Below are 288,358 nucleotides of genomic sequence, written 5' to 3' on the forward strand. Positions count from 1 at the left end.
AAAATCCATCTCATTCCATCTTCTCCCACTGCCAGTGGGCTGCCAAGCCTTTGCTTCATATTTATACATCCAGTGAAATATCTGTCTCATTGTTCTATCTGTGTTATGAAACCGGGCTCCATGTCGGATTCAATTGACTTGTTTTTATCAGAAAAAAAGTGTTGTTAAAAATGTTGTTTCCAGCATACTGCTTGCTTTAGCTTGCTGGGTTTCCATGACGACTAGCAGCTAACTGCTACTTAACAGGAATCCGGGACACAAACATGGGGTTCCAGTCGTAAAGGCTGTGTCGTGGAATCCGTGTTGTGGAATACTTTTAATGTAATCTCAACTGCAATCCAGGTCATTTGGATCTCCTATTACACTGAATAAAAAATATTAACGCACCATGTTAAGTGTTGGTCCCATGTTTCATGAGCAGAAATAAAAGATGCCAGAAATGTTCATTATGTACAAAAGGTTTATTTCTCTAAAATGTCCCTGTTAGTGAGCATTTCTCTTTTGCCAAGATAATCCACCCACCCGAATGGTGTGGCATATTAAACAGGGTCGGCAGGTAGAGGCAGGTAGCCTAGTGGTTAGAGCGTTGGGCCAGTAACCAAAAGGTTGTTAGATTAAATCCCTGAGCTGACAAGGTGAAAATCTCTTGTTCTGCCCCTGAACAAGGCAATTTTGCAGTACTGTTCCTAAGCTGTCATTGTAAATAAGAATTTGTTCTTAACTGACTTGACTAGTTAAATAAAGGTTAAATAAAACTGTGTGATCATTACACAGGTGCACCTTGTGCTGGGGAAAATAAAAGGCCACTCTGAAATGGGCAGCTTTGTCACTAAAACACAATGCAGCAGTTGTCTTAAATGTAATTGGCATGCTGACTCCAGGAATGTTCATGTTCATTTCTCAACATAAAGCTGTTGTTTTTGAGAATTTTGCAGTATGTCCATCCGGCCTCACAAACACAGACCACGTGTAACCGCTCCAGCCCAGGACTTCCACATCCAGCTTTTTCACCAGCGGGATGTACTGAGTAATATTTCTGTCTGTAAAAAAAATTCTGATTGGCTAAACCTGGCTCCCCAGTGGGTAGGCCTGGCTCCCCAGTGGGTGGGCCTATACCTTCCCAGGCCCACCTATAGCTGCGCCCCTGCCCAGTCATGTAAAATCCATAGATTAGGGCCTAGTTTATTTATTTAAACTGACTATTTCCTTATATGAACAGTAACTCAGTAAAATCTTAGAAATAGTTGGTTTATATTTTTGTTCAGTATTGATGAAGCACAGTGATAACACATTAATCTGTTTTATAAATAAACAAAATATCTCACATTGCCCATGCTTCCCATGCTTGTTCAATGAACCATAAACAATTAATGAACATGCACCTGTGGAACGGTCGTTAAGACACTAACAGCTTACAGACTGTAGGCAATTAAACTTAGGACACTAAAGAGGCCTTTCTACTGACTCTGAAAAACACCAAAAGAAAGATGCCCATTTTCATCTGCGTGGATGTGCCTTAGGCATGCTGCAAGGAGGCATGAGGACTGCAGATGTGGCCAGGGCAATAAATTGCTATGTCCGTACTGTGAGATGCCTAAGACAGCACTACAAGGACAGCTGATCGTCCTCGCAGTGGAAGACCATGTTTAACAACACCTGCACAGGATTGGCACATCCAAACATCAAACCTGCAGGACAGGTACAGGATGGCAACAACAACTGCCAACTGCCCTGCAAGACAGGAATGTTAGTGTTCTGCCATGGCCAGCGAAGAGCCCGGATCTCAATCCCATTGAGCACGTTGGATCAGAGGGTGATGGCTAGGGCCATTCGCCCCAGAAATCTGCAGTCCATGAGGAGGAGAGGCACTGCAGTACTTAATGCAGCTGGTGGCCACACCAGATACTGACTGTTACCCTTTGTTTTTTACCCCCCCCCCCCCCCCCCCCGTCCATCCGGCCTCACAAACACAGACCACGTGTAACCACTCCAGCCCAGGACTTCCACATGTGGCCAGGTCTGTGTCTTGTCTCCCAGCGTCTGTCCTCACACTTCTTCAGTATGACGGTGTCTGTCAAGTCAATGAGAAAAGCATGTTGATAGTCTGTCACAACAAATGTTTATAGATATGTCATAGTATGTCATAGTATGTCCTGCAACCATTGACTCACAAAGGGGGTCCCCGCTTCGTATTTAAAAAAGAATTGAACAGTCAATCTCACTAATGCTGTCAATAATGGTCACTAACGCTGCTTGAACACTAGCTATGTATTATGTTGGTAGATAGCTACACTGTATCTTCTAAAGGAAAGGAGGTGTTTAAACAGACTACTGTAATTTCATAGAGTGGCAGTAATGTGTTATTTTAGAACATTTCTAAAGATACAACAGTGACAAGGTATAAGCGGCCGGGTATTAACTTGGATTGTCTACTAGTCTCAAGATCACTTTAGCCCATCATTCTAGGAAGTAGGAGATCTCAGAACTGGTGACTTGAGATGTGGTCTATGATGTTGAGATGTGGTCTGTGATGCTCTGACTATTGACTGACTTCACCTCAGCATTGGCTCTTCATGAAGGGAAGTGCTACAGTCTGTGTGATAAAATGCATTTTAGTGGGCCGATAGAAAAGTCAGAAAACCCTGCACATTGTCACTTAGTTTGTTGTGCTTTAAACAAACAGTAATAGACGAGAGAGAGAGAGAGAGAGAGAGAGAAATAAAGAGGGGGGTTGGGTGGGCAACTAGGGTGGGCATTCTATGTTCATTCTCTATGTTTTGTATTTCTTTGTTGTTTGGCCGGGTGTGGTTCTCAATCAGAGGCAGCTGTCTATCGTTGTCTCTGATTGAGAACCATACTTAGGTAGCTTTTTCCCACATGGGTTTTGTGGGTAGTTGTTTTTGTGTCTGCATCAGACAGAACTTTTTCGGTTTCGGTCATTCCCTTTGTTTTATTAGTCAGTGTTCAATTCAAAATAAAAAGATGAACACGTACCACACTGCACCTTGGTCCTCACCTTCTTCCACCAACAGCCGTTACAGGAGTGGTAGAGTCATATCAAATCAAATTGATTTATATAGCCCTATGTACATCAGCTGATATCTCAAAGTACTGTACAGAAACCCAGCCTAAAACCCCAAACAGCAAGCAATGCAGGTGTAGAAGCACGGTGGCTAGGAAAACCTCCCTAGAAAGGCCAAAACCTAGAGAGGAACCAGGCTATGTGGGGTGGCCAGTCCTCTTATGGCTGTGCCGGGTGGAGATTATAACAGAACATGGCCAAGATGTTCAAATGTTCATAAATGACCAGCATGGTCAAATAATAATAATCACAGGCAGAACAGTTGAAACTGGAGCAGCACCACGGCCAGGTGGACTGGGGACAGCAAGGAGTCATCATGCCAGGTAGTCCTGAGGCATGGTCCTAGGGCTCAGGTCAGAGAAAGAAAGAGCGAAAGAGAGAATTAGAGAGAGCATACTTAAATTCACACAGGACGGGCCTCCCTGGTTGCGCAGTGGTTAAGGGTGTTGTACTGCAGCGCCAGCTGTGCCACCAGAGACTCTGGGTTCGCGCCCAGGTTCTGTCGTAACCGGCCGTGACCGGGAGGTCCGTGGGGCGATGAGACAAGATAGAAGCTACTAAACAATTGGATACCACGAAATTGGGGAGAAAATGGGGTAAAAATTCAACAACAAAAATCATTAAAAAAATTCACACAGGACACTAGATAGGACAGGAGAAGTACTCCAGATATAACAAATTGATCCTAGCCCCCCGACACATAAACTACTGCAGCATAAATACTGGAGGCTGAGACAGGAGGGGTCAGGAGACACTGTGGCCCTGTCCGATGATACCCCTGGACGGGGCCAAACAGGAAGCATATAACCCCACCCACTTTGCCAAAGCACAGCCCCCACACCACTAGAAGGATATCTTCAACCACCAACTTACCATCCTGAGACAAGGCAGAGTATAGCCCACAAAGATCACCGCCACGGCACAACCCAAGGGGGGCGCCAACCCAGACAGGAAGATCACATCAGTGACTCAACCCACTCAAGTGATGCACCCCTCACAGGGATGGCATGAAAGAGCACCAGCAAGCCAGTGACTCAGCCCCTGTAATAGGGTTAGAGGCAGAGAACCCCAGTGGAAAGAGGGGAACCGGCCAGGCAGAGACAGCAAGGGCGGTTCGTTGATCCAGAGCCTTTCCGTTCACCTTCACACTCCTGGGCCAGACTACACTCAATCATATGACCCACTGAAGAGATGAGTCTTCAGTAAAGACTTAAAGGTTGAGACCGAGTTTGCGTCTCTCACATGGGTAGGCAGACCATTCCATAAAAATGGAGCTCTATAGGAGAAAGCCCTTTCTCCAGCAGTTTGCTTAGAAATTCTAGGGACAATTAGGAGGCCTGCGTCTTGTGACCGTAGCGTACGTGTAGATATGTACGGCAGGACCAAATCAGAGAGATAGGTAGGAGCAAGCCCATGTAACGCTTTGTAGGTTAGCAGTAAAACCTTGAAATCAGCCCTTGCCTTGACAGGAAGCCAGAATAGGGAGGCTAGCACTGGAGTAATATGATCAAATTTTGGGGTTCTAGTCAGGATTCTAGCAGCCATATTTAGCACTACCTGAAGTTTATTTAGTGCTTTATCCGGGTAGCCGGAAAGTAGAGCATTGCAGTAGTCTAACCTAGAAGTAACAAAAGCATGGATACATTTTTCTGCATAATTTTTGGACAGAAAGTTTCTGATTTTTGCAATGTTACGTAGATGGAAAAAAGCTGTCCTTGAAACAGTCTTGATATGTTCGTCAAAAGAGAGATCAGGGTCCAGAGTAACGCCGAGGTCCTTCACAGTTTTATTTGAGACGATTGTACAACCATTAAGATTAATTGTCAGATTCAACAGAAGATCTCTTTGATCTTGGGACCTAGAACAAGCATCTCTGTTTTGTCCGAGTTTAAAAGTAGAACGTTTGCAGCCATCCACTTCCTTATGTCTGAAACACAGGCTTCTAGCGAGGTCAATTTTGGGGCTTCACCGTGTTTCATTGAAATGTACAGCTGTGTGTCATCCGCATAGCAGTGAAAGTTAACATTATGTTTTCGAATGACATCCCCAAGAGGTAAAATATATAGTGAAAACAATAGTGGTCCTAAAACGGAACCTTGAGGAACACAGAAATTTACAGTTGATTTGTCAGAGGACAAACCATTCACAGAGACAAACTGATATCTTTCCGACAGATAAGATCTAAACCAGGCCAGAACTTGTCCGTGTAGAACAATTTGGGTATCCAACCACTCCAAAAGAATGTGGTGATCGATGGTATCAAAAGCAGCACTAAGGTCTAGGAGCACAATGACAGATGCAGAGCCTCGGTCTGATGCCGTTGAAAGATCATTTACCACCTTCACAAGTGCAGTCTCAGTGCTATGATGGGGTCTAAAACCAGACTGAAGCATTTCGTATACATTGTTTGTCTTCAGGAAGGCAGTGAGTTGCTGCACAACAGCCTTTTCTAACATTTTTGAGAAGAATGGCAGATTCGATATAGGCCGATAGTTTTTTATATTTTCTGGGTCAAGGTTTGGCTTTTTCAAGAGTGGCTTTATTACAGCCACTTTTAGTGAGTTTGGTACACATCCGGTGGATAGAGAGCCGTTTATTATGTTCAACATAGGAGGGCCAAGCACAGGAAGCAGCTCTTTCAGTAGTTTAGTTGGAATAGGGTCCACTATGCAGCTTGAAGGTTTAGAGGCCATGATTATTTTAGTCATTGTGTCAAGAGATATAGTACTAAACCACTTGAGTGTCTCTCTTGATACTAGGTCTTGGCAGAGTTGTGCAGACTCAGGACAACTGAGCTTTGAAGGAATGCGCAGATTTAAAGAGGAGTCCGTAATTTGCTTTCTAATAATCATGATATTTTCCTCAAAGAAGTTCATGAATTTATTACTGCTGAAGTGAAAGCCATCCTCACTTGGGGAATGCTGCTTTTTAGTTAGCTTTGCGACAGTATCAAAAAGGAATTTCGGATTGTTCTTATTTTCCTCAATTAAGTTGGAAAAATAGGATGATCGAGCAGCAGTAAGGGCTCCACGGTACTGCACGGTACTGTCTTTCCAAGCTAGTCGAAAGACTTCCAGTTTGGTGTGGCGCCATTTCCGTTCCAATTTTCTGGAAGCTTGCTTCAGAGCTCGGGTATTTTCTGTATACCAGGGAGCTAGTTTCTTATGAGAAATGTTTTTAGTTTTTAGGGGTGCAACTGCATCTAGGGTATTGCGCAAGGTTAAATTGAGTTCCTCAGTTAGGTGGTTAACTGATTTTTGTTCTCTGACGTCCTTGGGTGAACAGAGGGAGTCTGGAAGGACATCAAGGAATCTTTGTGTTGTCTGTGAATTTATAGCACGACTTTTGATGTTCCTTGGTTGGGGTCTGAACAGATTATTTGTTGCAATTGCAAACGTAATAAAATGGTGGTCCGATAGTCCAGGATTATGAGGAAAAACATTAAGATCCACAACATTTATTCCACTGGACAAAACTAGGTCCAGAGTATGACTGTGACGGTGAGTAGGTCCAGAGACATGTTGGACAAAACCCACTGAGTCGATGATGGCTCCGAAAGCCTTTTGGAGTGGGTCTGTGGACCTTTCCATGTGAATATTAAAGTCACCAAAAATGTGAATATTATCTGCTATGACTACAAGGTCCAATAGGAATTCAGGGAACCCAATGAGGAACGCTGTATATGTGTCACGACTTCCGCCGAGGTTTGCTCTCCTGCCCGTTCGGGCGGTGCTCGGCGTTCGTCGTCACCGTCCTACTAGCCACTACCGATCCCTTTTCGTGTATCTGTTGGTTTTGTCTGATTGGTTTCACCTGTGTGTTGTTTAGTTAATTAGTGTCTGTATATAATGTAGGTTGTCCCACCCTTGTTTTGTGCGGGATTGTTTATTTTGGTCATTCATTTTCGTCTGTCGTGGTTATCGTGTTTTCTTATTCTCCGGTTTGTCTGTTATCCTATGTTGGATAATTTCACCCTGTGTTTGTTTGGGTTGACCGTGTTTGTTTGTTCACCGGAGAATAAACTTTATTATCGCATTCTGCTCTCTGCGCCTGATTCCACCCACCTTGATTAGACGTGACAATATGGCCCAGGAGAGAGAGACAGAGTGATAGAATGATGGAGAGAGAGGGAGGAGAGAAAGATAGAGAGAAATGAGGATAGTTAAACAGAATAAAATGATAAGCTTCCTCAAACAAATATACAGCCTCATCTTAATTAAATGTACAATGATGCATTATTGACCCTGTTCTAGAGGAATCTCTCTCTTAGTTAAATGTACAATGCATGGTTACTGACATTGTTCTAGAGGACTCCTTCTCTTAATTAAATGTACAATGCATGGTTACTGACATTGTTCTTGAGGACAGGTTTTCTTCTGTAGAAACAGTAGGATCCCAGACAGACTGCCAGCAGAATGAAGACTTCAGCAGGTTGGAAATTAACAAACACACTGAACCCTGGTCCTGGGGGACAGACGAGAGACAGAATAAAACTTAAATTAAGTGCTCAGCTAATTAATCAAATTTGTCAAAAATCAGATATATTTAGTTCTCCATGTTGTCTATATAAAAAAAAATATCAAAGGGATGCAAATGAACTCATTTCGTGGAATGACCCTAGAGGTCATAATGACAATGATGATTATGATGCCATCAATCATCATCATCATCATTATTAATAAGATCATGTATTATTTTGCATGATGTGTCTGCTAAAGCAAAACAAATAATGGCACAGATATAAGAATGAAAATGTGACCGTACAGTAGCTTACCTGGACACCTGTTGATGTTGTTTCTGCCGGTACAGGTGAGATCTCCTGACAGGCCTTTCTTCAGAGTGATGGTGTTTGTCTCTTCACCAGGAGAGGTCTCAGTGTCTCTCAGTATCTGTCCATCCAGAGTTCAGCTGTACTGTTACACTACCGTCCCCCGCAGAGGAGCAGGACACACTCATCTCTCCTTCGGAAGAACACTGGAGCTGTGGGGAATAAGGCAACTTCAGCAAACAGACAAAACAAATATCTACATTATGTATCATATTACTGTATATTTCTTTGGAAGCTAATAGTCATATGTATTTTTGTTGTTGTTGAGATAGCCCTTTACCTTCAATGAACAGGTGTAGTCTTCTGTTGACCAATGAACTTCCATTAGAATGAAATGTTTCTAAGAGATATTCATCAGAATCCGTCCTTTCGGTGTTAGTCATCCTAAATCTGCTGTTGTTCATGAAGAACTCTGATCTAGCTTTAATGGAGTCATGCATTCTCACTAAATGATTTAAAATGTTGACTATGTCTGTAGCTTTATAATTGGGGTCTTTTTATAATAAGAATGTACAGTGCCTTGCGAAAGTATTCGGCCCCCTTGAACTTTGCGACCTTTTGCCACATTTCAGGCTTCAAACAAAGATATAAAACTGTATTTTTTTGTGAAGAATCAACAACAAGTGGGACACAATCATGAAGTGGAACGACATTTATTGGATATTTCAAACTTTTTTAACAAATCAAAAACTGAAAAATTGGGCGGGCAAGATTATTAAGCCCCTTTACTTTCAGTGCAGCAAACTCTCTCCAGAAGTTCAGTGAGGATCTCTGAATGATCCAATGTTGACCTAAATGACTAATGATGATAAATACAATCCACCTGTGTGTAATAAAGTCTCCGTATAAATGCACCTGCACTGTGATAGTCTCAGAGGTCCGCTAAAAGCGCAGAGAGCATCATGAAGAACAAGGAACACACCAGGCAGGTCCGAGATACTGTTGTGAAGAAGTTTAAAGCCGGATTTGGATACAAAAAGATTTCCCAAGCTTTAAACATCCCAAGGAGCACTGTGCAAGCGATAATATTGAAATGGAAGGAGTATCAGACCACTGCAAATCTACCAAGACCTGGCCGTCCCTCTAAACTTTCAGCTCATACAAGGAGAAGACTGATCAGAGATGCAGCCAAGAGGCCCATGATCACTCTGGATGAACTGCAGAGATCTACAGCTGAGGTGGGAGACTCTGTCCATAGGACAACAATCAGTCGTATATTGCACAAATCTGGCCTTTATGGAAGAGTGGCAAGAAGAAAGCCATTTCTTAAAGATATCCATAAAAGTTTTGTTTAAAGTTTGCCACAAGCCAGCTGGGAGACACACCAAACATGTGGAAGAAGGTGCTCTGGTCAGATGAAACCAAAATTGAACTTTTTGGCAACAATGCAAAACGTTATGTTTGGTGTAAAAGCAACACAGCTCATCACCCTGAACACACCATCCCCACTGTCAAACATGGTGGTGGCAGCATCATAGTTTGGGCCTGCTTTTCTTCAGCAGGGACAGGGAAGATGGTTAAAATTGATGGGAAGATGGATGGAGCCAAATACAGGACCATTCTGGAAGAAAACCTGATGGAGTCTGCAAAAGACCTGAGACTGGGACGGAGATTTGTCTTCCAACAAGACAATGATCCAAAACATAAAGCAAAATCTACAATGGAATGGTTCAAAAATAAACATATCCAGGTGTTAGAATGGCCAAGTCAAAGTCCAGACCTGAATCCAATCGAGAATCTGTGGAAAGAACTGAAAACTGCTGTTCACAAATGCTCTCCATCCAACCTCACTGAGCTCGAGCTATATTGCAAGGAGGAATGGGAAAAAAATTCGGTCTCTCGATGTGCAAAACTGATAGAGACATACCCCAAGCGACTTACAGCTGTAATCGCAGCAAAAGGTGGCGCTACAAAGTATTAACTTAAGGGGGCTGAATAATTTTGCACGCCCAATTTTTCAGTTTTTGATTTGTTAAAAAAGTTTGAAATATCCAATAAATGTCGTTCCACTTCATGATTGTGTTCCACTTGTTGTTGATTCTTCACAAAAAAATACAGTTTTATATCTTTATGTTTGAAGCCTGAAATGTGGCAAAAGGTCGCAAAGTTCAAGGGGGCCGAATACTTTCGCAAGGCACTGTATATCCCCTGGTTTCAGTCAGCTGGAGATAGACAGTACCTCCCAGAGCTCCATAACACTGACATCCACTCTCTCTAGCATCACCGGAGGAGGTTAACATGCCTGAATTGCATTCTTTGGAATATAGTGCACGATGTGGAAGGTCTGCTAAAGCATCGTGGAGTTGCATTATTTTCCGGAGAACGCACAGAGCCCTGAATTGATTATTCATTTCATACCATGGCTATAAATTAACATATTTGCCTCTAGAATGTATTCCTTTGCCAATAGAAATGTGCCAACAGCCACTGAAGTATCTAGCAAGTATAGCTAGCTAAATAGCTACAGTACAGTAGTTGTCTTGGTAATAAAAAATAAAAAAAATTGCTAGCTCAGCTAACCAAACCATCACTCTTGCTTACTATTATGAAAGTCGAATTCAACAATACCATTAAATGTTTTCAATTGTATGTTTGCTTTCAAATGCAGCTAAAAAATAAAACATTTAAGAATGAGCTTCAAAGTCATTGAATTACACCAAGCAATTATACCGTGCGATATAGGGAAATAATGCACGCTCTAGAATGCAATTCAAGCCAATCAAAAACGAGTATTAAACAATGCAATGGTACAATTGTTTATAATCTAATTATCTGATTTTGAGGCTTGAACATGACAATAACATACATTTATAACTATTACAATCCTCTAAATGTATGAAGAGAGAAATAAAGCAAAAATGAGAAATGGACATTGAATTTTTAAGGATCCGCCCCTTTATTTAAAAATGTCACCTAAATGACATACCCAAATCTAACTGCTTGTGGCTCAGGACCAGGCGCAAGGACATGCATATTATTGATACCATTTGAAAGGAAACATTTTGAAGTTTGTGGAAATGTTAAATTAATGTAGGAGAATATAACACATTAGATCTGGTGAAAGATCTGGTAAAATCTCAATTTTTTGTACCATCATCTTCGAAATGCAAGAGAAAGGCCATCATGTATTATTCCAGCCCAGGCGCAAATTAGGTTTTGGCCACTAGATGGCAGCAGTGTATGTGCAAATGTTAGACTGATCCAATGAACCATTGAATTTCTATTCAGAATTTTGTATCAGGGCTGTTCACATGTGCCAGTACAGGTTGTTCTATTTGAGTAAAATTAACATTTAACATTATTTAGCTTCTCTGAAAAGAGAAAGCTGCAAAACAAGAGTGATTTTTAGGCTATAATAACTGTCATGAGAAAAAGTCTTGTTTCAATATCCTCAGAAAAAGTATTAATGTAATTTAATACCAGTGCTGATTCACAGCTGCCAACTAAACAGAAAAACAATGAATAAAAAATAAGCTACTACCATAAAAATATTTATTAGAAGTTAATTAATGCACACACAGAAAAAACTAAGGAAATTGTTTGGGCTGTTTTGAAAAAGGAATGAGTATTTTGTCTCCATTCTAGTTACTTATCAATGACTACTCTCTGGAAGCCTACTAATGAGTCCCAAACCTCTATCTCCCCTCTGTTAGCAAGTATCACAGGTTTGGTTGCCGCATTCCTCATTCTGAAGGCTGAAGTCCTTCGTTCTGCATCTGAAATGTGAGATGAGGTAAATCAGTGGTGTAATGACACAGTAAGTCAGATCCTAAGTAGTGGTGACACACATATGTGCTGTACTGTAGCCTCATTGATAGTAACTATGGTAACATTATAGGTGGGGTGCTTGCTGTGTTCTAACCTGTGGTGCTGGACTTCTCCTTCTCCTCTGAATACAGCAGGCTACCAGCATCACTGCTAGGAGGAGACCAACAGCTGAACCTGACCCCAAGATGAGCACCATGGATAAACCTGGTCCTACATAGAGGAGCGCTAACATTGTGGAGAGGTGATGAGCACATTACTGAATAGTAATAAACACAACACAACATACACTGACTGTACAAAACATTAAGAACACCTTCCCAATATTGAGTTGCAACCCCCCTTCTGCCCTCAGAACAGCCTCAATTTGTCGGGGCATGGACTCTATACGGTGTCGAAAGTGTTCCACAGGGATGCTGGCCCATGTTGACTCCAATGCTTTCCACAGTTGTGAAAAGTTGGCTGGATGTCCTTTGAGTGGTGGACCATTCTTGATAAACACTAAACTGTTGAGCCTGAAAAACCTAGCAGGATTGCAGTTCTTGACACAAATTGGTGCGCCTGGCACCTAATACCATACCCCGTTCAAAGGCACTTAAATGTTTTGTCTTGTCCGTTCACCCTCTGAATGGCACACATACACAATCCATGTCTCAATTGTCTCAAGACAGTCCTTCTTTAACCTGTCTCCTCCCCTTCATCTACACTGATTGAAGTGGATTTAACAAGTGACATCAATAAGGGACCGTAGCTTCACCTGGATTCACCTGGTCAGTCTTTGTCATGGAAATAGGTGTTCCTAGTGTTTGTACTCTCAGTGTAGATGTATATCCAGGCACGTGTACAAATAGGGCTGTGCCATCTTATAAAAAAAAGTGCCCTAGCAGCATAGTGGCATTTTGTCAAATGTAATCGTCATTGAAAAAAATACTTTCAGTCTCTTTCAAATGTTTTACTTTTAAATGTAACAAAGTGCACATCAAACTGGCTCATTTCATAAACTTGAATCTTGGAAAAGGTCCCCTCCCCTGCACTTCAGCCCCTCACCCACACTCCAGCCCCACATTTTCACTTGTCTGACTTCTGCATGCAGTGGACTCTGACTACGGACACTGAGAGGAGAGTGTGCATACTGGAAGGCTATGTTTGAGTTGGACCAGTAATGTGTATCTCTCTCTGTTAGGGGCAGCGAAGGTGGCCATTGGACTGCTTGTTTGTATGAGGCAGATTTCAGCAGCAGCAGCAGAAAAAACTCAAATCAACTAAAAATGAGACACCATAGCCAATTAGCTGGTGTCATGACGTGGCCCTTTCTGGGTATAGATCGTGGCATCCCCCTCGCTCTCTCTCTCTCTCCTACACCCAAGTTCTGTTATCTCAGGTCGTAAATTCCTGGTGTAGACTCTCTCCCCATGGCCATGCAGAAAGAGAGACACAGAGAGAATAAAGGATATCACATGGCGAACTCCTACATCCCCAAAATGAGAATTTGATACAAAATGTCCACTTGTGAGAAGTTGGGAATGGTCTGTGGCTACTTAAGGGACGGGTATGACGAGTGTGTTTCATTTGGTGACCTCAGAGAGGACAGGAAACACACATAACTATATCTCTGAAAGTCTACATTTCTCAATAATGGGGTTTGCATCTAAGTCTGGTATTAAATGAATGAGTAAAGATGAAGTAATTTGTGAAATGATGTAATGTGATGTTAAACCTTTAGTGTGAAAGAATTGTATTCCCTTTAAAGTTTAACTAAGTCACCAGACATGATCTGGTGTCATGGAACAGCCCTTTTCTAACCCCCCACCCCTGAGGATATCCTCTTCAGATCACAAAAACCTCAGTTTAAGCTAAGGTTGCAATTGTTGTTGAATTCCTAACCATACCACGTGGAGCATTGGGTACACGACGGGAAATGGTTCAACTCTGAGACTATCGATCTCGATATGCAACCAATATGCAGCGTGGTACATGTTCGTCATGTTTTTTTTATTTATTTATTTTTTATTTTACCCCGTTTTCTCCCCAATTTCGTGGTATCCAATTGTTTTAGTAGCTACTATCTTGTCTCATCGCTACAACTCCCGTACGGGCTCGGGAGAGACAAAGGTTGAAAGTCATGCATCCTCCGATACACAACCCAACCAAGCCGCACTGCTTCTTAACACAGACCCGGAAACCAGCCGCACCAATGTGTCAGAGGAAACACTGTGCACCTGGCATTATTGGTTAGCGCGCACTGCGCCCAGCCCGCCACAGGAGTCGCTGGTGCGCGATGAGACAAGGACATCCCTACCGGCCTACCCCTCCCTAACCCGGGCGACGCTAGGCCAATTGTGCGTCGCCCCACGGACCTCCCGGTCGCGGCCGGTTACGACAGAGCCTGGGCGTGAACCCAGAGTCTCTGAAGGCACAGCTGCGCCCGGGAGGCCCCTTGTGTTCGTCATGTTTTAATGAACAAAATCACTGAACACGAAAATACAAAATAACAAATAGAAAGACAGAAACGAAAACTGAAACAGTTCCGTGTGGAACACACAGACACAGAAAACAATCACCCACGAAACACTGGTGGGAAAAGGCTACCTAAGTATGATTCTCAATCAGAGACAACTAACGACACCTGCCTCTGATTGAGAACCATACCAGGCCAAATGCAAAATACAACATGGAAAAACAAACAGACTGCCCACCCCAACTCACGCCCTGGCCATACTAAAACAAAGACAAAACAAAGGAACTAAGGTCAGAACGTGACAAGAAGATTAATTGATCAGATATTAAATTATCTGAAGTGTTATATTAGGAAAATTATAATTTTGTAATCTGAAGATTTTCCTTGATCCCCCGACATCCTAGTTAATTACATATACATGATTAGTTTAATCACGTAATAATAATTACAGAGAATTGATTTGATAAAATAACAGTCTTCACTTTAATGATTCCAAAGACACGACACTAGCTAGCAGAATTACATCATCATTCACTATGATCAGCTGATAGCCACTCTTTTCCTACTGTCAATAATTTAGTCCTCTCTAGACCAGTTACTAGGAGTTAATGTAACTTACTTGCTTACAATCTGTGATGAGGCCATAATGAATTGGCCTATACATATTGACATTTGGAAACAGAGACAGTTGGTACAGTTTCCATTTCTATTTTTGAAACAGGCCTGTTTATAGCTGATGAGGACCCCCTGACTGAATTCAGGCCACCGTTACCAGGCAACAACACCCACAGAGCACAACAACAGCACTCATCTACAGAAGGTGGTAACACAGAAGCAAATATAGCATACTGACCACTTCCTTTTTGAGAATACAAGTATAGCATCCTAAACTGAAGGTCTACATTTTTCTTAAACTCCTACTGGCTGTTTGCATTCAATGATTCCATGGCTTTTAAGCCCCTTATACATACGGAGTCTATAGAAGTCTAAGCCCCCTTTTTCCCACATTTTGTTAGTGGGACTTTAAATTATTTAATTTTAATTTGTTTTACATTGATCTACACAAAATGCTCCATAATGTCAAAGTGGAAAGAACATTTTACATAATTGTTTTTCATATTAATAAAAATGTAACAACTCCAATAGTCATGGAATAAGTATTCATCCCTTTTGTTTAGACGAGCCTAAGTTAGTTCAGAAGTAAAATGTGGCTTAACAAATCACATAAATTATATGGACTGAAACAATATGCTTTGACATGATTTTTGAATGACTACCGCCTTTTGAATGTCACAATGAGGCCATTGGTGATTTTAAAACAGCTACAGAGTTGAAAAGCTGTTATGGGTGAAAACTGAGGATAGATCAACAATATTGTAGTGACTCCACAATAATTACCTAAATGACAGAGTGAAAAGAACAATACAAATATTCAGAATGAAAATGTTCCAACAAGACACTAACGTAATACTGAAAAAAAACATGGCAAATGAATACCATTTTTAGCCTAAATGCAAAGCCTTTTTGTTTGGTGCAAATCCAACACAACACATCACTGAGTAACTGCCTACTTATTTTCGGCAAAGACTGGGGTGTTCTTCAGGATGAAAAGAAGTGAGATGGAGCAAAGCAGAGGTAAAATCCTTGAGGAAAACCTGCTTCAGGCTGCTTTACACCACACACTCGGGGAGGAATTCACATTTCAGCAGGACAATAACATACAACATAAATCTACACTGGAGTTGCTTACCAAGGAGACAGTGAATGTTCCTGAGTGGCCAAGTTAAAGTGTGACGTAAATCTGTTTGAAAATCTAAGGCAAGACTTGAAAATTGCTTTCCAGCCATGATCCAAGACACCTTTTGAAAAGAATAATGGGAAAAATATTGCAGAATACAGGTGTGCAAAACTCTTAGAGACTTACTCAAGAAGAATCACAGCTGTAATCACTGCATGTTTCTAACATGTATTGACTCAGGGAGTGAATACTTATCTAATCAAGGTACTGTATATTGGTGTTTATTTTTTGTTAAAGGAATCATCCACCCCAAAACACTAATTGTGGGATTAACCGTGTTAAATAGTGTTAATAAATATATTCAGTTGAAGTGGGAAGTTTACATACACCTTAGCCAAATACATAAAAAATGATAAAAAATTCCCTGTCTTAGGTCAGTTAGGATCACCACATTATTTTAAGAATGTGTAATGTCAGACAAATAGCAGAGATAATGATTTATTTCAGCTTTAATTTCTTTCATCACATTCCCAGTGGGTCAGAAGTTTACATACACTCAATTAGTATTTGGTAACGTTGCCTTTAAATTGCTTAACTTGGGTCAAACGTTTCAGGTAGCCTTCCACAAGCTTCCCACAATAAGTTGGGTGAATTTTGGCCCATTCCTCCTGATAGAGCTGGTGTAACTGAGTCAGATTTGTAGGCATCCTTGCTCACACATGTTTTTTCAGTTCTGCCCACAAATTTTCTATAGGATTGAGGTCAGGGCTTTGTGATGGCCACTCCAATACCTTGACTTTGTTTTCCTTAAGCCATTTTGCCACAACTTTAGAAGTATGCTTGGGGTCATCGTCCATTTGGAAGACCCATTTGCGACCAAGCTTTAACTTCCTGACTGATGTTTTGAGATGTTGTTTCAATATATCCACATAATTTCACTTCCTCATGATGACATACATTTTGTGAAGTGCACCAATCCCTCCTGCAGCAAAGCACCCCCACAACATGATGCTGCCACCCCCGTGCTTCACGGTTGGGATGGTGTTCTTAGGCTTGCAAGCATCCCCCTTCTTCCTCCAAACATAACAGTGTTCATTATTGCCAAACAGTTCTATTTTTGTTCCATCAGACCAGAGGACATTTCTCCAAAAAGTACGATCTTTGTCCCCATATGCAGTTACAATCCGTAGTCTGGCTTTTTTATGGCGGTTTTGGAGCAGTGGCTTCTTCCATGCTGAGCGGCCTTTCAGGTTATGTCGACATAGGCCTCGTTTTACTGTGGATATCGATACTTTTGTACCTGTTTCCTCCAACATCTTCACAAGGTCCTTTGATTTTGTTCTGGAATTGATTTGCACTTTTCGCACCAAAGTTCGTTCATCTCTAGGAGACAGAAAGCGTCTCCTTCCTGAGCGGTATGGCGGCTGCGTGGTCCCATGGTGTTTATACTTGCTTACTATTGTTTGTACAGATGAAAGTGGTACCTTCAGGCATTTGGAAATTGCTCCCAAGGATGAACCAGACTTGTGGAGGTCTCAATTGATTTTTCTGAGGTCTTGGCTGATTTCTTTTTATTTTCCCATGATGTCAAGCAAAGAGGCACTGATTTTGAAGGTAGGCCTTGAAATATATCCACAGGTGCACCTCCAATAGGCTCAAATGATGTCAATTAAATCATCAGAAGCTTCTAAAGCAATGACATAATTTCTGGAATTTTCCAAGTTGTTTAAAGGCACAGTCAACTTAGTGTATGTAACCTTCTGAAATAATCTTTATGTTAACAATTGTTGGAAAAATTACTTGTGTCATGCACAAAGTAGATGTCCTAACCGACTTGCCAAAACTATGGTTTGTTAACAAGAAATTAGTGGAGTGGTTGAAAAACGAGTTTTAATGACTCCAACCTAAGTGTATGTAAACTTCAGACTTCAACTGTATGTTGTGTAGGTGAACCAATTCTTAATTTTGTTCTTATGTCAATGTTGGTAGAAACATGTAAAAAATAATTTTGGCAAATCTGTTGCAACTCAAATCTACAACAAAGCCCACAATGCAATGCACTCTATTTCTTGGCTGGCTGGCTAGCTAGCTAAAAAACATAGTTACACACAATAATAAAGTCAATATCAGCATGTGAAGTAGCTAGCTGCTTTGCTTTGTTAAAATCCCCAACTACAATAAATGCAGCCACAGGAGTTGTGGTTACCAGGTTGTAAAAAGTCCAGTGTAGTTCCTAGAGGGCCATCGTGGTATCGGCTTGAGGGGGAATATAAATGGCTGTGACCTTAACCGAAGAATATCCTCATGGGAGGTAATACGTTCGGCATTTGATTGTGAGCTATTCTAGGTTGGGTGAACAAAAGAACTTGAGTTTCTGCATGTTATCACAATCACACCACAAGTAGATAATCATGAAACATACACCACTGCCTTTCTTCTAGCATGGGGAGTTCTTTATTCCTGTCTGCGTGATGAACTGAGAACCCAGCTGGCTCTATGGATGGGGACAGCCATGAGCCGAGAGAGCCATGATTCCGTGAATATATTATGTTACAGTCCCTGATGTCTCTCTGGAAAGAGATCCTCACCCTGAGCTCGTCCAGAGACAGAACATTAGCAAGTGATATACTCAGAAGTGGTGGATGGTGTGCACGCCTCCTGAATCGGATTATAAGTCCACTCTGAATACCTCTTCTCCACCGGCGGCGTCTTGGAGAAGCCTCGGGGCTAAGTTCAATTGCCCTGGGGAGAACAAACAAAGGATCCAATTCGGGAAAGTCGTATTCCTGGTTGTAATGCTGTTGAGTTACCGCCGCTCTGATATCCAAAAGTTATTTCCGGCAGTATGTAATAACACAAAAACAAATTCTGGGCAAATAATGAAAGAAATAACACAACAAAAAAACGAAATACTGCAAAGTTGCTTAGAGGCAGAGCTGCCATGTCTGTCTGCACCATCTTACTCTATATCAGAATGTGAAGTAGCTTGCTACTGTAGCTGTAAAATCGGCTAAACAAACTGCACTATCAATTTAGGACTCTATCTCACTGAATTCAACTTGCTGCTCATCTCTGCCCAGAGTGAGAGCAGAGCATGTTTCTGTCCCACTTTTGAGGAGATGGGAAACTCCATTAGACTCGTATTAACGCTCATTGTGTATGGACCGTGCTGTGCATTCTGGGTGATTCTGAGAGCTCTCCTTCAAGGAGTGAATGGGAGTCATTTGAGATAATTAACTTGTTCTCTGTAATATCGTATAGTTTTGGACATTACATACTTTCGAGGAAAATAGGCAGTTTTCTCAACTCATAGCCTAACTTTGAGAAGGGATTGAGTGACGATTAGTTTAGCAACCGCATGACGCAGCTTGACAATGTGAATGTGATGGGTTGACAGTCAGTTGGGTGGGGCGTTTCTCCATTCATTGCACAATGGGATTCCTATCACCTCCTTTCTGTAATATCTCTGTTTTCCAGACACACAGGATGCACTGCGACATGATACTTGAAGGAGATACCGAGTTGAATCATTTGGGACACTGTTTAGATTGGGCACATCTAAACAAAATATATACTTTGTCATGACTTTGCGATCTGGTTTTCTGGTAATTGTTTTAAAAGCGTTACGAAATGTGATAGTTTGTTATCCCCAATCTCCAGTGACGAGAATGATGTAGCTATGACGTGTTTCTAAACAATTACCTGACTTTCACAGACGGACCACCTAGAAGTTAAATCATGGGGACATTTGTTATTTTACCCACTGATAAAACAGAGGCTTTCACCAAATTGACAGGAGTTTCATGCGTTTTATTTCTGGGGGTGGATTCATTAAAGAAAATGTTAGAATTTTTTGTCCACTTTGACATTAGAGTATTATGTTTAGATCATTGGTAAACAAAACAAAAATACTATGCAATCCATTTTAATTCCACTTTGTAAACAATAACATGTGCAGAAATCCAAGGGGTTTTAGACATTCTATAGGCACTTCTAAGCCAACATGAATGTGGATTTTTCAGTGTTGCCACATGTGCTGTGTCTCAGCATGTTGTATTCACCTATGTTACTCAATTTGTTGCAATTTCCACCCGTTTAAGGAAATTGTTACTAGGTCTAAGAAGTAGTACTTGTGACCTCTGCATAATGGAGATATTGATGGTTTATCTTGATCTGCTGCACCTTATTACATTTGTTTTGTATTTGGTCATTTTAGTAGATAGGGGAGGATAAAATATAGATGAAAATATCTTGTGTTATATGATGTTACTTGCCTTCAATGTCCAGTTGTACTTGTCTGGTTCCCAAAAGTAACCCATTGGAATTGTAGATCTCCGCAAGGTATTGCCCAGAATCAGTCCTCTCCACATTGGTTAACCTTAAGGTCCCATTGTTGATAAAGAACTTTGATCTTTTTTCACTCGTTCCCCTAAAGGTCACCTTGTTTCTTTTCAGTGAGAATATCAGTGTGGGACCATCGATGAGGTTCTTTTTAAACAACAATTCACATCCACTCGCGTTGGTCATCAGCTGGAGATTCAGAGTTCCATTCAGAACCACGGAACACTGGGATGAGTTATGAGTAGCATTACAGGTGGTCACCATGTCTGTGGCTGAGGAGAGAGAGAGAGAGACAGAAAGACAGACAGAGACAGAGAGAACTAATGATAATCACAATCTTGTCATTGGGATCTCAATGAAAGACATAATGCCCCCAAAATTGATGTCTCTCTTTAAATAATTTGTGGCGATAGTGGCACTCATCTAATGAATGATGCTGTATGTGCATTTGACTCAATAACCATTCACATCTTTACAAAACAATGTAGACAATAGAAACCATGTAGCTGATGCAGAATAAGAGGATGAGAAGCATCTTACCATGAGACACTCCTGTTAACATCACCAACACTAGTCCAAACACAGCCTCCATGTCTCTTCACACAACAATCCAGAGTCCAGTTCTATTAAAAAATAAAATAGTTACAGTAACTGATCCTTAAAGCCAGAAATGTATTGCCTTTTGATTAACCTAGTTGTCAAACAAGTAGTGAGGTGGTTGATTCAGGAAACCAAGTGATGGTGTTGCCTCTGTCAGGAGGGGAGGTTCTTAACATGGATCACATCTCACTTCTACATCCCATGGTGTCTGGCTTCTGCCTCTGCATTGCTTGCTGTTTGGGGTTTTAGGCTGGGTTTCTGTATAGCACTTTGTGGCATCTGCTGATGTAAAAAGTGCTTTCTAAATAAATGTGATTGATTGATTGGCATGCAATGTCATACTGCTCTGAAAAATAGAGGCACTTACACAACTGAAAGGGGAAAACATATTTTGCACACAGTCTATAGAAACAACTTGTTATAGATGTTATATGTTTTTATAGTACTATTGTGCATCCTTTATTTTGCCTTGTTTATTTGAGCTCAGCATTGTAGGTGGCCTGTGTCAGTTACAAACCATTATGATCAGAATCAGAATCACCAAGTATATTTACACATGCTCAGAGTTGTACTTGGTGATATGGTGCTGCTAGTGATAGACAACATACCCAGTTTTACTTAGTGATAAGGTGGTGCTAGGAATAGACAACATACTGAGAGTTTTACTTGGTGATATGGTGCTGCTAGTGATAGACAACATACCCAGTTTTACTTAGTGATAAGGTGGTGCTAGGAATAGACAACATACTGAGAGTTTTACTTGGTGATATGGTGCTGCTAGTGATAGACAACATAATCAGTTGTACTTGGTGATATGTTGCTGCTAGTGATAGACAACGTAATCAGTTGTACTTGGTGATATGGTGCTGCTAGTGATAGACAACATACTCAGTTTTACTTGGTGATATGGTGCTGCTAGTGATAGACAACATACTGAGAGTTTTACTTGGTGATATGGTGCTGCTAGTGATAGACAACATACTGAGAGTTTTACTTGGTGATTTAGTGCTGCTAGTGATAGACAACATACTGAGAGTTTTACTTGGTGATATAGTGCTGCTAGTAGGAGACACCATACTGAGAGTTGTACTTGGTGATATGGTGCTGCTAGTGAGAGACAACACACTGAAGGTTTTACTTGGTGATATGGTGCTGCTAGTGATAGACACCATAATGAGAGTTTTATTTGGTGATATAGTGCTGCTAGTAGGAGACACCATACTGAGAGTTTTACTTGGTGATATGGTGCTGCTAGGGATAGAAACCATTTTGAGACACAATACAGACAGAGGAGTTTACAAAAAATTTGCATACATTCATATCAGTAGGGAAGTAAGGGTGCTGAGGGTGCTGAGGCTGCTGCACCCCCACCCCCAAAGTATTTCCCACGGCTATGCATACATGATATACAATTAGGTGATATCCACATGTACAGTGGATAATACAGTTGATATAGAGTGGATAATACAGTTGATATAGAGTGGATTATACAGTTGATATGAAGTGGATTACACAACTGATATACAGTGGATGTACAAATGTAGTATAGTAGAGATTTTTTGTGTACCATTCAGAAATGTGATATGTTTATTTCTTTGACAGGTCGGACTGAAGGAGAAAATGTTTTTACCACAGAGAGTTTGTGTGGCCAACAATAACATTGATTTCAAGTAGGCCAACTGACCGGTAAGATTAGCTACTAAGCAAAACCAAGCCTTTTTAACTAGTTTACACATGTTCTGTATCACCATACAGACCATGCTGTTGATAGGTTAGAGTGGCTTCACTGTTGATCTACTGGAATGACTTGAAAGGGAAGTGAGAGAAGAGGTTACCTTATGGTGGCATAAAAACTTAGTTTCTCCTAACTGAGGGCAATGTCCCTCAGTAATCACATTGATGTGTCTGGTCCACAAAGTTCAGTATGATGAGATGAAGGCCCATTGGTCTGACCTCTTGGATCTACCACAGAAAGGTCATTTGAGGAAGACAGTGGACGTGTGATGTTCTTCACATTCATTCATATTTAATTTGGTCATTCTCAAGAGATTCTCCAACACTAAAAGAAAAGTATCCAATATCAGATATAATTCATGTTTTAATAGGTTATCTTTATATATCAACAACTATCCTACAGTATAATGGACAATGGATAAATCATCCATAGGTCTATAGGGTACTGAGTCCTCATTTTAACAGCAGAAAAATACATATAGCAAGACCTACTGTCACAGGTGCTGTGTGAGGTATGTGTAGTTGGACTGAACTCAGACTCTTAGCTCTGCATAAGACATATGTTTTGTCCAATTGCAAAATGATTTCATAGGAAGTCAAAAGTCACTTTTTTTGGCCAAATGCCATAAGAAATGACCAAATGCAATATGAAAGATTTGAAAGTGCCAAATCAGGATTCATGTCCATTTGCCATGTACCATCAAGAATTTGACATGCTCAAAAATACTGCAGAAATGCTCAATTGACTTGCCTGATGAACTCGGGATGGCCGGGCAGTGATAGTGGTTCCTCTCCATCACTCGTTGTGTTGATTTCATCATGTCCATTTGGTGATGTTTTTCACTGTTGAATCATATTGCAAATGCGCTGTGCATTTGCAATATGTTTCAATGGGCATTTACCATCACGAATTTGTCATGCTCAAAAATACTGCAGGAATGCGAAATTGACTGGCCAGGCAGTGTTTCTGGTTCCTCTCCATCGCTCATTGGTGTTGATTTCAGAATGTCATTTTGGTGATGGTACTTCACTGTTTAAACATATTGCAAATGGACAAAAGTCCACCGTCCATCAGTCAATTAGATGTCATTCTGACACCAAACTGATACAAACTGACACCACACCCACTTTTTCCAACACGTTTAGAAGCCAACTATCACATATTTCAGAGCAGGCCCAAAATTCACAGAGCCTTCTGTTCAAACCATAATAAAAATGTAAAACATGTAGTTACGTTCTAGCTGTGGGTCCAGTTCTGACATTATGTGTAGGCCTAGCTGAGGCGACCCCGAATCCCAAGTATCGGCTCAATAGGTCATTCGGTGCCCGAGCAAGACCTTAATTGGTGCTGAAAATCCACTTTTTTCCATGCCTTGCTACGGAGTCCTTGAATGAGCTATCGGATAGAAACGTTGGAGTCCGTCTCTATGGGCCGAGCCAGTTTCAATGCATCTAGTCCTGCGACTCTGGGACTTTTCTAAACATCGTCATTTTCGTAATGGTCAAAATGAATTGAAGTCATTGCAAATGTATGAGGCTGTTTCTCGGTCCGAGAACCTTCTAGAGCCACATAACTCACCACACACTACCAACCTGAGCTCTAGAACAGGCTTCTAAAGTTTCAGAACTCTAGGTGTGACGGTTCTTTAATTGTTCAAACAAAGGTAACTATTGCAGGCACTGTCTGTCTCTACGCACCACACTATGTCCCTCTGTCCAAGCTGTGTGTGTGTGTGTGAGTTTTTCTTTGAAATTTTACGTGAGAAATGACTGATTTACAGTTCATGAGGGTTGCCTAATAACACATATGAAGTTTTGGAAAATCTGACTTTTTTAACCCCTCGAAACAGCCCCTATGACACCAATTTAAGGCACTTCCGGTTTACACAGGAAGCTGAAAGTTAACCAATATCCTCCTTGGGGTAGGCACTTATAGCATTTTGAGTTTTAAGTCTTTACGTTAAGAACTGACTTATTTACGGAGGGTTTAGTGAGTGTGTGTTATTTCAGAAAAATGCAGAAAATTGCAGAAATCTCGCAGAGCTCCAAAGCACACTTTAAAAAGATTCATATGAACACGCTGCAACTGGATCTGTAACTTAAAAAAACATCACCAATTTGACATTGTACGATTTCTCTTAAATGACGATAGATAAATGGCTGGTTCTTTTTTTATTGACACCGTAGGTTCATTTACTTTGACGTGAAGCGGAAAAATTATTGCTCTATTTTAATTTTTGACCTTTAATCCTAGAAAAATGGCCATAATTCAAAAACCGTTGAGGCCTAGACGCCATCTTGTTCAGGGTCAACTTCCCATTATGCCAAACTAATGCTCACCAAGTTTCGTCTTCAAAATCTTTTCCGTTTAGGAGATAAGGCCACGTCGTGATTGGGGATGTTTTGTACATTTGCAATATGATTCCATTCGCCCTCTTGTGGGATTTACCGGGAGAACGGAAAAATGACCAAAATGTGAACATTTTATAAAACAGATACCGAATGTCCGAGAGAGAGAGTTTGATGACTTCCTGGAAGATCCGGCCCTGCTGCACGGCTCGACGCCGTCCACAAATTTTTGAAAAGTTGTCGGACGTCTAGTAAGGGACCGTACATTTACAATGTGGACTTTCTCACTAACCATATGGTGAATGTCAAAATGTTCCCTTAAGGTGTGTAATCATTTTCTCAAACAAACACCCGGTGAAAGTGTAGAGAGCCACATCAAATTACAGAAATACTCATCATAAACATTGATGAAAGATACAAGTGTTTAGCATACGATTAAAGATCAACTACTCCTTAATGAAACCTCTGTGTCAGATTTCAAAAAGGCTTTATGTCAAAAGCACACCATGCGATTCTGTTAGGTCAATGCCTAGCCACAGAAAACCATACAGCCATTTTCCAACCAAGGAGAGGTGTCACAAAAGTCAGAAATGGCGTTAAAATGAATCACTTACCTTTGATGATCTTCATCTGGTGGCACTCCCAGGTCTCCATGGTAGACAATAAATGTTTGTTTTGTTTTGTTCGATAATGTCCCACTTTATGTCCAAAAACCTAAATGCGCACAATGTGCACTCACAACATCCAGACGAAAAGTTTTAAAAAGTACATTTCAAACGATGTTTAAAATCAATCCTCAGGTTGTTTGTGTCATAAATAATCAATAATATTTCAACCGTACAAAAGCTTCGTCAATAGAGAAGGTAAAAAAAAAATGCTCGCTCCCGATCACGCGCTGGGCTCATGGCTGGAAATTTCATCTGTCCTCTTATAGAAAGTGCTGTATCTCTCTAATTTTTCTGAATAAAAGCCTGAAACAATGCCTAAAGACTGGCCACATGTAGAAGAAGCCATAGAGAACTGGGTCCTAAGTCTTTGTATGGTGGATCGGCTTTCAATGGAAAAACAGCCTTTCAAAATAATAGTACTTCCTGGATGGATTTTCCTTAAGTTTTCACCTGCCATATCAGTTCTGTTTTACTCACAAACATTATTTTAACAGTTTTGGAACCTTTAGAGTGTTGTCTATCCACATACAGTGGGGCAAAAAAAAGTATTCAGTCAGCCACCAATTGTGCAAGTTATCCCACTTAAAAAGGATGAGAGGTCTGTAATTTTCATCATAGGTACACTTCAACTATGACAGACAAAATGAGAAAAAAAATCCAGAAAATCACATTGTAGGATTTTTTATGAATTTATTTGCAAATTATGGTGGAAAATAAGTATTCGGTCACCTACAAACAAGCAAGATTTCTGGCTCTCACAGACCTGTAACTTCTTCTTTAAGAGGCTCCTCTGTCCTCCACTCGTTACCTGTATTAATGGCACCTGTTTGAACTTGTTATCAGTATAAAAGACACCTGTCCACAACCTCAAACAGTCACACTCCAAACTCCACTATGGCCAAGACCAAAGAGCTGTCAAAGGACACCAGAAACAGAATTGTAGACCTGCACCAGGCTGGGAAGACTGAATCTGCAATAGGTAAGCAGCTTGGTTTGAAGAAATCAACTGTGGGAGTAATTATTAGGAAATGGAAGACATACAAGACTACTGATAATCTCCCTCGATCTGGGGCTCCACGCAAGATCTCACCCCGTGGGGTCAAAATGATCACAAGAATGGTGAGCAAAAGTCCCAGAACCACACAGGGGGACCTAGTGAATGACCTGCAGAGAGCTGGGACCAAAGTAACAAAGCCTACCATCAGTAACACACTACGCCGCCAGGGACTCAAATCCTGCAGTGCCAGACGTGTCCCCCTGCTTAAGCCAGTACATGTCCAGGCCCGTCTGAAGTTTGCTAGAGAGCATTTGGATGATCCAGAAGAAGATTGGGAGAATGTCATATGGTCATATGAAACCAAAATAGAACTTTTTGGTAAAATCTCAACTCGTCGTGTTTGGAGGACAAAGAATGCTGAGTTGCATCCAAAGAACCATACCTACTGTGAAGCATGGGGGTGGAAACATCATGCTTTGGGGCTGTTTTTCTGCAAAGGGACCAGGACGACTGATCCGTGTAAAGGAAAGAATGAATGGGGCCATGTATCGTGAGATTTTGAGGGAAAACCTCCTTCCATCAGCAAGGGCATTGAAGATGAAACGTGGCTGGGTCTTTCAGCATGACAATGATCCCAAACACACCGCCCGGGCAAGGAAGGAGTGGCTTCGTAAGAAGCATTTCAAGGTCCTAGAGTGGCCTAGCCAGTCTCCAGATCTCAGCCCCATAGAAAATCTTTGGAGGGAGTTGAAAGTCCGTATTGCCCAGCAACAGCCCCAAAACATCACTGCTCTAGAGGAGGTCTGCATGGAGGAATGGGCCAAAATACCAGCAACAGTGTGTGAAAACCTTGTGAACACTTACAGAAAACGTTTGACCTCTGTCATTGACAAAAAAGGGTATATAACAAAGTATTGAGATAAACTTTTGTTATTGACCAAATACTTATTTTCCACCATAATTTGCAAATAAATTCATAAAAAATCCTACAATGTGTTTTTCTGGATTTTTTCTTCTCATTTTATCTGTCGTAGTTGAAGTGTACCTATGATGAAAATTACAGGCCTCTCTCATCTTTTTCAGTGGGAGAACTTGCACAATTGGTGGTTGACTAAATACTTTTTTGCCCCACTGTATACTAATTGTATGCATATCCTAGCTTCTTGGCCTGAGTAGCAGGCAGTTTATTTTGGGCACGCTTTTCATCCAAAATTCTGTTCCGAACGCACCAGACGACCAGTTCTTATAGCCTTTAGCCGTACCCCTATCCTACTCCTCCTCTGTTCCTCTGGTGATGTAGAGGTTAATCCAGGCCCTGCAGTGCCTAGCTCCACTCCCATTCCCCAGGTGCTCTCATTTTTTGACTTCTGTAACCATGAAAGCCTTAGTTTCATGCTTGTTAACATTAGAAGCCTTGTTTTATTCACTGCTTTAGCACACTCTGCCAACCCAGATGTCCTAGCCGTGTCTGAATCCTGGCTTAGGAGGCCACCAAAAACCCTGAAATTTCCATCCATATAACATTTTCCGACAAGATAGAACTGCCAAAGGGGACGGAGCAGAGATAGTATGACAGAACTCTTCAGGCTATCCAGAAACAAGTCTCTCACCATTGACGCTTGCTATAGACCACCTTCTGCCCCCAGTTGTGCCCTGGACACCATATTTGAATTGATTGCCCCCCATCTATCGTCAGAGCTTGTACTGTTAGGTGACCTAAACTGGGACGTGCTTATCACCCCGGCCATCCTACGATCTAAGCTAGATGCCCTAAATCTCACACAAATTATCAATGAACCTACCAGGTACAACCACAAATCCGTAAACACAGGCACCCTCATAGATATCATCCTAACCAACCTGCCCTCCAAACACACCTCTGCGGTCTTCAACCAGGATCTCAGCGATCACTGCCTCATTGCCTGCATCCGTAATGGGTCTGTGGTCAAGCGACCACCCCTCATCACTGTCAAACGCTCCCTAAAACACTTCAGCGAGCAAGCCTTTATAATCGACCTGGCCCGGGTATCCTGGAAGGATATTGACCTCATTCCGTCAGTAGAGGATGCCTGGTTATTCTTAAAAAGTGCTTTCCTCACCATCTTAAATGAGCATGCCCCGTTCAAAAAATGTTGAACTAGGAACAGATATAGCCATTGGTTAACTCCAGACCTGACTGCCCTTTACCAGCACAAAAACATCCTGTGGCGTATTGCATTAGCATCAAACAGTCTCTGTGATATGCAACTTTTCAGGGAAGTTAGGAATCAATATACACAGTTAGGAAAGCAAAGGCTAGCTTTTTCAAGCAGAAATTCACATCCTTTAGCTCTAACTCCAAAAAGTTTTGGGACACTGTAAAGTCCATGGAGAACAAGAGCACCTCCTCCCAGCTGCCCAATGCACTGAGGCTAGGTAACACGGTCACCACTGATAAATCCATGATAATCGAAAGTTTCAATAAGCATTTCCCAACGGCTGGCCATGCCTTCCTCCTGGTTACTCCAACCCCGGCCAATAGCTCCCGTCCCCCCTCCCGCAGATACTCGCCCAAGCCTCCCCAGCTTCTCCTTCACCCAATTCCAGACAGCAGATGTTCTGAAAGAGCTGCAAAACCTGGACCCGTACAAATCAGCTGGGCTAGACAATCTGGACCCTGTCTTTATAAAACTATCCACTGCCATTGTTGCAACCCCTATTACCAGCCTGTTCAACCTCTCTTTCGTATCGTCCGAGATCCCTAAAGATTGGAAAGCTGCCGCGGTCATCCCCCTCTTCAAAGGGGGTGACACCCTAGACCCAAACTGTTACAGACCTATATCCATCCTGCCCTGCCTATCTAAAGTCTTCAAAAGCCAAGTTAATAAACAGATCACCGACCATTTCGAATCCCACCGAACCTTCTCTGCTGTGCAATCCGGTATCTGAGCCGGTCACGGGTGCACCTCAGCCACGCTCAAGGTACTAATCAAATGTCAAATCAAATGTATTTATATCAGCTGATATCTCAAAGTGCTTTACAGAAACCCAGCCTAAAACCCCAAACAGCAAGCAATGCAGGTGTAGAAGCACGGTGGCTAGGAAAAACTCCCTAGAAAGGCCAAAACCTAGGAAGAAACCTAGAGAGGAACCAGGCTATGAGGGGTGGCCAGTCCTCTTATGGCTGTGCCGGGTGGAGATTATAACAGAACATGGCCAAGATATTCAAACGTTCATAAATGACCAGCATGGTCAAATAATAATAATCACAGGCAGAACAGTTGAAACTGGAGCAGCAGCACGGCCAGGTGGACTGGGGACAGCAAGGAGTCATGCCAGGTAGTCCTGAGGCATGGTCCTAGGGCTCAGGTCCTCAGAGAGAGAGAAAGAAAGAGAGAAAGAGAGAATTAGAGAGAGCATACTTAAATTCACACAGGACACCGGATAAGACAGGAAGGGCATTAAAGGCATAACGAATCCAGTTGTTTGTGTCATCCATTTCGGGAAAGTACCTTCATAATTGCGCACACAGCTCACTCTAGGAGACAGAACCCGTCTCCTTCCTGAGTGGTATGACGGCTGTGTGGTCCCATGGGGTTTATACTTGCGTACAATTGTTTGTACAGATGAACGTGGTACCTTCAGGTATTTGGAAATTGCTCCCAAGGATGAACCAGACTTGTGGAGGTCTACATTTTTTCTGAGGTCTTGGCTGATTTATTCCCATGATGTCAAGCAAAGAGGCACGGAGTTTGAAGGTAGGCCTTGAAATACATCCAGAGGTACACCTCCAATTGACTCAAATTATGTCAATTAGTCTATCAGAAGCTTCTAAAGCCATGACATAATTTTCTGGAATTTTCCAAGCTGTTTAAAGGCACAGTCAACTTACTGTATGTAATCTTCTGACCCACTGGAATTGTGATACTGTGAATTATAAGTTAAATAATCGATCAGTAAACAATTGTTGGAAAAATTACTTGTGTCATGCACAAAGTAGATGTCCTAACCGACTTGCCAAAACTATAGTTTGTTAACAAGAAATTTGTCTATGTAAACTTTTGACTTCAACTGTAGCTATGACGTGCTACACAATTTCATGACTTTCACAGACGGACCACTTAGGAGTTAAATAATGGGGACATTTGTTATTTTACCCACTGATAGAACAGAGGCTTTCACCAAATTGACAGGAGTTTCATGCTTTTTATTTCTGGGGGTGGATTTCTTAAAGAAATGTTTTTCATTCTTTCACTTTGACATTACGTTTTTGTTTAGATCATTGACAAAACATTTCAATCAAATCCATTTTAATCTCACTTCCAAGGGGGTGTAACCTTCTCTAGGCACTTGTAAGCCTAAATTAATGTGTATTTTTCAGTGTTGCCACATGTGCTGTGTCTCAACATATTGTATTCACCTATATTCCACCAATTGTTTCCATTCGACAGTTATTCCAGCCGTTTAAGGAAATGGTTACTAGGTCTAAGGAAGAAGTACGTATGATCTCTACACAATGTTGATGGTTTATCTGGCAGTATTATGGCATTACAGGTGGTTACCATGTCTGTGGCTGAGGAGAGAGAGAGCGAGCTCCATACATAGCTACATCTCATGTGCTACAGTAGAAACGACAACATGATATACAGAAACTATAGGAACGAAAAACATGTCCAAAAGTAGTATTAGTAAGGAAAAAACAATGAAGGCAATGTGGGCACCAGCCAGAAAATGTGCAAAGGGGGGAAAAGTTCATGCAAGTTCTGAAGTTCTGTTCTGACTGGAGATGCACCATTGTCTGCATTCTTGATCTGGAGAAACACTAGGGAAGTGCTTAGGCTCTCATCGAAGAGAAGTTTGTCCGGCTCAGTAGTGACATTTGGGATTCAAGCGTGAAAAGGTTAAAAAACCTCTTAGGGATCCCTTCACCCCCATTGCCGCCACTGTAAACTTGGTCCAAACATTTCAAACAACTTTCCTAATTCAACTTTAGGTATTTTAAAACGTAAATAATCTATCAAATTTAAGACGCCATAGTGCCCTCCAAGCTCATCACTAAACTAAGGACCCTTGCACTGAACACCTCCCTCTGCAACTGGATCCTGGACTTCCTGACGGGCCTTCCCAGGTGGTGAGGATAGGCAACAACACATACTCCACGCTGACCCTCAACACAAGGGCCGTGCGTGGGAGCCCACAACTCCAACACCATCATTAAGTTTGTGGTACGGTGGCCTGATCACCGACAACGATGAGACGACCTATAGGTAAGAGATGTGGTAGTGTGGTGCCCGTGCAACGCATGGGGATGTGTGGAACATACTCCTCAGCATTAAGTTTCCTGCTTGCGTAGGCTCATTAGCTAGCTTTTGTGGTGGCACGATCGGCTAATACGCTTGAGGGAGGACAGTCAAGTGTGTTGGTGAGGAAAAGGTCCTGAGGTCATGCCAGGTATGGGCCGATTTGTGAGGAAGTGGTACTCACTACTTTACTTTCTATTATTTATATATTTTGTTTCTCTCTGCATTGTTGGGAAGGGTCCGTAAGCATTTCACCGTTAGTCTACACCTGTTGTTTACGAAGCATGTGACAAATACAATTTGATTTTATTTGTGAGGGAGACTTTCATTTTAAGAAAGGGTTACAGGTTCATGCTGTTTATTTTTCATGAGTAAAAGTATTCGAATGCAATTTGTTTCTGTATACTTTAAAAATATATTAATGCCATTGCTAAATCCTATTTTTATTTTATTTTTGAAAGCCAATATCTGTTACGGTTTTCTTGCGGTGAAGGAGAGGAGGACCAAAATGCAGCGTGGTTATTTAGATTCATGTTTAATGAATAAGAACAATACAAAAACTTAACACGGAAACCTAAACAGCCTAATCTGGTGCAAACTAACACAGAGACAGGAACAATCACCCACGAAACACTCAAACAATATGGCTGCCTAAATATGGTTCCCAATCAGAGACAACGATAAACACCTGCCTCTGATTGAGAACCACTTCAGGCAACCATAGACTTTCTAGAAAACCCCACTATACCACAATCCCAATACCTACAAAAAAAACAAGACTAAACACACCACATAATAAACCCATGTCACACCCTGGCCTGACCAAAATAATAAAGAAAACACAAAATACTAAGACCAGGGCGTGACATATAAATATGTATTAGAAGTAAATGAATTAATACAATGAAAGAGCAAAGGGCTTTGTGCTTTCTTGAAAAGGTTATCTCGTGGAAACTCTTATGCAGGAGCACTCAAAGTCAATCTTAAATCATGATTCAATCAGACCACCATAGTCCCTGTGTCACAAAAGCTAGCTAATATTGTCAGCATGCTGGAGAGGTTCCAACAAACTTAATGCACCATAGTGAATGTCTGTTAGGAGCTATGCTGGGATAGTCCCAGCAGTTGTCTTATATACGGCTATATCTCTCTAAGCTGAGACCTTGAAACCGAGATATATATATATATATATTCGTTCTCAAAACAAGGTCTGGGCATACTGCCAAATTGCAGATACTGATAAGTGAGGATTCATTCAATCAGTCACTTGCATGAACACAGAAATTGGGGTCTAGAAAAGCACAAACATAGAACAAAGAAATTGGTAAATAGAAAAGCACAAGTATAGCAGGTACTTACATTTTCTCTCCATTCCAGTTTATTATCTATAATCACTCTCTGCCAGGCACTAATCACATCAGACCACAGAACTGGTGATGTGAGATGTGGTCTATGACATTGTGATGTTATTCTGACGACAACTCAGCATTGCCTCTTCATGAAGGGAAGTGTGATAACATTTTTCAGTGAGAAATGAGGTCCAGCATGTTTCAAAAGTAGTAGATTTGTCACCCCCTGACCTTAGAGAGCCGTTTTATTTCTCTATTTGGATAGGTCAGGGTGTGATGTGGGGTGGGCATTCTACGTTTCTTTGTTTCTATGTTCTGGCCGGGTATGGTTCTCAATCAGGGACAGCTGTCTATCGTTGTCTCTGATTGGGAATCATACTTATGTAGCCCTTTTTCCATCCTTTGATTGTGGGTAGTTATGACACTAATGCCCTGTTAAGCTTCACGGTCGGTTTGTATTGTTTTTGTTGGCGACATTATTCAAATAAAGAAGAAAATGTCCGCTCACCACGCTGTGCTTTGGTTGACTTCCCATGACGACCGTGACAAGATTTCCAATGTTTTAAAAGTTGTTTTGCTTTTATTTCTATGCATTAAAATCACACCAATACATCAAACATGATCAAGTTACAATAACAATGAAAGCATATCTTCCCGTTCCCCAATTAAAAAGCCTTTCAACTCTCAAACATTTCTGTTACTGTATAGCACAAGCATCAAAAAAATAAACCCTTTAATGTAATCAATGCACTGTAATATACACTCCTATAACATTTTAAATGATACTTAACACTAGAAAAGCCTAGAGGGACCCCCTTCAAGCCAATGATGAGTCTTTCAGATGTCAACATTCTAACAGTCTAATAAATACATGTGATGTATGCTATTGGTAAAATAATTATTTGTTTGTGCTTAAGAAGGTAACATTAGAATATGAAAAAATATATATTTTCAAAAACAACTTTTTCATTCGTTTATGTAACAGTATGAACAAAAGAAACAGCACTAAAACACTTGAATTCAAGAGTTAAAATCGATTAAATAAACACCATCACATAGATCATTCACTATTCATTTTGTTAAGGGCAGGTCTGAAGGAACATAATGAAAATAAGAAAATAAATGTCAAAAGAATAGGATGGTATTTCTTTGGTTTTAATACATTACTGTGCTTTGAGTTTCAAGATTAAAAGAGTGATAAAGCAGTATTATATCACCATTAGTCATTATTTCATAAGGTAATCTCAAAGCCTGGTTGATCCCAATAGCAACTCTTAGGACATCAACACCCTCCTCTGAGTCCCACCGTGATCCACCTGAGGGACTTCATATTCCTCTGCTTACTGACCATCAGACGGACGGACGGACGGACGGACGGACGGACGGACGGACGGACGGACGGACGGACGGACGGACAGACAGACAGACAGACAGACAGACAGACAGACAGACAGACAGACAGACAGACAGACAGACAGACAGACAGACAGACAGACAGACAGACAGACAGACAGACAGACAGACAGACAGACAGACAGACAGACAGACAGACAGACAGACAGACAGAGAATTAAGCAGAATAAAATGAGAAACTTTTTTTTTAAAGATAGACCTTAATTGAAAGGTACAATGCATATTTACTGACATTGCTCTTGAGGACAAGTCTTCTTCTTGTAGAAACAGTATGATCCCAGACAGATTGCCAGCAGAATGAAGACTTCAGCAATTTGGAAATAAACAAACACATTGAACCCAGGTCCTGTGGAAAAGAGAGACAGAATAACACATAAATTAAGAAGGCAACAGTAAACATGTCATCCCCCACAAATTATTCTGTCTCTTAGCTAATCCACACCCTGTACTCCATGTAATGCACCAAAGAAAAAACGCCACCTGCTGGAGGAGACAGATTTTGGGTCCAGTTATCCCTCTCGCTTCACCTCCTCCTCTCTAGGTGTGAATCACAAATTTAACTTCAATACTATAGCTCCCACCTTGGGCAAATTGGTATATATTTGTAAATGCTGGATCTCTATGGCAAGACGCACCTGTCTGAGATATCGCGTGTGACCAACATGCTGATCACACCGCCCACATGTTGAGGGCAAGAGCATTGAAAAATAAACATACAGTACATGTTATCAACTCCTTTTATCTGCTCGTGTGCGTCAACGGCATCTGGCTATTGAACTTGGTTCTAACCTGGTTCTATTTTAGACACTTGACGCGCTGCAAAGTCCCCAGTAGTGGTGCGTGGGTAAAACCACTGGGGAAGCCAAGCTGGAAAAAAGCCCTATTACAACCTTTGTGTTGTGATAATTGGTGTTTGCTCTATAACCTGTTATTCCATATGCCTTGCTACCATGATATATAAGAAGACACAGTGGCAGAATAAATTCAACAACACATTTGTTTCATCACAAACCGGACAGCAACAGCTGTCTGTTGAAGTCCACAAAGCATACAGCATGGTCAAGCAAGCTAATGTTTCAGTTTAGCTCAAACGCTGATTGGCTATTATTTTATACTTTTTTTTACTAAGGGGGGCCAAATACTCGCTGGCTTCCCTTGCATTCAATACTATGGGCGGCAACAATGTCACACTCTTTTTTACCAGACAGCATCAGATAGATGGCCGACACATACAGAGACAGAGGGGCATTGTTAAGCTTGCGTGGATGCTTACTCTGGTGAGATACTTTCAGCCTCTTGTGAATTGAAGGAAAATTATGAAACACAGAGAGACGAAATAGTAATTATTTATGTTTTTTCTTGGTCATTTTTTTGGGGGAAGACCGACTTCTCTTGACATCCTTGAATACACGCCACTACAAGTCCCACCTCTACCATCTACTCATTGTTTTTTATGATCATATAGCCATGTGGGCGATTGAAAGATGAACCAGGTCCACACTCCAGCAGGGGTTGGAAAGTAAATTATTTTCCAATTGTTTCATTCAGAACAGTACCATTATTATTTTTAGTTCCTTTCAGCTGTTCTGACCCGGTTCGAACCTAAAAACAGTAACGGTTTATATTTTTCCTTTCTGATCCTTTATAAACCTCTGAAATAATATTTTTTCAACATTTTGCTCAACATTAAATGACTTCACCAATGGATAGAGCAGCTTGCTATGAAGCGGGCAAGCCATATACATTCATTGGACAGACAAGTGTAGTGTAGAGTGCGAGATGCGACTGACATTTTGTGGATGATGAGAGCCCTGGGAATGAAGCGTTGGGCATCTTGTTGTTATGACATGCATTATCTGAATTAGGACCTCAGAATAGTATACCTTTGGAGGAGCGGCTTCTATGAAGGAACTTTGATTGTCTTTTAACTTCAGAGTTGGCTTAACTAACATTGGACTAAAGCTAGGCCTTGATCATAACTCTCAGTTCCATTAAAGTACACATAATGCCACCTAGAGTTTGAGATCTAGACCAGAGCTTGCTAAGTTAGCTAGCTAACAAGCTTGTGTGTGCAGGGTGGCACCAGAATTCAAATACAAATACATCTTACCTTTTTGTAGTTAATAAATCCAATATGAAACGTGATAACTATAGTATCCTAAAAAAAAAAGTGAATCAATTCTTCTCTAATTAAAAATCTCTCTCCCTAATTTCTGAACGAAGCTTGTAACATCAGTAGCTAGAGTAGACTATGCTTCGGAGGGAGGGGAGGGGCAGGTAGCCTATACACAAGCACACACTGGCCAAGATTTTCAACTGGCAGGCAGGCAGGCAGACACTGGAATAAGTTTCTGAGTGACAAAGTGAGGGTTTGCTGTGTTTTTTGTGGGACTGGAAAAACAATGTTCTCATGCTTTTAAAATAACAATTCTGTTCTGGAACCGTATAGATCACTTGCGTTCTCGGTTCTGGTTCTGTTCCTTTTAAAATATTGTTATTTTGTGGTTTTCGGTTCTGTTCCCTGAACCGGTTCCAACTCCTGCACTCCAATTCATCTGGTGGCGGTAATGCACCTTAAAGTTGGTTGCCAACCGCCATATACAATCCGGAGAAGAAGAAGAATGAATGACGAGAGATTAATCAAAGAAAACGAACAAAAAAATAACTACTGTAGGTTTCCCCCTTTATCTGTGGATTATTTGTCAGAGTAGAGAACACACAACTTCATGTGTCTCAAAATGGGTCAACATTCTACAAAGACCCAGCTAAAAAAGAACCATATGGATTTCAGGTAAAATAACAACTCAATGTTCATCTGCCAATGTTTCATATTTGTTTCGACCTCTCCCAAAATTAATTTACACTGAACAAGAATGTAAATGCAACAATTTCAAAGATGTTACTGAGTTACAGTTCATATGAGGAAATCAGTCAACTGAAACAAATTCATTTGGACCGAAACTATAGATTTCACATGACTGGGAATACAGATATGCATCTGTAGGGGCATGGATCAGAAAACCAGTCAGTATTGGGTGTGACCACCACATGCAGCACGACACATCTCCTTCACATAGAGTTGATCAGGCTGTTGATTGTGGCCTGTGAAAGGTTGTCCCACTCCTCTTCAATGGCTGTGCTAAGTTGCTGGATATTGGCAGGAACTGGAACACGCTGTCGTACACATCAATCGAGAGCATCCCAAACATGCTTAATGGGTGACATGTCTGGTAAGTATGCAGGCCATGGATGAACTGGGACATTTTAGGCTTCCAAGAATTGTGTACAGATCCTTGCAACATGGGGCCGTGCATTATCATGCTGAAACGTCAGGTGATAGCGGCGGTTGAATGGCATGACAATGAACCTCGGGATCTTGTCACGGTTTCTATATGCATTCCAATTGTCATCAATAAAATACAATTGTGCTCATTGTCCATAGCTTATGCCTGCCCTTACCATAACCCCGCCGCAATCATCGAGCACTCTGTTCACAACATTGCCATCAACAAACTATTCGCCCATACGACGCCAAACACATGGTCTGTGGTTGTGTTGCCGGTTGGACGTACTGCCAAATTCTCTAAAATGACATTGGAGGCAGCTTAGGGTAGGGAAATTAACATTCAATTATGTGGCAACAGCTCTGGTCAGAATGCCAATTGCACACCCTCAAAACTTAGGGCATCTGTGGCATTGTATTGTGTGACAAAGCTGCACATTTTAGAGTGGCCTTTTATTGTACCCAGCCCAGCACAAGGTGCACCTGTGTAATTATCATGCCGTTTAATCAGCTTCTTGATATGCCACACCTGTCACATGGATGGATAACCTTGGCAAATGAGAAATGCTTACTAACAGGGATGTTAACACATTTGTTCACAACATTTGAGAGAAATAAGCTTTTTGTGAAAATGGAACATTTCTGGGATATTTTAGTTCAGCTCATGAAACATGGGACCAACACATTACATGTTGCAATCATATTTTTGTTCAGTATAGTTGGTTGAGTTCACAATTGGTTTTGGTATTTTAACCTGCGTGTCTGGTGAGCATAGACAAAATCAATATGGGCTCCATTGGAGTCAGTTTGGTCATCATGTAATGGACGGACTGAGACCGGTCAACTGTCCCCTCCCCAATTTCATCTGTGAGGGACAAATAATCAGCAGATGAATCAAATCTGTTAAAATGATTATATCAGACTTACCGGTAGCACCATCGGTTAGTTGACAGTGGCACTGGTCATTGTCGGTGGCATTCACCCACCCTGATATCTTTGTCCCGGTGGATAAGGTACAGTTAATATATATGAGCCCTGTAGGTAGGTAAAATAAACAGTCACAAACCTGTGTTGAAAAGTGGTGAATCCCATGCTGCTTCTCCTAGGTCTATTGATGATAATGATGATGATGATGTTGATGATGATAATAATCATGTGTAATGTTTTGATAATGTATCTGCTAAACTAAACCAAACCAGAATCTGATTTTGGACCTTTACATATTCTATCTTAATATTTAAGGGAGATGTACTTGACAGGATATGGTTATGACCATGCAGTGGCAACTTTTACATGAAAATATTGGTGGGGCACACTCAATTAACAAAACTCATATGCATCGAAACCAGTACACATTGGCTACACATTGAATATACTAATAACCAATCCCAGAAATGAGTTTAGAGCCACACACAAACGTTATAACATTTGGGCTATGATCAGTTTATGGCTACTTCCCATATCTTTAGCTCTTATTGCACAGAAGACCACGGTAGTTGAGCATACTTTTATAGAGTAAACTAGCTAGCAATCTGCCTGCAATATTGTGACACTGATTGTGTCTGTGTGCCTGTTAATACAAGGTCCCGGTTAACAATATGCAACTTTTTTTTAACTCTAAAGTTATTCTCTCGCTTCATCTATAAGTATATATATATATATATGTGTGTATATATATATATACACTTGTATATATATATATTTTTGTTCACCTTTATTTAACCAGGTAGGCTAGTTGAGAAAAGTTCTCATTTGCAACTGCGACCTGGACAAGATAAAGCATAGATGTGTGAACAGACAACAACACAGAGTTACACATGGAGTAAACAATAAACAAGTCAATAACATAGTAGAGATTTTTTTAAATCTATATATATTGTGGTAGGCAATAAATAGGCCATAGGAGTGAATAATTACAATTTAGCAGATTAACACTGGAGTGATAAATGATCTGATGAACATGTGCAGGGAGAGATACATGTGTGCAAAAAAGCTGAAAATTAAATAAAATAAAAACAGTATGGGGATGAGGTAGGTAAATTGGGTGGGCTATATACCGATAGACTATGTACAGCTGCAGCGATCGGTTAGCTGCTCAGACAGCAGATGTTTAAAGTTGGTGAGGGAAATAAAAGTCTCCAACTTCAGCGATTTTTGCAGTTCGTTCCAGTCACAGGCAGCAGAGAACTGGAAGGAAAGTCGGCCAAATGAGGTTTTGGCTTTAGGGATGATCAGTGAGATACACCTGCTGGAGCGCGTGCTATGGGTGGGTGTTGCCATTGTGACCAGAGAACTGAGATAATGCGGAGCTTTACAAAGCATTGACTTGTAGATGACCTGGAGCCAGTGTCTGACGACGAATATATAGTGATGGCCCGCCGACAGGTCGCAGTGGTGGGTGGTATAAGGTGCTTTAGTAACAAAACAGATGGCACTGTGATAAACTGCATCCAGTTTGCTGAGTAGAGTATTGGAAGCTATTTTGTAGATGACATCGCCGAAGTCGAGGATCGGTAGGTTAGTCCGTTTTACTAGGTTAAGTTTGGCGGCGTGAGTGAAGGAGGCTTTGTTGCGAAATAGAAAGCCGACTCTAGATTTGATTTTGGATTGGAAATGTTTGATATGAGTCTGGCAGGAGAGTTTGCAGTCTAGCCTAGGTACTTATAGATGTCCACGTATTCTAGGTTGGAACCATCCAGGGTGGTGATGCTAGTCGGGCGTGCAGATGCAGGCAGCGAACGGTTGAAAAGCATGTATTTGGTTTTACTAGCGTTTAAGAGCAGTTGGAGGCCACGGAAGGAGTGTTGTATGGCATTGAAGCTTGTTTGGAGGTTAGATAGCACAGTGTCCAAGGAAGGGCCAGAAGTATACAGAATGGTGTCGTCTGCGTAGAGGTGGATCAGGGAATTGCCCGCAGCAAGAGCAACATCATTGATATATACAGAGAAAAGAGTCGGCCCGAGAATTGAACCCTGTGGTACCCCCATAGAGATTGCCAGAGGACCGGACAACATGCTCTCCGATTTGACACACTGAACTCTGTCTGCAAAGTAGTTGGTGAACCAGGCAAGGCAGTTATTAAAAAACCGAGGCTGCTGAGTCTGCCGATAAGAATATGGTGATTGACAGAATCCAAAGCCTTGGCCAGGTCGATGAAGACGGCTGCACATTACTGTCTTTTATCGATGGCGGTTATGATATCGCTTAGTACCTTGAGCGTGGCTGAGATGCACCCGTGACCGGCTCGTAAACCGGATTGCACAGCAGAGAAGGTATGGTGGGATTCGAGATGGTCAGTGATCTGTTTGTTGACTAGGCAGGCCAGGATGGATATAGATCTGGAACAGTTTGGGTCCAGGGTGTCTCCCCCTTTGAAGAGGCGGATGAGCGGCAGCTCACCAATCCTTGGGGATCTCAGATGATATGAAGGAGAGGTTGAACAGGCAGGTAATAGGGGTTGCGATGGCGGCGGACAGTTTCCGAAATAGAGGGTCCAGATTGTCAAGCCCAGCTGATTTGTATGGGTCCAGGTTTTGCAGCTCTTTCAGAACATCTGCTATCTGGATTTGGGTAAAGGAGAAGCTGGGGAGGCTTGGGCGAGTAACTGCGGGAGGGGGGACGGGAGCTGTTGGCCGGGGTTGGAGTAGCCTGGAGGAAGGCATGGCCAGCCGTTGAGAAATACTTGTTGAAGTTTTTGATTATCATGGATTTATCGGTGGTGACCATGTTACCTAGCCTCAGTGCATGAGGCAGTGATCGCTGAGATCCTGATTGAAGACAGCAGAAGTATATTTGGAGGGCAAGTTGGTCTGGATAATGTCTATTAGGGTGCCCATGTTTACAGATTTAGGGTTGTACCTGGTGGGTTCCTTGATGATTTGTGTGAGATTGAGGGCATCTAGCTTAGATTGTAGGACTGCCGGGGTGTTAAGCATATCCCAGTTTAGGTCGCCTAACAGAACAAACTCTGATGCTAGATGGGGGGCGATCAATTCACAGATGGTGTCCAGGGCACAGCTGGGAGCTGAGGGGGGTCGGTAGCAGGCGGCAACAGTGAGAGACTTATTTCTGGAGAGATTCATTTTTTAAATTAGAAGTTCGAACTGTTTGGGCATAGATCTGGAAAGTATGACAGAACTTTGCAGGCTATCTCTGCAGTAGATTGCAACTCTTCCCCCTTTGGCAGTTCTATCTTGACAGAAAATGTTATAGTTGGGTATGGAATTCTCGGTGGCCTTCCTAAGCCAGGATTCAGACACGGCAAGGACATCAGGGTTGGCAGAGTGTGCTAAAGCAGTGAGTAAAACAAACTTAGGGAGGAGGCTTCTGATGTTGACATGCATGAAACCAAGGCTTTTTCGATCACAGAAGTCAACAAATGAGGGTGCCTGGGGACATGCAGGGCCTGGGTTTACCTCCACATCACCCGAGGAACAGAGGAGGAGTAGGATGAGGGTGCGGCTAAAGGCTATTAAAACTGGTCGCCTAGAGCGTTGGGGACAAGGAATAAAAGGAGCAGATTTATGGGCGTGGTAGAATATATTCAGGGCATAATGTGCAGACAGGGGTATGGTGGTGTGCGGGTACAGCGGAGGTAAGCCTAGGCACTGGGTGATGATAAGAGAGGTTGTATCTCTGGACATGCTGGTTATAATGGGTGAGGTTACCGCATGTGTGGGAGGTGGGACAAAGGGGGTATCAGAGGTATGAGGAGTGGAACTAGGGGCTCCATTGTAAACTAAAACAATAACTAACCTGAACAACAGTATACAAGGCATATTGATATTTGAGAGAGACATACAGCGAGGCATAAAGTAATCGCAGGTGTTGATTGGGAGACTAGCTAAAGCAACAGGTGAGACAAAAGCTAGTCAGCTAACACAACAACAGAGGGTAAAATTGCGATGACTAGGCAGAGAGGGTCGGATTCACTACACACAGAGCCTGAGTTCGCGGCTGGGGCCGACAGATAAAACATAAATAAACAGAATGGAGTACCGTGATTAATGGACAGTCCAGCAGGCATCAGCTATGCAGCCAAGTGATCATAGTGTCCAGGGGGCAGCAGTAGATGGAACAGGGAAACCGCCACTACGCTAGCACGCGGACTCACAGCGTTTAAAGTTAGTAGCCCGGGGCTGGTAGGGGGGTCTGCTCAGACAGAGGCCGGTTGAAGGCGGATGGAGTATTCGTTGGCAGACCAGACGTGGTGGTGCGGCAGGGCGCCGTGTCGACAGAGAATCCAAGCCAGATGGCGAAAGAGGTATTGTAGTATTTTGTTTGCTAGCCGGGAGATGTGCCTGGCTCACGGCTAACTAGTGCTTGCTTCGTGGCAGTGGCGTTAGCCACTATAGCCAATCGGTAGCAGCGGTGATCCGGTGCCAAGGTCCAGAGTTTACAGCAAAGATCCGGTGGAGTATTGGGCTCTAGCCATGTATGAGTGGGGTTCGGGTGAACAGCTGAGTAGGCCGGGAGGTGGGCCTCAGGGATAGCTTCGGTACTGGGTGCCACGGAGGGTGCAAGCTAGCTGTGAAGATTAGAAGTAGTGGCCCAGGGATTACGGCAGGAATCCGGCATTGTTGTGGAGAGACAGTCTGATACTGGTAGATTGGCGAGTAGTATCCAAGCTAAGAACAGGGCTGGTATCTGTGCAGATGGTAAAAGCCGCTAGCAGTGGCTAACAATGACTAAATAGCTTGTAGCTAATTAGCTGGTTAGCTTCTGGAGGTTCTTGAATGTGTTCTAAAGTTAAAAATAATAGCGATTCCGTATCACATTGGGTGAGGCAGGTTACCGGAACTTATAATCGAATTAAAAATCGAAAAGAGATTGAGAAAAAAACAATTGAAATATAAACAAAAAATACGAAAAATACAAAAGTACACGAGAGGACGAACAAAACACGTCTTCAATGCTACGTCATCTTGGAATTGTTTATATACACATTGATCATCCTTGATGTGTTTTTACAACTTGATTGGAGTCCACCTGTGGTAAATTCAATTGATTGGAAATTATTTGGAAAGGCACACACCTATATAAGGTTCCACAGTTCAAATCAAATTGTATTGGTCATATACATGTGTTGAGCAGATGTTATTGCGGGTTTAGCGAAATGCATGTGTTTCTAGCTCCAACGGTGCAGTAATATCTAACAAGTAATATCTATCAATTTCACAACAATACACACACATCTAAAATAAAGGAATGGAATTAAGAATTTATACAAATTTGGACAAGAAATATCAGAGCAGCATGGACTAAGATACAGTAGAATGGAATAGAATACAGTATAAATATATGAGATTAAAATATCTAGACATTATTAAAGTGACTAGTGTTCCATTATTAAAGTGGCCAGGGACTTCAAGTCTATGTATATATGGCAGCAGCCTCTAATGGGCTAGTGATGACTATTTAACAGTCTGATGGCCTTGAGATAGAAACTGTTTTTCAGTCCATCAGTCGCATCTTTGATGCACCTGTACTGACTTCGCCTTCTGGATGATAGCAGGGTGACAGGCAGTGGCTCGGGTGGTTGTTGTCCTTCATGATCTTTTTGGCCTTTCTGTGACATCGGGTGCTGTGGGTGTCGTGGAGGGCAGGTAGTTTGCCCCCGGTGATGAGTTGGAATACACTGATACAGTTGCTGAGTTTATCAGGAAGTGTATAGGAGATGTTGTACCTATACACTTCCTGATAAACTCAGTCACTGTATCATTGTATTAGTCAATGTTATTCTCAAAGGCTACCCGGAACATATCCCAGTCCGCTTGATCAAAACCATCTTGAAACGAGGATTCTGATTGGTAACACCAGCTTTGAATAGTTCTTAGCATGGGAACTTCTTGTTTGAGTTTCTGCCAATAGGAAGGGAGAAGCAAAATGTAGTCGTGATCAGATTTGACGAAGGGAGGACGGGGGAAGCTAAGAACAGATTTGACGAAGGGAGGACGGGGGAAGGCCATGTAGGCATCCTGGGAGTTGGAGTAGCAGTGTCGAGTGTTTTAGCAGCGCGATCAGTTGGAATTTGATTGTGAGGTATTCTAGGTCTGGTGAACAAAAGGACTTGAGTTCCTGTGTGTTATCACAAACACACCATGAGTAGTTAATCATGAAACACACACCCCTGCCCTTCTTCTTCCTGGAGAGATATGTATTCCTGTCTGAGCGATGAACTGAGAAACCAACTGGCTGTACGGACAGTATATCCCGAGAAAGACATGTTTCTGTGAAACAGAGTATGTTACAATCCCTGATGTCTCTCTGGAAGGAAATCCTCGCCACAACTTTATTATCCAGCGACTGAATATTAGCGAGTAATATACTCAGAAGCGATGGGTGGTGTGTGCACCTCCTGAGTTGGACTAGAAGTCCACTCCGAAAATCTCTTCTCCGCCGGCAGTGTTTTGGATCAACCTCTGGAATCAGTTCAATTACCCTGTGTGGTACGAACAAAGGATCAAATTCGGGAAAGGTGAATTCCTGGTCGTAATGCTGGTAATGCTGGTGAGTTACTGCCACTCTCATCTCCAAAAGTTTTTCCCGGCTGTATTTAATAACACAAAAGCAATTCTGGCCTAATAATATAAGAAATAACACATAAAAATACTAAATACTGCAAAGTTGCCTCTGGGCTAATAGCACGGCTGCCCTATCTATTGGTGCCATTTTCAGTGGTGTTCAGTGGTTGTCAGTGCATGTCAGAGCAAATACCAAGCCAGGAGGTCGAAGGAATTGTCCGTAGAACTCTGAGACAGGATTGTGTCGAGGCACAGAGTTCCAGAAAATGTCTGCAGCATTGAAGGGTCCCCAAGAACACAGTGTACTCCATCATTCTTATTAACTGGAAGAAGTTTGTAACCACCAAGACTCTTCCTAGAGCTGGCTGCCCGGCCAAACTGAGCAATTAGGGGAGAAGGACCTTGCTCAGGGAGGTGACCTAGAAGCTGATGGTCACTCTGCAGAGCTCCGGAGTTCATCTGTGGAGATGGTAGAATCTTCCAGAAGGACTACCTTCTCTGCAGCACTCCACCAATCAGGCCTTTATGGTAGAGTGGCCAGACGGAGGCCACTCCTTAGTTTGCCAAAAGGCACCTAAATGACTCTCAGACCATGAGAAACAACATTCTCTGCTGATGAAACCAAGATTGAACTCTTTGGCCTGAATGCCAAGCATCACATCTGGAGGAAACCTGGCACCAATGCTATGGTGAAGCATAGCGGAGGCAGCATCATGCTTTATGTGTGTTTTTCAGCAGCAGGGACTGGGAGACTCATCAGGATCGAGGGAAAAATGAACAGAGCTAAGTACAGAGAGATCCTTGATGAAAACCTGCTCCAGAGTGCTCAAGACCTCAGACTGGAGCGAAGGTTCACCTTCCAACAGGACAATGAACCTAGGTACAGAGCCAAGACAAAGAAGAGAGACTGCAGATTCTTTCAAACAACAATTTATTATGAGATTTGCAAAATGGAGAATCAACTATCCACTGAACAGTGTATAGTTGAAAGCTCAACGAACAGAGCCGGTTCATTGCTTTTATAGAGAAAATACATACAACCCCTTTTCGGGACAAGTCTCTGAATGTCCTTGATTGGCCCGGCCAGAGGCCAGACTTGAACCCAATCGAACCCAATCTCTGGAGAGATTTGAAAATAGCTGTGCAGTGACGCTCCCCATCCAACCTGACAGAGATTGAGAGGATCTGCAGAGAAGAATACAGGTGTGCCAAGCTTGTAGCGTCATACCCAAGAACACTTGAAGCTGTAATCGCTGAGTACTGAGTACTGAGTAAAGGGTCTGAACACTAATGTAAATGTGATATTTCAGTGTTTTATTTTTAATACATTTAATTTTCTTAAAACCTGTTTTTGCTTAGTCATTATGCGGCATTGTGTGTAGATTGATGAGGAAAAATAATTATTAAATCCATTTTATAATAAGGCTGTAACATAACAAAATGTGGAAAAAGTCTGGGGTCTGAATACCTTCCAAATGCAATGTGTGTGTGTGTGTGTGTGTGTGTGTGTGTGTGTGTGTGTGTGTGTGTGTGTGTGTGTGTGTGTGTGTGTGTGTGTGTGTGTGTGTGTGTGTGTGTGTGTGTGTGTGTGTGTGTGTGTGTGTTGGGATGTATAGGCATTATGGCCAGAATATTTAGTATATCTGTAGAATACGTAAGATAGAATAGTACATATACAGGAGTAGTTTAATGGATGGCCATGTGGTCCTCCCACTATTTGGGAAACCATACAGTCTATTAGGCTACTGATTAAATAAATGATGATGAACTTCACATAGTGGTAAAAGTGCACGGTGACATGATTAAATGCTTAGCTGCCATTTGACAAATAAAAACATACTAGCTCTTATCCAGATACCCGCACCGTATCTGCCAGCTGTTGGCTAGAGTGCACGTGCCAAGACCAGAATAGGCACATTTGCTATTTAACGCAACAGTTTTTGTGACAAAACTATTGGTGAGTTTAAAATGCAATGGAAATACATTGAACTTTAGATTTGTATTCGCTACATGAAACCTTAAGCAAAAAGTAAATTGTGTGTGCACTACGTCATCAAGCACTGATTTTTATCCGCAACAAGTCAGTTTTGTGGAAACACCACTGGTGGGAAAATGTCACACATCTTAGAATATTCACGTGAAAATCTGTCAACACTTGGATTGAAATCTAGCTAACGACACTTATTCAGAAAAGTATTTGTTATAAAATTGGACTGTAGACAAGCTTTTGCATTATTTCAGAGGCTCAATTAAAAACAATGTCTATCAAAACACTATAAAGCAGGGGGTTGATGAATAAAAAATACTCAGTATATACTCCACCTAACTCTTAGTGTAACAACTGGAAAACAAATGTGTCAGCATTTCAGGTCCATCACTGCAGAAAGTACACTTGACATCAATGTATGTAAACCTTGGCACCATTGTGTTGGAGAGGTATATATTGTGCAGAATCTTTAGGTGCACCTATTTTATCCTATAGAAATGCAACACATAAAGGGACAAAGCCAAGCCTTTCATCATTGAATGTCTGATAGTTGTTTGATTACAAAAGGATTTCCCTGTTTCCTTGTTCTTTTGCTATAAAAAGTATTATTTTATGTGTTTATTTGTACACTTGGGACTTTGATATCCATACCATTAATACATAGACTGGGTTATATTCTAAGTATACCTTGAAAATTTGACTTTTCATTAGCTGGGAGATACCTGAGGGAATAGCATTAACCACAGAACAATATTCTTTGTGTGTAACTAGGGCAGGCTTTGACTCTGAACACTAGAACCCCATAGGCCAACGTCCACTAACATTTGATTTTGTAAATTTTAAAAATCAGCCCCCCCAAAAAGCTATAAAAAAAAGCTAAGCTCATTTGTCATCATTTTTAAATCACAAACAGAAAAGTATTTAGAGCCTTTTCCCCACACCTGTTCCTACCTACAGCCAAGACAATATGCTGTAGGACAGGTGCTAATGCGTCTCTCTCCTCACTGAATTAACGACGAATGGGCGATAATTGTGCACCTTACTTCACAATTGTAATTAAATTAGGCCTAACTGAATGATAAGGAGGGTAAAGAGGTTGATTTAATTTCAAACAACAATAGTGTAATGATGAGTTTGTGCTGTATCTATTTATCAGTGTTGGCGATCATGTTAAAAATTGGACCGCATACCTTTTTACTTTGTAAAAATAACCTGTTTTGGGACTGTTTTATTTACTGTAGCTCTATTACTAATCAAACGTATTTTAAGGGAACCAAAAAATGCTCTGTCCACGTTGATGAGCGGGAAACAAATGATGCCTGCACATTGAAGCTACACCTAAACTATACCAAAACTAATTTCACATATAATATGAGTTATAGATTCAATTGACAATAATCTGATGAGTGACAATATTAGTATTAATATCAGTTGTCAAATTGTACATGAAGAGATTGGCACATCTTGTAATTGACAGATGCAGGGATATGCAGGGAAAATATTTCGATTGCTATATTGCATCTGAAAGAGTATATTGAGCAGTTTCTATGACACTAACCAATATTTCTTTGTGCAATTAATCATTGACAATTGTTTATCCACGGGTGATTTTGTTTAGGAATACAGCAAATCATTTCACCAGTTATTATTATTATCCTCTTTTTCGTTTCTTTGTCAAAGTAACCTGTAACTGGACTTTATTACTATAACTATTACTAATCGAATCTACAAATAAAGTTGGTCAAATGGACTACAATTATGTTTTAATGTAAAGGAAACTAAAACAGGCTATATGCGGATGTATTTTCTAGGACTTTATAGAATTGTTCAAAACATATCCTTGACTCTGGCTAAACAAATAACTATTGTTGTTGTTGTTTTTTTATTGATATATTCCCATGAATGTTTATTCATGCAACCTCTTGGAACTACCCATCCCAGGATCCGGGAGAATTGTCATCAACTCCACTAATTAGTATAGCGCAACGGTCAAAAAATATTACTAGAAAATATTCATATTCATGAAATCACAAGTGAAATATAGTGAAATACAGCTTAGCCTTTTGTTAATCACCCTGTCATCTCAGATTTTGAAATGATGCTTTACAGCCAAAGCAAGACAAGCGTTTATGTAAGTTTATCGATAGCCTAGCATAACATTATGTCCAGCTAGCAGCAGGAAGCTTGGTCACAAAAATCAGAAAAGCAATCAAATTAACCGTTTACCTTTGATAATCTTCGGATGTTTTCACTGACGAGACTACCAGTTAGACAGCAAATGTTCCTTTTGTTCCATAAAGATTATTTTTATACCCAAAATACCTTTGTTTGTTGGTCACGTTATGTTGAGAAATCCACCGGAAATAGCGGTCACGACAACGGCGAAAAAAAATCCAAATTATATCCATAATATCGACAGAAACATGGCAAACGTTTTTTATAATCAAACCTCAAGGTGATTTTCAAATATCTATTCGATAATATATCAACCTGGACAATTGGCTTTTCAGTAGGAGCGAGAGGAAAAATGACTACCTCTGTCTGTTAAGCAAGAATCACTCTGAGAGCCCTCAGCTGGCTCATTCTTCAACATAAAGGTGTGAAACTACGTCAAAATGCTGTAGACACCTTAGGGAATACGTAGAAAAAGGAATCTGGTTGATATCCCTTTCAATGGCCAATAGGAGTGCATAGGAACACAACGGTTTCAAAATAAGAGGCACTTCCTGATTGGATTTTCCTCAGGGTTTCGCCTGCAATATCAGTTCTGTTATATTCACAGACAATATTTTGACAGTTTTGGAAACTTTAGAGTGTTTTCTATCCTAAGCTGTCAATTATATGCACATTCTAGCATCTGGTCCTGAGAAATAGGCAGTTTACTTTGGGAACGTTATTTTTCCAAAAATAGTGCCCCCTAGTTTCAAGAGGTTTCCTTTACAATATATTTATCAAGTATTTATTTATCAAGCATTGTTGATATGCATCTGAAGCATATGCTAAAGTAGATTCCCCCAACGTTCTCTAGGGGGTGCTGATAGGCTGAAAGGCCAGGCGGTTCCAGTGTGAATTACTTCATAACTTAACATTTGGCCACCACTATCAAACATGTCACCTACAAAGATTATGTTTTTCTCTGTCCAATTTTGCATAAAAATAATTTTGTTTTTAATAGTGATATTACCATTATTTCACAGAATAGCTTTAAGAGGTGAAAAGTCATGCACAAAACATAATGTCCATGCCATAAGGGCTTGCTGATAGAAAGATATATACAGTATGTTGTAATTACAAGACAACAACAATTGTAAACTCACAATTTTCTTAAAAATGTTATGAGGAATAAAAAAGTATAAAGTCTCTGGAGATGTTATGCCTTTTTTTCAACCACTTAATCTTAAAGGCATTATTCATATCCACAAAATCCAATAACTGAAAACCTCCTTCTACCCTAGTCACAGAGAACACTTTCTTTTTAAGGTGGTGATGTTTGTTTTTCCATACAACATTGGTAAATTAGTTATTCGTCTCCTTACATGTGGATTCATGTACAAAAAGAAATAGAACTGGATAAACAAACCCAGATATACCCTCAGCCTTCATAAATAGAACCCTTACAAAAATGTATGTTTTGCTGGCTAGCTCTCCCAGCTGTTGCTGCAATGAAGTAGGGTCCCCATGAGTAACAGCACCCTGAGCCAATCATGCTCTCTGTCTGCCCCTCCACCACTGAAAGCACAGAGTGAGGCTGAAACAGCTGCATTTTGGAGCTGCCTGACTCAATACAAATTTACCAAAAACAATACAATGGGAAAGCAACCACTTATGCTTTATATGAACACATTTTTTAAATAAAATTCAATTGTTTGCTAACAGATATTGCTGTGACATGAAATAATATAATCGCTTGCAAATCACCTGCACTTGCTGCATATCTGCTGTGACCATGGTGATTTCAATATTGTTTGTTTAAATCGATCAAAAGTAGAGGACTTTCAGGACCATGCACTGTCTTGTTGCACTGCAGTTAATCAGGAGATGAAGGCGTTGTCATGGTATAGCTGACCCCATCCTTTCAGATTCATTTAGGATTTTAGACAAATATGACAAAGTTGACCAAAAGTCTAGACACATCTTTTTTTAGGAATCACAGTTTTGAGAGAAATATTATTTTAAGTCAGAAAGGGCTATTGCAGGAAACTACATGAGCTCCTTTAACAGTTATTTTTAGAATTTTAAACACTTTTGGGGGAGTTTGAAATTGTGGACCTTTGCTCTAGACAAGGGCATTTCCTGGCACAGAGCCCACATGGAAATGAATAATATTGCAAATATTTTACCTTTTAAAATTCCCTAAATGTATTTCTTTGGCTCAAATAATGAAAATGATTAAAAAAGAAAAGTTTCCCTGCCAGACAAGGATTGCCCCAACTTTCAAGTATCCCTATACAGTCATGTAGCTATATTTTCTAAAGAGGTTTAGCTATTTACCTTCAATGAACAGGTGTAGTCTTCTGGTGGCCAATGAACTTCCATTAGAATGAAATGTTTCTAAGAGGTATTCATCAGAATCCGTCCTTTCTGTGTTATCCATCCTAAATGTCTTGTTGTTCATGAAGAACTCTGATCTAGCTTTAATGGAGTCAGCGATGATCATTTTGTTTCTTCTCATTCGGAGTATCTCTGTAGTTACACCAGTGGGATCTTTTTTAAATGTGAGTTCAGATACTGTGGTATCAGTCAGCTGGAGATAGACAGTTCCTCCCAGAGCTCCATAACACTGACATCCATCCTCTCTAGCATCACAGGAGGAGGTCAACATGCCTGAGGACAAAGTTGAACATTGTGTCACAATTCTGACACAACTGGTATAAGTGGATGAAGTGAAAATATGTTACTGTCATAACTATGACTGAACTGGAGTGGTTTCTTGTCATTTAATTGTCTGACACTGAGTTGCCAATAACTTCAAAGATGACTTATACAATGAGTGGGATACAGCAGAAAACAGTATCGAAAGGAACAATCAGATGGAGCCGTCTCAGGTTTGGCAGGAATATACATATCTTTTATCAATATATTTTCCAGACACCAATTATGCTGTTGCAATGATAAGGACACACAAGCAATCAACAGTTATACTCAGATATGGTTGGAATGGAAAACCTCTCCATAACTCTCTACTTCCCTCCTGTCGCCATATAGCCATAGTCTTCACAGTCTGAAAATAGTAGGCTCTTGCATAATGAGCTACGACACAAATAAAGACATAACTTACCATGAGACACTCCTGCTATCATCACCAACAATCCAAAAACAGCCTCCATGTATCTCTCTTCACTCCCTAATTCAATTAACGGACTTCAAATGAGCCCCAAAAATATGTTTCCTTTACTTTTGTCCACAAGTCTGGCTATGCAAGTCAAACTGAGAAAAATCTGCAACTGAAACCTCTCTTGATGTGTTGTCTTCCTCGTTCTAGAATTAACAGTTCTTATCCAGCAGTTCTTACATTAGCTAGCCCCCCTTTCTCTGACAAAAGGGTGGGGAAACACAAGGTTGTTATTTAGCTTCCTTACTTTGATAAAACAATGACACATTTGTCTCTAGACAAGAAGTCTTCACATTTATTTATCAAATCCAGAGAAAATATTATCATATTCAGAAACGCAATAGGGGAGACTGGGGTACAAAGTAACACGGGGAACAAAGTAACACGAGGAACAAAGTAACACGAGGAACAAAGTAACAACACAGTAACTCAGATTAGAAATGACTTGAAAATGACTTGAAAATGAAAACTGTTACTCAATCTGTTAATGCTTGGTTAGTGTATCTACATAACTAGGACATTTTGCTTGAATCCATAAATAATGATTTTTTTATAAACAATAAATATTGTAAATAAATAAATGTTTGCCTCCTCTCTTTCTTGATTATTGACCTCAAGATCATTCCCCATGTATCTAATCACATATCAGTTTTACAGTGGAACATTCCCCATGTATCTAATCATATATCAGTTTTACAGTGGAACATTCCCCATGTATCTAATCATATATCAGTTTTACAGTGGATCATTCCCCATGTATCTAATCATATATCAGTTTTACAGTGGAACATTCCCCATGTAAATAATCATATATCAGTTTTACAGTGGAACATTCCCCATGTATCTAATCATATATCAGTTTTACAGTGGAACATTCCCCATGTATATAATCATATATCAGTTTTACAGTGGAACATTCCCCATGTAAATAATCATATATCAGTTTTACAGTGGAACATTCCCCATGTATCTAATCATATATCAGTTTTACAGTGGAACATTCCCCTTGTATATAATCATATATCAGTTTTACAGTGGAAAATTCCCCATTTATCTAATCTTCTAATCTTCCTTCGGAAAGTATTCAGACCCTGTGACACCTTTGGCCGTGATTACAGCCGATAGTCTTCTTGGGTATGATGCTACAAGCTTGGCACACCTGTATTTGGGCAGTTTCTCCCCAATCTTCGCTGCAGATCCTCCCAAACACGGTGTAGGTTGGATGAGGAGCATTGCTGCACAGCTATATTCAGGTCTCTCCAGGCGTGTTTGATCAGGTTCAAGTCCGGGCTCTAGCTGAGCCACTCAAGGACATTCAGAGACTTGACCCAAAGCCACTCCTGCGCTGTATTGGCTGTTTGCGCAGGGTTGTTGTCCTGTTGGAAGGTGAACCTTCGCCCCAGTCCTGATCCAGAACTCTTTTAAAACATGTTTCTGAAGTACACTATATCTTTTAGTTGTGTGTGACGAAGTGAATATCACACCATGTAGTATGGGGCAGCACACACATTTAAAGTTCAAAGCAACAATGACATAGTTTTTAGGTTGAAAAACATCTTCATATAAAAACATATTACATTCATATTTATTAGCAAGTTAAAATGCAGTCATTCATCTGTTATCCTGATGAAAGGTTTTGTTCATTCTGATGCCTCAACGAGCATCTACCTGTTTTATATTGTAAGGATTGTGCTAGATGTATTGACTCTATGGTTGCTGCAGAGTCCATACATCTTATTGCCAGGGTTACAAATTCAAGCACTGTGAATGATGTGATTCAAATCCTCTCTCCAGAACATATTTGCATAAGTGAGCCCACTTGCGACAACACTTTGGTAGAACAAACATGCAGAGTAGCAGTACTGCATTGTATTTTATGCAATAAAGGAATAAGGAAAATCTAAACAAGTTTGGGTTTCTTGAAAAGGGCATTTTCTCTCCATTGCAGTTTCTTGTCAATAACCACTCTCTGCTTGGCCTACTAAAGAGCGCACAACCTCTCTCATCTCAGTTATAAGTTACCACAAGTTTGATCATTCTGAAGGCTGAGATCAATTTAGTTCTGGTCTGAAATTATGTGATGGGTGAAATCAGTTATTTGACACAATCAGATCCTAGTCTCTCGAGCCAGACAGCTTACTTCTGCAATCAGGGACGGACTACCACATTTTCGGCCACGGGGGAAATCAACTAACTTCCTGCATTTCAACATGTTGCAATGGGGGCAGTGATTTTTTGTTGTTGTTTTATAGCTCACCTCACGCTTTTGTTCACACTTTGCCATGAGGATGACAGAAAATGTTGCAGTTTTAAAGCAATTTTTTTGCAACTCTACACTTTGCTATCAATTGCTATCTGGGGGTCCCTCGACCTCCAGGGGGCCCCAACCAACGTGCCCTGCGTACCGCGTTCGGTAATCCAGCCCTAATTACGATGCTCCAAGGTCGGGATATCCAAGACTAGTCAGATCCTAGGTGAACACACATCTGTACTGTAGCCTCATTGATAGTAACTATGGTAACATTATGGTTGTGTAACGATTTTATTCTGTGGAAGGAGAGGAGGACCAAAATGCAGCGTGGTTAGAGTTCAACATGATAAATCAGGACCATACACGAGAACACTACAAAATACAAAACAACAAATGTGAAAACCGAAACAGTCCTATCTGGTGCAATGACACAAAGACAGAAGACAACCACCCACAAAGTACGCCGACCTAGGATTGGCAACCCTACTAAATGGCCCCACTGGACTGAGGGGCAGCTCGGGACTGAGGGGTAGATCGGGACTGAGGGGCAGCTCCGGATTGAGGGGCCGCTCCAGACTGAGGGGCAGCTCCTGGCTGGTTGACAGCTCTGGCAGCTTCTGGCTGACTGGCGGCTCTGGTGGCTCCTGGCTGACTGGCGGATCCTGGCTGACTGGCGGCTCTGGCGGATCCTGGCTGACTGGCGGCTCTGGCGGATCCTGGATGACTGGCGGCTGGGGGGACTCTAGCGGCCCTGGAGAGACGGGAGACTCTAGCGGCCCTGGAGAGACGGGAGACTCTAGCAGCTCTGGAGAGACGGGAGACTCTAGCGGCCCTGGAGAGACGGGAGACTCTAGCACTCCACAGCATAACACGGTGCCTGCCCGGTCCCTCTCTCCGGTAAGCACAGGAGGTTGGCGCAGGTCTCCTACCTGGCTTCGCCATACTCCCTGTGTGTGCATTTTTGGGGCAGACTCTCGGGCTTCCTACCGTGCTGCCGTGCTCGTTTCTCCAACTCCATTCTCCTGTAACCCTCCTCGCACTGCTCCAGCGCACTGCTCCCGTCTTGCTGTGTTACATTTATTTTTAACGTTACAGATTTCGTTCACTAGGCTATAATATGAGTCGGCGCTCAGAAATTAGCATTTTGGCTCCTCTATCTTGGAGTCCACAGAAACCCAAATTTAACACATAAATATTCCCTTACCTTTGCTGTTCTTCCATCAGAAGACCTGGAAGGGTTTATACTTACCAAAAACAGCTTTAGTTTTGAAGTCTGTGTCTTTCGGTTATCAAACACGACATATTTCGGTTGAAATGCAGCCAAAAAGTCAAGTGGATGCGCACCAAAACGTCGAAATTACATATTATATGTCGACTAAACTTGTCAAACTATGTTCAGAACACAGCGTTAGCATGTTATATAGCTTCACAGCAATTCTGAGGACGAACAGAAACACACGCATCGTTTAATCAATCTTGGAAGAAAGACATCACCGGAGCAGAGCGGCATGAGAGTAACCTGTTTTTTCGCGTGACCGAAAGGTTTCGGCCCGCCAAAACTCTTGTGAGCGTGAGATTCTCACAATGAGAAGCCCCATTGAAAGCAGACATCTCGCTGAAGACATATAAACTGTTCCCAGGACTGTAGGTGCTTGGGAAGGGTGGGGGCGATGACGTCAAAGTTGGGCCAACTTTTATGATGACAAGAGAGAGTTTGGGAGAATTAGTGCCCTGAGAGTTCTGCTTTACATACAGACATAATTTAAACGGTATAGAAGCTTTAGAGTGTTTTCTATTCAATAATAATTTTTATATGCATATATTAGCAATTTTTGACAGATTTTTTTTCTGTTTACTATGGGCACGCAATTCCTCCAAAGGGGGCAGTAATCAGCCCTATCTTTAACAGGTTTTTAAAGAGTATGGATGACAGGAAGTTAGTTGGTGCAGTGTTGCTGGATTTCTGTGCTGCTTTTGATGTCATTGATCATGAACTGTTACGAAGAAAACTCAAATGTTATGGTTTTAAGTCTGCAGCTCTATCCTGGATGGAAAGCTATCTATCCAGGAGAAGGAAAAAAGTGTTTTTTTTAATGGTAGCTTTTTAAATAGTAATGTGTAGCACAGCATCAGAATGTAATGAGCTAATAGATGTTCTGAGCAGTGAACTAAGAATGGTGTCTAAGTGGGTTGATATGAACGAATTGGTGTTGAACATTTCTAAATCTAAATGTGTTGTATTTAGTTCAAGAGATATGCTTGCTGATGATCCCCAATTGAATTTGTTGATGAATATAATACATGTAGAGCAAGTGAGAAAAAAAAAACTCCTAGGCGTCATGTTGGACGCAGCTTTGTCACGGTCAGAACACAGATAATATTATTATTAATATGGGCAAGGGAATTGTTCTGATTATGTAACATCTAGCACACTGAATAAATTGATTCAATCCCTGGTCCTATCGCACTTAGAGTACTGTCCAGTCATATGGTCAATCCCTGGTCCTATCACACTTAGAGTACTGTCTGGTTATATGGTCAATCCCTGGTCCTATCACACTTAGAGTACTGTCCCGTTATATGGTCAATCCCTGGTCCTAACACACTTAGAGTACTGTCCAGTTATATGGTCACTCCCTGGTCCTAACACACTTAGAGTACTGTCCAGTTATATGGTCATCTGTAGCAAAGAAAGATATTTAAAAAATCTCCAAATGGCTCAAAACAGGGCTGCCAGATTATCTCGTCATTGCTCTTACCGTATGAATATTATCCAAATGCATCAAAATCTCTCATGGCTTCATGTTAAAAACAAATTACTATCTAGTCTTCTGATTTTCCTTAGGAATGTCATATTTTTCAAAAAAACACAGTATTTTTCTGTCCAATTAGTACATATTAGCAACACGCATAACCACCAAACCAGACAGGCAAATTCAGGGGAGCTAAAACAACTCAAGCCAAGGACATATCACCTTAAATCGATAGTTTTATATAGAGCCATAGCTGAATGGAACCTTTTACCAAACCATATTTCTCAGACAAAAAGTAATTCCACCTTCAAGAAAAATAATAAAATAATAATGTGATAGACCATATGACTGGACAGCAAATAGAAAGTATTAACTGAATATGTTTCCTGTCAGGTATTTTAATCATCTGTATTGTCTATTTGTTGAATGTTTGTGAAGTCTTGATTGTGATTGTTTGTAATGTCTTGTTAATTGGTGTTGGATCCCAGAACGATTAGCTAGCGTTATGGCATTAGCTAATGGGGATCTTAATAAAATTTACTGGGAGGAGACTGCCAGCTGAACCTGACCCCAAGATGAGCACCATCGGTAGACCTGGTCCTAGGTAGAGGAGAGTTAACATGGTGGAGAGGTGATGAGCATATTAATGGAAATACACACTACCTATATTTGTAGCTGATGCAGGATCTTGACTAAATTCAGGTGACTGTTACCAGGCAACAACACCCATAGAGTTCCCACAGGCAACAACACATCATTTCAACTTGGACAATTGGGTAATATTTGTGAGACATTGAGAGATGAGATCCTATATTCACTCACTCAAAAAGACAGACACAAATCTGTTGAATACCCAATGTGTTGAATACCCAATGTGTTGAATACCCAGTGTGTTGAATACCCAGTGTGTTGACTACCCAGTGTGTTGAATACCCAGTGTGTTGAATACCCAGTGTGTTGAATACCCAGTGTGTTGACTACCCAGTGTGTTGACTACCCAGTGTGTTGACTACCCAGTGTGTTGAATACCCAGTGTGTTGAATACCCAGTGTGTTGAATACCCAATGTGTTGAATACCCAATGTGTTATCACTATGCTTTCAACCATCTAAAAGAACAACCAAATTCCAATGGAAAAATCATTTTTGATTTGTTTAGTAAAAATGTTTTTTCACTGACCTTTAACCATTTAAAATGCACAGAAAAGTTGAAAGGTGAATACAATGACAGATATTTTGTTTATTTATACAATATGTTACGTTCCCCAACTAGAAAACCAAATAATGTAGCTCAAACAGAAAGGGGAACTAACAAAAAGTCACTGACAACAACTAAAACAAAACCGGTGGGGTTCTGAACGACACTCATGGGGGTGTCCACTGAAAGTTGACGAGCAACAACAACTGGAACCTACAAGACACCCACCATGAGCGCCCACTAAATTTGCCCAAGAAGAGGCAAACAAGAGAAAAACCCACACCAGACAGGAAGCAAACCAAAAAGTGGTGAGAAACAAAAACAGGGAAGATCAAATAAAGGACTGTTTGTCTAGACCTCAAACTAAGGCACACTAACTAAATAGATTAACCCTCCACATCTATCAATACAACTGGAGCCACTCTTAAATAGCACCTGGGCCAGCACAGGTGAAACACCTTCCCACTAACAAGATGGCAACCAGCACAGGTGTATCACATACTGACTAACGAATAACGGCAATCTGCGCCCTACGTGCTAACAAGCTATATGTGCCAGAATCCAACCTCTAAACATAAATTGACAAACTAAAACCTGTAACAAAGAACTTTATGTATTTTCACAGTGCATCATCTTATAGTACAACCAAAAGACGTGGATTGCAGTTGTGATTACATTAAAGTGTGCACGCGATGTATAGTGCAAGTGAACAATATTGTTTGAGATTCTTTAATATAGCAATTGCGAAGATCTCCACAGACCTGTGACCTTTGCATGCTATCTTGAACATGAACACTTTCTATGATTACATAAGAGGACATTATAGTGACAGTAACCTCAAAATGTGGCCATGGATGTGTTACTCTTTAGGCCACAGGTGTCAAACTCATTCCGTGGAGGTCTGAGTGTCTGCGGGTTTTCTCTCCTCCATTGTACTTGATTGATGAATTAATTTCACTAATTAGTAAGGAACTCGCCACACCTGGTTGTCTATGGCTTAATTGAAAGGAAAACCCAAAAACCTGCGGACACGAGGCTCTCCATGGAATGAGTTTGACACCCCCGCTGTAGACCATTTACTATCTTACATTAGTAATATTGAATTGTGATTGGTTGACAACACAACCAAATATCAACATTTAAAGGTGCTTGGATAGTTTCATCTGAGCCACTGGCTTAATCTTCTTCCTTAATATACATTTTTGGTTGAGATGGAGATGTGATCCTAACATATAAGTTGTTTACTTGTCGAAAGTTTTAAAAATTAAGTTAAGTTCAAATGAAAAGTAAAGAATAGGACTAAATCAAATAAGACTTTTGCTATGAGAGATGGGTTTATTTACAGAGCAAATCAGTTGAGCAATTCCTGTTGACATATCAGTGCAACATAATGTAAAGTGTGACCTAGGTTATTCTGAATGTAATGAAGTCCACATTCTCAACCATTTGACACAGAAATCCCTCTTATGGTATAGACCTTCCACAGACTCATTATTAGTTTCACATTCTGTCACTGCTTTCTACAGTCTAGTAAACTATGGAAGGTTTGTTTCAATCTGGTAATGTTTTTTCACATGCGCCGAATACAACAGGTGTAGACTTTACTGTGAAATGCTTACTTACAAGCCCTAAACCAAGAATGCAGTTTGAACAAAATGTTAACAAAATATTCACTAAATAAAGTAAAGTTAAACAATTAATTTAAAACATGAACACAATAAAATGACAATAATGAGGCTATATACTTGGGGTACCGAGTGAATGTGCAGGAGTACAGGTTAGTCGAGGTAATTTGTACATATAGGTAAGGGTAAAGTGGCTATGCATCGATAGTAAACAGCGAGTAGCAGCAGTGTAAAAACAAAGGGGGGGGGGGGGGGGGGGGGGGGTATCAATGCAAATCATTTTCGGTTCAGATGGAGATGTGAGGATAATGTCGAAGGCATTATCCTCCACGTTTCTATGGTGGGATTTTGTTGATGGGCTACTTTCAAGGTAAGTCATCCTCATAATATGAAGTAAAATGTCCAGGTTTCAAACAATTAAGGAAAAGGAAAAATATAGCAATGGTAATGATAGGCCTAACCGTCTTCTGGTAGATGGAAAGGCTTTCCCAAAAACCTGTATTAAATGTTAACTCTCTATTAAAAGTTGACTACAGTAGCTCCAAAGTAGCTTATGCCTACCTGTCAGAATGATATCATGATTATTTGCATCGAACCAGTAGCCATTTCCTTTGCAAACTCCATCTCAAGTGCTACAGAAACACTGCAAACTAAACAACATTGCTAGGTGCCTGCACACTTTTGGGGTAAGTGTGCAGACGTCAAAAGTTATCTCCTGATGTGGTTTAAGAATTGTTATGGGCTTAGAACATAATTTGTTTTTTGTTTTTATGTTAAAAAGTGTGAAGTTGAGTGTGAAAATCTGAACATTTGGAGAAATCTAAAAGTGTACGTCATATAATTTTTCAGAGGTTCTTTTTAAACAGCAGTTCCCGTCCACTAGCGTTGGTCATTAGCTAGACATCCAGAGTTCCATCCAGAACCACGGAACACTGGGATAAGTTCTGAGTAGCATTACAGGTGGTCACCATGTCTGTGGCTGAGGAGAGAGAGAGAATGATAATCACTATCTTGTCAGTGGGACCTCAATGAAAGACATGGTGCCAAAAATAACACTGATGTAATGCATGATGCTGTATGTGCATTTGACTCAATAACCATTCACATCTTTACAAAACAATGTAGACAATAGAAACCATGTAGTTGATGCACCAACACTAGTCCAATTACAGCCTCCATGTCACTTCACACAACAACCTTCTGAGTCCAATTATCTTTAAAAAAAAACTTGTTTAGGGAGTCTCTTAAAAAATGTTAATTGATCATAAAGGCAGAAACATATTGGTTAACCTAGTTGTCAGACAAGTAGGGAGGTGGTTGATTCAGGAAACCAAGTGATAGTGTTGCCTCTGTGAGCAGGGGAGGTGCTTAACACAAGGGTCACATCTCACTTCTACATCCCATGGAGTCTGGCTTCTACCTCTGCATTGCTTGCTGTTTGGGGTTTTAGGCTGGGTTTCTGTATAGCACTTTGTGACATCTGCTGTTGTAAAAAGGGCTTTATAAATACATTTGATTGATTGATTGGCATGCAATGTACTGCTCTGAATTAAATGTGTATGTGTTTGTTTGGGCTTAGCATAGTAGGTGGCCTGTGTCAGTGACAAAACCACTGACTGAAAGAGGAAGTGTTTGATAACAGAGAGTTTGAGTGGCCAACAATAACGTTTTGTTCAAGTAGGCCAACTGATTGGTTAGATTAGCTACTCGGCAAAGCCAGGCCTTTTTACCAGTTTATACATGTTGTTTACCACCATACACACCAGTGGAGGCTGCTGAGGGGAGGACAGCTCATAATAATGTCTGGAATGGTATCAACCACATGGAAACCACTTGTTTAATGTGTTTGAGTCCATCCCATTGACTCCATTTCAGCCATTATTATGAGCCGTCCTCCCCTCAGCAGCCTCTACTGATACAGACCATGCTGTTGATCCTCTATATAGATTGGAGTGGGTTCACTTCTGATCTACTGGAACTGACTTGAAAGGGAAGTGAGAGAAGAGGTTTTAAACTTATGGTGGCTTGGGGAACGCGCGCAAGATGGCAGTCAGCGCAGATCATTTGTTTTGGTAGCTGTAGGAATTATTGGATTTCCTTACCCGATTATGACCATTGGATGATTTCTACGGGTATGTTTTTGGGTACTCCTCTTCAGAATGATGTAACTGTGGGGGGAAATACTGCAATCGGTGATGAAAATGTGGTGAGCACAGTCCCCAGCTCATGGCCATTACCTTATAACCCTGGCACTCTAGTCAAGCCCCAGGGGAATAAGATGAGAGGCCAAGAGGGTATATCACTTCTTGAGATGCAAAACAATATTGTAATGCTCTTGACAGCAAAGATAGATGAAAGGGCAAATGGCTTGGAGGACATGGTTAGGGGGAAAACAATGAAAATTTAGGCCATTAAACAATCTGTTGACTTTTATCTTTGGAGAAGTGAAAACCCTCAAAAGTGACATGAAGAAAGTGGAAGTTATCTGCCAGGAAAATGAAAAGATGGTGGCTGACCTCAGCAGACAAAGTGACAAGAGAGAAACTGTGGCTGATGGTGACTGCAGCTCGAAAGGCAGGGAAAACTGAATTTTTTATAGGTGCAAGAGTGATCATCGATGGGAAAGAAATGCAGCCAAATCAGAACATTTGAGTGAGAGCCAGAGTCTAACTCAGACAGAACTGTCAGGCCAAAAAACTGATTTCCAGGTGAAAAGCAGCCTTTTATTATAAAAAATGTACACAAACACTTGAATGAGAAAAGGCTAACTTGAGAACTGGTAAACTAAATACTAACTATAGGTGAATAACTGCTTATTGTAAAGTCTACACAATTTTTGTCACGTTGGTCGTATGAATGAGACCAGTGCGCAGCGTGGGTAGAGTTCCACATATTTTAATAAACTGAAACTCACTAAACAAAACAATAAAGAACAAACGAAATGTGAAGCTATACATAATAGTGCTGATAGACTACACAGTCAAGATCCCACACCAGAAAGTGGAGAAAAAGGGCTACCTAAATATGATCCCCAATCAGAGACAACGATAAACAGCTGTCTCTGATTGGGAACCATATCAGGCCAACATAGAAATACACAAAAAAACAGAGAAAAAAACAGAGATATCTAAGGTCAGGGCGTGACAATTTTCCTGTATTGCAAATGGTTTAATGCAGACTTTTACTTTTTACAAGAGACTGATGCTTGTTCTCCGATCTATCATTTTGGAAAAATCTATGGGGTAACGATATCTGGTTATCATATGGCAACAACCCCTCTGCAGGTGTAGCAGTTTTAATCGGTGCATTTAAAGGGTCATCAGTAGTAAGACTGACGTTGGTTAATTTTAATAGTACATTTCAACCGTGAAATGTTTTTATGAGGCAATATTTATGCAATCAACAGGATATTATTTCAAGAATTTGAAGAAGAGATGAATAGAGTTATAAGTGTATATCAGGCAATCAAAATTATTTTAGCTGGAGATTTAATTCTGTATCTAATGTGATGATTGATAGATATCCCCCTCCTAACAGATCCAGCATTGTTAATCCTGAGTTTAATAATCTATGTCTTGGTCTTGGATTAGTCGATTTTTGGAGATCTAAATGTCCTGATAAAAAGGAATTCACTTGGAGTAACAAGGACATGTCCAGACAGTCAACAATTGACTTCTGGTTGATTTCTAATTCATTAGATAATTCTGTAGTCAAGGTATCAATTGAACCAGCAATTCTTACTGATCATGAAGTTATATTCTTATCTTTAAATATTAATGGATCTGAAGTTAAACCGAATCAGAGTTATTGGAAACAAGAGAAATGGAGGAAAGCCCAACTATTTAAGTCTTATGGGAAATATTGGGAATTAATGAAGTATGAAATAAGACAAACAGCCAGGAAGAGGGGTAAAGAAATTCCTGAACTTAAAAGATTGAGGGAAGATAAACTTGTTAAGGAAATACTTTCTCTAATCTCTATGGAGGACCTTGATGAAGAAGGAAAGGCTCAGTTATTCTCTTTACAACTAGAAATGGACCGAATGTATGAAGAGAGAGCAAAGGGGGCATTTGTAAGATCAAGGAGATGGTTGAAGGAACGTGAAAAAATACAAAATACTTTTACAATTTAGAAAGAAAAAATTCTGAATGTACATCTATTCATAAGCTTAATATAGATGGCAAAAAAAATGAAAACCCAAAAGATATTTCAAAATAGGTTTCAGAATTCTATGGTAACCTTTATACCAGTAATGCCTGTCCGACTAGTGACATATCTGCCTTTCTAGACTCTGTCAAAAACTATGCAAATGTCATAGAAACAGATAGGATCCCTAAATCAACCTAAACCTCCTTAAAAACATGAAATATAAATGAAATAATATCCTCCTGAAAATATTTATAGAATTCACCGATAATGCCATCATTCCATGGATATTTGTTCTCTTTAAACTTGCTGATACATTTTTTCATTTCATTGATCTAAATAATTTCATCACAAGACATTTGGAAGTCTTCATCTATCACATGTTCATAATTGGCTGACTACACCTCCATTTCTTTGAAAGATCATAATGAAGTCAGGAAAGCTTTTGAGTGTATTAATGCCTTCTCACATGTATCAGGTTTATCTCTGAATATTAGGAAATGTGAATTATTTGCATTGAAAAGATGTAGGTAAAACTCAGTATGTAATATCCCTGTAAAAGATGTGATCACATATCTTGGTATTAAAGTTAGCAAAGATCAGAAAGAAAGGACCAACTTAAATACCTCTCCTATTGTAGAGAAAATTGGAAAGAGATTTAACTCCTGGTTATTAAGAGATCTTTATCTGGCCGTGTACTTTTATCACAATCTGAAGGTCCAGATGAGTTTATACCTCCCTTGCCTTGGATGTTCCTCTGTCAGTATCTAAAATGGTTGATACTAAATTATTTAACTTCATATGGAGGAATAAACCTCATTATTTAAAAAAGCGATAATATGTAGCACCCAAGGTGAGGGAGGGTTGATTGCTCTTGATTTTTAAACCTCTAATATAATCTTTAAGATTAAATGGATACTAAACTATTTCAGAAATATGGATTGCATTTGGAATATCATCCATAATTTAATATTCCAACAGATTGGTGGTCAAGAATCCTTACTCAAATGCAACTTTGATAAGGGTAAAATCCCTATTAAGCTTGCTAACTTTCAGAAACAAGTACTTCTAACTTGGAACCTCATGTATAAACACAATTTTTCCCCACAAAGGTATACAATCTGGAATAATAAAGACATAAAATACAAAAACAAGTCTTTATTTTTCCAGAACTGGTTTGACAACAACATTATTTGGGTTAAACAATTATTGAATAATGATGGACAACTATATGATTATCCAGAATTTATGAGAACACACAATGTTACATTCACTCCTGAGGAGTACAAATTGTTGTTAGAGCTGTCCCTAAAGGTGCTGTTAGAGCTGTCCCTAAAGGTGCTGTTAGAGCTGTCCCTAAAGGTGCTGTTAGAGCTGTCCCTAAAGGTGCTGTTAGAGCTGTCCCTAAAGGTGCTCTTAGAGCTGTCCCTAAAGGTGCTGTTAGAGTTGTCCCTAAAGTTGCTATTCTTTTATGAGAATATAACAATACTCCAAGTGCAACTGTTGAGGATGTTGTAGCCTCAATACAATTAGAAGGAATTGACATTTTAAACTATACATGTAATAACATGTATATATGGAAACTATGTCAATATGTTACTATTCCCTCTGCTAAAATGTACTGGAATGCAGCCCTATCATACAAACTCATTCATAGAATCTACCTTGTAAAAACCTGCATTATACACAGATTTAAAATAGCTATTGATAACAAATGTGTATTTTGTGGTTGTGACCCAGAAACTCTTGACCATTTATTTTGGGACTGTTCTTATGTCAGAAGATTTTGGAGTGATTTAGAAGATTACATTTTTAAAGAAATTACTATTCATCTTAATTTGAAAGACTGATATTATGTCTTATTTTGATCCAAATGATATGGACCCTGATTTAACTTTCATTGTTAATTTGTTTATCTTTCATGGAAGATTCTTTATCCATTAAATGAAGTGTGCAGAGAACAAACCCCTCTTCACATTGTTTAAGATAGAATTGAAATATTATTTTGAAATGATCAGTAAATGTAAAAACAAAAAAGCAATACGCACCATAAAAGTATTTAACAAATGTAAAATGAATCTTGATATGTAATACCTCTGTCTGTTAGGTTTATGTACTCTTGTTTGTATATTTCAGTTTTTTTTTGTATTTGTTGTGTTTATAATAAAAATAGAATATATATATACAAAATAAACTTATGGTGGCATAAAAAGTTTTTAAAATTGAACCTTTATTTAACTATGCAAGTCAGTTAAGAACAAAATCTTATTTACAATGACAAACAGTGGTTTAACTGCCTTGTTCAGGGGCAGAACGACAGATTTTTACTTTGTCAGCTCGGGGATTCGATCTTGCAATTTGGCCCAACACTCTGACCACTAGGCTACCTGCCACCCCAAAAGAAGATACAGTGCCTTGCGAAAGTATTCGGCCCCCTTGAACTTTGCGACCTTTTGCCACATTTCAGGCTTCAAACATAAAGATATAAAACTGTATTTTTTTGTGAAGAATCAACAACAAGTGGGACACAATCATGAAGTGGAACGACATTTATTGGATATTTCAAACTTTTTTAACAAATCAAAAACTGAAAAATTGGGCGTGGAAAATTATTAAGCAACCTTAAGTTAATACTTTGTAGCGCCACCTTTTGCTGCGATTACATCTGTAAGTCGCTTGGGGTATGTCTCTATCAGTTTTGCACATCGAGAGACTGAATTTTTTCCCATTCCTCCTTGCAAAACAGCTCGAGCTCAGTGAGGTTGGATGGAGAGCATTTGTGAACAGCAGTTTTCAGTTCTTTCCACATATTCTCGATTGGATTCAGGTCTGGACTTTGACTTGGCCATTCTAACACCTGGATATGTTTATTTTTGAACCATTCCATTGTAGATTTTGCTTTATGTTTTGGATCATTGTCTTGTTGGAAGACAAATCTCCGTCCCAGTCTCAGGTCTTTTGCAGACTCCATCAGGTTTTCTTCCAGAATGGTCCTGTATTTGGCTCCATCCATCTTCCCATCAATTTTAACCATCTTCCCTGTCCCTGCTGAAGAAAAGCAGGCCCAAACCATGATGCTGCCACCACCATGTTTGACAGTGGGGATGGTGTGTTCAGGGTGATGAGCCGTGTTGCTTTTACGCCAAACAAAACGTTTAGCATTGTTGCCAAAAAGTTCAATTTTGGTTTCATCTGACCAGAGCTCCTTCTTCCACATGTTTGGTGTGTCTCCCAGGTGGCTTGTGGCAAACTTTAAACAACACTTTTTATGGATATCTTTAAGAAATGGCTTTCTTTTTGCCACTCTTCCATAAAGGCCAGATTTGTGCAATATACGACTGATTGTTGTCCTATGGACAGAGTCTCCCACCTCAGCTGTAGATCTCTGCAGTTCATCCAGAGTGATCATGGGCCTCTTGGCTGCATCTCTGATCAGTCTTCTCCTTGTATGAGCTGAAAGTTTAGAGGGACGGCCAGGTCTTGGTAGATTTGCAGTGGTCTGATACTCCTTCCATTTCAATATTATCGCTTGCACAGTGCTCCTTGGGATGTTTAAAGCTTGGGAAATCTTTTTGTATCCAAATCCGGCTTTAAACTTCTTCACAACAGTATCTCGGACCTGCCTGGTGTGTTCCTTGTTCTTCATGATGCTCTCTGCGCTTTTAACGGACCTCTGAGACTATCACAGTGCAGGTGCATTTATACGGAGACTTGATTACACACAGGTGGATTGTATTTATCATCATTAGTCATTTAGGTCAACATTGGATCATTCAGAGATCCTCACTGAACTTCTGGAGAGAGTTTGCTGCACTGAAAGTAAAGGGGCTGAATAATTTTGCACACCCAATTTTTCAGTTTTTGATTTGTTAAAAAAGTTTGAAATATCCAATAAATGTCGTTCCACTTCATGATTGTGTCCCACTTGTTGTTGATTCTTCACAAAAAAATACAGTTTTATATCTTTATGTTTGAAGCCTGAAATGTGGCAAAAGGTTGCAAAGTTCAAGGGGGCCGAATACTTTCGCAAGGCACTGTATATAATTGTCTGGTCCACAAAGTTCAGTGTGATGTGATGAAGGCCCATTGGTCTGACCTCTTGGATCTACCTCCGAAAGGTCATTTGAGGAAGACAGTGGAAGTGGGATGTTTTTCACATTCATTCATATTTAATTTGGTCTTTCTCAAGAGATTCTCTAACACTAAAAGAAAAGTTTGGAATATCAGACATAATTCATGTTTGAATGGGGTATCTTTATATATCAACAACTATCCTACAGTATAATGGACAATGGATATATCATCGATATGTCTATAGGGTACTGAGTCCTCATATCATCAGAAATATATATACAGCAAGACCTACTGTCACAGGTGCTGTGTGAGGTATGTGTAGTTGGACTCAACTCAAACTCTTATCTCTGTCATGACGTGACATGAGTTGACTGTTATTTTATCAAATCAATAATCTACATTAATATTATTACATGAATCAATTAATCATTTATTAATTAACTCATTAGTAATCTTGGGGCACCATGGGAAAAGTTATTTAATGAGCTACTATCTCTCAACTAAACTCTAAAGATATATCTCTTCCATCAGTCACAGTGAATTATTCATTCTTATTTATCTCATATTAGTCTCATTCTGAATATCGTAATATTCTATAAATTAGCATGAACCCTAGTCCACATAATGACTCAGTTTATACAAATTGGCTTAAAACCTGTTTCGGATCATCATTCCCAATTGGGAACTTCCCCTCCCACGTCCAGCTGGAATGTGGCGCAAGGAACGCAGAAAATATTCTTTAAAATATTTAACCTCCACACATTAACAAGTCCAATAGCTCAAATGAAAGATAAACAACTTGTTTATCTACCCAGCAAGTCAGATTTCTAAAATGTTTTACGGCGAAAACATAGCACATATTTATGTCAAACCACCACCGAAGACACAGCTAATTTCCATAGCCAAGTTGAACAAAATATGCAATCACCAAACGCAGGATTAAAAGAAAAATAATTTCACTAACCTTTTGAAATCTTCATTAGATGACAGTAATATAACATGTTACACAGTACATTTATGTTTTTTTCAATAATATGCTATATATATCCATAAATCTCTGTTTACAATGACGCATTGTTCAAAAAATGCTACTCAAATGTCCGGAGAAATGACGATAGCTCCGGCAGATACCGTCAGCTAACAAGGAATACACATCATAAACTTTGACTAAATATGCATGTTCTACATATATATAGAAAGATACACTTCTTCTAAATGCAATCGCTGTGTTACATTTATTTTTAACGTTACAGATTTCGTTCACTAGGCTATAATATGAGTCGGCGCTCAGAAATTAGCATTATGGCTCCTCTATCTTGGAGTCCACAGAAACCCAAATTTACCACATAAATATTCCCTTACCTTTGCTGTTCTTCCATCAGAAGACCTGGAAGGGTTTATACTTACCAAAAACAGCTTTAGTTTTGAAGTCTGTGTCTTTCGGTTATCAAACACGACATATTTTGGTTGAAATGCAGCCAAAAAGTCAAGTGGATGCGCACCAAAACGTCGAAATTACATATTATATGTCGACTAAACTTGTCAAACTATGTTCAGAACCAAGCTTTAGCATGTTATATAGGTTCACAGCAATCCTGAGGACGAACAGAAACACACGCATCGTTTAATCAATCTTGGAAGAAAGACATCACCGGAGCAGAGCGCGCATGAGAGTAACCAGTTTTTTCGTGTGACAGAAAGGTTTCGGCCCACCAAAACTCTCGTGAGCGTGCGAGTCTCACAATGAGAAGCCCCATTGAAAGCAGACATCGCGCTGAAGACATAGAAACTGTTCCCAGGTCTGTAGGTGCTTGGGAAGGGTGGGGGCGATGACGTCAAAGTTGGGCCAACTTTTATGATGACAAGAGAGAGTTTGGGAGAATGAGTGCCCTGAGAGTTCTGCTTTACATACAGACATAATTTAAACGGTTTTAGAAGCTTTAGAGTGTTTTCTATTCAATAATAATTTTTATATGCATATATTAGCAATTTTTGACAGATTCTTTTTCTGTTTACTATGGGCACGCAATTCCTCCAAAGGGGGCAGTAATCAGCCCTATCTTTAACAGGTTTTAATATTTGATTTACTAACTAATTAAATAATCACACAGAATTGCATAAACACACACACAGGATAGATTATACGTTGATTATTAACATAATGCAATAAAAAGTCCCTAGTGGACTAACCCGATATGACGGCTGGTTACACAATGAAAGGGGGTGGGGAACGAAAGAGCGGGAGAAGGAGAGACAAAGGAATTCAACTATTGTACATACAGTTGAATAATGCACTCATCATTCTTATGGATATTTAGTACCCCAACAACCGCTCATTCGGATTTAGAAATGCAATGTACATATTTTCGCTTGTATGTCTTTGTCATCTCTCTCTGTTGAAATCACCTGGTTCGTCTGTGGAGTCAGTCGACAGAAACTCTGGTTGTGTAAGTCTCTGGTTGTCCACCAGAATGTCCTTTGTAGTTGTAAGCTGCTTTGTTCTGGAAGTGTTCATTAGAATGGGTCCATCAGACGTTCCAATGGTGTTGAGGGGGAAATGTTATTCCTCCTGTTCATTAGAATAGATACCTCAAAGGTATATCACCCGGTGTTGATAGGGAAATGTTCTTATTTTCTCATCTTCAGTCAAGTTTCCTAGACTGTTTTACATATACAGCTGCAGACTGAATGTGTAGTCTAGTCATCACTTCCACTCGTCGAGTGTTTGAGGGTCTAGTAGTCATTTTCTGGTCCAGTAGTTTTAAACAATTTTACACACCAGTAGCAAGCCAGTAGCTATCCGGAAATGGACTCATCTCAATGGTTGATTATTCAGGGTACAGCTAGAACCACTCAACACAACGGCAGCAACCCGGCATGTTTTGGTCTAAAGAGTTAATTCCTTCATAATCTCCAATCCAAAATTAAATCTAGAATTGGTTTCCTATTTGGCAACAAAGCATCCTTCACTCATGCTCCCAAACATACCCTCGTAAAACTGACCATCCTACCGATCCTTGACTTCGGCGATGTCATTTACAAAATAGCCTCCAATACCCTACTCAATAAATTGGATGCAGTCTATCACAGTGCCATCCGTTTTGTCACCAAAGCCCCATTTACTACCCACCACTGCGACCTGTACGCTCTCATTGGCTGGCCCTCTCTTCATACTCGTCGCCAAACCCACTGGCTCCAGGTCATCTACAAGACCCTGCTAAGTCCCCCCGTATCATAGCTTGCTGGTCACTATAGCAGCACCCACCTGTAGCATGCGCTCCAGCAGGTATATCTCTCTGGTCACCCCCAAAACCAATTCTTCCTTTGGCAGCCTCTCCTTCCAGTTCTTTGCTGCCAATGACTGGAACAAACTACAAAAATCTCTGAAACTGGAAACACTTATCTCCCTCACTAGCTTTAAGCACCAGCTGTCAGAGCAGCTCACATATTATTGCACCTGTACATAGCCCTTCTATAATTTAGCCCAAACAACTACCTCTTCCCCGACTGTATTTATTTATCTATTTTGCCCCTTTACACCCCAATATTTTTATTTCTACTTTGCACATTCTTCCACTGCAAATCTACCATTCCAGTGTTTTACTTGCTATATTGTATTTGCTTCACCACCATGGCCTTTTTTTAACTTTACCTCCCTTATCTCACCTCATTTGCTCACATCGTATACAGACTTATTTTTCTACTCTATTATTGACTGTATGTTTGTTTTACTCCATTGTTTTACTCTGTGTTGTTGTATGTGTCGAACTGCTTTGCTTTATCTTGGCCAGGGCGCAATTGTAAATGAGAACTTGTTCTCAACTTGCCTACCTGGTTAAATAAAGATGAAATAAAAAATAAAATAAATAAAATGAGCACTGGAAAAAAGGGCGTTCCATCCTTTTGGCGTAATGTCTGTGCTCACATGGGTGTTGTTACTGACTGGGTAAAACTCTATATGAAAAACAATTATCTCATCTAGAAGGATAAAATCACATTTCATCTTCTCACAAATAGTTTAATATATAATCATCTAAGTTTTACAACATTTAGATGTAAATCTTGCATACAGTTTACATACACCTTAGCCAAATACATTTAAACTCAGTTTATCACAATTCCTGACATTTAATCCTGTAAGAATGACCTGTTTTAGGTCAGTTAGGATCACCACTTTATTTTAAGAATGTGAAATGTCAGAATAATAGTTGAGAGATAATAGTTGAGTTTATTTCAGCTTTTATTTCTTTCATCACATTCCCAGTGGGTCAGAAGTTTACATACACTCAATTAGTGTTTGGTAGCATTGCCTTTAAATTGTTTAAGTTGGGTCAAACGTTTCAGGCAGCCTTCCACAAGCTTCCCACAATAAATTGGGTGAATTTTGTCCCATTCCTCCTGACAGAGCTGGTGTGACTTAGTCAGGTTTGTAGGCCTCCTTGCTCACACACGCTTTTTCAGTTCTGCCCACAAATGCTCTATGGGATTGAGGTCAGGGTTTGTGATGGCCACTCCAGTACCTTGACTGTGTTGTCCTTAAGCCATTTTGCCACAACTTTGAAAGTATCCTTGGGGGTCACTGTCCATTTGGAAGACCCATTTGCGACCAAGCTTTAACTTCCTGACTGATATCTTGAGATGTTGCTTCAATATAGCCACGCAATTTTCCTGCTTCATGATGCCATCTATTTTGTGAAGTGCACCAGTCTCTCCTGCAGCAAAGCAACCCCACAACATGATGCTGCCATCCCGTTCTTCACGGTTGGGATGGTGTTCTTCGGCTTGCAAACCTCCCCCTTTTTCCTCCTAACATAACAATGGTCATTATGGCCAAACAGTTCTATGTTTGTTTCATCAGACCAGAGGACATTTCTCCAAAAAGTACGATCTTTGTCCCCATATGCAGTTGCAATCTGTAGTCTGGCGTTTTTATGGCAGTTTCGGAGCAGTGGCTTCTTCCTTGCTGAGCGGCCTTTTAGGTTATGTCGATATAGGACTCGTTTTACTGTGGATATAGATAATTATGTACCAGTTTCCTCCAGCATCTTCACAAGGTCCTTTGCTGTTGTTCTGGGATGAATTCACAGGTACACCTCCAATTGACTCAAATTATGTAAATTAGCCTATCAGATGCTTCTAAAGCCATGACATAATTTTCTGGAATTTTCCAAGCTGTTTACAGCTCCCCCCCTACTTTGTACAATTTCTGCCTGAAGACATACCCAAATCTAACAGCCTGTAGCTCAGGCACAGAACCAAGGATATGCATATTCTTGGTGCCATTTGAAAGAAAACACTCTGAAGTTTGTGTACATGTGAATTGAATGTAGGAGAATATAACACAATAGATCTGGTTTAGATAAAACAATGAAAGACACCATACGTTTTTTTTTGTATCACCAATGAACAAAATAAAACAAACATTCAGATAGGATGATGGGGTTAATTTCATTGAAAAATATAAGAGGGCAACAGTACTTGTGCAAAGTTTCAGAAAGGGCATTAGCATGATAAGTGTTGTGTAACAATGAGCATTGGAATTGCAAACAGACGAAGATCGCCAAAGGTAAACAATTTATTTTAATGCAGTTTGTGATTGTTACGCCTTTTCATGAATGTTTAATATGACTGTTTATGTAGCGATCACCGTATGTTGTGGAATTTCAGCCTGCTAGCGGGTTCCGTGCGCAGAGAGGTTAAAGGCACAGTCAACTTACTGTATGTAACCCTGGAATTGTGGTACAGTGAATTATAAGTGAAATAATCTGTCTATAAGCCATTGTTGGAAAAATTACTTGTGTCATGCACAAAGTAGATGTCCTAACCGACTTGCCGAAAGTATAGGTCGTTAACAAGACATTTGTGGAGTGGTTTAAAAACAAGTTTTAATGACTCCAACCTAAGTGTATGTACACTTCCGACTTCAACTGTACATTGTGAAAGCTATTAAAGTTACAATGTTTCCATTATAACATCTTTAATGATATCACAAAACAATAAATGATCTGACCTGATTGTTCTTTATTAAGTCCCTCCCAACCATTTCTCAAATTCTTTGTGTTAGAAATATTGTTTCATTATCCACTTTTGGATGTTGGAGTTTTGTCGGGAAGAATCACTTTGAAACAAAAGTTTTTTTCCCCCCTCAATACTACATGGTAAGGGATAGAAAGTTCCTGCAATGTATTTACGACCGTCATAAAACTGGCCAACTCCCCCAGAAGAGGGGGGTCTTGAAATATTTGGTTAGCCGGCACCTTTGAGCTCCATCCAGGAGGGCAAGTCAGGACAGCTCTGCCCAGAGTACAAAATGTGATTCCATTGTCAACTTAATTCTGAACACAAATCAGATAGCTACTGTTTACACAAAAAGACATACAGAAACGTACAGGTTGTGGGGTGTAAACAGTGTAATTGATTTAACAGTCTGGTTCCACATTGTCGCTATAGGGAGCTTTAAGACGGAAGCAGTTCCTGTATTCGGTTGGCCATGATCCTAGTGTTAAGTCTCCCGAAGAAGGATTTGGTTTCAGACAGTTTGTACTTCTTCTTCCTGTCCCTTGCTCTTTTTATGGCAGATTCTGTCCCCATGCTCCTCCTCCTCATCCCCAGCCCAGGGTCCCCATGCACCCCCATTCAGGTCTGGATCGTCCGAGGAGTACTGCACAGGGATCGACGTCCAGTTGAAGTTCACCAACCGTGCCAGCAGCTCTTTTACCACGTTTGGTTGCTGCTCTGCTATGTCATAGTGTTTGTAGGGGTCTTCGCTGATGTTAAAGAGCCGCACTGTCATCTGAGGTTCTAGCAGGTGTTCAATGTTCCACCAGCTGCTGGGGAAACCAGGGAGCTTCTGGGTTGGGGTCCAGACTCCGTATCCGGGGTCGTAGTCCAAGCTGCCAGTCAGAGAGCCAATGTAGGAGTCGAACCCACTGTGGGTGGGCAGGCACTCCTTCTTGTAGAAGCCCTGGTGCCACTTGCCCACTATATGGGTGGAGTTGCCAGCCTCCTGTAGTCTCTGGGGCAGGTTGACCTGGTCAAAGGGAAAGCATTATATCAACTATAAATTATCTAAAATCTGAGTTGAAAACAGACAGATATATGGATCAACTAACATGTAATAGTGATCCTTCTTCACTCCGTCCACTGCCAGTTTATTAAGCATTGTGTTGTCTGGATGTCAGAGCCATGGTAAACTATATTGTTGTATCTCTGATCATCCGTTATGATGAAGATGATGTGGAACTGTACTAGAATGTATAGCTACCGCTTGGATGTATAGCTTCTGTTTTACAGGACCCTGAACAAATCTGCAAATTTGTGTGTTTTTTCATTCTGATATTAACATTGTTTGTACAATGATTCCATTTCCAGTGATCGAAAAGAGCTCCTGGACATCAGAACAGCGATCTCTAACCTCGATTTGGATGAAGATTTTTACTCAATGAGTCGGCCTAGCAGGACATACTGCTAACGAAACGGTGCAAGAGAGGCCAACGTGCGAGCACACAGCAATAACCAATAACCAATAATAACCACAGCAATCAACACACAATAACCAATAATGACAAAGCAAAAACAGGTTTTTAGAAATGTTTGCAAATGTGCTAAAAAAAGAAATTAAAAGCTTATTTACATACGTATTCAGACCCTTTGCTATGAGACTCGAAATTGAGCTCAGGTGCATCCCATTTCCATTAATCATCCTTGAGATGTTTCTACATCTTGATTGGAGTTCAACTGTGGTAAATTCACTTGATTGGACGTGATTTGGAAAGGCACACACCTGTCTATATAAGGTCCCACAGTTGACAGTGCATGTCAGAGCAAAAACCAAGCAATGAAGTCAAAGGAATTATCCGTAGAGCTCCGAGACTATAACAACACAAGACGAGACCCAGATGCAGACACTGAATACAGATATTTATTATAGTCCAAGGGGTAGGCAAAAAATAGATTGGAGACAGGCAAGAGTTCACAACCAGGTCAGAATCCAAAACAGTACAGGGTGGCAGGCAGGCTCGAGGTCAGGTGCAGGCAGAATGGTCAGTCATGCAGGCTCAGAGTCAGGACAGGCAAGGGGCAGAACCAGGAGGACGAGAAAAACAGACACTGGGAAAAATAGGAGCAAGGAGAAAAAAGTTGGCATACAAGACGAACTGCCACAGACAGACAGAAAACACAGGTATAAATATACAGGGGAAGATGGGCGACACCTGGAGGGGGGTGGAGACAAGCACAAGGACAGGTAAAACTGATCAAGGTGTGACAGAGACAGGTTTGTATCAAGGCACAGATCTGGGAAAGGGTACCCAAAACATTCTGCAGCATTGAAGGTCCTCAAGAGCACATTGGCCTCCATCACTCTTCAATTTACAAAGTTTGGAACCACTAAGACTCTTCCTAGAGCTGGCAGCCCGACAAACTGAGAAATTGGGGATGAAGGGCATTGGTCAGGGAGGTGACCAAGAACCCAATGGTAACTCTGACAGAGCTCTAGAGTGCCTCTGTGGAGAAGGGAGAACATTCCAGAAGGAAAACCATCTCTGCAGCACTCTACCAATCAGGCCTTTATGGTAGAGTGGCCAGACGGAACCCACTCCTCAGTAAAAAGCACATGACAGCACACTTGGAGTTTGCCAAAAGGCACCTAAAGACTCTCAGACCATGAGAAACAAGATCTGGTCTGATTAAACCAAGATTGAACTCTTTGGCCTGCCAAGCATCACATCTGGAGAAAACCTGGCACCATCCCTACTGTGAAGCATGGTGGTGGCAGCACCATGCTGTGGGTATGTTTTTCAGTGGCAGGGACTGGGAGACTAGTCAGGATCAAGGCAAAGATGAAGATAGAAAAGTACAGAGAGATCCTTGATGAAAACCTGCTCTAGAGCACTCAGGACCTCAGACCGGGGTGAAGGTTCACCTTCTACCAGTACAACGACCCTAAGCACACAGACAAGACAAAGCGGGATAAGTCTCTGAACGTCCTTGAGTGGCCTAGCCAGAGGTCAACTTGAACCCGATCGAACATCTCTGGAGAGAACTGAAAATAGCTGTGCAGCAACGCTCCCCATCCAATCTGGCAGAGCTTGAGAGGATCTGCAGAAACGAATGGGAGAGACTCCCCAAATACAGGTGTGCCAATCTTGTAGCGTCATACCCAAGAAGACTCAAGGCTTTAATCGCTGTCAAAGGTGCTTCAACAAAGTACTGAGTAAAGTACAGTTTTTGCTTTGTCATTATATGTTGTTTTTTTGTGTAGATTTATGAGGGGATAAAAAACAATTGAATCTATTTTAAAATAATGCTGTAACCTACCAAAATTTGGAAAAATACAAAGGGTCTGAATACTTTCCAAAGGCACCGTAGATGATATACATCTAACTGTTTATGCATCGGCATGATAGAATGGTAGCGTTGGGTAAGTTCAAGGGGGGAGGTGTGTGTCTCCTTGTTAACAACAGCTGGTGAGCGATCACTGATGTTCAAGAAGTCCCGAGGTTCTGCTTGTCTGAATTATAATATGATTAGCTGTAGACCATACTATTTACCAAGAGAGTTTTCATTTATATTGTTTGTAGATGATTGCACTGAAATCACCAAAGATTGGAAAGCTGCCGCGGTCAACCCCCTCTTCAAAGGGGGAGACACTCTAGACCCAAACTGCTACAGGCCTATATCTATCCTACCCTGCCTTTCTAAGGTCCTCGAAAGCCAAGTTAACAAACGGATCACCGACTATTTTGAATCCTACCGTACCTTCTCCACTCTGCAATCTGGTTTCCAAGCTGGTCATGGGTGCACTTCAGCCACGCTCAAGGTCGTAAACGATATCATAACCGGCATCGATAAGAGACAATACTGTGCAGCTGTATTCATCGACCTGGCCAAGGCTTTCGACTCTGTCAATCACCACATTCTTATCAGTAGACTCAACAGCCTTGGTTTCTCAAATGACTGCCTCGCCTGGTTCACCAACTACTTCTCAGATATTGTTCAGTGTGTCAAATCGGAGGGCCTGTTGTCCGGACCTCTGGCAGCCTCTATAGGGGTGCCACAGGGTTCAATTCTCGGGCCGTCTCTCTTCTCTGTATACATCAATGATGTCGCTCTTGCTGCTGGTGATTCTCTGATCCACTTCTATGCAGACGATACCATTCTTTATACATCTGGCCCTTCTTTGGACACTGTGTTAACTAACCTACAGACGAGCTTCAAAGCCAGACAACTCTCCCCCTGTGGCCTCCAACTGCTCTTAAATGCAAGTAAAACTAAATGCGCGCTCTTCAACCGATCACTGCCCACACCTGAACGCCTGTCCAGCATCACTACTTTGGACGGTTCTGACTTAGAATATGTGGACAACTACAAATACCTAGGTGTCTGGTTAGATTGTAAACTCTCCTTCCAGACTCACATTTACTTCTTCTGGCTGGGGGCAGTATTGAGTAGCTTGGATGAATAAGGTGCACAGAGGTGCCCAGAGTAAACTGCCTGCTACTCAGCCCCAGTTGCTAATATATGCATACTATATGCAAACACTACAGATATTGGTCATGTTGCAGTTCCCAAGGCTTCCACTAGATGTCAACAGTCTTTAGAAACTTGTTTGATGCTTCTACTGTGAAGTGGGGCCGAAAGAGAGGGGAATGAGTTAGGTGTCTGGTGTCTGGTGTCTGGCAGAGAGCCATGAGCTGGCCACGCTCGTTCACGTGAGAGCGACCTGCGTTCCATTGCAATTCCACAGACAAAGGAATTCCGGTTGGAACATTATTGAATATTTATGATAAAACATCCTAAAGATTGATTCTATATTTCGTTTAACATGTTTCTACGGACTGTAACGGATCTTTTTGACATTTCGTCTGCAACTTGTGAACTCGCTTCGGGAGTTTGGTTTGTTTACCAAACACACTAACAAAAGAAGCTATTTGGACATAAATGATGAACATTATCGAATAAAATAAACATTTATTGTGGAATTGGGATTCCTGGGAGTGCATTCTGATGAAGATCATCAAAGGTAAGTGAATATTTATAATGTTATTTCTGACTTCTGTTGACTGCACAATATGGAAGTGGATGGCTGCAAACGTTCTACTTTTAAACTCGGACAAAACAGAGATGCTTGTTCTAGGTCCCAAGAAACAAAGAGATCTTCTGTTGAATCTGACAATTAATCTTAATGGTTGTACAGTCCGTCTCAAATAAAACTGTGAAGGACCTCGGCATTACTCTGGACCCTGATCTCTCTTTTGAAGAACATATCAAGACCATTGCAAGGACAGCTTTTTTCCATCTACGTAACATTTCAAAAATCAGAAACTTTCTGTCCAAAAATTATGCAGAAAAATTAATCCATGCTTTTGTCACTTCTAGATTAGACTACTGCAATGCTCTACTTTCCGGCTACCCGGATAAAGCACTAAATAAACTTCAGTTGGTGCTAAATACGGCTGCTAGAATCCTGACTAGAACCAAAAATAATTATCAGATTATTCCAGTGCAAGCCTCTCTACACTGGCTTCCTGTCAAAGCAAGGGCTGATTTCAAGGTTTTACTGCTAACCTACAAAGCATTACATGGGCTTGCTCCTACCTATCTCTCTGATTTGGTGCTGCCGTACATACCTACACGTACGCTACGGTCACAAGACGCAGGCCTCCTAATTGTCCCTAGAATTTCTAAGCAAACAGCTCGAGGCATAGAGCTCCATTTTTATGGAACGGTCTGCCTACCCATGTCAGAGACGCAAACTCGGTCTCAACCTTTAAGTCTTTACTGAAGACTCATCTCTTCAGTGGGTCATATGATTGAGTGTAGTCTGGCCCAGGAGTGGGAAGGTGAACGGAAAGGCTCTGGAGCAACGAACCGCCCTTGCTGTCTCTGCCTGGCCGGTTCCCCTCTTTCCACTAGGATTCTCTGCCTCTAACCCTATTACAGGGGCTGAGTCACTGGCTTACTGGGGCTCTCTCATGCCGTCCCTGGAAGGGGTCACCTGAGTGGGTTGATTCACTTATGTGGTCATCCTGTCTGGGTTGGCGCCCCCCCTTGGGTTGTGCCATGGCGGAGATCTTTGTGGGCTATACTCGGCCCTGTCTCAGGATGGTAAGTTGGTGGTTGAAGATATCCCTCTAGTGGTGTGGGGGCTGTGCTTTGGCAAAGTGGGTGGGGTTATATCCTTCCTGTTTGGCCCTGTCCGGGGGTGTCCTCGGATGGGTCCACAGTGTCTCCTGACCCCTCCTGTCTCAGCCTCCAGTATTTATGCTGCAGTAGTTTATGTGTCGGGGGGCTAGGGTCAGTTTGTTATATCTGGAGTACTTCTCCTGTCCTATTCGGTGTCCTGTGTGAATCTAAGTGTGCGTTCTCTAATTCTCTCCTTCTCTCTGTCTTTCTCTCTCTCGGAGGACCTGAGCCCTAGGACCATGCCCCAGGATTACCTGACATGATGACTCCTTGCTGTCCCCAGTCCACCTGGCTGTGCTGCTGCTCCAGTTTCAACTGTTCTGCCTTATTATTATACGACCATGCTGGTCATTTATGAACATTTGAACATCTTGGCCATGTTCTGTTATAATCTCCACCCGGCACAGCCAGAAGAGGACTGGCCACCCCACATAGCCTGGTTCCTCTCTAGGTTTCTTCCTAGGTTTTGGCCTTTCTAGGGAGTTTTTCCTGGCCACCGTGCTTCTACACCTGCATTGCTTGCTGTTTGGGGTTTTAGGCTGTGTTTCTGTACAGCACTTTGAGATATCAGCTGATGTACGAAGGGCTATATAAATTAATTTGATTTGATTTTGATTTATGGCATATATCTTTTTGGCTTGTTCGGGCTCTGAGCGCCATACTCAGAATATTGCATGGTTTGCTTTTTCCGTAAAGCTTTTTTGAAATCTGACACAGCGATTGCATTAAGGAGAAGTGGTTCTAAAATTCCATGTATAACACTTGTATCTTTGATCAACGTTTATCATGAGTATTTCTGTAAATTGATGTGGCTCTATGCAAAATCACCGGATGTTTTTGGAACTGCCGAACATAACGCGCCAATGTATACTGAGATTTTTTGATAGAAATATGAACTTTATCGAACAAAACATACATGTATTGTGTAACATGAAGTCCTATGAGTGTCATCTGATGAAGATCATCAAAGGTTAGTGATTCATTCTATCTCTATTTCTGATTTTTGTGACTCCTCTCTTTGGCTGGAAAAATGGCTGTGTTTTTTTGTGACTTGACGGTGACCTAACATAATCGTTTGTAGTGCTTTTGCCTGTTTGAAATCGGACACTGTGGTGGAATAAACAAGAAGTGTATCTTTAAAATGGTGTGAAATACTTGTATGTCTGAGGAATTGTAATTATGGGATTTCTGTTGTTTTTGAATTTGGCGCCCTGCACTTTCACTGGCTGGAACGAACTGCAAAAATCACTAAAGCTGGAGACTCATATTCAGCATTAATCAGTATTATTTAGAAGGAAATGCGGTACCTCTATAGCTATCTAGCATTAGCATAGAGGTAGTAAGCAAGCTCTTTAACTTACCTGGTGAAACCCTGATAATGCTCTGTCTCTGCTGGTGCTGCTGGCTTTGTGATACGTTATAACCACGTTGTTGGTAGGGACAGCACTACATTTGAAAAGCAATGTTTTTCTGAAGCTATCCTTCCATTGTTGGTAGCCATGGAAGTTCTCAAGGATGAAATGTTCCCCGCAGAATGACAAATAGATGAAGGGTGAGCATGGATTTTATTCCCTCACCATGTGACGCTGACCGCGGAGTGTTGTGCGATTGCTTCCAAAGTTAGACCTGATTTGGAGAAAGCCTCAAACACAACTTTGAGAACAATATTACAGTATTATAAAAATATATCCAAGTGTTTGTATTTTGGGGATGTTTTCTCGGGGTGCTCTATGGTACAATTATATGCGTTTCTGTAATTGAGAAATTGCTGCTACTTGCCCTCTCAGGAGTGCGTGCTTAGTCCACTCCTGTACTCTTTGTTCACCCACGACCGCGTGGCTGCGCACAACTCCAATACCATCATTAAGTTTGTTGACAACACAGTGTAGTGGCAACAACCTTTCCCTCAACGTCAGCAAGACAAAAGAGCTTTATGGAGGGCTACAGTAAACGGCGGGCTGAGAACGGCCCCATTCATATCGACGGGGCTGTAGTGGAGCAGGTCGAGAGCTTCAAGTTTCTCTGTGTCCACATCACTAAGGATCTATCATGGTCCAAACACACCAACACAGTCGTGAAGAGGGCATGACAACGTCTCTTCCCTCTCAAGAGGTTGAAAAGATTTGGCATGGGCTCTCAGATCTTCAAAAAGTTCTACAGCTGCACCATTGAGTGCATCTTGACAGGTTGCATCACCGCTTGGTATGGCAACTGCTTGGCATCTGACCGGAAGGCGCTACAGATTGTAGTGTGTAGGCCCAGTACATCACTGGGGCCGAGATCCCTGCAATCCAGGACCTCTATACCAGGCAGTGTCAGAGGAAGTGCCTAAAAATGGTCAAAGACTCCAGCCACCCAAGTCATATACTGTTCTCTCTGCTACCGCACGGCAAGTGGTACCGATGAACCAAGTCTGTAACCAACAGGATCCTGATCAGCTTCTGCTACCTCCAAGTCATAAGACTGCTAAATAGCTAGTTAAATAGTTAACCAAATAACTACCCGGACTATCTACATTGACCCTTTTGGCACTAACTTTTTTGACTCATCATATGCACTGCTGCTACTGTTTATTGTCTGTCACTTTATTCCTAGTTATATGTATACCTCGTACCCCTGCACATTGACTCAGTACTGGTACCCCATGTATATAGCCATGTTATTACCTCGTACCCCTGCACATTGACTCAGTACTGGTACCCCGTGTATATAGCCATGTTATTACCTCGTACCCCTGCACATTGACTCAGTACTGGTACTCCGTGTATATAGCCATGTTATTACCTCGTACCCCTGCACATTGACTCAGTACTGGTACCCCGTGTATATAGCCATGTTATAACCTCATACCCCTGCACATTGACTCAGTACTGGTACCCAGTATATATAGCCATGTTATTACCTTGTACCCCTGCACATTGACTCAGTACTGGTACCCCGTGTATATAGCCATGTTATTACCTCGTACCCCTGCACATTGACTCAGTACTGGTACTACGTGTATACAGCCATGTTATTACCTCATACCCCTGCACATTGACTCGGTACTGGTACCCCGTGTATATGTAACCGGTATGAAATGGCTAGCTAGTTAGCAGGCTGCATGCCAGTAGTGTTTCAATCGGTGATGTCACTTGCTCTGAGGCCTTGAAGTAGTTGTTTCCCTTGCTCTGCAAGGATCGTGGCTTTTGTGGAGCGATGGGGAACGATGCTTCGAGGGTGGCTTTTGCGAATGTGTGCAGAGGGTCCCTGGTTCGAGCCCAGGTAGGGGCGAGGAGAGGGACGGAAGCCATACTGTTGCATTGATGCCTTTGACCCGGATTACTGGTTGCTGCGGAAAAGGAGGAGGTCAAAAGGGGGGTGAGTGTAACCGGTGTGAAACGGCTAGCTAGTTAGCGGTGGTGCGCGCTAATAGCATTTCAATCGGTGATGTCACTTGCTCTGAGACCTTGAAGTAGCTGTTTCCCTTGCTGTGCAAGGGCCACAGCATTTGTGGAGCGATGGGTAATGGTGCTTCGAGGGTGACTGTTGTCGATGAGTGCAGAGGGTTCCTGGTTCGAGAACAGGTAGGGGCGAGGAGAGGGATAGAAGCACTACTGTTACATATATAGCCATGTTATTACCTCGTACCCCTTGACATTGACTCGGTACTGGTAGTCCGTGTATATAGCCATGTTATTACCTCGTAACCCTACACATTGACTCGGTACTGGTACCCTGTGTATATAGCCATGTTATTACCTCGTACCCCTGCACATTGACTCAGTACTGGTACCCTGTGTATATAGCCATGTTATTACCTCGTACCCCTACACATTGACTCGGTACTGGTACCCTGTGTATATAGCCATGTTATTACATCGTACCCCTGCAAATTGACTCGGTACTGGTACCCTGTGTATATAGCCATGTTATTACCTAGTACCCCTGCACATTGACTCGGTACTTGTACCTCATGTATATAGCCATGTTATTACCTCGTACCCCTGCACATTGACTCGGTACGTGTACCTCGTGTACATAGCCATGTTATTACCTCATACCCCTGCACATTGACTCTGTACTTGTACCTCATGTATATAGCCATGTTTTTACCTCGTACCCCTGCACATTGACACGGTACATGTACCTTGTGTATATAGCCATGTTATTACCTCGTACCCCTGCACATTGACTCTCTACTTGTACCTTGTGTATATAGCCATGTTATTACCTCGTACCCCTGCACATTTACTCAGTACTTGTACCTCGTGTATATAGCCATGTTATTACCTCGTACCCCTGCACATTGACTCTGTACTTGTGCCTTGTGTAAATAGCCATGTTATTACCTTGTACCCCTGCACATTGCCTCGGTACTTGTACCTTGTGTATATACTGTAGCCATGTTTTTACCTCGTACCCCTGCACATTGACTCGGTACTTGTACCTTGTGTAAATAGCCATGTTATTACCTTGTACCCCTGCACATTGCCTCGGTACTTGTACCTCGTGTATATACTGTAGACATGTTTTTACCTCGTACCCCTGCACATTGACTCGGTACTTGTACCTTGTGTGTATAGCCATGTTTTTATCTCGTACCACTGCACATTGACTCGGTACTGGTACCTCGTGTATATACTGGAGCCATGTTTTTACCTCGTACCCCTGCACATTGACTCGGTACTTGTACCTTGTGTAAATAGCCATGTTATTACCTTGTACCCCTGCACATTGCCTCGGTACTTGTACCTCGTGTATATACTGTAGCCATGTTTTTACCTCGTACCCCTGCACATTGACTCGGTACTTGTACCTTGTGTATATAGCCATGTTATTACCTCGTACCCCTGCACATTGACTCTCTACTTGTACCTCGTGTATATAGCCATGTTATTACCTCGTACCCCTGCACATTTACTCAGTACTTGTACCTCGTGTATATAGCCATGTTATTACCTCGTACCCCTGCACATTGACTCTGTACTTGTGCCTTGTGTAAATAGCCATGTTATTACCTTGTACCCCTGCACATTGCCTCGGTACTTGTACCTTGTGTATATACTGTAGCCATGTTTTTACCTCGTACCCCTGCACATTGACTCGGTACTTGTACCTTGTGTGTATAGCCATGTTTTTATCTCGTACCCCTGCACATTGACTCTGTACTGGTACTCTGTGTATATAGCCATGTTATTACATCGTACCCCTGCACATTGCCTCGGTACTTGTACCTCGTGTATATAGCCATGTTTTTACCTCGTACCGCTACACATTGACTCGGTACTTGTACCTCGTGTAAATAGCCATGTTATTACCTTGTACCCCTGCACATTGCCTCGGTACTTGTACCTCGTGTATATACTGTAGCCATGTTTTTACCTCGTACCCCTGCACATTGACTCGGTACTTGTACCTTGTGTAAATAGCCATGTTATTACCTTGTACCCCTACACATTGCCTCAGTACTTGTACCTCGTGTATGTAGCCATGTTTTTATCTCTTACCCCTGTACATTGACTCGGTACTGGTACTCTGTGTATATAGCCATGTTATTACATCGTACCCCTGCACATTGCCTCGGTACTTGTACCTCGTGTATATAGCCATGTTATTACCTCGTACCCCTACACATTGACTCGGTACTTGTACCTTGTGTATAGCCATGTTATTACCTTGTACCCCTGCACATTGCCTCAGTACTTGTACCTTGTGTATATAGCCATGTTATTACCTCGTACCCCTACACATTGACTCGGTACTTGTACCTTGTGTAAATAGCCATGTTATTACCTTGTACCCCTGCACATTGCCTCGGTACTTGTACCTCGTGTATATACTGTAGCCATGTTTTTACCTCGTACCCCTGCACATTGACTCGGTACTGGTACTCTGTGTATATGGCCATGTTATTACATCGTACCCCTGCACATTGCCTCGGTACTTGTACCTTGTGTATATAGCCATGTTATTACCTCGTACCCCTACACATTGACTCGGTACTTGTACCTTGTGTAAATAGCCATGTTATTACCTTGTACCCCTGCACATTGACTCGGTACTTGTACCTCGTGTATATACTGTAGCCATGTTTTTACCTCGTACCCCTGCACATTGACTCGGTACTGGTACTCTGTGTATATAGCCATGTTTTTACCTCGTACCCCTGCACATTGACTCTGTACTGGTACTCTGTGTATATAGCCATGTTATTACATCGTACCCCTGCACATTGCCTCGGTACTTGTACCTCGTGTATATAGCCATGTTTTTACCTCGTACCGCTACACATTGACTCGGTACTTGTACCTCGTGTAAATAGCCATGTTATTACCTTGTACCCCTGCACATTGCCTCGGTACTTGTACCTCGTGTATATACTGTAGCCATGTTTTTACCTCGTACCCCTGCACATTGACTCGGTACTTGTACCTTGTGTAAATAGCCATGTTATTACCTTGTACCCCTACACATTGCCTCAGTACTTGTACCTCGTGTATATAGCCATGTTTTTATCTCTTACCCCTGTACATTGACTCGGTACTGGTACTCTGTGTATATAGCCATGTTATTACATCGTACCCCTGCACATTGCCTCGGTACTTGTACCTCGTGTATATAGCCATGTTATTACCTCGTACCCCTACACATTGACTCGGTACTTGTACCTTGTGTATAGCCATGTTATTACCTTGTACCCCTGCACATTGCCTCAGTACTTGTACCTTGTGTATATAGCCATGTTATTACCTCGTACCCCTACACATTGACTCGGTACTTGTACCTTGTGTAAATAGCCATGTTATTACCTTGTACCCCTGCACATTGCCTCGGTACTTGTACCTCGTGTATATACTGTAGCCATGTTTTTACCTCGTACCCCTGCACATTGACTCGGTACTGGTACTCTGTGTATATAGCCATGTTATTACATCGTACCCCTGCACATTGCCTCGGTACTTGTACCTTGTGTATATAGCCATGTTATTACCTCGTACCCCTACACATTGACTCGGTACTTGTACCTTGTGTAAATAGCCATGTTATTACCTTGTACCCCTGCACATTGACTCGGTACTTGTACCTCGTGTATATACTTTAGCCATGTTTTTACCTCGTACCCCTGCACATTGACTCGGTACTGGTACTCTGTGTATATAGCCATGTTTTTACCTCGTACCCCTGCACATTGACTCGGTACTGGTACTCTGTGTATATAGTCACGTTATTACATCGTACCCCTGCACATTGCCTCGGTACTTGTACCTCGTGTATATAGCCATGTTATTACATCGTACCCCTGCACATTGCCTCGGTACTTGTACCTCGTGTATATAGCCATGTTATTACCTTGTACCCCTGCACATTGCCTCGGTACTTGTACCTTGTGTATATACTGTAGCCATGTTTTTACCTCGTACCCCTGCACATTGACTCGGTACTTGTACCTTGTGTAAATAGCCATGTTATTACCTTGTACCCCTGCACATTGCCTCGGTACTTGTACCTCGTGTATATACTGTAGCCATGTTTTTACCTCGTACCCCTGCACATTGACTCGGTACTTGTACCTTGTGTGTATAGCCATGTTTTTATCTCGTACCCCTGCACATTGACTCTGTACTGGTATTCTGTGTATATAGCCATGTTATTACATCGTACCCCTGCACATTGCCTCGGTACTTGTACCTCGTGTATATAGCCATGTTTTTACCTCGTACCGCTACACATTGACTCGGTACTTGTACCTCGTGTAAATAGCCATGTTATTACCTTGTACCCCTGCACATTGCCTCGGTACTTGTACCTCGTGTATATACTGTAGCCATGTTTTTACCTCGTACCCCTGCACATTGACTCGGTACTTGTACCTTGTGTAAATAGCCATGTTATTACCTTGTACCCCTACACATTGCCTCAGTACTTGTACCTCGTGTATATAGCCATGTTTTTATCTCTTACCCCTGTACATTGACTCGGTACTGGTACTCTGTGTATATAGCCATGTTATTACATCGTACCCCTGCACATTGCCTCGGTACTTGTACCTCGTGTATATAGCCATGTTATTACCTCGTACCCCTACACATTGACTCGGTACTTGTACCTTGTGTATAGCCATGTTATTACATTGTACCCCTGCACATTGCCTCAGTACTTGTACCTTGTGTATATAGCCATGTTATTACCTCGTACCCCTACACATTGACTCGGTACTTGTACCTTGTGTAAATAGCCATGTTATTACCTTGTACCCCTGCACATTGCCTCGGTACTTGTACCTCGTGTATATACTGTAGCCATGTTTTTACCTCGTACCCCTGCACATTGACTCGGTACTTGTACCTTGTGTATATAGCCATGTTTTTATCTCGTACCCCTGCACATTGACTCGGTACTGGTACTCTGTGTATATAGCCATGTTATTACATCGTACCCCTGCACATTGCCTCGGTACTTGTACCTTGTGTATATAGCCATGTTATTACCTCGTACCCCTACACATTGACTCGGTACTTGTACCTTGTGTAAATAGCCATGTTATTACCTTGTACCGCTGCACATTGACTCGGTACTTGTACCTCGTGTATATACTGTAGCCATGTTTTTACCTCGTACCCCTGCACATTGACTCGGTACTGGTACTCTGTGTATATAGCCATGTTTTTACCTCGTACCCCTGCACATTGACTCGGTACTGGTACTCTGTGTATATAGTCACGTTATTACATCGTACCCCTGCACATTGCCTCGGTACTTGTACCTCGTGTATATAGCCATGTTATTACCTTGTACCCCTGCACATTGCCTCGGTACTTGTACCTTGTGTATATACTGTAGCCATGTTTTTACCTCGTACCCCTGCACATATACTCGGTACTTGTACCTTGTGTAAATAGCCATGTTATTACCTTGTACCCCTGCACATTGCCTCGGTACTTGTACCTCGTGTATATACTGTAGCCATGTTTTTACCTCGTACCCCTGCACATTGACTCGGTACTTGTACCTTATGTGTATAGCCATGTTTTTATCTCGTACCACTGCACATTGACTCGGTACTGGTACCTCGTGTATATACTGGAGCCATGTTTTTACCTCGTACCCCTGCACATTGCCTCGGTACTTGTACCTCGTGTATATACTGTAGCCATGTTTTTACCTCGTACCCCTGCACATTGACTCGGTACTTGTACCTTGTGTGTATAGCCATGTTTTTATCTCGTACCCCTGCACATTGACTCTGTACTGGTACTCTGTGTATATAGCCATGTTATTACATCGTACCCCTGCACATTGCCTCGGTACTTGTACCTCGTGTATATAGCCATGTTTTTACCTCGTACCCCTACACATTGACTCGGTACTTGTACCTCGTGTAAATAGCCATGTTATTACCTTGTACCCCTGCACATTGCCTCGGTACTTGTACCTCGTGTATATACTGTAGCCATGTTTTTACCTCGTACCCCTGCACATTGACTCGGTACTTGTACCTTGTGTAAATAGCCATGTTATTACCTTGTACCCCTACACATTGCCTCAGTACTTGTACCTCGTGTATATAGCCATGTTTTTATCTCTTACCCCTGTACATTGACTCGGTACTGGTACTCTGTGTATATAGCCATGTTATTACATCGTACCCCTGCACATTGCCTCGGTACTTGTACCTCGTGTATATAGCCATGTTATTACCTCGTACCCCTACACATTGACTCGGTACTTGTACCTTGTGTATAGCCATGTTATTACCTTGTACCCCTGCACATTGCCTCGGTACTTGTACCTTGTGTATATAGCCATGTTATTACCTCGTACCCCTACACATTGACTCGGTACTTGTACCTTGTGTAAATAGCCATGTTATTACCTTGTACCCCTGCACATTGCCTCGGTACTTGTACCTCGTGTATATACTGTAGCCATGTTTTTACCTCGTACCCCTGCACATTGACTCGGTACTGGTACTCTGTGTATATAGTCACGTTATTACATCGTACCCCTGCACATTGCCTCGGTACTTGTACCTCATGTATATAGCCATGTTATTACCTCGTACCCCTACACATTGACTCGGTACTTGTACCTCGTGTATATACTGTAGCCATGTTTCCGTTACTCATTGTATCTATTATTGTGTTTTTTATTACTTTTTTTACTTTTCTATTATTTGTCTATTTTCTTTCTTTCTGAACTGTCGGGAAGGGCCTGTAAGTAAGCATTTCACTGTTAGTGTGCACTTGTTGTTTACGAAGCATGTGATGAATACAATTTGAGGGAGAACTTCATTTTAACAAAGTGTTACAGGTTCATGCTGTTTGTTTTACTTGAGAAAAAGTATTCAACTGCAATTTGTTTTCATATCCAGAGTAAATGTATTAATGCCATTGCTAATTCCTGTCTGTCAAAAAAAATAGAAATGAAAGACAATACCATAGAAATATGTATTAGAAATCAATGAATGAATAGAATAAAAGACCAAAGGGCTTAAGAAATGAGAAATTAGGTCCAGAATGTTTCAAACGTAGTAGATAATGAGAAATTAGGTCCAGAATGTTTCAAAAGTAGTAGATAATGAGAAATGAGGTCCAGAATGTTTCAAAAGTAGTAGATAATGAGAAATGAGGTCCAGAACGTTTCAAAAGTAGTAGATAATGAGAAATTAGGTCCAGAATGTTTCAAAAGTAGTATATAATGAGAAATGAGTTCCAGAATGTTTCAAAAGTAGTAGATAATGAGAAATGAGGTCCAGAATGTTTCAAAAGGTTACTTGCTTTTATTATTTTCTATGCATTCAAAATCACAAATACCTTTGGAAGTTACAGTAAGAAGGGAAGTGTCTATGCTACAGTTTCCCTGATTAAAGCCATCCCAAACTCATTTCTGTATCTCACAAGCAACATAAAATAAAACACTTCAATATACTGTACTATATACTCCTTTCAAATGTTTAACAATAACACTAGAATAGCCTTGTCTCGAGGGACTACCCTTCAAGTTAATGTTCCTCCCTCCCGCACACTCAGTTTTTTTAGCTTACTTTATTATTTCATGTCTATTGCTTCTGATATTGTTATGTAGACCAGACTGCTGTCTCTTTCCAATTATATGTGACATTTGATTGTCCATTTTTTATATTCTTCTACATATTCCTTGCTAATATGCACTGACTCCCTTTTCGCCAGTATCTAATCAACTATCTGCTTGCACCTGTTGTGCCTGTTACACACATAAGCTGTCTTCATAATTTGTTTGTACAGCACTGATGAAGGCATGAGGTCAAAACGTATAATCCGTTTTTGTTTTCTAGCACCTTTTTGTATTCTTTTGAGCATTGATTAAATTAAGTGCATTATTTTTGCTTATTCCTTTTTGGTTATTCCTTTTCATGGTTTTGAGTGCAAGTACCTTTTGAACTCTACATACAGTGCCAGTCAAATGTTTGGACACACCCACTCATTCAAGGGTTTTTCTTAATCTTTACTGTTTTCTACATTGTAGAATAATAGTGAAGACATCAAAACTATGAAATAACTCATCTGGAATAATGTAGTAACAAAAAAATTGTTAAACTAATCAAAATATATAGATTCTTCATAGTAGCTAGACTTTGCCTTGATGACAGCGTTGCACACTCTTGGCATCCTCTCAACCAGCTTCACCTGGAATGCTTTTCCAACAGTCTTGAAGGAATTCCAACATATGCTTAGAACGTGTTGGTTGCTTTTCCTTCACTCTGCGATCCAACTCATCCCAAAACATCTCAAATGGGTTAAGGTCGAGTGATGCAGCACCCCATCACTCTCCTTCTTGGTCAAATAGCCCTTACACAATCTGAAGGTGTGTTGGGTCATTGTCCTGTTGAAAATCAAATGATCCCACTAAGCACAAACCAGATGGGATGGCATATTGCTGCAGAATGCTGTGGAAGCCATGCTGGTTAAGTGTGCCTTGAATTCAACATAAATCACAGACTGTGTCATCAGCAAAGCACCATCACACCTTCTCCTCCAACCTTCACGGTGGGAACAACACGTGCGGAGATCATCCGTTCACCTACTTTGCGTCTCACAAAGACACGGCGGTTGGAACCAAAAATCTAACATTTTGACTCATCAGACCAAAGGGCAGATTTCCACTGGTCTAGTGTTTCTTGTTCAAAGCAAGTCTCTTCTTCTTATTGGTGTACTTTTATAATGGTGTCTTTGCAGCAATTCGACCATGAAGGCCTGATTCACGCATTCTCCTCTGAACAGTTGATGTTGAGATGTTTCTGTTACTTGAACTCTGTGAAACATTTATTTGGGATGCATTTTCTGAGACTGGTAACTCTAATGAACGTGTCCTCTGCAGCAGAGGTAACTCTGGGTCTTCCTTTCTTCCTGTGGTGGTCCTCATGAGAACTTGTTTCATCATAGAGCTTGATGGTTTTTGCAACTTCACTTTCAAAGTTCTTGAAATTTACCGCATTGACTGACCTTTATGTCTAAAAGTAATGATGGACTGTCGTTTCTCTTTGCTTATTTGAGCTGTTCTTGCCATAATATGCACTTGGTCTTTTACCAAATAGGGCTTTCTTCTGTATATCACCCTTACCTTGTCACATCACAACTGATTAGCTCAAACGCATTAAGAAGGGTAAAGAATCCACAAATTAACTTTTAACAAGGGACTCCTGTTAATTGAAAAGCATTCCAGGTGACTAACTCATCGCCCATCATTCTAGGAAGTAGGAGACAGATCTGGTGACTTAGTTTGTTGTGCTTTAAACAAAAAGTAGTAGATAATGAAAATGACACACAATGACTGTTTTTCAAATAACCAACAGATGATTTAATGTTGATGGATGTGGTTAAGACTCTATGTACCAACTACAGTAGACTATGAAAATAAAAATGACTCCTGTTGAATGACTACACACAAAATGCATTTCTCATTATTTTGATTATTAAGCAGTCACATATGTGTCGTTTAGCCAGAGCAATATGTAGAGCTTGTGAAAGTTATCATTTGTAATAATTATTTGGCAAGTTATTAAAATGAGGTCCAGAATGTTTTAAAAGTAGTAGATAATGAGAAATGACGTCCAGAATGTTTAAAAAATGGTAGATTCTGAAAAATTATGTCCAGGATTTTTTAAAAGTAATAGTTCATAGAAAATGAGGTCCAGAATGTTTTAAAAGTTGCTTGCTTGTATTTCTATGAATTCAAAATCACACAAATACACTATATTAAAGCATAATAAAGTTAAGAAGGAAAGCGTTTTGTTACCTTTCACCATTTAACACGTCTTCCCAATATCATACATTTAGGTTACTGTATGTCACAAGCAACATAAAACAAAACACTGCAATGCAATACACTGTACTATAAGCTCAGTATAAATTCTAAATGATAATAAAAGCCTAATTAAACCTTTTATTAAAGAGCGAAAACAAATATTTTCAATGATTGGCAATATTAAATCATCATCATGTAATCTCACAGCCTAGTTGGTCTCCATAGCACCTCTCAGGACATTAACACCCTCATCTGAGTCCCACCATGATCCACCTGAGACTGCATACATTCTGCTTACTCAACATCAGAGAGAGAGAGAAAATTAAGCAGAATAAAATGAGAAACGTATTAAACAAAATACCTTCAATAAAGGTACAATGGTGCATTACTGACCTTCTTTATGATGATAGGTTTCCTTCTTGTAGAAACAGTATGATCCCAGACAGACTGTCAGAAGAATGAAGACTTCAGCGAGTTGGAAATAAACAAACACACTGACTCCTGGTTCCAGGGAACAGAAGGGAGACAGAATGACACTTAAATTAAGTATTCAGCTAATTTTGACAAGCTATGTGTTAGAAAAATGGTCAAAAATCAGATTTATTGACGTTTCCATGTGGTCTATATTAAAGAAAATATCAAAGGGATGTAAAAGAGACTAATTTCGTAGAACGACCCTAAAGGTCATGATGACAATGACGATGAAGTCAATCATCATCATTAATATCAATATAATCATGTATTATTTTGCATGATGTGTCTGCTAAACTAAACAAAGTGACACAGAGAGTACAGGGTTGACAATGTGAGAGTAGAGTAGCTTACCTGGACAAGGTGAGATTCTCTTGCTGATAGAATCACTGCGGATGTAGTTTCTGACGGTACAGGTGAGATTTCCTGACAGGCCTTTCTTCAGAGTGATGGTGTTTGTCTCGTTATCAGAAGAGGCCTTAGTGTCTCTCAGTGTCTTTCCATTCAGAGTCCAGCTGTACTGGGAACCATCCCCCTCAGAGGAGCAGGACACCTTCATCTCTCCATGGGACAGACACTCAGAGGACAGCTGAGGACTGGACACTGGAGCTGTGGGGGAAGAAGGATATGTAACTGTAGTAAGAGGGAAAAACACATTACAACACAACACCAGCCATTCTTCTTGAAAGCCACAGAAACTACTGTAGTCAACAGGAGCAGCAGATTCATGACACACAATGACTGTATTTCAAATACAAATTTCATGTTGATGGATGTGGTTATGACTCTATGTACCAACTACAGTAGACTATGAAAATAAAAATGACTCCATGGTTACACATAAAATGCATTTCTCATTATTTGTATTATTAGGTAGTCACATATTTGTAGTTTAGCCAGAGCAATAGCTTGTCAAAGTTATCATTTGTAATAATTATTTGGCAAGTTAGTTATTTACCTTTGATGAACAGTTGTAGTCCTCTGCTCCCTTGTGCTACCCCTGCTGAATTAAATGTTTCCTGCAGGTATTCACCAGAATCTGTACTTCGTGTGTTATTTAACCTCAATGTCCCATTGTTTATAAAGAAGTGTACTCTGTCTATAATGGGGGTGTCTCTTATTACCAATTTGTCCTTCTTCATTTTCAGTATCTCTGTTTTAGCACCAGTTGAGCCTTTCCAAAATGAGAGTGCATCATATCTCGTGGCATCAGTCACCAGCTGGAGATAGACAGTTCCTCCCAGAGCTCAATAACACTGAGATCCATTCTGTCTAGCATCACAGGAAGTTTCCAAGCCTGAAGATCAAGAAGAAAAACAGACACTGTAGTGGCTATCACTGTACTAACCCATGTCAAGTCATGTATCATTTTACAGATGAGGATACAAGCGACTAACAGTACAACCAAACCAACAGCATCAACGTGATAGGGATCATTAAGTCAGTGATCATTATCATGGGACAACTGTCTTCTACCGTGTTCTGAATATTGTCTATCACCATCCGTCATTTCTGCTACATGTATAGAAGACTCCTGATATTATATTCTGCATAAAAGAAGAGGGAAAGCAACACATATAAAGATGTTTCTTACCATGAGACACTCCTGCTGAGATCACCAACAGTTCTAAAACAGCCTCCATGTCTCTTTACAATGCAGGGTCTCAGTTTATCAAATTAACTTTGGTACTTCAACAAAGTCCTCTATTTTCTATTCAGAGCTGCATTTCCATAATCTGGCAATGTTTTACGGCTTAAACAAAAACCAATGCAAGGATAGTATGAGAGATAGCTGTTCCTGCCACTCAGAATATTTCACCCATTGTGTGACAAGCAAAAGAAGAGGTGTAATTTTTACCCTATTCATCGGTTCTGACATAGGAAAGAGGAAGAGCCTCATCGAAGTCTCACTTCTTCATTATATTAACAGCCAGTGGTGACCCGTAATTCAGAGCAGGTGGGACACCTGTTTTGAGTTCACCTGTTTATCTAGCTTTTTTTGCTGTTGCCTGTTTTGCATGTTATTTTAGTATGTGGGTTTCTGGATTTTTTTTTGATTCCGTCTCTCACAGTTGAAGTGTACCTATGATAAAAAATTACAGACCTCTACATGCTTTGTAAGTAGGAAAACCTGCAAACTCGGCAGTGTATCAAATACTTGTTCTCCCCACTGTATATAACAGGAAATCCGGGGCAAAAAAAGGCAAAAAGGCATCGTTAGTGAGGCAGGCAAACACTATCATACACGGGAGAAGTAAATCACTGGGAAAACCAGCACTCTGAAAGACGTGTGTCACAAAACAAACAATACCTCATAGTGATGGGGTGCAAGAACTGAACAACATAGTGTGTGTAAATGACATACAGGTGTGTGAACAGGTGATCAAAATTCAGGTGATTGGGATTTGGAGAGTGAGCTGCGTTCAGGGATCTACGTGTTTGAGAGTGTGAGTTGGAAGCAAACGTTACAAAAACATATTAAATCAATAACAGACGGACACACTACGGCAAGTGTATACAGTTTAGTTGTTCATTTACATTTTATGCAAATATGTACAGAAATATGGGAACGTTAGATACTAATAGTTACAGTAACAAAAGAAGCAACAGAGCTTTAATGTTATGTCTAAATATCAACCCTTCACAAGAATCTCTCTCATTGGTCAAGCTGTATTCCAGCATACACAGTCTCCTCCCGCCCCTCAGGTCTGTCTCTCTCTGTGGTTGGTCTGGAACCCTTCAATACTACAACCTGTCCATACTCCACATCCTCTGGAACCTCCCTGTGTTTCTCCATCTTCTTTAGAAAATTGATGTCAGCATATTCCAGTTCTGGACTCTCATCAGCATCTGTGGGGACTGGGGAGATGTGACATGAGTGTTTGGGGGGGAAAAGGGTAGGATACTGCACAGATTGTTTGTTGACATTTAACATTTGGGGGTATGTTTTTTTGTTGTTGAATTTGACCCTGTTTTCTCCCCAATTTTGTGGTATCCAATTGTTTTTAGTAGCTACTATCTTGTCTCATCGCTACAACTCCCGTACGGGCTCGAGAGAGACGAAGGTTGAAAGTCATGCGTCCTCCAATACACAACCCAACCAAGCCAAGCCGCACTGCTTCTTAACACAGCGTGCATCCAACCCGGAAGCCAGCCACACCAATGTGTCGGAGGAAACACCGTGCACCTGGCAACCTTGGTTAGCGCGCACTGCGCCCGGATGACGCTAGGCCAATTGTGCGTCGCCTCACGGACCTCCCGGTCGCGGCCGGTTACGACAGAGCCTGGGCGCGAACCCAGAGTCTCTGGTACAGCGCCCTTAACCATTGCGCCACCCGGGAGGCCTCATTTGGGGGTATGTTAAACATCTCCAATCCAAAATTAAATCTAGAATTGGCTCCCTATTTCGCAACAAAGCATCCTTCACTCATGCTGCCAAACATACCCTCGTAAAACTGACCATCCTACCGATCCTCGACTTCGGCAATGTCATTTACAACATAGACTGCATCCAATTTGTTGAGTAGAGTGTTGGAGGCTATCACAGTGCCATCCGTTTTGTCACCAAAGCCCCATATACTACCCACCACTGCGACCTGTACACTCTCGTTGGCTGGCCCTCGCTTCATACTCGTCGCCAAACCCACTTGCTCCAGGTCATCTACAAGTCTCTGCTAGGTAAAGCCCCACCTTATCTCAGCTCACTGGTCACCATAGCAGCACCCACCCGTAGCATGCGCTCCAGCAGGTATATCTCACTGGTCACCCCCAGAGCCAATTCTTCCTTTGGCCGTCTCTCCTTCCAGTTCTGTGCTGCCAATGACTGGAACGAACTGCAAAAATCACTAAAGCTGGAGACTCTTACCTCCCTCACTAGCTTTAAGCACCAGCTGTCAGAGCAGCTCACAGATCATTGCACCTGTACATAGCCCATCCAACTACCTCATCCCCATGCTGTATTTATTTATCTTGCTCCTTTGAACCTCAGTATCTCTACTTGCACATTCATCTTCTGCACATTCTACCATTCCAGTGTTTAATTGCTATATTGTAATTACTTGGCCACCATGGCCTATTTATTGCCTTACCTCATTTGCACATGCTGTATATAGATCTTTCTACTGTATTATTGATTGTATGTTTGTTTATTCCATATGTAACTCTGTGTTGTTGTATGTGTCGAACTGCTTTGCTTTATCTTGGCCAGGTCGCAGTTGCAAATGAGAACTTGTTCTCAACTAGCCTACCTGGTTAAATAAAGGTGAAATAAAATTTTAAAAATACTGTATTTTATACCATCTATTGCACCTTGCCTATGCCGCTCGGCCATTGCTCATCCATATATTTATATGTACATATTCTCATTCAGTCCTTTTAGATTTGTGTGTATTAGGTAGTTGTTGGGGAATTGTTCGATTACTTGTTCGATATTACTGCACTGTCCGAACCAGAAGCACAAGCATTTCGCTACACTCGCATTAACATCTGCTAAGCATGTGTATGTGACCAATAAGATTTGACAGTGTTAGAATAAATAATAAAACAAGGCATTGATTTATACCGCTTTAAATGGCATTTTATATATGTTAAGTATTTCTATCAAGTCAAAACTGGAATTTGTATACATTTTATAGAATAAATCATCTAGTTTGATGATTCTGTGACAAATGGTGAATTAGCTATTGATTTATACAGCTTTAAATTGCATTTGAAAGATTTGATGCATTTCCATCAAATCAAAATAGATATTTTATTCAAAACAAAGGTTGTAAAAATATGCTAGACATTTATAGAATACACCATATCTATTTTTATGTTTCTGTGACAATCAATTAATTAGTTATTGATTTTTACAGTTTTAAACGGCTTTTGGCGAATGTCTGTTGAATGTCTGAATGTGTGAATATAAAACCAACTTTACCTAGCTTGTCACAACACCCATACCGCTAGCCAGCTACTATAGCTGGCTAATGTTGGCTAGTCAGCTAGCTTGCTAAATAGCGATTTTCGTTTTTACATTTTTTATTTATCCGTTATTTTACCAGGTAAATTGACTGTGAACACGTTCTCATTTGCAGCAACGACCTGGGGAATAGTTACAGGGGAGAGGAGGGGGATGAATGAGCCAATTGTAAACTGGGGATTATTAGGCAGTCAATAATACAGTATAAACAAGTCTATATACAATGTGAGCAAATGAGGTGAGAAGGGAGGTAAAGGCAAAAAAGGCCATGGTTGCAAAGTAAATACAATATAGCAAGTAAAACACTGGAATGGTAGATTTGCAATGGAAGGATGTGCAAAGTAGAAATAAAAATAATGGGGTGCGAAGGAGCAAAATAAATTAAATACAGTTGGGAAAGAGGTAGTTGTTTGGGCTAAATTATAGGTGGGCTATGTACAGGTGCAGTAATCTGTGAGCTGCTCTGACAGTTGGTGCTTAAAGCTAGTGAGGGAGATAAGTGTTTCCAGTTTCAGAGATTTTTGTAGTTCGTTCCAGTCATTGGCAGCAGAGAACTGGAAGGAGAGGCGGCCAAAGAAAGAATTGGTTTTGGGGGTGACTAGAGAGATATACCTGCTGGAGCGTGTGCTACAGGTGGGAGATGCTATGGTGACCAGCGACCACCGTGATGGTTTGAGGGTCAGATTGGGAATTTAGCCAGGACACCGGGGTTAACACCCATACTCTTACGATAAATTAACTTTATGACAGAAAAATGTGCATAACCATTGGTCTTTACATTAACTAGCATAATCCTCTCAACTGTACATTTGTTTTGCATGATTCGTTTTGACGTTAAAATGACTTACATTTGCTTCCATCGTAGTATTCTTGTCAGCCATTTTTGCTGAAGAAAGTCACCAGCGTTGGGTCCCATCGCGTCAAATTCATCATGGGAAACACTCGATATGACTTTGCATAATGTTGGAAAAGATGTACAATACCCAGTCAGTGCACCCGCAGTGGTAGCACTACAATTCCCATCATGCACACGGTCTTGGGCGGATAGACACTCATGGGCCAAAGTTGAAAGTTTACCATGCCCGATGTGAAGAACGAAAGCATGCACACCGATGTGGCCAAGTTTATTAAATTAGTTAAAATGTAACGTTATCTTGTTGTGTTTGTGTTAACGTTTGAATATGTCTTTAAGGAAGGTGCAGGCTTCAAATCAAAAATTGAACCATTTGATCTACCAGTATTTAAAAGAGAATGGCTTCCAGAAAGCTGCAGAAGAACTCAAGAAGCATGTGAAGAAGGTCGATATATCTATTATGTTTCTTGTGTTAACGTCTGAATATGTCTTTAAGGAAGGAGCATGCTTCAAATAAAAAATTGAACCATTTGATCTACCAGTATTTAAAAGAACGGCTTCCAGAAAGCTGCAGAACTCAAGAAGCATGTGAAGAAGGTCGATATATCTATTATGTTTCCTGCTTAATGCCATTGTAACATTAGCGCTATCTCCTTAGGAAACGTGTTACGATGTAATAAAATAGTTTTAACAGTGTAGCTAGGAGGAACAGCCGAAGCGACGCTTGAACAAGAGTCTATGCAACAAGAATCAATTGCAGGGTTCCCCAATAGGCAGCCCGCGCCTGCTTATTTGAACCCGGTTCCCAAGTACACCAGTAGAGAGTCGTATGTGATCGTATCCCAATGTAAACAAGGTTTGAAATGATTCTGTTTTTGTCCAATACTATATATTTCTGGGATTCTTGCGGTCAATTTGCAGTGTATAAATTATTTATAACTAGGTTCCGGTCTCCGGACCATCCGCTCAAGGAATGAATCTTATTGGGGACCCCTACTATATGCTCTCTACCAATGACAGTGCCATGAAGGTCCAGACCTCTTGGTAGAGGCTGTAGACTATACATGGAGATTACACTAACAGATTGAACTCTGCTGTGTATAGTTTCTTGTTTTCATTATGTAGCTAGCTAGATATCCCTGTCTTTGATTTTGTCAGTCTTTATTTTTTGTAAAGGGTGGAGAACCAGAAGCCTTGTCAACATCACTACTGGAGATCTACAATAAATGGTTCGGAGAGTGAGTAGCCTACACTTTTTCTTAAAATACCAGCCATTATTTTGTCTGATAAATTGATTGCATTGGGTTTGATTTTAACATTCAACTGTGTTCTTAAGTACTTCCAAGACCACAGAAAAGGGAACAGAACCGGATTCTTCCAAGTTAAAAAAGAACTGTCAAGCAGACCCTGAAAGCAGCACAGAGAGCTCAAGTTCAGCAGAGGAAGAAACAAAACCTGTGAAAGGTACAGCCTTTATCTCCAATCATCTAACAGCTCCTGTTAAAGGTACAGCCTTTATCTCCAATCATCTAACAGCTCCTGTTAAAGGTACAGCCTTTATCTCCAATCATCTAACAGCTCCTGTTAAAGGTACAGCCTTTATCTCCAATCATCTAACAGCTCCTGTTAAAGGTACAGCCTTTATCTCCAATCATCTAACAGCTCCTGTTAAAGGTACAGCCTTTATCTCCAATCATCTAACAGCTCCTGTTAAAGGTACAGCCTTTATCTCCAATCATCTAACAGCTCCTGTTAAAGGTACAGCCTTTATCTCCAATCATCTAACAGCTCCTGTTAAAGGTACAGCCTTTATCTCCAATCATCTAACAGCTCCTGTTAAAGGTACAGCCTTTATCTCCAATCATCTAACTAACTGTAGTGTCAGACATACAGTATAGGAGACTAAATCCAAAGTAAACAACAACCACTCATTTTGGAATGAGATGTTTGACAAGCAGGTGTCCACATACTCTTGGTCATATAGTGTACAATGCCTTCAGAAAGTATTCAGACCCCTTTACTTTTTCCACATTTTGTTATGTTACAGCCTGACATTTCACATTCTTAAAATAAACTGGTGAGCCTAACTGAACTAAGACAGGGAATTTATACGAGGATTAAATGTCAGGAATTGTGAAAAACTGAGCTTTTAAATGTATTTGGCTACGGTGTATGTAAACTTCCAATTTCAACTGTATATATGGCCTTGACTAGAATACAATATATACATATGAAGTGTGTAAAACAGTATGTTAACATGATTAAAGTGGCCAGTGTTCCATGTCTATGTACATTGGGTGACAATCTTAAGGTGCAGGAATGAGTAACCAGGTGGTAGCCGGCTAGTGACAGTGACTGGACGTAGGCCTGCTAGTGGCGACTATTTACGAGTCTGATTAAGTTGTTTTTCAGTCTCTCTGTCCCAGCGTTGATGCACCTGTACAGCCCTCTCCTGGATGGTAGCGGGGTGAACAGGCCATATCTAGGGGGCTGGAGTCCTTGATTATCTTCTTGGCCTTCCTGTGACACTGGGTGCTGTAGTTGTCCTGGAGGGCAGGCAGTGTGCTCCCAGTGATGTGTTGGGCTGACTGAACCACTGTCTGGAGAGCCTTGCGGTTGCGGACGGTGCAGTTGCCGTACAGGTCGGTGATACAGCCCGACAGGATGCTCTCAATGGTGCATCTGTAAAAAGTTGTGATGGTCTTAGGGGCCAAGCCAAATTTCTTCAGCCTCCTGAGGTTGAGGAACAGATATATCAACCCAGTCTGTCAGACAGCACCATGAGCAGAGACATCACATCAACCCAGTCTGTCACAGACAGCACCAGGAGCAGAGACATCACATCAACCCAGTCTGTCACAGACAACACCAGGAGCAGAGACATCACATCAACCCAGTCTGTCACAGACAACACCAGGAGCAGAGATATCACATCAACCCAGTCTGTCACAGACAACACCAGGAGCAGAGACATCACATCAACCCAGTCTGTCACAGACAGCACCAGGAGCAGAGACATCACATCAACCCAGTCTGTCACAGACAGCACCAGGAGCAGAGACATCACATCAACCCAGTCTGTCACAGACAACACCAGGAGCAGAGACATCACATCAACCCAGTCTGTCACAGACAACACCAGGAGCAGAGACATCACATCAACCCAGTCTGTCACAGACAGCACCAGGAGCAGAGACATCACATCAACCCAGTCTGTCACAGACAGCACCAGGAGCAGAGACATCATATCACCCCAGTCTGTCACAGACAGCACCAGGAGCAGAGACATCACATCAACCCAGTCTGTCACAGACAGCACCAGGAGCAGAGACATCACATCAACCCAGTCTGTCACAGACAGCACCAGGAGCAGAGACATCACATCAACCCAGTCTGTCACAGACAGCACCAGGAGCAGAGACATCACATCAACCCAGTCTGTCACAGACAGCACCAGGAGCAGAGACATCACATCAACCCAGTCTGTCACAGACAGCACCAGGAGCAGAGACATCACATCAACCCAGTCTGTCACAGACAACACCAGGAGCAGAGACATCACATCAACCCAGTCTGTCACAGACAACACCAGGAGCAGAGACATCACATCAACCCAGTCTGTCACAGACAACACCAGGAGCAGAGACATCACATCAACCCAGTCTGTCACAGACAACACCAGGAGCAGAGACATCACATCAAAATATGTCTTTTCAATGTCTTTTCGACATCTTTTCAACATCTTGTGCTCATTGGGAAAGCAAGGTCTGAGACAGAGAGATACAGCTATGCAGCAAGACTTGTATTTTGGACTGTGAGTCAAAGGAACAGATAAGGATGTGAATTTGGTATTCTGAAGAGACATATTCATGACTCAAGGCTTGTGAAGTCTATCCTGATAAATACCGGATGTCTGTGGTATTTTTAAGACGGTGAAGGAAAGGATTTGATGCAGAATAAATTTGACGTATGAAGGTTTCTAATATCTACACAGATTGAGATCCATATCTGAGGACTGTGGAGGAAAGGAATGGACATTCATGAGCAATTGATTTTGTGAAGAGATATGTGAAGAGATATGTTTATATCTCAAGGCTCACAAAGTCTATTTTGATAAAGATACACTACATAACCAAAACTATGTGGACATATGCTCGTCGAACATCTCATTTCAGAATCATGGGGATTAATATGGAGTTGGTCCCCCTTTGCTGCCATAACAGTCTACACTCTTCTGGGAAGACTTTCCACTAGATGTTGGAACATTGCTGCGGGGATTTGCTTCCGTTCAACCACGAGCATTAGTGAGGTCGGGCACTGATGTTGGGCAATTAGGCCTGGCTCGCAGTCGGTGTTCCAATTAATCCCAAAGATGTGTGATGGAGTTGAGGTCAGGGCTCTGTGCAGGCTAGTCAAGTTATTGTGCTGACATTGCTTCCAGAGACAGTTTGAAACTCGGGAGTGAGTGTTGCAACCGAGGAAAGACGTTTTTTACGCACTTCAGCACTCGTCGGTCCCATTCTGTGAGTTTGTGTGGCCTTCCACTTCGCGGCTGAGCCATTGTTGCTCCTAGACGTTTCCAATTCACAATAACAGCACTTAAAGTTGACAAGGACAGCTCTAGCAGGGCAGAAATTTGATGAACTGACTTGTTGGAAAGGTGGCATCCCTTAGGCCATTCTACTGCCAATGTTTGTCTATGGAGATTGCATGGCTGTGTGCTTGATTTTATACACCTGTCAGCAACACTCATTTGAAGGGGTGTCCACATACTTTTGTATACACTACACCACGTATTCCCAAACTGCAGTATGCACAATGCCATCGGGGGTGCGCCAAATACAAATGTAATTCACATTTAAAAACAAAACATTTATATTTTCCAACGGGGCTATACATTTGGGTGAGTTTCTTTTTCTCTCCTGGGTAGCCTCGTTTCACTGCCAAAAATGAAATGAAACCATCTTGTATTCAGTGAAATAACAACACAATGTCAAATACAGGTAGCCTAGTCAAATAATTAACACCCAATCCTATTAACTGCTACTCTCTCGCAGGAAACCTTCACTCTTGCGCAGACATTTATAAATTAAACATGGCAATTTGAAAAATAAACCATGGGAGTTTATTTTAGCAAGAATTAATACGACTTTCGTGTAGTAAGATGTATAAAAGCAACAGATACCATTAATAAGAAGGGGCCAGAAGCGTCTTATATGGTGAGCTACCGAGTGGCTAGGACAGGCAAGCCCCATACTATTGTGGAGGACTTAATTCTTCCTGCTGCCACAAATATGGCTGGGACAAAGATGGGGGAAAAGACCCCAAAAACTATACTGACAATGCCTTCATCAAACAACACTGTTTCACGACACATCAGTGACCTGGCACGAGATGTTTTGAAACAACTACTGCTTCTTATACAAGCCAGTGAATCATATGCGTTACAGCTGGATGAGTCAACAGATGTGGCTGGCCTGGCACAGCTCCTGGTATATGCCCGTTACATTTATGGGGGGTCAATTAAGGAAGACATCCTCTTCTGCAAACCACTGGAAACCAGGACAACATGAGAGGATATTTGTATTGTACTGGACAGCTTTGTGACATCAAATGGACTTTGGTGGTCAAGATGTGTTGGTATCTGTACTGATGTCGCAAAAGCCATGACAGAGTGCAAGCAGTTGCTTCCGACGCCACTTGGGTACACTGCAGCATCTACCGAGAGGCTCTTGCTGCCATGGGAATGCCTGACAGCTTGAAAGACATTTTGGACACTACAGTGAAAATGGTTAACTTTGTTAAAGCAAGGCCCCTGAACTCTCGTGTATTTTCTGCATTATGCAATGATATAGGCAGCGACCATGTACTGCTTTTACAACATACAGAAGTGCGCTGGTTATCAAGGGGCAAAGTATTGACACTTTTTTATTGAAAGACGAGCTTGAAGTTCTCTTTACTGACCATTATTGCATGATGATGAGTTTCTCACACGACTGGCCTGTCTGGGGGATGTTTTTTCCCGCCTGAATGATCTGAATTGCAGGGACTCTCCGCAACTATATTCAATGTGCGGGACCAAATTAAGGCTATTATTAAGAAGTTGGAACTCTTCACTGTCATAATTAACAAGGACTGCATACAGATCTTTCCATCATTGTATGATTTTTTTTTGTGCAAATTAATTCAAGCTTAAGGACAATGTCAAATGTGATATAGTGAAGCACCTGAGTGAGCTGGGTGCGCAATTACACAGGTACTTTCCCGAAACGGACGACACAAACAACTGGATTTGTTATCCCTTTCATGCCCTGCCTCCAGTCTACTTACCGATATCTGAAAAAGAGAGCCTCGTCGAAATTGCAAAAAGCAGTTCTGTGAAAATGTAATTTAATCAGAAGCCACTGCCAGATTTCTGGATAGGGCTGCGCTCAGAGTATCCTGCCTTGGCAAATCGCGCTGTTAAGTCACTGATGCCCTTTGCAACCACGTACTTATGTGAAAGTGGATTCTCGGCCTTCACAAGCATGAAAACTAAATACAGGCACACTGTGTGGGGGAAATGATTTAAGTGAGACTCTCTCCAATACAACCCAACATTGCAGAGTTATGTGCATCCTTTCAAGCACACCCTTCTCATTAACCTGTGGTGAGTTATTCACCATTTTTGATGATCAAATAAGGTTTTATATGTAAGATGGCTAAATAAAGAGTTAATTATTGATTATTATTATATTATTATTTGTGCCCTGGTCCTATAACAGCTCTTTGTCACTTCCAACGAGCCGGGTTGTGACAAAAACTCATTCTTATGTTTAATAAATGTATTGTATAGTTTGTGTATGGCAGGCTTACAATGATGACAAAAAAACAACATTTAAGAGTACACTGACCCTGGTGCTAGAGGGGGTACGCAGCTGGAGGTTAAATGTTTGAAGGGGTACGGGACTATAAAATGTTTGGGAACCACTGTACTAGCTGATAGAAGATAGGTAAATTACTAATCCAACAGTTTGAAAATAGCAGAGCACTGGCTTTAACGGGTCGGAATTGCCAAGAACGTGCGTTTGACACTGGTGCCGCCTTAATGCCAGCTGGAATTAGAGCCCTGAAGATCATGTATGTCATGTTCTTTAACTCTGAGGATATCTGTCTTTCCAGGCTCCCAGACCCCAAAGCATCAGAGCCCAGCTACTGCCAGACCAGCTAAGGGCAGGGCTGCAGTGCAGAGCACCTCTGGGGGAAAGGCCACAGTGGGGGAGAGCTCTGGGTCTGACAGCTCAGAGGTCTCTGAAGACTCAGAGAGTAAGGAGACACCACCACAGGTGAGGAATCACACTGGTCAGTTCAGAAGTTAACACTGATAGGTCATGATGTCAAAGTGAGATATTCTTCCTGTTAATGATGGTGTCCTCTGTTCCTCTCCCCCACTGTTTAAAGAAAATCCCTGTGACACCCAATGCCAATCATGTTCCAGCTGCAAAGGTCAAGGCCAGGTCAGCGGTCACACCATTGACCCTGAACAAGAAACCAGCAGAGAGCTCAGACAGTGACAGCAGCTCAGGGAGTGAAGATGAGAGCCAGAGTCTGCTTCCACAGGTGAAATAGGAGGGGGTGGAGATACAGATGTTTCAAGTCTTAATGTCACATGCACAAGTACAGGGAAATGCCTTTTGTTTGGACACACCTACTCATTCAAGGGTTTTTCTTTATTTTTACTATTTTCTACATTATAGAATAATCGTGAAGACATCAAAACTATGAAATAACACATATGGAATCATGTATTAACTAAAAAAACAAATCAACATTTATTTTAGATTCTTCGAAGTAGCCACCCTTTGCCTTGATGACAGCTTTGCACACTCTGCTTGCTTTGGGACTATATGTGTGTGTTTGGACCATCTTTAGTGATTTGAACACTGAGGAACTTGAAGCTGTCTACCTGCTCCACTGCCACCCCATCAATGTGGATGGTGAGTGAGGGCAGTATGGAGAGCAATTGAAACTGCGTCATCTATGGACCTATTGGGGATATTGCAGTGGGTCTAAGGTGGCTGGGATGGTGGAGTAGATATATGCCATAACCAGCCCCTCAAAGCACTTCATGATTACAGAATTGAATGCTACAGGGTGGTAGTCATTGTGGCATGAAGCCTTAGAGTTCTTAGGAACAGGGATGATTGCGGTCATCTTAAAACATGTGGGGATTACAAGAGTTCTTGTCGGTTGTAAGAAATAATAGCGGATACATAACATGAAAGTAGACAAAAAATAGACTGCAAAATAATCACATGAATGGATGGAAGATTGTTGCATTGATACATTGATTGACAGTAGGGTTGAGTGCTCTGTCTTTGTAGCAGACATCCACCCCGACAAGCAGACCTGTTTGAGCATGACAAGGCCTTGTGCACAAAGCGAGATCCATACAGATGGTTTGTTGAGATCGATGTGGAAGAACTTGACTGGCCTGAACAGAACCCTGACCTTAAAAGCCACTCCTGCGTTTTCTTGGATGTGTGTTTAGGGTCGTTGTCCTGTTGAAAGGTGAACCTTTGACCCCAGTCTGAGGTCCTGAGCGCTCTGGAGCAGGTTTTCATCAAGGATCTCTCTGTACTTTGCGCCATTCATCTTTGCCTCGATGCAGACTAGTCTCCCAGTCCCTGCCGCTGAAAAACATCTCCACAGCATGATGCTTCCACAACCATGCTCCACCGTAAGGATAGTCACAGGTTTCCTCCAGACATGATGTTTGGCATTCAGGCCAAATAGTTAAATCTTAGTTTCATTAGACCATAGAATCTTGTTTCTGAAGATCTGAGAGTCTTTAGGTGCCTTTTGGCAAACTCCAAGTTGGCTTTCATGTGCCTTTTAATGAGGAGTGGCTTCTGTCTGGCCACTCTACCATAAAGGCCTGATTAGTGGAGTGCTGTGGAGATGGTTGTCCTTCTGTAAGTTTCTCCCATCTCCAGAGGAACTCTGGAGCTCTGTTAGAGTGACCATTGGGTTCTTGGTCACCTCGCTGACCAGGGCCCTTCAACCCACGATTGCTCGGTTTGGCCGGTTTGGCCAGCTCTAGGAAGAGACTTGGTGGTTCCAAACTTCTCTCATTTAAGAATGATGGAGGCCACTGTGTTCTTGGTGACCTTCAATGCTACAGACATTGTTTAGTACCCTTCCCCAGATCTCTGCCTTGACACAATCCTGTCTTGGAGCTCTACGGACAATTCTTTCAACTTCATGGCTTGGTTTTTGCTCTGACATGCACTGTCAACTGAGTGACCTTATATAGACAGGTGTGTGCCATTCCAAATCATGTCCAATCAATTTAATTTACCACATGTAGACTCCAATAAAGTTGTAGAAACATCTCAAGGATGATCAATGGAAACAGGATGCACCTGAGCTCAATTTCGAGTCCCATAGCAAATGGTCTCAATACTTGTAAATAAGGTATTTCTGTTTGTTTGTAATACATTTGCAAAAATTCAGAAAAAAATGTTTTCGCTTTGTATTGTGTGTAGATTGCTGATATTTTTTTTTATTTAATCAATTTTACAGAAGGCTGTAACGTAACAAAATGTGGAAAAAGTCAAGGGGTCTGAATACTTTCTGAGGACACTGTATATCCCTGTGTAGTGCGAAATAATCTTCATCATTCGTTTTCTTAACACATTTCTTCACTGTTTTATCTGACTTTATGCTGATTCAGACAACAGCTGCCACAACTAAAGCTACACCAGTGAAGCAACCAAAACCAAGTTCAACAGCCAAGACAAAAGCCACTCCTGCTACCCCAGCTAAACCAGTGGTTGCTGCTACGCCAAGCAAGGCACCATCTAGTAAGGATTCCAGTAATTCCAAACAAACTGTGTGTTCTGTTCTGTTCTATGTGTGTTCTGCCTTGATGGTGGTGTAAGTTAATGTAGGTTTGTCTCTTTCCCTTGTATGTAGCTTCCCCAGCCACACCACAAGGAAAGAAGGTGACCACAAAAGACAAGAAAGCAACAGCAACAAAGAAAGCACAGGTACAGATAACTCTCTAAGTTGACTTGTCTCATCTGTACGTGCTCATGGTGAACCACATACTGTGAGCTAGATAACTCCCCCTAACTGACTTATTCTTACCCAACCCTGGTTTCAGGCCTCAGCTTCATCAGCCAAGAGGAAGAGATGTGAAGAGAAACCAGGGGACATGCCCGCTAATGACAAGAGGAAGAAGCCCTCCCCTCCAAAGCCGGAGACTGTCATGGTCGCCATGCCTCAGACCCCTCCTGTTCCTCCTCCTACTGGGGGAGACGAGTCTGACTCAGACTCTGACACCGAACTGGATGTGGAGAAGTGGAAGAAACTGGCACGGGAACTGTCAGGTGAGAGAGAGGGGAGGAAGGGAGGGTGAGGGGGGAGGAGCAGAAGGGAGAGAGGGGAGGGAGAGATAGAAGAAGAGAGCAGGAGGGAGATGAGAGCATTGTGAGTCAGAGAGTGGGTGAAGGATTTAAAATAATAACAGCCATAAGACAGACAGCATCACCCTTTAATAATTTATTATGTCAATATAAACAGAACTGTATTATGTATTTTACATAAAGTACAGTAGGTGTTGACAGTTCATCTGCATGATGTATTTTACATAAAGTATAGGAGGTGTTCATAGTCGGTCTATGTTAGCCATGTTGTTTATTTACTGTCGACCTACCTCTCTGTCCACAGACGCTGATATTGCCAAAATAGACACCATCACTGCACTGAATGCTCCACCTGCTTCCACCTCACCTGCCTCAGCAGCAAAGAAAACAAGAGCACCGAGGAAGCCCAGGTCTAAATCTACACTGGAAACACCCCCAAATCCCAGGGCCAAATCTGCAACGAAAACACCAAAACCCAAGGCTGACACTGCAGTGAAAAAGGCTGGTCATGCTAAAAAGTTCAAAGCTACAACTGAAAAAAAAGCCATGGCTGAGAAGAATGGGAAGACCAAGACACCACCAGACAGTAAAGACAAGTCTAGTCAAGTGAAGAAGGCAGCACCTCCCTCCCCATCCCCTGAATGCCAAGCAGAGGAGATCAACAGTAATACAGCTGACCTAATAGCTGTAGCAGACAAACAGCCACCCTCCATGCTCTCTACCACAACACTTCATGGAAAACAGACAGCCAAGAAAGGAAAGAGGAAAAATGGGAACATTAATAAGGCTAAAGCAGATAATAATCTACCAGAACCCAAGAAGAAGAAAAAGGAGATTGTAGAGGAGAAGACGGAACCAGAGAAGAAGAAAAAGGAGAAGACGACTAAGGAGAATGGGGCAGAAAAAGAGAAGGAAAGAAAGAAGAAACAGGAGAAGATGAGCAGGGACAATGAGACTGAGAAGAAACGGGAGAAGATGAGCAGGGACAATGAGACTGAGAAGAAACGGAAGAAGATGAGCAGGGACAATGAGACTGAGAAGAAACAGGAGAAGATGAGCAGGGACAATGAGACTGAGAAGAAACAGGAGAAGATGAGCAGGGACAATGAGACTGAGAAGAAACGGAAGAAGATGAGCAGGGACAATGAGACTGAGAAGAAACAGGAGAAGATGAGCAGGGACAATGAGACTGAGAAGAAACAGGAGAAAATGAGCAGGGACAATGAGACTGAGAAGAAACGGAAGAAGATGAGCAGGGACAATGAGACTGAGAAGAAACAGGAGAAGATGAGCAGTGACAATGAGACTGAGAAGAAACGGGGAAAAGACAAGAACAAGACTAAAGGGAATGGCGTTAAAAGTGACCCACTACTTCCATCCACCACAGGAACGCCTGATCCTCCAACAGAGAAGAAGAAAAGTGAGTGACTCTTTCTCTAAAGTCCTTGTCTCAGACAACAAAATCACTTTATACTGAAGAGTGTCTGTTTAATGTGTGTTAAACTCTCTACAGAGAAGAACAAGCTGAAACTCTCAGTGGAGATTGCAGTGCCTGAGACTCCGGTCACCCCTGTACAGGCATCCACAAAGACCCCTCCTAGAAAGGTAAGGGAGCTATCATCCTCATCTTTCCCAAGGTGTAGAAGTAGTAGCAAGACAGACACACATGCTCTTTCTTGACGTTGAATTCCAGCATGTTTATACTGCTCACTGCATGCCTTAGTCCTCAGACCTATAACTGTTGCAATATACAGAGCCTTAAATGTTTTTGTTTTTGTTCTCCTCAGAAAAATAAATCATCTAAGAGTAAGTCAGGCCTTTAGAGATGAAGGTCAAATACAATGGGGCTGTGTCAAGTGTGGACCTGGACCCAGGATTCTACCTAAATGGTAGTTGAGCAATAATGGTAAAGACTGTCTGTCCACACAATGGTCTCCCTAGACCAAATCAACTGGGCCCAGCTTTTTCAAAAGTTATCTGGATTTCGCCTATCGGGGAGGTTGAAATGCATAGAAATAGAATTAATAGAACAGAAGTCCCCATTCAAGTCAATGATTTGTCTGTCCTATTCATACTATTTCTATGCATTTAATTGTATGCGATAGGCGAAATCCAGATAGATAACATTAGAAAAACCGGGCCCTGGGGATTTGTTAGATTTTTTTTACAACATTGTATACTGTATTAAATGAACACTTTTCCTGTTGGTACATTTTATTGAAGTTAAAACATTGATTTTTATTAGTTTATCCCCTCCAAAATAATTGTACAGTTTGCTGTTTTGCATACTATGTGATGTGCTGCAGCTATCTATGTTACTGTACATTTTAATTATGATGTTTCCTTGCATGTTTGTGTGATAGTGACAAACAGTCAATGTCAAGTTTACTATAGCATTAGCCCATTCATAGCCGCTAACTACCTTTAGGGCCTATTGATGATAGTAACTTCTGACCGGGGGAGTTTTGTTAAGAGCCCCGACACTCTTTCTGAATGTGAACATGCATTGCTTGCGGTACGAATTTTGAAACATAAGGAACATACACTACCGTTTAAAAGTTTGGGGTCACTTAGAAATGTCCTTGTTTTTGAAAGAGAAGCACATTTTTTGTCCATTAAAATAATTTCAAATTGATCAGAAATACAGTGTAGACATTGTTAATGTTGTAAATGACTATTTTAGCTGGAAACGGCAGATTTTTTATGGAATATCTACATAGACGTACAGAGGCCCATTATCAGCAACCATCACTCCTGTGTTCCAATGGCACGTTGTGTTAGCTAATTCAAGTTTATCACTTTAAAAGAGTAATTGATCATTAGAAAACCCTTTTGCAATTATGTTAACACAGCTGAAATCTGTTGTTCTGATTAAAGAAGCAATCAAAACTTTCAAAAACAAGGACATTTCTAAGTGACCCCAAACTTTTGAACAGTAGTGTATATATTCATATCAGTGAGAAAAATATATACTTTATAGGGTTAAGGTTCCCACACAGCCATTTCTCCATGTTACTGCGCTTGTTTATGGAAAACAGACGGAAAACAAAAGCGACTACCTGTGCTATCTGCGTCTCCGAACACCTGTGTGTAAACGGAAGGCAGACGCCACAAACGTGTTGTCACTGAACAATACTGTCGGCTGTGTTAATACTGGTTAAAACAGTGTACAGTTAGTGTGTATTTTCCATTTGTGAAATGATTTTGATATGAAATGAAAGTAGAGGGATTTATGTTTCTATAACCGTACCCCAATTGAGAATCGATTTCTGTTTAGATGCTGTTTTGGCTGGCAGAGCCAATTTTCCCTTTAAACAGAACATGTAAGGTCCTTGAACTATAAGGAGTAACGCTAGCCTCCTTTGACCCATTATTGCTCAGCATCTGCTGCTGTATGCCTTACGTGGTGAATACATATAGCCGATCCGAAATGGAGGTACAGATCAAATTAACCTCAAAATACCAATGAAACCCAGAGCCGTTATTTTACCCTAACACCCTAGTGATGAATGCATAACCTAAATGGTAAGCGAATCATGAGGTTGAAAAATATTTGAAAGATATTAGGACTAAGAACATTTTTCAAAAAGTTTCATGGTCAGAAAGCATGTTACTTTTCTACTGTATTTTTAATGAAATTAAAAGTCATATTTTTCTACAGTTTTGTGTTTTTAAGTGCATTTTGTTGCAGTAGGTTGGAGGCACTGGTGCCAATAGCTTTATCTTGAAGCACTCCTGAAGCACTTTACAGCTGGCCCACTTTATCACCATCATCTCGCACCTTGTCTTAAAACATGACTTTTGACTATTCTACCGACGAAGAAGATAACGTCAACAACTCTTGGTAAAATTTGACGCTAACAAACTCGTGTCTTATCAACTTAGCTATCAAACTTATTCAAACGGATAGATTGGTAGATATATGAAATGTTTAGGTTGAACGCAGTCCGCCACAAGGCTGGTCGTCAGGGCAGCGGTTCAGAGTTCAATTCAAGAGGCGAGCACATGAAAAAGGTGAGTTCAGCTAAAGTCAGAACCATGGAGGAATAATTCAACCTAATCATCTGCTATACAATTGGCTACTTTTGCTTTCAGATGCCATTCAAATGTCATTCATGTGCAATCATGTAATGGGAAAAGTCAAATTGTCAATCCATTTTGAAATGTCCAAAGAAACGTTAGAACCTAATCTAAACTAATGTCTATATTATCGAAAAATAAGTTTGAAGGTTTATACCCTGAATATGAAAGATTGGCGCCGGAGGTGATGGCCGCCGTTTTAATTGTGCTATTTTGTGTGTTTTTTTGCGCTATTTTTTTACTTTTTGTTTTGTACATAATGTTTCCGCCATCGTTTCCTATGACAGAAAATAGCTTCTGGATATCAGAACAGCAATAACCTTGAACTGGAGTCGGACGCAAAGGATATACTGATCTTCCTAGACCAAACCCAAATCCCCATAATTCGTATGAAGAGGAGATGCCGTTACAGAGGTCGAAAAGCCGGTTGCCTGGCGAGACTGCGTCAGCAAGTGGATAATCCACCTTCACCCTCTGTTCTACTAGCGAACATGCAATCACTGGAGAATAAACTGGATGAGCTCCGTTCGAGACTATCCTATCAACAGGACATTAAAAACTATAGTATCCTATGTTTCACAGAGTCGTGGCTGAACCAGGACATGGATAATATATAGTTACCTGGGTTTTCCGTACATTACCAAGAGAGTTTTCATCTATATATTTCGTGGCTGTCTATTAACCACCACAAACCGATGCTGGCACTAAGACCATATTTTCAACCTCTCCCTGTCCCAGTCTATAATACCTGCATGTTTCAAGCAGACCACCATAGTCCCTGTGCCAAAGAACGCCAAGGTAACCTGCCTAAATGACTACCGCCCGTTGCACTCACATCTGTAGCCATGAAATGCCTTGAAAGACTGGTCATTGCTCACATCAACACCATCATCCCATAAACACTTGACCCACTCCAATTCACATACCACCCCAATAGATCCACAGATGACGCAATCTCTATTGCACTCCACTCTGCCCTTTCCCACCTGGACAAAAGGAACATTCTACATGTTCATTGTTCATTGGCTATAGCTCAGCATTCAACACCATAGTGCCCTCCAAGCTCATCACTTAGCTATGGACCCTGGGACTAAACACCTCCCTGTGCAATTGGATCCTGGACTTCCTGACTGGCCGCCCCCAGGTGGTAAGGGTAGGTAACAACACATCCTCCACGTTGACCCCTCAATACCGTGGCCTGTTTTTAGTCCCCTCCTGTACTCCCTGTTCACCCATGACTGCGTGGCCAAGCACGACTCCAACAATATGATTAAGTGTGCCGACGACACAACGGTGGTAGGCCCAAATTACAGACAATAATGAGAAAGCCTATAGGGAGGAGGTCAGAGTCCTGGCAGTGTTGTACCAAGACAACAACTTCTCACGGCAGGTAGCCTAGTGATTAGAGCGTTGGACTAGTAACCGGAAGGTTGCAAGATCGAATCCCCAAGTTGACAAGGTAAAAATCTGTCGGTCTGCCTCTGAACAAGGCAGTTATCCGTTAACCCACTGTTCCTAGGCCATCATTGAAAATAAGACTTGCCTAGATAGTTGTGACACCAAGATAGTTGTGAAGAGGATACGACAATTCCCCTTCATGAAGCTGAAAAGATTTGGCATGGGCCCACAGATCCTCAAAAAGTTCTACAGCTGCACCATTGAGAGCATCCTGACCGGTTGCATCACCGCTTGGTATGGCAACTGCTCAGGATTTCGACAGCAAGGCGCCACAGAGGGCAGTGCGCACAGCCCAGTACATCAATGCGGCTGAGCTTCCTGCCATCCAGGACCTCTATACTAAGCACTGTCAGAGGAAGGCCCTAAACATTTTCAAAAATTCCAGTCACCCAAGTCATAGACTGTTCTCTCTGCTACCACACACATTCCTTCACACTCTTCACATACGCTGCTGCTACTCTCTGTTTATTATCTATCATAATCACTTTACCCACATATTACCCCAAACTAACCCGTAACCCTGCACATTGACTCGGTATCCCTTCTACACTGAAAAATATAAATGCAACATTTAAAGTGTTGGTCCCATGTTTCATGAGCTGAAATAAAAGATCCCAGAAAAGCTTATTTCTCTAATATTTTGTGCACAAATTTGTTTACATCCCTGTTATTGAGAATTTCTCCTTTGCCAAGACAATCAATCCACCTGACAGGTGTGTCATATTAAAAAGCTAATTAAACAGCATGATCATTACACAGGTGCACTTTGTGCTGGGGACAATAAAAGGCCACTCTTAAATATGCAGTTTTGTCACAGAACACAATGCCACAGATGTCTGAAGTTTTGAGGGAGCGTGCAATTAGCATGCTGACTTGCAGGAATGTCCATCAGAGCTGTTGCCAGTAAATAGAATGTTAATTTCTCTACCATAAGCCGCCTCCAATGTAGTTTTCGGTATTTGGCAGTACGTCCAACCGGCCTCACAACTGCAGACCACGTGTATGGTGTAGTGTGGGTGAGCGGTTTGCTGATGTCACGTTTTGAACAGATTGCCCCATGGTGGTGGTGGGGTTATGGTATGGGCAGGCAGGCAGGCAGGCAGGCATAAGCTGGTGGTAGGGTATGGGCAGGCAGGCATAAGCTACGGACAACGAATACAATTGCATTTTATTGATGGCAATTTGAATGCACAGAGATACCGTGACGAGATCCTGAGGCCAATTGTCGTGCCATTCATCCCACATTAACCTCATGTTTAAGCATGATAATGCACGGCCCAATGTTGCAAGGATCTGTACACAATTCCTGGAAGCTGAAAATGTCCCAGTTCTTCCATGGCCTGCATACTCACCAGACATGACAGCCATTGAGCATGTTTGGGAGGCTCTGGATTCACGTTTACGACAATGTGTTCCACTTCCCACCAATATCCAGCAACTTCACACAGCTATTGAAGAGGAGTGGGACAACTTTCCACAGGCCACAATCAACAGGCTGATCAACTCTATGTGAAAGAGATGTGTCACATCACCTTTTTTTAAGGCATCTGTGACCAACAGACGCATATCTATATCAGTCATGTGAAATCCATAGATTAGGGCTTAATGAATGTATTTCAATTGACTGATTTTCTTATATGAACTGTAACTCAGTAAAATCTTTGAAATTGTTGCATGTTGTGTATATTTTTGTTCTGTGTATATGCTTCTCTGCTAAAATCTGGGTAAAAGATTAAAAAGAATGTGAGTCTAATTCAGTACATTTAGTTATTGCCTGCTGTTCTAAAGTCTACCAACCTTACCAGCAGGATTGCCTGCTAAAATAGTTAGAACAAGCTAGCTACTCTAAATTGATTGATATGAGGTAGATAGCACTAACAGTGGACACACTCGCCAGCGATCAGGTATTGTGCTCTAATATAACAACCACGTGTCTGAGACGAATATTCTAGTCAGTAACCCAGCAGAGAAGTACAGCAACTAGCAGCTGAAGGACACTGAATATGACAGATATTTTATCCTCTCAATCCTGGGACCGTTGTTCTGCCTTCTCTTCCCTAGGTGGCGGAGCTGTTCAAGAGGCTGGAAAAGGAGGTCCACCTGAGAGCTCTGAGGAAAGCCCTCCGCAGCCCCTCAGCCCACCTCACCCTCATCATGTATGAGGGTCTTTCTCTGTCTGTATGTTTCTCTCTATATCTGTGTGTACGTGTGTCTATGTAAGTGTGTGTGTATATCAGTAGGTGTTATCCCTTGTCTCTGTCCTATCTGTATCAGGCAGCAGAGCCGTATTGCGGTCCTGGTGACCAACCTCAGTGGCCCCAACCTTCAGCGGCTTGTGGAGGCTGCCTGCTGTCTCTACGAGCTGTCCCACTCCCTCCACACCCTACCTGATCATCTTCCTGTCTGGACAGAGGCCCAAATTCAGTCAGTCCCACAGTTCTGTCAATGGAGTGGACCTACCTGCCATTGTCTCTCCCAGCTCGTCTCAGCGAACCACGCAGCAGGGAGAATCATCCCGTAAGTTAACATTATGGCCTTAGTTTGGCGATGATAATATACTATATTATAGAAACGTCATTAGACACCTTTCAGAGATGCCATTGAGAGATCCATTCATAGTCAGTATTATGCTCTCCTGTCAGACAGACAGACAGACAGACAGACAGACAGACAGACAGACAGACAGACAGACAGACAGACAGACAGACAGACAGACAGACAGACAGACAGACAGACAGACAGACAGACAGACAGACAGACAGACAGACAGACAGACAGACAGACAGACAGACAGACAGACAGACAGACAGACAGGCAGACAGACAGACAGACAGACAGACAGACAGACAGCCTTGGCCAAGCCAAGGCCAAACTGGTGTCTGCATCCCAAATTTCACCCTATTCCCCATATAGTACACTTATTTTGACCTGAGCTCTATGGCACCTGCTCAAAAGTAGTGTAATATGTAGAGAAAAGGGTTCCATTTGGGGACACACACTTTAACACTTTAACCTGGGTGTTTTAAATGTACCTTTATTTAACTAGGCAAGTCAGTTAAGAACAAATTCTTATTTTCAATGACGGCCTAGGAACAGTGGGTTAACTGCCTTGTTCAGGGGCAGAACAACATATTTTTACCTTGTCAGCTCGGGGATTCGATCAGTTACAAGACCAACGCTCTAACCACTAGGCTACCTAACGTCCCTGGGTGACGTTACAACCTGCCGGTGTAACATGTCACCCAGGAGGACCAGCTACTATGTATTGTTGCCATGGATATAGTACCATTATACAGGATGTGGTGGCACTGTGTGATTCACAGTCTGTTTGTTGCCCTCTTGTCAATAGCAACGTGTACAAAATGGCGCCGACAGAGAGGGCCGCCTCGCTTCTAGTCTTTAGGAACTTTGCTGTATTTTGTTTTTTTATGTATTATTTCTTAGATAGTTAGCCCAGAAAATCTTACGTTATTACTTTTTCAAATATTGCAAGTATTTCACGTATGTGACCAATAAAATGTTATTTGACTTGGTGGCCCAATGGACTCTTCTACAGTGCACTTCCCTCCTGCTGACACTTGGTGGTGGTGTTGCTAAAGGGAGTATAGAGGAGAGAATGGAGCTGGTGAGTTGTCAATGAATCTAAATGCTTTCAAAATTATTATTTCAATCCAAACAATAAAAGCACATGTGTTGTGACTGTGTGGCTGATAGACATAGACCAACTGCACCAGAATGTAAGGAATCCATTTGATGAAATTAATTTATATGTAGATAACTTAGGCTACTGTCATAATCAACATATCTGCTCCTCCTCTCTCTCTCTTTCTCTCCCCCTCTCTCTCTCCAGTTGATCTGGACCCTGCTGCCCTGGGTGGGGTGCTGTTATCTGGGCCCCTAGGGGTCCTGCAGACCCAACTAAAAGATAGCCGTCTCCTAGATGCTCTGTGTGCGTTTGCTCAGGTCTTCCTCCAGACCCAGAGGGTCTGGGTCCTCAACAACCACACAGGTTAAACAAGGCTGTGTGTGTTTGTGTGTGTCTGTGTCAGTGGAGGCTGGTGACTCGAAACATTTAGGAGCATGGGTATAGGCGCGTAACAGTAACATACAGTAATGAGAGAAAATTGATAGGGGTACTCATAGTGCTTGGAGAGGAAACATTCAATGTTCCAGTGGCGTTGACAATGGTAGTGGAGTGGAGATCACTTCTTAATCAGGGAACAGAGGGCATCCCGATTGGCGCAGTGGTCTAAGGCATTGCATCGCAGTGCTAGCTGTGCCACTAGCAATTCTGGGTTCGAGTCCAGGCTCTGTCCCAGCCGGCCGCGGACGGGAGACCTCTGGGCCGGTGCACAATTGGCCCTGCATCGTCCGGGTTAGTGGAGGGTTTGCTTGGCATCGTGCACTAGTGACTCCTGTGGCAGGCCGGGCACAGTGCACGCTGACATGGTCGCCAGGTGTATGGTGTTTCCTCTGACACATTGGTGCGGCTTCCGGGTTAAGTGGGCGTTGTGTCAAGAAGCAGTGCGGCTTGGTTGGGATGTGTTTGGAAGGACGTACGGCTCTCGACCTTTGCCTCTCCCGAGCCCGTACAGCGATGAGACAAGACTGTAACTACCAATTGGATACCACAAAATTGGTGAGAAAAAAGGGTAAGAAATATGTTTAAAAAATCAGGAAACAGGAGGGGACTGTAAAAACAAAAAGCAGATACATTCCATTACAGCTGCGCCATTGTAGATTTGAACAAGAGTTTTTCCTTTTCTGTTAACCTAACCAGGAAGTCTCTGGACCCTATAAGGTATGACAGTGATTAATCAGTTTTAAAAGGGTTTATAAAGGCTATGATGGGACCAGTTTATCCTAATCAGGTCACATGGTTATAAAAAACTGGGTGGGGAAAACCCTGTCAAACTGCAGAAACTTATTAGGTTGCTTAATCGAATACCCAAGCTGACCAGGTAAAAATCGTTCATTCTATCCCTGAGCAAGGCAGTTAACCCACTGTTCCCTGGGTGCCGAAGACGTCAATGTCAATTAAGGCAGCCCCCTCCACCTCTCTAATTCAGAGGGCTTGGGTTAAATGCAGAAGACACATTTCAGTTGAATACATTCAGTTTGACAACTGATATAATTCATATGAACAGGTTACTGCAGTTTGACAGTTGCAACCATAGACTATTATGTTGATTGATTAATTCCAGTTAATTCCAGATAATAATTTTGGATTGAAAACGTATAGGCATACCTGAGTACAGTGGAAAGCCTGCTTGAGCATTCTGCGTCAACCTCGCTCTTTAATCTAACTTTTTATGGATGATGCGATGGAAGCTATTGAATTGATTTCGACATCTCAGAAAAAGACAGTAGACTGTAGAAAGTTCCATATGTTCAGCAAGTAAATCATCGCAATGTGCAGTTATCGCTGCAAGCTCCTTTTAGTTGCACTTGTTAGAGGAACATTCCCTCTTGTTGTGTCCTCTAAAAGCCTATTCTTGCAGGCCCAAAAACACACTGGTATTGATAAGCCGCTTGAGAACATCCCTGTTTCTTCTTACTTTCTCATATGTTGCGCAGCTTGAATACATAGACCTTCTTCATGATCAATGTAGCTTTTTCCCAGAAGCTTGAATCTGATGTGGACATTTATATGCTCCCTGCTTTTGTTTTGACGTTTAGCTGAACGATTGATGTTCTTCAGGTCACTGTACCCCTCTTTCACCCAAGGCTGACTTTCCAAAAAGCAGGCAAGGCCTGCAATACAGGCGGCTTGATGAAAGGCTCCCTGTTAACCAGCTATACTTTTGATATCAATTCGTATTGAACGCCCTCACCTTTTCATATTTCTTCATGAAACTGATCTCAGGCAGAGGTCAAACCTCGGTTTTAATTCACACCTTTTCCGTGTACCCCAGAGAATGAAAGGGGTTCTTCAACAAAAAGTCAACATTTTCCAGCACACTGGAGCTGGTAGCTAGCAAAAAGAAAGTTCTAAAACCAAGAAAACAATGTATAATCTACGTCCACCATCTCCTGTGATTTGAAGAAACTAATTTGAATTGAATAATATCCAAAAATTGCTCAACTATCACTTTTCAATCTCTATCCAATAATGTCACCAACTCACCAAGCTTCTCCACACATAGACCCGCCCCGCCCTATAATGCTCTTTGGCACAACCCCAATACAACACACTAGGTTCATTCTCTGATCCTAATCCTATGATTGGATGGACAACATATCAGTTCATACTGCAAAAGCTTTGATTGGTTGGAGGTCGTCCTCCGGAAGTGGTCATAATTACCATGTAGGTCTATGGAAGGGGGTGAGGCCTACGAGCCTACTAGGTTTTGTATTGAAGTCAATGTACCCAGAGGAGGACAGAAGCTAGCTAGCTAAACCATGTGCTACCCCAGCGAGTGCTTTTGAAGTTACTATAGACCTTCATTGCAAAACAGTGTTTTCTAATCTGTTTCTGGTGACATGTGAATATATTTAGTGTAGTTTTATCTAAACAGGAAAACATTTTTAGTTTCTATTTTTATTTCTATGAAATGTCACTGAGAAGGATGGTCGGTCCTCTCCTTCCTCCTCTAAGGAGCCTCCACTGGTGTATGTGTTGTGTGTGAGAGAGTGAATTGATTTATACATCCGTGTGTGTTATCAAGCCGTATAGATTACTGCTTGTCATATAAAGTGATAGTATTTTTAGCAGCAGTGATACATCACTCCCTTCACACTGGAGCTCTGCCATGTAGAATGCTTGTGTGATATCCATCATATTACAAATGTCAACTCCTTTAAACAAGATTTGAGCATCTAATTTGACAGGACACATACATAATTTGACCAAGTCAGGAAAAGTTACAGCATTACAGATTTTTTCCTGGTCAAATTACATTCTCTTATTGACACATTATGTGGTGTATTTAACCTCTATGTGTCCAGCACTATGCTTCACCATCCACTGAGCCATACACTATGGACGTTCACACTTTGACTCAGTTTGGTCAGGGAAAGGATTTTATAATGAGATTGAATTATAATCTTTCTCTCCAACCCACCAGGTGCTAAGGGTTATGGGTAACATTTCCCATCAGGGAAGAGATTACTGCCCCCCCCATTAAAACATTAAAACATTAAAACATTCTTCTTCTTCTTCTTCTGTTGGGGGAGGAGTTTGTGAGGCAGAGTGGGCTCCCCCTGCTGGAAGCCACCCAGTATAACAGCCAGGATAATTTACACCTCAGAGCAACACACCTGCTGGTACATCCCCTGCCCCCACGGTGGGGACTCTTGCCCTAACACAGGCTGTGTTCGTGTGTATGTCCAGACTTTTAAGAGTGCTTTGTTCTGTTGTTAAAGCTGGAAACCTCTTCATCCCCATGAGGAACCTGCAGAACAGGAGTGCCACAAAAAAAAGACTTCCAAATGTTTTAACAAGGTTTAGTCAGAAGACCTACCTACCATGTACATTTAAAATGTTTTTATGAAATTATGTGATGTATAAATGTTTTTATTTTATTTATTTTATTATTTATTTTTTTTACCCCTTTTTCTCCCCAATTTCGTGGTATCCAATTGTTGTAGTAGCTACTATCTTGTCTCATCGCTACAACTCCCGTACGGCTCGGGAGAGACGAAGGTTGAAAGTCATGCGTCCTCCGATACACAACCCAACCAGCCGCACTGCTTCTTAACACAGCGCGCATCCAACCCGGAAGCCAGCCGCACCAATGTGTGGGAGAATACACCTTGCACCTGGCAACCTTGGTTAGCGCGCACTGCGCCCGGCCCGCCACAGGAGTCGCTGGTGCGCGATGAGACAAGGACATCCCTACCGACCAAGCCCTCCCTAACCCGGACGACGCGTCACCCCATGGACCTCCCGGTCGCGGCCGGTTACGACAATGTATAAATGTTTTTATGAAATTATGTGATGTTCAAATGTTTTTTCAATAATATGATGTGCTGGATATCTGTACAGTAAAACAATCAGATGTTATTTTTATACTGTTTTTATAAAATGCTAAATTCTACTAACAGAATGTGATTTGTCTTAAGAACCTCTTGATTTCAATAGATAGCAGATGTGTTTTGACCGGTAGCCTAGCAGTTAACAACTGTCGATGTGCGCTTGAGCAAGGCACCTAACCCTAATTGCTCCTGTAAGTCGCTCTGGATAAGAGGGTCTCCTAAATGACTGAAATGTAAATTAATTGTTTGGTTTTTGGAGAAACAGGAAAAAGTATCTGCACACTTAGTCAGACGCAAATGTATTTTAATAGAGGCTAAGCTTTCGATCAGTCAACCTTCATCAGAGCATATTAAAAGGTGTGTGTGCGCGAGATTGACCCTGTAACCTCTTCCCCAGGCTAATTGTGCATAGCCAGGAAGTGTCTGGTGAACGAGGTGAGTGACTCAACAACAGTAAACATACACACCATGTTTCCATCAGTCATCAGGTTTTATAAAGGTTGATTACCTCTGATAACAATACCTTTGTCTGGGTTGTGTGTTTCAGAAAATCTAAGAGGCCAGCCCTTGACCATCCCAGTGGTCAGATAGCCAGAGAGGCTGGCTGGTACAATGTGTGTGTGGAGTAGTGAGACCGACTGATAGTGTCGGACTGTTAAAACGTGCTCCATACCTGTCCTATACCTGCATGGCACCTGATAAGGTATGGGAACGTCTCTTAGTCGACACTCGCCTGTCAGCTGGTGCAGAGGTACAGCCTGGCTCCTTAGATCCCCTGCCAATCAACGCCCGTCCTAGAGACCTGCAATCTACTCCGTCTGTTTACATTGGCAAAGTTCAGACATAAAGGCCAACGATAACAGGGTTGAAAAGGGTAGACTATAATATCTGTGATTGACCTATTTTCTTTCAGAGAGTCAAGTTGTTCTGAATTTCAATTACAGAAAAAGTTTGAATGTTGGAAAACGGTCAACCAAGTGAAAAATGGATGCCCATTTGCAGACTACCCCAAGAAGTATGTGTTATCAAAATAGAACAACAGGTTGACATTCCTGTGATCTCCAAGGTCAATGGAAGTACTGGGCTCTCGAAATGTGTTGGTTTTTAAAAAGTCAATATCGGTCAGCGTACTAGTAATATTGCCACTTAAATGTATTAGGCTCACATGGGCCTTTTACATGATATTCCTTTTTACAAGATATTACATAGAAAACAGACATGTTTTATAGCATGTCATCTGTTAGGTTTTTACTTGTACTCTTCTTCTCTGCTATCTGCACTTCTCTTCTTTCTGACCCCTCCCTCCTCTGACCGCGTCCTCTCTGACCCCTCCTTCCTCTAAACCCCCCCTCTTTACCCCTCTGACCCCTTCCTCTCTGACCCCTCCTTCCACTGAACCCCCCCTCTTTACTCCTCCTCTGACCCCTTCTTCTCTGACCCCTCCTTCTTCTGAACCCCCCCTCTTTACCCCTCCTCTGACCCCTTCCTCTCTGACCCCTCCTTCTTCTGAACCCCCCCTCTTTACCCCTCCTCTGACCCTTTCCAGCTTACTCCCTCCCTCTCTCTTTCCTTACCCCTCTCAACTTCTTCCTCTTTCTGTCATTTCCAGGTTTCCACTGGGTCACTGCAGACACTATGGTGAGATGAATGAGAGAGACAGTTTGGTTGACTGAACATTGATGTGAGTTTATATCTGCAGGTGTTGAATGTTTCTATTTTAATCAAGTGTTCCTTAGCTTTTCTGAAAAGCTTTTCTTGTAAATGTGTGAATGAGACAATGTTTTTCAGTGTTGTATGATGCTATTTGAATCGTTGTCAGATGAGAAGTCTTCAAACGTTTTGCTTGTTCTTGATCTGCATTTATAACATTTCATAAATTGACTGAATAGTGTTTTGCAGTGTTTGGCGTGCAAATGCTATTGAGTGCAACATGTTTGTGTTGAAATAAAATGCCGTACATTGTATTGACAGAATAATTTGAATATGTTTTTTGTGTGGGTGTGACAATGTCTGTCACAGAATCAGTGATAGAGCGAGGAATGGAAGAGGGAGAAAGGCTGAGGGTGGCAGAGACCAAAGGAAGAGGTGTAAAGAAGAGATATTGCTGTGTAGCGGAATAAGGAGAGATTGGAGGGAAAGCAGCTGCAATATTACTCTCGGAACCGTTACAGTTCTTTGTGTTGTCTGTGTGAGAAACAGTGTCTATTAAGGGTCTCTGCGTATCGTGTTAAATGTAGAGTGTCAAGTGTGATTTACAGAGGTTATAGTGCAATGAATGCTAAGCGAGAGGTGGGGCTGTATTTCCTGCAGTGCCAATAAGTATTTATAGCTTCATTTCATATTTTTTACAGTATGTGAAACTGAAAACCTTGGCATTCTTTCGTATGACATGATATTACTGTGATGAAGCAGCAAACTACTGTAGCTGGTGGGGGTGGGAATTAAACAGTAGAGTAAACCCCTTCAGGTGTGTACCGGTAGGTCAGTAGGAAAGAAGTTAGAAATACAAAAGTAGATAAACAGGGTGATAAGTTAGAAATAGAAAGGTAAATAAGCAGGGTATTAAGTTAGAAATAGAAAGTAGATAAACAGGGTGATAAGTTAGAAATAGAAAGGTAAATAAGCAGGGTATTAAGTTAGAAATAGAAAGTAGATAAACAGGGTGATAAGTTAGAAATAGAAAGGTAAATAAGCAGGGTATTAAGTTAGAAATAGAAAGTAGATAAACAGGGTGATAAGTTAGAAATAGAAAGGTAAATAAGCAGGGTATTAAGTTAGAAATAGAAAGTAGATAAACAGGGTGATAAGTTAGAAATAGAAAGGTAAATAAGCAGGGTATTAAGTTAGAAATAGAAAGTAGATAAACAGGGTGATTAGTTAGAAATAGAAAGGTAAATAAGCAGGGTATTAAGTTAGAAATAGAAAGTAGATAAACAGGGTGATAAGTTAGAAATAGAAAGTAGATAAACAGGGTGATAAGTTAGAAACAGAAAGGTAAATAAGTAGGGTGATAATGGGCAAAAGGAGGGAGAGAGGGGTGAAAGCTGGATCATAGGGGTATACTACAAAGCAGGTAGAGGAGTTAGTGAGGTAACTTTGGTAAACTGAGTTCAACTCGAGATAACCGGTCATACGAAAGTGGCTGACCTTTTATCCAGGTACATTCCTGTGTCAAATAATTCTTCAGAACTAACCTGCTACGGGGGAGGCTAACTCACGGCTAACTCCATTTACCCTGAATGAAATGATTTAGCTGCGAGTTGAGGACGAATTACATCAGATGACCTCCCTCTTGCAAAGATTGCGTCACCATCCCCTTCATTTGAGGCAGACGACTGCTTAAATATTTTATTAATTTGGTAATGACAGACTGCATTTTAAACTTAATGGACAGTAACACTATTGTACATGCGTCTGAAAATGTATTGGTCCGCGGCCGCCCTGGCATTTTTCTGAAAAATATATATTTCACTGTGACCTGCTGCTGCTTACTATCAAGCAGTGAGGCAGCCTGTTGCGGAGTGAGTGAGCGGTGGGGACGAGAGGGCAAGAGGGGGTGTGTGTTGAGATTGAGCGCTGCAGCTGAGTGAGAGGAGCCAAAGCAGCAGGCGGGCAAGTCGTGTCAAACTTTTACATGTTGTAGGTTGGATTGTCATTATTGAGACAACCTACTGTTTTTCCAACTATTTTTCCATAAAACATATTAACGCGCTAGAACTGATGTTCGTCAAGAAATAACAGCGTCAAAGCACAGGAAAACTACTTTAGGCGCTCCAGCAAATATTAGATACATTCGCTCAGAGGTGGTTTAAACTGCATTATAAACTGGGTGGTTTGAGCCCTGAATGCTGATTGGCGATTCCCACGGGTATGACTAAACATGTATATTTACTGCTCTGCTTAGGTTGATAACCAGTTTATAATAGCAATAAGGCACCTTGAGGGTTTGTGGTATATGGCCAATATATCACGGCTAAGGGCTGTATACAGGCACTCCGCTTTGCGTAGTGTGTAACAACAGCCCTTAGCCGTGGTATATTGGCCATATACCACACCCCCTCGTGCCTTATTGCTTAATTATAAACTGGGTGGTTCAAGCTCTGAATGCTGATTGGCTGAAAGCTGTGTTATATCAGACCATACAAACAAATATTGGCCATATACCACTCCCCCTCAAACCTTATTGCTTAATTCTAATGTTGACTTTGCTTATGGAAAACCATGGAAGGTATGGAACACCCTGGCGTGCTTCTGAAAAGTCCACAATGAAACTGACATTAAATGTGGAGAATGATACATTTGCATCTGTTAGTCATCAAGTAGCCTATTATTTTATACGCTACTGCAGGCTACTGTAGCCTACCATTTGATACAATACATATGTTGAAATGAGGATATCACTGGAGCCATTGCAAATCAATGTGTGCCACTTGTGTAGCCTACCCGGAGATGGCAAACGGATTTAAGAAATAGCTTATAACTTCAGTTTATTGTTGTTGTAGCCTTGCATTATTATGCTATTATTATTGACCATGTTTAGTTAATGAAATTGGAAATGATCAACTGTGAACATGGTCACAGTTCTATCGCAATTGCTGATCAGCTGTAGTCAGAATGCATTAGATTAGGTAACATTCAGTCAGATTAGGCTACAGGTTAAAAAAAACACTGGCTGTTGACAAGCATGGGCCTATTCAGTTCATATTATTAATGTTTGATTCGGTGATTAAAATTACAACCCTCAATATCCTATTCCAGCAGGCTATTAAACAACAGAAAACCATGACAAAATGTAATTACAATCATAAACCCGGATTTTAGTCAGTAAGCCTAGCCTATTGAAATGATAAGCCAATTCATTTATAACGGTTTGCAGTCTTAACATCTGGCATGTAATAACGGAACAATTGACAGAAAATAAATGGTCTAACATTAGTTCGATTTTTTTCCAAATGTTTCTTGAACAGAGATTGAGATCCTCTGTCCAGATTCCATCCCTCAAACTCTCCTGTCAGATTGGTCTATAGTTAAGCACATGCGCATAAGGGATTTACAATCATAGCAGTTAAATCGACATCCATTGACGGATAATTATCTGGCGTGTTTATTAAGAGCAAACTAATTTTCTTTTCTCTTTCGACATATTCAAATTCCTTTATTAGTCATGTTGGCTCGCAATAATTATTATTTTGTTGGAGAACTGAATTTAGCTTCTTATGTCTTTACAAATTACGTCGACATTCCTTAATTCGCTCGATAACATTATGGGAAAAGGGTTTATTGGCTAAATGTGCCAACTCCTCTCTTGCCGTATAAGAGCACAAGGCCAGACCCAGATGCAAACACAGGAGGCAAATGGTTTGAGTCTTTGATATTTATTATATTCCAAAAGGGTAGGCAAAAGAACGGTCGTGGACAGGAAAAAGGTCAAAACCAGTTCAGAGTCCAGGAGGTACAGTGTGGCAGGCAGGCTCGAGGTCAGGACAGACAGAATGGTCAGGCAGGCTCGAGATCAGGGCAGGCAGAATGGTCAGGCAGGCTTGAGGTCAAGGCAGGCAGAATGGTCAGGCAGGCTCGTGGTCAGGGCAGGCAGAATGGTCAGGCAGGCTCGAGGTCAAGGCAGGCAGAATGGTCAGGCAGGCTCGTGGTCAGGGCAGGCAGAATGGTCAGGCAGGCTCGAGGTCAAGGCAGGCAGAATGGTCAGGCAGGCTCGAGGTCAGGGCAGGCAGAATGGTCAGGCAGGCTCGTGGTCAGGGCAGGCAGAATGGTCAGGCAGGCTCGAAGTCAGGGCAGGCAGAATGGTCAGGCAGGCTCGAAGTCAGGGCAGGCAGAATGGTCAGGCAGGCTCGAGGTCAGGGCAGGCAGAATGGTCAGGCAGGCTCGAGGTCAGGGCAGGCAGAATGGTCAGGCAGGCTCGAGGTCAGGGCAGGCAGAATGGTCAGGCAGGTGGGTACAGAATCCATTACAGGCAAGGGTCAAAACCGGGAGGAGTAGCAAAAGAGAATAGAAAAAGCAGGAGCACGGGAAACACACACTGGTTGACTTGAACAGACAAGACAAACTGCACAGAGGGACAGGAAACACAGGGATAAATACACCGGGGAAAATAAGTGACACCTGGAGGAGGTGGAGACAATCACAAGGACAGATGAAACTGATCGGGGCGTGACATGCTGGGAAAAATACACCATGTTGTGCTAGTTTTCAGGACTTGTGGGCCGGTTTTGAATGGTCATTTCCAGAAATGTTAGATAGACAGAACTTCTAAAAGCCAATTTCACACAATAGCCTGCTGGATTTGAAGGATTATGTGTTTTTTATTTCGATTTCAGCACAAATTAAAATGTCACTGACTCGGCCATGGATTGATGATTCACCATTGTCTTTAATGACGAGTTAGGTGTTCGACTAGCCAGTTAAATAAAGGTTAAATATTTGTATTTATTTATTATTTTAAAAACATGCAGGCGCAGTTAAAAGCCTGCTAGAGTTGGCTGTAGGCGGTAGAGCAATATCGACCTTCGTAGTACGGATGAAGCCTGAGCTGGAATGTGAAGCTAACTGAAGCTGGTTAGCTTTAGAAAACCCTGAGTAGATGTACAGTTGAAGTCGGAAGTTTACATACACTTAGGTTGGAGTCACTAAAACTAATTTTTCAACCACTCCACAAATGTCTTGTTAACAAACTATAGTTTTGGCAAGTTGGTTAGGACGTCTACTATGTGCATGACACAAGTAATTTTTCCAACAATTGTTTACAGACAGATTATTTCACTTATAATTCATTGTATCACAATTCCAGAGGGTCAGAAGTGTACATACACTATGTTGACTGTGCCTTTAAACAGCTTGGAAAATTCCAGAAAATTATGTAATGGCTTTAGAAGCTTCTGATAGACTGATTGACATCATTTGAGTCAATTGGAGGTGTACCTGTTGATGTATTTCCAGGCCTACATTCAAACTCAGTGTCTCTTTGCTTGACATCATGGGAAAATCAAAAGAAATCAGCCAAGACCTCGGAAAAAAAATGTGGACCTCCACAAGTCTGGTTCATCCTTGGAAGGTACCACGTTCATCTGTACAAACAATAGTACGCAAGTATAAACACGATGGGACCACACAGCCGTCATAGCGCTCAGGAAGGAGACAAGTTCTGTTTCCTAGAGATGAAGGTACTTTGGTGCGAAAAGTGCAAATCAATCCCAGAATAACAGCAAAGGACATTGTGAAGATGCTGGAGGAAATAGGTACAAAAGTATCTAAATCCACAGTAGAACGAGTCCTATATAGACATAACCTGAAAAGCCGCTCAGCAAGGAAGAAGCCTCTGCTCCAAAACCGCCATAAAAAAAGCCAGACTACGGTTTGCAACGGCACATGGGGACAAAGACCGTACTTTTTGGAGAAATGTCCTCTGGTCTGATGAAACAAAAACGGAATTGTTTGGCCATAATGACCATCGTTCTGTTTGGAGGGAAAAGGGGGAGGCTTGCAAGCCGAAGAACACCATCCTAACCGTGAAGCACGGGGGTGGCAGCATCATGTTGTGGGGGTGCTTTGCTGCAGGGGGGACTGGTGCACTTCACAAAATAGATGGCTACATGAGGAAGGAAAATGATATGGATATATTGAAGCAACATCTCAAGACATCAGTCAGGAAGTTAAAGCTTGGTCGCAAACGGGTGTTCCAAATGGACAATGACCTCAAGCATACTTCCAAAGTTGTGGCAATATGGCTTAAGGACAACAAAGTCAAGGTATTGGCTTGACCTCAATCCTATAGAGAATTTGTGGGCGGAACTGAAAAAGTGGGTGCGAGCAAGGAGGCCTACAAACCTGACTCAGTTACACCAGCTCTGTCAGGAGGGATGGGCCAAAATTCACCCAACTTATTGTGGGAAGCTTGTGGAAGGCTACCCGAAACATTTGACCCAAGTTAAACAATTTAAAGGCAATGCTACCAAATACTAATTAAGTGTGTGTAAACTTCTGACCCACTGGGAATGTGATGAAAGAAATAAAAGCTGAAATAAATCATTCTCTCTCCTATTATTCTGACATTTCACATTCTTAAAATAAAGTGGTGATCCTAACTGACCTAAGACAGGGCATTTTTACTAGGATTAAATGTCAGGAATTGTGAAAAACTGAGTTTAAATGTATTTGGCTAAGGTGTATGTAAACTTCTGACTTCAACTGTAGATTGATGGACAAAGAGAGAGGTTTGAAGGAGAACAAGCTGACCGTGTGTTTTGTTCTTTCGCATGATTGCATACCGAACAATGCTCTTTCTGTGTATGTGATTCATTTGCATAAATAATTCATGCATGTTTCTGATTTTAGCGCCCACATAACAATGATCTAGCCAGCTAACTGATAAATATTCTGAAATAACATTTTGTGTTCTAAAAAAGTATAAACTTCAAACAGTATAGCTGTAAATAACTGATGAGATTATAATATAAAACCTATTAAAAATACAAATAAATCTTAGCATTTAATTAAAAACGTTTTTTTTCTGGGGCCCAAACCAATCCATACTTTATTGGAATATATTCCATTGTTTAGAAAGCCATAGGACCAAATCCGTGTGTGTGTGTATGCTAATGAAAGAATGTATTCACTACATGGGTGTGATGCGGTATTATATGTACACACACAGATATCAGCTGTCAGCTATCAGCGGCATGTTTTTAACAGTATCAGTGTGACTCTGACGTTCACATTCCCCTCTCAGACAGTGTTTGGTAACACTTGAGGGAAAAATCGTGTTCACAATGTACATCATGGAATGGTTTATTGACTATTAATTATTTATAGTTGGAAAGGGAAACTGGTTGGAAATCAATTGGGGGGGGGAAAGTGTTCATGCTTTACATGAAGGGAAAACAGTTCATGAAGGGTTTGTAAAGGGGTTTTAAGTAGTTTATAGTAGTGGTGGGGGAAAAAAATGTATGCAGTTAACTATCACAATATACATTTTGGATGATTCTACACTGAACAAAAATATAAATGCAGCATGTAAAGTGTTGGTGCCATGTTTCATGAGCTGAAATAAAAGATCCTAGAAATGTTCCTTACGCACAAAAAGCTTATTTCTCTCAAATGTTGTGCACAAATTTGATTACATCCCTGTTAGTAAGCATTTCTCATTTGCCAAGATAATCCATCCACCTGACAGGTGTGGCATATCAAGAAGCTGATTAAACAGCATGATCATTACACAGGTGCACCTTGTGCCGGGGACAATAAAAGGCCACTCTAAAATGTGCAGTTTTGTCACACAACATAATGCCACAGATGTCTGGAGTTTTGAGGGAGTGTGCAGTTGACTTGCTGACTGCAGGAATGTCCACCAGAGCTGTTTCCAGATCATTTAATGTTCATTTATCTATCAACATCGTTTTAGAGAATTTGGCAGTACGTCCAACCATCGTCACAACCTCAGACCACTTGTAACCACACAAGCCCAGTACCTCCACATCCGGCTTCTTCAACTGCGGGATCATCTGAGACCATCCCCCGGACAGCTGATGAAACTGTGGGTTTGCACAACTGAAGAATTTCATCACAAACTGTCAGAAACCATCTCAGGGAAGCTTATCTGCGTGCTCGTCGTCCTCACCAGGGTCTTAACCTGACTGCAGTTTGTCGTTATAATCGACTTCATTGTGGATTATGCTTACTTTCGATGGCCACTGGAACGCTGGAGAAGTGTGCTCTTCACGGATGAATCACAGTTTCAACTGCACTGGGCAGACAGCGTGTGTGGAGTCATTAGGGAGACCAGTTTTCTGATGGCAACGTTGTGAACAGAGTGCCCTATGGTGGCGTTGGCGCTACGGACAACGAATACAGTTGTATTTTATTGAGGCCCATTGTCGAGCCATTCATCCACCGCCATCACCTCATATTTCAGCATGATAATGCACTGCCCCATTTCGCAAAGCATCTGTACACAATTCCTGGAAACTGAAAACGGCTCAGTTCTTCCATGGCCTGCATACTCACCAGACATATCACCCATTGAGCATGTTTTAGGTGCTCTGGATCGATGTGAAGAGGAGTGGGACAACATTCCACAGGCCACAATCAACAGCCTGATCAAGTCTATGCGAAGGACATGTGTCATGCTGCTTGAGGCAAAGGGTGGTCACACCAGATGGTTCTGTTTTTTTTTATCCATGCCCGTACCTTTTTTTTTAAGGTATCTGCATATCTGTATTCCCAGTCATGTGACATCCATAGATTAGGGCCTAATTTATTTATTTCAATTGACTGATTTTCTTATATGAACTGTAAGTAAAATCTTTGAAATTGTTGCATGTTGCGTTTATATTTTTGTTCAGTGTATATTGGCCATATACCACAAACCCCTGAGATGCTTTGTTGCTATTATAAACTGTTTACCAAAGTAATTAGGGCAGTAAAAATACATGCTTTGTCATACCTGTGGTATACTGTCTGATATACCACAGCTGTCAACCAATCAGCATTCAGGGCTCGAACCACCCAGTTTATAATTGGAGATAGTTAATAAATGTATAGATTATAACACAATCCCTTTGATGACAGGTCTCCTCTCAATTTTAGATTATTTTCTCATTAATCCTATTATTTTACTCTCTCGCTCACACAAACACACACACACACACACACACACACGCACACACACACACACACACACACACGTTGTCCATCTCACACCTGTCCCCCACAGCTCTCTCTCAGCTCTCTCCCCAGCACTGTTGTCCCCAGCCTTCCCTCCTCTCCAAGGGGCTGTGCTACTGGAGGACCGAGGGCACAGTCCTCCAGACAGGAGGTGGCGCTGTTCCAGACCCTGCAGGAGGCTCTGAGGGAGATCGACCTGCCTGAAACACAGGACCTGCCACAGGGTGAGACCTGAGCTACGATCACCTGGCTGAAACGGTCATGATGTGTCAGAAGTGTACCAGGCTAGAAAGACACCTCCATGTTTATTACAATCTCTATGATATTGGGGTCATGCTCTATCACCTTTCATTTCTACCTGTGAGTCTCTGAACCGTTGAATCAGAACTAAGCCTACAGGCCAGGTGAACCTATCACTGGATATTAACCTGCACAGAGTCACCCAGACCATGTGAGTTTAGCACTATATGTCACTGGGTTAGCAGGTGAACAGGTGTGTCAAAGTGTGTCTGCAGACCGGAAATGGCCAGAGGTTTGTGTGCATGTAGGAAATGAGCTTAGATGACCTACCATATTGCTGACCCCTGTATAGTTGTTTTTGGATCCAACTACTTTCTATTTCATGAAAGGCTGAAGTACCGATGTATGGGGATTTTGACCATAATGGCAGTTCTACTGTGTTCTCTTCCAGGTATGAGTCACTCTGAGATGTGCATCTGTGTTTTGGGATCCCCACTCCCCTACCTCTCTCTGCTGTTAGAGGCAGGCCAACGGAGCCCAGGTATGGTAGCAGAACACACCCAGACAGGAAACACAGCAGATATGTACAAGCAGCTCATGAAAATCCTGGAAAATACATAGATTTTTACAATTGTGTTTTCCATGCCTGGAAAAGTTTTGGAAATGTTCAAATCTCAAAAGGTTTGGAAAAGTAATGGAAAATAATTTAATCATTTACTTTAATGTAATTTAGGAACAGTTCTTTTTTAATAGTTGATCAATCACATAATAATCACCAATCAGCCTGGAACGGAATATGACACTTTAGCACAAGACTATTCAATTGGCGGCCCAGCTGCTAGATCCGGCCCGTGGTATTAATTTAGATTGGCCCTTTGATCAATTCTGAACATTAATATTTTTAAAAACGCAAAAATACGACATTCAGTACCAAAATGACATGCACTATGGTGGTTGTATCCTGTGTAGTGTAGTTATTTAGCGTTTTTAGCGGTTTCTAGCATCTGTGTGGCATGTTGATTATTTTTATTCATATAAACTTGACTCCAGCACTTGAACAGTTTAATTAAGCGACAAAATATTATGCTCACAATTAACTTTTTTAAAGGTATTTTTTTACATCTGGCCCGATAAGAATATAGCTTAGTAGCCTTGCTTTAGTGCATACTTGTAAGTCGGGAAGCAAGTTCAAGGAGTGAGTGTTTTAATAAATAAACATAACACAACATAATACAAAATAAGAAACACAAACAATGCACATACATAACACAGGAACAGAAACAATAACGCCTGGGGAAGGAACCAAAGGGAGTGACATACAGTGCCTTGCGAAAGTATTCGGCCCCCTTGAACTTTGCGACCTTTTGCCACATTTCAGGCTTCAAACAAAAAGATATAAAACTGTATTTTTTTTGTGAAGAATCAACAACAAGTGGGACACAATCATGAAGTGGACCGACATTTATTGGATATTTCAAACTTTTTTAACAAATCAAAAACTGACAAATTGGGCGTGCAAAATTATTCAGCCCCTTTACTTTCAGTGCAGCAAACTCTCTCCAGAAGTTCAGTGAGGATCTCTGAATGATCCAATGTTGACCTAAATGACTAATGATGATAAATACAATCCACCTGTGTGTAATCAAGTCTCCGTATAAATGCACCTGCACTGTGATAGTCTCAGAGGTCCGTTAAAAGCGCAGAGAGCATCATGAAGAACAAGGAACACACCAGGCAGGTCCGAGATACTGTTGTGAAGAAGTTTAAAGCCGGATTTGGATACAAAAAGATTTCCCAAGCTTTAAACATCCCAAGGAGCACTGTGCAAGCGATAATATTGAAATGGAAGGAGTATCAGACCACTGCAAATCTACCAAGACCTGGCCGTCCCTCTAAACTTTCAGCTCATACAAGGAGAAGACTGATCAGAGACTGATCAGAGATGCAGCCAAGCCAATCACTCTGGATGAACTGCAGAGATCTACAGCTGAGGTGGGAGACTCTGTCCATAGGACAACAATCAGTCGTATATTGCACAAATCTGGCATAATGGTCTGAGGCTGTTTTCATGGTTCAGACTCCTTAGTTCCAAGTGAAGTGAAATCTTAACGCTACAGCATACAATGACATTCTAGACGATTCTGTGCTTCCAACTTCATGGCAACGGCTTGGGGAAGGCCCTTTCCTGTTTCAGAATGACAATGCCCCTGGGCACAAGTGAGAACATACAGAAATGATTTGTGTGATCGTGTGGAAGAACTTGATTGGCCTGCACAGAGCCCTGACCTTAACCTTATCAAACAACATTGAGATGAATGGGAACACTGACTGCAAGCCAGACCTAATCGCCCAACATCAGTGCCCGACCTCACTAATGCTCTTGTGGCTGAATGGAAGCAAGTCCCTGCAGCAATGTTCCTTCCCAGAAGAGTGTAGACTGTTATGGCAGCAAAGGGGGGACCAACTCCATTTTAATTCCCATGATTTTGGAATGAGATGTTCGACAAGCAGGTGTCCATATACTTTTGGTCAGGTAGTGTATATATTGGAACGAAAATCCTTTAATGGGATTCATTAGTGTCATTATCAAGTAACATAATCGCCTTCTAGAGAAAAACTCTGAGTCTAACAGTAATAGATCTAATTTTAGCCTGATGGCCAACAGGTTGAGGGGAAAGCTACTAGTGCAGTTTGACATCTCATTAGAATGCCACTCCCCTCCTTGACTCTTTTTATACATAAATAGCAGACATGGGCAGAAAATAGTTGCATTTTGTACTTTACAATATGTTTATTTGTAGTTGAATATAGTTATGGAGTTTCAACTAAAAGGCAATTATTTTCTGTGATATTCAAATACAGGTCTCAGAAAAACAAATAATAGTTGAAGCTATTTGAATATATGCAAGTTATTTGAGAACAATATATAAATATATTTGATGGCTGCCAAATATTTGACTAGGAACCAAAAACTACAATAGCAAGGTTCCACAACTGGCACCAGTGATATTATTTGGCCCCCCAAAGTTTTTTGAGCATAAAAATCAAATACACTTTTGTTGGACATACCTTTTTTTTAAACTCCAGCAAATCAGCTCCAACTGATTTTAAGGGGGACATGGTATCACCTCAACATTAGAGTAGACAACTTTTGCAGCTTCAAAATGACCAACAAATATATTTTCATAATGAGTGACATAAGGTTATACAGTAACACTTAACATCAAGTTTTTATACATGTGTAGTAAGTTAGTGATTATTACAATAGCAACATTGCTGTTACATAGGACTTTGGAAATTGCTTTATTGTTGCATAATAATGGGATTATTACATAAGTGGAATACGGAGCAGTCACTATTCCTCTTGTGTACAGTAGTTGCTAAAACGTTCAGCTCATTGCTATGGAATTCAAATGCAATTACCAAAGTATTATGTAGCATGTTAAAATGTTGCTTCAAAACTAATTACAGTTTTATAACACAGGCACAGTAACAGTTTGATTTGAAGTGTTACTGAGAATGCTAGCAGTAACAAAATATGGCTATTACGTGTCGAAAGGAAACAATATATCCAAAAACGGCTGTTAGGTAGGTAGGTTGGAAATCATGTTAGTTTGTATACTAAATAAACTATTCCTTTAAAGATGTGTTTGAAACAAGATCACTTCCCCTCAGATGGCCAAAGAGTATCAAAGTTGTTTTTGCTAAGCATCCAACTTGCTGTTTGCAATTTTTGCAAATGGCTTTGAATTTCTCTGCAGTATTTTCAGTGTCATTAATTCATCAAATAAATAGCAGCTTTGAACTGTTTCAAATCAAATTTTATTGGTCACATACACATGGTTAGCAGATGTTAATTTGAGTGTAGCAAAATCCTTGTGCTTCTAGTTCCGACAATGCAGTAATATCTAACAAGCAATATAACAAATTCACAACAACTACCTTATACACACAAGTGTAAAGGAATGAATAAGAATATGTACATATAAATACATGGATGAGCGATGGCCGTGCGGCATAGGCAAGATATAGAGGTATAGAGCAGTATATATATATATATGAGATGAGTGATGTTAAATATTATTAAAGTGGCGTTATTTAAAGTGACTAATGATAGGCATAGGCAAGATGCAGTAGATGGTCTCATCATTGATCCAGCTGTACCTCGCCTTCTGGATGATAGCGGGGTGAACAGGCAGTGGCTCGGGTGGTTGTTGTCCTTGATGATCTTTTTGGCCTTCCTGTGACATCTGGTGCTGTAGGTGCTGTAGTGGCATGTTGAAAGAGTCATACAGAAGTTGAGCATCACAACATATTTTTACATATCTGTACAAAATATAATTTGTTTGACTTGATAATGTACACCTGGTGCAATGGTCATTCAGGAGAATGGACATTCACAGAATGTTCAGATAGAAATGTATTGTGTCGCTCAAATGACTGTCAGATTGGAATAGTATAGGAGATTGTGTTTGCTATTCATTCTGTTTCTTTCTTCCAACATACCGTTCCAGATACAACCCTGCCATTAGTTGAAGGCAGTTTCTGAAAAGTAGTCACTTCCACAGATCTGTATATACAGTGGGGAGAACAAGTATTTGATACATACAAGTGTCCAAAGTAACTGTTTGTTCCCTGCAAAATATTTAAAACTATAATTATCCCAGGTATGATAAATAGTCATTCTCCCACCTACTTTGTCCCTCTGTTAGGACCAATAACAGATTAAAACACTTTACTTCAATGTTGAAGTGGGAACAAGTGGTAAAAAAATAGTTCTGTTTACATGATCGTCTTTATGACTTTTGACCGTTCTCTATGGAAATATGTCAATGATATTTCCAATCTCCAGTTTTCTAGGTACATTGTCCCTATGCCAAACACAGGATGTCTAGCACCCCTCTATAATCCTTCTCTCCTTCCCTCCCTCCCCCTCTTCTCCCTCTCTCTTACACCCTTCCAATTTCTCTCTACCTCACTTCCCCCATCACCCGCTCCTTCTGTTCCTCCCTTCTTCTCTCTCTCTCGTTTACCCCTTTCAAATCCCCCCTCCTCTTTCTCTCTCTCTCTTTAGGAGATGCTCTCCTGTGTCTCTGTCCATCCTGGCTCTCTCGCTCCTCCTCCCTCCTGGTCCACAAGGCTGTCACCTTTGACCTGGGAGGGCGCACTTTCCTATCCAACTTCAACCCGCCTCGCAGGGTCACCTACTTCCTGTCATCTGACCCGTGGGCTAAGGAGGAAATGACCCGAGAGACAGACTGCCCAAGCGGAGGTTCTGGAGCACTGGGTCAGTTCTGGGGGAATGTTCTGACCACCAGGGTTCTGCTGCAGAAGGCCAAGATCCACTGCCCCCCAACCCTGGCCCTTCTGTTACCACCGGGGCAGATGAGGCTGGAGGAGGGCAGGACAGGAGGGGTGGAGGTGGTGCACCTGGAAATGGGAGCGGAGGAAGGGATGAACTCTGTCAGAAACAAGGTGGACACTTTCCTGGAGTCTGACAATATGAGGGGATCAGAGAGGGTATGTCCTGTTTGTTAAAGAATTCAGTCAGCCTTTATGTAAAAGTACACAAAGCTTTCCTTTCTCTCTGTGCCTAGGTGGTGCTCAGGTGCAGTGGTGGGAGGTTCGTGGGCGAGGCAACCTCACCCCCTGTCTACCTGTCGAGGAACAGCAGGGATGAGGTCTGGGCCAAGGTGAGTTATCTCCTGCCCCAACTCCTCCCTGGAGAGGCAGTGCTGCTCGAGGCCTACTGCTCCCCACTGAAGCCTGGGCCACGGGTAGAGGACCGCACCTGGGAACAGTACACCGGTGAGGGCTTTAATCAGGATGGATGAGTGTAGTTTGATGTTTGAGGACCTTGTTTTCATGCGTATTTGTATGTGGTCTTCATATGACATTGAACTTGTAAAGACTCTCTAACTACTTTCAATGTAATGTACTACAACCATGACTAAAGATGGTCCTCTCCATCTCTGTTGTAATGAGGTAGTTGTTGTGTGTCTGTCAGACTGCAGGCCTCAGGTTCCAGACCTGTCCTTCAGACTGTGTGCCATAGTAACTCGCTCACCTCTGGACCTGCCTCTCCTCTACAAGGTGAGAGTAAGAGAGAGAGAGAACGAGAGAGAATGAGGTAGGAGAGAAAAATGAAATGATGACTATGTGCATCATGAAAACGTTGTTGTATGACTAGCAGCAGCTTTTTGACCCTTGTCTTCGCATTGTGTTTACCATGTATTTGCATTGACCCTCAATACTGTAAAAGTATAGCTGAGTGTACAAAACAATAAGAACACCTGCTTTTTTCATGACACAGACTGACCAGGTGAAGCCAGGTGAAAGCTATGATCCCTTGTTGATGTCACTTGTTAAGTCCACTTCAGTCCGTGTAGATGAAGGGAAGGAAACAGGTTAAAAAATGATTTTTAAGCCTTGAGGCAATTGAGACATGGATTGTGTATGTGTGCCATTCAGAGGGTGAATGGTCAAGACAAAAGATTGACGTGCCTTGCAACGGGGTATGGTAGTAGGTGCCAGGCGCACCAGTTTGTCTCAAGAACTGTGGCGCTGCTAGGTTTTTCATGCTCAACAGTTTCAAGAATGGCCCAGCACCCAATGGACATCCAGCTAACTTGACACAACTGTGGGAAGCATTGGAGTCAACATGGGCCAGCATCCCTGTGGAACACTTTCGACACCTTGTTGAGTCCATGCCCGATGAATTGAGGCTGTTCTGAAGGCAGAAGGGGGTGCAACTCAATATTAAGTGTTCCTAATATTTTATACACTCAGTGTATTTGTATATAGCTCTGTAAAATGTTGATGTTGTCTCCTCTTCAACGTTATGGCAAAATGTAGATTTAAATAGACATACCCAAAAGTAATACTTTTTAATGACATGGTCATTAACAATAACGAGTAATGGTGCATAGTATTCTGGTCCTTTTTTTTATCAATAGCTGAGGTGTACTGTACATAGTACAAATAATATGAAAATATATTATTTATATACTTTTTTCCTATTAGGGCTTGAAATGACTGAAATGCTTTCTAAATATAGTAACAACCACATTATAAATGACTTACTATAAGATTTCACATTTCTTATAACTGTAAAATAAATCATATGATCATATTTAGTGACAGTACAAATTTGGCCCCATTTCATATAATTGACGACAGAGAATTTTCTGCCAATCGTCCTCTGAGCGACTTACAGACACCATTCTACAAAATGATTTAGTATTTTTTCATGGTGAGAGTGCTATATCTGGCTGAGAATTTCACAGTGAGATGAAACTACAGCAATTGTATTCGCTAGACTGTCCCCTTTAATATGCCGTCTTCCAGGCTGGGCTCTATCGCTCAGAGGCAAATGAAATCTATTCTTTGTCTGGATAGGCCAGAAAATGTGACACGTCACTCCCTATGCAAATGTATGAAACCTGACACTTTAAGTCAGCTCGTCACGTCAAGCCAACCTGATACTTCAAGTGTGAGTGGTAGCGGAAAGCACTATAAGGAATTGGACCCTCCGACGTTCACAGAGTGTTCTGTACACCAAAATATCAGTCAGAACCGGTCCAGAACCGCTCAAAGTCCCCTAAATAGGGGACTTAACATCTAAGAGGTTGTCTTTACCTCGAGAATGGGAGACACATTCATGTAATAGGCCAAATACTTGAACTGAACTGTTTGTTTAAAATCAATGGCCTTATCTCTAACTTCTCTTCTATCTTCTTCCTCTCCCTCCCTCTTCCTCTCCCTCAGTTGGTGTGTAGAGTGGGTGTGTCCGACGACCCTCTCTCTCACAGCCACTCCCTCTCTCAGTCTTTGGAGACCACCCTATTAGAGTGCGGTTTCACTGACCCTACCATGGCGAAATCTCTCTGCCGTCTAGCACTGGACACCGCCCTGTCCTGCCTCTGTGTTGTCATGGAAACAGAGTCAAGCATGTCCGCAGAACAACGCGGTGGAGCGGGTGCCCAGACCGACATGATAGGTGTGTTTTGGTTCACTGCCAAAGTTTTCCTCTAAGGCAGCATGAAGCTGTCTGAGTTGATATATGATTTGATAAAGATTACTGAAGATTACTGTTGAAGCCTCTGAAAGCATGGGTATACTTATGACATCATAAGTCTCACGCTCTGTCAACACTATGTCTCACTGAGCTACTATCTGACCCTTCCTCTCCCTTTCCATATCTCCCTCTCTACCACTCCATATCTCTATCTCTCTCTCTACCTCCTTTCTACTCCCTCTCTCCTAGGCGTGGACCTCCTTTTCACCATGGATGGCTCCATCATCAGGCCTGTTATTTTGGGCCTCCATCCCTCCCTCTGTCTCCACTCCTCCTTCCAAGAGCGAGGGATGGGGATGGAGGGATGCGACAGTGGGATAGAGGGGTGGAGTAGGGGCACCCTCCTCCTCACCCCTCTCACCCGCTCCCAGTACTACCTGATGCAGGGGAAAACTGTGCTGGTGGTGGGAGCTGGAGGACACAGTAAGAAGTTCATCTGGAAAACAGCCAAACAGTACAAACTCAAGGTGAATGTCTACATGGAGAATAACTATATAGATGAATGTAGAATAACTACACTCTTAGAAAAAATGGTTCCAAAAGGGTTCTTCAGCTGTCCCCATAAGATAACCTTTTTTTGGTTCCAGGTAGAACCCTTTTGGGTTCCATGTAGAACCCTCTTTAGAAAGGGTTCTACATGGAACCAAAAGGGTTCTTACCTGCAACCAAAAAGTGTTTTTCATAGGGTTCTCCTATGGGGACAGCCGAAGAACCCTTTTAGGTTCTAGATAACACATTATTTTCTAAGAGTGTAGACAGTGAAAGTGAATACATTAGATTGCCCAACATAGACTTTTCAGCTATTTTAGAAGTGCATTTTACTGCACTGCAAAGTCTGATTAAATGGCACATTAATGGTTACTGGCTAGCTAGTTATGCTAATGTGCGAATTGAACTCATTAACTTTCTCCCCTCCAATCAGATCCTGCTGGTGGACAGTGACCCTGCCCACTTCGCCTCCCAGTTGGTCGACCACTTCCTCCCCCTGCCAGACCTCCCTGACCATCGGCGTGACGACCAGCACTGCTCCCGCATCTGTGATTGGCTGTTGTCCTCCAGCCTCCGCCCTGACGGCTGCGTGTGCTTCTGGGACGAATGCGTGGTGCTGACATCGCTGGTCTGTGATAGGCTGGGGCTCAGGGGCCCTCCCCCTGAGGCCATCCGCATTGCGAAGGAGAAGAGCCGCACCCACAGGCACCTCCTGGGCCTACTGAAGTCTACGGGGACTAACCTGATCAGTGTTGAGCAGCCCTCCGGTCAGCCAGATAGCCTGGTTGAGTTTGGAGAGGATGAGAGGAGAGGTAGACAGCAGAATGGCATGGTCAACATGGAAGGAGATAGCCTGAGAGCTATGGCTGATTTCGACAGGGGGGATCTCTTCAATGAGGCAATGGGCAAACACGACACTACCGCCCCTACCTCTTCCTCCCCCTCACTCTCCTCTTCCTCCTCACATTCCTTTGGCACTTTCCGTCCCTCCACTCCTCTCCTCTCTCCCTCCCCTTCCTCCTATGCTGTTCCCTGTATCCACGTGGAGAGCACCCTGGATCTGGAGAAGGCAGCCAGTGGGGGGGAGGGGGGGCCTGGTGGGGCCAGTGTGGGGGTGGTGAGGTTCCCAGCGGTGATGAAGCTGGAGTACGGCGCGGGGGCGGTGGGCGTGAGGAAGGTATGCTCTCTGGAGGAAAGTCTGGCACACTTTGAGAGGATCGGCGGGGACCTCCGCGAGGAGACAGACTACCCTGGCATCGGCCTGGGCTGGGGCAACGCCATGATCCTCATGGAGTACGTGGGAGGCACCGAGCACGACGTGGACGTGGTCCTGTTCGAGGGGAGACTGGAGGGCGCCTTTGTGTCCGACAACGGCCCCACGCGCACCCCGGCCTTCACCGAGACGGCCGCCCAGATGCCCTCAGGGCTGGCGCAGGACAAGCGTGCTCAGCTGATCCGCGCAGCACACCACGCATGCCTGGGCTGTGGCCTGCGAGACGGCGTGTTCAACGTGGAGCTGAAGATGACAGAAGTGGGCCCGAGGCTCATAGAGATCAACGCCCGCATGGGCGGCTTCTACCTGTGCGACTGGATCCGCCAGCTGTATGGCGTGGACCTCCTGATGGCGGCCTTCATGGTGTCCTGTGGGGTGCGTCCCTGCCTGCCCTCGGCCACAGCCCTCCCAGCCAGAGGCCACTTTGCTGGGGTGATGGTGGTGGTGTCACGGCACCTCCATGCTCTGAGGACCACAGCCAGCCCTGAGCGCCTGAGAGGGCTCCACCAGGAGGGGGCGTTGTGGCTGAACGAGCTGGCGGAGGAGGATGAACTGATCTCTGGTGAGTACGAGGAGCCCTTCTGTAATGTCGGGGTGAGAGATGCCCACAATGCCACCAACGCTCGCCAGCGCCTCCTCGCCCTCTGCCAAGGGCTGGGCCTGCACTGTCCTCCACGCTACGACCTGGGCTACTTCCTGTCCCATTTCAACTAGACAGGAACTCAGGGGGGAGAAGCAGGGTTTGTTCAGGAGGGTGCCACATTTACATTTGAATCACAGATCAAAATAATACAAAGAGCTGAAACGATTCCTTACTCTGCAGAATTATATATATTATATTCCTGCCTGAATGTTTGTTCATTACATTGGACCCTTCTGAATATAACCCATGTTTAGCAAGGTTGTGCTGTGTGCAGGGGTTAGTTTAGTTAGCTTAAAAGGTACATCACAGGATGAACAAACACTTCTCATATCAAAACATAATATGTTATCTCAAAATTGCAAATTCAGGGACTAATCATTCAGGTAGCAGAACCTTTCCATTTTTAGCACTTATATTTTGGGGACCATCTCAGGAATAAAATACAAGTTTCAAAAAGATATCTTCATCAGTGATTGGGTAGAATAGGATATGGGTGTCTATCTATCTTGAATTTAACATTCAAATATGGAAAAACTTATGGAAAAGCTTCTACTTTTCAGTTTATTGACAAGTCATAAAATAGAGGCCCTTTGTCCAATTATTGAATTGGAATTTCAGTTTACTTCCTGAATTGACAGCCTTCATTTCAAATCGACCCCAACCCTGTTATCTACTAGGTTGTGGCATCAGCAGTCTACCTTACTACATCATAACGTAGTAGGCTGCACACTGTGAACACATAGCAGTTGTTAATAACCTGCACACTGTGAACACATAACAGTTGTTAATAACCTGCACACTGTGAACACATAGCAGTTGATTAATAACCTGTACACTGTGAACACGTAGCAGTTGATTAATAACCTGTACACTGTGAACACATAGCAGTTGATTAATAGCTTGCACACTGTGAACACGTAGCAGTTGATTAATAACCTGTACACTGTGAACACATAACAGTTGATTAATAACCTATACACTGTGAACACATAACAGTTGATTAATAACCTGTACACTGTGAACACATAACAGTTGATTAATAACATATACACTGTGAACACATAACAGTTGATTAATAACCTGTACACTGTGAACACATAACAGTTGATTAATAACCTGCAAACTGTGAACACAGCACTTGATTAATAACCTGCACACTGTGGACACATAACAGTTGATTAATAACCTGTACACTGTGAACACATAACAGTTGATTAATAACCTGCACACTGTGAACACATAACAGTTGATTAATAACGTATACACTGTGAACACATAGCAGTTGTTAATAACCTGCACACTGTGAACACATAGCAGTTGATTAATAACCTGCAAACTGTGAACACAGCAGTTGATTAATAACCTGCACACTGTGGACACAGCAGTTGATTAATAACCTGCATACTGTGAACACATAGCAGTTGATTAATAACATATACACTGTGAACACATAGCAGTTGTTAATAACCTGCACACTGAACATATAGTAGTTGATTATTAACCTGCAAACTGTGAACACAGCAGTTGATTAATAACCTGTACACTGTGGACACATAGCAGTTGATTAATAACCTGTACACTGTGAACACGTAGCAGTTGATTAATAACTTGCACACTGTGAACACGTAGCAGTTGTTAATAACTTGCACACTGTGAACACATAGCAGTTGATTAATAACTTGCACACTGTGAACACATAGCAGTTGATTAATAACCTGTACACTGTGGACACATAGCAGTTGTTAATAACCTGTACACTGTGAACACATAGCAGTTGTTAATAACCTGCACACTGTGAACACATAACAGTTGATTAATAACATATACACTGTGAACACATAACAGTTGATTAATAACCTGTACACTGTGAACACATAACAGTTGATTAATAACCTGTACACTGTGAACACATAACAGTTGATTAATAACCTGCACACTGTGAACACATAACAGTTGATTAATAACCTGTACACTGTGAACACATAGCAGTTGATTAATAACCTGTACACTGTGGACACATAGCAGTTGTTAATAACCTGTACACTGTGAACACATAGCAGTTGTTAATAACCTGCACACTGTGAACACATAGCAGTTGTTAATAACCTGCACACTGTGAACACGTAGCAGTTGTTAATAACCTGTACACTGTGAACACGTAGCAGTTGTTAATAACCTGCACACTGTGAACACGTAGCAGTTGTTAATAACCTGCACACTGTGAACACATAGCAGTTGTTAATAACCTGCACACTGTGAACACATAGCAGTTGTTAATAACCTGCACACTGTGAACACGTAGCAGTTGTTAATAACCTGCACACTGTGAACACGTAGCAGTTGTTAATAACCTGCACACTGTGAACACGTAGCAGTTGTTAATAACCTGCACACTGTGAACACGTAGCAGTTGTTAATAACCTGCACACTGTGAACACGTAGCAGTTGTTAATAACCTGCACACTGTGAACACGTAGCAGTTGTTAATAACCTGCACACTGTGAACACGTAGCAGTTGTTAATAACCTGCACACTGTGAACACGTAGCAGTTGGTTAATAACCTGCACACTGTGAACACGTAGCAGTTGATTAATAACCTGCACACTGTGAACACGTAGCAGTTGATTAATAACTTGCACACTGTGAACACGTAGCAGTTGATTAATAACTTGCACACTGTGAACACGTAGCAGTTGATTAATAACTTGCACACTGTGAACACGTAGCAGTTGATTAATAACTTGCACACTGTGGAAACAAGGCAGTGCAGGGTTGGAACAGGTGGAGGGGGAGTAATATTACACATGCAGTAGGTCAGAGTATCATTAGCTAAATAGTTATATGAAGGAAGAGCAGAGGAAAATTGCAGATTTTGAGGAAGGGGGTTTGAGGAGAGCAGTGGAATAGCTGAAACAGGTGGACAGGGGTGGCGATTGCGGAACCTTTTAAATCTTGGCCCAGAGATGATGTCTGCGGGGCCAGTGCGTTTGAACTTTTGGGAAAATGTCGAATTTAGGAATGCAAACTCCCATACATGTGAAGTTAGAGGTCATATGAAAGTTCATGTCTTAATTTAAAAGGTTGACGTGAAATGTTGTTCCCCCAAAAATAACTCGCTAACTAAAAGTGTATGGAAATGGGGATTGAATTCCACCACATATTCACACCAATTTTTGCCCATAAAACAAAGTGCGTTATTTTGTAAATGAGAAATAATTTGAGGCAGTTTCACCGTTGCAATCCTCTTGACCCTCTTGACCCTGGCAGTTAATGTCTGTAGTGTGGCATTTGGGGTCTGGTGTCAGACTGACCCAGTAAGCAGGGTGAAACTGAGATGCCATACGTATCCTGGCCACACCACACAACCCCCCCAGACAAGGTTTACAGTGGTCAAAAGGTTGGGGATTTCCCATATCTTCTGTTTCTGACTATTTGTATATGTATTTCTGATGTAACATTTGGGAAAATATAGTAAACATATATTTTTTTACCTTTATTTAACTAAGTAAGTAAAGTAAGAACGACTCTGGGCCAATAGGGCGCCTCACCAATCACGGCCAGATGTGATACAGCCTGGATTCTAACTAGAGATTGTAGTGACACCTCTTGGACTGAGATGCAGTGCCTTAGACAGCTGCACCACTCGGGAGCCAACACTTCTGGCTTTTACTCAAAAAGGAGGTGTGAGAGGAAAGTTCAAGAATAAAACATCCTATCAAGATTACATCATTAAAACCAAAGAATATGTCAATGACGGTTTCAATGATCTGTGCCCTATTAAACAAACACACAATACCCAGGCCAGCGACCTACCTAAAAAAGGGCTCTACTGCAGGTCAGCATGGGGCATATTAGGCTGTGAAAACAAAATGACTAACTGCAGCCTCTATTCAACCACAGCAGTGTGTTGTGGCTCGCCATTTTCTCTAAACATGTTGACAATAATGTTAGCTCAATGCTCACACAAACCTAAATGGCCAGATGATATGTGTTGTTGTTGTTGTACTCATCGTTCAGCACTTAAAACACCCAGTAATTCACCTTATCTTCAGCACCACTCACTAGCTGTGAATCGAATGGTCATCTATGGCTGCTTCAGGTTATGGCAAAAGATGAGCCTGTAGTTCCTCATTGACAGACCGCGAATCCTGATCAGGACTTCAGTAGCTAAGCTGCAGAGGAGAAAGGAGAGAGAGTGTTTGAAAGAAGCTGCTTACTTAGTTAGATCAAAGTTTTTATATTATATTGACAAGATAGTTGAGTGACCTCTCAAACAATGGAAATACATGTCCTCAAGATGGAAGGCAAGATTAGGTGGGACCATTCTAGGCTGTCTAGATGGGATACAATTTGTTAGAATTGACTTTTCGTATCAGGTTAGGAGAACTTACGCAGCAGGTTAGGAGAATTAGGGTAAGCGTACCTACGAAGCCCACTTCTTTCTTTGGATGTTTTTATATTTTTAAATAAAAATACATTTCCTGCTGTTTAATGATGCGACTAATTCATATGGTTGTTATATCCATACATTTTCCGGTTCTAAACCAGTCCAATGTTTTATTATTAAATTATTAACAATGTGTAAGGTCACACTAGTGGCCAATTTCAAAGTTGCAAAAAAAAAACGTTGGTGTTGAAGCAAGTGTTGGAACGGAAATTATTTTCCAATCGTTTCATTCTGAACAGAATCACAATGTTTTTTTGTTTCCTTCCACTGTTCGGACCAGCAAAATAATGTCCTGAACCGATTCGAACCCCCCAAAATACTGGATTATATCGTTCCTTTCTGTTCCTTTTTTAACCTGTGAAATCAACCGTGTTTTACATTTAGCTCATTAAAAATTACTTCGCCAATCAGCGCGGATAGAGCAGGCAAGCTAGTTGTTTACACGCGTGATGTACAGACAACTGTAGTTTACATCGCAAGATGCGACTGAAATGTTGTGGGTGGGGAGAGAGAGAGAGCAAGAGAGGGTTGAGGAGGAGTCTTGAAGCGCTGGGCATCTTGTTATGACATGCATGATCTGATTTAGATCCAAGGAATTGTACCTAGGAGGAGCGGCTTCTATGGAGGAACTTTGAATGTATTTTGAGCTAGCTAGCTAACACGCTTGTGTTTGCAGAGCAGTACCAGAATTAAAAACACGTCTTACCTTTTTGTAGTTTATAAATCCAATGTGAAATGTGATAACTAGCATTGAAAAAGTTGATCCATTCTTATTTAGTTATTTTATGGTTTTCGGTTCTGTTACCTGAACTGGTTTCAACCACAGATACAATGTTTACAGTTACACATTGTTTTACAAATATACAGTATGTGTAACGGATGTGATCCGTTACATATGCATCATAAATAATTTCACCACATGAGAGCAATGGTGAACAAAGCCTTAATATTAACATGTGTTTAATCCCAGAAGTAGAATTCTCCCATGAAAGTTTGTAATTTCCTGTAACGAGAATCTGTCCACGAGAGATTAACACAGATTTAAAGGGATTTTTCTGTTGACTATAAACAATAGCTAATGTGGAAATGTTTTTTCCTTATTAACAAAGATTTAAAACAATAAAAATAGAATGAATATCATGTTATGATTCAGCAACTATTTTGATTCAAATATAATCAATTCACATTTCCTGTGTTGTGTAAAATACAATAAACATTCAAATCAACACTCTTCTGTGTTTGTTTTTATTGACAAATTGTTTAAATTAAATGACTTTATCAGGTTATCAGGCTGTAACCAGCTGCTTGACTTGGACTAAAATAGGTGCCGGTGTTTGGCCGAAAATCTCCCCCCTGCCAGAATTCTCAATTTTCGGCACAACACCAGTACTCAGCTCCGGTCCAGTGAGCTCCTGCCCAAGTCAAGCACTGGCAGAAACACGAAAAAAATTGAAATAACTCAAGGGGTGTGATTACTTTCTGAAGCACTGTACATTTGTGAACACCCTGACAGAATTCACAATGGGGGAAATGTTTTTTTCTCACCCATCTACACAGAATACCCCATAATGAGTGAAAACATGTTTTTAGAAATATTTGCACATTTATTGAAAATGAAATACAGAAATATCTCATTGACATAAGTATTCACACACCTAAATCAATACTGTGTAGAAGCACCTTTGGCAGCAATTACAGCCAGTGGTGATTCTAGCATGTAAAAAAAAATATGTATATATATATATTGGGGGATGCATGCCAGCAAAGCCGCTACACAACACCACACTAAACACATGAATTGTGTTAATTAATTGACGTCAGTGATCTTCAGGTCGTAGCTCTAGAAAGAGGCCTGAGTTCCCAATTTACTATTCCGAGTTAGAAGACCGTTTAAAACTTATTTGGTATGGAAATGCTTGTATATTAGTGATTAGTGTTCCATTATTAAAGTGACCAGTGATTCCATGTCTATGTACATATGGCAGCAGCCTCTAGGGTACAGGGCTGAGTAACCGGGTGGTAGCCCTATTTAACAGTCTGCTGGCCTTGAGATAGAAGCTGTTTTGCAGTCGCTCGGTCCCAGCTTTGATGCGTGCGTGCTTATGCTTTTCGGTATCTCTTCTCATCTTTATCTGTATGTTTTGTAGGTTGTTGTCCAGCTAATCTCGTCCAGCCGTCTGTCTTTCAAACAATTAAGATGGGGTAAAAGAGGATATTATCTTGTCAGGTCTGAGTGAAACCTAAAAATGAGGAGACATACTAGTCACCTGTTCCTGATAATCTTCACTTCAGCAGATTGATGTAAAATCACCTACCAACAAAACGTGTTCTGATTGCTTGTGTTTGTGTATGCTACTCCCCCTAGTGGAGATGTATAGTCATAGCCAGAAATTGTCCTTTAACTGATCAATGGAAACTATAAATTATAATAACATATCAATAATACTGTACAGTAATCAGTGGCACAAGGGCATGTGCCCCCTCAGATTCGTCCTGTTTAAAAAATAAATCTACTAAAAATTCTACTATATACCAGTGTGGCAGTTGTACTAAACTTCTAAGGCTTAAGAGTTCTTAAATACTTTTTATTAACTAAATTGTTAACAATTGTAAAGAGGTATATTTTGATCAGTGATTCTGAAGCTGGGGAGTCGCAATGCCCCAAGAAGGATTTGGGGGATTGCGAGTGTGAAGCTGAATGAAAAAAATGCATATTTTAAAGTACAGTGGATTGCGAAAGTATTCACCCCCGTTGGCATTTTTCCTATTTTGTTGCCTTACAACCTGGAATTAAAATAGATTTTTGGGGGGGTTGTATCATTTGATTTACACAACATGCCTACCAATTTGAAGATGCAAAATATTGTTTATTGTATAACAAACAAATAAGACAAAACTGCAAAACTTGAGTGTGCATAACTATTCATCCCCACAAAGTCAATACTTTGTAGAGACACCTTTTGCAGCAATTACAGCTGCAAGTCTCTTGGGGTATGTTTCTATAAGCTTGGCACAACTAGCCACTGGGAGTTTTGCCCATTCTTCAAGGCAAAACTGCTCCAGCTCCTTCAAGTTGGATGGGTTCCACTGGTGTACAGCAATCTTTAAGTCATACCACAGATTCTCAATTGGATCGAGGTCTGGGCTTTGGCTAGGCCATTCCAAGACATTTAAATGTTTCCCCTTAGACCACTCGAGTGTTGCTTTAGCAGTATGCTTAGGGCCATTGTCCTGCTGGAAGGTCCCTGTCCCAATCTTAAATCTCTGGAAGACTGACCAAGGTTTCCCTTAAGAATTTCCCTGTATTTAGCGCCATCCATCATTCCTTCAATTCTGACCAGTTTCCTAGTCCCTGACAATGAAAAGCATCCCCCACAGCATGATGCTGCCACCACCATGCTTCACTGTGGGGATGGTGTTCTCAGGATGATGCGAGGTGTTGGGTTTGCGCCAGACTTAGCATTTTCCTTGATGGCCAAAAAGCTAAATTATAGTCTCATCTGACCAGAGTAACTTCCATATGTTTGGGGAGTCTCCCACATGCCTTTTGGCGAACACCAAACGTGTTTGCTTATTTTTTTCTTTATGCAATGTTTTTTTTCTGGCCACTCTTCCGTAAATTCCAGCTCTGTGGATTGTACGGCTTAAAGTGGTCCTATGGACAGATACTCCAATCTCCGCTGTGGAGCTTTGCAGCTCCTCCAGGGTTATCTTTGGTCTCTTTGTTGCCTCTCTGATTAATACCCTCCTTGCCTGGTCCGTGAGTTTTGGTCGGCAGCCTCCTCTTGGCAGGTTTGTTGTGGTGCCATATTCTTTCCATTTTTTTATAATGGATTTAATGGTGCTCCGTGTGATGTTCAAGGTTTCGGATATTTTTTTATAACCCAACCCTGATCTGTACTTCTCCAGAACTTTGTCTCTGACCTGTTTGGAGAGCTTATTGGTCTTCATGTTGCGCATGCTTGGTGGTGTCCCTTGCTTAGTGGTATTGCAGACTCTGGAGCCTTTCAGAACAGGTGTATATATACTGAGATGGTTACAGATCACGTGACACTTATATTGCACACAGGGCGACTTTATTTAACTAATTATGTGACTTCTGAAGGTAATTGATTGCACCAGATATTATTTAGGGGCTTCATAGAAAAGGGGGTGAATACATAAACTCAGCAAAAAAAGAAACATCCTCTCACTGTCAACTGTGTTTATTTTCAGCAAACTTAACATGTGTAAATATTTGTATGACCATAACAAGATTCAACAGCTGAGACATAAACTGAACAAGTTCCACAGACATGTGATTAACAGAAATCGAATAATGTGTCCCTGAACAAAAGGGAGGTCAAAATTAAAAGTAACAGTCGGTATCTGGTGGCCACCAGCTGCATTAAGTACTGCAGTGTATCTCCTCCTCATGGACTGCACCAGATTTGCCAGTTCTTGCTGTGAGATGTTACCCTACTCTTCCACCAAGGCACCTGCAAGTTCCGTGACATTTCTGGGGGGAATGGCCCTAGCCCTCACCCTCCAATCCAACAGGTCCCAGACGTGCTCAATGGGATTGAGATCCGGGCTCTTCGCTGGCCATAGCAGAACACTGACATTCCTGTTTTGCAGGAAATCACACACATAACAAGCAGTATGGCTGGTGGCATTGTAATCCTGGGGGGTCATGTCAGGTTGAGCCTGCAGGAAGGGTACCACATGACGGAGGAGGATGTCTTCCCTGTAATGCACAGCGTTGAGATTGCCTGCAATGATAACAAGCTCAGTCCGATGATGCTGTGACAAACCGCCTCAGACCATGACGGACCCTCCACCTCCAAATCGATCCCGTTCCAGAGTACAGGCCTCGGTGTAATGCTCATTCCTTTGACGAGAAATGCGAATCCGACCATCACCCCTGGTGAGACAAAACCACGACTCATCAGTGAAGAGCACTTTTTGCCAGTCCTGTCTGGTCCAGCGACGGTGGGTTTGTGCCCATAGGCGACGTTGTTGCCGGTGATGTCTGGGGAGGACCTGCCTTACAACAGGCCTACAAGCCTTCAGGACAGCCTCTCTCAGCCTATTGCGGACAGTCTGACCACTGATGGAGCGATTGTGCCTTCCTGGTGTAACTCGGGCAGTTGTTGTTGCCATCCTGTACCTGTCCCGCAGGTGTGATGTTTAGTCATTTTTTAAATTTCACTTTAATTTGGACTATTTTGTGTATGTCCATTACATGAAATCCAAGTAAAAATCCATTTAAATTACAGGTTGTTGTTTATGTAGATCTGTTGCTCTGACCCCCATTTTAAGTGTCTTGAAAAGATGATGGTGTGTAAGCTTCAGTCAGACTAAACACACTGTTGGACCCGTATCAGTTTGCTTACAAATAAAAACATGGCACTGATGAAGTAATCCTCACCATAGTGCATCTCATCCTGCAACATCTGGAGAACCCCAAGGCCTATGCCTCACTGCTATTTGGGGATTTTAGTTTAATACCTTGCAGCCACACATCCTACTCAGCAAGTTCAGACAGAGGTCAGTCAACCCCTATACCATCAGGTGGTGTCACTCATTCTGACCAACAGGACCCAGCAGGTCCAACTGAACCAGATCTTGTCTGAGCCCAAGGTCATTAATACAGGTGTCCCCAAAGGCTGTGTGAGTTCACCCATCCTATTCACACTGCAAATAAATGTACAAGTAGTCACCCTGATAATTATATTGTCCAGTTTTCTGATGATACTGCCATTCTTGATCTAATGTATAGACACTGACACTACTGTGTATAGGTCAGAGATACAGAGGTTTATGCAGTGGTGTGATGACCACCGCCTCATCAGGCAAGCTGAGGATTTTTTTGGGGACCCCAAATCTGTTGGTGACCACTCACCTGTGGTGGTGCATAATGTCAACTGATTATTGTCTGATCGTTTGATTTGATTTATTAGGATCCCCATTAGCTGACGCCAATGGCGACAGCTAGTCCTACTGGGGTCCGACACATAACGAAAAAAATACATTACAGACAAAAGACTTTACAATTGACATATACTAAACAAAAATATAAACACAACTTGTAAAGTGTGGGTCCCATGTTCCATGAGCTGAAATAAAAGATCCCAGAAATGTTCCATAAGCACAAAAAGCTTCTTTCTCTCAAATGTTGTGCACACATTTGCTTACATCACCGTTAGTTAGCATTTCTCCTTTCCCAAGGTAATCCACCTGACAAGTGTGGCATATCACAAAGCTGATTAAACAACACAATCATTACACAGGTGCACCTTGTGCTGTGGACAATAAAAGGCCACTCTAAAATGTGCAGTTTTGTCACAATACAGTGCCACAGATGCCTCAAGTTTTGAGGGAAATGTGCAATTGGCATGCTGACTGCAGGAATGTCCACCAGAGCAGTTGCCAGAGAATTTAAAGTTCATTTCTTTACCAAAAGCCGCCTCCAACATCATTTTAGAGAATTTGGCAGTACGTCCAACTGGCCTCACAACCACAGACCACGTGTAACCTCACCAGCCCAGGACCTCAACATCCGGCTTCTTCACCTGCGGGATCATCTGAGACCAGCCACCTGAATAGCTGATGAAACTGTTGGTTTGCACAACCAAAGAATTTGCACAAACTGTCAGAAAGCGTCTTAGGGAAGCTAATCTGCGTACTCGTCGTCCTCACCAGGGTCTTGACCTGACCGCAGTTCAGCGTCATAACCATCTTCAGTGGGCAAGTGCTCACCTTCGATGGCCGCTGGCACGATGGAGAAGTGTGCTCTTCACGGATAAATCCCGGTTTCAAGTGTATCGGGCAGATGGCAGTCAGTGTGTATGGGGTTGTGTGGTCGAGCGGTTTGCTGATGTCAACCTTGAGTGCAGATTGCCCCATGGTGAAGGTGGGGTTATGGTATGGGCATGCATAAGCTACGAACAATGAACACAATAGTATTTTATCAATGGTAATTTGAATGCACAGAGATACCGTGATGAGATCACGAGGTCCAATGCCATGCCATTCATCCTCCGCCATCACCTCATGTTTCAGCATGATAATGCACGGCCCAATGTCGCAAGGATCTGTACACAATTCCTGGAAGCTGAAAATGTCCCAGTTCTTCCATGGCCTGCATACTCACCAGACATGTCACCCATTGAGTATGTTTGCGATGCTCTGGATTGACATGTACGACAGCGTGTTCCAGTTCCCACCAATATCCAATAACTTCACACAACCATTGAAGAGGAGTTGGACAACATTCCACAGAACACAATCAACAGACTGATCAACTCTATGCAAAGGAGATGTGTCCTGCAGCATGCGGCAAATGGTGGTCACACTAGATACTGACTGATTTCCTGATTCACTCCCCTACCTTTAAAAAAATATATCTGTGACCAACAGATGCATATCTGTATTCCCAGTCATGTGACATCCATAGATCATTTCAGTTGACTGATTTCTTTATATAAACTGTAACTCAGTCAAATCTTTGAAAATTGCATTGATTACCACCTTGCTTTGGTGGTGATCAACAATGTTTCAGTAAGCGGAATAGAACCTGGGCAATTCTTTCGGGAGTTATCGTTCAGTGAGATGTTGTATGACATCTTCTGCTAACATAGCTGGCAATTCCTTATGGTCATAAATATGGTACACTTAATGTGAGTAATTGGTAACTGCATATGTAGAGTGTGTCAAGGTAGGCGTTGTGAAATAAGTGGGAGGATCAATATATGTATGGCAGCCCTTTCAGCTAATTGGGCAGATTGATTGCCACTCAAGACCGTTTCGCATTTTAGCTAAGCCTAACCCTTTTCCTAACATACATTACATTACCTGCTGCTAGGTTAGTTCTCCTAACTTTCCACTTTAATTCTTCTAACCTGCCACGTTACTTATTCTGACCTGCCACGTTGCTTGTGATAAGCCACTTAAGCAAACATTGACCGTTAGAGGAGTGATGTTCTTTTCTGCTGCAATTACCTCCTCAAGGTACTAGCTAGCTAGGCCAGTTTGTCTCGCGACCAAGTCAACGGTTGTCACTAGTTAGCTTAGCCATAAAGTCGTAAAAATGAATGTAATCTAAAATGTTCATATTATTTTAAGATTGGGCATAAAGTTAGGGTAAAAATCAGATTTTAGAAGATAAATTGTAGAAATGGGCGGGGTTTAGCCATAATTATGACTTTGTTACTGTGGTAACTAGTGACGACCCAAGTGGTCAACGGTCAAGTTAACATCAAGTATCGAGAGCAGCACTCAGCAGGCCGCAGGTGAGCCACGCAAGCAAGTGCAAGAATGTTATGTCCAATTCGAGTCTGCAATGGGTATTTGAGTTCTTACTATGCGTAAATACATTGTCAATTAGCTAGCTACTTTACTACAATGTTGGGAAATTAGTTCTAGAGTCAACACTAAAAAGTTGTCTAACGCTAATATTAACTATTAAAGCAAAGGTTTTAGTAGGCCAAGCTACCTCTTAATATATTCCTCTTCCTACTGTATATATATTTTTTAATTAGATGACTAGCTGACTTTACTTAAAAAAACAAAAGTTTGATCACTCTGGGTTCATTTCATCATTGGGTGTAGCCTATTTTATTGGCTACCACCCCATAAACTCATCTTCTAAATCATCCTTGCAGAGATGGACAGCACACAGGACGGACCGGATATTGTCACCAAACCCATCATAATTCTGGGCACTGTTACCAGAGACAGAAGGTTTCTGCACTGGATAGGCCAAGTGCTAAAGCTGAAGTGGCTGAAGAACAAGAGCCAAGAAGTGTGTTACCAAGTAGCAATTCCTATGGTTCATGAAGTTAGTCTGACCTTTGACCAATAACATGACTGATGTTCACCCACCATCGATTTCTCAGGAGGTCAAAGTGATGATCGGGGAGCTGCTGCCCTCCTTCGCCTGTGGATGTGTGGAGAACAATGACTTCCTCTCCCTGCAGGAGATCCTGGAGAGGGTGAGGATTTCTTTGCCACACACAGACACCTTACACATTGTCTGAGAAACTCTCTCTCCCCCTCGCAGATGGATGTGAACTGTGGGGACTATGACGGCACCACCCCCCTCCACAAGGCCTGTGAGAAGGGCAGGCTGGATATGGTCAAGTACTTGATGGGTAAAGGAGCCAGCACCCAGCTCAAAGACCGCTTTGGATACACACCGCTTCACCTGGCCATCAAGAACCGGTGCAGTGTGAATAGAGGATTTGCTTTTGTGATATGAATACCAGCTGACTGACAAATAAGCATACAATGGTGTGTCTGGAATGACTGAAAGTAATCCATTGTAATTTTTCCTTCCAGGCACTTTGACATCATCCGCATCCTGCGTCTGAAAGGAGCCCCTCTGTCTTTGGAGCTTGTGAGGATCGGGCTGGAGCTGATCAAGTGAGTCTACATCTTATCTAGCTAGGCGTTTGGTCACAGCATATACATCTTATCTGTCAGTGTCTAAGCAAAATGTTGTGCTAATCCTTAAAGATGCAGGAATTGCACTGTCAATTCCTGGTTGCTAAAATTGTTCACATAATTTCAGTTTGTGACAAAGTACAGCGTAGAGCATCGTTATACCATCTAAACTACCTGTAAATATATTTTCCATGTCCAAAAACATTGTATTTCTGTACAAAAAAGTAAGATGCTAAAACAAAAGTGTAGAAATAGCACAGAACAGATTTTAGACTTGCTGACAATGAGATCTATAATCAATTTCTTAATTGTCAGGTAGTTACATATTGCAGCTTGAAGATAGTGTGAAAATATCCAATCAATCTAGTTTATTTTCAATTGTAGATTGTGGGTACATATCCATTTTGTTTTGATCAGGGTTGTCCAGAACAAGGACTACCAGCTGTTGCAAGCCTGGTACCTGTCTGGAGTGAACCTGGACCAGAGTGACTATAACGGCCGTACAGCGCTGCACATTGCAGTCAGGCTGAGGGAGAGGACCATGGTGTCCAAGCTGCTGGAGTACGGAGCCACCCCTCTGGTACTGCCTTATCTGTAAATATGACAAGGGTTTGGCTGTTTATTACCAGTGACATGATAGCTGCAGTCCTGGGGCAGTACAATGACTTCGTTAGCACTCAAATTGTTAATGCCAATGTTTCCATTCCCAGTTCGCAATCCTTAAGTTTAACTCCCCCGAAACCCTATTTGCACACTTCAGGAGAGTGACATCTGGGGTTGGACTGCAGTGGACGAGGCCCAGAACAACCTGCCCAGCATCCTGAAGCTGTTCCACCCCTTCACTTAGCAGTTCCCCAAACAGGCCCAGAACAACCTGCTGCACCTGGCCAACAGGATGATCTGACCACTTCCAGTGTACACCTCCCCAGGAAATTCATCCTTTTTAATCCATCCAACAACCCTAGACAATCGAGTTCATTCAGTGTTATCATACAGTGCTTTGCCTATTGATAAAGGATTATACTAACAATCCCCTTAAGTGTTTTGTACCAAACAGCATGACACTTTTACAAAGGCTTTGTTTTGCACTGTTTATTTCATTTACTCCAGAGAATAACTTGTACAACTGGATCTGTCATTAGGGAATGTCAACATGGAAGGGAGGGACCAGTAAAACCAGACAACCCAGCTCAATAATTTCCTGCTTTGTGTGCAGGTGACAAATTTCTCAAGGTTGTGTTGTGCTCCTTGCGTCTGCCGTGTTCTCTAGTTAGTAGACATAGTTGGCTGTGTGCAGGGACTGCATGGAAGCCTGGTCATCGCTGCTGACCGCTGTGTACTTTCCCTTGGAGGCCAAACCGTTGCTCTGAAATTAAAATGTGTGATTTAGTAAGAGAAAGGGGGGGGGGGGGGGAAGTATGTGTTTCCAGAATGAAGCTTAGAGAGAAAGGAGACAATTTGAACCCAATTCATTTTAAGTAAAGAGGCAGCCACCATACAATAGCTTCCCAATGATATCCCTGTAGTCAGCACCTGTAAGTAAGTTGTCCACTCTACCCTAGAATAGCCCCACCATCTTACCTTGGCTCTGGAGGTGAAAGCGTCCTGTGCTGACTGCTTATTGGCGGCCTTGCCTTTCCAGGCGGCGAGGGCAGAGGCCTGGAGCGCACGGCCGTAGGAGAAGGAGAGCTTCCAAGGCCGGTGGAGGGACGTCTGGTTCATGGCGTTGAGGTTTTGGGTGGCCTCCTCTTCACTCTGACCTCCAGACAGGAAGGTGATGCCTGAGAGAGGGGGGGGTTAAGCAATTTGGTGGCGAGTTCATTTTAGCGTCACCTGATCGTAACTAAATATACATGTTTTACTCCTTCAAATCCACCTAACCCGGGCTCACCGGGAACGGCGGCAGGAACGGTGCGCCTCAAGGCGGTGACGGTTGCCATGCCAACCTCCTGGGGGGTGAACTTCTTGGGGCAGGAGTGTCCAGCAGTGACCATGTTAGGCTTCAACAGGGTACCCTCCAGGTAGACGTGGTGGTCGTTCAGAGCCTTGTACGTGGCTGCCAGGACCTGGTGAGAAGGATGGTTTAGAGGCGTTCAGTTCAGCCATGTCAATTGGAATGTGACTAAGAGATTTGGGGTGATACGTTTGTAATTTCGTGCTGTTACAACAAGTCCAGCACTGGCTTTGTGAAAGAGAGAAATTGACAACTGAGAAATGTGATTCAAATAACAGTTGGTATTACCTGAAGGCCAACACAGAATTGAGTGTATAACAAGGTTATGAGCTCACCTTTTCAGTTACATACTGAGTGCGCAGCAGGTCATGGTCTCCGTCAGGCAAAATCTCTGGCTCCACGATGGGCACCAGGCCGTTCTGACGAGAGAAAAATAATTAACATCACGTGTACACACTTATGTAGACAAACCTTACCATTAAGGAATTTCTGATAATTTGTTAGTTTTTGTGAAGTCAGGTACAGCAGTAGTACTGTACATCTGACAGTTTCCCCTCTGGGACATTAAAGTTGATCCTATCCTAGGGTACAGGGCACTATAGTTTTAGAAGGGAGAAGTTATCATGGCATGCACACACCTGTTGGCAGATACTGGCGTATCTGGCGAGGACATTGGCATTCTCTGCGATGGCGAGGGCCGAGGGGCAGGCGTCGGAGATCTTGAGCACACACCTCCATTTGGCGAAGTCGCAACCGTCCTTCTTGTACTGAGCACAACGCTCAGAGAGTCCATCAAGACCTGATGAGAGAAAGATGACATTATACTGAACAACAAATATAAAAAAACACAACATGAAACAATTTCCAAGATTTAGAGTTCATAAGGAAGTCAGTCAATTGGAAAATTCATTAGGCCCTAGTCTATGGATTTCACCTGTTTGGGAATACAGACATGCATCTGTTGATCAGATGCCATAAAAATAAATTAAAGCTGGGGCGTGGATCAGAAAACCAGTCAGTATCTGGTGACAACGATTTGCCTCATGCAGCGTGACACATCTCCGTCGCATGGAGTTGATCATGCTGTTGATTTTGGCCTGTGATATGTCACGCCTCTTCAATGGCTGTGCGAAGTTGTTGGGATATTATCGGGAACTGGAATAGCCGTCTACATGTCGATCCAGAGCATCCCAAACATGCTCAATGGGTGACATGTCTGAGTATGCAGGCTATAGAAGAACTGGGACATTTTCAGCTTCCAGAAATTATGTACAGTTCCTTGCGACATGGGTCTGAGCATTACCCATGCTGAAACATGAGGTGATGTGGCGGATAAAATGTCACAACAATGGGCCTCAGGATCTCGTCCCGGTATCGCTGTGCATTAATTTTGCTATCAATAAAATTAAACTGTGTTTGTTGTCCGTAGCTTTTGCCTGCCCATACCCCCACTATGGGGTACACTGTTCATAACGTTGAAATCAGCAAAACTGCTCGCCAACACACATGGGTTGCAGTTGTGAGGCCGGTTGGACTTAATGCCAAATTCTCTAAAATTATGTTGGCAGTACTTTAAGGTAGAGAAATGATCCTTCAATTTTCTGGCAACAGCTCTGGTGCAAATTCCCTTAACTTGAGGCATCTGTGGCATTGTGTTGTGACAACTGCACATTTTAGAGTGGCCTTTTATTTTAACAAGGTACACATGTGTAATGAGCATGCCTTTTAATCAGCTTCTTGATATGCCACACCTGTCAGGTGGATGGATTATCTTGGCAAAGGCGAAATGCTCACTAACAGTGAAGTAAACCAAATTTGAGAAACAAGCTGTGTGTACAGAATAGTTCTGAATCTTTCATTTCAGCTCATGAATCACGGGACCAAAACTTTACATGGTCCATTTATATTTTTGTTCAGTCTTTGCTTTCATAGTCATGCAACGCATTTTACTGTTGACGGTTTGCAATCCATCATGTCAAACGGATTCAATGTGGTCTTGGGAGATTTCAGGAACTGGTTTCAAAGTGTTTCAGATTTGACACAGGGCTTTATTAGAGTTGCAACAGAAATAAAGAGCGTAATCTTACCCTGTGTGGTAGTCTCTCCATCGGTTCCGTTCAGACCAGCTGTGCCTTTGTCCACCTAGAAAACAAATGTTCCAACTATAACCCTTTTCCCAGTAGTGTGTAATCCTTAGTGTCACTATATGACATCCAATCTTGGTAAGTGAAGCCAGTAATTACTTGTTGGATGGATGGGCGTGTGGTCATAATTGTCTACACTCAACCAGTCTTATCAGTAGTATATGGGATGAGCGTCCTTCATTACAACTGCAGCATAGCCTCAGTACTTTTGAAAATACATACTTCCTCCCTGTCCTGTTTTCACCAAGCAAACTGTCCCAGATCAAGAATGGCATTCAAAAAGGGACCGGACGTTGCTGGTCTTCTCACCTTAATGCCGACCACGATGCCCTTGTCCTTGATGACCTGGGGGAAGAGGACACCCTTGTCCGACATCTGGTACAGCGTCTCGTGGAAGAAGATGATTCCGCCAATGCAGTTGGGGTCAACCGCAGAGAATAAGAGGTCACGGAAAGTCCGACGGTTCTCCTCGTTGTTCTCCACGTTGATCTTCTGCAGGCGCTTACCCATTGTGCCTAGTCAGAGAAATTATGGGAAAGAATGTAAGAATGACAGATACCTGTAGCTTCTTAACATCTCCCTCTAACACTCCCCCTTCAGATGGCCAACACTGCTACTTGCTGAGAAAATACAACAGTAGTTTCCCACCTCGCCAAATCGCCCCACCACCCACTCATCCATGCCCAGCGTTGCCTCCTCACCTGTGGACTCGTCTGCTGCTAGGATGCCCTTCCCTGGAGCCACAATCCTCTGGGCAATGTCAGAGAGCTCCTTCTTCTGCTCCGGAGAGAGGGATGGGAACTGGGTTGTCATCCTGTGGAGAAGAGAAAAGAGAACTCAGAACAGAATTCAATACATTAACCCAAATCCAGTTCTGGTGGTTGTTAACGTGTTGCATAGTCTCAAACACTAACAGTACATCAACCACCAGGACCCTTCCCCCTCCCCAACTCTGTCAATATTTGGCTTGTCTGCAGTTTGAACTTTAGTCTAAAAGCTAATAAGTTACCTTCCCCCTACATGGGACAAATAGGTTCATAGTTCACTATAGAAGTCAGTCAAATCATTCACACCATATAGATGGCAAAGAGCCATCAAATTTGATCAGATTCAGGAGGACTCAACGTAAATATTTTTTAGAAGTTACACAATTCTGTGGCGTGTTTCACGCGCCATGCGTGCGCTCTCGAATTACAGAAACTGTTTTCGATTAAAAAAAGTCAACATATCAACCTTGAAGAAAAAAAAATCTGCACAAACGTGTACATTTGCCATTAAACATTTTGCCTACAACGCATTAAAAAAATGACTAGAAGTGAAGAACATAGGCTGCAGAGGTCCGCATACCGCATGGAGCCTCAAACATTGCAAACATCCAAGATATTCTTGCAACATCGGGTTGAAACATTGCAATATTCCATTGCAATACTTAAGAGCCTCTGTTTTAAGCGTTGTAGCCCAGAAACAGAAACTCGTTTTGCCATTTATGAGCCTTTTCATAGATAAGCTAATCGTGAAAATGATGCAAGTATGAAGCTGAAAGTAAAACTTACTTGAATATATGACAAAGTTAACACCAATTGCAGAAAACGAAAAAACAAATTGCCTCTCCTGCCTCCCAGTAATTCGGAATAATTGAGAAGAACGATTTTTCGAAACAAAGTGCTATTTATCGGGCGGGTGACGAACGCTGAGTGATGTGGCGCGGGCGTGCATCCCCACTGGAAATGCTATTGGTCGAGACAGACGGGAGGGGTTGCGTTTTTTGTGTATAAGGCATCTTTTGTGGACTTTGAGTTGTATCAGAACTTGAAAGTATTACTTCGAGGTAAAGGAACATCCCTCTGCAAATCCTTTGTTTTACATAGCAGCATGCGTTGAGTGCATGATGATTGTGTGTGTGTGTGTGTGTGTGTGTGTGTGTGTGTGTGTGCGTGTGCTTGCCTGCAGAGAAATGCAGGTATTATATATATATATATATATATATATATATATATATATATATATATATATATATATATATAATAGAAGAAGAAAAAAATCACATGAGGAATAAATACACAATGAGCAATGATAGCTTGGCTATATCTTTTCAGGTTTTCCTACTGTCTTGTGTCTTTCCTGCTGTTGGTATGTCTGTCTGTACATCTCTCAGTAATATGTCTGGATATGTTGGTTTGTGAATGGGGTTATCATCTACAATAGATCGGTGTCAAATGACAGAATCCACATTATGAAATGAACATGTTACTTACTCCCCTGACTCTCAATGAATAGCTCATGTTTGTGTCTGTCTAGGTCGACACCTATTTGATATACTGCTCTGACAAGGTTCCTGTAGAATCATACGGTAGCCTACCACTTTACAGTCGTAAAGGTCAACTGATACTGAAGTGTACACATGTGTGCCAACCAAACTGTATAATGTGAATGGTGTATTGTTTTACTGGCTATAGACAGGAATAAACCTACATTCCTGTTCCGCCTCTATAGACATCATTCATAAAAGACAACAAAAACAACAAATGGGTGTGCCAATGGCATTGGGAGGGGGCGCTCTGCTACACAGTAGGGGCGTTGTGAATGACTGCATCAGACAAATGTATTTGAACCCCGGGTATGAGGTAAGCAGGGTGGAAAACTAAAGCACAAGCTATTACAAATCAAGCTTACACAAGATGGACCATGGAACCGCCAACAACGGTCTCACAAACACTCTGGGTCAGAGTCCGCTCCCATCATCCTCTCATTCACTGGAGAGAAAATGAATGAAAATGTGTGTGAGAGAGTGAGAGCGAGAAACTACAGAGGCACAAATGTTATTTCTGTACTTTGATCTCCAAAACCATACAATGCTGTTACAGTCTTTAGTGTTGTTTACTTGCTGCCACAAATAAAACAGTGAGATAATATGCCACCTGTAGCCGCTACCAACATTTATTTATACAGTACTACATACTTCACTTCTCCATCCACAGATAACACAGACTGCAGTGAGAGTGCAGTATAACAGCATTATGCTGCAAATACTGTGTCCAATATAACACAGTTTATTTTTATTGCCCACAAAATACCACGGTCGACTACAGATTTCAAAACTGCAATCCCTTTTTTGTAAGGATGGTAGCAATAGAATGATAATCTCTCTAGTTCTCCAACTCCAGTCTGCAGATTCGTGTACAATCTATATGATTCTGAATGTAATTTCTTCCACCACGTGGTGGCGCCCATTAAAATGATGAGTGGTTCGACTTTCAATGTCAGTGGCTACTTCCGTTTTCGGAAGAGAGCCGAAAGAAGCCGCAAAATCAACATTCATTGACAGAATTTGTAAATAACACTATTTTATAAAAATTGGTAAGGAATTTGAATCAAACCACCGACTACAAGAAATAACAAATCAAATGTATTGATGTAAAGTGCCCCACTCAAGTTTTCTGTTTAGAAAGGCTATTTTATAGTGTGTGGTATATATTTGAATTAGCAAACTGGCTACTATTAGCTACAGCTATCTAACGTTACAACGTATTTGGGAATTTCCTAACTAACTGGTAAATGTAACATTGCCAAATATCTGAAATTGAATTATAATTAAAACAAATGTCTGCTCTTTCGAAATTATATAGTAAGCTAATGACTGTAGCTAGCTAACGTTAGCAAGCTACGTGGGGTTTTCTACAATAAGATCCACCACGTTAATTTAGGTTATCTAATGTTAGTTAGCTAGGATCTCAATGTGTACATATTTAATATCTACTACAGCGGTGTTGGGTTCAGGATGTCAGGACAGAAGCGTCCGTGTGACTCCAGCGCCCCCTCTTCCTCGTCCGGTGCGCCCCCCGATAAACGGAGGGAGCGAGAAGGAGGAGAGGACGGGGTTCCCGGGGTCAGCGCTACTGCCGTGGAAACCGTCATCAAACTCGGAGGGGTGTCCAACTCGGTGAGAGAGCTGCAAAGTGCCTAGCCTGTATTTATCCTATCTCTGTCTGTCTGCCTTTACATATGGTAGTTATGGCTTGTCAGCAGTGTCATTGATTGTGTTGTTCTCATCTGTTCGGTCTCTTTCTCTTGTGGTCAGGAGGAACAGGATGTCAAAGCTCTCCATGTGAAGAACAGGAAGTTGGGAGAATCCCTCGATCAAAGACAGGTATGTTAGTCTCACACCCACATAAACAAATACACAGGCACACACAAACCTACAACTCCTGTTTTCACTATATACATTTATAATGGGACCGTTGCTCTGCAGGTGATTGAGGATGAGCTGAGAGAGAGAATCGAGAGACTGGAGACTCGTCAGGCTACTGATGATGCCAGCCTACTGATCCTGAACAGATACTGGAATCAGGTAACTATTCATTCACTCAAATAATGAACAATATGCAATTAAAACATTGCACATAGATAAAATTAGAATATAGAGAATGGTTTTAATGCTAAATACCATCTACTTCCCCTCTCCTCCTCTTAGTTTGATGACAATGTGCGCCAGATTGGCAGGCGCTACGACCAATCAGGAAGCGAGCCTGTGGAAACCCTGGTAGGAGAGGGGCGGAGCCTGAAGCCTGACACCCCAGAACCCGACGGCGACTCCAACCAGGAGAGAGCCAAAGACCGAGGTAAAGAGGGAGAAAGAGTATTTGCCCCGTTTCTAATTTAATCTACTTTTGCATATTTTTGATACTGAATGTTATTATATCTTCAACAAAAAACTAATATTAGATAAAGGGAACCTAAGTGAACAAATAACACAACAATGACTTACTTATTTCATAAACAAAGTTATGCAACACCCAATGACCCTCAATATCTGGTTGTGCCACCTTTAGCTGCAAAGACTCCAACCAAGCGCTTCCCGTGGTTGTTAATCAGTCTCTCAAGTTGGTGTGGAGAAATTTTGTCCCACTCTTAACATGCAGAAGTGTTACTTTTTAACCATATTAATGTAGACTTGATTGTGTGTTATGGATCAGTCTTGCTGCTTGACCCAGCTACACTTCAGCCCACAGAAGGATGACATTCTCCTGTAGAGTTCTCTGATACAGAGCAGATTTCATGGTTCCTTCTATTAAGGAAAGTCATCCAGGTCCTGAGGCAGCAAAGCATCCCCAAAGCATCCCACTACCACCACCATACATGACCCTTGGTATGAGGTTCTTACTGTGGAATGAAGTGTTTGGTTTTCGCCAGGGATAATGGGACCCATCTTGTCCAAAAAGTTGACTAACGTTAGCCAAAAAGCACCTGGATGATCATCAAGACTCTTGGAAGAATGTTCTATGGACAGATGCAAAATTATAACTTTTGGAAAACATGGGTTTTGCATGGAAGAGTGGGCCAAAAGTCCTCCACAGCGATGTGAGAAACTGAGAACTACAGGAAGCATTTGGTTGTGGTCTTTGCAGCTGAAGGTGGCACAACCAGTTATTGAGTGTAAGGGGGCAATTACTTTTTCACACAGGGGAATTGAGTGTTGCATAACTTTGTTAATTAAATAAATAAAATAAGTGTTCAGTTTTTGTGTTATTTGTAAACTAATTTTCCCTTTATCTAATATTATGTTTTGGTTGAAGGTCTGATAACATTCAGAATAAAACATATGCAAAAATAGAGAATCAGAAAGGGGGCAAATACTTTTTCACAGCACTGTATATACATATATATACATATATATACAGTACCAGTCAAAAGTTTGGACACCTACTCATTTCAGGGTTTTTCTTTATTTTTTAAACTATTTTCTATATGTTTTTTAAATGTATGGATAGCCAGGGGCACACTCCAACACTCAGACATAATTTACAAACAAAGCACTTGTCTTTAGTGAGTCCTCCAGATCAGATGCATTCGGGATTACCAGGGATGTTCTCTTGATAAGTGTGTCAATTGGACTGTTTACTGTCCTGCTAAGCATTTCAAATGTAATGAGTACTTTTTGGTGTCAGGGAAATGTATGGAGTAAAAACTACATTATTTTCTTTAGGAATGTAGTGAAGTAAAAGTTGTCCAAAATATAAATAGTAAAGTATTGTACAGATACCCCCCAAAAATGACTTAAGTAGTACTTTCAGGTATTTTTACTTAATTACTTTACACCACTGTTTGGTAGTGAGTACTAACTCCTGTCTGCACCGTGTGGCTGTCCTCCAGGCCAACAGGGAGAGACAACCACGTCCTTCCTGGCCACGCTGGCCAGCAGCAGCAGCGAGGAGATGGAGGCGGAACTGCAGGAGAGGGTGGAGTCCAGCCAGAAGCAGGCCAACCGTGTGGTGGAGATCTATGACAGCTTGAAGACCACCGTGGAGCAGCTGAAGAAGGATCAGGACTCTGGAGCAGGTGACTGGGGAGAGAGAGGGGCAGGGGGGGCAGCTTTGAGAGGAATGAGGGGAGTGTAGGGGTGAGATGGGATGGTTTGAGGGGAGTGTAGGGGTAAGAGGGGATGGTTTGAGAGGAATGAGGGGAGTGTAGGGGTAATAGAAGATGGTTTGAGAGGAATGAGGGGAGTGTAGGGGTAATAGAAGATGGTTTGAGAGGAATGAGGGGAGTGTAGGGGTAAGGGGATAGTTTGAGAGGAATGAGGGGAGTGTAGGGGTAAGGGGATAGTTTGAGAGGAATGAGGTGAGTGTAGGGATAAGGGGTAGGTTTGAGGGGTGTGTAGGGATAAGGGGATGGTTTGAGAGGTGTGTCGGGGTAAGAGGAAAGAGGTAATGAGATGTGAAGAAGGGTGAGGTTTGGGGGTGAGAACAGCAAGGGTGTAAGTGTTTATTTATTTTTCATTTTCGAACAGAAGCTAGTATTAGCATTTAGCAAGGTCATTGTTGTGTGAGCAAAGTCAGGAGTATTAATGTCATGACATCATGTCTTGTATTTCCAGAGGGTTCTGTGTGGCAGGTCGCTGTCCAGCTCAACACCCTCCTGTCCAATGAGAACGACCGGCTGCGTCAGCTGACCGATGACCTCCAGCAGAAGCACAGTCACATGACTAGCGAGGTGATTTGATGCACCACATCACGGCTGGGTGGGGCTCACGTCCCTCTCTTGACAGCGGATAAATACTTTTTTACGTTACACATTTTGCCATAGGGTAGAGAGAACTGTTTGCCGTTTTTAAGATGATATTTGAGTAAGACTGACTAACAAAATCAATGGGGGCCCCCGACCATGATTACTAAATTTAGATTGCTAAGGTAGTCTAGCCAGCTATCTAAAACTGTTAGCTGACATGGCTAATTGACTGACTATCAGTGACTGACATAACAACAGGAAAACTGCTGATGCACAACCACATTTCTAAATTGCACCTTGTGTATTCTCGTAACAGTGAGTTGAGACCCCGACTGAGTTCCTAAAAAAATAAAGGGGGGAGGGACACCATTTGCCCGTCCCTGTCTTACATCAACACTTGCACTAATTCTCTGTTTGTTGATCTCTACACTATGTACCTTACTAGTGGATCACCACCACTCCCACCAGCCCCCATATTGACAGTAACTCTGTGTCCCTGTAGTCTCGTTCTCTGGGCCGGGCGGTGGCGAGGGCAGACACACGGGTCAGTGAGCTGCAGGGCCTCATTGAAGAACTCCAGTGGGACATGGAGAAGATCAGACGCAGAGAAACCCGCCTCAACACACACCTGGGAGAAATCCTGGAGAGGGTAAGGCTGCTGCTGTGTGTTTTTGTGAATCCAAGTCAAGTCTCTCTGCAGCAATGTCTTTGACAGCCACTAGCCTATGTTTACCATTTTGTAACGGAGTATATCTGTGTCATGTTGTTTACATACCACAGCACTATATCTATGTAAATGTAGCATGTTTATTCCATGTGCTATTCCTCCCAGGTGAACAGTAAAGGCTACAAGGTGTGTGGGGAGGCCAGCAGTGTGTGTGGAACCATCACCATCAACAAGAGAAAGGTATAAAAACATCCTCTTTGTTCTGCCATTTGTACTTGTCAGAAACAACATGGACCTGGAGTTATAACTCTTCAATTTCCCCTTCCTCTCCTTTCCCCCTGCCCCCTCTTTCTCCGACTGTCTCTTCTCTTTCCCCCTCCCGTCTGTCAGTTTGAGGAGATGAACAGTGAGTTGGAGGAGAACAGGGAGCTGGCGGAGAACCGTCTGAGCGAGCTGCAGCGGCTACAGCAGGACCTGCAGACGGTCAACCAGGAGAACAACAACATGAAGGTGAGCCTGCAGGGACAGAGCCGGGGACAGAGCCAGGGACAGAGCCATTGGTTTACCTGAGGTCCCACATCCTTACTCAGTCAACCAAACCAGTCAAATTAAGGTAAATAGATAGGTGGAGGTTCTTGTTTTTCTCTGTTGCTTTGCTCACCTCTTTGCTCTGTCCATCTCTTTTATCTCTCCTTCTCTCACACTTTCTCTTCACCTCGCACTCTCTCACTTCATTTCTCTTTCATTCCATTTCTCGCTGTCTTTTTTTCTGCCTCTCTCTCTCCTCTGTTTCTCTCTCTGTTAGGTGGAGTTGTTGAGTCGTGCTGAGGGAGTGGTGAGGGAGAGCTCAGAGTACCGCTGTCTCCAGTCCCAGTTCTCTGTCCTCTACAATGAGTCTGTGGGCCTTAAGTCTCAGCTGGACGAGACACGCACACGCCTCAACACCACCAGAACGGCACGCCTCCGACAGCTAGAGCACATGGAGGTGAGTGTGGGTGTGTGTGTGCGAGCTATAGGTATGAACGTTTAAACGAAATAAGAATCCTTAACGCTATTTATAAGAAGAAAAATACCCTCTAGAATCAATCTAATTAGCATTTTTAACAACATTTCACTTTAAGCTAGAGATATCCACCAATGGCAGCCTTTCGCATCTGCGGTGAAAGGTGGCCGAGCTACAGCGGTGTTTGTCAGACCATGAGACTCACATCTGAGGTGAAAGGTGGCCGAGCTACAGCGGTGTTTGTCAGACCGTGAGACTCACATCTGAGGTGAAAGGTGGCCGAGCTACAGCGGTGTTTGTCAGACCGTGAGACATCCCGAAAATTGGTCTTCTCACAAAAACGTCTGTAGCGTCTGAAAGGTTTGGAATTCAAACTCTTATAACCCCTCTATGGAAAGAATCGATTCTCAGGAACATGATGGTGTTCTACGACCCCCACAAGTGTCACGGGACTCGTCTGAAGTCGGTTCCGCTGATCTGCCAACTTCTATCTGTAATGTCCGAACTGTTTTTGGCTACACACTAATATGACTACTCTGGAAAGGTGAGCCTCAGGAACATGTACATGTCGGTTGTTTTGCTTTAGGGGGCCCACAAGCCTCACATGTTTACGGAAGTGGAAGTATAGAAATGGAAATAAATATGGAAGGAGTTTAGTGCCCACAAATGGTTAAATATGGGTAAAGAAATATACACAAATTATTTCCTGATCTTCCTGATATCTCTCTGATATAGGACAGACACTTTAAAACAAACTTTGCAAGCCAAGAAATTGCAAGATATAGCTTTTGATTACCGATAGGTAGTCCTAGTGCAGGGTTCTGGCTGGTGGCCGATATGCCTGTACAGGGACCCTCTCTTCATCCCTTGCTAGCTTGCTATGAAAGATGCAAGTGTTTGATTGTTCTCGGAAGTATGAGAGCTAATCTCCTCCGTTCCAAAAATACAGAATCTTCACACTCAGAAATGGGAGTCGATGATTGGAGTTGTAGTTAACAGTTGGAAAAATGGCAGAGAAAGGCGAGTGACAGCAGAGAAGTCCTGTATGGCAACACTTTGAGATGTTAAATGAAGGAAATGTTAAATGAAGGAAATGCTAACTTCGCGAGGTGGAATTGAGGTACAGTAATGCAGGTGCAATGCTTAACCATCTGAAAGGGATGCACCGTGAGACCCAAGCCATTGCTGGCAGCTGCATTGTGAATTCATATGAAATTTTATACATATTTCTTATTGTTTTTTTTTACGGAAAACTGATAAAAATGTCTCTACGTGCAGTTTAAAGGAAGTTGCTAACTAGCGCTAGTGCAATTGCTAACTAGCATTAGCATAATAACTGGGAGTCTATGGGTATCTGCTAACATGCTAGTAGATACACATAGACCTCCAGTCATTGCGCTAATGCTAGTTAGCATTTGCTCACAAAACTACCTGTAACTTCCTTCATACTGGACACAGACATAAAAATGGTATCCACAAGTTCATCTGACTCTGAAGAATTATATTAACTGCCCTGTTGCCAAAATTCCGAAGTATCCCTTTAAACACAATGGTGGTGTGTGTGGTAACGGTCTCCTCTCTCCTCCAGAATGATGAGGTGTCTCTCCAGAGGAAGGTGCGTACAGAGGTGTTCCAGCTAGAGGACACTCTGGCCCAGGTCAGGAAGGAGTACGAGATGCTCCGGATTGAGTTTGAACAGACCCTCGCTGCCAATGAACAAGCAGGTCAGTGTCTTTACCTCACATGAAAACAAATATGGCCTTACGCTCCTCCTCACCAGCTACTATTTACCTGCAGTTTCAGATCCTCCTTGAAAACAGCATCTCATCTATTTCTTCCTCTCTCTCAATCTGTCTCTCTCTTAGGTCCTATCAACAGGGAGATGCGTCACCTGATCAGTACACTGCAGACACACAACCAGCAGATGAAGGGAGAGGTGGTGAAATACAAGCTGAGACTGAGAGAGGCACAGACGGACCTCAGCCAGGTGGGAGACAGACTGACTGACCTCAGCCAGGTGGGAGACAGACAGACCAGACAGACAGACATACCGACAGACAGACATACCGACAGACAGACATACCGACAGACAGACATACCGACCGACCGACCGAAGCCAGGTGAGAGTGTGAGGCATGCAAGGAGGAGACTGTAAGAGAGACTAGGGGAGTTGAAGCCCATTAAGAGAGAGAGAAAATCCTGTCATCTGAATTCTGTGCAATTCCCTCCTCTCATAGGCTCGCACTACGAAGGGTAGCGCTATCCTCCAATCACAATCCAGTACGGAGCTGGATGTGAAGGAAGAGGCCATCTCCCCCCTGATGCCTGCTGCCTCTGGTGATGTCACCATCAAGGTGGAGTCTGACAATGGTTCAGCCACACCCAACAGCACTAGTAAGTGTTAATAGTTTATTAACTATTTAGTAACTCTTTATTAACTCTGAACTGATATTCATCCTCTCTCTGTGTAGGTACCTCTTTGAAGACAGAGCCTGGGACAGAGACAGAGGGAGAAATCAAAGAGGAGGAGAAAGAGAAGGAAATTAAGAAAGAGGAGAAGAAGGAGAGGGAGAGGCCAACCCGTGGAGGGGGTGGGGCCGTGAAGGAGGAGAAGGAGAAGGCTGGGACCAGCAACCAATCGGAGGAGGTGACTCTGGAGCGCCCATCTGTGATTGGAGGACCAAAGAGGAAGGAGGTGGAGCAACTAAAAATTGTCAGGGCGGACCTAAAGTAAGTTTGATGATGATTGACAGTCATGATTGATGATGGGGGTTAGGATGATATTAATGATGATGGGGTAAGGATGATATTAATGATGATGGGGGTTAGGATGATATTAATGATGATGGGGTTAGGATGATATTAATGATGGGGGTTAGGATGATATTAATGATGATGGGGGTTAGGATGATATTAATGATGATGGGGTTAGGATGATATTAATGATGATGGGGTTAGGATGATATTAATGATGATGGCGGTTAGGATGATATTAATGATGATGGGGTTAGGATGATATTAATGATGATGGGGTTAGGATGATATTAATGATGATGGGGGTTAGGATGATATTAATGATGATGGGGTTAGGATGATATTAATGATGATGGAGGTTAGGATGATATTAATGGTGATTGGGTTAGGATGATATTAATGATGATTGGGTTAGGATGATGTTAATGATGATGGGGTTAGGATGATGTTAATGATGATGGGGTTAGGATGATATTAATGATGGGGTTAGGATGATATTAATGATGGGGTTAGGATGATATTAATGATGATGGGGTTAGGATGATATTAATGATGATGGGGTTAGGATGATATTAATGATGATGGGGTTAGGATGATATTAATGATGATGGGGTTAGGATGATATTAATGATGATGGGGTTAGGATGATATTAATGATGATGGGGTTAGGATGATATTAATGATGGGGGTTAGGATGATATTAATGATGATAGGATGATATTAATGACAGGCTCTGCTCTGTCCCCTTGAAGGAAAGCCCAGGAGTCTCAGAGGGAGATGAAACTACTGTTGGATATGTACCGGTCTGCACCCAAAGAGCAGAGGGACAAGGTCCAGCTCATGGCCGCTGAGAAGAAGGCCAAGTCAGAGGTACATACTTAGCTGAGACACACTTAGCTGACGTTACTAACAAAACAGTGAAACTTCGCTAGCAAATATTGTATGGCACGTTCCTCTATTGAAGCATATAGTAATGAATTCTTTACAAGTATTATTGATTTGGTTTTTTGGAGTGATGGTATGATAGTAATGGTCTGTGTATTGGGTTGTTAGTATTGAGGGGTAGTAATTGATGGATGGAATAACTGTGTTAACTGCTGTGTGCTCTCTGTGTATTGAGTTACTATTGGTTATTATAAACTGGGTGGTTCGAATGCTGATTGGCTTAGAGACGTGTTATACCAGACATTATTAACTGGGTGGTTTAAGCTCAGAATTCTCATTTGACTGTTCTAGTTACGTTGGTTACCAGTTTTTATAATAGCAATAAGGCAACTCGGGGTTTCAGTAACTGACTTCTTCTAAATGTTTGTCTATAAAGATTGAATTTGTCTGAAGATTTTATACACCTGTCAGCAAATGGCTGAATCCACTCATTTCAAGGGGTGTCCATATACTTTTGTATATATAGTGTACTACAGCTAAGGGCTGTGTCCAGGCATCCACATTGCGTGCTAAATAAGAACGGCCCTTAGCTGTGGTATATTGGCCATATACCACACCCCTTTGAGCCTTATTGCTTAAATATACACTTGAGTATACAAACATTAAGAACACCTGCTCTTTCCATGATGTCGACTGACCAGGTGAATCCAGGTGAAAGCTATGATCCCTTATTGACGTCACTTGTTAAATCCACTTCAGTCAGTGTAGGTGAAGGGGAGGGGACAGGTTAAAGAAAAATGTGTAACTTGGCACAACTGTGGGAAACATTGGTGTCAATAAGGGCCAGCATCCCTGTGGAACGCTTTCAATACCTAAATAAGAGTCCATGCCCTGACAATTTTTTTTATTTAACCTTTATTTAACCAGGTAGGCTAGTTGAGAACAAGTTCAGGCTGTTCTGAGGGCAATAGGGGGTGAAACTCAATATTAGAAAGGTGTTCCTAGTGTTTTGTACATTCAGTGAAGGTATTTTCTCATTTTTATTGAACAGATAGTGAGAGAGAATGACAGTGGGGACAGACAGGTTCAATCAAAAGGAAGAAAACTGGACTCACACTGAAGATGTGTGGCGGAGCTGTTTGGTTACCGCTTGACCAGCCAGGACACTTGACTTACTGTTGGGTGATTAGAAGTGATTTATTGATGGTGATAACAGCTGTGTTTTCTGTGTCAGGCGGAGGAGCTGAAGCAGCGTCTCAGGGATCTGGAGGAGAGGGAGAGGAGAGAGGGGAAGAAGATGGCCGACGAGGAGGCACTGAGGAAGATCCGCTCTGTGGAGGAACAGATCAACATCCTCAACAAGAAGCTCTCCCTGGCCAAGCAGGTGTGTGTGTGGGTTGTGTGTGGGGGGGTTTACATATGTGCATTTAAGCATAATGCATTTAAGCAAGACACTAATTTCTCGCACCATCATTCATATACCCCCCTCTCTGCTCCTCCCCCCTCCTTATATCCTTCAACCCCACTTTCTCTCTCTACCACCCCTCCTTCTCCTCTTCCATCCCCCCCTCCATCCACTCCCCTGTCTCTCCCCTCCACTCCCCCCACCGTCTCTCCCCACCGTCTCTCCACTCCCCCATTCATCCCCTCTACTCCCCGTCCCTCCACCCCCCTCGCCTCAACTCCCCCGTCTCTCTCCCCTTTACTGTCCCCCGTCTCTCTCCCCTCCACTGTCCCCCGTCTCGCTCCCCTCCACTGTCCCCCGTCTCGCTCCCCTCCACTGTCCCCCGACTCGCTCCCCTCCACTGTCCCCCGACTCGCTCCCCTCCACTGTCCCCCGACTCGCTCCCCTCCACTGTCCCCCGACTCGCTCCCCTCCACTGTCCCCCGACTCGCTCCCCTCCACTGTCCCCCGACTCGCTCCCCTCCACTGTCCCCCGACTCGCTCCCCTCCACTGTCCCCCGACTCGCTCCCCTCCACTGTCCCCCGACTCGCTCCCCTCCACTGTCCCCCGACTCGCTCCCCTCCACTGTCCCCCGACTCGCTCCCCTCCACTGTCCCCCGACTCGCTCCCCTCCACTGTTCCCCGTCTCTCCCCTTTCCCCTTTCCCCTGTCTTCCCCCCTCTCCCCATCTCCCATCTCTTCCCTCCCCCTGTCTCTTCCCTCCCCCTGTTTCTTCCCTCTCCCTTGTCTTTCCCCATTCCTCTGCCGCTCCCCTCTTTCCTTCTCTCTCCCCCCGTCTCTCCCATCTCGCCCCCCTGTCTATCATGTCTCTCCCCCTCCCATTTCCCATCTCTCCCTCCCATCTCTCCCTCCTCTCCTGTCTCTCCTCTCTCCCCCTTCTTTCCTTCCCATCCTCCCCACCCCTCTCTTTGCCTCCTCATCCCCCTCTCTCCCCCCTGTCTCTCCCCCTTCCCACCAGGAGGAGGATGCGTTGCTGAGTGAGATGGATGTGACGGGCCAGGCTTTTGAGGACATGCAGGAGCAGAACATCCGACTGATGCAGCAGTTGAGGGAGAAGGATGACGCCAACTTCAAGCTGATGTCGGAACGCATCAAGTCCAACCAGATCCACAAGCTGCTCAAGGAGGAGAAGGAGGAACTCGCAGACCAGCTGCTCACGCTCAAAACACAGGTGAGAGGAAGTGATTGAAACGGTGCAGTAAAATGATTTGAGCGTCAGAATGTCACCAGCTCAATTTGAGAGATAAAGTTTGGGAAAGACAGTAACTTGACAGTAGCAAATCTCTCTCTCAGGTGGATGCCCAGCTGCAGGTGGTGAGGAAGCTGGAGGAGAAAGAGCGCCTCCTCCAGGGCACCATCAGTACAGCAGAGCGAGAGCTGGCTCTGAGGACACAGGCTCTGGACATGAACAAACGCAAGGTAGCTAAAACACACACTCTTACTAGGCTTAGGTAACTGCACAGGTGAACACACACAGAGAATACCTACTTCCTTGAAAAATGCCAACGGACAACATATCTTTTTTCTTCCCCCCGTCTCCTCACTCCTCCCCTCCTCCAGACCCAGGAGTCATCGGTGCTGTCGGAAGAGGTGCGTAGTCAGCTGGACCAGGTGCAGCAGAGACTGGGAACCGTCAGGGAGGAGGTCATAGAAAACAGCATCTCCAGAGAGAAGGAGTCCTTCAACGCGCGCCGCGCACAGGTCAGGCCACACACACACTCGCCATGTTTAGGTAACTGCCCACGTGCTCATGTAACCATACACACGATTCAAATCCACTTGAACAGAATTGAACTTTGGTTTATTTAAAGATTGCAGCCCCCTGCCTAACCCTGCTCTTCCTATCTTTATTGTGTTTCAGGAGGACATCTCCAAACTGCGGAGGAAGATCGAGAAGGCCAAGAAACCAGCCGAGACCGTCCTCAACGGAGACGACATCCTCAACGAGGAAATCAATGATTACAAGGTAGTCTGGATGAACACGCTTTTATACCAGGTGCACTGTATGTTTAATTAAGCAATAAGGGACGAGGGGGTGTGGTATATGGCCAATATACCACGACGCAACGCGGAGTACCTGGATACAGCTCTTAGCCGTGGTATATTGGCCATATACAACAAACCCTCGATGTGCCTTACTGCTGTTATAAACTGGTAAGCAACGTAATTTGAGCATACCTGTGGTATACGGTCTGATATACCATGGCTGTCAGCCAATCAACATTCAGGGCTCGAACCACCCAGTTTATAATATGTAATAATGCAACTATAATTCACCTGTTTTATCAATCTTACTCCCCATCTCTCTCTCTCTCCCTCCATTTCTACACCCCCAGGCGCGTCTGACGTGCCCGTGCTGTAACTCCCGGGTAAAGGACGCCGTCCTGACCAAGTGTTTCCACGTCTTCTGCTTCGAGTGTGTAAAGACGCGCTACGACACGCGCCAGAGGAAGTGTCCCAAGTGCAACGCCGCCTTCGGCGCCAACGACTTCCACCGCATCTACATCGGCTAGAGATGGTGGAGGAGGAGGAAGGGACCGTAGGGGTTAGGATAGTGGTGCCGGGAGGTCAGCGGTATCCACACACCGGGCTTTCTCTCTAGCCAAACAAAACTGTTATCACCACTCTAGAGAGTGAGGTGGAATGAGACTAGAAATCTGAGAGGTTTGATGGACATGTAATCATTATGGGAATCTATCCACCTTGCTCTCTGATAGGCTATGTGGAGTTGCTGACTGACACCTATTCAGTACTCTCGGATCTCCACAATAGTGGTGGGGGCTAAGGGTTGTTTCTGGATTGGTGTACATTACATTGACTTATAGAGATCATGGTTATATTTGCTGGCTGTGCACTGCCTGCCTGGCTGGAAGAAAAGCCTATAGGAGAGACTGCCTGCCTGGCTGGAAGAAAAGCCTATAGGAGAGACTACCTGCCTGGCTGGAAGAAAAGCTTATAGGAGAGACTGCCTGCCTGGCTTTAAGAAAAGCCTATAGGAGAGACTGCCTGCCTGGCTGGAAGAAAAGCCTATAGGAGAGACTACCTGCCTGGCTGGAAGAAAAGCCTATAGGAGAGACTACCTGTGGCTCAACAATAGGATTACAGTACCTAGGGCCTTGTGTTGGGGAACAGTGAGATTTGACTTGAAGGGATCCTCGTAGACACACTTTTCCATTGTTGATGTAGCTACCGGGGGTGTTTTTCTCTCCTCACTGAGTTGATGGAGAGAGAGATACAGACCTCTTTCACTTAATAATTTCAGTCCTGAAGGGCTGCAGTGATGTGCTGAAGACCCTGATAACCATTTGATAACAGACCCTGATAACCATTTTAACTGATAGTCAACTTCTCTCCCCAGTACTGCTACCCCAGGGAACTAGACACCAGATGACCTTCCTCGGGCTCTGGATTTAGACTGGTGTGTGTGTGGGCATCTCAGTTTACACACGTGTGAGGGAGAAGGTAAAACAGAGGAACCAGTTGCTAAGATGGTTAGAAAATCAATGGTGAGAGTCCCTGGACTAACAGGGACCCTTGCTCCACCTGTACTCTGTCTGTGTGACCTGTCAATGTTGTCCTTGTATTTCTCTTTTTGTATTTGAAAGCTGACTCATCAGGCCATAGACAGACATGCTACCAATACCTTGAACTGATGCTGATGTGTAATATTGCTGCTCTGAAAGTTATTCAACTGCCATCAAATCTAGAAGCTTGTCTTGCAATTGGTTACTTATCAGTAAAGTTTGTGCATTTTTATTCATTTTTATTTATTTATTCAATGTCATCATCAAATTCATTGTATCATCAGAATCATCTTAATGTTTTAACCCTTAACCTGCTTTAACCACAAATCCCAGTATGCAAATCCCAAATCTGTTTTTGCCGCCATCCAAACCCACCACCTTTAGCACCCCAGACCCACCCCCTTTAGCACCCCAGACCCACCCCCTTTAGCACCCAAGACCCACCCCCATTAGCACCCCAGACCCACCCACTTTAGCACCCCAGACCCACCCCCTTTAGCACCCCAGACCCACCCCCTTTAGCACCCCAGACCCACCCCCTTTAGCACCCCAGACCCACCCCCTTTAGCACCCCAGACCCACCCCCTTTAGCACCCCAGACCCACCCCCTTTAGCACCCCAGACCCACCCCCTTTAGCACCCCAGACCCACCCCCATTAGCACCCCAGACCCACCCCCATTAGCACCCCAGACCGGTTTGAAGGGAGATCTGTCAGATTGTACTAAACCAGAAGCCAACATATCTTGACGGAAAGGGGCGCCCATCGAGTTGTAGCGGCTTTTTTGCAAGACAATCCATCGTGGCGTTGAAGTTGATGCAAGGAAAAAATGTACATATAATAAAATCCGTGTGGAATACTGAAACCAAAAACCTTTAGGGGGACGCGCGCTTTTTAAGCACGTCAATGATCGTGCCTTCAAAAACTTTCCTTTCAACCGCACAAACCTGAAAAAACTCGACACGTTGTAAAATAATCACTAGCGTTCAAAATATAGGCTGTCCACCGCTGGAAAATTATACGTATTTTGAAATTACCGTCGTTCTATTCTTAACCAGTTCAATACCAAATATAGTCACTGTGTTAATATGAAATGTCCTTGAACGGTGCTCTGGTTTGGGGTAACGTTGCCAAAGTTTATAATTAAAAACGCTGAGATAAGTAATTTAATCACTGGCACGTGACACTTTATGTTTGATGATACAACCTACGAGCACTAATTTAGAGTATAGGGTCCCAGCTAATTCTGTTTTCTCAAGTTTGCAAGGCTCGTATCTCCAGATTGTATTACCCCTGCAGAGCAAGCCGATGTAATGGGCTACATCTCGACCGTTTTGTTTGAATGACTGACAACCGAAGCCGTTTTTAAACCTTAAACCCGCCTTTTTAAAGCAAATTTGCACATACCTCGATCTGTGTTGACCATAGATTTCGATATCCTATAGAAAACGTTTTTATATAATTGTCTATTATATTTATAACGTGAAGGAGCCAAAAAAAACGGATTTTCCAAAATGATCAACAACAGTGCAGATTCATCCTCAGTACGGGTTTTATTATCCACACTTGTTTTGGTGCTCGGTTTGGCAGCGCGATGCTTCGGGCAGGCCATGCCGTCCAAAGAGAGCCCTCAAGCGGCCCCAGCATCATTCAGTCTCCGGTCCCTGGTCACGGGGACCTGCGAAGATGTCCACAGATACGTGGAATCCGTGGTTGGAACCAATGTGATCGAGTCGACTGTTGAGGTTTGGAAAATAAACCATATTGAATGTAGGCCTACTTTATAGTCGTTATTTTAGTAAATCTAATCAGCACCCAATCCTGTTTCCTGTTATTCTAGCATGTTCATTCATCAGTTAACTACATCATTTATAAATTATATCTTATTTCTAAGGGTGATCTTTGCTACCTTCAAACGATTTGCATAATTGTGGTTTTCTGTCAACTAAAATTGTCCTCCTTAAAATCTGACTGCATTCCTCTGCATCACTTCCTTCACTCCCTCCCCCTCTACCCATGCCCTTACTTGATAATCTCTCCTCTGACCCCCACTCTGCTCTGCCCTAATTTCATGTCTGCCTATATCCATGCACCCCCTCCCCTGCTGCCACTACTCTGTGTGCCCGGCACCCCTACCCCAGAGTGTGCTGTTGTATTTAGAGTCATATCTATTCCATGGTAAGAAACCACCAGGTTCCCTGCCCGAATAACCTCTGCTCTGACATAGACCCAAAATCAAACTCCATATAGCCCTGAATGCAGGGCACGTGTCAGTCACTTCATACAGCGTGTCCTACAGAAAATTACTACATCACTCTCAAATTGGAGGCTATATCATGGCAGTTGAATATTTGGTTTTATGTGTTTGTAACAGTATATAGCCACATTCATTCCCATGTTTTAGGTTGTCAGGGGGGCTTTTTAAAAGTTGCATGCAGACACATTACAGCTGTCAGAGATGGAAAGTTGTCTGTGTCCTGCTCTAACCCAGAGAAGGCTGGTGGGAGAAGCTAAAGTTGTCTGTGTCCTGCTCTAACCCAGAGGAGGCTGGTGGGAGAAGCTATAGTTGTCTGTGTCCTGCTCTAACCCAGAGGAGGCTGGTGGGAGAAGCTATAGTTGTCTGTGTCCTGCTCTAACCCAGAGGAGGCTGGTGGGAGAAGCTATAGTTGTCTGTGTCCTGCTCTAACCCAGAGGAGGCTGGTAGGAGAAGCTATAGTTGTCTGTGTCCTGCTCTAACCCAGAGGAGGCTGGTGGGAGAAGCTATAGTTGTCTGTGTCCTGCTCTAACCCAGAGGAGGCTGGTGGGAGAAGCTATAGTTGTCTGTGTCCTGCTCTAACCCAGAGGAGGCTGGTGGGAGGAGCTATAGTTGTCTGTGTCCTGCTCTAACCCAGAGGAGGCTGGTGGGAGGAGCTATAGTTGTCTGTGTCCTGCTCTAACCCAGATGAGGCTGGTGGGAGAAGCTATAGTTGTCTGTGTCCTGCTCTAACCCAGAGGAGGCTGGTGGGAGAAGCTATAGTTGTCTGTGTCCTGCTCTAACCCAGAGGCGGCTGGTGGGAGAAGCTATAGTTGTCTGTGTCCTGCTCTAACCCAGATGAGGCTGGTGGGAGGAGCTATAGTTGTCTGTGTCCTGCTCTTACCCAGAGGAGGCTGGTGGGGGAGCTATAGCAGGACAGGCTCATTGTAATGGCTGGAATGAATGGAACGGTATCAAACATAAGGAAACCACATCTTTGACTCGGTTCCATTTATTACAATCCAAGCATTACAATGAGCCCGCCCTCGTATCACTCCTCCCACTAGCCTCCTCTGTTTGACACACAGAACAGTGCTGCTTGTGTAGTAGCAACAGGTGCAGAGTAGTCTGTGTCCTACTACTGTGACTACCCTTGACCTCAGCTAAGCAGTCTGGAGGGTTGTCGGTCCAGCTGTCAAGTCTTTTTTGACGTGATAGGACAGCTTCGATCTTAAACACACACACACATGTGTAACAGCATCAACACCACCCCCATTATGCCAGCTGGGAAAGACACTTGTGCATAGGACTGCACTTTCATAGTAACTGACTGGCCATTGTTTAACTGACTAACAGAAGGCCTGTGTGTGATCAAAGGAAACTTGTAGATATGTTTGTGGTATAAAACATACCTGCAACCCACAAAAAGATCTTGTTCAGAGACGATTGACTCAGTGACCAACCTATTTATACTGATTGACCACAGCTGTTGCTATCATTCTAATTTAAGGGTATCAGTTTTCAGTCGTGCTGCACTAACACTCACTAGAGGATCATGGGAAAAAAATAATGTTACTGTACATAAGCTATAGGTCGGGGGAAATATGCTGACTTCGTTGGTCATTTTAAATGGAATGTCTGCTCTACTCTAGAAAGGGAATATAATGTTTTTCAACCAGAGCAACGGTTATAATTCTCAAATGTCAACATGTCAAACATTCTTCACTCTCCCTCTCCCTCTCTCTCTCCCTCAGTTCTTTGAGATGTTGAGCCGGTTTCTGGCTGAGGGAGCTGCCAGCGGACTGAATGTCTTCTCTCTTTACGTCACAGATATCCTCAGGGTCACAGGAGTTGATGGTGGGTGTCAGTTTGTGTTTAGTTGGAGGGAGGGAGAGAATCCTTTCTGCATAGAATCCCGTCTTTTCTGGATTTACAGAGATAAAATCAGAATGTATTTCCACCACACCACTGGCAATCAGAACATTTTCCCTTTCAGGCCGTCGGATCAGTATCTTTAGTTAGTTAATTGTTGTGCCAGGGAAGATGTTTTCACCCTCAGGGAAGTTGGCCTTGTCTAAGAAGAGCTGCTTCTCCCACTCTGTATGGGAACTGGGAGGTGTGAGTTTTTCCTCGTGTCTGTGACTTATTCTCTGTAGTAGGATCTAACAGCACATGCCATTCGCTCTCAATGATTGTTTCTCAAATTCACTCAGGCCTTAAAATATATGCACTGACAAGTTCAAGAGTAAAGATGGTGACAACAAAATAATTGAATTACCCCCCCAGCAATATTCAAATATGCTAAACCCCCTCCTCTCCTCTTTCTCTCCAGTCCACCTGCCGTTCCCTCACTTCACCGCAGAGGGCGTGGCCTCGGCTGGTCAGTGGGCTCTGCTGGCTCTGATTGGCTACTGGGTGCTGTCCATCATCTTGCACATGCTGGTGGGTGTGGTGAGGAGGGTGTTCTGGATGCTGAAGGCGGGCATCGCGCTGTGGCTCTTTGGCCTGATCGTCAGTGATGCCAAGGCTGGTTCAGACACCACAGCCGTCCGGCTAGCAAGCCTGGTGCTGGGGTGTGCCCTGCTGGGGCTGGCCAGCTCTGGATCAGAAAAGACAGTTCAAGTGGAAGACCGCATGAGCATCCTGGAGGGAAGGGTGAAGGCGGTGGAGAGGAGGAAGGGAGAGGAGTGATGGAAGGAGAGAGGGGGAGGATAGTTGGAAAGGATGGTGGTGCTGAAGGGGGGTCTGTCAGTTTCTCAAATGAAATAAAGCAACCACCACGATTTCTTTGATTGAAAGTGGCTTTTCAATTCTTATCCCATCAGGTGTTTGTCTATTACATGTAATATCTGACATCTGTGATACATGGCAAATATGGGGGATTTTTTTTTTTAAAGCAAGGAAATGGATAAGTATTCAAGTGATTTAATTATTGTTTAAAAATTGGCTCATTCATCCCCCTTCTCTCCCCTGTAACTATTCCCCAGGTCGTTGTTGCAAATGAGAATGTGTTCTCAGTCAATTTAGCCGGTAAAATAACGGATAAATAAAATACGGAACAAAAATATAAACACAACATGCAACAATTACATGAGTTACAGTTCATATAAGGAAATCAGTCAATTGAAAGAAATTCATTAGGCCCTAATCTATGGATTTCACATGACTGCCCAGGGCTGCAGCCACAGGTGAGACTGGGAGTGCATAGGCCCACCCACTTGGTTGCCAGGCCCAGCTGGTCAGAATGAGTTTTCCCCCACAAAAGGGCTTTAATACAGACAGAAATACTCCTCACCACCCCCCACCTCTCAGGCGGTCATGCAGGTGAAGAAGCTGGATGTGGAGTTCCTTGGTTGGCATGGTTACATGTGGTCTGCGATTGTGTGGCCAGTTGAACATACTGCCAAATTTTTGAAAATGTCGTTGGAGGCAGCTTATGGTAGAGAACTCAACATTACATTATCTGGCAACCGCTCTGGTGGATATTCCTGCAGTTAGCATGCCAATTGCACGCTCCCTCAACTTGAGACATCTGTGGCATTGTGTTGTGACAAAACCGCACATTTGAGTGTTTTATTGTCCCCAGCACAAGGTGCACCTGTGTAATGATCTCGCTATTTAATCAGCTTCATATGTCACACAGGTCAGGTGGATGGATTATCTTGGCAAAGGAGAAATGCTCACTAACAGGGATGTAAACAGATTTGTGTAAAACATTTGAGAGAGCGCTTTTTGTGCGTATGGAACATTTCTGGGATCTTTTATTTCAGCTCATGAAACATGGGACCCACACTTTACATGTTGCATTTATATTTTTATTCAGTGTAGTTTGTTCCACTCCATTATACATGTGACACAGACCAATCTTAAGCGCATTAGTGGTTTTGGGTGCATCTATTGGCGCGCTCTCATTTGGCAGATGCTTTTATCCAAAGCAACTTAGTCATGCTTGCATACATTTTACATCTGCGTGTTCCCTGGAATCAAAACCGCTACCCTAGCATTACAACCGCCATGCTCTACCAACTGAGAAAAAGTAGATTGACAGTGCATAGATAAAACTACTACTAGGGACACTTCCACACTGATCTGATCAGCGTTAAAGCAACATGACAATTTGGTATTTTGGCCTACCAGAGAGACCATATATATATATATATATATATATAGTGGTGCATTCTGCTGAGGCAATGCACCATAGAGAAAATGCAACAGTAACCAAGAGATCTTGGAATGAAGGCACTCTGAGAAGAGGCTGGAAAGAACAGAATAGAGGCAGTTTGAAAGGTAGTTGAAATTCAACCTGGCACCATTAAGCAATTAGGCACAGGGGTGTGTGGTATATGGCTAATTTAGCCCTTAGCCATGGCGTCCTTATGCACAACGCAATGCAGAGACGTGGTATATTGACCATATACCACAAACACCCAAAGTACCTTATTGCTATTATAAACTTGTTACCAACGTAATTGGAACAATAAAAAGTATTTTTTTGGTCATACATGTGGTATATGGTCTGATATACCATGACTTTCAGCCAATCAGCATTCAGTGCTCAAACCACCCCAAACTTCAATTTAAGAATGATGGAGGCCACTGTGTTATTGGGGACCTTCAATGCTGCAGAAATGTTTTGGTACCCTTCCCCAGATCTGTTCCTCGACAGAATCTGAAAGTGTTGAATACTTATGTAAATAAGGTATTTCTGTTTTACATTTTTCATAAATTTGCAAACAATGCTAAAAACCTGTTTTCACTTTGTCATTATGGGGTATTGTGAGTAGATTGATGAGGGTAAAATATATTGAATACATTTTGGAATAAGGCTGTAACGTAACAGATTGTGGAAAAGGGGAATGGGTCTGAATACTTTCCGAATGCACTGTATATGAATGCAGCTACAAATACACTGAAACGAATGGATGCAGTTCATCACAGCGCACAACACTTTTACGGGCGACAGGTTGAGGACACATCACTACATTCTGCATCAGAAAGTAGGCTGGCCCTCTTTGAAGTGTCATAGATCGATGCGTTGCTCTCTTTTTGTTTATAAAGCTCGTTTACAAAAACTCCCGCCTCACCTGACATCATTCATAACCTTTAGATGTATAAATGACAATACACGATCTCAGGGATTGCGATCTCTGGAGATTCCTTCGGTCTCTACAGTTAGGTAAATCCTTTGTAGTCCCCCCCCCCCCCCCCCCCCCCCCCCCACCTTTCTTGTGGAATAAACTAAAACTCTTAAAGTGGATGAATTGGTGCCTCTGGGGCATTTACGATGGCTGATTGTTTTTTAATGACTGGGTTGTGTATCTCTTTCGTGCTTTTCATATTGTATTGATGTGTATATTTTTTTATCTGTAAAAGAGACCTTGGTCTCAGCATGAGTCCTTGTCAAAATAATGGTTAAAGGTTGGGAACCATTGATGTATTGAGTGGCAGGCCTAATCAACAGTGTCATAGCATCAACTCACCTTCACTAGTAGAGAAAACAGTCAGTAGGATCCAGAGGAGCATGACCTACATGGGATACAGTATAGAATGTTAATTATTCGAGATCGGTCATTTGCGAAACGCAGTCAACTGCGTGCAGTTGGTGGAAAAGGAGTTGTAGGTTGAATGTGTTGTGAATGTCCGATTAATTTATTCTTGAAGTGTCATTTCAACGTTTGTTGAGCATATGATCGTACATAATATATGATTTGCCTCAATACAGGAAAGTTCAACAAATACACATATAGCTTCATTTGATTTAAAACCCAATTTGTGTACAGTTTCAGTAATAACTGTGAATAGCTAAGACATTCAGAACCCTATTCAGAACCTATCCAACAGTAAAAAATTAATTTAAAAAATGTGCGCACATTACGTGATTGAATATGCCAATCAACTCCAGCCCAATGTACAAATTCTTCTCGATTCCGCCAGGGTTTTCAAACTCGTCTTTCTGATTCCACGATATCTGTCGAATTGGAGCGTCAATGTCCCGTTTGTTTCCTACATTCCATAACCAAGACCCAGTACAGAGCATACGTAGCCTGAACAACCACTTGTGGTCGCTGTTTACTTGTCTATGACTGTCGTGTGCGTTTCACCCGGCCTTCTCCCTTTTCCAGTTTTTTTTCTGCATAAAAATGTCTCAGTTTTCACCCCACGCGGTAGGTGGCGGCAATATACCGTTTTTGTTTGTAGTCCGCCAATAAAAACTCAGAGCAGAAGGAGCTACCTTCCAGATTGCATCCGCATCAGAGCTGAGTTGAACACGGTTCAAATTCCTGCAACACAGAACTTCAGCGAAGCGATCAACATGCCTATGTTTTTGGTAAATACTAATGTGGCCAAGAGTGACATTCCGCCTGCACTGTTGTCTGAGGCCACAGAGGAACTGGCCAAGGCGATGGGCAAACCTGTGCAGGTGAGTCTTCCAAACTTGGCACAGCAATGCTTTTTTTTTTGCCCCAGTTGTAGATAGCTAGCTAGTTGCTTTGATGCTGACGCATTTTTCTGCACCGAAAATTACATTGCAGGGTACCCCTTTTGTTTCCCTTGAGAGACCTCTTCAGTCTTTATCTATCTATCTATCCATAACATAACCGTTATACAACTGGGCATGAGCATAGTGTAGTAATCCAAAAATAGAACAGGCTTTACAGTGCTGCAGGTCTGCTGTACTTTGATAGGTCCAGGACAGAAATACTGTAACACACAATCCAACAACTAGTTCTTATTTATTATGAATTTACATGAACAACCATGACAGTGAAATTTGAGTTTTCCTCATTCCTTTCAGACACACGATTGTTCCAGCTCCCACTGACTATGTCCTGTGCTCTGTTTGTGTCTCTCTCAGTACCTTGCTGTGCACATCATCCCAGACCAGTTGATGATGTTTGGAGGGAAAGGAGACCCTTGTGCTCTCTGCTCCCTTCACAGCATTGGAAAGATCGAAGGAGCTCAAAAACAATACTCTAAACTACTGTGTGGACTGCTCAACAAACACCTGGGCATCTCCCCCGACAGGTAATGGACACACACATGCATATGAAGTGTTCATGCAGTATATTAACCCATTCCTCGTGTCTGTGTCAGGATCTACGTCAACTTCTTTGACGTGGAGGCAGCGAACGTAGCCTGGAACAACTCTACCTTCGGCTGATCAGGGGATCTGAACTTCAATGGGAGCTGACCCCTCCTTTCCCCCACACCTTAATAACGGTAGTACAGCATTAGAGTAGGCTGTGGAGAGACCAGCAGAGATGCCCAGTTTCTGGGCTGACGTAGAGCAGCATTGATAAATGCACTTAAATGGACCCTTGCTTTATGCAGACCCTTGGTTTGTACTGGACCCTTGGCTTTGATGTTCCAATAAAGTGATTCTCATTGATCACAACTTGTTCTGTTTTCCCTTTGTCTTTAACTTACTGGATGCTTTTCATTGACATGCATGAAGCAGTTCAACATTACCTCACAGACTATCGTGTTAAATTATTAGGTAAAGTTCAAGGTATAGTTGATAGCCTCCTAGCCTAATGTAAACCACTCTGCGCTGGTGGAGTGATTTGCTAGGTGTGTATTTGCCTTTTGTACATATACCAAGTCCAATTATTTGCATATCATTGAATGTATGGTATAGAGTGCCCATGACACTTGATGTTTGGCATGCAGCCCATGTCCACCAATAGAGGACTGCAATAGAAACATGTCTTCTGACTTTTTGTGTATTTATCCTCTAATTTCTGGTAGATGTATCTGTTGGCTGATGTAACGTATTTTTAGATGTCAAATCAAAGACTGATGTAGTCCCGCTCCATACAGACAACCATCTTTGTTGCCTTGCACCATTTCTGGGGTTCAATCAGGGTCGCTGGATAGAATGGTATCAGATTACATTGGAGACTGTTCTGAATTGAAACGATAGTACTGACACTAGATATATAACACCCTCTATTGTTGCCACTGGTGGGTAAACACTTCAGCAGCCAAACCTCATTCATATGCTCACACAGTTGCTTAACATGTAGAATGGTCCTCAGCACAGGCGGTTTACCTATATATCTTGCTTCAAGTAAACTTACAACTATGCCGGTTTTCATGGTGAACACAAATGTAGCCAAGGCTTCCATGACTGGTGCACTTCTATTTGCAGCCTGGTATCATAGACAAGATGAAACATTGGGAAATTAGTATATGTTACGTTTGGTATGGTTACAAAAGACAAGTTTACTTAAGGCAAAAGTGAGAGTAGGGTGGGTGGGAGTATAACACAAATGTCTAGCAACCCAGTGGTTGCGTGTTTGAATTTCATCATGGACAACTTTACATTTTTGGCTAATTAGCAACTTTAACTACTTTTTAGCTACTTAGCATGTTTGCTAACCCTTTCCCTAACTAACCCTTTTAGCTAACCCTTCCCCTACCCCTTTAACCTAACCTTAAGCCTACCCTTAGGCTAGCTAACGTTAGCCACAACAAATTGGAATTTGTAACATATTGTATGAATTGCAATTCGGATTCTGTGCTTCCAAATTTGTTTGGGGAAGGCCCTTTACTGTTTCAGCATGACAATGCCCCCGTGCACAAAGCAAGGTCCATTCAGAAATGGTTTGTCGAGATCTGTGTGGAAGGACTTGACTGGCCTGCAAAGAGCCCTGACCTCAACCCCATCACACACCTTTGGGGTGAATTGGAACACCGACTGCGAGCCAACCTCAGTGCCCGACCTCACTAATGCTCTTGTGGTTGAATGGAAGCAAGTCCCTGCAACAATGTTCCAACAGCTAGTGGAAAGCCTTCCTGGAAGAGTGGAGGCTGTTATAGCAGCAAAGGGGGAACCAACTCTATATTAATACCTGTGATTTTGGAATGAGATGTTCAACAAGCAGGTGTTCACATACTTTTGCTTATGTAGTGTATATACCATATGAAGCGTAACATAAACTAAATGAACTGTCTCGGATTTACATAAATAATACGATATGCTCTGAGACCAGATTGCAATCTGAAACTAATGGAACTGTCCAAAGCCATGGGAAATCCAGGACCTGAGGTGAGTAAAAAGAAAATAACTATAGTGCAAATTAATGTACAGAACCCATTTCAAGTAGTGTTGTATACAGTGTCTTAACTTTTCCATAGCTCACAAACCGAAGTAGTAGGAAGGAATGAAATGGAACTCAAATCTACAGCTAAAATCTGTACCTAAAACACTTGTGGACCAGCACTAGCTCTTAGAACTGAGGGACTTTTGAGAAGAATGGGTGTGACTGTTTGCCTGTCAACATACGATTAATCATTCACATTGTATTAAGCCATTAAACAAAATAAATGTGTATTGACCAGGCTTGACATTATGGTAGATAAAAGTATTTTGATTTCTGCAGTACTTTTTCGTTGACATCTTTCCAGACCAGATGATGACGTTTGGGGGAACCACACGGTTCTGTCAACACCATTGGAGCTATCAGTGAGGAACAGAACCTGCTATATTCTAAACTACTGTGTGAGCTGCTCAACAAACACCTGAGCATCGCTCCTAACAGGTACAGAACACGCATGCATGCTTGCATATACAGTGCCTTCGGAAAGTATTCAGACCCCTTGACTTTTTCTAAAATTGATTCCATTTTTTTTTCTTCATCAATCTACACACAATACTCCATAATGACAAAGCAAAAACTGGTTTTTAGAAATACTTGTAATTTATAAAAATATTCAAACTGAAATCTACCATTTACATAAGTATTCAGACCCTTTACTCAGTACATTGTTGAAGCATCTTTGGCAGCGATTACAGCCATGAGTCTTCTTGGGTATGACACTAAAAGCTTGGCACACCTCTATTTGGGGAGTTTCTCCCATTCTTCTCTGTAGATCCTCTCAAGCTCTTGTCAGGTTGGATGGGGAGCGTTGCTGCACAGTTATTTTCAGGTCTCCAGAGATGTTCGATCAGGTTCAAGTCGGGGCTCTGGTTGTGCCACTCAAGGACATTCAGAGACTTGTCCCGAAGCCACTCCTGCATTGTCTTGGCTGTGTACTTAGGGTTGTTGTCCTGTTGGAAGGTGAACATTCGCCCCAGTCTGAAGTCCTGAGCGCACTTGTTAGGAATTTTATGAATGACTAAACAATATCTACATTTAAATAGAACTATAACTAATTAAACTCTATCCTGTTTTATTATATCTGATTAATAATATTAGTTCATAAGGAAGAGATTATGTAGCATGAACAAGGAGTAATTAAACATAATAAACACCATTCCTAGGTTGGGGAGGAATGGGTTGTGTGTTTTAAGTAAGCAAAAAGGATCATTAACCTATGTTTGAACCGACTCAACTATAACTCTGGGGCATTTAGATAAGACAGCGAGAGCCTCCCTAGGTTTTCCGTTATCTGGAACTGTCTGATAAATAGTGATAGATAATGGTGAGACTTCAGAAGTTAATCTTGATATAGTGTGTGTGTCAGGAGGGTGCGCTAGTGGGTTGGAATACACTTTTGAACCTGCTTTGTCTTGGTCGAGAGGAGGAGATTCATTCTATAACCAATGACGTCATATTTTATATATAAACTGTTGTACGTGGTTCTATGGCAGCACGCTCCGAGAATAAATACTGTTATCTAATTTTGATAAGACTGGTCTGTCTATTTTATGCAAATAAGAATCTTACAAATTCTTAGAAACAGACAGTGATTTTAATTAAATTTATTAACGAACACATATAAGAATTATGAGATTCCGTTGACAGCACTGGAGCAGGTTTTCATCAAGGATCTCTCTGTACTTTGCTCTGTTCATCTTTGCCTCGATCCTGACTAGTCTCCCAGTCCCTGCTGCTGAAAAACATCCCCACAGCATGTTGCTGCCACCACCATGCTTCACCGTAGGGATGGTGCCAGGTTTCCCCTAGATGTGACGCTTGGCATTCAGGCCAAAGAGTTCAACCATGGTTTCATCAGACCAGATAATCTTGTTTCTCGTGGTCTGAAAGTCTTTAGGTGCCTTTTGGCAAACTCCAAGTGGGCTGTCATGTGCCTTTTACTGAGGAGTGGCTTCCGTCTGGCCACTCTACCATAAAGGCCTGATTGGTGGAGTGCTGCAGAAATGGATATCCTTGGAAAGTTCTCCCATCCCCACAGAGGAACTCCAGAGCTCTGTCAGAGTGACCATCGGGTTCTTGGTCACCTCCTTGACCAAGGCCCTTCTCCGATTGCTCAGTTTGGTCGAGCGGCCAGCTCTATGAAGAGTATTGGTGTTTCCAAACTTCTTCCATTATAATAATGATGGAGGACACTCTGTTCTTAGGGACCTTCAATGCTGCAGACAATTTTTTGGTACCCTTTCCCAGATCTGTGCCTCGACATAATCCTGGCTCGGATCTTTATGGACAATTCCTTTGACCTCATGGCTTGGTTTTTGCTCTGACATGCACTGTCAACTGTGGGACCTTATATAGACAGGTGTTTGCATTTCCAAATCATGTCCAATCAATAGAATTTACCCCAGGTAGACTCCAATCAAGTTGTAGAAACATGTTAAGGATGATCAATGGCAACAGGATGCACCTGAGCTCAATTTCGAGTCTCATAGCAAAAGAGTCTGAATACTTATGCAAATTTCTAAAAAACCTGTTTCCGCTTTGTCATTATGGGGTATTGTGTGTAGATTGCTGAGGATTTGTTAAAAAAAAAATCAATTTTAGAATTTGGCTGTAACGTAACAAAATATGGAAAAAGTCAAGGGGTCTGAATGCTTTCCGAAGGCACTGTGTACACACACACACGGAACATTTTGACCCATTCCATTTGTCTCTGTCTCAGGATCTACATCTGTTCAATGGAACGTGGCCCGGGACAACAACATTCGGCGCTGTTCTTTCATCAAAGACATTAAATAAGAGTGGATGGATAAGATATCCAATTAAATCAAGAGATGGCATTGTTGTTACAATAAAAGTTAACTCTTGTTTATTGTGTTGTTTTGAGTGTTTATTCTATAAACATGAAAGGCGAGCAAGAAGATAACCATTAGTATAACAGTCCACAGTCATTCTAAAAGTTTCTATTATCAGGAAAAAGTTGTTTTATTTATGCTCCTAAAACCAAACAGTCATTAACAGGCAAATACAGCTGGTTCTTTACTTGGGCGGTAGATAGCAATTGAGAGAAGAGCACTGCGCCCACTCTAGTGGCTTGAAGTAAGCAGTAGTATCATGGTTCATTGGCAGTCTATATAGAGGACCTATCATCTAATAATGTGTGGTTCGCGAACGATTCATTATTTTTCAACGACTCTTTTTACTGACTCGAGAGTCATTGATTCGTTTTTCTGAGTGATTCGTTCATTTTAGACGTTCGTTCTCAATGAATCCTACAGCAGGATTAGTACACGCTCCTCCGGCTCTGCGGCTCCGAACACCAACTGTCGGACATGCTCGTGTAACAGTATAACTTTAGTCCGTCCCCTCGCCCATACCCGGGCTCAAACCAGGGACCCTCTGCACACATCAACAACTGACACCCACGAAGCATCGTTACCCATCGCTCCACAAAAGCCGCGGCCCTTGCAGAGCAAGGGGAACCACTACTTCAAAGTCTCAAAGCAAGTGACATCACCGATTGAAATGCTATTAGCGCGCACCACCGCTAACTAGCTAGCCATTTCACATCCGTTACACTCGCAGGGAATAGATCACGAGCATAGAGGAGAAACATACATGTTTAGAACTGATAATTGATCGCTGATAATTGATCATTAAATGTTATGATGAACACCGCTTTGAGGTTTGTAGAACCAAAACATACACAGCCTCTAGAATCTGCTCAACTCACACTCGAGAACGAATTGTTTGAGGGGCTGCAGTTTGCGAATGACATTGTGCTTATCGCACAGTCGTTCACAATCTAGTCCGGTTGTGGCCACAATTTTATAAAAACATTTTTTTACCTTTATTTAACTAGGCAAGTCATTTTTTTTATCTTTTTTTTAAATATTTTTATTATTATAATTTTTTTATTTATTAACAACAAATCAATACATAAAGCACATGAGGGAACACAAGCATACATAGATTACAAACAATGGACAATCGAGCTAGGGGGTACAATATCACATTACAATTACACAAAGACCTTAAGGGACATGCATATACTTACAATTCTAACAGCTTTTTTGTTAGTAGAGCATTTAACCGTCTTAAAATACAGTTCAATTTCTTTTTGTAGGGTATGAAAATGTGGTTTTCTGTTTGTAAATTTACATTTGTGTATATGAAATTTGGCCAAAAGAATAATGAAATTAATTACATAAAAATGATTCCGCTTATTTCTATTGTATGTAAAGAATCCAAACAGTACATCTCTCCACAATAGTGTAACATCTTCATAAATGTGTTCAATTATAAACCTACTGATGTCTTGCCACAGTTTTCTTACATGCATACAATGCCAAAAAAGATGCACAACTGTTTCTGGGTGGTCATTACAAAAGGAGCAATTTGAGTTGATGTTTTCCTTAAACTTCTTCATATAGTGGTTGGCAGGATAATATTTATGAATAATTTTAAAGGAAATTTCCTTAATTTTGTTAACAAGTAGGTATGTTTGTGGCAACATCCAAACTTTTTTCCAACAGATATTATCAATAAATCCATTCCAATAAGGCATGACATAAGGTATAGATACAACATCCTGCTGAAACAAGGATCGTATCGCTCTGTTGTTGAATGGACCAAAAGATAAACAAATCTTTCCTACTGATGAGTCAACAGGGTCAATAGAAGGTAGGCTCTGAGGGTCAGGTCTTGACATGTTCCTGAATAACATAGCAACACCTGAGGGAATGGCATCTAAAACAATTGCAAAATCTTTAGGTGTTACAGGGACCTTGTAAAGTGATAAGAATTCTTTATAACTGAGTAAAAAACCCTCTGCATTTACCAGTTGGCTCACCAATAGGATATTATTTCTGAACCAATATTCTAAAAACAGAGAGGTATTTTTATACAATATATCACGATTATTCCATATATAATATCTGTGTGGAGAAAAATTGTGTTTATAAATTAAGGACCATGACAAGAAAACCTGCCGATGAAAAGCAGAAAGTTTCACTGGAACTTTGTCAATATTATAATTGCAAAACAACATGAAGTTAAGGCCACCAAAAGTAGAGAAGACATGATGAGGAATAAAATTCCAGATAGAAGTGGGTCTTCTTAGGAATTGTTTTATCCAAATGATCTTGAAAGTATTATTTAAAGTAGTAAAATCCAGAAAATTCAGTCCACCATTCTCATAAGTGTTCATTACAACAGTTTTCCTAATGTAATGGGTACGGTTTCTCCAAAGAAAGTTGAAAAGCATCTGGTCTATCTCCTTGCTTATTTTACGGTCAAGATATAAAGATAGAGCACCATATGTTAGTCTAGAGATTCCTGATAACCAAGGCTGAAGGTCTCTACCTTTTAAAGATAAGTCCCTCTGTAGCCATTGATTTAGTTTCTTCTGGGGTTTTTTAATAAGAGGGTTAAAATTTAGTAAGCCTCTAGACTTCTGATCCATTGTAATGGTTATGCCTAAATATGTAAGTTCTTCTTTTACTGGAATACCATAATATGAAGGTGTCACACAATCTTTGACAGCCATGAGTTCACATTTCTTAATGTTAAGATATAGACCAGACGCTTTGGAAAAGGATTGTATCACATTGATCGATATGGGAATTTGGTTAGCGTCTTTCAGAAAAAGTGTAGTATCGTCAGCCAGCTGGCTTATAATAATTTCTTTACCAGCTATGGAAATACCTTGTACAGGACTATTATTTAAAGAATTTGCAAGAAGTTGGGTGATTAATAAAAACAGGTACGGAGAGATAGGACAACCTTGCCTAATTCCTCTCTTTAACTCAAATCTAGGTGAGGTGCCATATTTCAATTTGATAGAGCTGTTACCATTTGCATAGAGAGTCTTAATAGCCTTACAGAAAAAATCCCCAAAGCCAAGTCTCTCAAGGGAGTGGAAGAGAAACTGATGCTCTACTGTGTCAAATGCTACTAGGCAAGTCAGTTAAGAACAAATTCTTATTTTCAATGACGGCCTAGGAACAGTCGTTCTGATACCTGAACTGCCTTTTCAGGGGCAGAACGACAGATTGCGGGAAACTGAGTTCATGTGTTCCAGGGGTCACTCCACTTCTGGTTAAGAACAAATTCTTATTTTCAATGACGGCCTAGGAACAGTCGTTCTGATACCTGAACTGCCTTTTCAGGGGCAGAACGACAGATTGCGGGAAACTGACCTAACCACTCTAACCACTAGGCTACCCTGCCACCCCGTTTCTATGGAAACCAGAAGTGGAGTGACCCCTGGAACACATGAACTCAGTTTCCCGCACATTTGAAGACCCTGAGACCCCTCAAAATTAGTATTGTTGTGTGCAGTGCTACTGTCAATGAGATTGAAAAGAATGGAAATTGTATCGGGACAATTTTTTGGGCCAATTTAGGCACTACAATGACAATGGAGTACTTTCCACCACTGGCGTTAAGTTACAAGAAGGCAGAGTATGTACCTTTAGTTTAGAGACATGAAATTGTTAAAAATGGCAACAGTTCGCGTACCCGGCGCACAGGGAAGCTGAATCAGGTGCAGCTACCGCCAACAGACCGAGATTAATTTAAAACATAGGAACACTTTAGGAATGTCTTGGAGATCGAACGGTTGGCGGCCACTGCTCTAGAAAGTTGAGTGAAATTTAATCGTGCCCATAGGGAGAAGAAGCCCTATGGGCTAATATTTATTCTGCTGCGAAGAAACCCGGGATGAACAACAGGGTACAGAGATGGACAAGAATGCACACGCGCGCAGTTTAGAGGGAACTTTGGTTAAAACTATCATTTAGTACAACATACATTTCAAAAGCATCTCAAACTAACTTCTAAAAATTAACTATAGCCATTGAATTTTATACGGTGTGAATATACCATGTGTTATATGGAAATTATGCTTCCTCTAGAATGCCCTTCAAGACAACCATGACAACAATGTCATGGTTTAAACGCTTTCATAAACTGGGTGGCTCGAGCCCTGAATGCTGATTGACTGACAGCCGTGGTATACCAATCAGACCATATACCACTGGTATGGCAAAACATATATTTTTTCTGATCTAATTACATTGATAACCAGTTTATAATAGCAATAAGGCACCTTGGGGGTTTGTGGTATATGGCAAATATACCACAGCTTAGGGCTGTATCCAGGCACTCAGTGTTGCATCGTGCATAAGAACAGCCCTTAGCCGTGGCATATTAGCCATATACCACCCCACCCTTGTGCCTTATTGCTTAAATGTAAATGTACAATACACTGTCATGATAACTCAAGATATAACAGAGAGTATAATTCTGTAACTGGTATTAACCATCAGGCCAGGAGATCAAGTAATGAGTAAGCTGATCTAGGAACATGGGCTGTTTCTCCACTTGAAATAGCTATTCAAGAGTTTCATCATTCAATGCTTTTAGTTGAGAGGTTAAATATTACCTCTTGGTTTTAGAGAGGGAAAAGGGCAATAAACACACTGACTGTAGGATTTATATCATGTTGCTAGTGTAGGAGGGGATATGGAGAGTTTACTAATACTAACCAATGGAGGGCGAAATGACTTTTGAATACAGAGTTAAACTGGTAATCTGAGTTAGTTAGTGGGGAGGTGGAGGCTGGTGTTCAGCCACACCTTTCCTCACAAGAGTCTGGGAGTGTTGATCTGAATAAATGGTTGTTCTACTGGTATAGGCCTTTCAAACAATGATTTACCTACAGGCCAGAACAAGACACTTAAAAAAAAACATTTAAAAAACTTTTACAGCTTTTTCTCCCCAATTCCCTGATATCCAATTGATAATTATAGTCTTGTCCCATGCGCCGCCTCATGGGTTTCCTGGTCACGGCCGGCTGTGGACACAACCTGGGACCGCTGCACCACTCAGGAGGCCCAGAACAAGGCACCTTATAAGGTTACAATTGTTACAATTGTCACACAGCACCTAAAAAAACAGTGTAGTTTCATTCTTGAACATGCAAATATAGGTTACTTGCTATTCCTGTTCATACATTCCCAAGCCCAGTATGTTTAAGAAGGAGTCTTCCACCAGTCAAACATTGTGAAGGTTATCTATCTACTTCATGGAACAATGTAGATAAGAGATCATCTATTTATTATAGAGTCTGCATCCACAAACAAAAGAGGAATAGTCACATGCAAACAATCATACATACAAACTATTTACATTGCCAGGAATCCTAAACAAACAAATCATATTCATTAATAATAAAACAAGTTCGAATTGCCTTTTTGTTTTTCCTTTTTGTTTAAAGTAATGCCATATTGTTTAAATTAATTTATAAAGTGAAAACAAGTTAGCTTTTGAATTCGACCATTTGCATATGTGAATATCAAATGTACCTAATATTATTAGCAGTTGAATGAAATATACTACATCTTTATCAATGTCACAACTTCTGAAATATATCATAATATCAAAACCATTCATTTGTTCAACCGGTCCTATTTGTTATGTAACAAAGTTCTACATGTCAATCCAAATAATTATACTATAAATACAGGCAAAACAAAACACAATTATTGTCAATATTCAGCTTGAAATCTTTCCAAAACATGTTTCACAGGATAAATTCTATGTAATATTTTAAATGAAACTTCCTTTACCTTGTTACTGATACAATATTTGTTAGTTATTTCCCATGCTTTCCACCATTGTATATCAACATAGATATTCAACCAGAAAAATCTTCCTGAATGAATTGTAGTATCACAAACAATATTCCTAATCCTTTTATTACTATATTTATATTTGATGTTAATATTGCCAGTTAATATATGTTCATGTAAATCTGTTACTTACATCAACCACAGAGGAATTTAAAAGAAATACAACCCTCCTTGGAATCACATAAAAAACAATTGCATATTCTTTCAGGGTTATTGGAATTCGAAATGTATCAAGAAATTCTGCATATGAGAGTAGATATCCATCCTCATTCAGTAACTGACCAACCAAAATAATTGTATTCTCAAGCCAGTTACGAAAAGAGACTTATATTTTTAATAAATAGTATATCTAGTCTGGAGACTAATTATGCGCAATCACCTTCTCGTGATGATCCCCTTGAAGCACGTGCCAGGGGGCGGGACCCAGCCGTCTAACCTTGTTACCCGTGTACACAGTCAGCACATATTGTTACACACATTGGCACTAGGATGAGAGATTGAACGTTTCCAACTAGCTGATTGACACGAACCATGTGTCAGCGTTTGGCAAGTATTAAGGATACTTTCTATTCGAGTCAAATGAAGCTAAGCGAACTTGATAACATTTGCTACTGTGCTAGCAAGAAAAGCAGGACAACATTCTGCTATCCAGCTAACTAGTAGCTCGGGTAGTGCTAACTAGCAATGACGCTAATAATGTCTTAAATATCTAGCTATAATCTAGCTATTACTAATAGCTAAACATTTTGTTTGCCTGAATGTCTATTTGTCGCTGAGCTTCCCTATTTCACTGGCAAGATGACAGTCCACCCTGCAAGGTCTCCCGTATCATGTATTTGACAGTTTGTTCCTGTTTCCAGGTGGACTCCCTGGGTGCTGGTGTAATCTGGAAGCTACGTGCCAGTTTCATAGCTTGTTGAACTTTGGAAGTTAAGTTTTTTTTTTTTCCAGTGTTGGATTGATGTTGTTGCAGTTATGTCAGAGGCCATCCTCACCTTCCAGTACCAGCTCAATGGCGTCATGGAAACGGTCCTCAAAACCGCTGTGCATGAGATCACTTGGCTGGTGAAGTACAGCTTCCTAGAAGAAGTGACAGGGAGCAAGCGGGAAGTTGACGTCTTGAAGGAGAGGCTGCAGCAGTGTGAACACAGATGAAGGGATGGAGAGGAGAAGAGGAGGGAAGATAAAGAGCAGAAAAAGAAGAGGGAAGAGTGCGAGCCGAGGGGGATGTGTTGGAGATGTGGTTGTGCTGGAGACACTGAGGAGAGAGAAGAGGCTCTGTTAGGTGAATGAGGAGAGATATGTGTGTGTATATCACACAAACGATATAGGATCTATAACTTTCTACTGTTTTGTCCTCCGCAGCAGAGGAAGGTTGTGTTATCAAACAGGAGATCTTCCAGTCAGGTGGACCCAGCACTCTCCCAGAGAGAAAGGGTCCACAGGAAATGGCCACACCCAGCTCTTCCTGTGTTTCTGAAAGGATGGAAGAGAGGGAGGCCCATGTCGTCTGCATCAAAGAGGAGCCTGATGACTGGGGGGGATCTGATTACCCAGATGATCACATCCACATATTCCCCCATTATGAGCCAGAGTCGTCTGGAGAGATTGAAGTCACATCATGGGGCCAGTGAGCTTCTTCCTACAGTACCAGCACCATGGACCAGGAAAGAGCAGCACCTACTCCCAAGGTCAGTGATACCCACCCAGGGAACAGAGCATGCTGTGGGTGCCCTCAAGGACAGCCCCTACGGCCTGATGATCAACACAACGGCAGAGCTGGTGTCAAACCCTACAGCTGCCCACACTGTGGGAAGAGCTTCCCTCAGCTCTGAAATCTGAAAGACCACCAGAAGTACCACCACACAGGGAAGAAGGCCTTCACCTGCTCCCAGTGTGGTAAGGGTTTTGCGTACGTGTGCCACCTCAGGGTACACATGCAGCGCCACACGGGGGACAGGCCGTTCAGCTGCTCTCAGTGTGGGAAAAGCTTCAGCCTTCAGAGCGGCTTGAAGAGACGCATGGTCCTTAACAGATTCAATTCTAGAGTGGACCTGAAAAGACATGAACAGATAGATTCATGCAGCAAGGTAGACCTTTGAGATGAAGCAGGTTGATTGGGGGGGAATAACTGCCCATGTGTACTATGTTCAATGTATCTATTAGTTGCTGATTCATTTAATGTTGAGAGGAATAAAACTATTTTTATAAATAAATGATTCTCATCCTTTCTTAATAAATGATTGAAAGGAATACAACTCTTTGAATAAATTATTCTCATCGTTTCTTAAATGATTGGTCACACAGTTATTTAATTGTTACATACACACACACACATCTTAAAAGTAAAAGAGTAATAAGCAAGTAGCCTTGTCTGAGCCCGAATGGCCCATAGAGCAACTTAGGCAAATAAATACTTGTGGAACTGTGCTTTAGACAGATTGTCACATCAAAAAATATTTACCAGATCTGTGCAATTGCATTGGCAGTATCATCACCTTGATGTCACAGATCAGTGGGGGAGGGACCCATCCTCTACAGTCTAGTTAGGTATTAGTTTAGCTATAATGTATAATCTGTGCTATAATATACAGTAGTGTTCGGGAAACGAAGCTTCCTGAAGCATTGAGCATTTCAAGCTAATTGGGTCGAAAATATGTTAATTACTCTTGGCTTTGATCAACACGTACACTAGTGGCAGCTGCTGGTCAAAATAATTCAAATTATTATAGTTTACGTCGCACGCGCTGGGTAGCCATAAAAAAAATCTTTGGGGTAACTTTTTTGTCTTCTACAAAAACAAATCAGGTGGTCGTTCGACAAAACGACGATTCGGACGTCTTTGATCACGTGCTTCTGACAAAGCGATAAAAGCATCAGCACACTGTATCGAGAAACTGCTTAGCGATTTCTACGCATGCCTCGGAGTTCCGGTATAAAACGTGACATCACTAATATATAGTAGCTGCCTGTCTCTTTTACCTCAGTGTGCAGTTCTAGTAGATAGGAGGTTTTGTAACAAGTTGATTTGTTGACGCACACCAAAAAATAACGTTTGGAAAGTGGTAAGTATATTTTTGTTTGTGTCAAATGGTCAGAAAGCTGCTACACAACCCTGTGTTATTAGCTTAGTTAGCTAGGTGCTATTAGAAAGGCGGGTGTATTTACATTCTACCGTTGCTTTCTATTGTATTGGTTGGCACAGAAACAGTCCAGGGGAAACCAAGAGTAAAATACAATTCCATTTCAACTTACTGTGCAGGAGGGCAGGACGGTTAGTCATTATGGTGGGGGAATTTGAGACATCTAAATGATTTGTATTATTAAACAGTATGTAAATACACATGCGTTGCTAAAAGCACCTAACGTTACTAGCTAGCAAGCTTGAAATGCGATAACGTTATGTGGTTTACCTAACCACAGCCAAACGTGGTGTAAGTAAGGGTTTATTAATTTGTTTGTCACAGTCATGTTTCAGGGCTAAATTATTGGTAGGTGAACCTTCTATTACTGACAAGATATTTGAAGCACATTAAGACCACATTTAATGTATTTGACAGCTTGCCCATATTTCTAGGAGGAAGAGATACCTGACTCTGGGCACTGGTGTGATCTGGAGGAGGCTAAATCCAAGTCTTTCCATTATAGTGAACCAAACTGGGAAACAAGGGGGGCAGCTCATCCATAGAAGTCTGAACTCTGGGACTGGTACCAATAAGGGAAGGGGGGTTGATTTTCCAGTGTTGGATTGATGTTGTTGCAGTTATGTCAGAGGCCATCCTCACCTTCCAGTACCAGCTCAATGGAGTCATGGAAACGGTCCTCAAAACTGCTGTGCATGAGATCACTCGGCTGGTGAAGGACAGCTTCCTGGAGGAAGTGACATGGAGCAAGCAGGAAGTGGACGTCTTGAAGGAGAGGCTGCAGCAGTGTGAGCAGAGATGGAGGGACGGCGAGGAGGAGAGGAAGAGGAGGGCAGTTGAAGAGAGAGAGCAGAAAAAGAAGAGGGAAGAGTGTGAGCCGAGGGGGATGTGTAGAAGATGTGGTTGTGCTGGAGACACTGAGGAGAGGGAAGAGGCTCTGTTAGGTGAGTGAGGAGCGATATACATACATACACACACACACACACACACCTGATATAGGAACTATAACTTTGTTCTGTTCCATCCTCAGGAGCAGAGGAAGGTTGTGTTATCAAACAGGAGATCTTCCAGTCAGGTGGACCCAGCGCTCTCCCAGAGAGAGAATGTCCACAGGAAATGGCCACACCCAGCTCTTCCTGTGTCTCTGAAAGGATGGACGAGCAGGTGGTCCATATCAAAGAGGAGTCCGATGACTGGGGGGACTTGGTTACCCAGATGATCACATCCCCAGATTCCCCCATGATGAGCCTGAGTCATTTGCAGCGATTGAGCTCACATCCTGGGGGATGGACCAGTGAGCCTCTACCTCCAGCACAATTGGCCAGGGACCCTCCACCTCTACCTCCAGCACCATGGACCAGGAAGGAGCAGTACCTACTCCCACGGTCATTGATACCCACCCAGGGGACAGAGCATGCTGTAGAGGCCCTCGAGACCAGTCCCAATGGCCTGAGCATCAACACAATGGCAGAGCTGGGGGTCAAACCCTTCAGCTGTCCACACTGTGGGAAGAGTTTCCCTCAGCTCCGAAATCTCAAACACCACCAGAAGTACCACCACACAGGGAAGAAGGCCTTCACCTGCTCCCAGTGTGGTAAGGGCTTTGTGTACATGTCCCACTTCAGGGTACACATGCAGCGCCACACGGGGGACAGGCCATTCAGCTGCTCTCAGTGTGGGAAGAGCTTCAGCCTTCAGAGTGGCTTAAAGAAACACAGGGTCATTCACACTGCAGAGATCCCTTATGTGGTGGAAATTAAATATTAATTACATACTATACTGTTTAATTAGACATACTATGCTGTTTTTACTGAAGATAATTGTCTACTGTTATGTTATTTTTACTGATACAGGCTTGTCTTGTGACTTAGTCATAAATCTGAGTGTACAGATTTGCGCTGCTTGGATGTGACACAGTATGTGACCTCCTGTGTTGACGATCGGCAGGAATTTAGCTATGTGGGATTTGCAGGGAGGAACAGCGAGTGGAGGCGATATCAGCTACACAGATGAACTAAATTACTTCTTACAACTCTGTTCCCAGGGCCTGTTTCTGCACATCTGCTAACTCACAAAGATAAAAGGATGTACTTTCTATAAAAGGCGAAAGGCAGCTCTGTTCATGGAGCTTTTCAACTCTGACTATTTTTTTGTGATGGTTGATTGCTTAATCTTTGCAAATCTTAAAGTTGTTTTGAAGAATAGGTTTCTCCTTTTGGTTAGAGATACTACCATACTTACCATTGCACGGAATGTGGGAACAGATTCAATTCTAGAGCAGACATGAACAGATTCATGCAGCAAGGTAGACCTTTGAGCAGAAGCAGGTTGATTTAGAAAAATGGAGTGGGGGGGGGGAAAACTGCTCACGTGTACTATGTTCAATGTGTTGTTGCTGATGCATTTAATGTTGAGAGGAATAAAACTTTGAATAAATTATTCTCATCCTTTCTTAAATGATTTATCAGTGTTATTTGTTACACATCTTCAAAGTAAGAGTAATAAGCAAGTAGCCTTGTCTGAGCCTGAATGGCCCATAGAGGAACTTACTGTCACATAAATAGAAAGCCAATTCTAGATTTAACTTTGGATTGGAGATGTTTGATGTGAGCCTGGAAGGAGAGTTTACAGTCTAACCAGACACCTAGGTAGTTGTCAGAACCATCCAGAGTAGTGTTGCTGGGCGGGTGTGCAGGTGCAGGCAGCGACCGGTTGAAGAGCATGCATTTAGTTTTACTTAAGAGCAGTTGGAGGCCACGGAAGGAGAGTTGTATGGCATTGAAGCTCGCCTGGAGGGTTAACACAGTGCCCAAAGAAGGGCCAGAAGTATACAGAGTGGTGTCGTCTGCGTAGAGGTGGATCAGCGACTCACCAGCTGCAAGAGCGACATCATTGATGTATACAGAGAAGAGAGTTGGCCCGAGAATTGAACCCTGTGGCACCCCCATAGACTGCCAGAGGCTCGGACAACAGGCCCTCCGATTTGACACACTGAACTCTATCAGAGAAGTAGTTGGTGAACCAGGCGAGGCAATCATTTGCGAAGCCAAGGCTATCGAGTCTGCCGATGAGGATGTGGTGATTGACAGTCGAAAGCCTTGGCTAGGTCAATGAATACGGCTGCACAGTATTGTTTCTTATCGATGGAGGTTAAGATACCTTTAAGGACCTTGAGCGTGGCTGAGGTGCACCCATGACTAGCTCTGAAACCAGATTGCATAGGGGAGAAGGTGCTCTGGGATTCGAAATGGTCGGTAATCTGTTTGACTTGGCTTTCGAAGAATTTAGAAAGCCATGGTAGGATAGGTCTGTAGCAGTTTGGGTCAAGAGTGTCCCCCCCTTTGAAGAGGGGGATGACCGCAGCTGCTTTCCAATCTTTGGGAATCTCAGACGACACGAAAGAGAGGTTGAACAGGCTAGTAATAGGGGTGGCAACAATTTCGGCAGATCATTTTAGAAAGGGTCCAGATTGTCTAGCCCGGCTGATTTGTAAGGGGTCCAGATTTTGCGGCTCTTTCAGAACATCAGCTGACTGGATTTGGGAGAAGGTGAAATGGGGGAAGGCTTGGGCGAGTTGCTGTGGGGCGTGCAGTGCTGTTGACCGGGGTAGGGGTAGCCAGGTGGAAAGCATGGCCATCTGTGGAAAAATGCTTATTGAAATTCTCAATTATAGTGGATTTATCGGTGGTGACAGAGTTCCCTATCCTCAGTGCAGTGGGCAGCTGGGAGGAGGTGTTCATATTCTCCATGGACTTTACAGTGTCCCAGAACTTTTTTTTGAGTTTGTGTTGCAGGAAGCAAATTTCTGCTTGAAAAAGCTAGCCTTAGCTTTTCTAACTGCCTGTGTATATTGGTTTCTAACTTCCCTGAAAAGTTGCATATCACAGGGCTGTTCGAAGATAATGCAGAACGCCATAGGATGTTTTTGTGTTGGTTAAGGGCAGTCAGGTCTGGAGAGAACCAAGGGCTATATCTGTTCCTGGTTCTACATTTCTTGAATGGGGCATGCTAATTTAAGATGGTGAGCATTTAAAAAAAATCAGGCATCCTCTACTGACGGGATGAGGTCAATATCCTTCCAGGATACCCGGGTCAGGTCGATTAGAAAGGCCTGCTCACTGAAGTGTTTCAGGGAGTGTTTGACAGTGATGAGTGGAGGTCGTTTGACCGCTGACCCATTACGGATGCAGGCAATGAGGCAATGATCGCTGAGATCTTGGTTGAAAACAGCAGAGGTGTATTTAGAGGGCAAGTTGGTTAGGATGATATCTATGAGGGTGCCCGTGTTTACGGCTTTGGGGTGGTACCTGGCAGGTTCATTGATAATTTGTGTGAGATTGAGGGCATCAAGCTTAGATTGTAGGATGGCTGGGGTGTTAAGCATGTACCAGTTTAGGTCACCTAGCAGCACGAGCTCTGAAGATAGATGGGGAAATCAGTTCACATATGGTGTCCAGAGCACAGCTGTGGGCAGAGGGTGGTCTATAGCAGGCGGCAACGGTGAGAGACTTGTTTTTAGAGAGGTTGGTTTTTATAAGTAGAAGTTCAAATTGTTTGGGTACAGACCTGGATAGTAGGACAGTATCTATTAGTTGCTGATTAATTTAATGTTGAGAGGAATAAAACTATTTTTATAAATAAATGATTCTCATCCTTTCTTAATAAATGATTGGTCACACAGTGTTATTTGTTACATACACACACAGATGTCTTAAAAGTAAAAGAGCAATAAGCAAGTAGCCTTGTCTGAGCCCGAATGGCCCATAGAGTAACTTACTCTGGCAAAGAAATACATTTGGTACTGTGCTTTAGACAGAGATTCTAAAATCGAAGAAATATGTACCAGATCTGTGCAATCGCATTGGCAGTATGATCACCTCTATGTCACAGATCAGGGGGTGCGGAACCCAACCAGTCTAGTTAGTTAGCTATTAGTTTAGCTATAATGATTAATTTGTGCTTTAATATACAGTAGTGATGGGGAAACGAAGCTTTAAAGTAAAAAATTATTCAAAAAATTATAAAAAGTAACACAATAACAAGTAACACAATAATATAACAATATCGAGGCTATATACCGAGTCAGTGTACGGGGGTACAGGTTAGTTGAGGTCATTTGTACATGTAGGTAGGGGTGAAGTGACAATGCATAGATAATAAGCCATGAGTAGCAGCAGTGTACAAAACAAATGGGGGGGGGGGGGGTCAACGTAATAGTCCAGTGGCCATTTGATTAATTGTATTTATGGCTTGGGGATAGAAGCTGTTAAGGAGCCTTTTGGTCCTAGACTTGGCGCTCCGGTACCGCTTGTCATGCGGCAGCATAGAAAAAAGTATATGACTTGGGTGACTGGAATCTGACAATTTTATGGGCTTTCCTCTGACACCGCCTATTATATAGGTCCTGGATGGCAGGAAGCTTGGCCCTAGTGATGTACTGGGCTGTACGCACTACCCTCTGTAGGGCCTTACGGTCAGATGCCGAGCAGTTGCCATACCAGGTGGTGATGCAACTGGTCAGGATGCTCTCGATGGTGCAGCTGTAGAACTTTTTGAGGATCTGGGGGCCCATGCCAAATCCTTTCAGTCCCGAGGGGGGAAAGGTTTTGCCGTGCCCTCTTCACGACTGTCTTGGTGTATTTGGACAATGATCGTTGGTGATGTGGACACCAAGGGACTTGAAACTCTCGACCCGCTCCTCTACATCCCCGTTGATGTTAATGGGGGCCTGTTCGGCCTGCCTTTTACTGTAGTCCACAATCAGCTCCTTTGTCTTCCTCACATTGAGGGAGACAAAGCAGGTTAAAATATCAAAACAGACTCTGAACCAATGACATTCATTTGGGGACAGGTCGAAAAGCATTAAACATGTATGGCAATTTAGCTAGTTAGCTTGCACTTGCTAGCTAACGTTAATTTGTCCTATTTAGCTAGCTTGCTGTTGCTAACTAATTTGTCCTGGGATATAAACATCAAGTTGTTATTTTACCTGAAATGCACAAGGACCTCTACTCCGACAATTAATCCACACATAAAACGGCCAACCGAATCGTTTCTAGTCATCACTCCTCCTTCCAGGCTTTTTCATCTTTGAACTTATATGATGCATCTAAACTTTCATTGTATTACCACGACAACCCGCAATAAAGTTCGTCTTTCAATCACCCAGGTGGGAGGAGATGGCACGTGGGTACCTGCTTCTATAAACCAATGAGGAAATGGTAGAGGCAGGACTTTCAGCGCGATTTGCGTCAGAAATAGAAAGGAGTTATATTTAGTCCTTGGAAACGCAGATGCTCGTTGGCGTACTCGAGCAGTGTGGGTGCAATAATTGAATAACATGCATTTCTACATTCATTTTGCGACGCTCGCGCACGTGACGTGTTGGGTCTGGTCAGCATGTTACGTGGTTGTTCGACAAAACGAAGCTTCGGGCGTCATTGATCACGTGCTTCTTACACAGCGATACAAGCGACAGCACACTGCTTCGAAATAAACTGCTTATCGATTTCTACGCATGCCTCGGAGTTCCGGTATAAAACGTGACATCTTTAAAAAATACAGTTTCTACCTTTCTCCTTTACCTCTGTGTATAGTTATAAGAGACATAGCTATGATGTTTGTAACTAGTTGATGGGTTTTAGCACAACAAAAAACAACGTTTGGAAAGTGGTAAGTATATATATTTGAGTCAAATTGTCAGAAAGCTGCTACACAACCCCGTGTTACTATCAGTAGCTGTTTAGCTAGGTCTTGTTAGCAACGCGGGTGTATTTACACATTGCTTTCTACAGTATCGGGTTGCACAAAAACGGTCCGTGCCAGGAGTTAAATAGAATTCCAGTTAAACGTACTGTGGAGGTGGGCAGGATGGTTAGTCATTATGACGGGGGAATTTGAGACATATATATCTAAAGGAACCTATTATTAAATGTACTTCCCAAACGTGGGTCTTCCTCTGCCTAACCTTACCTCATGTCAAAATAAAATTAGCCCACAAGTTATTCCTTATTTATCCACATATGTCGCGCTTGCAGGACTTTTATTTCGACATGAGGTAAACAGGGAGGGAGTGGGTGAACAACAGTCCCACGTTTGGAAAGTGTGTTTAATAGGATGACCCTTGACGTTTTGTCACAACACGCGTTGCCAAAAGCATCTACTAACGTAAACTCTCGTACATCGCCTTGGTCTGTACAATTGCCCTTATTTTAGCGCCCCAAAAACGTAATACTTCCAGATCAACTGTAATGTCAATACCATTGTAAAGCACAATTGCTCCCCTTTCCAACAGAATCAATTACATGACCTAAACACTACCCTTTTCTGCATAATTCAATGAGCCCCGTCGGGTCTTTTTTTTTAATGGCGGGGAAACTAATGCGTGATAGTGAGAAGGAGAGATGTGGTGTGGGAAAATTGTTTTTTTCCCCAATCGATCTGTCCTACTTATCACCTTATCGCCTCTAAAATGTAAATAAAACACTATAAAGAGTTTTTATATAATATGTCATTACATACCTATTTGAAGGTTTGTGTCGAATTTGAATCTGTTTTTTAGGGATGTGCTAAAGTGATCTTAGACGTAAACAGCGGCTTTGAGAATGATGATGCATGCAACGATGATGCAAAGAATTACTAGGAATCCCCCTTACCTGTTACTGTCCATTTCTTGTTTTTAAAAGGATGATAGAAGTGCTACACCTGATGGAGAGAGATTGTAAGACATAAATAGTTGCTTTATGCGTGCTGTACATTACAACATGACACGCCACGATGTTACGGAGGGTCCGTTTTTTAAAAACTTTTCTCCAATACTATAGAGCCATTACCATGTCGATCAACGCTTGAATAGAAACCTAGTTCATGCCCCCGATTTGGAAGTCAACCCAGTCGCTTCAGTCCCATTAGTTTTCTTTGTAGCCTTGTTTGAAATTTGCAGTTGCGCACATTTGTACGGAATGGGGTGAGTTTACGTTAACTAGAAACTAGAAAACTTGAGAAATGCATTATTTGGTACACCTAGCCACAGCCAAAAGCGATGTACAGTGCATTCGGAAAGTAATCAGACCCCTTGACATTTTCTAAATTGATTAAATTGTTTTCCTGCCTCAATCTACACACAATACCTCATAATGACAAAGCAAAAATATTTTTTAGGAATGTTTGCAAATGTATTAAAAATAACTGAAATATCACATCTACGTATGACTCCCCATCCCGCATGAGGGAGCGTAATAATCGACTGACACTAATTAGCATAACGCAACAGACATAAATATTTCTAGAAAATATTCCTATTCATGAAAATCACAAATGAAATATATTGAGACACAGCTTAGCCTTTTGTTAATCACCCTGTCATCTCAGATTTTCAAATTATGCTTTACAGCTAAAGCTAGACAAGCATTTGTGTACGTTTATCGATAGCTAGCATAGCATTTTGTCCAGCCAGCAGCAGGTAACTTGGTCACGGAAATCAGAAAAGCAATCAAATTAAATCGTTTACCTTTGATGAGCTTCGGATGTTTTCACTCACGAGACTCCCAGTTAGATAGCCAATGTTCCTTTTTTCCAAAAATATTATTTTTGTAGGCGAAATAGCTCTGTTTGTTCTTCATGTTTGGCTGAGAAATCGCCCGGAAATTGCAGTCACGAAAACCCCGAAAAATATTCCAAATTAGCTCCATAATATCGACAGAAACATGGCAAACGTTGTTTATAATCAATCCTCAAAGTGTTTTTCAAATATCTATTCGATAATATATCCACCGGGACAATTCGTTTTTCAGTAGGACCGATTGGATTAATGGCTACCTCTGTATTTTACGCGAGAATCACTATGAGCATCAGGTGACCACTTGCTCAATGTAGCCGCTTACGGGTATTCTTCAACATAAATGCGTAAAACTACGTCACAATGCTGTAGACACCTTGGGGAATACGGAGAAAAAGTAATCTGGTTAATAGCCCATTCACTGCTCAATAGGGACGCATTGGAACGCAGCGCTTTCAAAACATGAGGCACTTCCGGATTGGATTTTTCTCAGGCTTTCGCCTGCAACATCAGTTCTGTTATACTCACAGACAATATTTTTACAGTTTTGGAAACTTTTGTGTTTTCTATCCTAAGCTGTCAATTATATGCATATTCTAGCATCTTGTCCTGACAAAATATCCCGTTTACTACGGGAACGTTATTTTTCCAAAAATGAAAATACTGCCCCCTAGTCACAGACCCTTTACTCAGTACTTTGTTGAAGCACCTTTGGCAGCGATTGCAGCATTAAGTTTTCTTGGGTATGACACTCTAGAAGCTTGGCACACCTGTATTTGGGGAGTTTTCCAATTATTCTCTGCAGATCCTCTCAAGCTCTGTCAGGTTGGATGGGGAGCATCGCTGCACTGCTATTTTCAAGTCTCTCCAGAGATGTTCATGTCTGGGCTCTGACTGGGACATTCAGAGACTGGTCCCGAAACCACTCCTGTGTTTTGACTGTGTGCTTTAGGGTCGTTGTCCTGTTGGAAGGTGAACCTTCACCCCCAGTCTGAGGTCCTGAGCAGGTTTTCAGCAAGGATCTCTGTACTTTGCTCACTTCATCTTTCCCCCATCCTGACTTGTCTCCCAGTCCCTGTCGCTGAAAAACATGCCCAGAGCATGGTGCTGCCACCAACATGCTTCATCGTAGGGATGGTGCAAGGTTTCCTACAGACGAGATGCTTGACTTTCAGGCCAAAGAGTTCAATCTTGGTTTCATCAGACCACAGAATCTTGTTTCTCATGGTCCGAGTCCTTTAGGTGCCTTTTGGCAAACTCCAAGCAGGCTGTCATGTGCCTTTTATTGAGGAGTGGCTTCTGTCTGTCCACTCTACATAAAGGCCTGATTGGTGGACTGCTGCAAAGATGGTTGTCCTTCTGGGAGGTTCTCCCATCTCCACAGAGGAACTCTGCAGCTCTGTCAGAGTGACCATTGGGTTCTTGGTCACCTCCCTGATCAAGTCCCTGATCAAGGCCCTTCTCCTTCGATTGGTCAGTTTGGCTGGGCGGCCAGCTCTAGGAAGAGTCTTGGTGGTTCCAAACTTCTTCCATTTAAGAATGATGGAGGCCACTGTGTTCTTGGGGACCGTCAATGTTGCAGACATTTTTTGGTACCCTTCCCCACATTTGTGCCTCGGAGCTCTATGGACAATTCCTTCAATCTCATGGCTTGGTTTTTGTTCTGACATGCACTGTCAACTGAGGGACCTTATATAGACAGGTGTGTGCCTTTCCAAATTATGTCCAATCAATTGAATATACCCCAGGGGGACTCGAATCAAGTTGTAGAAACATCTCAAGGATGATCAATGGGAACAGGATGCACCTGATCTCAATTTCGAGTCCCATAGCAAAGGGTCTGAATACTTATGTAAATAAGGTATTTCTATTTTTTTTATTTGCAACAAAAAATTTTTTTAACAGTTTAGCTTTGTCATTATGGGGTATTGTGTAAACCACTGTAGGTAAGGGTTTCTTAATTGTTTGTTACAAGCATGTTTCTGGCCTAAATCATTGGTAGGTGTGCTTGCTATTACTGACAAGGTATTAGAGCCACATCAAGACCACATTTGGTATTTGACAGATTGCCTCTGTTTCCAGGAGGAAGATCCCTCACTCTCTGGACACTGGTGTGATCTGGAGGAGGCTAAATCCCAGTCTTTCCCTTGTAGTGAAACAAACTGGGAAACAAAGAGGGCAGCTCATCCGTAGAAGACTGGCTGTGAACTTTGGGACTGGTATTGGATTTTCCAGTGTTGCAACTATGTCAGAGGCCATCCTCACCTTCCAGTACCAGCTCAATGGAGTCATGGAAACGGTCCTCAAAACTGCTGTGCATGAGATCACCCGGCTGGTGAAGGACCACTTCCTGGAAGAAGTGACAGGTGGCAAGCAGGAAGTGGAAATCTTGAAGGAGAGGCTGCAGCAGTGTGAGCAGAGATGGAGGGATGGAGAGGAGGAGCGGCAGAGGAGGGAAGTTGAAGAGAAAGAGCAAAGAAAGAAAAGGGAAGAGACAGAGCAGGGGGGGGTGTGTAGGAGATGTGGTTGTGCTGGAGACACTGAGGAGAGAGAAGAGAGACTGTTAGGTGAGATCCACACACACACACACGCACACACACACACACAATATGGAATCTCTGACTGTGTTTGGTTCTGTCCTCAGGAGCAGAGAAAGGTTTTGATATCAAACCGGAGATGTTCCAGCCAGATGGACCCAGCGCGGGAGAGGGTCCACAGGATACAGCCCCGTCTGGCTCTTCCTGTGTCTCTGAGAGGATGGTAGAAAGGGAAGACCATGTAGTCCATATCAAAGAGGAACCTGATGAATGGGGGGACTTGGTAAACCAGATGGTCACATCCACAGATTCTCCCATAATGAGCCTGAGTCGTCTACAGAGATTGAGCTCAAATCCTGAGGCATGGACCAGTGAGCCTCAGCCTCCACTCCCAGCATTATGGGCCAGTGATCCTCAACCTCCAGCACCATGGTCCAGGGAACCTCTTCCTCTAGCACCTCTGGCCAGGGAGCCTCCACCTCTACCTCCAACACCATGGACCAGGAAGGAGCAGCACTTTCTCCCAAGGTCAATGATACCCAACGAGGGGACAAGGCATGCTGTGGGGGCCCTCGAGACCAGTCCCAACGGCCTGCGCATCAACACAACGGCACATGTCAAACCCTACAGCTGCCCACACTGTGGGAAGAGCTTCCCTCAGCTCCGAAACCTGAAAGACCACCAGAAGTACCACCACACAGGGAAGAAGGCCTTCACCTGCTCCCAGTGTGGTAAGGGTTTTGTGTACATGTGCCACCTCAGGGTACACATGCAGTGCCACACGGGGGAGAGGCCCTTCAGCTGCTCTCAGTGTGGAAAAAGCTTTAGCCTTCAGAGCGGCTTGAAGAGACACAGGGTCATTCACACTGCAGAGAGACCTTACCACTGCACGGACTGTGGTAACAGATTCTATTCTAGATCGGACCTGAAAAGGCATGAACAAATCCAGTGCAAAGTCGACCTTTGAGGTGGAGCAGGTTAATTTGGAAAATTAGAGGGTGGAAATAACTGCCCATGTATACTATGTTCAAATGCTGATGCATTTTAATGTTGAAAGGAATAAAACACTGAATAAATTATTCTCATCCTTTCTTAATAACTTATTGTTCATGGTGTTAACTGTTACATACATACACAAAGACTTATCTTAAGTAAAAGAGTAATAAGTAAGTGGCCTTGTCCTAATCAAAACGGCACATAAATGTAGTTATTTGCCAGAGGAAGTTATGTTACTATGGCAGAGTTTCCAACATTGAAGAAAAATATGTACGAGTTCTGCGCAATTGCATTCGCAGTATGATCACCTCGATGTCAGAGCAAAGGGACGGGATCCAACCTTCTCCAGTCTAGCCAAAGACAGAAGAGGTAACCCGACACGTCACAGCGGCTATAAAGGTGAAGCATCCATTTAGAACGTTTTCTCACCACCAAATATGGTAGTGAGATGAAGTCTAGTTGCGGGTAGTGTGAGCTAGGTTAAACTGGTCTGATTTTCTAATCAATGAAACTGGTCTCAAAACTAAAATCTGTTACGAACACAGTGCACTAGGTTTTATAGACTTGACGCTTTGACAACATGCACTCGTTTTAAATAACTCGATGTAAGGTAGAATCGAGTTTGTGCACACGCGCACTTCACAGAGGGGCGTTCCCTAACGGATATACGGAAATAATGCTACAACGTGCCTATAGGATATCGCTAGCTCGTGCTTGGTTTTGCCCTTCTTCCTTGCTTGATCTGCCCACTATGCTTCATTTGCTCACACTCTAAAAGACACTGAACCTTCTTGGATTAGTTATATCTTTGTTATAACCGTCTATCTAGTAGCTGTTAGCTTATTCCAGTAGCTAGCTAGCCACCTGTCTTTGATACGTATGTGTACAGTTCTAGGAGAGAGAGGATATTTGTAACTAGCTGATTTTTATGACGAACAACAACGTTTGGGAAGTGGTAAGAATATTTTGTGAAATGGGCAGACCTTCTGCAGTACTACACTGTGTTATTATCTGTAGCTAAAGCTAGCTAGCAAGTTTGATACATCATACCACCTACCCACAAGTAAAAAAGGGTGTACGGGTTTATTAATTTGTTAGTTACGAGCATGTTGCTGCGCTAAATCATTGGTAAGTGAGCTGCCTATAACTGACAAGATATTTGAGGCACATCAAGACCACATTTGGTGTATTTGACAGTTTGCCCCTGTTTCTAGGAGGAAGAGATACCTGACTGGGCACTGGTGTGATCTGGAGGAGGCTAAATCCAAGTCTTTCCATTATAGTGAACCAAACTGGGAAACAAGGGGGGCAGCTCATCCATAGAAGTCTGTGAACTCTGGGACTGGTACCAATAAGGGAAGGGGGGTTGATTTTCCAGTGTTGGATTGATGTTGTTGCAGTTATGTCAGAGGCCATCCTCACCTTCCAGTACCAGCTCAATGGAGTCATGGAAACGGTCCTCAAAACTGCTGTGCATGAGATCACTCGGCTGGTGAAGGACAGCTTCCTGAAGGAAGTGACTGGGAGCAAGCGGGAAGTGGAAATCTTGAAGGAGAGGCTGCAGCAGTGTGAGCAGAGATGGAGGGACGGAGAGGAGGAGAGGAAGAGGAGGGAAGTTGAAGAGAGAGAGCAGAAAAAGAAGAGGGAACAGAGAGAGCAGAGGGGGATGTGTAGAAGATGTGGTTGTGCTGGAGACACTGAGGAGAGGGAAGAGGCTCTGTTAGGTGAGTGAGGAGATGTGTGTGTGTGTGTATATATATATATATATATATATATACACCCACACACAGTCTGATTAATCAGGCTGTAATACACAATTAATTGGTATATACAGCCTGAAACATATACCTGCAAAATCGTGTACATTTTCCTTACAAGCCAGAATATGAATAAAATGTCATTTAAATGTACTCAAATTAAAATCTAAATTCTATTGATCACATGCTTCGTAAACAACAGGTGTGTGGGCTAACAGTGAAATGCTTCCAAATCTTTCCCAACAGTGCAGAGAGAAATAACATTTGCAAATAATAATAAAAAGTACCACGTAATAATAGATACACAATGAGTAACGATAACTTCGCTATAAACAAGGGGTACCAGTACCGAGTCGATGTGCAGGGGTACGAGGTAATAACATGGCTATATACACGTGGTACCAGTACCGTGTTAATGTGCAGGGATATGAGGTATTTGAGGTAGATATGTACATATAACTCGGAATAAACTGACAGACCATCAACCGTTGCAGCAGCATATATGATGAGTCAGAATATTCCGTGTAAATAGAGATTTACCATTCAAATAAATGATTACCATTATGTTGTTTGTAGTTAGATTGGTAAAAACAAAGTCAAATTGATTCAATTAATGCAAACATGGCTCTAAAAAAATGATGTAAAAATGTTCTAATATAATAATGATATTGAAAAAAATGCCCAACAATTAAACAGAAACTCAGCTACTGCTCTGTCTGGATCAAGTGACTTTGGCTAATATGCCTTTTTTTTGTGGTATCGAGTATCGTGAAGTATTGAGTATTGTGATACTAAACCTGGTATCGAAGTCAAAATTCTGGTATCGTGACAACACTAATCAGGATAGCAAAATAGTTACCCAATAGCTACCCGGACTAACTCTTAAGCAGTCTTAAGGCTTGGGGGCGGGGGGAAGCTGTTCAGGGTCCTGTTGGTTCCAGACTTTGTGCATTGGTACCACTTGTCATGTGGTAGCAGAGAGAACAGTCTATGATTTAGGTGGCTGGAGTCTTTGACCAGTTTTAGGGCCTTCCTCTGACACTGCCTGGTAAAGAGGTCTTGGAGGGCAGGGCGCTTGGCCCCAGTGGTTGAGCTGCTTGACACGGTTGTGGTAGGCCTGATCACCGACAACGATAAGACAGCCTATAGGCAGTAGGTCAGAAATATGTCAGTGTCGTGCCATTACAACAACCTCTCCCTCAATCTGAGCAAGACAAAGGAGCTATAGGAAACGGAGGGCCGAGCAAGCCCCCATTCACATCGACAGGGCCGTAGTGTAGCAGGTGGAGAGCTTCAAGGTCCTCAGTGTCCACATCACTAAGGATCTATCATGGTCCAAACCACAGGAGGTTGGTGGCGCCTTAATTGGGGAGGACGGGCTCGTGGTAATGGCTGGAGCGGAATTAGAGGAATGGTATCAAGCACATGTTTTTTTATTTAAAATATATATTATTTTATATATACCTTTATTTAACTAGGCAAGTCAGTTAAGAACAAATTCTTATTTTCAATGACGGCCTGGGAACAGTGGGTTAACTGCCTGTTCAGGGGCAGACGACCTTGTCAGCTCGGGGGTTTGAACTTGCAACCTTCCGGTTACTAGTCCAACGCTCTAACCACTAGGCTACCCTGCCGCCCCATGTGCCCCCCCTGCCGCATCTTGACTGGCTGCATCACCACTTGGTATGGCAACTGCTTGGCATCTGACTGCAAGGTGTTACAGAGGGTAGTGCTTACAGCCCAGTACATCACTTGGGCCGAGCTCCCTTCCAGTCAGGATCTTTATACCAGATGATGTCAGAGGAAGGCCTTATGCTACCGCATGGAAAGCGGTACTTATTAACCAAGTTTTAGGGCTGGGCAATATGGACAAAATATTATATCACAGTATATATTTTTTTAAATTGAAGAGTATTTTTAGTTTTTGAATAATAGAAGTTCTACATTTGCTTCATGAGTAGTGAGTGATCCTAGGGTGTCAACACATACATTCTAAGTGATTTCAATTAGTATTTCTCCATTCTGATTGTTTTATACTATTCAATTCAGCTTCAACCAAAACAAATTTCAGCACTTATCATTTCTGCATGTCCTGCACTCAGTTGCAGTGGTGGAAAAAGTACCCAATTGTCATACTTGAGTAAAAGTAAAGATCTGTTAATAGAAAATTACTCAAGTAAAAGTGAAAGTCACCCAGTAAAATACTACTTGAGTAAAAGATGAAAGTTTGGGGTTTTAAATATATTTAAGTATCAAAAGTAAATGTAACTGATAAAATGTACTTAAGTATCAGAAGTAAAAGTATAAATAATTTCAAATTCCCTATGTTAAGCGAACCAGATGGCACCATTTTCTTTTTAAATTTTTTATTTACGAATAGCAAGGGGCACACCCCAACACTCAGACATAATTTACATACAAAGCATTTGTGTTTAGTGAGTCAGGGAAAATGTATGGAGTAAAAAGTACAGTATTTTCTTTAGGAATGTTGTGAAGTAAAAGTAAAAGTTGTCAAAAATGAAAAGTGAAGTACAGATACCAACAAAAATACTTAATAAGTAGTACTTGAAAGTATTTTTACTTAAGTACTTTACACCACTGCTCAATAGAGATCACTTCCACACTGTCACGTAGGGCTGCACGATATTGGCAAATAATCTAGGACTTATTTTCAACCAAATGTTGCAATTGCGATTTGACTTGTGAATTAGAGCAAAACTTTTGGAATCATAGAAATAGAATAACTATTCTAATTCTATAATTAGAATATAATAGTGGGCACTTTGAATACAGCGTTGTTTGAGTGGACAACGAATTAAAATGCCAGGGAGCAGTTATTGTGACAGGGTAGGAACTAAAGTTTTGGTAAGTATTTCCTACGGGACCCTATAAGCTTTGGTTTGATTGCATGTTTTCTCTTAGCTACTTCATGGGGCTAATAAATTATTGCTTTGCATAATAAGCGAGGGCCAGCCAACGAGAGCGTACAGGTCGCAGTGGTGGGTAGTATATGGGACTTTGGTGACAAAACGGATGGCACTGTGATAGACTACATCCAGTTTGCTGAGTAGAGTGTTGGAGGCTATTTTATAGATGACATCGCCGAAGTCAAGGATCGGTAGGATGGTCAGTTTTACGAGGGTATGTTTGGCAGCATGAGTGAAGGAAGCTTTGTTGCGAAATAGGAAGCCGATTCTAGATTTAATTTTTGATTGGAGATGCTTAATGTGAGCCTGGAAGGAGAGTTTACAGTCTAGCCAGACACCTAGGTATTTGTAGTTATCCACGTATTCTAAGTCAGAGCCGTCCAGAGTAGTGATGCTGGATGGGCGGGCAGGTGCGGGCAATGATCGGTTGAAAAGCATGCATTTAGTTTTATTTGCGTTTAAGAGCAGTTGGAGGCCACGGAAGGAGAGTTGTATGGCATTGAAGCTCATCTGAAGGTTAGTTAACACAGTGTCCAAAGAAGGACCAGAAGTATACAGAATGGTGTCGTCTGCGTAGAGGTGGATTAGAGAATCACCAGCAGCAAGAGTGACATTGATGTATACAGAGAAGAGAGTGAACCCTGTGGCACCCTCATAGAGACTGCCAGAGGTCCGGACAACAGGCCCTCCGATTTGACACACTGAGCTCTATCAGAGAAGTAGTTGGTGAACCAGGCGAGGCAATCATTTGAGAAACCAAGGCTGTTGAGTCTGCCAATAAGAATGTGGTGATTGACAGAGTCAAAAGCCTTGGCCAGGTCGATGAATACAGCTGCACAGTAATGTCTCTTACCGATGGCGGTTATGATATTGTTAAGGACCTTGAGCGTGGCTGAGGTGCACCCATGACCAGCTCGGAAACCAGATTGCATAGCGGAGAAGGTACGATGTGATTCAAAATGGTCAGTAATCTGTTTGTTAACTTGGCTTTCGAAGACCTTAGAGATACAGGGTAGGATAGATATAGGTCTGTAGCAGTTTGGGTCTAGAGTGTCTCCCCCTTTGAAGAGGGGGATGACCGCGGCAGCTTTCCAATCTATGGGAATCTCAGACGATAAGAAAGAGAGGTTGAACAGGCTAGTAATAGGGGTTGCAACAATTTCTGGCAGATAGTTTTAGAGAGGGTCCAGATTGTCTAGCCCGCCTGATTTGTAGGGGTCCAGATTTTGCCGCTCTTTCAGAACATCAGCTATCTGGATATGGGTGAAGGAGAAATGGTGGGGGCTTGGGTGGGTTGCTGTGGAGGGTGCTGGGCAGTTGACCGGGGTAGGGGTAGCCAGGTGTAAAGTATGGCCAGCCGTAGAGAAATGCTTATTGAAATTCTCAATTATAGTGGATTTGTCAGTTGTAACAGTGTTTCCTAGCCTCAGAGCAGTGGGTAGCTGGGATGAGGTGCTCTTATTCTCCATGGACTTTACAGTGTCCCAGAACTTTTTAGAGTTTGTACTGCAGGATGCAAATTTCTGTTTAAAAAAGCTAGCCTTAGCTTTCCTAACTGCCTGTTAATATTGGTTCCTAACTTCTCTGAAAAGTTGCATATCACAGGGGCTATTCGATGAAAATGCAGAACTCCACAGGATGTTTTTGTGCTGGTCAAGGGCAGACAGGTCTGGAGTGAACCAAGGGCACAATCTATTCCTGGTTCTACATTTTATGAATGGGGCATACCTATTTAAGATGGTGTGGAAGGCACTTTTAAAGAATAACCAGGCATCCTCTACTGTCGGGATGAGGTCAATGTTGTTCCAGGATACCCCGGCCAGGTCGATTAGAAAGGCCTTCTCGCAGAAGTGTTTTAGGGAGCGTTTGACAGTGATGAGGGGTGGTCGTTTGCTCGCAGACCCATTACGGATGCAGGCAATGAGGCAGTGATCTTGGTTGAAAACAGCAGAGGTGTATTTGAAGGGTGAGTTAGTTAGGATGATATCTATGAGGGTGCTCGTGTTTATGGATTTGGGGTTATATCTGGTAGGTTCATTGATAAATTGTGTGAGATTGAGGGCATCAAGCTTAGATTGTAGGATGGTTAAGCATGTCCCAGTTTAGGTCACCTAGCAGCACGAGCTCAGAAGATAGATGGAGGGCAATCAAATCACATATGGTGTCGAGAGCACAGCTGGGGGCAGAGGGTGGTCTATAGCAAGCGGCAACGGTGAGAGATTTGTTTCTGGAAAGGTAAATTTTTAGAAGTAGAAGCTCAAATTGTTTGGGTACAGACCTCGATAGTAGGACAGAACTCTGCAGGCTAACTTTGCAGTAAATTGCAACACCGCCCCCTTTGGCAGTTCTATCTTGTCGGAAAATGTTATAGTTAGGAATGGAAATGTCAAGGTTTTTGGTGGTCTTCCTAAGCCAAGATTCAGACACGGCTAGGACATCCGGATTGGTGGAGTGTGCTAAAGCAGTGAATAAAACAAACTTAGGGAGGAGGCTTCTAATGTTAACATGCATGAAACCAAGGCTTTTACGGTTGCAAAAGTCAACAAATGAGAGAGCCTGGGGGATGGGAGTGGAGGTAGACACTGCAGGGCCTGGATTAACCTCTACATCACTGGAAGAACAGAGGAGGAGTAGGATAAGGGTACGGCTAAAGGCTAACAGAACTGGACGCCTAGTACTTTCAGAACAGAGAGTTAAAGGAGCAGATTTCTGGGGACGGTAGAATATATTCAAGGCATAATGTACAGACAAAGGTATAGTAGGATGTGAATACAGTGGGGGTAAACTTGTGCATATAGTGATAATAAAAGAGATATTGTCTCTAGAAATAGCATTTAAACCAGGTGATGTCACAGCGTGTGTGGGGGGTGGAACTAAATTGTTAGCCGGGGCGTGTTGAGCAGTGCTAGAGCCTCAACAGTGAAATAAAACAATAGTTACAAACCAGAACAGCAATCGACACGGCATGGTGACGTTAGGGAAAGGCATGCGTAGCCGGGTAATCATACAAGTCCAGTGCGTGACTTCAAGCAGCTAGCGGCACGGGGCTAGCAGGCTAACAGAAAGGCCTTAGAGGGATGACGTGACGGTGGGAAGTCTGTTGTGCCCCCCTCGTGCAGTTACATCAGCGGACGATCAGCAGGGCTCCGTGTGGTAAACCAGGCCAATTGGCAAAATATGTATAGTGGCGGAAGAAATATGTCCGAAGGGCCTCTTAAGTCAGCAGTCCAATGTGCTTAAGATAGCTAGCAGGCCGCAGAAAAGCGGCTGTGCGTTCAGGGGTCGTTAGCTGCTATAATTCCAGGTGGAAAAAATAAATAAAAAAAGATCATAAAATAAAAAAGTTCAGAGCTTGCGGTAGGAATCTGGAGATAGAGAAGAATAAGTCCGACTTGCTCTGGTTTGAGTCACGCTGTACAGACTGGCGAGAGTTGTCCGGGATCAAGGTAGCTGATGACCGCTAGCAAAGGATAGCTGACTGCTAGCTAGTGGCTTCGGAGTCTGTGTGGAAAGTGGCAGGGAGAGAAAGAGTGGAGAAAGACGACTCAAGTAGTGAAGTAAACTATAAAAATTGACATTACACATGGCATATCACATTTAACAAACTAAATATTCAAATATTGGCATAGAAGGTAAAGTAAAAACCCAAACCGGTACCTGCATCAATACAGGTATGTCATAAAATACGGTATACCGCCGCCCTCCCCACACACTTTTTTGACTCATCACATATGCTGCTGCTGCGGGTACTGTTTGCTATCTGTAATTTTATTCCTAGTTAAATGTACATATTTTCCATCTATTACCGTGTACCACTGCACATTGACTCTACTGGTACCCTATAGCCAAGTTATCATTACTCATTGTGTATCTATTTATTATTATGTGCTTTACTTTTACATTTTTCAATATTTTATTTTCTCTGTGTTGTTGTGTAAGCATTTCACTGTTAGTCCACACCTGTTGTGATAAATACAATTTTATTTGATTTCAGTACAGGAGGGGAAGCACACAACCCTAAGCCCACACCCCTGAGGGGCCCCCGTGTTGAGGGTCAGCGTTGCGGATGTGTTGTTGCCTACCCTTACCGCCTGGGAGTGGCCCCTCAGGAAGTCCAGGATCCAGTTGCAGAGGGAGGTGTTCAGTCCCAGGGTCCTTAGCTTAGTGATGAGCTTTGAGGGCACTATGGTGTTGAACGCTGCACTGTAGTCAAGGAACAGCATTCTCACATAGGTGTTCCTCTTGTCCAAGTGGGAAAGGGCAGTGTGGAGTGCAATAGAGATTGTGTCATCTGTGGATCTGTTGGGGCGGTATGCAAATTGGAGTGGGTCCAGGGTGTCTGGGATGATGGTGTTGATGTGAACCATGTCCATCCTTTCAGAGCATTTCATGGCTACGGGGCGATAGTCATTTAGACCTTGGCGTTCTTGGGCACAGGGACTATGGTGATCTGCTTAAAACATGTAGGTATTACAGACTGGGTTAGGGAGAGGTTGAAAATGTCAGTGAAGACACATGCTAGCGGGTCAACGCATGCTCTGAGTACGCGTCCTCGTACTCCGTCTGGCCCTGCGGCCTTGTGAATGTTAACATGTTTAAAGGTCTTACTCACATCGGCTACGGAGAGCGTGATCACACAGTTGTCCGGAACAGCTAGTGCTCTCATGCATGGATCAGTGTTGCTTGCCTTGTAGCGAGCATAGAAGGCATTTAGCTCCTGGTAGGCTCGTGTCACTGGACAATTTGCAGCTGGGTTTCCCTTTGTAATCCGTAATAGTTTGCAAGCCCTGCCACATCCGATGCGCGTCAGAGCCGGTGTAGTAGGATTCGATCTTAGTCCTGTATTGGCGCTTTGCCTGTTTTGATGGTTCATCGGAGGGTGTGCTGGTTTCTGTGCGGTTTGTCCTTCAGCTGCTCAAAAATTGAGACAAAATATCCACAGAACAGTATTGTTTACCCGACTTTAAAGAGCCGGTAGGTATATAGTTTGGTTCGGCACAGAGGTAAAGTTATTTTCATTGGTATAAAATGTTTATATTCTGAATCAGGGGGGGATGGAGAACAATACACTTTCTTTTTTTTTTTATAATATTTTCTTTCATTGTCATGGCATGCTTGGTTCAGTAGCTATTGATGAGAGAACCGAATATCGAATATAAAACTAACTTTACTTCAGTGCTGAACTGAACCATATACCTACTGACCATATACCTACCAACTCTTAAAAAAATGAGCACTTAACTGTGTATATTTTGTCTCAAATTTTGAGCAGCTGAAGGACAAACCACACAGACAACCGCTAGAGTTTAAATGTAATTGTATTCACTATTCTGGCTTTTAAGGAGCATTTTACACAGTTTTGCAGGCATTAGTTTCAGGCTGTATCTACCAATTAATTGTGTATTACAGCCTGATTAATCAGACTAACACACACACACACCTGATATAGGATCTATAACTTATTTCTGTTCCATCCTCAGGAGCAGAGGAAGGTTGTGTTATCAAACAGGAGATCTTCCAGTCAGGTGGACCCAGCGCTCTCCCAGAGAGAGAATGTCCACAGGAAATGGCCACACCCAGCTCTTCCTGTGTCTCTGAAAGGATGGACGAGAGGGAGGCCCATGTGGTCCATATCAAAGAAGAGCCCAATGACTGGGAGGATCTGGTTACCCAGATGGTCACATCCACAGATGCCTCCATAGTGAGCCTGAGTCGTCTGCAGAGATTGAGCTCACATGCTGGGGCTTGGACCAGTGAGCCTCAGCCTCCACCTCCACTCCCAGCACCATGGGCCAGTGAGCCTCTTCCTCCAGCACCATGGGTCAGTGAGCCTTTTCCTCCAGCACCATGGGACAGTGAGCATCCACCTCTACCTCCAGCACCATTGGCCAGGGAGCCTCCACTACCTCCAACACCATGGATCAGGAAGGAGCAGCTCCTACTTTCAAGGTCAGTGATACCCACACAGGGGACAGAGCATGCTGTGGGGGCCCTCGAAAGCATCAACACAACGGCACAGCTGAGGGTCAAACCCTTCAGCTGCCCACACTGTGGGAAGAGCTTCCCTCAGCTCCGAAACCTGAAAGACCACCAGAAGTACCACCACACAGGGAAGAAGGCCTTCACCTGCTCCCAGTGTGGTATGGGTTTTGTGTACATGTGCCACTTCAGGGTACACATGCAGCGCCACACGAGGGAGAGGGCATTCAGCTGCTCTCAGTGTGGGAAGAGCTTCAGCCTTCAGAGCGGCTTGGAGAAACACCGGGTCCTTCACACTGCAGAGAGGCCTTACAACTGCACGGACTGTGGGAACAGATTCTATTCTAGAGTGGACCTGAAAATACATGAACAGATTCATGCAGCAAGGTAGACCTTTGGTAGGTAGACATGAAGCAGGGGGGGATAACTGCCCACGTGTACTATGTTCAATGTATCTATAGTTGCTGATTCATTTAATGTTGAGAGGAATAAAACTTTGTAAATAAGTTATTCTCATCCTTTCTTAAATTGTTGGTCAAACGGTGTAACTGTGACATACACACACACACACACATCTTAAAAGTAAAATAGTTTAAATGTAAGTAGCCTTGTCCAAACCACAACGGCCCATAGAGTAACAGATATCTTCCTCTGGGAAATAAATACTTTTGACAGAGATTCTCTCCTCAAAGAAAAAGATTTACGAGTTCCCGCGTATTCGCAGTATTATCACCTCGATGTCACAGACCTGTGCGAGCTTTTGTGCCGAACACATTACATTGTTACAGGTGTCAAGCTTATGGGCATGTGGCAGCAGTGTGTAGGAGGGAGGTTCCAAGGTGTGAGAAGTGTGCAGCAGGGCATGAAACAAAGGAATGTGTAGCATTGGGGAAAGTAGTGGTATGTGTTAATTGCAGTGGTGCCCATGGGGCTGGGCATCAGAAATGATCAGCGTGAGAGAAGCAGGTTGAGGTTTCCAGGGTTAGAGTAGTGCAGAAATAGTTGTATGCCGAGGGAGTGAAGGAAGTTGAGGAGAATGGGTCAAGGAGGAGCGATCCTGAGAGGAGTGGTGTGAGTTGTAGATATGTACAAGTGATATATCTTTCAGTAGGATTGGATTTTTTTGAATTTATAGCAATGGTTATCAACTGTACTGCAGGGATGGAATGTAAGTTGCAGAAAATTGAGGTTGTGGTGGCAGCTGCAGAGAAGTATTTGGGTGTGCGAGACTTGACATCAGAAGAGTTACAGGGTGTGTTAAGTGGTGGTGTCCCATCCTTTCAGGTTGTTTGCCCGAGGTAGGACTAAATACATTTAAATAGTGGAGTAGGGTGGTGTTATTTTTATTTTTTGTGAGTGTTGTGTTAGATGGTTGAGTATTTGTTTATTTTGTTCAAACAAAGTATAAGGGAGTTGTACTCCAGTCTAGTAGGTGGCGGTAATGCAACATTTATTGGATGCCAACCGCGGTTAAACCTCATCGAAGAAGAAGAGAGACCCTGAGAGATGACTGCTCTGAGAGATGACGTCGCAGCTGGACCCTATTGGAAACTTATTGGATATGGAAAATCGCGAGGGTTGGCCCGAGAGGCGAGGTCCTCTCGGGAAAATGTTGGTGTGGTAGCTAATTCGAGCATTTGCACAGCAGCGGACAGTTCTAACAAAAGTAAATATGGTTTATATTGCATGCTCCATACGTTGAAGATATACACCAAAATACGCCGAAGACCAAGCAAACAGAGTCAGTTGTTTTAGAGACCGCTGTTTTAGCAGGTTCGTGCTGACCGACTGACTGCTATCAATGTGCCTGTCATGTTTACATTTTCGCGCGCGGACCCCCCCAGCTAGCTCTCTAGCTAGCAATGCACATTCACTGCATGTTGTGTTGGACTTGCTCGTCTGTAAGCAATGCATACACCTTTGCAAATGACAACAACATTAAAAACAGTATAATGTGCATGTATATACGTTTATAGAGTTATCTATGTGACACAAGACATGTTAAACTCGCATGTCCTAGCCCACAGTGTCTTCATCTCGAGTCGTGTAACGTTACTGTAGCTACATCGACATAAATCCGGATATATCCGTTTTTATTATAGTTAAATAACTAAGGTATTTGAGGTATAAATGTTATGTTGATGAAAAAGTGTTAACAAAAGCATCGCATTAAAGCTGCACCTTCTGCAAGACCTCTTTGATCACTCCCTAATCAGCATCGTTTCTTTGGTTTGAAAACAATCACAGCAGTATTTTCTTCAGTTTAAAGTTAGAATCTTTACCTTTTTTACGTGGTCAAATATGCCCCAAAACATCCTGATCTTGAATACAACGTTAGTCTACTATACTGTAACTTTACTGTTGTCCTGTTTAACCTCCTGATGTGTACATGATTCGTCATGATTGACAGCTGAGCTTCCAACTCTAGAACCTGGGTGACGTCACACAAACCTGAGCCAGGGAGATTAAAGATGTCGGAGAAGGTGCAGAACACCTTCAGGTTGCAGCTGTCCTCCGTCATGGACTCCCTGCTCACTGCAGCAGTGTGTGAGATCTCCAAGATCTTTGAGGGCAGTCTGAGTGAGCAGCAGGCAGAGCTCACGCGGAGTGTAGAGGAGATCTCAGCATTGAAGGGGAAGCTGAGGCTGGCAGAGATAAGGTTGAAGGAGGGTGGAAAAATAAAGGTGTTGAATGGTACGGCTGCCAACACCTCTGGGCAAACAGTCACTGACGTGACGACAATTGCTGATATAGAAGAAGAAGGTAACTTGATATTGCGTAGACAAATAGCAACATACAATTTCAGGTCTTGATAACTGTAGACATGATATGCATTTTTTTCACCTCCCAGTTGGTGTCAGCTGAGCTTTATTTTTCTGTGTCATTACATTTCAATTTTTGGGTTTCTATGCAGTACCCGATTGGTGCGAGCCCCTTCAGTCAGAAGATTCTTTAATTCCACCCTCGAAGATCAAAAAGGAAAATGAGTGGCCATGGGTGGACCTGCGACCACTGAGTGTGTCTCTCTGGCGCATCCCTAACATCAAACAAGAGGTCAGTTACCTGTCCGGTGTGGGAAACCTGAATCAATAAATAGTCACACCCAAATGTAGCACACGGCTGAACAAAAACATGTCTTCTGTTAATTAGGTTAAAGGGTAACTCAACCCCAATTTCAGCCTTTGCCCAACACATTTTCAAGAAATACATTCAGGTTGGGGGAATCGGGGTGGGTAAATGTAGTTGTACCTGATCCAAACACTTTCTCATTAAAGCATATTTACCAGATGTCAACTGGCATGCTCTGATAATACAATTATGTGCATCACAGAAATATGGCTCTGGACAGTTCGCTCACAGTGGTAAGGTGCGGTGTAAGTTTGAATCCCCATGAAATGTGGCCTCATGTTTATCGTGTTATTGTATTGGGAAGAAAAGTGCAATCATTACCTTGAAAATTAAGATTAGGGGCTCAATTTAATCCAACTAGCATTGCAGTATTTACGCAGTAGCTCTTTTTCCAATGGTCAAATTAACTCACAGATTGGTCTTGGGTACTGTATAAAAACCTACAACTACTACAAGGGCAACTCTTCTCACAAGTATGCTTACACTTTTCAGAATTAGAAGTGTGTTGGCACGGGATGAATATTGTAAATAAAGTATTTTTTTTAAATATATATCTGCCCCATGTGGGATTAAATCTCACAATGCGCCACCATTCTGTCATAGCAGTTGGGAAAAAATACAAGTTGAGATGATCACCATTGTCATCTATTTCTCGTTACGATGGATGTAGCTACGAATATAAACGTATAATCCTTATTGCCTACATGCTTTTTTCTTCTTCGTAGTAGCTCATAGATGTGTATGAAACAGTCAGGAAAAATGTTGAATTTGGTCAAATATGGAAATATGCCTTAGTGTCTTTTCAATTTTGTGTAAAGTCAGAGGTCTAGTCAAGGAAGCATAACGCAAACTACACTGCTCAAAAAAATAAAGGGAACACTAAAATAACACATCCTAGATCTGAATGAATGAAATATTCTTATTAAATACTTTTTTCTTTACATAGTTGAATGTGCTGACAACAAAATCACACAAATTATCAATGGAAATGAAATGTATCAACCCATGGAGGTCTGGATTTGGAGTGACACTCAAAATTAAAGTGGAAAACCACACTACAGGCTGATCCAACTTTGATGTAATGTCCTTAAAACAAGTCAAAATTAGGCTCAGTAGTGTGTGTGGCCTCCACGTGCCTGTATGACCTCCCTACAACGCCTGGGCATGCTCCTGATGAGGTGGCGGATGGTCTCCTGAGGGATCTCCTCCCAGACCTGGACTAAAGCATCTGCCAAATCCTGGACAGTCTGTGGTGCAACGGCACGTTGGTGGATGGAGTGAGACATGATGTCCCAGATGTGCTCAATTGGATTCAGGTCTGGGGAACGGTGTAAGTCCATAGCATCAATGCCTTCCTCTTGCAGGAACTGCTGACACACTCCAGCCACATGAGGTCTAGCATTGTCTTGCATTAGGAGGAACCCAGGGCCAACTGCACCAGCATATGGTCTCACAAGGGGTCTGAGGATCTCATCTCGGTACCTAATGGCAGTCAGGCTACCTCTGGCGAGCACATGGAGGGCTGTGCGGCCCCCCAAAGACATGCCACCCCACACCATGACTGACCCACCGCCAAACCGGTCATGCTGGAGGATGTTGCAGGCAGCAGAACGTTCTCCACGGCGTCTCCAGACTGTCACGTCTGACACGTGCTCAGTGTGAACCTGCTTTCATCTGTGAAGAGCACAGGGCGCCAGTGGCGAATTTGCCAATCTTGGTGTTCTCTGGCAAATGCCAAACGTCCTGCACGGTGTTGGGCTGTAAGCACAACCCCCACCTGTGGACGTCGGGCCCTCATACCACCCTCATGGAGTCTGTTTCTGACCGTTTGAGCAGACACATGCACATTTGTGGCCTGCTGGAGGTCATTTTGCAGGGCTCTGGCAGTGCTCCTCCTTGCACAAAGGCGGAGGTAGCGGTCCTGCTGCTGGGTTGTTGCCCTTCTACGGCCGCCTCCACGTCTCCTGATGTACTGGCCTGTCTCCTGGTAGCGCCTCCATGCTCTGGACACTACGCTGACACACAGCAAACCTTCTTGCCACAGCTCGCATTGATGTGCCATCCTGGATGAGCTGCACTACCTGAGCCACTTGTGTGGGTTGTAGACTCCGTCTCATGCTACCACTAGAGTGAAAGCACCGCCAGCATTCAAAAGTGACCAAAACATCAGCCAGGAAGCATAGGAACTGAGAAGTGGTCTGTGGTCGCCACCTGCAGAACCACTCCTTTATTGGGGGTGTCTTGCTAATTGCCTATAATTTCCACATGTTGTCTATTCCATTTGCACAACAGCATGTGACATTTATTGTCAATCAGTGTTGCTTCCTAAGTGGACAGTTTGATTTCACAGAAGTGTGATTGACTTGGAGTTACATTGTGTTGTTTAAGTGTTCCCTTAATTTTTTTGAGCAGTGTATATTGGCACACTCCACTTACCAAAACCATTACCAAATAAGGTGCGCTGTCACCTGCTTTTATTAACCGAACCACTCCCTTGAGATGACGTGGTACCACGCAGCACATCTAAAAGGGAGTACATTTCAAACCGAACCCCTCCCTTGAGATGACGTGGTACCACGCAGCACATCTAGAAGGAAGTACATTTCAAACCGAACCCCTCCCTTGAGATGACGTGGTACCACGCAGAACATCTAGAAGGGAGTACATTTCAAACCGAACCCCTCCCTTGAGATGACGTGGTACCACGCAGCACATCTAAAAGGGAGTACATTTCAAACCGAACCCCTCCCTTGAGATGACGTGGTACCACGCAGCACATCTAGAAGGGAGTACATTTCAAACCGAACCCCTCCCTTGAGATGACGTGGTACCACGCAGAACATCTAGAAGGGAGTACATTTCAAACCGAACCCCTCCCTTGAGATGACGTGGTACCACGCAGCACATCTAGAAGGGAGTACATTTCAAACCGAAACCCTCCCTTGACATGACGTGGTACCACGCAGCACATCTAGAAGGGAGTACATTTCAAACCGAACCCCTCCCTTGAGATGACGTGGTACCACGCAGCACATCTAGAAGGGAGTACATTTCAAACCGAACCACTCCCTTGAGATGACGTGGTACCATGCAGCACATCTAGAAGGGAGTACATTTCAAACCGAAACCCTCCCTTGAGATGACGTGGTACCACATCTAGAAGGGAGTACATTTCAAACCAAACCACTCCCTTGAGATGACGTGGTACCACGCAGCACATCTAGAAGGGAGTACATTTCAAACCGAAACCCTCCCTTGAGATGACGTGGTACCACGCAGCACATCTAGAAGGGAGTACATTTCAAACCAAACCCCTCCCTTGAGATGACGTAGAGGAACCTTCTTAAGGCACCTCTACATCAGAGTTGAACTGCGAGGGGCAAAAAGAGCTAGATTCGCTCCCAAAACACCTAAATATATCACTTTTGCAACAAACTGTCTAAATAAATGGACTTTTCACTATAACAAAGCCTAAAACATTGGATGGAACATGGATTTCCATGATTTAATATTTTTTATCATCAAAGTCACTCTTTAAATGTTTGCTTTAGTAGTACTTTGGTGGCGTTTTTGGTTGTGAGCATATTCATTATGAGTCTGTGTTTTAGCAGGCTGAAGATTTTGATAACCACTTGCTGACAGCCCTAGCCAGGAGTCCTCCACGAAAAGGTAAGAGTAAATCATCCTTGCCCCTCGTAATTGTAATTCAGCTCCTGGTACAGGACATCATTACTGATCCCGCTCGTTCCGCTCCTCTCTCCTCCAGGGTCGGCTGCGGAGCGGTTGTTAAACAGACGGTTAAAAGACATACCTGAACTGAGCGCGGCCTGGTCAGGGTATGGTTGTGGCTCAGTAGGGCGGGGGCGGGGGCTGAGGAAGACCCATGGTAGTCTGTTGTGCACATTCAAACAAGAAAATCCGGAACCCCAGAGCAGCGTCTTATTAGATAAGAATGTCTTGAGGCACAGCACAAGACGTGGAAAAGATTGTGACTTACAAAGCAAACACAGAGAGGGGACACATGGGAAAACGAGTGACATAGTGAAAAAGAAGGTAGGAAGGAGAAGAAAGCATTTAAAAATGGAACCTAGTGCAGAGGAAGAAGCAACAACCAGTGGAACTGACAAGAGTTTCTGCTGCAAATACTGTGGGAAGGGCTTTCACAGAGAGTTTGGTCTTTCTGTGCACATGAGGTCTCATAATAAGGGGACATACAAATGTCCTAAGTGTCCCAAAAAGTTTCCGTACCCAAGTGCACTCCGTGTGCACACATTGAACAGCCACGGCAAAACAGAAAAGAACAAACCTTGCTCTAACGTCAAAGAAAAGTTGAACTCTATCAACCACAAAGTGAAATCCCTCTCCCCCAGCAGAACAAAGCCTACTTCCCCCAACAACAAACCTCTCTCTTCCAGCAAGGCCAAACCTCTACCCCCCAAAGACAAACCTACCTCCCCCAACAACAAAGCTGGCTCCCCTAAAGGCAGCACACATCCACAACTTTATTCTTGTCAAGTTTGCCATAAGGAGTACACTTCTGCAAAATCCCTGCAGGACCACGAACACATTCACACAGGTGAGAGACCGTACCCTTGTAACCAGTGTGGGCAGAGGTTCCGTGTAAAGCAGTTCCTGATATTACATTTGCGTAAAGCCCATGCGGATGTGTACGGAGGTGAGGAGAGCAGCAGATACCTCTCCTGGACTGCACCAGTGGAGGATCCCATTGCTAACGGTGCTGAGCAGCAACCTGCCATTAAGTCAAAGAGCAAAGACGATCGACGTGCAAAGGAAAACAGCAAACGGAAGCAAATGACAGAAACAGACGGCCTGTTTCAATGCACAGTGTGTAAAAAGCTGCTAAGTTCACAGATGAGCCTCGTTCAACACTTCCGCATCCACACAGGTGAGAAACCGCTCAGCTGCGAAGAGTGCGGCAAGAAATTCCGCTGTCACCCCATCTTGATCAGCCACAGGAAGTCCGCCCACCCTGGGAAGAAGTACCAATGCCTCAGGTGTGTTCAGCAATTTGAGACCATGGCTGAACGTAAGAGACATCTGCTACAAGTCCACCAATTCAAGAAACCCAACCCACGGTCCCGCTGTCCTCGCTGTAACAGGACTTTCCACAACAGTAACTCCCTGAGGATCCACTATGAAACTGTCCATGCCTGAGTCTGTCCACACATGGCTCGGCCTAGTCAAGTTGGAGTGTTCATCAGGACCAGGATCAATTACATTCAGAAAGTCAGATTGTTACGTCCATTTGAAGTTACATTTGTGATTTGAAAAGTGCTGTTTATTTTCGAATAAGTATTTTTTGTCATCATTGACTGGCTGAGTGAAAAGCGAATTGACCCCAACCCTGGTGGCCAATTAATTAACATGATGCTGAGAGAGGACTCTAAAAGAGCAAAAACATGTGATTTGGTGGTCAATGTTTGTGATATGGTGATCAATATGGGTATCACTGATCAAACTGTGATATGTGGATGCAGGATCACATGTTTTTAAAGTCAGTGCCGAACCAGTTTATGGCATTTTTGATTTCAACGTCTTGGAGCCATGTTTTATGTTTTTAGTTTCATGTAAACACGTCTCTATCATTTCTATGTTATTATGACAAATGTAACATGTTATTTGTACTGTACATTCTCTATGTTGTCAAGAATAGCACAGGGAATATACTTTTGCTCCATCAGTTTTTTATTTTTATTTTTTTACATTAATAAAATGTATTTACTGGAGGTTGACTTTCTTCAATAGGTCATGCATACTTCAATAGGGTTTTGCATGGATCACCCAGTTTATTAGTGACCTTTTATGAATTACAATGATTGCACAAACATGGGCAGTAGAGACCTCTAGTAATAAAGGATAACAAATAGTACATGTTCCTCATTTGCAATAATTATTTCAAGTCATTAGATCTTCAGGTACAGTTAAAAGCCATGTTCACATTGAAGTGACTCAAATCCTTTTTCTTTTCTTTTTTGCATATCTAATTTGTATCTGTTCATTTTCCTGCAGTCTGAACAGCCAAAAAGCACATGGAATCTGATATTTCAAGCCATGTTTCAAACCACCTTTGTAGGTAGTGTGAAGTCCGATACGAATATGATTCCTGGCAATGTGACATGTCTGAGTGGTCAAATCTGATTTATTTCCCCGCAAAAGGGTTTTTAGACTTATTTGGCATATCTTGTTGCTTGCTAGCTACTATGTTGATAGTTTGACAAGAAAATGTGGTAGCTAACGAGCTTGCTAATTGTTTAAACAAATGAGTGAATGTGCCAGAAAGCTAAACCACTAACTAGTTGACTGCTGTGGCTAGCCAAAAAGGACTTGTATTGGAAATTGGATAGTCTTATTCTCTGAGGCTTTAAAAGTGTTCTTACACTATGATTTTGAACATTCAAAGCAATTAGGAAACGTCCATGGCATGTGTTGTCACCTTAGCTTGTTGCATACTGTAACTTCTGATGGTTACCAATCAGTCTATACCACTGTGCACACACCCTTAGTTACTATGAACTATGACAACTAGCGTAGCCGTGTCAGCAAATGTCTGCTGTCACAAACAAATCCGATTTGTCACTTGTAACTTGCTGTTTGGCCAGTCAGTATTTTAAAAACGGATTTGAAGTGTAAGGCTTTAGATAAAGATAGAACTAACCCAAAATAGTTCATCTGTGTCGTTTCTGATAGGAGCAAATTAAGCATAGTGGGCAGGACCAAGCGCGAGATCCTATTAGCGCGTTGTAGCATGTATTTGCATATTTTAGGGAACGCCTCCTCGGTGAAGTGCGTGTGTGCACAAACTTAATTCGACCTTGCACTCCTAAACAATGCAATTTTTAAAAACTTTGGCGAGGAGTCAAGTCTATAAAATGTAGTGTACTGTGTTCGTAGTTTTGGGAACAGAAAAATGTATTGAGATCAGATGTTTAATCGATGAGAAAAATAGCAGAATGTCGGCCCAGTTTCACCTAGTTCCATCCTCTCCCACTAACCGTGACTGGACATTCTCTCACTACCATACGTGACGAGAACCTTCGAAATGGATGCTTCAATTTTATAACCCCTGTGACATGTCTGGGTTAATCCCTTCTGTCTGTGCTTTAGATCTCCAGGTGTTAATGGAATGACTTCAGAATTTTACAAGTTATTTTCTGAACAAGTACCTCCCTTCCAATCTGAAGTATTTTTTTTTAGAGTATTAAAAACAATGTTCTCCCTCCTACAATGAATCAGGGGTTAATAACACTGATACTTAAACCTAAAAAATAAATGCTGCTCATCGATAACTGGCGTCCAATTTGTCTTCTTAATAATGATTATAAGATATTAGCCTTTCTGCTTGCAAAAATAAATAAAGAAGTCCTGGATACAATCATTGATGAAACACAGTCTGGCTTCATGAGGAACAGACATATTTCTAACAATGTCAGACTAGTATTAGACATACTTGACTACTCAGACCTAACAACTGAGGATAGCTTCATATTAATTTTTAGATTTTTATAAAGCATTTGTCACAGTAGAGCATCAGTTCCTCTTCTACTCCCTTGAGAAATTTCGCTTTGGGGATTTGTTCTGTAAGGCTATTAAGACTCTTTAAAAATGGTAACAGCTCTATCAAATTGAAATATGGCACCTCACCTAGATTTGAGTTAAAGAGAGGAATTAGGCAAGGTTGTCCTATCTCTCTGCTTTTATTAATCACCCAACTTCTTACAAATTCTTTAAGTAATAGTCCTGTACAAGGTATTTCCATAGCTGGTAAAGAAATTAGTATAAGACAGCTGGCTGACGATACTACACTTTTTCTGAAAGACGCTAACCAAATTCCCATATCGATCAATGTGATACAATCCTTTTCCAAAACGTCTGGTCTATATCTTAACATTAATAAATGTGAACTCATGGCTGTCAAAGATTGTGTGACACCTTCATATTATGGTATTCCAGTAAAAGAAGAACTTATATATTTAGGCATAACCATTACAATGGATCAGAAGTCTAGAGGCTTACTAAATTGTAACCCCCATATTAAAACAACCCAGCTAAATCAATGGCTACAGAGGGACTTATCTTTAAAAGGAAGAGTCCTAATAACCAAGGCTGAAGGTGTCTCTAGACTAACATATGGTGCTCTATCTTTATATCCTGACAGTAAAATAAGCAAGGAGATAGACCAGATGTTTTTCAACTTTCTGTGGAGAAACCGTACCCATTACATCAGGAAAACTGTTGTAATGAACACGTATGAGTATGGTGGACTGAATTTTCTGGACTTTACTACCTTAAATAATACTTTTAAGATCAATTGGATAAAACAATTCCTAAGAAGACCCACTTCTATGGGGAATTTTATTCCTCATGTCTTCTCTACTTTTGGTGGCCTTCATGTTGGTTTGCAATTATAATATTGACAAAGGTCCAGTGAAACTTTCTGCTTTTCATCAGCAGGTTTTCTTGTCATGGTCCTAAATTATGCTTATAAATTATTCTCCACGCAGATATTATATATGGAATAATCGGGATCTATTGTATAAAAATACCTCTTTTCTTTTAGAATATTGGTTCCCGAAATAATATCCTATTGGTGAGCCAACTGGTAAATGCAGAGGGTTTTTTACTTAGTTATGAGGAATTCTTATCACTTTACAAGGTCCCTGTAACACCTAAAGATTTTGCAATTGTTTTAGATGCCATTCCCTCAGGTGTTGCTCTGTTATTCAGGAACGTGTCAAGACCTGACCCTCAGAACCTACCTTCCGTTGACCCTGTCAACTCATCAGTAGGAAAGATTTGTTTCTCTTTTGGTCCATTCAACAACAGAGCGATACGATCCTTGTTTCAGCAGGATGTTGTATCTATCTATACCTTATGTCATGCCTTATTGGAATGGATTTATTGATAATATCTGTTGGGAAAAAGTTTGGATGTTGCTACACACATCCCTACTTGTTAACAAAATTAAGGAAGTTTCCTTTAAAAAAATATATAAATATTATCCTGCCAATGACTATATGAAGAAGTTTAAGGAAAACATAAACTCTAATTGTACCTTTTGCAATGACCACCCAGAAACGGCGTTGCATCTTTTTTGGCATTGTATTCATGTAAGGAAACTGTGGCAAGACATCAGTCGATTTATAATTGAACGCATTTATGAAGAATTTACACTATTGTGGAGAGATGTACTGCTTGGATTCTTTACCTAAAATAGAAATAAGCTGAAACAATTGTATGTAATTCATTTCATTATTCTTTTGGCCAAATTTCATATTCACAAATGTAAATTTACAATCAAAGCACCACATTTTCTTACCTTACAAAAATAAATGTAATTATATTTAAAGACAATTAAATACTCTACTAACAAGAAAGCTGTTCGAATTGTAAGTATATGTATGTCCCTTAAGGTCCTTGTGTAATATGATATTGTACCACCTAGCCCAATTGTCCTTTGTATATTATTTATCTATACTTGTGTTCCCACATGTACTTCCTGTATTGAATTGTTGTTAATAAAATAAAATAAATAAAAAAGCTTTAGATCTCACTAATTTCCCTTTTGCGGTCACTCCATCTATCCGGCTAGGGAATTGCAAATCCCGTAGAGAAGAACGTCTCATTATCGCGAGACGGAGAATCAACATGGCTCGCTTCCATAGATTTCGCTAGCCATTTTAGTCAATTGAAAAATCCCAAAATCTGAGAGTTTGAGTTATCTACTCGAATTTCAAATGACTCGACCAATAAAGCAAGTACTGTAGCTACATACAGTAATTCCTCTTCCAGGTTTCTTGCGTCTTTGTTAACCAGCTAGCTAGATAACGTTAACTGAGTCTGCCATCCAGAGCTACCCTTGTTCAGCTGTCTAGCTATCTTGATTTGCCTGGCTGCACTCTTCACAGTCTTCAGTGTTTTTTTTAAGGTAAGTCTCATCTGTTGTTAAACGCATGTAGACTGGATATTAGTGGTTTAGCCAGCTAACGAGCAGTGATTCTGGAGGGGTGTGGTGTTGGCTACTTGGCTTTGTAGCTAGTTATGCTTCACAGACTGGCTCAGCTCCAGATAACTGGTGGACTGGATAGTAGACAGATGTAGCCAGGTTGACTCCAACATTGCTGTATGTCAGATAGAGGGTCACATCTTTATAATTACTGTATCATCTTCTACCATAGTGACATCCTCCTCTTCACCACCCCACCTGATTGACAGCAAAGAAGTGCTCCTCTCCTTGGGACTCGGTGTAACCCTCCACCCTATCTACCCCTGTTGCCCCCAGAGTAGGGGGTAAGGACACCACCGTCGCCACAATGCTGGAGTCTGTAAGGAACACGTTTCACGCCCAGCTGGCCACCGTCATGGACTCCCTGCTGGCTGCAGCGGTGTGTGAGATCGCAAAAATCTTTGAGAGCAGTCTGTGTGAGCAGCAGGAGGAGCTGACACAGAGAGGAGAGGAGATCACAGGCCTGAGGGGGAGGCTGGAGCGGGCAGAGAGGAGGCTGAAGAAGGAAGGAGAGGAGGAAGAAGAAGGAGAGGGCCTACTGGATGTGGTAGAAGGACCATTGAGAAAAACAGGAGGAGATGGCAGCCCGGGGCAGCAGTCTGAACCAAGAGCTGGTAAGAAAACCGGATGTCTCATCTGAAAATGATCTCAGGAACATTTTGGTTGAAAACACAACTAAACTACTGTCTGGTTGTCTGTCCTGCACCGTTTGTTCAGGTTCAAGCTGGGATTCGGATGCGGCCTCTGAGACCCCTCCACTGGTCCAGGACAGCGGATGTAAGAAGTCCCACAGGATGAAAAAGGAGAGAACTGAGCTGGAGGGGTCCTCCATCAAAGAAGAGGTCAGTCAGTCATTCTCTAACACAATAAGAATGTCTGTCTTTCTCTATTTAATTACCGTTTTCTTCTATGTCATAAAGATAGTCATGCTGCTTTGAGTTTTCAACGGTTAATTTATTCAAAGGCTGTTAACACAGCAGTGACGCTGGCCCCCACATTAATGTTTTATTCTCTCCCTTTAGCTTAAACATTGCCCTCTTCCACAGTTCGAGGAGCCCCACCCTGCCCCTGTGGAGGGGGAGGGCCAAGGGCCAGGGAGGAGCTCTTCTGCTGGGGGTCAGAGGCTGGGAGAACCCTTGTCTGACACAACAGGGACCAAGGCAAAGTGTAAGGAAGTGTAATCCTTAACCAATCAATCTACATGTTTGTGTTTTACAGTCCCTCCAGGATTTAGCGATTCTGCGATAGATAATTTTTTGGGGTGAATCAACAATTCCTTGTGTATTATGCTAAGGCTTGCAAATTTTCCAATCACCACACTATTATTGCATAAAACAGCCCAAATCAATATTGACATTACCACATAAAACTGTCCAATCACCTCAGTACAAAAAGAGAGCTTTCAATCTTAACCAGTCACTGCCCTTTTACTGCATACAATTGTTCAATCAAACCATCAACAAACTTTCCCCCCCGTCAGCGAATTTTCCTGACAAAATCATTGCAAATTGCCATCCAAAATGTCAGAATTGCCGCAAGCAAAATCAAGCATTTTGGCCCACAACTATCGCAACTATACGCTGCGATTTTAGAGCAAATAAACCTTGTCTTTTCATTCTGTATTGTATTTTATACTTGTGGAATTGTTGGAATGAGTATATTGAGCCCCCTTCATGATGTTGTTCCTATCTCTTGGTAGTATCCCATTGGGAGGGAGACCCCAGACCTCTTCAGAGCCAGAGCTCCACCTCCTTCTTCCATGGCCCCCGGGTTGGACATTTCTCTCCCAGACCCGACCACAGGTCTCCTGGGCTTGACCCCTGGGCCAGTGGGGTTCCTCTAGAGCTTCAGGATCCAAGCTTCCTGGACCAGAGCCCAGACCAGGTACTAGAGCAGAGAGAGCCCCGGCAGTCACAGGACCAAACCAACCAATCCCAGAGAGGCCTGAGACCAAGAGACGACAGAGGGAGGGGCCTAGTTCATCAGAACCGCTGGTCATTGGCTGCCAAGGATCCAGTCAGACCACACCCCAACGCACATGCTCAGAAACACGCACAAGGTCACGCACACACACTGGGCGGGGCAAGACCCTACACTTGCCCGTACTGCGGCAAGAGCTTCAGCTACCCATCCCACCAGCGCAGGCACCTGCTGCGCCACACAGGGGTGAGGATGTACCCCTGCTTGGTATGCGACAAGAGCTTCCTGACTCCGTCAGAGCTCACGGTGCATACCCGCGTCCACACAGGGGAAAGGCCGTTTGGCTGCACCCAGTGTGGAAAGCGTTTTGCCCGCAGCGGGAACCTCCGGGCCCACCAGAGAGACGTCCACCTGGGGAAGAGACCCTTTGTCTGCCAGGAGTGTGGCAAGAGGTTCGCCCACAGGGGCAACCTGAGGGTGCACTACCAGAGGGTACACCAGGGCCTGCCATACCATGAGGATGAGTATGACCAGGATGGCAACACTCTCCCCTCTACTGGGTAAAGGGGCAACAGGATCACATTCAGTAGGAGCTAATGGAAGAAAACATTTTAAAATGGAAAATGAGTGTTCTTGCAGTGCATTTGGAAAATATTCAGACCCCTTGACTTTTTTCACATTTTATTATGTTATAGCCTTATTCTAAAATTGATTAAATTGTTATTTTTCTCAATCTACACTCAATACCCCATAATGAATAAGAAAAAACTGGTTTTTAGAATATTTTGCATATTATATTTTGTATAAAAAATAAACCTGGGGAATAGTTACAGGGGAGAGGAGGAGGGATGAATGAGCCAATTGTAAGCTGGGGATGATTAGGTGACTGTGATGGTATGAGGGCCAGATTGGAAATTTAGCCAGGACACAGGGGTTAACACCTCTACTTTTATAATAAGTGCAACATCCCATCCGAAAGACGACACCCGACACAGGGCAATGTCCCCAATCACTACCCTGGGGCATTGGGATATTTTTTTAGACCAAAGGAAATAGTGCCTCCTACTGTCCCTCCAACACCACTTCCAGCAGCATCTGGTCTCCCATCTAGGCACCGACCAGGACCAACGCCGCTTAGCTTCAGAAGGAAGCCAGCAGTGGGATGCAGACCCTTTACTCATTACATTGTTTAAGCACCTTTGGCAGTGATTACATCTTCGGGTCTTATTGGGTATGACACTACAAGCTTGACACACCAGTATTTGGAGAGTTTTTCCAATTCTTTGTAGATTCTCTCAAGCTCTGTCAGGTTGGATGGGGAGCGTCTCTAGAGATGTTCTATTGGGTTGAAGTCTGAGCTCTGGCTAGGACATTCAGAGACCCGTCCCAAAGCCACTACTGCATTGTCTTGGCTGTGTGCTTAGGGTCGTTGTCCTGTTGGAAGGTGAACCTTCATCCCAGTCTGAGGCTGAGCGCTTTAGAGCAGGTTTTCATCAAGCATCTCTGTACTTTGCTCTGTTCATCTGGTCTCCCATTCCCTGCCGCTGAAGAAGATCCCCACAGCATGATGCTGCCACCACCATGCTTCACCGTAGGGATGGTGCAAAGTTTCCTCCAGACGTGATGCTTGGCATTCTGGCCAAAAAGTTCAATCTTGGTTTCAGCAAAACAAAGAATCTTGTTTCTCATTGTCTGAGAGTCCTTTAGGTGCCTTTTGGCAAACTCCAAACAGGATGTTGTGCCTTTTTTACTCAGGACAGGCTTCTGTCTGGCCTCTCTACCACAAAGGCCTGATTGGTGGAGTGTTGCAGAGATGGGAGAACCTTCCAGAAGGACAACCATCTCCACAAAGGAACTCTGGAGCTCTGTCAGAGTGACCATCGGTCTTGCTCAGTTTGGCCAGGCGGCCAGCTCTAGGAAGAGTCTTGGTGGTTCCATAATTTTAACATTTAAGAATGATGGAGGCCACTATGTTCTTGGGGACCCTTCAATGCAGAAGACATTTTTTGGTACCCCCCCTCATGGCTTGGTTTTTGCTCGGACATACACTGTTAACTGTGGGACCTTATATAGACAGATGTGTGCCTTTCCAAATGAGGAAAACAATCAATTGAATCCGTTTTAGAATAAGGCTGTAACGTAACAAAATGTGGGGAAAAGGAAAGGGATCTGAATACTTTCCGAATGCTCTGTATGTAGCATGTTGTCTTCTATGATTTAGGCCTACCTGCACATCTGTCTGCATTTTAAACTCCTGTCCCATAGGAATGACTCCACCTGTCAAGAGACAATGATGAAGACAGGAAATGGTGAGAGCGAGAAAGGAAAGCAGCGCTCCCTGCGGGAGGAAGAGAAGGCATTTCTAAGTGTTGCATCATTTAAAGGGTTGTTATATTGTTAGTAGTGTTTTTATACTGAGAGACAGTGCTTTTGTCCTTTACTCTACATGGTTGTGTATGTTAGCAAAAGTGACAAACGTGCAAACTGATTGATTCTGAATGATACGATTAGCATAACATTCCCTATTTTGTGTCGTTAGTCATCCTCCATTGTGTAGTGTTCATATAAAGTAATTAACCAAAATAAAACCAGGTGTATTCACAGTCGATCTTTCAATGATGATACAGTATCTTATTTCTGAATATGCTTTCTTTGGTCCATAAGGTAAGTAAAAGCAGGAACAAGATTTTAGAAGGTACTGTACTTTTGGGGGGGTAAGTGCAGTACCATTGATTGCCACCAGAGAGGAGTCACTGCTGTGTTCTCCATTATAATGCATAGAAGACATGCACTGACAGTATAGTAGGCTGGTTGAAGACGTCGGCCTCGTCAGCACGTTTTACGTCTAGTGTGTGTGAAGCATTATTGGCCTTCTGTTGGCTTTGCAAGTCACATTCTCTGCTTTAACAGAGAGAAGTCCCTTTCCCCTGTTCCCTCAGGTTATGTCAGACTGTTCTGCCGACCTGTTTGAGGAAGGCTCCACACCACTCTCTCACTTATATCTTACCTAGTAAGTTTCAGATCAAATTGAGCTTTTTTTGTAGCTTTGGCAACTATGTATGCGTTTTCTATACCTGTTCACTCCTCTCCCAGTAGGCTTTACAGACGCTCCCCACCCCTTGGCTTGCAACCCTTCTAATTTAGTGTACCCTGCACACACAACCCATGTGGAATTCCTGGTCTCTGGCAGCGATTGGAACTGACAATTTGCGATCAAGAACGCTGAGTTCTTCCCTTCAGTCCCTTTCTTGTCCTGACGGAGACATAGATCTCCCCAGAGAACACTGCTACTCCAGCTGCTCTCTCTTCATCTGACTACGTTTTCTCTCATAGTCTGAGAGCATCTGGTCGTTGTGGTGGCACAGGACTACTAATTTCTCCTAACTGGAGATTTTCTCCTTTCTTCCTCTCACCTGTCTCCTCATTTGAATTCCCTGCTGTCACTGGCACTTGTCCACTCAAGCTTAGGATTGTTGACATCCATTGCCCACCAGGTGTCCTAAGAGTTCCTCAATGAGCTTGACACCTTGATAGGCTCATTTCCTGACGATGGCTCGCTGCTCTTGATTTCTTTCCAACTCTCTCTTTCCCCTCCTTGCCTCTTTTGACCTCACCCTTTCCCAGTCCCCTCCCACACACAAGACAGGTAATACACTTGACCTCACCCTTTCCCAGTCCCCTCCCACACACAAGACAGGTAATACACTTGACCTCACCCTTTCCCAGTCCCCTCCCACACACAAGACAGGTAATACACTTGACCTCATCCTTTCCCAGTCCCCTCCCACACACAAGACTGGCAATATGCTTGAACTCACTACTAGAGGATGTTTTCCTACTAATCTCACTGCAACCCCCCTCCAGGTCTCTGATCACTACTTAGTTCATTTTTTCTGTCTCCCTTTTCTCCAACCCTACCCACTCAGCCCCTACCCAGATGGTCATGTGCCATCGCAATCTTCGCTCTCTCTCTCCCAATACTCTCCTCTTCTATCATATCATCTCCCTTCTGCTGAATCCTCCTCCCTTCTGTCTCCTGATTTTGCCTCTTCGACCCTACTCTCCTCCCTTCTGTCTCCTGATTTTGCCTCTTCGACCCTACTCTCCTCCCTTCTGTCTCCTGATTTTGCCTCTTCGACCCTACTCTCCTCCCTTCTGTCTCCTGATTTTGCCTCTTCGACCCTACTCTCCTCCCTTCTGTCTCCTGATTTTGCCTCTTCGACCCTACTCTCCTCCCTTCTGTCTCCTGATTTTGCCTCTTCGACCCTACTCTCCTCCCTTCTGTCTCCTGATTTTGCCTCTTCGACCCTACTCTCCTCCCTTCTGTCTCCTGATTTTGCCTCTTCGACCCTACTCTCCTCCCTTCTGTCTCCTGATTTTGCCTCTTCGACCCTACTCTCCTCCCTTCTGTCTCCTGATTTTGCCTCTTCGACCCTACTCTCCTCCCTTCTGTCTCCTGATTTTGCCTCTTCGACCCTACTCTCCTCCCTTTCCGCGTCCTTTGACTTGCACTGTCCCCTTACCTCCCGGCCGTCTCGGCCCTCCCCTCCTGCTCCCTGACTGTGTCTCTCTGCGAGCTGACAGAATGAGGCTCCGGAAATGATGGAAAGGTCCTCCGGAAGTTATCCTTTCACTCCCTCCTTCTCTTCCTCTGTATCCACTGCTTAAGCAACTTCTATCACTTAACATTTCAAGCTTCTGCCTCTAACTCTAGGATACTATTTTCCACCTTCTCCTCCCTCCTTAATCCTCCACCCCTCCCTCTCTGTGGATGACTCTGTCAACCACTTTGAAAAGAAGGTGGAGGACATCCGCTCCTCATTCACTCAGCCTATTGAGTCCACTGGTCTCTCACACAGAACTACCCTACGCTTTGGCCTCTTTCTCCCCTCTCTCTCCAGATTAATTCCTGCAACTAGTGAGTTCTGGCCTCCCGACTCGCTGACCACTGGCTGCGTCCCCTCTGACTACAAAATGGCCCAAGTCACTCCCCTCCTCGAGAAATGAACACTTGACTACTCTGACGTCAAAACAAACAAATGCCTTTCTTTTCTTTCCAAAACACTTGAGCGCGCTGTCTCTGACCAACTCTTTTACTATCTCAGAATGATCTTCTTGACCCTAACCATACGGGTCACTCAACCGATACTGCTCTTCTCTTTGACACGGAAGCTCTCAGCACCCCCAAAGCTGACTCTCTCCTCTGTTTCATCCTCCTAGATCTATCTGCTGCCTTTGACACCGTGAACCATCAGATCCTCCTCTCCAGCATCTCAGCGCTGGGCATCTCAGTCTCTGTACATACATTTCTGCGTGCCTGGCAGATATCTCAGCTTGGACATTGGCCCACCACCTCAAGATCAACCTTGACAAGACAGAATTGCGCTTTCTCCAGGGGAAGACCTGCCTGCTCCAAGACCTCACCATCACAGTTGACAACTCCACTGTGTCCCCCTCCCAGAGTGCGAACAACCTTGGCGTGACCCTTGACATCACCTTGTTGATCTCTGCAAACATCAAAGCAGTGACTAGCTCCTGCAGGTTCATGCTCTACAACATCCGTAGAGTACGTCCCTGCCCCACACAGGAAGCAGCGCAGGTCTTTAATCCAGGCACTTGTCATCTCCCGTCTGGACTACTGCAACTCTGTTAGCTGGGCTCCCAGCTTGGTGCCATAAAGCCAGCAAATGATCCAGAACGCTGCAGCTCGCTGGTGTTCAACCCTCCCAAGATCTCCAATTTCACCTCGCTCCTCCGCACATTCCACTACATTTTAGTCATTATCCAGAGCAATTTAGTGCGTTTATCTTAAGATTGTTAGGTGGGACGGCCACATATCACAGTCATAGTAGGTACATTTTTCCTCAAAGAAGCTATCAGCAAAGTCACTGCTAGTACGTGGGGGGTTTGGGTTGAGAAGGGGGGGTTGCTGTGGGATTATTTAACATAGTCTTTGAAGAGGTAGGGTTTCAGATGTTTTCGGAATACCACCAGGGACTCTGCTGTCCTAGCTTATGGGCAAGATGGTTCCACCATTGGGGTGCCAGGACAGAGAAGAGTTTGGACTGGGCTGAGCAGAGCTGCCCTCCCATAGGGATGGGAGGCCCAAGAGACCAGAGGTTTCAAAACGGAGTGCTGGGGTGTAGGGTTTGAACATAGCCGGAAGGTAGTGAGGGACTGTTCCTCTTGCTGCTCCATATGCATGTCCCACAGCCCCACCACCCCCACCCCCCCATGCCATTCGTGAGCTAACACTCGCACTTGACTTTTCCCCCCTTACGAGCTTTGACTTTTCTGATTTAAAGGAAAATGTACTTACTATGACTGTAATATGTGGTTGTCCCACCTAGCTATTTTAAGATTAATGCGATAATTTGTATGTCGCTCTGGATAAGTGTCTGCAAATTACTAAAATGTATACTGTGAACAGGTATTCTTGATTAGTATCTCTTTCTCGCTTTGTCTTCTGTCTCTTTATCCCTCTCTATTTCTCTATTTCTCTCACACATACACCCACCTGAATACGGAGTAGCTTTCTGGGTGGGTCGATTTCCTCGTGCTACTGAGGCCATGATTTGTTCATTGAAACATTACATTCTCTGACCTCTCCCCTCCCCCAAGGTCTGTGGGGTTGAACTGTTCCATTACAGACCCAGGGCTTCAGTGTAATAACACCTCTCAGCCCTCACAGAGAGCACAGAGGGAGAGGAATTGCTGTGTGCACGCACTGTGTGGGGGCTAGAGAGAGTGATGTACACCGGGTGTGAATTAGGTCACTGGGTTTTGTGTGTATTGAGGAGGAGGTTGATCTTGTCATTCATGTTTGTTTGTGTGGGGGCTAGAGAGAGTGGTGTTACAGCTTTGCTCTGTGCATATAGAGGCTTTGCTGTGTTTTCTGTTGATATATTTTGCTTTGTATATACATAGAGTGTAGAAAACATTAGGAACACCTTCCTAATATTGAGTTGCACCCCCTTTTGTCCTCAGAACAGCCTCAATTCATCAGGGCATGGGCTACAAGGCATCAACAGTGTTCCACAGGGATGCTGGCCCATGTTGACTCCAATGCTTCCCGCAGTTGACTGATGTCCTTTGGGTGCTGGACCATCCTTGATACACACGGTGAACTGTTGAGCGTGACAAATCCAGCAGCATTGCAGTTCTTGACACACTCAAGCCTGTGCGCCTGGCATCTACTACCATACCTTTTTCAAAGCCGCTTAAATATTTTGTCTTGACCATTCACCCTCTGAATGGCACACATACACAATCCATGTCTCAATGCTTAAAAATAATTTTCTAACCTGTTTCCTTCCCTTCATCTACACCGATTGAAGTAACATCAATAAGGGATCATAGCTTTCACCTGGTCAGTCTGTCATGGAAAGAGCAGGTGTCCTTAATGTTTTGTTCACTCTGTGTATACAATGTCTCTTCACAATTTCACCCATAAGTTATATTACTGCTTATTCAATGTTTTGTACACAGTGTATTTTTGTTGGTGTGTATGTTTTGGTGTGGTGTATATTTTGGTGTGGTGTATGTAATCCCATTTCAGCCCCTGAAAACATAAGCAGCTTTGCCCCCAGGGAAAGGAAACAAATGAACAGTTACGCAGGCACATGCCGTGGCTGTGTCACCTAAATATTGTCAGACACTTTCATGACCTACATTAAATGGGGTGGTTTTTGGCATCGATTAACTTCAGTGTGTGGGAATGGTCTTGTACTGTATTGTGCAATTACACTAACTGACTGACTATGTACCCAGTTACCCATCTCCATTTCTGATCCAACTATAACTGTTTTTATATATGTTGTTACACTTGGTGTCTTCTCTGCCTTGGGCTACTTGTTCAATTCTCCAGAACACTATTCTTCTGCCTCTCCCCTGCCCAAAATTTCCTTCCACCCCCCCACCTTAGCAGTAAAATTACCCCCCCCCCCCTAAAATATGTAATAAAATATAACTCTGTAGGGGGTTATGGAATTATCACCCCTCAGATGTGTACTGTACATACATCCCGTGTGTGTCGGAGAGCGAGACAGACTGCCAACAGTGGGGGTTAGAGGTTTGTCTCCCAAGGCTGCTCGTAATCTGCTCTACTGTCTGGTCCCCAGGGACCATGTTTTCATTTAGGTTGCCATTACTGATTGTACTGAATCATGCCTTCAGGGGATTACAGTGCTGTCTGTAGCTGAAGGAAGCCTGTTTATTCATCTACCAGACTGTACTGAAGAACTCCATGTGCTAATGGTGTTAGCGGACTCTGGTTTAAAACTTTCATCACTGGCCTCCCAATTGGCACAGCGGTCTAAGGCAGTGCAGTGCTAGAGGCGTCACTACAGACCCGGGTTCGATCCGGGCTGATTACAACTGACCGCAAACGGGAGTCCGGTCGGGCGATGAAAAATTGGCCCAGCGTCATCCGGGTTAGGGGAGTGTTTGACCGGGGGGCTTTACTTGGCTCATCGTGCTCTAGCGACTCCTTGTGGTGGGCCGGGCGCCTGCAGGCTGACCTCAGTTGAACTGTGTTTCTTCCGACACATTGGTGCGCCTGGCGTCCGGGTTAAGCGGGTGGGTGTTAAGAAGTGTGGTTTGGCGGGTCATGTTTAGGAGGACGCATGACTCAACCTTCTACTCTCCCAAGCCCGTTGGGGAGTTGCAGTGACGAGAGAAGATCAGAATTGGGGAAAAATACAAAAAATATATTTTAAAAAACAGTTCATCACTGGCGTCTGTCTCGTCAGCCATTTTGTGTCTGTTGAAATATTGATTTTGACGACATGATTCAGAACCATCTTTTATCGTACAGCATTCTAAATGCCAGAGCATTCTAACACTGTCCTCACACAACTGTGGATTTATCTATGTGATTTATAACTATTTATAACCCACATCAACCCAGTGTGCATGGAGGAGGTGAGACCATGCACTGGTGTGTAGCATATTCCCCTTTGTGAAAAACATGGATGGAGATATAATTACAGTGAATGTGCTTCCGGTTGGGAAGAGGAATGCCGGGATAGAGTGGGGATTCATTATCCTAGCGCTCTGAAGTTCCTGTGTTGACACGTCTGCTCCTGCGCCTCCCCTCTGGCGTAAGACATGGCCAGAGTACAAACCACCCGGTCCTGGGATACATCATTACGGACACCTGGCACTCATCATTACACGCACATGTGAATCATTATGATTCACACCTGGACTCCACTACCTTCATCATTTCCTCTCCTTTACGTGTCACTCTCCCAAGTTCACTCACCAGTTGGTATTGTTCTTGTGTATCGGCGTAGTGCCTTATGTTAGTGTCGTGTTCTTGGTTTTGTTGTTTTATTAAAACGTTTCACCTGCACCTGCTTCGACTCACCGCCCCATCATTACATGTGTATTCTGAGTGTCTCTGCGGGTTGCTAGGCAACTCTGTGGCTGAGTGGAGCAGAGTGGGGATTGGATGAGGGAAGAGCACTGGATCACTTAGAACTTCACCCACAGCATCAGGCTCTCTGATTCGACCGTTTGATGATCAAGATAAAAGATATTACTCGACCAGGGTTTCAAATCAAATCAAATTGTATTAGTCACATGCGCCGAATACAGTGAAATGCTTACTTAAGAGCCCCTAACCAACAATGCTTTTTTTTTTTTATACGGATAAGAATAAGAAATAAAAGTAACAAGTAATTAAAGAACAGCTATAAAATAACGATAGCGAGACTATTGATTCTGTACTGGTACAGAGTCAATGTGCAGTGGCACTGGTTAGTTGAGGTAATATTTACATGAAGGTAGAGTTATTAACGTGACTATGCATAGATGATAACAACAGAGAGTAGCAATGGTGTAAAAGAGAGGGGGAGGGGGCAATGCAAATAGCCTGGGTAGCCATTTGATTAGGTGTGGAGGCAGAGAGAACAGTCTATGACTAGAGTGGCTGGAGTCTTTGACAATTTTTAGGGCCTTCCTCTGATGCCACCTGCTATAGAGGTTCTGGATGGCAGGAAGCTTGGCCCCAGTGATGTACTGGGCCATTTGCACTACTCTCTGTAGTGCCTTGCGGTCGGAGGCCGAGCAGTTGCCATACCAGGCTATGATGCAACCAGTCAGGATGCTCTCAATGGTGCAGCTGTAGAACCTTTTATAGGATCTGAGGACCTATGCCAAATATTTTCAGTCTCCTGGGGGGGAATAGGTTTTGTCATATCCTCTTCACGACTGTCTTGGTGTGCTTGGACTCCAAGGAACTTGAAGCTCTCAACCTGCTCCACTGCAGCCATGCCATGATAACAGTCTAGCACTTGGTTTCCCAAACTCATCAAGCGTTGATTATTTAAATCAGCTGTGTAGTTCTAGGGTAGAACAGAGTTTGGGAAACCAAATGCTGAACCATTATCATGGCGTATGCTTTATGTGAGGAAATTAATTTGTTGAGGGACATTCAACCTGTAGACTGTCTATGAATAATGCTTTTTGTGATCTGAGATTCTAATGAATCCTCAGTGAATCATACAAACACAGTTTATCATCAAATCATCCCATATCTTTTATTTGTTTATTAAAACCGGGGATTCATTTTGAGGTTTATGTCTCAGTTGAGGGTTGAACTTTGGCAGTGCTGTCTGGACTGGTTCCAACAACATCAGTCTGTTCACTGGCTCTTCCTCTGATCCGTCCACCCCCACTTACCAGTCTATCCTTTAGGGAGGATGTTCCCTGTAGTTTGGGACACCATAGCTGCATCTCAATAGTCTAAAATGTCTTCCTCTCCTTGTCTTGTTTCCTTAATCTGTACTGACGTGAACCAACTGGAGTGATGGAAGTGAATGCCTGGCAGACATAGTCCCACCATGTTGTTGTCACCTCCTCTGCCTTTACAGATCAGTGCAGATAAAGGGGAGGAGAAACCACATCAGACTATTGAGATGTGCTCTGTGCCTTGGGTCCAACCTAGTGGCTGCCTTCCAGCATCGCCAAGGCAACAGGCACAGTCTGTGGGCAAGCCCGAGGTCTAACCCTCTCGTCTACGGTCAGGGTCAGGGATGGCAGCCCTTGAAGGACATTCTGCGGTGGGGTGGATGAAGATTGAGCTGAATATAAAAGGAGAAGGATATAAAACAAAGTGTGTGTTTGAGATGATAGATATTGCTCAGGGATATTAAGATGTTTAAGTGGGATGGCAAGACTCAAATGTATTTATAAAGACCTTCTTACATCAGTTGATGTCACAAAGTGTTGAACAGAAACCCAGCCTAAAACCCCAAACAGCAAGCAATGCAGGTGTAGAAGCACGGCAGCTAGGAAAAACTCCCTTGAAAGGCCAGAACCTAGGAAGAAACCTAGAGAGGAACCAGGCTATGAGGGGTGGCCAGTCCTCTTCTGGCTGTGCCGGATGGGGATTATAACAGAACATGGCCAAGATGTTCAAATGTTCATAGATGACCAGCAGGGTCAAATAATAATAATTAGGGTGGTTGTAGAGGGTGCAACAGGTCAGCACCTCAGGAGTAATGTCAGTTGGCTTTTCATAGCCAATCATTCAGAGTATCTCTACCGCTCCTGCTGTCTCTAGAGAGTTAAAAACAGCAGGTCTGGGACAGGTAGCACGTCCGGTGAACAGGTCAGGGTTCCATAGCCGCAGGCAGAACAGTTGAAACTGGAGCATTTTGGATTGTTCTTATTTTCCTCAAATAAAAAAATAGGATGATCGAGCAACAGTAAGGGCTCTTCGATACTGCACAGTACTGTCTTTCCAAGCTAGTCGGAAGACTTCCAGTTTTGTGTAGCTCCATTTCCGTTCCAATTGTCTGGAAGCTTGCTTCAGAGCTCGGGTATTTTCTGTATACCAGGGAGCTAGTTTCTTATGACAAATGTTTTTAGTTTTTATGGGTGCGACTGCATCTAGGGTATTATGCAAGGTTAAATTGAGTTCCTCAGTTAAGTGGTTAACTGATTTTTGTACTCTGATGTCCTTGGGTAGATGGAGGGAGTCTGGAAGGGCATCTAGGAATCTTTGTGTTGTCTGAGAATTTATAGCACAGCTTTTTATGATCCTTGTTTGTGGTCTGAGCAGATTATTTGTTGTGATTGCAAATGTAATAAAATGGTGGTTCGATAGTCCAGGATTATGAGGAAAACAGTAAGATCCACAACATTTATTCCACTGGACAAAACTGGGTCCAGAGTATGACTGTGGCAGTGAGTAGGTCCGAGACATGTTGGACAAAACCCAACATGGTGGCGCTGAAAGCCTTTTGGAATGGGTCTGTGGACTTTTCCATGTGAATATTAAAATCACCAAAAATGTGAATATTATCTGCTATGACTACCATGCCCGAAAGGAATTCGGGGAACTCACTGAGGAACGCTATATATGGTCCAGGAGGCCTTTTTTTGTAAATTTAAATTTGCTATCAGAAATGTTAGCAACACCTCCGCCTTTGCGGGATGCGCGGGGGATATGGTCACTAGTGTAACCAGGAGGTGAGGCCTCATTCAACACAGCAAATTCATCAGGCTTAAGCCATGTTTCAGTCAGGCCAATCACATCAAGATTATGATCAGTGATTAGTTCATTGACTATAACTGCCTTGGAAGTGAGGGATCTAACATTATGTAGCTCTATTTTGAGATGTGAGATATCACAATCTCTTTCAATAATGACAGGAACGGAGGAGGTCTTTATTCCAGTGAGATGGTGGGTTTTCTTATTCGGTGGGTTTTATTGGTGATGTGTGGGGGGCTTCATTAGTTGAGTAGGTTGTAGCTGTGTTTAGGGGGTTGAGATGGTGGTGAAAGCTGATGATTGGAGGTTAGAGCTGATAAATAGGCCTTATATTCCTTGCTTGGGGTTAAAAGGAGATGGCCAGAAGCAGATATGAAACCAAATGTCACTGTCACTTCCATTGCACTCTGCTCTCCATTTTCTCCCCCACCTCTCTTTTTCTCCCATCCATCCATTCCCGCTCCCTATTCATAATTCTCTCTCTCTCTCTCTCTCTCTCTCTCTCTCTCTCTCTCTCTCTCTCTCTCTCTCTCTCTCTCTCTCTCTCTCTCTCTCTCTCTCTCTCTCTCTCTCTCTCTCTCTCTCTCTCGTCTCTAATAATTTGTAGTCAGTGGTCGTGCAGATTGCAGTTGGTCTCTGATTGGCTGAGCTGGGAGGAGTCTATTCTGATGTGTCACACCCGTACCACATCAGCAGTATAGAACCTCCCTCTTTCCCTCTCTCCCATCATTCCCCTCTCTCGCTACCACTCTCTCTCCCTCACACACACACGCGTGCGCTTTCACACACATTCATACGCCAGAGCTGACACTGCAGCAGAAAAACAGCCTGGTAGCGAAAGAGAGGGACTCCATTGACTGTGAGAGAGGACTGTCTTCATGGAGGCTCTATCGAGGAGTACCTGACCAGAGGCAATGGGCTGTGGGTGTGTGTGTTAATGTGTTAGGTCTGTGTGTGTGTGTGTGTGTGTGTGTGTGTGTGTGTGTGTGTGTGTGTGTGTGTGTGTGTGTGTGTGTGTGTTTGTGTGTGTGTGTGTGAGAGAGCACCCCAGCAAGAGAAGCAGCACTGCAGATACTGACTGAGTCCGGGGCTCAGCTTGGAGCATCGACCGAGAAACGAAGATCCATTGCTCTCAACCTCTGTGTGTGTGTGTGTGTCAGTGAACGTGTATGTTTGTGTAAGAGCTGGTGTGTCATTCACTGCTCTGCCTGCGTATCCTTGCGTATCTGTGTCGTCGGCCCTCTCCCTGCCCCTGTCCCAGAATGCTTCATTCTGCGCCCCTGTGCTGAGGAGGCGTTGGGCAGTATGGACTGTGCGCTGGCCGGGACCCCCCCCCACGGATCTAGGCTGCCCCCCCAGGACGGGCACACACCGCACCTCTGCTGATGGGCGAGGACACTGACACCACCCGAACACTGAACCACAGCTTCCTCCGAGACCACAACTATGTGACTGAAGGTAAGAGAGGACAGGGGTGTGGGGCTGCAGGTAACATAGCGGTTAAGAGTGTTGGGCCAGTAACTGAAAGGTTGCTGGTTCAAATCCCAAGCCGACAAGGTGAACAAAAATCTGTCTGTTCCCTTGAGCAAGGTACTTAACCTTAATTGCTCTGGATAAGAGCGTCTTCGAAATTACTTAAAGTATGTGTGTGCTCTACGACTGTTTATGTAAGTGTGTGTGTTTTCTCTCTCACAATCTCTTTGCTCATAGGGTAGATCTATAATCTCTCATGAGAGGATCCAGAATCTTTCAAAATAGTTAGTCAGGTACAGTCAGTTAGTCAGTACAGTCAGTTCGTCAGTACAGTCAGTTAGTCAGTGCAGTCAGTACAGTCAATTAGTCAATAAAGTCAGGTACCGTCAGTTAGTCAGTGCAGTCAGTACAGTCAGTCAATGCAGTCAGTACAATCAGTACAGTCAGTTTAGTCAGTTTAGTCAGTACAGTCAGTACAGTCAGTTAGTCAGTACAGTCAGGTACAGTTAGTTAGTCAGTACAGTCAGGTACAGTCAGTTAGTCAGTACAGTCAGTTAGTCAGTGCAGTCAGTTAGTCAGTGCAGTCAGTTAGTAAGTACAGTCAGTTAGTCAGTACAGTAAGTACAGTCAATTAGTCAGGACAGTCAGTTAGTCAGTACAGTCAGTTAGTCAGTGCAGACAGTTAATCAGTACAGTCAGTTAGTCAGTACAGTCAGGTACAGTCAGTTAGTCAGTACAGTCAGTTAGTCAGTGCAGTCAGGTACAGTCAGGTACAGTCAGTTACAGTAAGTTAGTCAGTGCAGTCAATTACTCAGTACAGTCAGTTAGTCAGGTACAGTCAGTTAGTCAGTACAGTCAGTTAGTCAGTACAGTCAGGTACAGTCAGTTAGTCAGTATAGTCAGTTAGTCAGTACAGTCAGTTAGTCAGGTACAGTCAGTTAGTCAGGTTCAGTCAGGTACAGTCAGTTAGTCAGTGCAGTCAGTACAGTCAGTTAGTCAGTACAGTCAGTACAGTTAGTTAGTCAGTGCAGTCAGTAAAGTCAATTAGTCAGTACAGTCAGTTAGTCAGTACAGTCTGTTACAGTCAGTTAGTCAGTACAGTCAGTTAGTCAGTGCAGTCAGAGACAGTCAGTTAGTCGGGACAGTCAGTACAGTCAGTACATTCAGTTAGTCAATGCAGTCAGTACAGTCAGTTAGTCAGTACAGTCAATTAGTCAGTACAGTCAGTACAGTCAGTTAGTCAGTAGTCAGTTACATTCAGTTAGTCAGTACAGTCAGTTAGTCAGTGCAGTCAGTTAGTCAGTACAGTCAATTAGTCAGTGCAGTCAGTACAGTCAATGCAGTCAGTGCAGTCAGTTAGTCTGTACAGTCAGTTAATCTGTACAGTCAGTTAGTCAGTACAGTCAGTTACAGTCAGTTAGTCAGTACATTCAGTACAGTCAGTTACAGTCAGTTAGTCAGTACAGTCGTTACAGCTTGTCGTTACAGTCAGTTAGTCGGTACAGTCAGTGCAGCCAGTCAATTACAGTCAGTGCAGTCAGTTACAGTCAGTGCAGTCGGTCAGTTACAGTCAGTACAGTCAGTACAGTCAGTGCAGTCAGTTACAGTCAGTGCAGTCAGTCAGTTACAGTCAGTACAGTCAGTTACAGTCACTACAGTCAGTTACAGTCAGTGCAGTCAGTTACGGTCAGTTAGTCTGTGCAGTTAGTTTTAGTCAGTGCAGTACTGACTTGCCAGGTTAAATAAAGGTTAAATAAAAAATATATATATCCTTCAGCTCTGATCTCTCCTCTCTCTCCTGTCATCCCTCTATCCTTCAGCTCCTCTCTCTTCTCTCTCTCCTGTCATCCCTCTATCCTTTAGCTCTGATCTCTCCTCTCTCTCTCCTGTCATCTCTCTCCTGTCATCTGTCTCTCTCCTTTCATCCCTCTATCCTTTAGCTCTGATCTCTCCTCTCTCTCTCTCCTGTCATCTCTCTCACCTGTCATCTCTCTCTCCTGTCATCCCTCTATCCTTTAGCTCTGATCTCTCCTCTCTCTCTCCTGTCATCTCTCTCTCTCTCTCTCCTGTCATCCCTCTATCCTTTAGCTCTGATCTCTCCTCTCTCTCTCCTGTCATCTGTCTCTCTCCTGTCATCCCTCTATCCTTTAGCTCTGATCTCTCCTCTCTCTCTCTCTCCTGTCATCTCTCTCTCCTGTCATCCCTCTATACTTTAGCTCTGATCTCTCCTCTCTCTCTCCTGTCATCTCTCTCTCCTGTCATCCCTATATCCTTTAGCTCTGATCTCTCCTCTCTCTCTCCTGTCATCTCTCTCTCTCTCCTGTCATCCCTCTATCCTTTAGCTCTGATCTCTCCTCTCTCTCTCCTGTCATCTGTCTCTCTCCTGTCATCCCTCTATCCTTTAGCTCTGATCTCTCCCCTCTCTCTCCTGTCATCTCTCTCTCTCTCCTGTCATCCCTCTATCCTTTAGCTCTGATCTCTCCTCTCTCTCTCCTGTCATCTCTCTCCTGTCATCTCTCTCTCCTGTCATCTCTCTCTCCTGTCATCCCTCTATCCTTTAGCTCTGATCTCTCCTCTCTCTCTCCTGTCATCTCTCTCCTGTCATCTCTCTCTCCTGTCATCTCTCTCTCCTGTCATCCCTCTATCCTTTAGCTCTGATCTCTCCTCTCTCTCTCCTGTCATCTGTCTCTCTCCTGTCATCCCTCTATCCTTTAGCTCTGATCTCTCCTCTCTCTCTCTCTCCTGTCATCTCTCTCTCCTGTCATCTGTCTCTCTCCTGTCATCCCTCTATCCTTTAGCTCTGATCTCTCCTCTCTCTCTCCTGTCATCTCTCTCTCCTGTCATCCCTATATCCTTTAGCTCTGATCTCTCCTCTCTCTCTCCTGTCATCTCTCTCTCTCTCCTGTCATCTCTCTCTCTCTCCTGTCATCCCTCTATCTTTAGCTCTGATCTCTCCTCTCTCTCTCCTGTCATCTGTCTCTCTCCTGTCATCCCTCTATCCTTTAGCTCTGATCTCTCCTCTCTCTCTCCTGTCATCATGGCAAGTCCAGGTTAAATAAAGGTTAAATAAAAAATATATATATCCTTCAGCTCTGATCTCTCCTCTCTCTCCTGTCATCCCTCTATCCTTCAGCTCCTCTCTCTTCTCTCTCTCCTGTCATCCCTCTATCCTTTAGCTCTGATCTCTCCTCTCTCTCTCCTGTCATCTCTCTCCTGTCATCTGTCTCTCTCCTTTCATCCCTCTATCCTTTAGCTCTGATCTCTCCTCTCTCTCTCCTGTCATCTCTCTCACCTGTCATCTCTCTCTCCTGTCATCCCTCTATCCTTTAGCTCTGATCTCTCCTCTCTCTCTCCTGTCATCTCTCTCCTGTCATCTCTCTCTCCTGTCATCTCTCTCTCCTGTCATCCCTCTATCCTTTAGCTCTGATCTCTCCTCTCTCTCTCCTGTCATCTGTCTCTCTCCTGTCATCCCTCTATCCTTTAGCTCTGATCTCTCCTCTCTCTCTCTCTCCTGTCATCTCTCTCTCCTGTCATCTGTCTCTCTCCTGTCATCCCTCTATGCTTTAGCTCTGATCTCTCCTCTCTCTCTCCTGTCATCTCTCTCTCCTGTCATCCCTATATCCTTTAGCTCTGATCTCTCCTCTCTCTCTCCTGTCATCTCTCTCTCTCTCCTGTCATCTCTCTCTCTCTCCTGTCATCCCTCTATCTTTAGCTCTGATCTCTCCTCTCTCTCTCCTGTCATCTGTCTCTCTCCTGTCATCCCTCTATCCTTTAGCTCTGATCTCTCCTCTCTCTCTCCTGTCATCATGGCAAGTCCAGGTTAAATAAAGGTTAAATAAAAAATATATATATCCTTCAGCTCTGATCTCTCCTCTCTCTCCTGTCATCCCTCTATCCTTCAGCTCCTCTCTCTTCTCTCTCTCCTGTCATCCCTCTATCCTTTAGCTCTGATCTCTCCTCTCTCTCTCCTGTCATCTCTCTCCTGTCATCTGTCTCTCTCCTTTCATCCCTCTATCCTTTAGCTCTGATCTCTCCTCTCTCTCTCCTGTCATCTCTCTCACCTGTCATCTCTCTCTCCTGTCATCCCTCTATCCTTTAGCTCTGATCTCTCCTCTCTCTCTCCTGGCATCTCTCTCTCTCTCTCTCCTGTCATCCCTCTATCCTTTAGCTCTGATCTCTCCTCTCTCTCTCCTGTCATCTGTCTCTCTCCTGTCATCCCTCTATCCTTTAGCTCTGATCTCTCCTCTCTCTCTCTCTCCTGTCATCTCTCTCTCCTGTCATCCCTCTATACTTTAGCTCTGATCTCTCCTCTCTCTCTCCTGTCATCTCTCTCTCCTGTCATCCCTATATCCTTTAGCTCTGATCTCTCCTCTCTCTCTCCTGTCATCTCTCTCTCTCTCCTGTCATCCCTCTATCCTTTAGCTCTGATCTCTCCTCTCTCTCTCCTGTCATCTGTCCTCTCTCCTGTCATCCCTCTATCCTTAGCTCTGATCTCTCCCCTCTCTCTCCTGTCATCTCTCTCTCTCTCCTGTCATCCCTCTATCCTTTAGCTCTGATCTCTCCTCTCTCTCTCCTGTCATCTCTCTCCTGTCATCTCTCTCTCCTGTCATCTCTCTCTCCTGTCATCCCTCTATCCTTTAGCTCTGATCTCTCCTCTCTCTCTCCTGTCATCTCTCTCCTGTCATCTCTCTCTCCTGTCATCTCTCTCTCCTGTCATCCCTCTATCCTTTAGCTCTGATCTCTCCTCTCTCTCTCCTGTCATCTGTCTCTCTCCTGTCATCCCTCTATCCTTTAGCTCTGATCTCTCCTCTCTCTCTCTCTCCTGTCATCTCTCTCTCCTGTCATCTGTCTCTCTCCTGTCATCCCTCTATTCTTTAGCTCTGATCTCTCCTCTCTCTCTCCTGTCATCTCTCTCTCCTGTCATCCCTCTATCCTTTAGCTCTGATCTCTCCTCTCTCTCTCCTGTCATCTGTCTCTCTCCTGTCATCCCTCTATCCTTTAGCTCTGATCTCTCCTCTCTCCTCTCTCTCCTGTCATCTCTCTCTCGCCTGTCATCTGTCTCTCTCCCTGTCATCCCTCTATCCTTTAGCTCTGATCTCTCCTCTCTCTCTCCTGTCATCTCTCTCTCCTGTCATCCCTATATCCTTTAGCCTCTGATCTCTCCTCTCTCTCTCCTGTCATCTCTCTCTCTCTCCTGTCATCTCTCTCTCTCTCCTGTCATCCCTCTATCTTTAGCTCTGATCTCTCCTCTCTCTCTCCTGTCATCTCTCTCTCCTGTCATCTCTCTCTCCTCCTGTCATCCCTCTATCCTTTAGTTCTGATCTCTCCTCTCTCACCTGTCATCTCTCACCTGTCACCTGTCTCTCTCCTGTCATCTCTCTCTCTCTCTCTCCTGTCATCCCTCTATCCTTTAGCTCTGATCTCTCCTCTCTCTCTCCTGTCATTTCTTTCTCTCTCCTGTCATCCTTCTATCCTTTAGCTCTGATCTCTCCTCTCTCACCTGTCATCTCTCTCTCTCTCCTGTCATCCTTCTATCCTTTAGCTCTGATCTCTCCTCTCTCTCCTCCTGTCATCTCTTTCTCTCTCCTGTCATCCTTCTATCCTTTAGCTCTGATCTCTCCTCTCTCTCTCCTGTCATCTCTCCTCTCTCCTGTCATCCCTCTATCCTTTAGCTCTGATCTCTCCTCTCTCTCTCTCTCTCTCTCTCTCTCTCTCTCTCTCTCCTGTCATCTCTCTCTTTCTCTCTCTCTCTCTCTCTCTCTCCTCTCCTGTCATCCCTCTATCCTTTAGCTCTGATCTCTCCTCTCTCTCTCCTGTCATCTCTCACCTGTCATCTCTCACTCCTGTTTATCCCTCTATCCTTTAGCTCTGATCTCACCCCTCTCTCTCTCTCTCTCTCTCTCCTGTCATCTCTCTCTCCTGTCATCTGTCTCTCTCCTGTCATCCCTCTATCCTTTAGCTCTGATCTCTCCTTTATTTCTTGTTCTCTTTTTTCTCCTCTCTCTGTGTGTGTGTGTGTGTGTGTGTGTGTGTGTGTGTGTCTGTGTGTGTGTGTGTGTGTGTGCAGGTGGTTGTGTGTGCAGGTGGTTGTGTGTGACTGTCTCTGGGTACTGTACATACCATACATGCATATATACAAGTGACTCATGCATTTTCTTGAGTTTTCATGAAATTAAAACACACCAGAAATAAATGAAAACAGAAATCTCTCTCTCTCTCTCTCTCTCTGGTGATTGTTGAGTGTGTGTGGGCGGCTGACTGTCGAGTGACGTGCGTCAGAACAGAGGAGGTAGTTGTCTGAGTTTCATCCCTGTATCAGAATTCAGGATTAATATCCCAATCTATTTCCTCTGTATTCCTGTTAATCTGAACTCAACACTGTTCATTTGGCTGGAACACTGGGCCACTTTCACACAGCAACATTGGTAGGATTACAATTCCAGAATGTTAAGGGGTTGTGTACCTGGAATTATCCTGTCTAGATAATCCATTACACACTGTGCTATTTTCAGTTGTTTATATCATTTTGTTTGTATGTATGAATTAACAATGTCTCAAACAGTAGGTGTGTGTGTGTGTGTGTGTGTGTGTGTTGTGTGTGTGTGTGTGTGTGTGTGTGTGTGTGTGTGTGTGTGTGTGTGTGTGTGTGTGTGTGTGTGTGTGTGTGTGTGTGTGTGTGGTGTGTGTGTGTGTGTGTGTGTGTGTGTGTGTGTGCGTGTGTCTCTCTCTGAAATACTTTCTATGTGTGTCAATGGATACTGAATACTGTACATTGTCTTTCACGAGGGTATGTGTGGGTGGAAGGCGTGTTCCATTGCATGCACACTGTCTCCCATACATCATACATCACCATCTGTCCATCACCATGGAAACAGAACAGGAAGATACATTTGGCGTGTTGGGAGTGGCCTTGGGTGATTGACAGGCTAGCCCCGCCCTCTAACAATAGCCATATTAAATTATGCCATCAGACCACAGCTAGAGTCCCTGACGATTCAGAAACACAGGGAGGAGTACATACAGCCAACACCATGCGACTCCTGTCCTGGCAGAGAGGCGTGATGTATTAGCAGGGCCATTCACCTAGTCCCAAAACATATTGCCTAGACCGGTGTTATGGGGCTGATTTGTTTCTGAAAACCTTTGCTGAAGATAGGAGAGTGCAGTGTCTTGTTATAATATACTATGGCGTTATAGAAATGATTGTAGAAACACAGGAATAAACTAATCCCATAGTTCCAGAAGGATTAGGATGTTGTCGATATCGGTATTCAACACCCCCCCCCCTCCTCTTCATCCATCCCCACCACCTCAACCCCTCTCTCCACACCTCCATCTATCTACATATCCATCCAATCCATCCACCTCTGCTCTATTCCTCCTTCCCCTCCTGATATTACTCATTACATTGGCTATTGATGAAGTGTGTGTGTGCACACAGCAGTGTATCTGTAGCTATGTCAAGACCGAGGCCTCTCTCCACTCTCCAGCGTTTCCTGCCCTAGGCTCGAAGAGGGGAGGATATTTAGCCCATTTCCTCCTGTCCCCCTCCCCCTCTCTCTCCCCCCTCCTGCCATATAGACTACCTCTCCCTGTACAACCCTCCTGCCCCCCCCCCTCTCTCTCCCCCTCCTGCCCTATAGTCTCCCCCTCCCTGTATAACCCTCCTGTCCCCCTCCCCCCCTCTCTCCCCCTCCTGCCCTATAGTCTCCCCCTCCCTGTACAACCCTCCTGTCCCCCTCCCCCTCTCTCTCCCCCTCCTGCCCTATAGTCTCCCCCTCCCTGTACAGCCCTCATGTTCCCCTCCCCCTCTCTCTCCCCCCTCCTGCCCTATAGACTACCTCTCCCTGTACAACCCTCCTGTCCCCCTCCCCCTCTCTCTACCCCTCCTGCCCTATAGTCTCCCCCTCCCTGTACAACCCTTCTGTCCCCCTCCCCCTCTCTCTCCCCCTCCTGCCCTATAGTCTCCCCCTCACTGTACAACCCTTCTATCCCCCTCCCCCTCTCTCTCTCCCTCCGGCCCTATAGTCTCCCCCTCCCTGTACAACCCTTCTGTCCCCCTCCCCCTCTCTCTCCCCCTCCGGCCCTATAGTCTCCCCCCTCCCTGTACAGCCCTCCTGTCCCCCTCCCCCTCTCTCTCCCCCTCCTGCCCTATAGTCTCCCCCTCCCTGTACAACCTTTCTATCCCCCTCCCCCTCTCTCTCTCCCTCCGGCCCTATAGTCTCCCCCTCCCTGTACAGCCCTCTTGTTCCCCTCCCCCTCTCTCTCCCCCACCTGCCCTATAGACTACCTCTCCCTGTACAACCCTCCTGTCCCCCTCCCCCTCTCTCTCCCCCTCCTGCCCTATAGACTACCTCTCCCTGTACAACCCTCCTGTTCCCCTCCCCCTCTCTCTCCCCGTCCTGCCCTATAGTCTCCCCCTCCCTGTACAGCCCTCCTGTTCCCCTCCCCCTCTCTCTCCCCCTCCTGCCCTATAGACTACCTCTCCCTGTACAACCCTCCTGTTCCCCTCCCCCTCTCTCTCCCCCTCCTGCCCTATAGTCTCCCCCTCCCTGTACAGCCCTCCTGTTCCCCTCCCCCTCTCTCTCCCCCTCCTGCCCTATAGTCTCCCCCTCCCTGTACAGCCCTCCTGTTCCCCTCCCCCTCTCTCTCCCCCTCCTGTCCCCCTCCCCCTCTCTCCCCCTCCTGCCCTATAGTCTCCCCCTCCCTGTATAACCCTCCTGTCCCCCTCCCCCCTCTCTCCCCCTCCTGCCCTATAGACTACCCCTCCCTGTATAGCCCTCCTGTTCCCCTCCCCCTCTCTCTCCCCCCTCCTGCCCTATAGTCTCCCCCTCCCTGTACAGCCCTCATGTTCCCCTCCCCCTCTCTCTCCCCCTCCTGCCCTATAGACTACCTCTCCCTGTACAACCCTCCTGTCCCCCTCCCCCTCTCTCTACCCCTCCTGCCCTATAGACTACCTCTCCCTGTACAACCCTTCTGTCCCCCTCCCCCTCTCTCTCCCCCTCCTGCCCTATAGTCTCCCCCTCCCTGTACAACCCTTCTATCCCCCTCCCCCTCCCTCTCCCCCTCCTGCCCTATAGTCTCCCCCTCCCTGTACAGCCCTCCTGTTCCCCTCCCCTCTCTCTCCCCCTCCTGCCCTATAGACTACCTCTCCCTGTACAACCCTCCTGTCCCCCTCCCCCTCTCTCTCCCCCTCCTGCCCTATAGTCTCATCCTCCCTGTACAACCCTTCTGTCCCCCCCCCCTCTCTCTCCCCCTCCTGCCCTATAGTCTCCCCCTCCCTGTACAACCCTTCTGTCCTATGGCTAGGAGTTCCTGGACAGAGATGGTAGGATGGTGAAATGGACATGTTAACGATAAAAATAAAACCATGACAACATGCATGATTTGTTTGTATTAGTCACTACAGTATTAACAATGCCACCATTACTTTCATTATAGTACAGAAGAAGGAAAGGAGACACCTTAGAGCCACTTCCTCCTCTCTCCTCCCCTCCCTCCCTGTGGCATCCCTCTGTGATGCAGTGTAACTGAGACCCTGCTGCCCCCCTCTTGCAGGGCTGCTCGTGGCTTTAGCCTGAAGAGCCCGCCCCGCCTCCTCCCCTCTCCCGGACTCCTCCCCCAGGATGTTGAACCCTATCCAGGTCCTGTGCTCCGACATCACTTCCCTCTCTCTGGAGCCCGAGCCGTTTTCCTCTTACACTGAAGGTGTGTTTACACTATACAGTACCAAGTACTTTTCACTTTATCACCTATTCAGATCTATCAAGACCCAGAGCACTGTGTGTGTGCGAGCGACTGTCTATCTGTCTGTCTGTGTGAATAGATTGTTTGTGTGCGTGTGCGACTGTGTCTGTCTCTGTGTGCATCTGGCTCTGTGAGTGTCTCTTTCTCTCTCTGTGTTTGTGTGTGTGTGCGACTGTGTCTGGCTCTGTGTACATCTGGCTCTGTGAGTGTCTCTTTCTCTCTCTGTGTTTGTGTGTGTGTGTGTGTGTGTGTGTGTGTGGCGCCATCGCTTTCCTGAAATAGACTTTGACCAGACCAACTCCAGTCTCACAGAGGACGTGTCCTACTTAAGTCTGGAAAACACACTCATTGTCACTGGAGTCAGTGCTGTAGGACAGAGGACTATCTCTAGTGTCAGTGCTGTAGGACAGAGGCCTATCTCTAGAGTCAGTGCTGTAGGATAGAGGACTATCTCTAGTATCAGTGCTGTAAGACAGAGGACTATCTCTAGTGTCAGTGCTGTAGGATAGAGGACCTCTCTCTCCCCCACCTGCCCTATAGACTACCTCTCCCTGTACAACCCTCCTGTCCCCCTCCCCCTCTCTCTCCCCCTCCTGCCCTATAGACTACCTCTCTCTGTACAACCCTCCTGTTCCCCTCCCCCTCTCTCTCCCCGTCCTGCCCTATAGTCTCCCCCTCCCTGTACAGCCCTCCTGTCCCCCTCCCCCTCTCTCTCCCCCTCCTGCCCTATAGACTACCTCTCCCTGTACAACCCTCCTGTTCCCCTCCCCCTCTCTCTCCCCCTCCTGCCCTATAGTCTCCCCCTCCCTGTACAGCCCTCCTTTTCCCCTCCCCCTCTCTCTCCCCCTCCTGCCCTATAGTCTCCCCCTCCCTGTACAGCCCTCCTGTTCCCCTCCCCCTCTCTCTCCCCCTCCTGCCCTATAGACTACCTCTCCCTGTACAACCCTCCTGTCCCCCTCCCCCTCTCTCCCCCTCCTGCCCTATAGTGCTGTAAGACAGAGGACTATCTCTATTGTCAGTGCTGTAAGACAGAGGACTATCTCTATTGTCAGTGCTGTAAGACAGAGGACTATCTCTATTGTCAGTGCTGTAAGACAGAGGACTATCTCTAGTGTCAGTGCTGTAAGACAGAGGACTATCTCTAGTATCAGTGCTGTAGGACAGAAGACTATCTCTAGTGTCAGTGCTGTAAGACAGAGGACTATCTCTAGTGTCAGTGCTGTAAGACAGAGGACTATCTCTAGTGTCAGTGCTGTAAGACAGAGGACTATCTCTAGTATCAGTGCTGTAAGACAGAGGACTATCTCTAGTGTCAGTGCTGTAGGACAGAGGACTATCTCTAGTATCAGTGCTGTAAGACAGAGGACTATCTCTAGTGTCAGTGCTGTAAGACAGAGGACTATCTCTAGTATCAGTGCTGTAAGACAGAGGACTATCTCTAGTATCAGTGCTGTAAGACAGAGGACTATCTCTAGTGTCAGTGCTGTAAGACAGAGGACTATCTCTAGTATCAGTTCTGTAAGACAGAGGACTATCTCTAGTATCAGTGCTGTAAGACAGAGGACTATCTCTAGTATCAGTGCTGTAAGACAGAGGACTATCTCTAGTGTCAGTTCTGTAAGACAGAGGACTATCTCTAGTGTCGCACACACATATACATCCATACTTCATGTGGATAGTGTATAAATTGATATTTTATCATATGGATTCAGCATAGATACGGTATAGATTTAATGTATAGGGGTTATATATACTGTATACATCACATATCAGAGCAGTGTTCACATATAGTATGGTTCACTCACTCACTCACTCACTCACTCACTCACTCACTCACTCACTCACTCACTCACTCACTCACTCACTCACTCACTCACTCACTCACTCACTCACTCACTCACATAGATTGTGTAAGCATTTTGTTCCCAGTAGTTTAGCTCCATTGTTGTGTGTTCTGGAGTATTGGGATCACCCTGCCGTGTCACGCCCAGATCACTTATCTGCTGTCCTCCCTGAAAACCTTCTGACACACACCCAACATGGGGAATGGGTCAATTTTCCCTGTTTTCTGTCCTTTTTTTAGGAGGGTAATTGAGTGTGTGCATAGACACATGTACACACACGGCCCAACCCCGACATACCCACCCACACACACACGTCCCCTGTTAGGTGTTCATTTGTCCATGCTGTTCAGAGAGTGATATTGGCAGCAATGTTTACCCAGACCAGAGATGGCTCTAATTGGAACAGTAGGACGCCCCCACCCTCCTTATCAGCCCACAAGCAGTTTGTGTGTGTGTGTGTGTTTTACTGTATGTGTTGGTGTGTGAATAGTCTCATGATTTGGTTCTGGGTGACAAGATAAGTGTGGGATGGACAGACTTTCCTGTGTGTGTGTTTAAAAAAAAAATAATTGTGAAGGACGTGTGTGTGTGTGTGGTGTGTGTGTGTGTACGTACATGTATGTGTGTGTATGTGGACAACGTGTGCGTGCATGCCTGATGCCTGTGTATATGTGCTCAGACTGGTTCTCTGTAGTTAGGTAGTGGGTCATTCAGACTGGTTCTCTGTAGTTAGGTAGTGAGCCGGTCAGACTGGTTCTCTGTAGTCAGATAATGAGCCGGTCAGACTGGTTCTCTGTGGTTAGGTAGTGAGCCGGTCAGACTGGTTCTCTGTAGTTAGGTAGTGAGCCGGTCAGACTGGTTCTCTGTAGTTAGGTAGTGAGCCGGTCAGACTGGTTCTCTGTGGTTAGGTAGTAAGCCGGTCAGACTGGTTCTCTGTAGTTAGGTAGTGAGCCGGTCAGACTGGTTCTCTGTAGTTAGGTAGTGAGCCAGTCAGACTGGTTCTCTGTAGTCAGATAATGAGCCGGTCAGACTGGTTCTCTGTGGTTAGGTAGTGAGCCGGTCAGACTGGTTCTCTGTAGTTAGGTAGTGAGCCGGTCAGACTGGTTCTCTGTAGTTAGGTAGTGAGCCGGTCAGACTGGTTCTCTGTAGTCAGATAATGAGCCGGTCAGACTGGTTCTCTGTGGTTAGGTAGTGAGCCGGTCAGACTGGTTCTCTGTAGTCAGATAATGAGCCGGTCAGACTGGTTCTCTGTAGTTAGGTAGTGAGCCGGTCAGACTGGTTCTCTGTAGTCAGATAATGAGCCGGTCAGACTGGTTCTCTGTAGTTAGGTAGTGAGTCATTCAGACTGGTTCTCTGTAGTTAGGTAGTTAGCCGGTCAGACTGGTTCTCTGTAGTCAGATAATGAGCCAGTCAGACTGGTTCTCTGTAGTTAGATAATGAGCTGGTCAGACTGGTTCTCTGTAGTTAGGTAGTGAGCCGGTCAGGCTGGTGCTCTGTAGTTAGGTAGTGAGCCGGTCAGACTGGTTCTCTGTGGTTAGGTAGTGAGTCATTCAGACTGGTTCTCTGTAGTTAGGTAGTTAGCCGGTCAGACTGGTTCTCTGTAGTTAGGTAGTGAGTCATTCAGACTGGTTCTCTGTAGTCAGATAATGAGCCGGTCAGACTGGTTCTCTGTAGTTAGGTAGTGAGTCATTCAGACTGGTTCTCTGTAGGTAGATAATGAGCCGGTCAGACTGGTTCTCTGTAGTTAGGTAGTGAGCCGGTCAGACTGGTTCTCTGTGGTTAGGTAGTAAGCCGGTCAGACTGGTTCTCTGTAGTTAGGTAGTGAGCCGGTCAGACTGGTTCTCTGTAGTTAGGTAGTGAGCCAGTCAGACTGGTTCTCTGTAGTCAGATAATGAGCCGGTCAGACTGGTTCTCTGTGGTTAGGTAGTGAGCCGGTCAGACTGGTTCTCTGTAGTTAGGTAGTGAGCCGGTCAGACTGGTTCTCTGTAGTTAGGTAGTGAGCCGGTCAGACTGGTTCTCTGTAGTCAGATAATGAGCCGGTCAGACTGGTTCTCTGTGGTTAGGTAGTGAGCCGGTCAGACTGGTTCTCTGTAGTCAGATAATGAGCCGGTCAGACTGGTTCTCTGTAGTTAGGTAGTGAGCCGGTCAGACTGGTTCTCTGTAGTCAGATAATGAGCCGGTCAGACTGGTTCTCTGTAGTTAGGTAGTGAGTCATTCAGACTGGTTCTCTGTAGTTAGGTAGTTAGCCGGTCAGACTGGTTCTCTGTAGTCAGATAATGAGCCAGTCAGACTGGTTCTCTGTAGTTAGATAATGAGCTGGTCAGACTGGTTCTCTGTAGTTAGGTAGTGAGCCGGTCAGGCTGGTGCTCTGTAGTTAGGTAGTGAGCCGGTCAGACTGGTTCTCTGTGGTTAGGTAGTGAGTCATTCAGACTGGTTCTCTGTAGTTAGGTAGTTAGCCGGTCAGACTGGTTCTCTGTAGTTAGGTAGTGAGTCATTCAGACTGGTTCTCTGTAGTCAGATAATGAGCCGGTCAGACTGGTTCTCTGTAGTTAGGTAGTGAGTCATTCAGACTGGTTCTCTGTAGGTAGATAATGAGCCGGTCAGACTGGTTCTCTGTAGGTAGATAATGAGCCGGTCAGACTGGTTCTCTGTAGTTAGGTAGTGAGCCGGTCAGACTGGTTCCCTGTTGTTAGGTAGTGAGTCGGTCAGACTGGTTCTCTGTGGTTAGGTAGTGAGTCGGTCAGACTGGTTCTCTGTGGTTAGGTAGTGAGCCGGTCAGACTGGTTCTCTGTGGTTAGGTAGTGAGCCGGTCAGACTGGTTCTCTGTGGTTAGGTAGTGAGCCGGTCAGACTGGTTCTCTGTAGTTAGGTAGTGAGCCGGTCAGACTGGTTCTCTGTAGTTAGGTAGTGAGCCGGTCAGCCAGACTATCTCTAGTGTCAGATCTCTGGTCAGTCCTGATGGTACTGTAATGGGAGACCAGGCCTGCTATGACACTAGGACACATCCACTCTGCTTCCCACTGCACCATAGAGATGGTATATGGACTCTGCATGGGGAGGCTATCGCTGTACGGACCAATAGTGCTGCTACAGTACAGTAGACTTCCACAGGGTTGTTGATGTGTGTCCCAGTACTGAGAGGAGAGAATGTGCTCCATATTTCATTTCGCTACTGTATGTATGTCTTGTCTCTGGTGACGCTGAGCTTTGTGTGTGTGTGTGTTGATGTGTGAGCTCTGAAATGTATGGGTGTGTATGTACTGTGAGGATTGTGTGTTTAGCGTGTGTCCGTGGCGGCAGAAGCAGTGCTGTACTGAACGACTAGTTGAAAAACGCGGAGGGGTTGTGGTTTGGGGAACGCTGTCAGCATGGTCACTGTCCTTTTAAATACGCCACTCATTGCTTCAAGCCACACCCACCAAATGGGAGGAAACATACAGTGCCTTGCAAAAGTAGGGGGGTGAATAGTTATGCACACTCAAGTTTTCTGTTTTTTGTCTTATTTCTTGTTTGTTTCGCAAATAAAAAATATTTTGCATCTTCAAAGTAGTAGACATGTTGTTTAAATCAAATGATACAAACCCCCAAAAAATCTATTTGAATTCCAGGTTGTAAGGAAACAAAATAGGAAAAATGCCAAGGGGGTGAATACTTTCGCAAGCCACTGTACTGTTCAAGAACGTACAATAACGTTTTGGGGAACGTTTCAGGACAAACCGTTCTGTAACGTAGCAAACGTTCAAACCAACTGAACACACCTCAGGTTTAATTTGGGATGTTTGTGGGCGAGGCAAGGCAGGCCCATTATTTACCCCAGATTGATGATTTCTTCTTCTGCTGCTACTGCCTGCCCCACCAACCAGACTGCTGCTGCCTGCCCCACCAACCAGACTGCTGCTGCCTGCCCCACCAACCAGACTGCTGCTTTCTGCCCCACCAACCAGACTGCTGCTTTCTGCCTCACCAATCAGACTGCTGCTGCCTGCCTTACCAACCAGACTGCTGCTCCCTGCCTCACCAATCAGACTGCTGCTGCCTGCCTTACCAACCAGACTGCTACTGCCTGCCCCACCAACCAGACTGCTGCTGCCTGCCCCACCAACCAGACTGCTGCTTTCTGCCCCACCAACCAGACTGCTGCTGCCTGCCCCACCAACCAGACTGCTACTGCCTGCCCCACCAACCAGACTGCTGCTTTCTGCCCCACCAACCAGACTGCTACTGCCTGCCCCACCAACCAGACTGCTGCTTTCTGCCCCACCAACCAGACTGCTGCTTTCTGCCCCACCAACCAGACTGCTGCTGCCTGCCCCACCAACCAGACTGCTGCTGCCTGCCCCACCAACCAGACTGCTACTGCCTGCCCCACCAACCAGACTGCTGCTGCCTGCCTCACCAACCAGACTGCTGCTGCCTGCCTCACCAATCAGACTGCTACTGCCTGCCTGCCTCACCAACCAGACTGCTAATGCCTGCCTCACCAATCAGACTGCTGCTGCCTGCATCACCAATCAGACTACTACTGCCTAACTGCCTGCCTCACCAACCAGACTGCTAATGCCTGCCCCACCAACCAGACTGCTGCTTTCTGCCTCACCAATCAGACTGCTGCTGCCTGCCTTACCAACCAGACTGCTAATGCCTGCCTCACCAATCAGACTGCTACTGCCTGCCTGCCTGCCTCACCAACCAGACTAGGGCCAGACCACTTCAAACTGTTGCCATGGCAACCCCTGCACGGAAATACCCTGCCCAGTCCCCTCTTAGAGATAGAGAGACTCAGCACAACTCATTGTCTCCCTCCTCCCATCATTCACTACTTAAGGCCAGATCACAGCAGGTTTAAAGGCTGGATCTAACATGTCACTCCACATCTCCACTTCTTCCTGTTATCATTATCAATACCATGGTTTATTCACACTTTACTAATGGTTACTAACCTATTTGGTAATGGTTTAATCACAGTTTATAAGCAGACCTCCTAATAACATCGAACAGCCCCCGTGATATGCGACTTATCAGGGAAGTTAGGAACAAATATACACAGGCAGTTAGGAAAGCTAAGGCTAGCTTTTTCAAGCAGAAATTTGCATCCTGTAGCACAAACTCAAAAAAGTTCTGGGACATTGTAAAGTCCATGTAGAATAATCGCACCTCCTCCCAGCTGCCCACTGCACTGAGGCTAGGAAACACTGTCACCAGCGATAAATCCACTATAATTGAGAATTTCAATAAGCATTTTTCTATGGTTGGCCATGCTTTCCACCTGGCTACCCCTACCCCGGTCAACTGCCCGGCACCCTCCACAGCAACCCACCAAAGCCCTCACCATTTCTCCTTCACCAAAATCCAGATAGCTGATGTTCTGAAAGAGCTGCAAAATCTGGACCCCTACAAATCAGCCGGGCTAGACAATCTGGACCCTCTCTTTCTAAAATGATCTGCCGAGATTGTTGCAACCCCCATTACTAGCCTGTTCAACCTCTCTTTCTTATCGTCTGAGATTCCCATAGATTGAAAGGCTGTCGCGGTCATCCCCCTCTTCAAAGGGGGAGACACTCTAGACCCAAACTGCTACAGACCTATAACTATACTACCCTGCCTTTCTAAGGTCTTCAAAAGCCAAGTTAACAAACAGATTACCGACCATTTCGAATCCCACTGTACCTTCTCCGCTATGCAATCTGGTTTCAGAGCCTGTCATGGGTGCACCTCAGCCACGCTCAAGGTTATAACCGCCATTAATAAGAGACATTATTGTGCAGCCGTATTCATCGACCTGGCTAAGGCTTTCGACTCTGTCAATCACAACATTCTTAGAGCCTGTTGTCCAGACCTCTGGTAGTCTCTATGGGGGTGCCACAGGGTTCAATTCTCAGGCAGACTCTTTTCTCTGTATACATCAATGATGTCGCTCTCGCTGCTGGTGATTCTTTGATCCACCTCTACACAGACGACACCATCCTGTATACCTCTGGCCCTTCTTTGGACACTGTTTTAACTAACCTCCAGACGAGCTTCAATGCCATACAACTCTCCTTCCATGGCATCCAACTGCTCTTAAATGCAAGTAAAACTAAATGCATGCTTTTCAACCGATCGCTGCCCACACCTGCCCAGCATCACTACTCTGGACGGTTCTGACTTAGAATATGTGAACAACTACAAATACCTAGGTGTCTGGTTAGACTGTAAACTCTCCTTCCAGACTCACATTAAACATCTCCCATACAAAATTAAATCTAGAATCGGCTTCCTATTTCGCAACAAAGCATCGTTCACTCATGCTGCCAAACATACCCTCGTAAAACTGACCATCCTACAGATCCTCGACTTTGGCGATGTCATTTACAAAATAGCCTCCAACCCTCTACTAAACAAATTGGATGCAGTCTATCACAGTGCCATCCGTTTTGTCACCAAAGCCCCATATACTACCCACCATTGCGACCTGTACGCTCTCGTTGGCTGGCCCTTGCTTCATACTCGTCGCCAAAAACACTGGCTCCAGGTCATCTACAAGTGTCTGCTAGGTAAAGCCTTATCTCAGCTCACTGGTCACCATAGCAGTATCCACCCGTATCACATGCTCCAGCAGGTATATCTCACTGGTCACCCCCAAAGCTAATTCTTCCTTTGGCCGCCTCTCCTTCCAGTTCTCTGCTGCCAATGACTGGAATGAACTGCAAAAATCACTAAAGCTGGAGACTCTTACCACCCTCACTAGCTTTAAGCACCAGCTGTCAGAGCAGCTCACAGATCACTGCACCTGTACATAGCCCATCTGTAAATAGCCCATCCTATCTACCTCATCCCCATACTGTATTTATTTATTTATCTTGCTCCTTTTCACCCCAGTATCTCTACTTGCACAGTCATTTTCTGCACATTCTACCATTCCAGTGTTTAATTGCTATATTGGAATTACTTGGCCACCATGGCCTATTTATTGCCTTACCTCATTTGCACATGCTGTATATAGACATTTCTACTGTATTATTGACTGTATGTTTGTTCACTCCTTGTGTAACTCTGTGTTGTTGTGTGTGTCAAACTGCTTTGCTTTATCTTGGCCAGGTAGCAGTTGCAAACTAGCCTACCTGGTTAAATTCATGTGAAATAAAAAAATATAATCAAATAGAAATGTTACCTATTATCAATAGAGCCATTGGTTATGTGAGACAGCATCCATTCTAACATATTGAATCATGGAGGCAATCCATTGACTATGATTACCACTTGAATGTAATGTAATATTTAATCAGTCAGCAGTAAGTAGGAGATGCTATCTGACGGGATGGTCCCTGGCTGCTAAAACAGGCCTCCTCCTTAGACTGGCCTGTAGTGTCTCAGACATGTGGGGAGATGATTGGAGGGTTAGGAGAGTTCAAAGAGCAATATTTACCATTCAGTCACCACTTTTCACTACTCAGTCTGTAGCTGTGGTGTGTTTTAGATACATGTCTGGTTTGAGGGGGCGGGGGTTATGTGTTCATTTTTATTCATTTGTTTACTTACTGTATTGTTGGGTGATGCTGCTTACAGTACCAGCTGATAATGAATAGTTAATTATGGTGCATGTTGATCTGTGTTCTGTTTGCTAATAGCTATTCTCTCTCTCCCATCTCACCTCTCTCTCTCTCTCTCCCTCCAATCTTACTCCATCTCTCTCTCTCCTATCTCACCCCATCCCTCGCGCTCCCATCTCTCTCTCATCTCACCCCACCTCTCTCTCTCTCTTCCATCTCACCCCATCTCTCTCTCTCACTCTCTCTCTCTCCTATCTCACCCCATCCCTCTTGCTCCCGTCTCACCCCATCTCTCTCCCATCTCTCCCTTCTCTCTCTCCCTCTCTCCCATCTCTCTCTCTCTATCATCTCTCTCTCTCTCTCTCTCTCTCTCTCCCATCTCACCCCATCTCTCTCTCTCACTCCCATCTCACCCCACTATCTCTCTCCCATCTCTATCTCTTTCCCATCTCACCCCATCTCTCTCCCATTTCACCCCACCTCTCTCTCTCTCCCTCCCATCTCACCCCACCTCTATCTCTCTCCCATCTCACCCCATCTCTCTCTCTCTCCATCTCTCTCTCTCCCATCTAACCCATCTCTGTCTCTTTCCCATCTCACCCCATCTCTCTCCCATCTCACCCCACCTCTCTCCCTCCCATCTCACCCGACCTCTATCTCTCTCCCATCTAACCCCATCTCTCTCTCTCTCTCCCATCTCACCCCATCTCTCTCTCTCTCCCATCTCACCCCATCTCTCTCTCTCCCCCATCTCACCCCATCTTTCTCTCTCTCTCTCTCTCTCTCCAACCCATCTCTCCCCATCTCTCTCTCTCCCATCTAACCCATCTCTCCCTCTCCCATCTCACCCCACCTCTCTCTCTCTCCCATCTCATTCCATCTCTCTCTCTCTCATCTCACCCCACCTCTCTCTCTGTCCCATCTCCCCCATCTCTCTCTCTCTCCCCCATTTCACCCCACCTCTCTTCCATTTCACCCCATCTCTCTCTCTCTCTCTCTCCCCCCCCCCATCTCCCCCAGCTGATATCATCTCCACTGTTGAGTTCAACCACACTGGAGAGCTCCTGGCCACAGGGGACAAGGGGGGACGTGTGGTCATCTTCCAGAGGGAACCTGAGGTACATGCACACACACCAACCACAGACCTGGCACTGTGTTTGTTCATTACATAGATGTTCAGGTTTAGGGTCAATTTCACATGATTACTTACAAACCTGTCTTCTCTGGCTCTCATTCATTCATATGTGTGCATATATATATATATACATACACACACACACAGGGTAAGACAGAGCCATTCTCCCAGGGGGAGTATAATGTCTACAACACCTTCCAGAGTCATGAGCCGGAGTTTGACTACCTGAAGAGTCTGGAGATAGAGGAGAAGATCAACAAGATACGATGGCTGCCACAGCAGAACGCCGCCCACTTCCTCCTCTCCACCAATGGTGAGGGATTGCTGCCTTTGCACCAGGGAGTTATTGAAATGTTTTTACATGATATTACCATGTTATTGTTACCCTATCATCAACACTTGTCCTGCCTGTCTGTCAGTTAAGACAGTTTGAGACATTTGATTTGGGAATGATCCTGTCTGTGTAATAAGACTGTTTGAGGTGGAGGATTGGAGAATTGTGCCGTCTGTCTATCAGATAAGACCGTTAAGCTGTGGAAGGTGAGTGAGCGGGACAAGAGGCCTGAAGGCTACAACCTGAAGGATGAGGAGGGCAGGATGAAGAACCTCTCCACTGTCACCTCACTACAGGTACACACCACCTCTTCCTCAGCCTTCTTTCTCCTCCTCTCCTTCTGTCGCCATCTGTCTATCTATTGTATCTATCCATCTCTCCTTAAATGCATCATGTCACTCTGGACTATTGTCTGTCTGTCTGTCTGTCTGTCTGTCTGTCTGTCTGTCTGTCTGTCTGTCTGTCTGTCTGTCTGTCTGTCTGTCTGTCTGTCTGTCTGTCTGTCTGTCTGTCTGTCTGTCTGTCTGTCTGTCTGTCTGTGTCTGTCTGTCTGTCTGTCTGTCTGTCTGTCTGTCTGTCTGTCTGTCTGTCTGTCTGTCTGTCTGTCTGTCTGTCTGTTTTTCTTTCTTTCCCTTCCCTCTGTATCTATGTCCTGTGTGTGTTCTGTGCACACACACACATTCACACACATGCACGTGTTCCAGATCAGACAGCATAAGTAGGTCAGTGGTGCAGATGTGTTTGCATTTATAAAAGTGGGCCATTGGCACAAGGTGTGTGTAGCAGTATTGCTTCTGTCCCTCTCCTTGTCCCAACCTGCGCTTGAACCAGGGACCCTCTGAACACATCAACAACTGCCTCCCAGCACACCACCTACTGCTCCACAAAAGCCGCTGCTCTTGCATAGCAAGGGAAACGACTACTTCAAGATCTCAGAGCGAGGGACGTCACCGGTTGAAACGCTACGTGTGCGTGTCTGTGTGTGCGCTTGGCGACAACATACTGCCAGCTGTTCTGTTATTTGGGTGGGACTGTTGTCTCTGCGTTGGTGAAAACACAGCCATACTCCTCTGTACTGGTAGACATTATTTGTTGCATTCTTCTCATGTCATCATCCCTGTGCCCTAAAGCACTGACGGAAGAAGATTTTGAACAAGGTCACATGACCAATAGATACAGAAAAAATCTATTAGTGAGAAACCTTGCTTTTCTCTGCCTTAATTTCCACAAGCAATAATATCCCAGTATTGCAGGCATTCCTAATGGGTATATCTCAGTGATTTTTCTGTGCTCTCTGTAAAGATACAATCAATTTGAATCTCCCATTTTGGACAAAATGAAATAAACCAATTAATTTTTTACTCATTCTGTGAATGTGGACTCTATCATTTGATCTCATCATTTTGGGTCTACTCACCACATGACACATCTGTGTTTCAGGCTGTATCCTCTGATAGGGATCATCAATTAGATTTAGCCACGGGAGGATTATTTTTTGAGGTGAAACATACTGTAATTACAAATATTTGTAATTAAGATGCAAGATGCCCAAACAGATATAATATTTGATTAAAACATGCGTAAAAATACTTGGGAAAATATTTCCAAAATTAAAATCACTTGGAGCTGACATGCTGGTGTTTTTATAGTATTTTATGTCCAAGAATGGAAAATAATAAGTTTTTAAAAATGTTTAATCCTTTGATAACTTAGGGGACGAAATGAAACCATCTGCGAGCCAAATTCGGCACGCGGGCCGCCAGTTGGGGAACCCTGGTGTGTTCTGACTGTCTGTACTCTGTCTAGGTGCCGGTGTTGAAGCCCATGGATCTGATGGTGGAGGTGAGTCCTCGGCGTGTCTTTGCCAACGCCCACACCTACCATGTCAACTCCATCTCTGTCAACTCTGACCATGAGACCTACATGTCAGCTGACGACCTGAGGATCAACCTCTGGCACCTGGGCATCACCAACCGCAGCTTCAGTATCCTTTAGATCAGACAATGGGTCAATACACACACTCTTCTATAAGACACTGTTCGCACACACACACGCACACACACACACGCACACACGCACACACACACATACAGTGATGTGGGTGAGGGGAATCATTCCTGAGGAGTGAAAATGAAGGTCTATTAATTATTACATCTATACATTTTTCTCTCCTTTTGTGGCATGTAACGCAGCTGAATAGAACACACACACTCCTCACCCCAGACAGGATTTGCATGTTACAATTAATCTGAAGTTGAGATTATCCTTCCACTACCCCTAGTACCCCCTAAAGGTATGTGTATAATACTATATGTAATAATGTCAGTGTGTTTTGGTGTATCATTCTGAATATGCTATGTTTGTAATCACCCTCGTACACAATCAAATGTGTGTATGCTGTTATATAGACAGTATGTTGTAGTCCTGAACCCGTGCCCCAGACATCGTGGACATCAAGCCAGTGAACATGGAGGATCTGACAGAGGTGATAACAGCAGCAGAGTTCCATCCTCACCACTGTAATCTGTTGGTCTATAGCAGCAGTAAGGGAACTCTACGGCTCTGTGACATGAGAGAGGCCGCACTGTGTGACAAACACTCCAAACGTGAGTACACACACACACACGCACACGCGCACACACGCGCACGCACACACTAACACACGCGCACACACACACGCACGCACGCACACACTAACACACGCACACGCGCACGCACACCCACACGCACACACTAACACACACTCTCAACCCGTCTCCTCCCACAGTGTTTGAGGAGCCGGAAGACCCCAGTAACCGCTCCTTCTTCTCTGAGATCATCTCGTCTGTGTCGGACGTGAAGTTCAGCCACAGCGGGCGCTACCTGCTGACCAGAGACTACCTCACTGCCAAGGTGTGGGACCTCAATATGGAGAACAAGCCCCTGGAGATATACCAGGTGAGGAGTCCAATATCACTATTAACACAGAGACACAGACAGTATGTAATATCACTATTAACACAGAGACACAGACAGTATGTAATATCACTATTAACACAGAGACACAGACAGTATGTAATATCACTATTAACACAGAGACACAGACAGTATGTAATATCACTTTTAACACAGAGACACTGACAGTATGTAATATCACTATTAACACAGAGACACAGACAGTATGTAATATCACTATTAACACAGAGACACAGACAGTATGTAATATCACTATTAACACAGAGACACAGACAGTATGTAATATCACTATTAACTCAGAGACACACCCAGTATGTAATATCACTATTAACACAGAGACATAGACAGCATGTAATATCACTATTAACTCAGACAGTATGTAAAATCACTATTAACACAGAGACACAGATAGTATGTAATATCACTATTAACACAGACACAGACAGTATGTAATATCACTATTAATACAGAGACACAGATAGTATGTAATATCACTATTAATACAGAGACACAGACAGTATTTAATATCACTATTAACTCAGAGACACAGACAGTATGTAATATCACTATTAACACAGACAATATGTAATATCACTATTAACACAGACACAGACAGTATGTAATATCACTATTAATACAGAGACACAGATAGTATGTAATATCACTATTAATACAGAGACACAGACAGTATTTAATATCACTATTAACTCAGAGACACAGACAGTCTGTAATATCACTATTAACACAGAGACACAGACAGTATGTAATATCACTATTAACTCAAAGAGTATGTAATATCACTATTAACACAGAGACACAGACAGTATGTAATATCACTATTAACACAGAGACACAGACAGTATGTAATATCACTATTAACACAGAGACACAGACAGTATGTAATATCACTATTAACACAGAGACACAGACAGTATGTAATATCACTATTAACACAGATACACTGACAGTATGTAATATCACTATTAACACAGAGACACAGACAGTATTTAATATCACTATTAACTCAGACAGTATGTAAAATCACTATTAACACAGAGACACAGACAGTATGTAATATCACTATTAACACAGACACAGACAGTATGTAATATCACTATTAATACAGAGACACAGATAGTATGTAATATCACTATTAATACAGAGACACAGACAGTATGTAATATCAATATTAACTCAGAGACACAGACAGTATGTAATATCACTATTAACACAGAGACACAGACAGTATGTAAGATCACTATTAACTCAAAGAGTATGTAATATCACTATTAACACAGAGACACAGACAGTATGTAATATCACTATTAACACAGACACAGACAGTATGTAATATCACTATTAATACAGAGACACAGATAGTATGTAATATCACTATTAATACAGAGACACAGACAGTATTTAATATCACTATTAACTCAGAGACACAGACAGTATGTAATATCACTATTAACACAGACAATATGTAATATCACTATTAACACAGACGCAGACAGTATGTAATATCACTATTAATACAGAGACACAGATAGTATGTAATATCACTATTAATACAGAGACACAGACAGTATTTAATATCACTATTAACTCAGAGACACAGACAGTCTGTAATATCACTATTAACACAGAGACACAGACAGTATGTAATATCACTATTAACTCAAAGAGTATGTAATATCACTATTAACACAGAGACACAGACAGTATGTAATATCACTATTAACACAGAGACACAGACAGTATGTAATATCACTATTAACACAGAGACACAGACAGTATGTAATATCACTATTAACACAGAGACACAGACAGTATGTAATATCACTATTAACACAGATACACTGACAGTATGTAATATCACTATTAACACAGAGACACAGACAGTATTTAATATCACTATTAACTCAGACAGTATGTAAAATCACTATTAACACAGAGACACAGACAGTATGTAATATCACTATTAACACAGACACAGACAGTATGTAATATCACTATTAATACAGAGACACAGATAGTATGTAATATCACTATTAATACAGAGACACAGACAGTATGTAATATCAATATTAACTCAGAGACACAGACAGTATGTAATATCACTATTAACACAGAGACACAGACAGTATGTAAGATCACTATTAACTCAAAGAGTATGTAATATCACTATTAACACAGAGACACAGACAGTATGTAATATCACTATTAACACAGACACAGACAGTATGTAATATCACTATTAATACAGAGACACAGATAGTATGTAATATCACTATTAATACAGAGACACAGACAGTATTTAATATCACTATTAACTCAGAGACACAGACAGTATGTAATATCACTATTAACACAGACAATATGTAATATCACTATTAACACAGACACAGACAGTATGTAATATCACTATTAATACAGAGACACAGATAGTATGTAATATCACTATTAATACAGAGACACAGACAGTATTTAATATCACTATTAACTCAGAGACACAGACAGTATGTAATATCACTATTAACACAGAGACACAGACAGTATGTAATATCACTATTAACTCAAAGAGTATGTAATATCACTATTAACACAGAGACACAGACAGTATGTAATATCACTATTAACACAGAGACACAGACAGTATGTAATATCACTATTAACACAGAGACACAGACAGTATGTAATATCACTATTAACACAGATACACTGACAGTATGTAATATCACTATTAACACAGAGACACAGACAGTATTTAATATCACTATTAACTCAGACAGTATGTAAAATCACTATTAACACAGAGACACAGACAGTATGTAATATCACTATTAACACAGACACAGACAGTATGTAATATCACTATTAATACAGAGACACAGATAGTATGTAATATCACTATTAATACAGAGACACAGACAGTATGTAATATCAATATTAACTCAGAGACACAGACAGTATGTAATATCACTATTAACACAGAGACACAGACAGTATGTAAGATCACTATTAACTCAAAGAGTATGTAATATCACTATTAACACAGAGACACAGACAGTATGTAATATCACTATTAATACAGAGACACAGACAGTATGTAATATCACTATTAACTCAGACAATATGTAATATCACTATTAACACAGAGACACTGACAGTATGTAATATCACTATTAACACAGAGACACAGACAGTATGTAATATCACTATTAACACAGAGACACAGACAGTATGTAATATCACTATTAACTCAGAGAAACAGACAGTATGTAATAGCACTATTAACACAGAGACACAGACAGTATGTAATATCCCTATTAACACAGACAGTATGTAATATCACTATTAACACAGAGACACAGACAGTATGTAATATCACTATTAACACAGAGACACAGACAGTATGTAATATCACTATTAACACAGAGACACAGACAGTATGTAATATCACTATTAACACAGAGACACAGACAGTATGTAATATCACTATTAACTCAGAGACACACCCAGTATGTAATATCACTATTAACACAGAGACACAGACAGCATGTAATATCACTATTAACTCAGACAGTATGTAAAATCACTATTAACACAGAGACACAGACAGTATGTAATATCACTATTCACACAGACACAGACAGTATGTAATATCACTATTAACACAGACAATATGTAATATCACTATTAACACAGACGCAGACAGTATGTAATATCACTATTAATACAGAGACACAGATAGTATGTAATATCACTATTAACACAGAGACACTGACAGTATGTAATATCACTATTAACACAGAGACACAGACAGTATGTAATATCACTATTAACACAGAGACACAGACAGTATGTAATATCACTATTAACTCAGAGAAACAGACAGTATGTAATAGCACTATTAACACAGAGACACAGACAGTATGTAATATCCCTATTAACACAGACAGTATGTAATATCACTATTAACACAGAGACACAGACAGTATATAATATCACTATTATCTCAGACAATATATAATATCACTATTAATACAGAGACACAGACAGTATGTAATATCACTATTAAGTCAGACAGTATGTAATATCAATATTAACGCAGAGACACAGACAGTATGTAATATCACTATTAACACAGAGACACAGACAGTATGTAATATCACTATTAACACAGAGACACAGACAGTATGTAATATCACTATTAACACAGAGACACAGACAGTATGTAATATCACTATTAACACAGAGACACAGACAGTATGTAATATCACTATTAACACAGAGACACAGACAGTATGTAATATCACTATTAACACAGAGACACAGACAGTATGTAATATCACTATTAACTCAGAGACACACCCAGTATGTAATATCACTATTAACACAGAGACACAGACAGCATGTAATATCACTATTAACTCAGACAGTATGTAAAATCACTATTAACACAGAGACACAGACAGTATGTAATATCACTATTCACACAGACACAGACAGTATGTAATATCACTATTAACACAGACAATATGTAATATCACTATTAACACAGACGCAGACAGTATGTAATATCACTATTAATACAGAGACACAGATAGTATGTAATATCACTATTAATACAGAGACACAGACAGTATTTAATATCACTATTAACTCAGAGACACAGACAGTCTGTAATATCACTATTAACACAGAGACACAGACAGTATGTAATATCACTATTAACTCAAAGAGTATGTAATATCACTATTAACACAGAGACACAGACAGTATGTAATATCACTATTAACACAGAGACACAGACAGTATGTAATATCACTATTAACACAGAGACACAGACAGTATGTAATATCACTATTAACACAGAGACACAGACAGTATGTAATATCACTATTAACACAGATACACTGACAGTATGTAATATCACTATTAACACAGAGACACAGACAGTATTTAATATCACTATTAACTCAGACAGTATGTAAAATCACTATTAACACAGAGACACAGACAGTATGTAATATCACTATTAACACAGACACAGACAGTATGTAATATCACTATTAATACAGAGACACAGATAGTATGTAATATCACTATTAATACAGAGACACAGACAGTATGTAATATCAATATTAACTCAGAGACACAGACAGTATGTAATATCACTATTAACACAGAGACACAGACAGTATGTAAGATCACTATTAACTCAAAGAGTATGTAATATCACTATTAACACAGAGACACAGACAGTATGTAATATCACTATTAACACAGACACAGACAGTATGTAATATCACTATTAATACAGAGACACAGATAGTATGTAATATCACTATTAATACAGAGACACAGACAGTATTTAATATCACTATTAACTCAGAGACACAGACAGTATGTAATATCACTATTAACACAGACAATATGTAATATCACTATTAACACAGACACAGACAGTATGTAATATCACTATTAATACAGAGACACAGATAGTATGTAATATCACTATTAACTCAGAGACACAGACAGTCTGTAATATCACTATTAACACAGAGACACAGACAGTATGTAATATCACTATTAACTCAAAGAGTATGTAATATCACTATTAACACAGAGACACAGACAGTATGTAATATCACTATTAACACAGAGACACAGACAGTATGTAATATCACTATTAACACAGAGACACAGACAGTATGTAATATCACTATTAACACAGATACACTGACAGTATGTAATATCACTATTAACACAGAGACACAGACAGTATTTAATATCACTATTAACTCAGACAGTATGTAAAATCACTATTAACACAGAGACACAGACAGTATGTAATATCACTATTAACACAGACACAGACAGTATGTAATATCACTATTAATACAGAGACACAGATAGTATGTAATATCACTATTAATACAGAGACACAGACAGTATGTAATATCAATATTAACTCAGAGACACAGACAGTATGTAATATCACTATTAACACAGAGACACAGACAGTATGTAAGATCACTATTAACTCAAAGAGTATGTAATATCACTATTAACACAGAGACACAGACAGTATGTAATATCACTATTAATACAGAGACACAGACAGTATGTAATATCACTATTAACACAGAGACACAGACAGTATGTAATATCACTATTAACACAGACAATATGTAATATCACTATTAACACAGAGACACAGACAGTATGTAATATCACTATTAACTCAGACAATATGTAATATCACTATTAACACAGAGACACAGACAATATGTAATATCACTATTAACACAGAGACACAGACAGTATGTAATAGCACTATTAACACAGAGACACAGACAGTATGTAATATCCCTATTAACACAGACAGTATGTAATATCACTATTAACACAGAGACACAGACAGTATATAATATCACTATTATCTCAGACAATATATAATATCACTATTAATACAGAGACACAGACAGTATGTAATATCACTATTAAGTCAGACAGTATGTAATATCAATATTAACGCAGAGACACAGACAGTATGTAATATCACTATTAACACAGAGACACAGACAGTATGTAATATCACTATTAACACAGAGACACAGACAGTATGTAATATCACTATTAACACAGAGACACAGACAGTATGTAATATCACTATTAACACAGAGACACAGACAGTATGTAATATCACTATTAACACAGAGACACAGACAGTATGTAATATCACTATTAACACAGAGACACAGACAGTATGTAATATCACTATTAACTCAGAGACACACCCAGTATGTAATATCACTATTAACACAGAGACACAGACAGCATGTAATATCACTATTAACTCAGACAGTATGTAAAATCACTATTAACACAGAGACACAGACAGTATGTAATATCACTATTCACACAGACACAGACAGTATGTAATATCACTATTAATACAGAGACACAGATAGTATGTAATATCACTATTAATACAGAGACACAGACAGTATTTAATATCACTATTAACTCAGAGACACAGACAGTATGTAATATCACTATTAACACAGATACACAGACAGTATGTAATATCACTATTAACTCAGACAATATGTAATATCACTATTAACACAGACACAGACAGTATGTAATATCACTATTAATACAGAGACACAGATAGTATCTAATATCACTATTAATACAGAGACACAGACAGTATTTAATATCACTATTAACTCAGAGACACAGACAGTCTGTAATATCACTATTAACACAGAGACACAGACAGTATGTAATATCACTATTAACTCAAAGAGTATGTAATATCACTATTAACACAGAGACACAGACAGTATGTAATATCACTATTAACACAGAGACACAGACAGTATGTAATATCACTATTAACACAGATACACTGACAGTATGTAATATCACTATTAACACAGAGACACAGACAGTATTTAATATCACTATTAACTCAGACAGTATGTAAAATCACTATTAACACAGAGACACAGACAGTATGTAATATCACTATTAACACAGACACAGACAGTATGTAATATCACTATTAATACAGAGACACATATAGTATGTAATATCACTATTAATACAGAGACACAGACAGTATGTAATATCACTATTAACTCAGAGACACAGACAGTATGTAATATCACTATTAACACAGAGACACAGACAGTATGTAAGATCACTATTAACTCAAAGAGTATGTAATATCACTATTAACACAGAGACACAGACAGTATGTAATATCACTATTAACACAGACAATATGTAATATCACTATTAACACAGAGACACAGACAGTATGTAATATCACTATTAACACAGAGACACAGACAGTATGTAATATCACTATTAACACAGAGACACAGACAGTATGTAATATCACTATTAACACAGATACACTGACAGTATGTAATATCACTATTAACACAGAGACACAGACAGTATTTAATATCACTATTAACTCAGACAGTATGTAATATCACTATTAACACAGATACACTGACAGTATGTAATATCACTATTAATACAGAGACACAGACAGTATGTAATATCACTATTAACTCAGAGACACAGACAGTATGTAATATCACTATTAACACAGAGACACAGACAGTATGTAAGATCACTATTAACTCAAAGAGTATGTAATATCACTATTAACACAGAGACACAGACAGTATGTAATATCACTATTAACACAGACAATATGTAATATCACTATTAACACAGAGACACAGACAGTATGTAATATCACTATTAACTCAGACAATATGTAATATCACTATTAACACAGAGACACAGACAATATGTAATATCACTATTAACACAGAGACACAGACAGTATGTAATATCACTATTAACACAGACACAGACAGTATGTAATATCACTATTAACACAGACAGTATGTAATATCACTATTAACACAGAGACACAGACAGTATATAATATCACTATTATCTCAGACAATATATAATATCACTATTAATACAGAGACACAGACAGTATGTAATATCACTATTAAGTCAGACAGTATGTAATATCAATATTAACGCAGAGACACTGACAGTATGTAATATCACTATTAACACAGAGACACAGACAGCATGTAATATCACTATTAACACAGAGACACAGACAGTATGTAATATCACTATTAACTCAGAGAAACAGACAGTATGTAATATCACTATTAACAC

General features: G+C 42.8%; 15 protein-coding genes and 2 long non-coding RNA genes across 39 annotated transcripts in view; 13 read left to right on the forward strand and 4 right to left on the reverse strand.

Moving 5' to 3' along the window:
- Window positions 1-33,746: 33,746 nt before the first annotated feature.
- Window positions 33,747-52,874, reverse strand: LOC109906001 (uncharacterized). 4 transcript variants are annotated; one of them, XM_020503631.2, is made up of 5 exons: window positions 52,673-52,867; window positions 51,886-52,218; window positions 38,812-38,919; window positions 34,834-34,947; window positions 33,747-34,531 (listed from the first exon to the last, which is right to left on the reverse strand). In XM_020503631.2, the coding sequence occupies exons 1-5, from the start codon at window positions 52,719-52,721 to the stop codon at window positions 34,515-34,517; spliced, it is 621 nt and encodes a 206-aa protein (XP_020359220.1). In that variant the 5' UTR covers window positions 52,722-52,867; the 3' UTR covers window positions 33,747-34,514. The 4 variants fall into 4 exon arrangements, with proteins under 4 accessions (XP_020359220.1, XP_020359222.1, XP_020359221.1 ...); XM_020503633.2 differs by lacking the exon at window positions 38,812-38,919 and having other exon boundaries at window positions 52,673-52,874; XM_020503632.2 differs by having other exon boundaries at window positions 33,747-34,947; window positions 52,673-52,874.
- A 40,876-nt stretch (window positions 52,875-93,750) lies between these two features.
- LOC109906002 (hepatocyte cell adhesion molecule-like) lies at window positions 93,751-96,612 on the reverse strand. 3 transcript variants are annotated; one of them, XM_020503635.2, is made up of 5 exons: window positions 96,289-96,612; window positions 95,653-95,991; window positions 95,049-95,303; window positions 94,617-94,724; window positions 93,751-94,516 (listed from the first exon to the last, which is right to left on the reverse strand). In XM_020503635.2, exons 2-5 carry the CDS (start codon window positions 95,834-95,836, stop codon window positions 94,455-94,457), a joined length of 609 nt encoding a protein of 202 aa, XP_020359224.2. In that variant the 5' UTR covers window positions 95,837-95,991; window positions 96,289-96,612; the 3' UTR covers window positions 93,751-94,454. The 3 variants fall into 3 exon arrangements, with proteins under 3 accessions (XP_020359224.2, XP_020359223.2, XP_020359225.2); XM_020503634.2 differs by having other exon boundaries at window positions 93,751-94,520; XM_020503636.2 differs by having other exon boundaries at window positions 93,751-94,513; window positions 96,289-96,609.
- A 589-nt stretch (window positions 96,613-97,201) lies between these two features.
- Window positions 97,202-100,673, reverse strand: LOC109904731 (uncharacterized). Its single transcript, XR_002257215.2, has 2 exons — window positions 100,506-100,673; window positions 97,202-97,553 (listed from the first exon to the last, which is right to left on the reverse strand). It is a non-coding gene; the product is annotated as an uncharacterized LOC109904731 (long non-coding RNA).
- Window positions 100,674-100,729: 56 nt separating this feature from the next.
- Window positions 100,730-114,579, forward strand: LOC109905076 (DNA ligase 1). The gene is made up of 11 exons (XM_020502232.2): window positions 100,730-100,955; window positions 101,687-101,748; window positions 101,847-101,974; window positions 107,672-107,835; window positions 107,951-108,109; window positions 110,226-110,355; window positions 110,468-110,541; window positions 110,658-110,883; window positions 111,224-112,339; window positions 112,433-112,524; window positions 112,707-114,579. Exons 1-11 carry the CDS (start codon window positions 100,839-100,841, stop codon window positions 112,740-112,742), a joined length of 2,304 nt encoding a protein of 767 aa, XP_020357821.2. The 5' UTR covers window positions 100,730-100,838; the 3' UTR covers window positions 112,743-114,579.
- An 11,381-nt stretch (window positions 114,580-125,960) lies between these two features.
- On the forward strand, window positions 125,961-151,504 carry LOC109905077 (carnosine synthase 1-like). Its single transcript, XM_020502233.2, has 9 exons — window positions 125,961-126,072; window positions 135,158-135,332; window positions 135,800-135,889; window positions 140,423-140,868; window positions 140,946-141,156; window positions 141,356-141,441; window positions 143,116-143,347; window positions 143,615-143,892; window positions 144,348-151,504. Exons 1-9 carry the CDS (start codon window positions 126,070-126,072, stop codon window positions 145,899-145,901), a joined length of 3,075 nt encoding a protein of 1,024 aa, XP_020357822.2. The 5' UTR covers window positions 125,961-126,069; the 3' UTR covers window positions 145,902-151,504.
- A 6,559-nt stretch (window positions 151,505-158,063) lies between these two features.
- Window positions 158,064-160,729, forward strand: si:dkey-74k8.4 (L-asparaginase). Its single transcript, XM_020502236.2, has 7 exons — window positions 158,064-158,551; window positions 158,924-159,063; window positions 159,158-159,253; window positions 159,322-159,482; window positions 159,600-159,683; window positions 160,122-160,284; window positions 160,465-160,729. The coding sequence occupies exons 2-7, from the start codon at window positions 158,926-158,928 to the stop codon at window positions 160,549-160,551; spliced, it is 729 nt and encodes a 242-aa protein (XP_020357825.1). The 5' UTR covers window positions 158,064-158,551; window positions 158,924-158,925; the 3' UTR covers window positions 160,552-160,729.
- A 52-nt stretch (window positions 160,730-160,781) lies between these two features.
- Window positions 160,782-165,570, reverse strand: LOC109905079 (fructose-bisphosphate aldolase B). The gene is made up of 9 exons (XM_020502234.2): window positions 165,356-165,570; window positions 164,504-164,616; window positions 164,112-164,317; window positions 163,746-163,800; window positions 162,297-162,457; window positions 161,994-162,077; window positions 161,596-161,770; window positions 161,286-161,485; window positions 160,782-161,070 (listed from the first exon to the last, which is right to left on the reverse strand). The coding sequence occupies exons 2-9, from the start codon at window positions 164,613-164,615 to the stop codon at window positions 160,975-160,977; spliced, it is 1,089 nt and encodes a 362-aa protein (XP_020357823.1). The 5' UTR covers window position 164,616; window positions 165,356-165,570; the 3' UTR covers window positions 160,782-160,974.
- A 1,497-nt stretch (window positions 165,571-167,067) lies between these two features.
- Window positions 167,068-181,342, forward strand: LOC109905081 (E3 ubiquitin-protein ligase BRE1A). 2 transcript variants are annotated; one of them, XM_020502239.2, is made up of 22 exons: window positions 167,068-167,159; window positions 167,565-167,742; window positions 167,881-167,949; window positions 168,052-168,150; window positions 168,274-168,421; window positions 169,953-170,138; window positions 170,677-170,792; window positions 171,310-171,456; window positions 171,640-171,714; window positions 171,865-171,984; window positions 172,280-172,459; window positions 174,066-174,201; window positions 174,343-174,464; window positions 174,715-174,871; window positions 174,949-175,207; window positions 175,984-176,101; window positions 177,351-177,500; window positions 178,541-178,753; window positions 178,876-179,001; window positions 179,143-179,283; window positions 179,444-179,548; window positions 179,919-181,342. In XM_020502239.2, the coding sequence occupies exons 2-22, from the start codon at window positions 167,581-167,583 to the stop codon at window positions 180,093-180,095; spliced, it is 3,006 nt and encodes a 1,001-aa protein (XP_020357828.1). In that variant the 5' UTR covers window positions 167,068-167,159; window positions 167,565-167,580; the 3' UTR covers window positions 180,096-181,342. The 2 variants fall into 2 exon arrangements, with proteins under 2 accessions (XP_020357828.1, XP_020357829.1); XM_020502240.2 differs by having other exon boundaries at window positions 178,544-178,753; window positions 179,919-181,304.
- Window positions 181,343-181,765: 423 nt separating this feature from the next.
- On the forward strand, window positions 181,766-186,130 carry LOC109905082 (uncharacterized). Its single transcript, XM_020502241.2, has 3 exons — window positions 181,766-182,850; window positions 185,093-185,195; window positions 185,671-186,130. The coding sequence occupies exons 1-3, from the start codon at window positions 182,620-182,622 to the stop codon at window positions 186,027-186,029; spliced, it is 693 nt and encodes a 230-aa protein (XP_020357830.1). The 5' UTR covers window positions 181,766-182,619; the 3' UTR covers window positions 186,030-186,130.
- A 3,399-nt stretch (window positions 186,131-189,529) lies between these two features.
- On the forward strand, window positions 189,530-190,734 carry LOC109905083 (macrophage migration inhibitory factor). The gene is made up of 3 exons (XM_020502242.2): window positions 189,530-189,759; window positions 190,195-190,364; window positions 190,434-190,734. The coding sequence occupies exons 1-3, from the start codon at window positions 189,652-189,654 to the stop codon at window positions 190,498-190,500; spliced, it is 345 nt and encodes a 114-aa protein (XP_020357831.2). The 5' UTR covers window positions 189,530-189,651; the 3' UTR covers window positions 190,501-190,734.
- Window positions 190,735-201,995: 11,261 nt separating this feature from the next.
- LOC116353585 (uncharacterized) lies at window positions 201,996-203,351 on the forward strand. The gene is made up of 2 exons (XR_004203005.1): window positions 201,996-202,420; window positions 202,501-203,351. It is a non-coding gene; the product is annotated as an uncharacterized LOC116353585 (long non-coding RNA).
- Window positions 203,352-204,020: 669 nt separating this feature from the next.
- LOC116352725 (zinc finger protein 135-like) lies at window positions 204,021-206,718 on the forward strand. Of its 3 annotated transcripts, none has more exons than XM_031789948.1 (3): window positions 204,021-204,200; window positions 204,696-205,222; window positions 205,309-206,718. In XM_031789948.1, exons 2-3 carry the CDS (start codon window positions 204,901-204,903, stop codon window positions 206,043-206,045), a joined length of 1,059 nt encoding a protein of 352 aa, XP_031645808.1. In that variant the 5' UTR covers window positions 204,021-204,200; window positions 204,696-204,900; the 3' UTR covers window positions 206,046-206,718. The 3 variants fall into 3 exon arrangements, with proteins under 3 accessions (XP_031645808.1, XP_020357837.1, XP_020357839.1); XM_020502248.2 differs by having other exon boundaries at window positions 204,713-205,222; XM_020502250.2 differs by having other exon boundaries at window positions 204,899-205,222.
- Window positions 206,719-210,566: 3,848 nt separating this feature from the next.
- Window positions 210,567-216,453, forward strand: LOC109905085 (zinc finger protein 250-like). 2 transcript variants are annotated; one of them, XM_020502245.2, is made up of 3 exons: window positions 210,567-210,950; window positions 214,918-215,402; window positions 215,480-216,453. In XM_020502245.2, the coding sequence occupies exons 2-3, from the start codon at window positions 215,081-215,083 to the stop codon at window positions 216,337-216,339; spliced, it is 1,182 nt and encodes a 393-aa protein (XP_020357834.1). In that variant the 5' UTR covers window positions 210,567-210,950; window positions 214,918-215,080; the 3' UTR covers window positions 216,340-216,453. The 2 variants fall into 2 exon arrangements, with proteins under 2 accessions (XP_020357834.1, XP_031645807.1); XM_031789947.1 differs by having other exon boundaries at window positions 210,574-210,811.
- A 473-nt stretch (window positions 216,454-216,926) lies between these two features.
- LOC109905084 (zinc finger protein 517-like) lies at window positions 216,927-227,573 on the forward strand. Of its 2 annotated transcripts, none has more exons than XM_020502243.2 (3): window positions 216,927-217,323; window positions 217,583-218,092; window positions 226,533-227,573. In XM_020502243.2, exons 2-3 carry the CDS (start codon window positions 217,771-217,773, stop codon window positions 227,420-227,422), a joined length of 1,212 nt encoding a protein of 403 aa, XP_020357832.1. In that variant the 5' UTR covers window positions 216,927-217,323; window positions 217,583-217,770; the 3' UTR covers window positions 227,423-227,573. The 2 variants fall into 2 exon arrangements, with proteins under 2 accessions (XP_020357832.1, XP_020357833.1); XM_020502244.2 differs by lacking the exon at window positions 216,927-217,323 and adding an exon at window positions 217,343-217,496.
- An 824-nt stretch (window positions 227,574-228,397) lies between these two features.
- LOC109905087 (zinc finger protein 69-like) lies at window positions 228,398-235,907 on the forward strand. Of its 9 annotated transcripts, none has more exons than XM_020502254.2 (5): window positions 228,398-228,804; window positions 229,460-229,794; window positions 229,946-230,085; window positions 233,769-233,829; window positions 233,927-235,907. In XM_020502254.2, exons 2-5 carry the CDS (start codon window positions 229,503-229,505, stop codon window positions 235,333-235,335), a joined length of 1,902 nt encoding a protein of 633 aa, XP_020357843.1. In that variant the 5' UTR covers window positions 228,398-228,804; window positions 229,460-229,502; the 3' UTR covers window positions 235,336-235,907. The 9 variants fall into 9 exon arrangements, with proteins under 9 accessions (XP_020357843.1, XP_020357844.1, XP_020357845.1 ...); XM_020502255.2 differs by having other exon boundaries at window positions 228,398-228,697; window positions 229,442-229,794; XM_020502256.2 differs by having other exon boundaries at window positions 228,398-228,697.
- A 3,851-nt stretch (window positions 235,908-239,758) lies between these two features.
- LOC109906003 (zinc finger protein 500-like) lies at window positions 239,759-244,710 on the forward strand. 2 transcript variants are annotated; one of them, XM_020503637.2, is made up of 6 exons: window positions 239,759-240,106; window positions 240,357-240,798; window positions 240,902-241,026; window positions 241,207-241,351; window positions 241,884-242,664; window positions 244,370-244,710. In XM_020503637.2, the coding sequence occupies exons 2-6, from the start codon at window positions 240,492-240,494 to the stop codon at window positions 244,503-244,505; spliced, it is 1,494 nt and encodes a 497-aa protein (XP_020359226.2). In that variant the 5' UTR covers window positions 239,759-240,106; window positions 240,357-240,491; the 3' UTR covers window positions 244,506-244,710. The 2 variants fall into 2 exon arrangements, with proteins under 2 accessions (XP_020359226.2, XP_020359227.2); XM_020503638.2 differs by having other exon boundaries at window positions 241,231-241,351.
- A 10,610-nt stretch (window positions 244,711-255,320) lies between these two features.
- The window catches only part of LOC109905088 (serine/threonine-protein phosphatase 2A 55 kDa regulatory subunit B gamma isoform-like), a 40,080-nt gene continuing 7,042 nt past the window's right edge, over window positions 255,321-288,358 (forward strand). Inside the window, exons 1-8 of one of the 4 annotated variants that reach the window (XM_031789956.1) lie at window positions 255,340-256,064; window positions 265,638-265,787; window positions 276,219-276,316; window positions 276,535-276,646; window positions 276,851-276,963; window positions 278,474-278,651; window positions 279,109-279,273; window positions 279,435-279,604. In XM_031789956.1, coding sequence (XP_031645816.1) covers window positions 265,706-265,787; window positions 276,219-276,316; window positions 276,535-276,646; window positions 276,851-276,963; window positions 278,474-278,651; window positions 279,109-279,273; window positions 279,435-279,604 — 918 coding nt within the window. In that variant the 5' untranslated portion in view covers window positions 255,340-256,064; window positions 265,638-265,705. Of the gene's footprint in view, window positions 256,065-265,637; window positions 265,788-276,218; window positions 276,317-276,480; window positions 276,647-276,850; window positions 276,964-278,473; window positions 278,652-279,108; window positions 279,274-279,434; window positions 279,605-288,358 lie in introns of all 4 variants that reach the window. The other 3 variants (XM_031789954.1, XM_031789955.1, XM_031789957.1) reach the window with 3 other exon arrangements.

The sequence above is a fragment of the Oncorhynchus kisutch genome, linkage group LG15 (assembly GCF_002021735.2).
Source record: "Oncorhynchus kisutch isolate 150728-3 linkage group LG15, Okis_V2, whole genome shotgun sequence".
In the NCBI taxonomy this organism is placed as follows: domain Eukaryota; kingdom Metazoa; phylum Chordata; class Actinopteri; order Salmoniformes; family Salmonidae; genus Oncorhynchus; species Oncorhynchus kisutch.

Excerpts from the sequence above, each read along its gene's own strand:
- LOC109905082 (XM_020502241.2), top strand. The coding sequence starts at position 182,620 with ATGATCAACAACAGTGCAGATTCATCCTCAGTACGGGTTTTATTATCC. Across the intron at positions 182,851-185,092 it reads TGATCGAGTCGACTGTTGAG|TTCTTTGAGATGTTGAGCCG; the intron begins GTTTGGAAAATA and ends TCTCTCCCTCAG. Across the intron at positions 185,196-185,670 it reads CAGGGTCACAGGAGTTGATG|TCCACCTGCCGTTCCCTCAC; the intron begins GTGGGTGTCAGT and ends CTTTCTCTCCAG.
- LOC109905079 (XM_020502234.2), bottom strand. The coding sequence starts at position 164,615 with ATGACAACCCAGTTCCCATCCCTCTCTCCGGAGCAGAAGAAGGAGCTC. Across the intron at positions 162,078-162,296 it reads ACGCCAGTATCTGCCAACAG|AACGGCCTGGTGCCCATCGT; the intron begins GTGTGTGCATGC and ends TTCTCTCGTCAG. Across the intron at positions 161,486-161,595 it reads CGTTCCTGCCGCCGTTCCCG|GCATCACCTTCCTGTCTGGA; the intron begins GTGAGCCCGGGT and ends CCCCTCTCTCAG.
- LOC109905081 (XM_020502239.2), top strand. The coding sequence starts at position 167,581 with ATGTCAGGACAGAAGCGTCCGTGTGACTCCAGCGCCCCCTCTTCCTCG. Across the intron at positions 171,715-171,864 it reads TCACCATCAACAAGAGAAAG|TTTGAGGAGATGAACAGTGA; the intron begins GTATAAAAACAT and ends CCCGTCTGTCAG. Across the intron at positions 171,985-172,279 it reads AGGAGAACAACAACATGAAG|GTGGAGTTGTTGAGTCGTGC; the intron begins GTGAGCCTGCAG and ends TCTCTCTGTTAG.
- LOC109905076 (XM_020502232.2), top strand. The coding sequence starts at position 100,839 with ATGTCTTTAAGGAAGGTGCAGGCTTCAAATCAAAAATTGAACCATTTG. Across the intron at positions 101,975-107,671 it reads AGAAACAAAACCTGTGAAAG|GCTCCCAGACCCCAAAGCAT; the intron begins GTACAGCCTTTA and ends CTGTCTTTCCAG. Across the intron at positions 112,340-112,432 it reads TCCAACAGAGAAGAAGAAAA|AGAAGAACAAGCTGAAACTC; the intron begins GTGAGTGACTCT and ends AACTCTCTACAG.
- LOC109905087 (XM_020502254.2), top strand. The coding sequence starts at position 229,503 with ATGTCGGAGAAGGTGCAGAACACCTTCAGGTTGCAGCTGTCCTCCGTC. Across the intron at positions 229,795-229,945 it reads TGCTGATATAGAAGAAGAAG|TACCCGATTGGTGCGAGCCC; the intron begins GTAACTTGATAT and ends GTTTCTATGCAG. Across the intron at positions 230,086-233,768 it reads TCCCTAACATCAAACAAGAG|CAGGCTGAAGATTTTGATAA; the intron begins GTCAGTTACCTG and ends TCTGTGTTTTAG.
- LOC109905084 (XM_020502243.2), top strand. The coding sequence starts at position 217,771 with ATGTCAGAGGCCATCCTCACCTTCCAGTACCAGCTCAATGGAGTCATG. Across the intron at positions 218,093-226,532 it reads GAGGGAAGAGGCTCTGTTAG|GAGCAGAGGAAGGTTGTGTT; the intron begins GTGAGTGAGGAG and ends TTCCATCCTCAG.
- LOC109905083 (XM_020502242.2), top strand. The coding sequence starts at position 189,652 with ATGCCTATGTTTTTGGTAAATACTAATGTGGCCAAGAGTGACATTCCG. Across the intron at positions 189,760-190,194 it reads CGATGGGCAAACCTGTGCAG|TACCTTGCTGTGCACATCAT; the intron begins GTGAGTCTTCCA and ends TGTCTCTCTCAG. Across the intron at positions 190,365-190,433 it reads CTGGGCATCTCCCCCGACAG|GATCTACGTCAACTTCTTTG; the intron begins GTAATGGACACA and ends TGTCTGTGTCAG.
- LOC109905077 (XM_020502233.2), top strand. Across the intron at positions 143,348-143,614 it reads TGCCCAGACCGACATGATAG|GCGTGGACCTCCTTTTCACC; the intron begins GTGTGTTTTGGT and ends CCTCTCTCCTAG. Across the intron at positions 143,893-144,347 it reads CCAAACAGTACAAACTCAAG|ATCCTGCTGGTGGACAGTGA; the intron begins GTGAATGTCTAC and ends CCCTCCAATCAG.
- LOC116352725 (XM_031789948.1), top strand. The coding sequence starts at position 204,901 with ATGTCAGAGGCCATCCTCACCTTCCAGTACCAGCTCAATGGAGTCATG. Across the intron at positions 205,223-205,308 it reads GAGGGAAGAGGCTCTGTTAG|GAGCAGAGGAAGGTTGTGTT; the intron begins GTGAGTGAGGAG and ends TTCCATCCTCAG.
- LOC109905085 (XM_020502245.2), top strand. The coding sequence starts at position 215,081 with ATGTCAGAGGCCATCCTCACCTTCCAGTACCAGCTCAATGGAGTCATG. Across the intron at positions 215,403-215,479 it reads GAGAGAAGAGAGACTGTTAG|GAGCAGAGAAAGGTTTTGAT; the intron begins GTGAGATCCACA and ends TTCTGTCCTCAG.
- LOC109906001 (XM_020503631.2), bottom strand. The coding sequence starts at position 52,721 with ATGGAGGCTGTTTTTGGATTGTTGGTGATGATAGCAGGAGTGTCTCAT. Across the intron at positions 38,920-51,885 it reads ACTACACCTGTTCATTGAAG|GGCTCATATATATTAACTGT; the intron begins GTAAATAGCTAA and ends ACCTACCTACAG. Across the intron at positions 34,948-38,811 it reads ACTAACCGATGGTGCTACCG|GACCTGGGTTCAATGTGTTT; the intron begins GTAAGTCTGATA and ends TCTTTTCCACAG.
- si:dkey-74k8.4 (XM_020502236.2), top strand. The coding sequence starts at position 158,926 with ATGGACAGCACACAGGACGGACCGGATATTGTCACCAAACCCATCATA. Across the intron at positions 159,483-159,599 it reads CACCTGGCCATCAAGAACCG|GCACTTTGACATCATCCGCA; the intron begins GTGCAGTGTGAA and ends TTTTCCTTCCAG. Across the intron at positions 160,285-160,464 it reads AGTACGGAGCCACCCCTCTG|GAGAGTGACATCTGGGGTTG; the intron begins GTACTGCCTTAT and ends TGCACACTTCAG.
- LOC109906002 (XM_020503634.2), bottom strand. The coding sequence starts at position 95,836 with ATGAAGAAGGACAAATTGGTAATAAGAGACACCCCCATTATAGACAGA. Across the intron at positions 95,304-95,652 it reads ACTACAACTGTTCATCAAAG|CTCCAGTGTCCAGTCCTCAG; the intron begins GTAAATAACTAA and ends CTTCCCCCACAG. Across the intron at positions 94,725-95,048 it reads GAGAATCTCACCTTGTCCAG|GAGTCAGTGTGTTTGTTTAT; the intron begins GTAAGCTACTCT and ends CCCTGGAACCAG.
- LOC109906003 (XM_020503637.2), top strand. The coding sequence starts at position 240,492 with ATGCTGGAGTCTGTAAGGAACACGTTTCACGCCCAGCTGGCCACCGTC. Across the intron at positions 240,799-240,901 it reads GCAGTCTGAACCAAGAGCTG|GTTCAAGCTGGGATTCGGAT; the intron begins GTAAGAAAACCG and ends CCGTTTGTTCAG. Across the intron at positions 241,027-241,206 it reads GGTCCTCCATCAAAGAAGAG|CTTAAACATTGCCCTCTTCC; the intron begins GTCAGTCAGTCA and ends CTCTCCCTTTAG.